At 37.8% G+C, this 288,358-nt stretch overlaps 3 protein-coding genes across 10 annotated transcripts in view; 2 read left to right on the top strand and 1 right to left on the bottom strand.

The window, feature by feature from the left end:
• Nucleotides 1-86,637, bottom strand: part of SLC38A9 (solute carrier family 38 member 9) — a 110,999-nt gene extending 24,362 nt beyond the window's left edge. For 2 of the 5 annotated variants that reach the window (XR_006890102.1, XM_046671487.1), the window contains exons 1-11: nucleotides 86,512-86,637; nucleotides 67,351-67,497; nucleotides 35,349-35,481; nucleotides 31,794-31,915; nucleotides 31,593-31,656; nucleotides 31,264-31,357; nucleotides 29,493-29,663; nucleotides 24,618-24,677; nucleotides 21,621-21,815; nucleotides 19,525-19,632; nucleotides 4,535-4,641 (exon numbers count right to left, since the gene is read on the bottom strand). Coding sequence is in view for 4 of the 5 variants with exons in the window: in XM_046671487.1 (XP_046527443.1) it covers nucleotides 4,535-4,641; nucleotides 19,525-19,632; nucleotides 21,621-21,815; nucleotides 24,618-24,677; nucleotides 29,493-29,663; nucleotides 31,264-31,357; nucleotides 31,593-31,656; nucleotides 31,794-31,915; nucleotides 35,349-35,481; nucleotides 67,351-67,454 (1,158 nt within the window). In the remaining variant the exon portion in view is untranslated. Of the gene's footprint in view, nucleotides 1-4,534; nucleotides 4,642-19,524; nucleotides 19,633-21,620; nucleotides 21,816-24,617; nucleotides 24,678-29,492; nucleotides 29,664-31,263; nucleotides 31,358-31,592; nucleotides 31,657-31,793; nucleotides 31,916-35,348; nucleotides 35,610-37,317; nucleotides 37,420-67,350; nucleotides 67,498-86,511 lie in introns of those variants that run through there. The other 3 variants (XM_046671489.1, XM_046671490.1, XM_046671488.1) reach the window with 3 other exon arrangements.
• A 24,526-nt stretch (nucleotides 86,638-111,163) lies between these two features.
• On the top strand, nucleotides 111,164-185,251 carry DDX4 (DEAD-box helicase 4). The gene is made up of 21 exons (XM_046672138.1): nucleotides 111,164-111,235; nucleotides 116,109-116,169; nucleotides 132,400-132,477; nucleotides 135,286-135,363; nucleotides 137,043-137,090; nucleotides 140,528-140,587; nucleotides 157,107-157,208; nucleotides 158,162-158,242; nucleotides 159,576-159,623; nucleotides 161,338-161,385; nucleotides 161,490-161,537; nucleotides 161,773-161,915; nucleotides 162,540-162,692; nucleotides 164,161-164,315; nucleotides 167,310-167,439; nucleotides 168,821-168,987; nucleotides 178,879-179,024; nucleotides 183,059-183,158; nucleotides 183,965-184,235; nucleotides 184,392-184,502; nucleotides 185,165-185,251. Exons 1-21 carry the CDS (start codon nucleotides 111,164-111,166, stop codon nucleotides 185,249-185,251), a joined length of 2,187 nt encoding a protein of 728 aa, XP_046528094.1.
• Nucleotides 185,252-189,762: 4,511 nt separating this feature from the next.
• IL31RA (interleukin 31 receptor A) lies at nucleotides 189,763-271,021 on the top strand. 4 transcript variants are annotated; one of them, XM_046672324.1, is made up of 15 exons: nucleotides 189,763-189,849; nucleotides 207,422-207,512; nucleotides 214,434-214,551; nucleotides 217,666-217,847; nucleotides 235,662-235,813; nucleotides 240,935-241,112; nucleotides 247,759-247,838; nucleotides 250,123-250,339; nucleotides 255,701-255,883; nucleotides 256,823-256,924; nucleotides 258,010-258,156; nucleotides 259,982-260,122; nucleotides 262,248-262,341; nucleotides 263,501-263,582; nucleotides 264,993-271,021. In XM_046672324.1, exons 2-15 carry the CDS (start codon nucleotides 207,458-207,460, stop codon nucleotides 265,464-265,466), a joined length of 2,205 nt encoding a protein of 734 aa, XP_046528280.1. In that variant the 5' UTR covers nucleotides 189,763-189,849; nucleotides 207,422-207,457; the 3' UTR covers nucleotides 265,467-271,021. The 4 variants fall into 4 exon arrangements, with proteins under 4 accessions (XP_046528280.1, XP_046528282.1, XP_046528279.1 ...); XM_046672326.1 differs by having other exon boundaries at nucleotides 189,764-189,849; nucleotides 207,345-207,512; nucleotides 240,935-241,097; XM_046672323.1 differs by having other exon boundaries at nucleotides 189,764-189,849; nucleotides 207,345-207,512.
• The last annotated feature ends 17,337 nt before the right edge of the window (nucleotides 271,022-288,358 follow it).

The following is a 288,358-nucleotide window of genomic DNA, read 5'->3' as shown; positions in this document are numbered from 1 at the left end:
AACATATAAGGACATGAAAAAAATAGTAAAACTAATATTTATTTACTAATTTAAAACATCAGAAACACTGAGAATTAGTGTTTAATTTCTTTGTAAAAACTTACCACGAGTTTTGAACTGTGCTTCCTCCTTTTCATGGTATAATTACGATATAGAGCAAGCATTTTTTCCATGCCTTGGTTAGTTGTCATACTCCTTTCCTCTTAGCTTGCACTAGCTTCCAACATTTCCTCCTGTGTGTTTTCAATGTTGTGAGGAATCTCTGAGAATTCTTTCAATGTGAAGTTCTTTGACAGTGTCACTTTCTTTGGGACATCTTCATTCTTTTCATCGCAATCATTTTTCTCATTTATATTGATAAGTTCACCTTCCCTAAAATCCTCTGGTTGCATATCTAGAGTCTCTTGAACAGCAGCAGTGCCAACGTTTCCACCATAGATATTTCTTGTACGACATTTCTTGTACGACTTTGTTTGATTCAAATTTCATTTCTAGCATTATCACTTTTTGTTTCCTTGTTGCACTTTCACCTTTATTTGCCAATTCCCTCTTTTGATGTCTATTTTTGCAAAATATTGTGTGGATTTACCACTGGGCAACAAGGAGGCAACTCAACTATCTGCTTTGCAGTCTGTGTGTAAAGTGAACAACAGATGTGTAGTGACCAATCACTGACAAATTTTGAAAGAAGTGATGTGATTTGTAACTAATTATGACATGCATCTGTTATTTATGTAGTGATCTGTGAACTCAAGGGCTAGTAGCTATTATTTTATTGCAAGTACTTGTAGTTCAGATCCTATGGTAACTGAAATTTGAACCATGTTGTTAGAGAGGACTAATGTAATTTAACTAAACCATAGTAACTGAAATTCATGGATATAGGAGCTGTGAAAAGTGAGATCTGCTTGTAATTTAACTCATTATTTTATTATTATTATTACTATTTTACTGATTTTTCTCCCCAAATCCCCCCAGTACATAGTTGTATATTTTAGTTGTGGGTCTTTCTAGTTGTGACATGTGGGATGCCGCTTCGACAAGGCCTGATGAGCAGTGCCATGTCTGCGCCCAGGATGCGAACTGGCAAAATCCTGGGCCGCTGAAGCAGAGCACATGAACTTAACCACTCGGCCACAGGGCTGGCCCCAACTCATTATTTTAAGACTGCTTTCTAGTAAGACAAACTAATGATGAACACAATAAAATACGCATGAGTGTTTAAGATAAAACATGAGACTTCATTGAAATTGTGTTTTTCATCCCCAGATTCCCAGGTACACAAGGTGTTCTCCTCTGTCATTAAGGAAACTTTGGTGGCAAAATTTGAGAAGCACAGCCTTATGAATAGAATGGTTCAATACATGAGAATCCCAATTCACAAAATGGGTTTCTAGGGTACTTGGTCTAAGTTGGCATAAGAGAGCAGTTGATTAGGATATATAGGTGACTTAGTTCGCATCAAGGTATCTTCTATTAGTGACATATGCACTATTTCTTGTGAAGATGAAATGGATATTTTCGATATATTTCTCTAAACTTCCTAAAATTTGGAGTACGCAGCTTAGTTCAAGTGGCAATGAGTCAGGGAATTTGTGAAGGAGTAGGAAACGATTTAGAGGTAAAGGGTATGAAGTATGTCCTCAATTTTCAAAGTTCCAAATGTTTACTTAGGATAAGTAAGATTTTCTTCCTAGTCCCTCAAAAGATTTAAAACTGTTTATGATAAAAGTATAAGTACAATAAGATAAACATTCCCAAGATAAAAACCAAATCTAAAGTGCGGGGGTGGGGGACGACAAAAACTCTAAAAATATATTTTGCCTAAGAAAAGGTATAGCAAATGCTAAGAGAACTTAATCCTTCTGTCTTCCAAAAGTCATGGCAAAAACAGAAACAAGAATAGTTATATGACCCTTATTGTCAAATAATAAGAATGGGTTCGTTAAGAGAAACTTTTTCCTAGACTTGAAAACAGAGAAAAATTTCTCTCCACAGTCTTTGTATAAAGGATGGTGAGCAGTTTAACAAGCATATTCCAATTATGGTTCTTATAAAACAATAAAGCAACATTGTACACATGGCTTTCTTGTATACCATAAACCCATGGTGATGAGCCACTTTTAACATTAAAATCTAGTACAGTGATGAGAGAAGAGAGAAAGAAAGAAGGGAAGTGATTCAGTTATGTATTTTTCTGGCAATCTAACTTGTTACCATCATAGGAAGAAATCTTAGAGAAGAGTTAATATGTTCTCATTGTAAAGCAAGTTTAAAGGCACTAGAAAGAATGTGAAGGAGAAGACAGTCTCTCCTGTTAACAGAAAGATCCAGTCTGTAAACGTCGGGAGAGAAAGGGTAAGAGGGGTATAGAAACTAAAAATCTCTAGCCCCCTCTATACACCAGAGCATGTTAAACATTTTTCCTATTTTATAATATTTAATTATGATTAAAACCCTGAGAGGTAGTTATCAAATAATGCTGTTTTTACACATGAAGAAAATAAAATATGCTTGGAAAATCCAGATTTACTCAATTCCAGCTCCATTCACAGGTAACATGTCAGATGTGTTACCAGGTAATAGTAAAGACAAAAACAGAAGAGCTTGACTTACATTCTTGGTCTAATTTGAGAGCTAACTTCCTTCTACTTAGAAAGATTTTTCCCTGCATAACGCTGCTGCAAAACATCATTTGAAGCCGTCTCAGAAGCCCCAGGCACAGTGAATTCTTCCTTCTCTTGTATTCAGTAACAATTGTATAAACCACCATTAGATTTTTGTTTACATGGTTAGGAGTTATCAAATTGGGTTCAAAATCTGCAGACATGGCCACAAGTAACTGGTTAACTCTTCTACTTGCTTTGGGTTAGGTGTGCTCTTCTTTTGCCAGTGTCTTAATGTAGAAGGTTAGGTTATTGATTTGAGATATTTCTTCTTTAATGTTGGCATTTTACAGCTATAAATGTCCCTCTAAGCACTGCTTTAGCTGCATCCCACAAGTTGTGGTATGTTGTGTCTTCATTTTCAGTAATCTCAAAGTATTTTCTCATTTTTCTTGTAATTTCTTCTTTGATCTATCGGTTATTTAGGAGTAAGTTGTTTAATTTCCACATTTTGTCAATTTCCCAAAGTAATTTCTGTTATTGATTTCTACCTTCAAAGTCGTTAAAAAACATACTTGGTGTGATTTCAATCTTTTTAAATTTATTGAGACTTGTTCAATGACTCAGCATATGGTCTATGTTGGTAAATGTTCTATGTGCATTTGAAAAGAATGCATGTTTTGCTGCTGTCTGAAGGAAGACTCTTATAAATGCCAATTAGATCAAGTAGATTGATTGTATTTTTTCTGTTTTCTATATCCTTACTTATTTTCTATTTATTTTATCAATTATTAAGGGAGGAGTGATGAAATCTCCAATTATAATTGTGGATTTATCAACTTCTCTTTTCAGTTTTGACTGTGGCTGCTTCATTTATTTGGAAGCTCTGTCATTGGGTGCATACATATATAGGATGATGATGATGATCTTCTTGATGAAGTGATCCCTAAAAATCATTAGGTAATGTTCCTCTTTATCTTTGGCAATACTCCTTGCTCTGATGTCTACTTTGTCTGATATTAAAACAGCTTCTCTACCCTTCTTTTTTTTTGTTTTTTTTTAAAGATTGGCACCTGAGCTAATAACTGTTGCCAATCTTTTTTTCTTTTCCTCCCAAATCCCCCCAGTACCTAGTTGTATATTTTAGTTGTGGGTCCTTCTAGTTGTGGCATGTGGGATGCCGCCTCAACATGGCCCGATGAGCGATGCCATGTCCACACCTAGGATCTGAACTGGGGAAACCCTGGGTCACCAAAGCAGAGCACGGGAACTTAACCACTTGGCCCCAGGGCTGGCCCCTACTCTATCCTTCTTATGTTTATTGTCTGTGTGATATATCTTTACATTTAAAGTAAGTTTCTTATAGAAAGTATACAGTTAGGTTTTGTTACTTTAATCAGTCTGACAATCTCTGTCTTTTACTTGCAGTGTTTAGACTATATTTAACATAATTATCATATGAGTGGGTTTAAATCTATTATCTTGCTATTTGTTTTCTATTTGTCCCATCTATTCTTTGTTTCCTTTTTCCTGTCTTCTTTTAGGTCACTTGGGTTTTTTAAAACACTTTTGTCATCACTATTGGCTACTGGCTATACCTCTTTGTTTTTTCAGGGATAGCTTTATAGCAGCAGTTGGGAAACCATGGCTCATGGGTGAAATCTGGCCCACTTTCTGTTTTTGTAAATAAAGTTTTCTTGAAACACAGCCACCACTCATTTGTTTACATATTGTCTATGACTACTTTCATGCCACAACAGCAGGGTTGGGTAGCTGTAACAAAGACCACGTGACCCGTGTGGTCTTTGTTAAATAAAATATTGACCATCTGAACTTTTACAGAAAAAGTTTGCTGACCACTGCTCTATGGTTTAAATTTAAAAATTAAGATCCAGTAACAAAAGTCAATTCCTCAATTAATTACTCACATTGTTTTCTTGGTTCTTGTTGTTCTTCAAGAGTGTGATAATACAATTATGAATAAAGAAAGCAAGGGTAAGTACTCCAGTCAGCTGTGGAAACTGAAATCTTATCTCTAGGAGAAAAAGAGAGGGAAAAAAACACATTAAAACTGACAACTAGAAAATTAATATGAGTAGTGAAAAATTGATTACTAAAAATCAGTTGTCTCTATTCTGTCCAGGGAATAAGAATATTAAAATGTCTTTACAAAGTTCCTGAAGGTCAGTATTATATTTGAGCAAAGCACTTGAAAGGGAAAGAAAAAGAATCAAGAAACAACTACTCTGTGAGGGTACTTTATATCAGTTGTTCCTATTTGAGGTTACAGAACAAGTACGTGACAGAGAAGGATTCAAACTCAGAGTCTGTCTGGCTCTGAAGTTCTTCCTCTTCTAATAGCAGGATTTGCCACAAAAATATCTTTAGAAGAGAAATCAGGGATGGGAGAATCGGTTACTTAACTTTCTTCAATGGCTAATCTAAAAAGCATTGCTTAACAATACTGGAAATAAATGTCTACATAGAGGGGAATGGTTAAACTATGATACAGTTGCTCAGTGGTATACAGTATGTAAGAATTATGTTCTAGAGAAAGATTTTATGCCACAGCCAATGTTCATGATTCATATAGCATGTAAAATATGATTTTACTCTTATTTTAAAAAGTGTCTGTGTGTATATATATGCGTAAGCAAAGAAAAAAGACTGGAGGGGTATCCACAAAAGTATGAATAGTGGTTATCTCCGGCTAATGGGATTTATTTTAAATTAACCACTTAACCATATTCACTAAATTTTCTACAATAAACACAAAGTTATTTTGAAATAAGAATAATAACACATTTCAAAAGCACTGCCAATTTCTGTCTTTGAGGTCTGCTAATACAAAATTGAAAAAATTGTTTTTATGTAGAATAAGACCATGATTTACCTGAAAACAGTGCTGGATCTAGCCAAAGTAGGTGGCAAAGTGGAGAACAACGCATCTCAGGGCTTTCTTAGTGTAAAGAGTAGAAATGAGAAAAGAGAAGCCACTGATTTTTTGCCATAATATTTTAGGAAGGGAAGTGAGAACAACTAAGAATCAAGTGCTAGCTGTAAAAGAATTCAGGAGGTAAGGTCAAAAAAATTACATACTTTTGTTTCCCATCAAGTTTTTTGTTTGTCTGTTAGCTTTCATCTGAACTTTTTATCTGTGGGAGCAATTCAAAGTGTATTTTTCTTAGGAAAATTTTCCCCCATTCTGTCTACAATCTTTTAAATTTTTTGCATTTCAGCAATAAAATAAAATGTGGGAGCAACTCTCATTTCTGTTTTTTTTTTTAAAAAAACCTCTTAATAAATTGGGAATAGGAGGATGCTTTCTTAATAAGAAAAAGACTGATCATTTCACATCATCAGTCAGCATTATACATATACAATTATAATACAGGCACCATTTTTGGGAGGATGCTAAAATTATTATTTACACATGACTTTATTATTTGCAGATATTCTTTGCAGAGAAACAACTAAAAAACTTTTTAGTAAGAATTCAAAGTCATCAAATCACAAAGGAAGAGAGGAAGAAAAGAACTACAAGACAGCCATAAATCAATTAACATAATGGCAATACTAAGTCCATACCCATCAATAATTACTTTAAATGTAGATTGACTAAATCCTCCAACCAAAAGACACAGACTGGCTGAATGGATAATAAGACAAGACCCAACTAGATGCTGCCTACAAGAGACTCACTTCAGCTTTAAGGATAAACATAGACTGAAAGTGACGGGATGAGAAAAGATTATCCATGCAAATGAAAACCAAAAGAAAGCAGGGCTATACTTACATCAGACAAAATAGACTTTAAGCCAAAGGCTGTAACAAGAGACAAGGAAGATCATTCTATAATGATAAAGGGATTAATTCATCAAAAGGATATAACATTTGTAAATTTTTATGCTCCTAACACAGGAGCATCTTAATATGTGAAGCAAATATCAACAGATATGAAAGGAGAAATAGCAATACAATAATAGAAAAGAACTTCAATAACCCACTTTCAACAATGGACAGACCATCCAGACAGAAAATCAATAAGGAAACATTGGACTTATATGACATGTTAGATCAGATAAACGTAAGACATTTACAGAACACTCCATTCAACAGCAGCAGAATACACATTCTTCTCAAGTGTACACGGACCATTCTCCAGGATAGATCATATGTTAGGTGGCAAAACAAGTCTTAACAAATTTAAGATTGCAACTAAATGAAGCATCTTTTCCAACCACAATGGTATGAAACTAGAAATCAATTACAAGAAGAAAACTGGAAAAATGACAAATACGTGGAGATTAAACAACATGCTACTGAACAGCCAATGAGTCAAAGAAGAAATCCAAAGAGAATTCAGTAAATATCTTGAGACAAATGAAAATGGAAACATAACATATCAAAAGATAAAGGATGCAGCAAAAACAGAAGAGGGAAGTTTATAGTAATAAACGCCTACATTAAGAAATAAGAAAGATCTCAAATAGACAACCCAATTTTACACCTCAAAGAACTAGAAAAAGAACAAACTAAGCCTAAAGTAGTAGATGGAAGGAAATAACAAAGATCCGAGTGGAAATAAATGAAATAGAGACTAAAAAGACAATAGAAAAGATCAATGAAACTAAGAGCTGGTTTTCGAAAAGATAAACAAAAACAAAAAGACAAACATTTAGCTAGGTTAACCAAGAAAAAAAGAGAAAGGACTCAAATAAATAAAATTATAAATGAAAGAGGAGACATCACAACTGATACCACAGAAATACAAAGGATCATGAGACTACTGTGAACAATTATAAACCAACAAATTGGACAACCTAGAAGAAAAGGATAAATTCCTAGAAACAGCCAACCTACCAAGACTGAATCATGAAGAAATAGAAAATCTAAACAGACCAATAATTAGCAAGGAGATTGAAACAGTAATAAAAAAATCCCCCAATAAAGAAAAGTCCAGGTAGGACCAGATAGTTTCACTGGTCAATTCTACCAGAGATTTGAAAAAGAATTAATACCAATCTTTCTCAAACTCTCTGAAAAATAAAAGAGGAGGGAACACTTCCAAACTCATTTCCACAAGGCCAGCATTACCCTGATACCAAATCCAGACAAGAACACTATAAGAAAAGAAAATTATAGGCCAATATCCCTGACGAACAAAACGTAAAAATCCTCAACAGAATATTAGCAAACTGAATTCAACAATACATTAAAAGAATCATACACCATGATCAAGTGGAATTTATTCCAGGGATGTGAGGATGGTTCAACATGCACAAACCAATCAATGTAACATACCACATTAACAAAATGAAGGATAAAAATTGATCATCTCAATAGAGGCAGAAAAAGTATTTTACAAATTTCAACATCCATTTGTAATAAGAACTCTCAAGAAACTAGGTAGATGGAATGTACATCAACATAATAAAGGCCATATATGACAAGTTCACAGCTCAATTCATACTTGACCATGAAAAGCTGAAAGCTTTCCCTCTAAGATCAGGAAAACACAAGGATGCCTACTCTCACCACTTTTATACAACATACTATTGGAAGTCCTACTCAGAGCAATTAAGCAAGAAAAAGTAATAAAAGTCATCCAAATTAGAAAGGAAGAAGTAAAACTGCCTCTATTTGCACATGACATGATATTATATATAGAAAATCCTAAAGACTCCACAAAAAAACTGTTGAATTAATAAATTCAGTAAAGTTGCAGGATACGAAATCAATATACAAAAATCTGTTGCATTTCTATACACTAACAATGAACTATTAGAAAGGGAAATTAAGAAAACAATCCCATTTACAATGGCAACAAAAAGAATAAAATACTTAGGAATAAATTTGACTAAGGAAGTGAAAGATCCATAAATGGAAAACTACAAGATAATAATGAAAGAAATTGAAGAAGACACAGATAAATGGAAAGATATTCTATGCTCATGGGTTGGAAGAATTAATGTTGTTAAAATGTCCATACTACAAAGAAATCTACAGATTCAATGGAATCCCCATCAGAATTCCAATTTTCATATGAAAATGTGGTATTTTTAACAGAAATAGAACAAACATCCTAAAATGTGTATTGAACCACAAAAGACCCCAAATAGCCAAAGCAATCTTGAGAAAGAACAAAGCTGGTGGCATCATGCTTGCTGATTTCAAACCATATTACAAATCTATAGTAATCAAAACAGTATGGGACTGGCAAAAAACAGACACTTTGGTCAATGGAATAGAATGGAGAGCCCAGAAATAAACCCACACCTATATCGTCAATTAATTTATTACCAAGGGACTACGAACATACAATGGGAAAAGGACAGTCTCTTCAATAAATGGTGCTGGGCAAACTGGACAGCCTTATGCAAGAAAAATAAGACCAGACCCCTATCTTATATCATATACAAAAATCAATTCAAAACGGATTGCACCCTTGAATGTAAGACCTGAAACCATAAAACTCCCAGAAGAAAACATAAGGGATAAACTCCTTGAGATTGTTCTTGGCAGTGATTTTTTTGATTTGACACCAAAAGCAAAGGCAACAAAAGCAAAAATAAACAGGTGGGACTACATCAAACTAAAAAACTTCTGCACAGCAAAGGAAACCATTGATGAAATGAAAAGGAAACATACAGAATGGGTGAAAATGTTTGAAATCATATATCTGATAAGGGGTTAATATCCACAATATATAAATAACTCATACAACTCAATAGCACAAAAATAAACAATTTGATTAAAAAATGGGCAGAGGAACTAAATAACCCTTTTCTAAAGAAGACATACAAATAGGGGAACAGCCCCATGGCTGACTGGTTAAGTTTGTGTGCTCCACTTCAGTGGCCTGGGGTTGGCCAGTTCAGATCCTGAGCACGGACCTACACACTGCTCAACAAGCCATGCTGTGGTGGCAACCCCAACAGAAGAACTAGAAAGACCTACAACTAGGATATACAACTATGTACTGGGGCTTTGGGGAGGGAAAAAAAAGGAAGATTGGCAAAAGATGTTAGCTCAGGGCCAATCTTCCTCACCAAAAAAAAAAAAAAAAAAAAAGAAAAGAAAGAAGACATACAAATGGCCAACAGGTACATGTAATATTGCTCAACATCATTAATCATCGGGGGAATGCAAATCAAAACCACAATGAGATATCACCTAATACCTCTTAAAATAGCTATCATCAAAAAGACAACAGATAAGTGCTGGTGAGCATGTGGAAAAAAGGGAACCCTTGTGCATTGGTGGTGAGAATGTAAACTGGTACAGCCACTAGGGAAATCAGAATGGAGGGTCTGCAAAAAATTTAAAATAGAACTACTATATGATCCAGCAATCCCACTTCTGGGCATATGTCCAAAGGAAATGAAAACACGATCTCAAAGAGATATCTGCACTCCCATGTTCATTGCAGCATTATTCACAATAGCTAAGACACGTGTCAATTATATCTCAATAAAGCAGAGAAAAAAAATTCAAAGTAAGGTAGCTAGAAAGAAAAAAAATACAAAAAATCAACATCTTTCTTATATACCTGTAATAACTGGTTAGAAGATATAAAGACAAATTAAAAGGTACCATTCACAATAACAAAACAGACATTGCTAACAAAACAGACATTGTTAAAGTTATTCCTAGGCCATAACATGCCAAATTTATATTAAAATATTATAAAACTTGACTGTGGCAGCCATGTAAGTGTACTACTCAGATCTCATTTCAAGTGAGAACCTGATGCAAGGGTGCAGTTAGCTGATAGCCTCCAGCTGCAGCCCCTTTGGGATCTGCCGACCTATTCAAGCAGCAGTCACACGCTCCCTGGGCAGCTCCTGGCATAATGACTGAGCAAGCAGAGTACTATGGCTTGACCACTTTTCCCCAACCCTGGACTCCTCTGCAGACAATCTTTGCCAGAGCTTCACATTGGGTTGGCTAAAACTTTCTGAGTCTATTCCTACCCAGTCCTCCTCCTCTCCTTCTCTCCTTTCACAGATCTGAGCTACACTGTGGTCTGATGCAGCCACCTACTCCTGCTTGCTCTCCCTTCTATGTTTCATAAGTGCTCCCTCAATAAATTACTTGTACTTGTTACTCCATTTTGATGTCTGCTTACTGGAGAACTTGAACTGACACAACTGGTACTGGAAGTGGTCTAAGAAAGTGGCAGTGAAATAGAAATTGGGCACTGGATCACTTATCACCCAGCTTTGAATTATCTTCTCAGCAGTGCTTCAGCCATATCCCAAGGTTCTGACAGTGTTGTCATTATCATTGTTTTTCTACATATTCTTGTTGATTCAGAGAGAGTGAATAAATGAGGCTATGGCACCTATGATCTCAACTTATCTTTTTAAATTTTCTTTGTATTTGACTATAGCAGCTCCATTAGGAATCCTATTTTTAGGCAGGGAATACAGGACTATTCTTCCTCTACCATATTGACCTCCTGAAGACCTAGAAGCCTGTCTCCTAGTTCAGCTAACCCCAAATAAGGGGGAAGGAGAGTCTGATAGCCAGCCAGAGAGTTACTTTTAGCTTAAAATAGACTGCTCTTCATGATCTGGGCTTTGCTTCTTTATCCTTATCTCCCATCACTTTCCCAGCAAGTATTCTTTCATTCCAGACATACAAATTCCTGTAATTTCCTAAATGGGTCATATCAGCTCAGGCCTTATCTGTTGTGTAAACTTGTTATTCCCTTGCCTGGCATACACCCCTTCCTCCAATTCTTCATTTAAAGAATTCCTTTCGGCCCTTAAAACATTCTCTATTTAGAACCCTTCTCTCATTCCCAATTTTTACTTACATGAATTCCTCTATATTACTATGTCTCATGTATATATCTTTGTACTATGATCGTTAATTCACAACTTGGTCTTACTGCTCAACTGTAAGTTCCTGGATGACAGTGGGCCATGTCTTTTTTTTGACAACGTATGGTACATAATCAGAGGCATTCATTTATTTTCAGAATGAAGGACTTTCAATCATGGAAATGGTCAAAAATTCTACTTTAAACGGTTCTTCAAAATGATTTTGCTTTTTGCTAAGATCTATTGGTTTTCAATAAGTTCTCTTCAATTTAGTTGATCTTTCCTGTCTCTCAGAGCAATCAACCTCCATTATCCCTAAGATGCCTCCTGAGGAACTTGTTAGTTGATCCTTTTCTAAGGCAGGTGATACCACCGTTGTTTCTAACTTGTCAAATTAAGTAGCTATCCAGCTTTTTCCAATTAGCCAACAAAACTATCTTTTTGAGTGAATTTCTTGAGAACTTGAGATCCCTTTTAACAGCTTTACTGAAACATAATTCACATATATGTCACCAATTTAATATGTACAATAAATAGTTTTTAGTAGATTAACCAACTTGTGCAACCATCACCACAGTACTTTATTCCCTTCTATTGACAAATAATATTCCATTGTATGGATATATCACTTCATTTAACCACTCATCGGTGATGGACATTTGGGTTCTTTCCACTTTTTGGCTATTATGAATAATGCTGCTATGAACATTCTTGTACAAGTTTTCGTATGGAAAATATGCCTTTTTAAAGACCTGAGACATTTACACTATGATCAGTGCACAGTAAATTAAAGAGAGATTCCTTCACAAAGTAGTTTTAAAGAAGACTCAAACTTCTGATCATTTTCAAACTGCCTACTTTTTTCCTTTGAGAAGGCATATTAAGAAAAGAAGTAGGCAGAGAAGGAAAAGATAATTGCAATACATTAATATGACAAAGGACACATATCTAGAATGTATGAAGAACTCCTATATATCAATAAGAAAAAAATAGTTAGAAAAATGGGCAAAAGACTTGAAGAGACACTTGACAAAAGAGGAAATCCAAATTGCCAATGAACATAAAAAAGGTGCTAACTTCATCAGCCATTGGAAAATGCAAATGAAAACCACAATACTACTACATACCCACCAGAAAGGCTAGATGAAAAAGACAGAAAATACAAGTGTTAGTGAAGATGCGGAGCAACTAGAACACTCAAACACTACTGGTGGGGAATGTAAACTGGTACAACCATTTTGGAGAGCTGTTTGGCAATATCTACCAAAGCAGAATCCATGCACGCCCTTTGACCCAGCAATTCCACTCCTAGGTTTATACTCAAGAGAAAGCAGCCATGTGTTCACCAAAAGATAGGTATGAGAATGAAGACTGATGCCATAAACATAATAGTGAAAAACTGGAGACTACTCAACTGTCCCTTAACAGTAAAAGATAAAATGTGGCATAGTTAGACAATGAAATACCAATGAGAATGAATGAACTACAAATACACACAATAATATGGATAAATATGACAATATAATGTTGATTAGAAGAAGCCAGACACCAAAGAATACATACTGTATATGCCATTTCTATTAAGTTAAAAAAACAGGCAAGACTAACCTTTGTGTTAGAAGTTAGAACGTGGTTATCTTTGCAGGGAGATAGTGACTGGTAGGGAGAATGAGAGGGACTTCCAGGATGCTAGTAATTTCTGTTTTTGATCTGGGAGCTGGGTATCTTGTGTGTTCAGTTTGTGAAAATTAATCGAGCTGTACACTTAGAGTTGTGCACTTGTGTCTATGTAAGTTATACTTCAATAAAAAGTTCAAAAGCAAAAACAAAGAAACAGTGGGGCATACGTGTAAAAAATAAGAAGACAGAAATTCCATTATATTTGGAAGCATTATTAGGTATCAACAAGTGAATGGTAAAATGTAGTCTGCTCCTAATGGAAAGTGAATAACAAAACTATTTAAAGCATATGTGGTTAGAAAATTATTTTTTCTGGTTACAAATGAACACAATGCTGCTATCAAATGGCAAATCACCTGATAATCCTTGATAATCAGTGTCTGAAGTCTCTTTGAAGTCAGTCTCAAAGCATTTAACAGTTTTCACTTAAAAAATGTAATCAACTGTAGTCTTAAATGCGTACTAATTGTTAAAAGTTAATAGTATTACAAGGTTTCTAATGAAAACCAGCATTCTCTTGCTTCATACCTCCCATCCTGCATCCTGTTTCCCAGAGTCAACTAATTTTAACTCTGCTAACTCTTCAGCATATTTTAAATTTATAATCTAGCTTATTTTTAAGTAATATGCTTATATTCCTTTTCCTTTATTTTTAAATTTTAGACATAATTCATTGGTTTTCCACTAGAAGGCTTTAATTTATACCACTACTACCACTCATACTTTCCCATCTCCTATTCCCCCAATATAATCATACTTTTGATTTTTCAAAATCAATATTCAATGTTTTAATTTTTGTGATTATATATTATTCATTGTTAAGCCATGGACTGTATTATTACATTTTCTTCCTCACATAAAAATACTTTTGTTGACCTGTTTTTCTAAAGGTAATAATTGACTTTTTCCTTTTTGGCTGCCTAATTTTCTAGTTAACAGTAATTCTTTTCCAACTCTCCAAAAAAATGATACAACTCCACTCTAGCTATACAACACATTAAATAATATTTTCCATTTTATTTTTTCTTGGAAAAAAATGCCTCCTGGGGCCATCTGTCTACCTGCTGTAATCTGGGCTGGTTGCTCTCTAGGCCTGTTGCACAGCTGTTTCCTAGGATTTCCCTTCACCACCACTCTGGGTATTTCTTGATTTACTACTTCTTTTTGGTGGAGCACATTTTGCAGTTTTTTCCTGAGAAAGAGTGCATGGAAGGTAAAATTTCGTGAGACTTTACTTTCGGAAAATATATTATTCTCTAACACTTGACTGAGAGTTTGGTGGGATTAGAATTTTAGGTTAAAATAACTTATTCTGAGACATCTGATGACACTTCTGTTGTCTTCTAGCTTTCAGAGTTGTTAAAAAGTCTGATACTATCCTGATTTCAGACCTTTTGCATAGACCCTACTCTTCATCCCCAGAAGCTTTAAGGGTCTTCTCTTTATTCCTGGTACTTTGAAATTTTATGATGATATGCTTTGGTGTGAGTCTTAGTCACAGTGCTGGGCACTTCAGGCCCTTTACATCTAGAAACCCATGTTCTTCAGTTCTGGGGAAATTTCTTAAATTATCTCTGATAATTTCCTCCTCTTCATTTTCTCTCTTTATGGAACTATTTTTAGTTGGACATTGGGCCACCTAGATTAATGCTCTAATTTTCTTATATTTTCTCTATTTTTCCTTCTGCCCTCCCTCCCTCCCTTCCTTCTTTCTGTCCATCCATCCAACTGTCCATCCATTCATCCAAGATTTCTAGTCTATTTTTTGGGAAGTTAGCTTTATCTTCCAAATTTTCTTTGAATTCTAATTTCTATTATATTTTTGATCTAAGACCAAACTCCCTACTTTCCTTTCTTTCTTGGCATCCAAGTATTGTTTCATGGATCTATCACTTTCTTCTGTCACTATGAGGGTGTAATTTTTTGGGAAGTTTTCTTTTGTTCCCTCTTACTCTCTTTTCCCTTCAAGTTCCTTTTTTCTTTTCTGTTTTGTTTTCATGTAAGAGGCTTTCCACAAATATCTAGTGATCTGTGTCTATTTGTTTATATTTAAAAGTGAAGCACTAAAAACATATATACTTAGTAGATATCTCAATAGCCTGACACAAGCAAGGTACCTGCTTTGGTAGAACCCAAATATTTGAGACTCTAGGTCTTTTCTCTTGGGCTTGTCAGTTTCTCCAGATGAGAATCCTCTATTATCCTATGCTATCAGCATTCTTGGAGCAAATGAGTGAAGACAAGAGAGTTGGAGGGGTATAGGAGAGTGTATGGTCTCACCATTCAGCATATACGCTTTTGCTTAATCCCTGTTTTCAGACTAGCCTTATTCCCCCTCTTTGTTGTGTTTGTCAAACCTGAGTTCAGAGACTGATTCAGTTTCTTCCATCCCTTGCTAGGTTGAAGAGGGAAAGGAAGGGTTACATCTAACATTCCTGATAAAAAATTTCAAGGAATTCTCTCATTTTAAGTTCTCTTTACCCTTGCTTTCAGAGTTACACAAATGCCTCCAAATGCTGAAGCTTTCAAGGATTGTATGGCTCAAATTGGCCTCCTTTGTGTTGGAATCCCTCTCTATAGGTCCTTACACTTCAGCTTTCTCTTCTTTGCTGGCAGTACCAACCATCTATCAGTTTTCCAGCTTCTAAAACTATGTTGCTCTCTCTTGTCTGCTATTGTTTCTTCTATAGAGGCTCTTTGTGTTTGTTTTTTACATCTATTTCTTTACTGTTGTTTTAATGGGATTTAGGAAGGAGTAGAGATAAACACATTTATTCATTCAACAATTATTTACTGGGTACTCACTATATGCCAGGAAGTAGTATAAGCCTTGGAGATACAATAGTAATAGAGGAGTATAAAAAACAAAAAAAAAGAACATCCCTTTTCTCAGAAAGCTAACTTTTTAAAGGAGACAGATACACAAGGAAAAAATAAATAAGGTATTCCTTACTGTCTGATCTTTCATTATCCAAATTCAAGAACCAAGTAGATTTGGAAACATTTATGGCTAAGTCCCTTGTTACCTTAACTTCTGCTACTTTCTATCTGAAACTCAGGAACTAAGTAGATTAGAATAATAGATATCACTCAATAATATTCCAACTCATTATCAAAATCAGAAACTTAATAAATTTAGATAGCCAGGGATACTTGCACATAAGATTTGGTAGTAATGAGAGCTCTAAAGAAAAATAAGGAAAAAGAAGGAGGGGTGGGAGTGGGCAGGACGTCAGGGAAGACCTCTCTAACGATACTAACGATGCAGATACCCGAGAGAGGACATGGGAATTTCATGCACAGGGAACAGTAAGTGCAAAGATTCTGAGTTAGGAGTGTGCTTGGTATTTTGAGGAACAGCAAGAAGACAGTGTGGCTGGAGTGGACTGAATGAGTGGGAAAGCAGTAGGGGATGAAATCAGAGAGGAAGTCAGGAGTCGAATCATATAGGGCCTGTGGACTATGATAAAGACTTGCCTTTATTCTGAATGAGATGGGAAACCATTAGAGGCTTTTGAAGTTTGTTTTAAAAACGTCACTTCAGCTGCTAGGTGTTGAACAGACTATGGAAGGGGGAGATGGAGTAGAAACTGTGAGACTAGTTAAGAGGTTACTACAATAATCAGATGAGAGATTAGTAGTTTGCCACAGTTCTTTTGGTGGAAACGCTAAGAAGTAGTCAGAGTCTTAGTTTATTTTGACAGTAGAGCTTATATGCTTTGCAGATATAGAGGGTGGAAAAAAGGTCAAGTATGACTCCAAAGTTTTTGGCCTGAGCACATGGAAAATTGGAGCTACCATTTTCTGACATAGAGAAGAGCAGCTTAAGCAGGTTGGTGAGATGGGAGTGGATAAGGAAGGAAACAAGTATTTGATTTTTGTAAATTTAATTTTGAGATACCTGCTGGCCATCCACGTAGAGATGTAGAAGGGCAGGCAGATATATGACTATGGATTTCAGTGGAGAGATCTGGGTTAGAAACATAAAATTGGGACTAGTTGTCATATAGACAATATAAACCCAGGTGGCTAGATGACATTACTTAGGGAATAAAGGTAGAGAGAAGGAGGTGAGGATAGTAAACCCTGGATGATTCCATCATTTAGAGGTCAGAAATATGAGGAGCAATTATGTGGAAGAATCAAGAGAGAATGGGATTTTAGAAGTTAAGTAAAGAAAGTGTTGTAAGATGGAGTAACCAAATGTGCCCTATGCTGCTGATAGGTTGAGTAAGAAGAGAAGTGAGGATTGGTCATTAGATTTGGCAAGATGAAGTCATGGGTCATCAAGACTGGACCATGAGTGGAATGACTGTGGCAAAAGCCTGACAGAAGTGAATTCAAGGCAAAATGAAAGATAAGTGGAGACAGTAAGCATAGGCAACTCTTTCAGTTTTTCTTTAAAAGGAAGCAATAGCTAGAGGGGAATGTGGGGTTATATGAGTTTTTCTTTTTAGATTGGGAGACAGGTTTATATACTGGTAGGAATAGTTCAGTAAAGGCAAAATTTGATGATATGATTAAGGAGAAAGAATGGATAACTGCAAAAGTAAAGTCCTTGAGTAGGCAGGAAAGGATAGGATGAAATACATGAGTACGTTTTTTCTCCTTATTTTTCCAGTTACCCGGGAGGGAGGGCAATGGGATCTACTGCGTTGAAAAACAAATTTTTAGAAACAAGAGTATATAAAAAAGGATTCAATCAGAACTACACGTTTATGTGAATTCTTCATCAGGACAGTAAAGATTCACACCCTCCAAAGTTCTCTGATTCTTAATAAGCTTTTACTAAAAAGATTTTCTGACATATTTTTATTCTTGAGAAGTTCTTCAATCGCAATAGAGTAATTAATTTCAGGACCATAAATATTAACACAAGCCTCTTTTAGTCCTCATGATTCTCCCTTCATATCATTTAGAAATGAAGTAAAGTGAAATAAATGGCTTAATATCTATTTAAATATGTTCTCTTTTCCATCTTCTAAATAACTATTTATATTCTCCGCTTCCCTCATATTTATCTCTAATGTTCTATCATTAGCAGAAAATTTTATCACTAAGACTCAACATAAATCAATGTGGATCTAATTTTAGAAAATAATATCCTAGACTATTTTTATCAATCAATGGAAGAACTAGCTTAAAGTTGCCATTTTCATCAGTGTCCAATTTTAAATACAAACAGAGAGAAGGATGCCTTTCAAGCCCCAGTACTTCCTTTATCCTGAATTTACACTGACCTTTTAGTCTTTGTGGGTTTCTAATAGAAATAAAAAATCAAAGCTAATACAGCCAAGATAATCTGAAAACAAGTAACCATGGTAACGTAAACAACAACTTCCAGTGACTACCAACTCAGTATACCTGGAAAACATAGGAATGTTGTAACAAAAGAAATAAAGATGTAGTGGACAAAAACTATAAAACTTTAGAGAGTAACACCAGATACAGAATAGAGACTTGAAATTCTAGACTACCTGAATGGAAAGAAAGCAGTTTTTCCAAACCAACAACGGAATTTTGTACTACTTTCTCCTTATCAGTTTTCAAGATACTAGTCTAAGAGTCACTTCTATTTTCTAATCTGACTCTTCATGTAGCATTATCCATTCATTGTTTCACGGTGCTTTTATCATGTCCCAAATCCTCTAAATTTGGTGAAATTTTAGAAATTGCCAAGTTATAACATGAAAAAAAAAAAAGAGGGAGAGAGGGGCTAGCCCTGTTGCTGAGTGGTTAAGTTCTCGTGCTCTGCTTCAGTGGCCCAAGGGTTTCGCTGTTCAGATCCTGGGCACAGACATGGCACTGCTCATCAAGCCACATAGCAGAACCAGAAGGACGTACCACTAGAATATACAACTAGGTACTGGGGGGTTGCTTTGGGGAGAAGAAGAAGAAGAAAAAAGATTGGCACAGATATTAGCTCCGGTGCCAATCTTTAAAAAAAAAAAGAAAGGAGGGAGGGAACACTTAATAATTACCATCTTAATTAGCCTGAAAAAGGCAATAGTAAAAAAAAAAAACAACCCATAAGGAGAACAATGATGTTAATGAGCAGTGTTATCCACATATATTAATCACTGACCATGTTCTCAGTCTCTGAAATTCTAGGGGTATGTTTTCTCAGAAAAGTCGAGAGAATGAGTTCTTGATTTTTCAATTGCACTGTAACTCCAATGAACTTCAACTCCCAAATATAAATGACAAAGGGCCCTGGTTACCCCTAACTGCAAGAAAACCAGAGTAATTTCAACTGTACTTTTCTTTTTAGCTTAACAACATTAATAAAAAAACTCATAATAAAAAATTACCACTACTTGTTCTAGAATATCAATAGTTAACAATAGCTAACTTAAAGATCACATTATTGTAATTTATTAATTCTTTATTTGGCTATAATAGCTCACCTGGTACAAAAAATTCTGTTGGCATAAACCAGTGAAATTCCAAATGAAATCCCAAGTGAATAGCCTTAAAGGTGACGAGGAAAATCAAATAGAGAACGGACACTGTGCCTGTGAGAAAAAAATTCAGATTTTTTTTATCATTTATCACCTTTGTGTACTTTACAGACTATTTCAAAATCAAGCTTTGTTTCTACATTCTGAGCAAAGTTTGGAAAATTATTACCTTCATTGATTAAACCCACTAAAACCCAGGTGGGATCTAAAGAACAGAAACAAGCTATGTGAGTCATCAGAAAACAAAGCAAAAAACTATGTAGCAGGCCTAAGAAGAACCAGATATTCATATTGCTGAATCCAAAACTGCCTGATTTACTCATGAGCTGAGTTTAGTGGAGGAAACATGCAGAGAGCCCATTACAAAATAGCAAGGTTACATAGGAGAAAAAAAGACAACATAAAACTGAGTCTTATTCTTTGTATTGGAAGTATTAGAGAAGATCAACAAGTTGTTAAAGTCTGTCAGAATATCTAGTTTAAGAAGATAAAGAAAGAAAAGTAGTGAATGTGGATCATAAAACTATGTGAGAAAGGCAATAAGCCAAATAATCCGTGAACAATCTGATCTAGTATCTAGACGAGGTTTTGATTGGGTAGTACTATTTGCTAGATGGAAAGATTCTAGATTCCATTCACAGGTTTATACACAGGGTAAAGTGGGCACTTGGAATTTTTTAGTAGTCTAGAAGTTAGAGGATTATTCCTTTTAAGGAATTAAGTCCAGTCTTAATGGAATAGAGTTAGGTAATCCAAAAAGGTTTCCATAGGAATTAAATGTTAATTCCTCTAAAGAAGCTATCATTTTAAAAGAAAGGGAAAGCACCATAAAAAAGGGCCAAAACAGAATATCCTCAGGGACGTGGAGAATAATCAACCTGATTAGAAGTCTGATGATTGTTTTGCCCAAGTGACCAAATTTTTCTCTAAGTCCATATGCTAACTCTACAAGATCTGTGTCATAGGAAAGTCAGCAAGCAAATCAGGAAACCACAAATGAGCTATATAAGCTCTACTGTGGGTTTGGAGCTTAGCTGCTTCAGAAGGGATGAAAATGAGAAGCCAAAGCTTATAAAATCACAACTCTTTATTTCCTGTGTGTGTCTGTGGCAGTCTTACAATGAATCCTATTGTGAGGCAGAGAGGTATAAAGAAATATCCTATACTCCTCCTTTGGTCTTCTGGAAACCCAAAAGCCACCTCCCTTGATGTGATGAGTAATCTAAGTATTTTATACTTCAGAAGATCAGGTCTACAGGGAGGAAGTGAAATCCTATAGTCTATTTGGGGTTATCAATTCTTTATGAATGATATCCTTCTCTTTAGTTAACCAGATCTGAGCTTTTGTTGGGGGTTCCTTTTGCCATCTTAAGGCTCAGTGTTGTAAAAAAAGATAGGGTCAAAATATTACTTCAGTGATTCGAAAACTTCTGAAATTTCTTCATTGATTTTAGAAATTCCTAAAAAACAGGGCTCACAGAAAGGAGTCTGTTTCTTTAAGGAGGCAAGAGTATTCCAAGAATGAAAAAGCACTGAAGAAGAGAGTAAAAGCAGAATAAACCTAAGGAGCTTGAACTAGAGGATATCCCAGGTTGAAAGCCAGGTGATAATTCTGTTCTACACTCTTAAATAGAAATTGTAGGAAGAAATATTCCATAACCTCCTTTAGTAGGTTCTAATATTTCCAACTCTCAGAACTGAGAATTCCTATAATAATCACTTTGAATCTCTCCTCCTGAAATCTTAGTTATTTCCTCTAGCTGTACCTGCAGAAGAAATGAGGAAGAGTTGTTCAGTAAGGATAGAATAGGAAACCCAATAACTAGTCCTAAAAAAAAAAAACGAGAACCTGACTTGAAATGGTCATCCACATTTTTCTCTGTGCCAAACTCCATAAAGAAAATAAAAAAGCAGGGTAACATATGAGTGGACAAATTAAACACAGATGAACAAGCCTGGAAGATAATGTTCTCCCCAGCCACAGAATTCAGCACGTATTTATCTGCTGCACAGAGGTTCCACAACACAGTGCCTCAACTTACCTAGGATATTAAATTTTGAAAAAAATGAAGGAGATTTGAAATTGAGCAGTGGCAGGAGGAGCCCTATGAGGTAAAAAGGCACTGTCTTGGACTTATTCCACCACTTTTCAAACTGCTGGAGTCCTGTGTCACTGGCGTAGAAAATCATGGAGCCATTGTCAGGATGGTCACTACTCCCGGCACTTGGACAAATCACTGCAATAGGAAATCATCAGATTAGAGAAGACCAGGAAGAACAGAAAATGACTACTCCCAGAGACTGACACTTGCTCTACCAACCTCAGCTTTTACCATGAATACTAAGCTTCTCCTTTTTGGAAAAAACAGACAGTTATATTTAGATATATTAGGAATCTTTTAGCTGTAAATAATTAAAGGTGGGGGAATCTTAGAAAACTTTGAAGTATATCATTAATTCCTACTGGAAACTATAAAAATATCCCACTAAATATCCCTTGATTCTATTGCCAGAGAGAAAATACTAGGCTGGATGGTATTTGGTTTTATTTATACAATAATATAAGAAATATCACTCAGGGTAATTGTTCATTGTGCTAATAACCCATACAAAGGTAAAAGAACAGGTTTCTTCTAATGATAAACAAAATCTATGGGTTTGGAATAAAAGCTGGACATCACTGATATGGCTGCCATGGTATTGCCGAAACCTAATTACTGCTTATAGCTTAGGAATCTTGAATTCCAGCACTCCAGAGTAATTCTTCTGGAAGTTTATCACATATGATAGCAGCCTAAGAGGCTAGATGTTATCCAGAGAACCAGGAAATGAGGAAACTGTATTTTTCCTAATACTGATCTACAAGTGGCAATTTCTTCTGTTAATCAGATGGAACAGAAATTATTCTCACTGTGTTTCTAATTTCCTAATAGTGCTTTTGCTAATAATCAGCTCTTTGTAAAGAATTCTTAATGCTGTGAAAAATACACATACTGAGCAACAATTATACTCATCACTAGTCAAAGAGAAAGCAACATATTCATTGTAAATTCTGTTTTGAGTTTTACTCTCTATCCATTATTTGGCATGCCACAAAGCCAAACATTTAATTTTCTTTCTCCTTCCTTCTTAGTCAGCATTTTAATATGCACTTTTTTTCCTGTGCTCTAGACAGAAGTAAATTGACTTGAATTTTTCTTGTGCTAATAATTACAGTGGTAAAGAGCACAGGCTATGGAAATAAATTGACTGAATCCCGTCTCTGTCACTTAATAGTTATGTGACTTGGGGCAAGTCAACTTCTCTGTGCCTTGGTTTCTGCATCTAGAAAGTGGAGATAACAGTAGCTATCTTATAGAGTTGTTGTAAAACATTTAGAACAATGGCTGTACACAGTAAGTATTCAATAAATGTCAGTCGTAATTTTTTACACTAACTGAGATGGATTGTTTCATATTCTTACTATTTAACACACTGTTCAAAATAAACAGAAGAAGAATCAAGAAGCACTAGTATCAACATAAGATATCACTATGCAAAGTAACTGACTTTACTGATGGTGCTCTCCAAATCATCAGTGTAACTGTGATATTTATGAACTCAACAATGAACTGACTCCCTACTGAAGAAATCCTATTAGATATTACTAAACAAGTTTTATCAACTGGTATCAGAATAGGTATAGTAAAATAAATTTCTATTTTAAGACAAGGATGTTACTCAGTTCTTTGAAAATTCTGAGGTAAGGGATAGGTTACAAGAGATATATTTTAAAATTATACTAAAATCTTTTAGTATAATTATTCAAAGGTAGGGGTGTGTGTGTGTGTGTGTTTGTGTGGATCCACAGGAATAAAATCTGGTATTTCACTGGCTCATTTTCTAGTGTTAACTAAAGACAGGTTAATCAGTTTAATTAAAGGGAAAAGTAATACACTGAACAGCAAACACTGGAATACATGCTTCATGAGAGGAGCGACTTGTCTCTTCATTATATTTCCAGAGCCTAGAACAGTTCCTGACACATAACAGTGTTAGTAAATATGTATTGAATAAATTGTCCTCTTAGTGATCAATGTATACCTCCATCAAAATAATATCAATTTAGGGGCCGGCCTGGTGGCGCAGTGGTTAAGTGTGCACATTCCGCTTTGGCAGCCTGGGATTTGCCAGTTCGGATCCCGGGTGCAGACATGGCACCGCTTGGCAAGCCACGCTGTGGTAGGTGGCCCACATATAAAGTAGAGGAAGATGGGCACGGATGTTAGCTTAGGGCCAGTCTTCCTCAGCAAAAAGAGGAGGATTGGTGGTAGATGTTAGCTCAGGGCTAATCTTTCTCAAAAAAAAAAAAAAAAAAAATCAATTTAGTATCTTTGGAATCTAAATACACAAAAGGTTTAGGTGTTATCCTGTTAACAAGGTTACATTAGCTTTTATATTTACTTTCCCTATGATTGCCATACTGGATAAATCCATAGGCCACAAAGATTTATTTTTAATAAATAAATTGATTAAAGAAAAACTTTTCTAAGGAATTAAAATTTTTTGGCCAAACCTTCAATTTATTTTTCCATACCTACTAACCTCTGTTCATTATTAGAAAATTAATTATTTGATAAGATACAGATTTGGGTATCTTAAATATTAGTAACTAAAACAATAAATGTCAAAAACTAAGTTAACAAACTGAGAATTATGTTTCTAGACTTCCAAAACAATTAGCAGCAATAAAGGTTCTTGAAAATATGTATTGATTATTCATAGGCAAATACGGATACTATAAATGTGGGCTGAAACTGTGAGTTGTATAATGCGAACTAAATATTGTTAAGCTCACAGCGACACAAGCTTTAGTGGAGTTTTTCTTTTTTTTAACACATTGATCGCCAACAATGTAACAGTGACTCAGTTAACATAATGATAGTGATTTTGCATTAATCGTTAGCCTAAAATAAAGTGATAGGTTCTACCTTAAATCCTTTTTGGAGCAAAGTGGGGAATAAAGATACAAGATAAACTTTAAATTCCAAACTACTTACCAGGGTTGCTATCATTGGTACTCAGTATAGTGTCTGTGTCATTAATGTGATGAATAAAATCTAAAAGTTAAGGGAAAAATATAATTTAATACTGAATGAAAGATGCTAAATCAATTACTCTCTAAAGTCTTTTATCTATAAAAATCTTTTAAGATCTACTGTTATTATCTGGTACACTGAACCAAGACTACTTCATTGTTAACACAGCTTCACCTTCTTCAGCACTCTCCTCTTACAGCAATGCGAAAGTCATTGGCTTCACAGTCCCAATGTGGAAAATTTTTACATAATTGAGAATTTGAAAAAAATCTACCCACAAGGCTGAATTTAGTTAAAAGCCCTGGAATAAAGATAATGTGTACAATTCTTTTCTTACACTCACAATATTATATAAGTATAGTCACATCTTATATAAAGTTCTAAAGTCTGCAAAAGGGGAAAACCAACACTCGTAACAGCCAAACTTATCTGGAAAATCACTTAAAGTTTTTACAAAGTATATTACATGCTTTTTATAAACCAAAGGCTATATAGTAACTATTGATCACAAGCACCACTAAGTTATACTAGAAGAAGTAGCAAAGTAAAAAGCATGTGCAGATACCTGAGCATTCTATAGTGAATGACGGAATAACTAAAAAATGTGTTTTCTGGCTAGCCTGAGGGAATTTACTTTGTTCTATTTGAGATTAACCTTTTATAACCTTAGTAAGCATTAATAATAAAGTGTGTGACGTTTGAAACTTAAACGAGACGGTAAAAAATGCTGGATTAGATTTTAAGGTCATAAAGTAAGTTAAGTATATTAATTATTAATAACCTCCACTCTATGCTTCTCAAGATAGAATAACAGAAGTAGTTCAGTGCTGTACGTTTTTACATATCTCCAAGGGTTATTAGTGATTTAAGATTGGAAGGTATGTAGCTTTATGTAATTTCTGATGCCAAAAACTTACATAAGGCTAGCAAAATCTTAATACCAAGTGTAGTGGGTTGAATAGTGTCTCCCAAAATCCACGTCTATCAGGAACCCTAGAATGTAACCTTATTTGGAAATAGGGTCTTGGCAAATATAATCAAATTAAGATGAAGTCATACTGCATTAGGGTAGGCCCTAAGTTCAATGGCCAGTGTCCTTAATAAGAGGGAAATCTGGATACAGACACACTGAGGGGAGACAGCCACGTGAAAACAGAGGGAGAAAGTGGAGTGATACGGCTACAAGGAATGCCAAGGATCGCCAGCAATCACCAGAAGCTAGGAAGAAGCAAGGAAGGATTCTTCCCTAGAGGCTTTGAAGGGAGCAAAGCCCTACAGATGCTTTCTTTTCAGACTGTTAGTCTCCAGGACTGTGAGAGAACAAACTTCTCTTGTTTCAGCCAAACAGTTTATAGTGATTTGTTACAGCAGCCCTAAGACACCAACGTTCAGCAAGGACAGTATGAGGAACAAAAACGATAGGCCAATATCTCTTATGAAAAGACACAAAAGTTCTAAATAAAATATTAGCCCCACCTCTCCCAAAAGTAAACTGAATCCAGTAAGAAATTTAAAAACGTACATCATGATTAATAAACTAATTTGTTTATCCCAGAATATAAGAATGACTTAAATATTATAAACTGTATTGATTTAATTCACCTTATTAACAATTTAAAGGAGAAAAACTTTACAATCATTTCAAAAGATATAGATAAAGTATTTGATAAAATTCAACACACATTAATAAAAATGCTTAAGAAAACAACAGGCAGGAACATCTTTAAATGACTAAAGGGTACAATCAATATTTCACGACAAACATAAGATTTAATGGTGGAACATTAGAAAGATTTCCTCAGGAACAGTATAAGGAGATCTACTAGCACTGCAGCTATGCAATTTTACACTTTAAAAAAGATAAACATGTCTGTATATGTGTGTATGTAAACATACGTGTGTGTATATATAAACATAAGTGTGTATGTATATTAATATAGATATATGTGTACATACAAATCATTTAAAAGATAATGACTAGATAGGAAAAAGTTTTCATTATTCATGGATGATATAACTATCTAAATAAAAAATCCAAAGTGAATCTACAAAATCAGAATTAACAAGAGTTCAACATTTTGCTAGATTCAAGATAAACAGTCAAAAATTAATTAGGTTTTTTAATGATAGTAATAAATAATTTGAATTTTTTATTATTACAAAGCATATCACTACTTTCTGGGGAGGTGAACTGTTCTATTTCATGAAGGGGGTGTAGATTACATTGGATGTATCCATTTGTCAAAGCTGTATGGTTAAGATTTGTGTATTTCAATGAATGCAAATTCTATCTAAAAAAAGAGAACTGTAGATACAATAATAGTTAATTGGGGTGAGGAGTGGGTATAGGCATAGATAATATTTTCTCAGTGGGTACAATATTGCTCTGAAGAGGGAAAAAATTCATCCCTAGGGAGTGAAAAATATTTACTCTTTTTACATACAAAGCACAGATATGTACACAGTTCATAAAGAGATATACAGTATATCTGTGATATTAAAACTTCATTGGAGGAGTGATTAGGAAAAAAATGTCTAAAAAGTCTCCTTAAGGGGGTAATAATGAAAAAAAGGTTGAGAAACACTGGCATAGATGATTCAAGAATGGCAGAATGGTGATAATTGTTGAAACTAGGTGAGGGGAAACCTGAAGGTTCCTTATACTGTTTTGTTTACTTTGTATATGCTTGAAATTTTCTATAATAAAAAGTGTGTGTGTTTGTATATTAATTAAAACCATATTTACAAAAAACATTTTAGGGTACTGAGAATGAGTCTAAAAAGAAGATACGAAAGATCTTAATCATGAAAAATTTAAAAGACATTAAAAAATACCTAAATAAATGGAGAAGTATGTCATGAAATGATCGTGGATAGGAAGACTCAGTATATAATGATATTCTTTCCACATCAATGAATCCAAAGCAATTCCAATCAAATCCTAAACTCAGTACCCTAATGACATCAATTATTGTACTGGTACATACATAATGGTACACTGACTGATAAATTCAATGCAATTTCAATCAAATTCTGATTGGATTTGTTTGTGGAATTTGACAAGTTAATTCTAAAATGTCTGTGAAGAGTTATAGGCCATAATGGAAAAGACTGAGCAATTTGAAAGTAAAATAAAAAACTTCTAAACAATAGAGCCACCATAGACAAAGTGAAGATAAGCCACTAATTAGAAGATATTTACAATGCAATAATAGAAAAAAGATTAATATCCAAACTTTACAAAGAGCTCCTATAAATAAGAAAAAGACCAACAATCCAATAGAAAAATGGACAAAGAGTATGAACAACCTATCTACTGACCAGTATAATCAAGGAAAGATGCCTAATGTCACTCGTTATGAAGAGAAACCCACATTCTGAGTGGTAAAATTTGAGTCTGATAATACCAAGTGTGGGTGAGGATGTGGAACAAGAGGAACTTTCATAAACTGTTGGCAGGAGTCTAACTGGTACAAGAATGACAAAGAACAATTTGGTAATTTCTAGTAAAGTTGAAAATGTGAATATCCTAAATTCTAGAAATTTTTAATAAAGACTTGATTGTAATAGCAAAATAACTGAAAACAAATTAAACATCTATCAACAAGAGAATGGATAAAAAAGTCATAGTACATTCATATTACAGAACATTATAAAGCTATTAAAATGAACTATAACTGTGTATTAATGAAGATGATGACAGACAAAAAGTTGCAAAAGCATTTATACAGATTAAAAACATGCAAAATAATACTATATGTTGCTTATATATTTATGTATTAAAAGAACAAAAACATGCATGCACCAAATTTAGGGAAGAAGGAAAATGAGATTGAGAAGGAATATATATGGGGCCTCAATTATATGTCTGTAAGAAGAGAGAACTAACGTAAATATGGAAAAATGTTAAGACACGAAAACTTATTAGTGGTTGCACTGGTATTTACGTTAGACTGCATTTTTTTGGTAGTTTGAAATATTTCATAATTTTTCATAAAATAAAAATGCTTGGTAATAAAAAAAGTTAAAATGCTAATTTTATTGTTTAAAATAAAAACAGAATTTATCCCACCCACTCACCTCTCCTCAAAAGCTCTTAGGGAAATTAGCTATTGTGATTATGTTACAACTTATTTTGAAATTTGGTTTTCATGTAAAGCTAGATTTTAATATATAGAGTTTCTTAAAAGTCAGCTTAAAATATACTAAATTTTAAGTAATCAGTCATTGGGGAAATAAATTTGGAATCTCATTCAACAAATAATAAACTTTCTCCATCCAATTTAAAAATATTATAAAGAGTATTTGGTCTGAATGAATAAGGCTCTCTTCAGAATTCAAGTAGCCGATTTGGGAAAACTACAGTTCTGTGGTATGTAAATAATATATTTACCACATAAGTTCCTTTATTCTGTTTCCTAATTTTAGATTCTAATATTTTGAAAATAAGTGATTGAAATGTTTCCTTGAGACTCTACAGATTAAATTCTTTAGCAACAAACACCAATGAACTTCATAAACTTTTCTGTTACACTAAAATTTTGTGGTAAAGATTAAAACAATGCTTAAAACATCTGCTGGGACTTACAGATATTTTATATTAATTAGAGAATTTGAAAAAATATTATTTATTCAAAAATTAGTTTTGGAAATGAACATATATATTATATTTGAGACCATAACTACAGAAAACAAATTGAATCAAGTATATTTTCCAGAATTACAAGTATTACTATTTACTTTAGCCCAAGTCCAGAGTTTAAGGCTGAAACTAAAACATTACAGTAGTTATTGTATCTGAAAGTAACCATTAAAGCATATGATATGGATACTTACTAAAAATAAACTTTCCAGTATTAAAAAGAAAATTAGACATAAGCACCCAATAAACTATCATAGCTCCAATGAGAGACACCAAGGAGAAAAGGAGACTTGACCACTGCCCAAAGGAGCCAAAATAATGTCTGCAGACATCTGGATATTCCCAGGTAGTGGTATCCACTGATGCTAGAAAAAAATAAAAGAGGAAGAGTAAAATTAGATGTTAGTTATATCTTCTATATTCATAATTTGTGTTCCCCAAATTGACTCAAAATATTTAGCGAAAGAATAAGGGTATTCCACCACCAGATATTAGACCATATCATGAAGTAACAGAAATTAATTATAGAACAAACACATAAAAAGCAATGTAAGTCAATGAAATAGTACAGATAATCTGAGAAATAGATTATAATATAAAACTTTATAATTAATACGGACAAGTAATAAACCATGGCTAGACAAAATCATCAGTAAAGGACAGAAGATATTATCCAATAAATATTTGAAACACTTAAATAACAATATGAAGGAAAGTTTTCTTGAGTCATACTTTACGCCATATGCCAACTTAAATTTCAGACAACTGAGTTAAGAATTTAAAAATTAAATAACAGAAAAGTTAGAAGACAATGTAAAAATAGAACCTGAAAAGTTATCCTTTTTAATCAACTGAAGAAACAGAAATTATAATAGAAAAGATAGGCAGATATAAACAAAAGCCATTCAAATACTGAATGAGAAAGAAATTGACAATAAGTAACAGCAAAAGGGCTAATGCCTACATCGTATAAAGAACTTGACAGATCTATAAGAGCACCAAGGGACTTGTGGACAAATAGGAAAGGGATATGAATAAATAATACAATTAAGAGAAGATATACCACTGCTTAATAGAGACAGAAAAAACTGGAGGCAAAGCCTGGTCTGTTGATTCATACTTGCTAAGATTCAGTGAAATACTGTATGCCTATTTAGGTCCTCAACAACTTTGAAACAATCTAAAAAGGTATTTTTGGGGCTGGCCCGGTGGCACAGCAGTTAAGTTCACATGTTCTGCTTCTCGGCAGCCCGGGATTTGCCAGTTCGGATCCCGGGTGCAGACATGGCACCACTTGGCAAAAGCCATGCTGCGGTAGGTGTGCCATATATAAAGCAGAGGAAGATGGGCAAGAATGTTAGCTCAGGGCCAGTCTTCCTCGGCAAAAAGAGGATTGGCAGCAGTTAGCTCAGGGCTAATCTTCCTCAAAATAAATAAATAAATAAATAAAATAAATAAAAAGGTATTTCCCTGATCCAGAATCCACAGAGATGAGTGGAGGTAACACGTTGGTACAACTAAGGATTCACTACAAAGGACACATTGCTCATTTCATATTTTTCTGTTTATAATTTCTACTTTTAGGAGATTCTAACATTTAAGTCTTCTGGTAGGGATAGGTCAAAACAAGTCACTATTAGCTGTTAAGAATCATAGAATTTTCAATTTAGTTCTGGCAAAGACCTTATTTTAACATTATGACTTTTATAATTATTCTTATGAGGAACTTGGCACCAAAGTAAATGCATTCCGCAAAGAACTCCCACCCTTTCTGAATTTCAAAGGCAGCCACTAATTCATTAACATATCAGTTCAGCTAACGCTATGAGTTAGAGAACTAAATCTTTAGGCACAAAACAGATAGTTAACACATACATGGAATGTTCACATTAGTGATCTACCTCAACAGGAAATACTTCTTAATACCCACATCACTAATCTATTTTTACTGTGGCAAATTCTTACATATCATAGCCCGTGATTTCACTACTCGGTAGCAGCAATAAAGTGTTAAAAGGCCCATCAGCATGATGATACACATTCCAGTTGTAAATCCAGCCTGTTAGAAATAAAAATATAGAACAACATATATCATCATGTTAGAATGAGTTCATATGCAACCATATTGTTACCCTAAATAATTATGATAGAAACATGACAACTAATTGAAAATTAAATATAATCATCTATTTTATTTAATAAATTTGTGTAGATTTATTAAAACCTCTATCATAAAACTTACAATATAAAAAGAAAAAAATTCAGGCAAAGAGTGTGCTGAAAAATTATATTACCTGTTTTATGCCCCAAGGAATACTTAGTATAGATGTTCCCATCATGGTATTCCAAATCATAAAACTGAAAACAGAGAGTAATAGCAGTAAAAATATGGAGTTTGACTCTTCAAACATTTTAATTAAGACAAAAATTAAAATAATCAGTAATTTTCATTCACACATAGTTTAAGTTATGCTCCAAAAAGTAGTTTTACTCACATGGTTACTAAACTGGTGTTTTTACCGTATCCTTCAGTGTAACTTTGAAGTTTATAAGCAGAACCCAAAGGACTATACACATAGCACTCTTCCGGCGCTGGAACTACATGATCTGGGGCAATCTGGTAAAAAAAGAAACAGAAATGTTAGGACTCGTAAATGTGCAAAATAGGGTATTTTCTATACATCATAGTACCTAAATCTAGACATATTTTTAAATACCCTGGACAAATAAATACCATACATCCCTGATTAATGAATATAAAAATTCTTTCTCAAACGTAGTAGAAGATCTAAAGGAGTAAGAGTTTAAAGACTATAAACAATAAACTGTTTATCTGAAATGAGAATGAATTCCTAGAATACGCGACTGTCAAAACATTTTTCTCTTCATTGTCATCAGAAAGGAGGATGAAGAGCCAGCAAAGAAAGGAATTTTGGATGGAGGAGACTTGGGCCTTAAGAGAGGGGAATTTCAAGAATCAAGTAGTCACTGAACTCCTATGTGAGGGTGGTTTTAGCAAAGAAGCAGGTAGGAAACTCAAACTATAAAGAATTGAGGAGTCAATAGAAAAGAAAGAAAGAAAGAATAAATAGAATATTCTTGTAAATGCTTGGTAGCAGAAAAAAAAGGTGAGCTGAGCTGGCTTAAGGAAAAGGCACAGCAAGGATTCTTAAAGATGAACGATGTAAGCAAAATGGAAGGAGCCAGAGAAAACAACTGAAGAGACACATGTTTTTTTACACACAGAGAGATCCTAATCTACCCCCATAGATTTCTTCCTAATTCTACAGGGAAAAAAATATAGCCTCCTGATGGAATTCTGCCTATCTCCCTGAGAACAGTCCTTTGAGGGGTATGTAATCTTTACATATAGTAGTTAAAGACACAGGAGCTGACTGGTATAAATCAATAGTTTTTTACATTTAGCACCTATTATGTACATCTACAACTTTGCGCTAGGTCTAGCTGTTCAAGAAAAAATGATATACAGCTCCTAACTTCAAGAAGTTTAAATTCCAGTTGAAAGACATATAAAGCAATTAGACAGGGCTATAAGATAGAATGAAAATTAAGTGTTCAATTCTATGGTATACTGTATGATGAAAACAATAATGGAGACTAGGTCAGGGAAGACTTCAAGGAAGTAACGGAACATTAGGCCTCAATAGGAAGACAGGTTATAGACTGATACAAAAAGAAAAAGTGTCAAGTCCTTTTCTCTTTATGCCTATGATTGGTGGTGTCTTGTGGGCAAAGAATGTCTTGAATGCTATGTCTGGTGTGGCTTTGGAAACAACTATTTCCTAAAGATAAAAAAGCATATACGGAAATGGGTCCGCGGCTTTCTCTTTACCCTCAATCCTCTTGGGTCTGAATTCTGTTGTCTTCTGCCATAAAGTTAGAAGAAAAAAGGGGCAGAATCATGTCTGCATCAGGCAGGAGGTAAACCATAACAGCTAGGAAAGCAAGTTCAGAAAAAGAGAAAATCAAAAGTTATAGAGGGCAGGATTAGAAGCTGGAGGATAAGAAGTGGCAAATTCTTAGAAGATACAGAAAAATTGGAGGATTGGGTCTCACACTCTGACAGTGGTCTCTAGAGCAGTGCTTTCCAAGCTTGAATGTTCCTGTGATTCACAAAGGAATCTTGCTAAAATACAGATTTTGATTCAGTAGGTCTGGCGTAAGGACTGAAATTCTGCATTATTAACAAGATCTCAGGGATGCTGATACTGCTGGCCTGTGCAGGCCACACTTTTATTACCAAGGATCTAGGAGATGTTGGCAGCCAAATCATTTTCTTCCCTTCCCCATTTTAGAATAAAAATAGTAAGGTAAATGGGGAAATTTTCAGAAATAAAAAGCTATAACTCTGTATAGACCTGAGACCTGTGGATTCATATTGTTCTTCCCTTAATAATCTTTCAGGAAAAATAATTTTGGGATTCTCAGAAAATAAGCGAGAATGTACACACACGTTCATTAAAAAAGGTCATTGTTAATTTTAGATCACTGTTTCTATACTTGATTTACTAGAGTCATCTCACTTTCAGTTAACAAAAGGAATTCAACTTGCTGTACGATGCTGATAACTTCCAGGCACATAACACAGTCAGGCCTAGAATGACCCAGCTGGCATCTTTGAAGCTTGATTCTACAAGTAGAGGCTCTAGGAGGTCGGAACCAGATCTGGAGATACCAGATTACTTCTACTACCCAGAGGGCTTAGATAATTCTCTTATGGAACTCAGACTTTACCACAATCACTAATGTAAAGGCCTAGGGAAAGAAAAAGTTAAAAAATTATGCCACTAGAATATTTTGGAAGTCTCTACTTTGGCTATACAAGAGGAGATCTACTACTTCACAGGCTTAAAATAAGGTATCTATGTTCGAGTGACTAGTTCAATTCTTGTCCCTTAGTAAGCATCTAAAGAATGTTGGTTCTCTTCTCCCTTTTTATTATTACCTATAAAAAAATCATTTATTTTTTTCTTCCAGAATGTTTCCATTTCTCTTTAAGCTTTCAAGTTTCTGATTATCTTATATGTGGTAATTCTTATAAGCAACCAAATTACTTATATATTTTTAATCCTAAAATAATGACACAGATTTTAGAAGATCAAGAGTCAACAAACTATGGGGGCTGGCCTGGTGGCACAGCAGTTAAGTTTACACGTTCTGCTTCAGCGGCTCAGGGTTCACTGGTTCAGATCCCAGATGCGGACCTACACACCAAGCCACGCTGTGGCAGGTGCCTCACCTAAAATAGAGGAAGACGGGCATGGATGTTTGCTCAGGGCCAGTATTCCTCAGCAAAAAGAGGAGGATTGCTGGCAGATGTTAGGTCAGAGCTAATCTTCTTGGAAAAAAAAAAAAAAAGGAGTCAAGAAACTATGGCCCACAGGCCAAATCTGGCCTTAAACCTGATTTTTTACAGTCCCTTTGCTAAGAATAGCTTTTGTATTTTTGGTTATTATAAAACAAAAATGAAGAAGACCATGTGACAATATGTGGCCCACAAGGCCTAAAATGTTTAGTGGCTGTCCTTTGACCTTTGTTTTTGATCTATAAAAGGACACTGCTAAATAGGAAAATATCATATATATATATATATATGTATATATTTCAGTGTCCCACTCCTGTAGCAAATTTCTAAAAACATTTTTCCCATGTAGCTTCAAACTTAAAAATTGAACAGACTAACCAGAACCTGTTATCATTTATGTTGTTAGTCAACGACCTAAACTACTTCAAGAGTAGTTTATCCTCCTCAGAGCTTTTACGATTGGGGATTAGCAAAACTTAATCCAACAAATCTCTGGCTGTTGTTAACATAGAGAAATTGTTTCAGATCTCTCTATGTCAGGCTAGATAAGAATGAACTAGCCTGAGACGTAGAACATGTCTTAATTACTATCTTTGACTTTCCATGATGCCACCCTGGGAATACGGCCAGCCAGAAGTTCAACCACTGGGAGTTGCCCTGGTTTATGTTGTTCACTGTTCATTTCAACTTAACCTTAGACAATGAGCAATGCTTTGCCCCTTACCAGTGCCTTGTCTGCAGGAGCGGTGAGCCGGCTGTAGTAATGAATCCTCTTGTTCATGGCAGAGGCATGGTCGCTAACCCTCTGAATGACATCATTCACATTGACGATGTTTGTGGGCTCTATATAGAAAGGCCTAGAGAAGGGAATATACACTTGACAAAGAATGTTCAGCCAGAAATTCTGGAAGTCAGCCATTGAAGAAAATAACTTCTTGTCCTCCATTAGACATGGGATGTACCAAGGCAAGGCATTCACTTCTCACTTTTGGTGGGAAAAGAAAATGTCACAAAAGAAGTATTATCCAATCCACAGAATAAAGCTTTTGTTTCATAATACTATTACTTTAAATATATTTTTTTTAAATTTAAGGAATTTAGCAATAGAAGAGATATAACAGAAAGAGCTTCAATCAGTTATTACAAAGAAATACAGCAGCTGTCAGTTTTCAACAATCAAACAGACACAGCTTTGAATATTCTCTCAAAAAGCTTTTGGCACTAAATCACAGAAATTATAGACAGAAATATTCCTCTAATAAAGAGTTTCTACTCCTTCTTTATGGGCAAAATTACTTCCTATGATAAACAGAATTCCTATTTCTTGGTTCATATACTAAGGATTAGTGATCTCAACCATTTTCCTTGTGAACCATATCCAAAGGACTATCAAATGAAATATTAAGACACTAGAGATATTTTGCCTCATTCTACTTTTCTTGGATTTCAGTAACATACCCTATTGTGCTACTATTTGCATATGCTTCCTTCCCATAACCATGTCCCAACCAACTGCAGATTCTGGTTTTCAATCATCATTTTCAGTCATTAACCCCTTCAGTTCCTTCCTGAAACTCACTCCATTTGCTTTCTAAGCTTCCAGTAATGTACTATCTCAAATGGAAAGACCAGGCAGAGTTGTATGAAAGGCTTACATTCCTCTGCTGATTCTTAGATCCCTTGAAGTTAGAAATGATACTGTGTCCCCAAATTTTATATAATTTGCTATTTTAGATTATACACAGATCCAAACAATAAAGGGAAAAAAAGCAAGGAGATTTATTATTGATTCCACATAACTCCTTGACACTTATGGTTCTGAAAGAAGCTTAAAATTTACTAAAGGATGTTCATCATTTCTAGAGACACCATTAATCTAATCTTGTGGGAAGCACTTGAAAAACCAAATGACTGAAATTTTGGTTTCTGCTGATTTTCCAACTAACCCTGTGATGTTAGAGAAATGGTAGTATAGATGTTAAATTTATTCTTGTCTCACTAGTTAGCAAACAGAATTTTTGAGTCTTTATTATTTATTTTCCACTACAGTACCTAAATATGATAGGTACTTTCTAGTTCAATCCAACAAATATCTAATTAGAGCACTTATTTGATCAAATATGTGGATACAGAGATCAACATGACATACTATCTATACTAAGCATATAATTGCTAAGTGAATTAAGTGGTGTCAATAAATCTCAAGGGGATGAAATGAAAATGAAAGGGTCAGAAAATGAAAGGCTGAATAAACTGTCTCTACTTATAAATTCGGTAGCCTGAGATAACTACCAAGCCTCTCAAAGCACTATGGTGTTCTACATAATTTACATCTCTACTGTGACACTCAGTAGTACTAAAAAGCAACGTAAAAATATTTAAGTCTAGGAGACAGTTTAATCATACCTGAAGTTGTACTCTACAGGGCATTCCCTTCTTGTTTTGTAAGAATGATACCCCACAAAATTTAACAAGGAATTATAGCTTTAATGTCAACATAGAGATTGAAGCTAATCAGGGATTACTAAAAGAGACTAATAAGTATGATATTGATAGAAAGAGATGTAGATTTTCTACTTGTAGCTTATTACTCTGAAAATTCAATGATATTAATATCAACCACTAAGTTGGCTTGAAGGCCTGCTGAAAAGCAGTCCAGGAAGTGCTACATTTCTTGGCTCCTGGCCTCTTACAGAAGCGTTAACTGTACCAGTTGAGTTGGCTTGGGTACTCTGAGAGCAGAATGACTCTGAAAGTTTTTCTTTTCCAACACTTTTCATCGAGATGCTGAGTGCCTGTTCAAACAAATATTTTGGAATCTTTTCAAAACAGATTCTCTTTAAAAGTATACAACTCAGCATATTTTAACTGAATTATTAGAAACATGTGCTTAAGCCTTCATCTAAGAGAGCAAAAAATATAAATTCTATTTCTAAATTGAACTTTAGTTGAATCTGAAAACACATTTTAAATTAATGCTATACAGAGAACAGTATTCAGAATAAAAGACTTTTGAAACTTGCGCTTTTTCTTCTGAATAGTTTCACATGACTACTCCCTATTGACGTTACTTCCCATTTGAAATGTAGCTAAGCTGTGCCACACTGAAAATAATTTATGATATTTCATGTAGAAGTTATATTTGTCTCACCTTATAAATATTTATGGTCATGCTATAGAAAAAATGCTTTTAACATTCAGCAAAATTTTAAAAATACTTTAAAATGTGACTCAAAACCTCATATTTTCATTTAATACACTTAAACAAAGAAACCTTATTTCCATCTAACACCTTTGCTAGGTTCCACTCCTTAAATTTCTTAAAAATTTCTGGCTTTTAGATCTGTCTCCACCCTTCTACCAACCAGTTATGCTTCTCTGAAGCTTAAAAACAATTCCATGACCCTTAAGAAGGTGCACACTCAATATGAAGACCCTTGACTTAAAACTCTTCCTTTATTCACATCCCTATGAAACTTGAAGCACTTAAACACCTGCCAGATTGGGGTAGTTTGTTAAAAAATGAAAAGTGAATCAAGTATTAAAAATACAAGTCTTATGCAAGTAAACATTCAAAATAATGAACCCACTGTGCTTGTTTCTATCTGCTTGGTAAAACACTGTATGTCTGCCAGGCAGCTTTTCAATAGAAAAGACAGAAAAGATGTTAATCAAGCCATTGCACCTAGAAATTCCTTGCTGCTATAAGAAAAATACTGGTAACCTCTGGCTTACTGACATGTTTCTCGCTTCCCGATGCTTATACAACATCCTCTTTCACAAAAACTCTGCTCTACACTCCAACTTTACTCACTGTTTCCAAAGACTGAGCCTATATAAGGCTCTTCTCTTTCTATTATGGCAAGTTAATTTATTTTGGTTCTCAAATTTAATAAATATTATTTAAGCACCAACCAAGTATTAAACACAGTGCCTAACATTAAGTGATGAATAGGACATAGAACCTCAAGGATCATAATCTATTGGAGGAGATAGCTAAATAAGCAATTCCAATCCAGAGAGAAAAATAGAAAAAGAAAGAGCTTATGAGCAACAATGGGAGCAAGGAAGAGCAGAGAGGTTATGTGATGCTAGGCATGTGTAGGGCATATAGAAGGGGAAGCTAAACGACGTCTGGCAGACCACTAGGGAAGTTACGGTTGAGGTGAATCCTAAAAGATACAAAGGAGTTAGTCAGGGATGAGGAAAAGGAGGAAAGAAATAGTGTTTTGAGAAATGGAAAAGGATGTAGAAAGAACCAGGAGAGACAGCATGATATATTTCTTAAAACTCTAAGCAGTACAAAGAGAAGTGGTAAGAGATGAGTTAAACCTGGGCCACTACGTGGAGGACTTCATATGCCAATAAAGGATATAGTCCTAAATGGAAGAACCCTCAGTCTCAGCTCCTTTGCTGATTCCTTCTGAAACCCCCAACACTTAAATATCAGAGTAACTCAGAGTTTAACCCATAGACATTTTCTCTTCTCTGTCTATACTCAATCTCTTGGTGGAGTCATCTAATCACATAACTCTAATGTATATGCTGATAGCACTCGAACGATTATCTCCAGCTTGAACTCCTGATTCATATGTCAAACTGCTCCCTGCCACCCCTCCCGCATCCCATCTCTTGGACTTCATTGCCTACCACACTAGCCTCCTCACACTAGCCTCCTCAACTGTTCCTCACCATTCCTGAAACATGACAAGCAAGCACCTACTTCAAGACCTTTGTTATTAATTTGAGGTAAACACAAAGGCTCTGAAGGACTTCCCCCTAAATATATGCATGACTTGCTTCTTTACTTCTTTCAAGTCTTTCTTCAATTGTCCCTTTCTCAATGAGGCATTTGGCTATCCTTGTCACCATATCTAAAATTTCAACTCCTCCTGTCTACACTTGTTGTTTCTTATACACCTTCTCTGCTTTTCATTCTCTCCCTAGCATTTATACCATTTAACATAATATATACTTCTTATTTATTTATTATCGAGTGCCTCCAGTAAATATAAGCTCCATGAGGGCAGGGACTTTTCTCAATTTGGTAACTACTATATTCTCAGGGCCTAGAATAGTACCTGGCATATTGTAGGAGTTCAACAAAATACAGTGAATAAATAAAGTATGGTGAATAATATGGTGCATTGCTTTAAGAAAAACAGTTTATTATGAAATAATTTTAGACTCACACAGAAGGTGGAAAAATAGTACAGAGAGTTCCCATATACTGACTCAGGTTCACCCAATGATGACATCATATATAACCATAGTATGACCATCAAAACTTCTATTACTTTTATAATCAGGAAAAAAGCTAATAAATTATGGGAATAAAGCTTTCAACTTTCATGTAGGCTTAAAATTTAAAAAATAAATACTTGAGAGAGAAATGACGGGAGGAGTTATCAAGGTCTTAAACGCTATACAAAATGAGAAGAAGCAACCTGTAAGAAAATTCATTTAGTGTGGTATCTTCAAGCCAATTAAAGACTGTTTACAGGAGTAGAAAATGATTAATTGTGTCAAGTGATACTGCTAAGTCAAATGAGATGAGGACTGATCAATGAAACGACTGTTGGTGACTTGGATAGGAGTAGTTCCAGTGAGTGAAAAGGGAAAAACTCTGTCTGAATCAGGTTCAAGAAAAAATTGGGTATGGTGAGTATAAATAATCTTTGCAAGGAATTTTCTGTAAAGAGCAATGAGAGAAATGGAGTGGTAGTTGAAGGGCTAAGTGTAAATTCTCTAGAAAATACTTTAAAAAGCATAAAAAATACAAAAATCACCTATAACCCTACCACTAGTGATCATTAATAACATGTTGCCAACCTCGTCCTCTTGCAAAAAAACAAAATGAGATACGATAATATGTTCATCAGAATGGCTAAAATTTTAAAATCTGACAATAACAAGTGCTAAGGAGGTAGAGCAATGGAAACCTTTTACATTCTAGTGGGAATATAAATTGGTATAACCCCGGTGGAAAAGTCTGGTATTATCTAGTTAAGTTGAATATGCACAAACACTACTACCAAGCAAGTCCATTCTCAGGCATAATCCTAGAAAAGTTCTTGTACATGTATGCCAGGAGATACATGCAAGAATTTTCATGGAAACATTATTTGTAAGAGCCTCACACTAGAAACATCCCAAATGTCCAACAACAGTAGAACAGATAAACAAACTTCAGATACTCACAGAATAAAATGCTAGAAACCACTGGAATGAAAGTAGAGTTACACACAGCTTGGATGAGAATTACAGTGCTGAACAAAATCCACAAAGCCCTGCATACAGTATGATTCCTTTTACACGAGACACAAAACAGGTAAAACTGAATTCAGTATTTAGGGATACAAGGACAATAAATTATGAAGAAAAGTAAGGAAATGATCACAAGAATGTCAGGAGAGTTGTTATCTGTAGGGAAGATGGGGGATGTGTTTGGTGAAAGACACGTGGGGAGCTTCTGGGGTGCTGCTAACTTCTGGACCTTGGTGTTGGTTAGATGAGTGTCAGCTTCATAATTATTTTTTAAATTGTACATACGTATTATGCACTCTTCTATATATACATATATCATGTGATAAAAAAACAAAAAAAAATCAAATTAACATATTCCTTCAAAATTTAGTAATGAGATCAAGAGGGAGCAAAACATCTTTTGTACCATTCAGAAATTTGCTGGTTATCTTGTGGCAAAATACCTTAAAGATTTGTCAAACTTAAATATGAGTTACCTACTTTTCCTATATAAAAAGACAACTGTTCCAAATTTGTTGACCTCTTTTATGATGACGTGGCTGTCAACAGTATACTACATAGGTACACAGCACGTATTAAAAGCCAAAAAGCCCCCAGATACTTAATCTATCTCCTTTCAAGGTAAAGAAGATATTTTAACAATGACTAAGAAAGTAGTTACTTTAAAAAAAACTCATGTTGTACAGAGAATATGCTAATAACAGATGTCTATCAATGTTTCCATTGTTACACGTATTGCTGAAAATGATGTCTGTCACCAATAAAAACTCATACCTGCAATCTTATACACATAGATTAAAAATTTTCTAACATTTAAGAACTTACAAAGAATGTGAATGGTCTTTGAACCTGTATTAAACATAAAAAAAAAATAACAATTGTAATAATGAAGCAAATGACAACACTAGTATCTTGGTATTCATTCCATGTAACACAAGTATTAATACAAGTATTTTCACTAAAAAGTGTTCAGAATATAAAATGTTTAAAAATCAGGGAAATTAAACACTCATATTTCAAATACGGAAATTTACAAACATTATAAATCATCAAATAAAACAACTTATAAAAATAAACATTCAAAAGTTATAATTCTAAGGGCTGGCCCTGTGGCCGAGTGGTTAAGTTTGCGCACTCCGCTTCGCTGGCCCAGGGTTTCCCCCATTTGGATCCTGGGCCCAGATCCATGGCACCACTCCTTGGGCCATGCTGAGGTGGTGTCCCACATGCCACAGCTAGAAGGACCCACAACTAGAATACACAACTATGTACTGGGGGACTTTGGGGAGAAGAAGGAAAAATAAAAAATAAAAAAATTTTTCTTAAAAAGTTATAACTCTAATGTAAATTATTAGACATGATTATATCTAATGATTCTTTCCCCTTTGTATCCTTCTGCCCAGGATACCTTCCAAACTGACCCTTTTGAAGTAATTGGTCCAGAAAGACTTCAGGACCTTCCTGAAGCGCTTGGTGCGCCTCAAGTGGGCTTTCAGATCGCTAGGGAGCTCCTCCACTCTGGCCAGAACCTACTGGGTCATAGCAGTTTTGATTTCTCTCCCAGTTAACCTGGGAAGGATGGTTCTGTCTATTAACTCCTCCCCTTCCCTGAGCAAAGAGATAAGCCACTTTCTGAAGGCTCTCTCTAAATCAATGCTTTTGTTCCCCTTCTGGGGGGGGGGGTGTGTTTTGGGGATGACTGCTGGAATTGAATGGCAAAGTAAAGCCAGGAGGGTGTCAGAAATGAAGGAGAGATTGGAGGATAGACTGGAGAGAGAATCAAGAAAGGTGAACAAAGCGAAAGGTTGTTTCTAAATTAACAGTATTAAACCAACACACTAGTATTTTGGACTTTAAAAATAGCAGGGGATACCAAAATCACTACATGTAAGAACTGAGTGACACCAGGGAGGATGAAAATTTACCAGGCAAATTTCAACAAAAACTTCCACATAATTGTTGGATGAGATTGAAATGAACTTCAAATCAGTTTCACTTACTATGTGGCAAAGTTTTATAAGGTTTTCAAAAATAATAAAGCATATTTAATTGTTATTGATAATATTATAAAGTGAAAACAAAAGTTCTGATGTACTGTTAATAAAATTAAAAGTTAATTTTATCAAGATCACATCTTATAATTTTGAAATTTCTATTATGTTTTATAATGTACATAAGCATACAAGTATGTGTATGTAATTTGCAAATGAATACACACACAAATACACATATATATATGCAGTCTCAATTTTTTTAGACTTTTTTTTTTAACTGATAAGGGTGGTATGACGAAAAAGTAAATATTAATAAACACCTGGTTGAAGGTTATGGATCCTTTATTATAGAATTCTGAGCTGTTACTTAGCTGCAAGTAAACATCTTCATCAATGACATGTGGACAAAGAACATGACCTGAATATTAATTCTCAGGCCCATGTATCTTAATTAAATACAGATTTTGCTAAGAATGAATTCCAAAATTCTTTAAATGAAACTCAAGCTTTCAAATTTTGGTTTTAAAAAATCCATAAATTACTTTAATTTTACTGTCCTGAAAACAAATAATCTCTTCTTTTATGGCTACAAAATAATCAGTAACAGAAATGCAAGGTTTTGCTTTGTTTTGTTTTGAGTATCAGTAGTGAAATGAGGCTAATGGAACTATATAAACACCAAGAACATTTCAAACAAGTTAAGATACTAGAAGCATCTGTAAGTAAATACCAACATAACAGTTGTTCAGTTTTTCTCTAGGTTGATATAAAACAGTAACACCACCACCCCATCCTATCTTCTATCTAAAAAAAAAAAACCCAGTTCCAAATGAGACATAGTGAGTGACATTCCACAAAGGAAGATTAGGAATGTGGGAAAAATTCCCAAGAGGGCACAGTTTTCCAAGCAGCTCTCCTTTTATTCACTTTATGAGAATGCCAAAATAAATCACAAATTGTCTCAATTTACTTAAGTGCAATAAAGAAAGAGTATTAACTTAATATTTTGAAATAAAGAGCTTGTCTTAATTATAAATAAAGGGTAGGCTTTGGTCTGCAATGCCATGCCAATTATTACTCTCCTTCTCACACAAATCTACCAAAAGAATTTCTGGAAAAGAAATAAAATTTCCAGTTTCTAAAATTTCCAGTTTCATAACCTAACTATTCCCCACTAAAAAAAAAAAAAATAGGAGAGAAGAAGAAAAATGCTAGGCCAGCATTTTAACTAAAATTCCTTTTTCTTAAAAACTGGAAAGGTAATGAAAGAAGGTAAAGAATTCATTAAGTATACATATTGAGATAAATCTTATTTTAAATATATATGATTCTTCAAATGATTAAAATTGCTTTCCTTGTTTTCTTAATTCAGTTATCTAGAAATTGAAAACACAAAACCAAAACTCATTTACTTTTTAAACAGATCACCAAAGACAAAGAGCCTCTTTCTTATTTTTCCCATAACTTAAGAAAGGGATACTACACATCAAGCCTTAGAATTTTTCATCATGGCTCTCAAGAAAGGCAGGTGGGCTAAGAGAACTTCTGCTCTGCCACTGCAAAGACACTAGCAACAAATGGTCTACACAGGGCCAGCCCGGTGGCCGAGTGGTTAAGTTCGCGTGCTCCGCTTTGGTGGCCCAGGATTTCACTGGTTCAGATCCTGGGTGCGGACATGGCACCACTCATCAGGCCATGCTGAGGCAGCATTCCACATGCCACAACTAGAAGGACCCACAACTGAAATATACAACTATGTACTGGGGAGATTGGGGAGAAAAAGAAAAAAGAAAAAAAAAGATTGGCAACAGTTGTTAGCTCAGGTGCCAATCTTTAAAAAAAGAAAAGGTCTACACAAACCGGTCTTTCAGGTGACAATGGCTATATTTTCAACCCAGATGGCAAATACTGTAGTAGCTTGACAGAAATCCATTGTTAGTTGTACGGTATGTTACTCAGCAGACCAATCCCAGAATAACAGACTAGACTGATAAAGGCAAGAGTCCAACATGAAACTTGCCCTGCCAACTGCCTCCTTATCAACTAACTTTTACATATATGAAAGTTTTATAAACAAAATATAAGAGATATTTTGGTAAAAAGAAGAAAATAGTGCTAGAAAGGGGATTTTGAAATAGGAACTGTCATGCATTGCTGGTAGGAGTATAAGGCGGCATAGTCTTTCTAGAAAACAATTTGGCTATATGCATCAAGAGGCTTAACTGTGCTTACAACCTTTATTTTAATAATTATACTTTTGAGACTCTATTAGAAGGAAATCTAAATATGGTATATAGAAAGCTGCTAATCACAGCATCATTTAAAATAATTAAAAATTGTAAACAGCTTAATATTTAAACATTATTAAATTATGATATATTTAAATAATACATATTTTTTAAAGTGATGTTTAGAAAGAATTCCTAATATGGAAAACCGCTTATAATATAGCTTTTGGGGGGCATTTCAGTGATTCTTACGGACAATTTTTTATCATGAAACTTTTTACTACTCCTTGAAACCTGGTACTTTCCCCTTATATATCATTCTCAGCCTCAGTTGTGATTCCTAGAGTTTATGGCAGTTCAAATCCTTGGATGACCCTGCCAAAGGACTCTCGGTTTGCTGCAGGGGCATGAGGTTCAGGGAAAGATTCAGGAGAAATAATCAGCTAATGTTTCAGTGCATTTCCAAATGAGTGTAGACCCACATACATGCAGGCAGGCACACATACACACAATTAATTTTACTTGCTTTTGAACTTTACATAAAGTGGAATCACACGATATGCATTTTCCATCTAGCTTCTTTTGCCAACATTATCTTTATGAGATTCATGTATATTCTTGTGTGTAGCTGTAGTTTGTTCATTTTCATAGCTGTGTAAGATTTTATTATGTGAAAATACAATTTATTTAACCATTCTTATTGATGGGTTTCTGGTTTATTTCCAGTTTGGAGCTCCTATGCATACATTGCAATCTATATTCTTGTACATGTCTCTTGGTGCAATGTGCACACATTTCTATTGATTACAAACTTGTTATATACTCAACGTTAGTAGATAATTACAAATTCTTTTCCAAAATGATTGTACTAATTTACACTCACTCTAGTACTGTATGAGCATTCCCACTGTTCCACATCCTTGCTAACATTTGTTATTGTCGTTGATTGATTTCTTATCCTAGGTTACTGTGATTTATTTCCCAAATTTCCATTTATTCTTTTTTTATTCAACAAACATTTTCCATGAATTTGGTTCTTTTTCATATTTCTAGCCAATGCCAAAATTCTCAACCTTATTTCAATTTCCTTGAACATATTAAACAAAGTTCTTTAAAAGTCTGCTCCTGATAACTCTATTATCTGGATCACTTCTATCTATTTTGTATTGAATCTCTTAATTTCTAATCATGTTGTCTTGTCTCCTCTTATGCCTAGCTATTTTTGATTAAGTACTTGATATTGTACTTATGGAATTCCACACTACAGAACTTTCTGGACCTTTGGTTTTATTTTGTTTTTTTGAGGAAGATTAGTCCTGAGCTAACATCTGCTGCCAATCCTCCTGTTTTTGCTGAGGAAGACTGGCCCTGAGCTAACATCCATGCCCATCTTCCTCTCCTTTATATGTGGGACGCCTGCCACAGCGTGGCTTGCCAAGTGGTGCTATGTCCGCACCCGGGATCCGAACGGGCTAACCCTGGGCCACTGACGCGAAACATGTGAACTTAACCACTTCGCCACCGGGCTGGCCCCCCTTTCTTGACCTTTGATGGGGTCACATCCTGATAAACCCTTTGTAAGTTGAAAATGCATTTAGTACATCTAACTACTGAACATCATAGATTAGCACAGCCTACCTTAAAACATACCCAGAACACTTACAATAGCCTACAGTTTGGCAAAATCATCCAACGTAAAGCCTATTTTATAATAAAGTATTGAATATCTCATGTAATTTATTGAATACTGTACTAAAAGTGAAAAACAGAATGGTTGTGTGGGTACAGACGGTCATAAGTGTATTGGTTGTTTACCCTCACGATCACGTGGCTGACTGGGAGCTGCAGCCCACTGCAGAGTATCCTACCACATATCACTAGCCCAGGGAAAAGATCAAAATTCAAAATTTGAAATACGCTTTCTACTGTATGTGTATCACTTTTACACCATCGCAAAGTCAAAAATATCCTAAGTCAAATGATCATAAGTCAGGGACCATCTGTATACGGAAAATAGTATAAATAATTTGAAGCCTAGAAAATACTATTTTCTTTAGAAAAGGTTTACACTTGCTTTTGGGAGCCAATTTGAGATAGCCAGCAATCCTACATTATCTTAATCCAGTTTTGGGGATTGAGATGAGTTAAAGTTGAGCTCCAGTCCCTGCAAGGAGGTCATTTTATTTCAAGTTCACTCATATTTCTAAGCTTATAGACTTTAGGGCTTCCAACCCAAAGTTTGCATGGGGTCTACTTTTAGTGAGACCTGGATTCTAATTTTTCTCCCTCTAGCCTTGTAAAGCTGTCAAAAGCTGTGTTCGATTTATTGTTCTCTCAGCTAATAAACTAGAATTGCCAAAAACCCTTGAGGAGATGCTGTGACACCCCTTTCTGGGTTTCCTTCTTCTTCTTGATCTAGATGTCATTCTTCTTCATTGTCTTATTAGTTCTCCCATGTCTTCAAGTCGACTTTAAAAAAATTTTGTCAGTTTTCTAGTTATTCTTAGCCAGTTGATTGGTCCAAATTCCTTAATCTGCCCTTATCATAAGCAGAAGTCCACCATGCCTTCCTTTATTTTTAAAACTTTTTTTAAAGATTGTATTTTTCCTTTTACTCCCCAAAGCCCCACAGTACATAGTTGTATATTTTCAATTGTGGGTCCTTCTAGTTGTGGCATGTGGGATGCCGTCTCAGCATGGCTTGATGAGCAGTGCTATGTCCGTGCCCAGGATCTGAACCTGTAAAACCCTAGGCCGCTGAAGCAGAGCATGTGAACTTAACCACTCGGCCACAGGGCCAACCCCACCTCTTTTATTTTTTAATAACAGATTTATTAAGATATTAATTCACATACCATAAAAGTTACCCATTTATAATTTACAATTCAGTAGTTTTTAGTACATTCAGAGTTGTGCAACCATCACCGTAATCAACTTTAGAACATTTTCATCACCCCCAAAGGAAACTCTCGACTCTAGTCTCCCTTCTCTCCAGCCCCTGGTAACCATTAGTCTACTTCCTTTCTGTCTCTATGATTTTACCTAAATTAGACAGTTTATACAAATTGAATAGTACAATATGAGACCTTTTTTGTGTGGCTTCTTTCACACAGCACAATGTTTTCAAGGTTCATACATATTGTACCATATACTGCTACTTTGCTTCTTTTTTATGGTCAAATAATATTCCACTGTATGGATATATCACATTTTAATTGTAAACATCAACTGACTGACATTTGGATTATTTCCACTTTTGTCTAGTATGAACATTACAAACTGTTTATACCTATTTGTGTGGACATATGTTTTCAATTCTCTTGGGTGTATACACCTTGGCGTGGAATTGTTGGGTCAAATGACAATTCTATATTTAACATTTTGAAGAATTGTCAAATTGTTTTTCAAAAGTGGCTATACTATGTTTCAATCCCACTAGCAATGTTTGAGAACCATGCCCTTTTTTAAGGCAATTATTTTTAACACCCAAACTTACTAACTTTAATAAAATTAAAAGATTGATTATATCTCAATAAAGCTGGAATAAAATGGAAAATATATATCTATCTATAGACATAAAGATAAAAATTATTCTCTAACTATAATAAAGGAGAAACAAAATGAAAGTAACATAATAAAATATGAATTTTAATACGTTAATTCTTGGGCATAGCTACACTCAAAGATAGAATAAAGAAGACAAAAGATTCATCAATTTATAACGAATAAGCAAGGATTTAAAAGAAGATTAGAAGCTATTCTATATATGAAGTATAGGAAAATAAAAAAGCAGAGATATAAAAACGAGTGTTATAAAAACCAGTGTTAGAATAAATAATAACAGGTCAGATATGAATATGATAAAAGAGAGAAAGAACCTTAATTGCAGTAATGATAACATGCCAAGATAAATTATAAACTATTGCAGTAAAAAAATGAAGTATGATGTTCTTGCAAATATGATGTTCTTTTTTAAATAAATATAGCACCGAAGTATTTTCCTATGTTACTTTACAGAAAATGTACTTCCTAACTTGAAATGTTGAAGCATTCATTTATCTTCTAACATTTAAAAGACCTTAGAAATCCTATCTTCTGACAAATGAATAGAGAATAGATTGCAAGAAGAAATCTTAAAATAAGAAGCCATAGACAAGTTATGTAATACAGTTTTGGGGACAATTTCAGACTAAGACTAAAAAATAACAGGCAAGCCAAAGATACATAATCTCAATGTTACTTTTACAACATCAATTCCTTATCATTAGGCTACAGCCATCCATTGGGTTTTAATAAGATCCCTGCATTTCATATGCCTCCATTAATCTTAAAACATTTGGTTTTAAGTCTGTTAAAAAGAGTCTCAATTCTTTTGTTGTATACTTGGAATTGATTTCATTGCTTTTGCAATAATTATACCATTGCACTAAAACCCTTTTTGAAATACATTTTGTTATTTAGGTCATAATAGTTTATAACATTCTGCAATTTCAGTTGTACATTATTATTTGTCAGTCATCATATATATATGCCCCTTTACCTCTTATGCCCACCCCGCAACCCTCTTCTCCTCTGCTAACCACTCATCTGTTCTCTTTGTCTATGTGTTTATCTTCTACACATGAGTGAAATCATGCAGTGTTTCTTTCTCTGTCTGGCTTATTTCACTTACCATAATATCCTCAAGGTCCATCCATGTTGCAAATAGGACTTGGTATATTTTATGGCTGAGTAGTATTCCGCTGTATATATATACCACATCTTCTTTATCCATTCGTCAACTGATGGGCACTTGGTTTGCTTCCATGCCTTGGCTATTGTGAATAATGCTGAAATGAACACAGGGGTGCATAAGTCTCTTTGAATCGCTGATTTCAAGTTCTTTGGATAAACATCCAGTAATGGGATAGCTGGGTCGAACCATATTTCTATTTTTAATTTTTTGAGAACTCTCCATACTGTTTTCCAGAGTGGCTGCACCAGTTTGCATTTCCACTAGCAGGGCATGAGGGTTCCCTTTTCTCCACATCCTCTCCAACATTTGTTAGTTTTTGTGTTGGTAATTATACCTATTCCAACAGGTGTAAGGTGACATCTCATTGTAGTTTTAATTTGCATTTCCCTAATAACTAGTGATGTTGAACATCTTTTAATGTGCCTGTTGGCTATCTGTATATCTTGTTTAGAAAAATGTCTGTTCATTTCCACTGCCCATTTTTTGATCAGATTATTTTTTGTTGTTGTTCAGTTGTATGAGTACTTTATATTTTTTGGAGATTAACCCCTTGTTGAATAGATGATTTGCAAATATTTTCTCCCAGTTGGTGGGTTGTGTTTTCATTTTGTTTCTGGTTTCCTTTGCCTTGCAGAAGCTCTTTAGCCTGATGAAGTCCCACTTGTTTATTTTTTGTTTCCCTTGTCCAAGTAGAAATGGTATTCGAAAAGATCCTTGTAAGACCGATGTCAAAGAGTGTACCGCCTATATTTTCTTCCAGGAGTGTTATGCTTTCACATCGTACCTTCAAGTCTTTAATCCATTTTGAGTTAATTTTTGGGTATGGCAAAACATAAAATAATTCATTCTTTTGCATGTGGCTGTCCAGTTTCCCAACACCATTTATTAAAGAGACTTTTCCTTCTCCATCCTATGTTCTCAGTCCCTTTGTCAAAGATTAGCTGCCTGTAGATCTGCGGGTTTATTTCTGGGCTTTCAATTCTGTTCCATGGATCTGTGCACCTGTTTTTGTACCAGTACCATGCTGTTTTGATTACTATAGCTTTGTAGTATATTTTGAAGTCAGGGAGTGTGACGCCTCCAGCTTTGTTCTTTTTTCTCAGGATTGCTTTAGCTATTTGGGGTCTTTTGTTGCCCCATAAGAATTTTAGGATACTTTGTTCTATTTCTGTGAAGAATGTCATTGGGATTCTGATAGAGATTGCATTGAATCTGTAGATTGCTTTAGGTAGAATGGACATTTTAACTATGTTTATTATTTCAATCCATGTACATGGAATATCATTCCATTTCTTTATGTCATCATCGATTTCTTTCAATAACATCTTATACTTTTCAGTGTATAGGTCTTTCACCTCCTTGGTTAAATTTATTCCTAGATATTTTATTTTTTTGCTGTGATAGTAAATGGGATTGTATTCTTGAGTTCTGTTTGTTTGTTGTCAGAGTGAGAAACGCAATTGATTTTCGTGAGTTGATTCTGTACCCTGCAACTTTGCTGTAGTTGCTGATTATTTCTAATAGTTTCCCAATGGATTCTTCAGGGTTTTCTATATAAAATCATGTCTCTGCAAACACCAAGGGTTTCACTTCTTCCTTCCTATCCAATTTGAATACCTTTTATTTCTTTTTCTTGCCTAATTGCTCTGGCCAAAACCTCTAGTACTGTGTTGAATAAGACTGGAGAGAGTGGGCACACTTGTCTTGTCCCTGTTCTCAGAGGGATGGATTTCAGTTTTTCCTCATTGAGTATGATGTCAGCTGTGGGTGTGGCATATATGGCCTTTATTATGTTGAGGTACTTTCCTTCTATACCCATTTTTCTAAGAGTTTTTTTTTAATCATAAATGGATGTTGGATCTTGTCAAATGCCTTTTTTGTGTCTAATGAGATGACCACATGGTTTTTATTTTTCATTTTGTTAATGTGGTATATCACATTGATTAATTTGCAGATGTTGAACCATCCCTGCATCCCTCATGTAAATCCCACTTGATCATGGCGTACGATCCTTTTAATGTATTGCCGTATTTGGTTTGCCAATATCTTGTTGAAGATTTTTGCATCTATGATCATAAGCGATAGCGGCCTGTAATTCTCCTTCTTTGTGTTGTCCCTGTCTAGCTTTGGGAACAGGGTGATGTTCGCCTGGTAAAATGTGTTAGGAAGTGTTCTGTCTTCTTCAATTTTTTGGAATAGTTTGAGAAGGATAGGTACTAAATCTTCTTTGAATATTTGGTAAAATTCTCCAGAGAAGCCATCTGGTCCTGGACTTTTATTTTTGGGGATGCTTTTGATTACTGTTTCAATCTCTTATGATTGGTCTATTCAGATTCTCTATTTCTTCTTGATTCAGTTTTGGGAGGTTTTATGAGTAAGAATTTATCCATTTCTTCTAGACTGTCCAACTTGTTGGCATATAGTTTTTCATAGTATTCTCTTATAATCATTGTATTACTGTGGTAGCCACTGTAATTTCTGCTCTTTCATTTCTAATTTTATTTATTTGAGCCTTCTCTCTTTTTTTCTTAGCGAGTCAAGCTAAGGGTTTGTCAATTTTGTTTATCTTCTCAAAGAACAAGCTCTTAGTTTCATTGATCCTTTCTACTATTTTTTTGGTTTCAATTTCATTTATTTCTGCTCTAATTTTTATTACTTCTCTCCTGTTGAGTTGGGGCTTTGTCTGTTCTTTTTCTAGTTCTGTTAGGTGTAGTTTAAGATTGTTATTTGAGATTTTTCTTGTTTGTTAAGATGGGCCTATATTGCTATGAATTTCCCTCTTAGTACCGCTTTTGCTGCATCCTGTATGAGTTGGTATGGTGCATTTTCATTTTCATTTGTCTCCAGATATTTTTTGATTTCCCCTTTAATTTATTTAATGATCCACTGGTTGTTCAGCAGACATTGTTTAGTCTCCACATGTTTGTCACTTTCCCAGCTTTTTTCTTGTAGTTGATTTCTAGTTTCATCGCATTAGGATTTGTAAAAGATGCCTGGTATGATTTCAATATTCTTGACTTTATTGAGGCTTGCCTTGTTTCCCAATATACAGTCTACCTTTGAGAATGTTTCATGTGCACTTGAGAAGAATATATATTCTGTTGATTGTGGATGGAGTGTTCTACGTGTATCTATTAAGTCCATCTGGTCTGGTTCTCCATTTAGTTCCACTATTTCCTTGTTGACTTTCTGTCTTGATGATCTATCCATTAATATAAGTGGGATGTCAAGGCCCCCTACTATTATCGTGTGGCTGTTAATATCTCCCTTTATGCCAATTAATAGTTGCTTTATGTACTTTGGTGCTCCTGTGTAGGGTGCATATATAAGTGTAATGTCTTCTTGGTGGAGTGTCCATTTTATCATTATGTACTACCCCCCTTTGTCTCTCATTGCCTTTTTTATCTCAAAGTCTACTTTGTCTGATATAAGCATGACAACACCTGCTTTCTTTTGTTTGTCTTGGCTTGGAGTGTTGTCTTCCATCCCTTCACTCTAAGCCTGTATTTGTCTGTAGAGCTGAGATGTGTTTCCTGGAGGCAGCATATTGTGGGGGCTTGTTTTTTAACCCATCCAGCAACTTGGTGTCTTTTGATTGCAGAATTCAATCCGTTTACATTTAGAGTAATTATTGATATATGAGGCTTAACGCTGCCATTTTATCACTTGTTTTCCAGTTGTTCTCTATTTCTCTTGTTTCTCATCCCCTGTATTTCAGACTGCCAATTCAGTTTGGTAGCTCTCTTTGATGGTTTTCTCAATTTTCTATTTTCATTTGTGTCTCTGTTCTGATTTTTTGTTTAGTGGTTACCACGAAGTTTATATAAAAGATCTCATAGATGAGATAGTCCATTTTCTGATAGCCTCTTATTTCCTTAGTCTAAGCAGGTTCCATCCCTTTCCTCTTCCACATCTAAGTTATTGTTGTCACAACTTATTCTGTTTTCTGTTGTGAATTTGTGGTTAAAATGACAAGATTACAGTTATTTTTGATGTTTTCCTTCCCTTTATCTTTAAGGTTATAATTGTTTGCTAATCTGCTCTGATAGAGAGCTGCAATTTTCTGATTTTTGCCTGCCTATTTATCTCATTGCTCAAGGCTTTGTAAATCCATTCTTTTTTTTTCAGGTAAGAGGTCCTTCTTGATCATTTCTCGTGTGTGGGGGAGGGTCTTGTGGCAATGAACTCCCTCAGATTTTGTTTATCGGAAAGTTTTTACTTCATCATATCTGAAGGATATTTTCGCTGGATAGAGTATTCTTGGCTGAAGGTTTTTGTCTTTCAGAATTTTGAATATATCATTCCACTGTCTCCTAGCCTGTAAGGTTTCTGCTGAGAAATCTGTTGAAAGCCTCATAGGGGGTCCTTTGTAGGTTATTTTCTTCTGCCTTGCTGCCCTTAATATTTTTTCTTTGTCATTGACTCTTGCCAATTTCACTAATATATGCCTTGGAGATCTTTTTACATTGATGCAATTAGGAGTTATAGTAGCTTCTTTCACTTGTAATTCCAGCTCCTTCCCCAGGTTTGGGAAGTTCTCAGCTATTATTCTTTGAACAAACTCTCTCCTTATGTTGCATTCCCTAATTGAGTTGGATATTTCTTGGAGAATTTCTTCATTTATTTTTAGTCTTAGTTCTCTCTCCTCTTCCATCTAAAGCATTTCTTTATTTCTATCCACTAAATTTCTAATTCTGTCCTCCATAATATCAGCTCTGTTATTTAAGGGATCCAGATTTTTCTTTATCTCACTCATTGTGTTTTTCATGTCCAACATTTCTGATTGGTTTTTCTTTATAGTTTAAATCTCTTTTGTGAAGAATTCCCTCTGTTCACTAATTTTATTCCTGATTTCTTTGAACTGCCCCTCTCAGTTCTCTTGTAACTCATTGACTTTTTAAATGATAGCTATATTGAATTCTCTGTCATTTAGACTGTAAATTTATGTGCCTTCAGGATTGATTTCTGGATGTTTCTCTTGTTCTTTCTGGTCTGGAGCATTAACATGTCTCTTCACATTATTTGAAGGGGGTGGATTTGTGCCTTTGCATAGTGATAGTATCTGATCACAGATTCCACCTGGTGCCACAGGGGGGAACAGGTGCTGTGCATTTTGAGCCCACCATGATCCCTGTCAGCTGTGCCTGTCCAACCCTGGGTCACTCCTTGGGACTGCAGTGGTCCTGTGGCCTCTCTCACTGAATGGGAAAGTGGTCACACGGGGGATCAGAGCTGCTGCTGCCTGCTACCACAATCCCCTTGAGATGCCCTCCCCTTTTCAAGGCCGCAGTGGTATTATGGGCATTCACAGCAGCCGGGAACTCGTTCACCTGGGCACACAGATTCACACTGTCTCCTCCTAGGTCATACCAGCTGTTGTGCCTGGTGGGTGGGGCCTCTCCATTACATCCAAACCTGGGTCACTCCCTGGGAGCTGCAGTGGCATTGTGGGCTCTCCCACCAGATGGGAAAGCGATCATGGAGGGACTCAGGGCTGCCACCTTGTCCCACAGTCTTGCTGAGACATGCTCCCCACTTTGAGGTCACAGCAGTACTATGGGCATTCACAGCAGCTGGGAACTTGTTCATCTGGGCATGTAGATGTGCCAGCATCTCCTCTTAGGTCATACTGGTTGCTGTGCTTGGTGAGTGGGGCCTTCCCACCAGGTCTGAGCCTGGGCCACTCTCTGGGGACTGTGATGGCACTGTGGGCTCTACCACCAGATGGGAAAGCAATCACACGGGGGCTAGAGCTGCTGTCACCTGTTCCTGCAGTCACACCAAGGCATGCTCCCACCCATGGGACCACAGCAGTGCTATGGTTGCTCCAGCCAGGAGAGCAGTCACATATGTGCACAGGGCTGTCAGGGGGCTGGAGAGTGCTACCTATCTTTACTACCTCCCCGGGGGTAGTCCATCCACCTTCAGATGTATAGCTGCATGGGTCACTCAGGTGTCCTGTTGTGTTGCATGGGTATCCTCCATTGATCAATGAAAGTCCATTTAGTTGTAGTTTGAAGGGGGAGAGATAAAGGCAACAGCTCACTCTGCCATGTTGCTGGTGTCACTTCCAATAAAACCCTTTTTGACTATATACTTGAGGATGTTAAAATACTGAGCAGACAGAGAAAGATGCTAGCCCAACTCTTCATACCCTTTCCTCCCAACAAAACACACTTTTGACTTGGCCCTAATGAGCACCAGTCAAAGCCTACTAGGCTCCCTCTTTCTTCAGGCTTCTCCAACTAATGTTAATGAGGGAGGAAGGGAAGGAAGAAAATAAAGCACAACTAGCTTACAGGCAATGAAAGAAATGGCAAAACCAGACAGAATAGATAGATCTAGGGAAAGAAATGGAAGCAGCTCAGGCAATGGGTATGGGTACAAGAGAGCAGTTAAACAAACAAAGATATCTGGAAAGAGAGCAAGAAGGAAAAATACTTAAGAACTTATGAATGTGAGAGAATAAAAGGATTCTGATGGGACTAGAAATAAGATCCCATCCTAACAAAGTCCATACCTAGATTTAAAGCAGCTCTAACTTCATGGCCTGGGTTGTCCTCTTTAAGCATTTAGCAAAAGAGTTCTACTGGGAAAAAGTAACGGTGTAAAGTGGGGAGAAGACAGGTGAGAGAAGTGGACTGAACAGGAAGAGAAAAGAGGAAAAAAGCGAAGAGAGTAGGAGGAAAAGGAAGGAGGAGAAGGATGGGTATAGAAGTAGTAATACAATCAGCAAGTTGGCCATGTGGAAATTAATAAAAGAAACTTTAACTAAATTGGAGCTGGGAAGGCCTGTAGGGAGAGCTCTCATGCCCTATCATACATCATCAGTTACACCAAACAGGAAGAGACGTATGCTTGCATATTGGACAGGAAGTAAAACTACTTTACCACTGAAGGAAGATTTCTCTTCCCACTTGGCAAGAGCTCAGCCAATGAGAAGCGCCTCAGCTCACACATTGCTGCTCTGTACTTTCCCCCAAAGGACTTTCATTTAGAACAGCCCCTCCCTACTCCCCTTTTTCTCTATAAAAGTAGCTCCTCTCCTTTGTTTTCCCGGATTTCCCTATGGTTTGCCACAGCATGCACATCCTGAATTGTAATTCTTTTGGCTATTCCCAAATAAACTCACTTTGAGGATAAAAATAACAGGTGAATTTGCTTTTACATTGATATATATGATGTTGGAAGTGGGATCTCAGTCATCTAAATGTCCTGAGGGAAACTTTCCTTCAGAGACCCCAGCTGGGTTTACGTTTAAGAACCTTGTGCCCCCTACAAGTTCATTTTTAACTAAGTGGGTCAAACAGACCAAAAGCAGTCTGGAATTGCAATGGCCAACATGAGGAATTTTCAGTCTCTCCCAACCACCTTTTCTTAAAACCAAAGTGGAAGACCATGGCTCTAAAATCAAGCAAAATAAATGGTATGTCTATTTTCACTAGTATCTGGAGGCTTCTGGAAAGGCACAAAGCTCTAAAACCGCTGCACTATAAAATACCTTGTCTAAATTAGCCAAAACAACTGAAAAACTGAGGGAGAACGAAATGGCTTCTGAAGCCTCATGTTCCCCTCTGCCACTTTTTCTTTGTCTCAGGTGCCAACCATGTTTGTCTTCCCAGACTTCTTTGTCTCAGACCCCATCCCAGCAGCCATTTTGCACCCAGGCTCTGCCCTGACACTATTTTCTTCTCTTCCCCTCTGTGAAAACCTGACCCTTTAAAATCAGACCCTCTGGGGCCCAGTGGTGCAGCAGTTAAGTGCACATGTTCTGCTTTGGTGGCCCAGGGTTTGCCGGTTCAGATCCTGGGTGTGGACATGGCACTGCTTGGCAAGCTGTGCTGTGGTAGGCGTCCCACATATAAAATAGAGGAAGATGGGCATGGATGTTAGCTCAGGGCCCGTCTTCCTCAGCAAAAAGAGGAGGATTGGCAGCACATGTTAGCTCAGGGCTAATCTTCCTCAAAAACAACAAAAAAATCAGACCCTCTGAGGGTTCAAATGCTAAACCCCTAATTACTAAGTTAATGGCAACAAATAAAAAACTAGAAGGAAAAATTTAAATAGCAATTACCCTAGACCTTTGATAATATACAAAATGACTCCAAAAACAGCTCTTTAAAGGATCCTTACATTTTGCAAATAAAAATCTTTGGGAAAAGACTTTGGCCACCTTAACAAGTAACCTTAACTTAGTCCATCTGACAGAAATTCAATTTGGATCCAACTATTCTTTTGAGTTTTGTAACTGAGACATGGTTAAATGTTTTAAAATGAAAGCTATGAGATCTCTGTTTATGTCTGTCTATGCGCCTATGTATGTATGTTATAGAGATGTGATATTTTTCTACATCTGGATGGTATTGCTAGAATTGATGCATAAAAAGCTTTATTTAATTGACTTGAAATTAAATGCTTATAAATTAAGTATTCTTAAATCTCAGAAATATAATAAAAACTAACTTAAATGCTTTTCAGTTTCACATGATCTAGGATTAATCTTTAGTAAATAAAAGCTAGGTTAAGGTTTTGGTGAAAATAAAAACAGGCATATCTTCACAGTTGTTAGTAATGAGTGCAATGCAAATTTACAACTTTTTTCTCTGTCTAGGTTTACTAGTCAAGTAGGCTTATGCTGTCTGTTACAAAATTTGTCAGCAAGAAAGTAACCTAAGATGATAGTTTGGGGGCCAGCCCCGTCACCAAGTGGTTAAGTTCATGTGCTCCACTTCGGCGGCCTAGGGTTTTGCTGGTTCGGATCCTGGGCGTGGACATGGCACCGCTCATCAAGCCACACTGATGCAGCATCCCACACAGCACAACTAGAAGGACCCATAACTAAAAATATATAACTATGTACCGGGGGCGCTTTGGGGAGAAAAAGGAAAAATAAAAAATCTTAAAAAACAAAAGATGATGGTTTGATATTTAATGTCTAATCCAAGCATGATTTTTAAAAGCAAATAATTAAAAGTAAATGTAAATAAGGTCAAAGTTTATACTAAGTTAAACTAAATAATGGATAGTCACTGAATACCTAAATCATTTTCCAAACAAGGTAAAATATTAAAACATTAACTCCTTTGCTTTTGGCTTCCTATCACAGAGAAACTAAAAATATTTGGGTCTGTTAGTGAACAGACCATGCTGAGAAATCTTTTATGTAAAAATAGGCACGTTTCTAGAAATTTATAAAAGGTATTTTAAGTTCACCAAGCTGCAAAATGCTAATATAGCTCACAATTGCTTACGTCTTAAGCTTTTACCAGGAATTGGGATTTTAAGGGTTAAAAATTCTAATATATGTAATTAAAACTACTAGAAACAAAAAGGGAAACATCTCTCTAAGCAAGGAAAGTAGGATGATGTTTTGGTATTAGAAGGCATGAGGAATGGAAATGCATTCTAGTGAGGGAAAAGAATTTTATGAGCAGTAAGGACTGGCTAAGATTGGAATAAATGAATTTCAATATCAAAATAAACTGATACAAAATTAAAATTTGGCTTTCTTTTCTGTTGAAAAGACAAGGTTTCTTGGGCTGTTGGTCTGCTGGTGTACTCTGAAAACTTCTTTACCATTAAGCAATATGCCTAGATTTTGTGTTTTGTCAAAATAATTTCCTGTGTTCTTTCTACAGGTCTTTATTTACATAAGAGAACTGAGTCTTAATACTGAAGGAGTTAAGTTTTGCTTACAACTATGTAACCTTTTGTATTTGCCTTTGAAACCTATTATTGTTACTTTGGTCAAATAGATACTTAAGTATTATTACATAATGATCTGTGATTCTATTTGGTCAAGCATCCAGACCTTCTGATATTTTTGACAAGCTTGCCAAAATATTCAAATTCTAAATGACATCTTTCGACCTGGATGTAATTTTGGGATTTTCCAGAGGGCACCTGGGGCATCTCAAAAGATGTATTCCCTCTCCTTATAAAAAGAGAGATATTACACTAATTAGGCTTATTCGTATGTCAAATTACATGAGAAGCATGGTCAAATAAACAATAGTAAACCTCTTAAGGTTATATAGCATGGGTGAATATTACTAAGAAGTGTTCTAGAAACTGTATAAAATTCCTAAATATCTGGTATGTTCTAATATAGTATGACCTGTAGTTCTAGTTACTATCTAAAATGTATGTCACAAAAGTACCCAAATTTTCTTGACAATTATATTTACCCATTGCCTTCTTAAAAAGTCTTTTGTCAGTTACAGACAGTTATTGTTTAATTCTGATGCTTTTACAGATATGTTTCATTTTCAAAGAGATTCATGATAAAGACTCTGACAAGTATTCTGGAATACAGGTTTTGATAACTTTAAGATCATAACACTGAACTGGATGAGAATTTCTGGAACTCAAGTGGACTGCCTGCTTTAACATTTTGTTTTCCAGTTGTAAAGGACTCCTTTTTCTCTCCTTTCTGTTAAGCTACATATAACTTACAGCAATTTGGTAAAGTGTATCTTTGCAACAAGTATTGAAATGATATTTATCTTTTTCTCTCTAGCTGATCACTCCAGAATTTGGAAACTCTTAAGTATTCTTTTCATGACAATGTATGCATTTGCATGGGTTCAGTGAAGGTCTATTCTCCTTGTAACAGGACAACTGAAAGTGTTGGCTACATTACCAAGGCTTTGACTAAAATGTTATATTCAAGAAAGATGTATACAGACTCAGATAAGACCAGACAGCTTTAAGTTACTGCTTGAAAAATCAGGCCAGTACCTTGCTTATAAGGTTTCAGCAAAACAATCTTAAAAAAGAGCTTATATAGTCAATCACTATTTTTGCTGCATTTGTATAAATAATCAGGCCAAGTTTAATACAAACAAATTAGTTTTACTATGATTATCTTTAATAAAAATGAAGGTTATTGTGGAGAGAGAATTCATGTTTGCACCTTTGTAGATGTTAAATTCTAGTCCTGTTAATAGTCTTTAAGGTTTTGTTATACCTGTAAACTGGACTGGATCTTAAAGTCTTCTAGTTTCCTTAAATGTCTGGATATCATACTCCAAACTGATGTTTCCAATTTTACTTCCAAGAAAAGTTCTTGGAAGGCCCTCCTCACTACCCAGATGACAGCCAAACTTCAGGTACTTGAGTCTTGGGTGCACATCACACAGCTAAAGAAGACTCCACCTGATATCTGGTCCTGAACAAATGCTGGAGACCTCCAAGTAAACTGACTAGGAAGAGATGCAGCTGACATCTGAGGCAGACAGTTTCCCCAGGATGACCAGACCAGGCCTGTATACCCTCTTCCAACTGCTGTTTCTTAGTTAATTTTATTCCTCCCTTTTCTGGAAGGACAATGCCCTTGTTTGCATTTCCCAATCCCTTGTGAAATGGGGAAACATCTCTGATGGATTTGCCATCAGAAACCTGTCTGTCAAGGCAGTAATGACCCCGTAGTTCACCCTATAAGTAATTTCACTGGGATTCCAGATGCTATTATTTGTCTAAATTGCTCTGCTGGCCCATTGTACCAAGTCAGGGTGCTAAGCCCACCTAAATTCGTTCCTTGCTTTAATTTAACCCAGCCTTGGAAGGTGAAAACAAGATCTTTTGAATATTTGTATGAAAAATTCTGTGAGGCCACCAAAGTAACCCAGACCATCTGTAAATTTCTTGATAAACCCATATATTTAGGCAACCTCTCAGTATGTAATAGCATAGTATCTGAGTTACCTAACGGTAATGCCTCTATGCTGATGATGAGTCTATAGATGATATCACTTATGCAGGGGCCTTATGCAGGCCCTCCGGTCATGTCTTCATCTGTGGAGGTTTCAGTAATGGGCTTTATGCTTGGGCAACTCATTGCCTTAACAGCTGGAGAATACAAGGGCAGTGTGCCCTTGCCATATTCACTGTCCTGTTCCCTCAGCACAGTCAGAGACCTCTCATTGGTCTCTCCTGTTAAACCTCCAAACTTGCTTTAGATGAGAAGTCCCAGGAGGTGTACGTGACTCTGGGTTTGCCTCCATGGGGAAAGCTTTCTTCCCATGGATCAGAGTGAGTACCAACGAACAAGTGACCAGGAATCTTTCCCTGAAACTAGAGGAATTAGCTGTTGCCACAGCCAAAGCAATCTCAGCTCAGCAACAGTCACTTAACTCATTGGCCAAAGTTGTTTTGGATAATCATACAGCCCTTGCTTATCTACTTGCTGAGCAAGGCAGTATCTGCATAGTGGTGAACACCCCTGTTGCACACGGATAAATACCTCTGGGGAAGTAAAAACCCAATTAATAAGATTAGAGGGCAAGCACCTTGGCTACAACAAATTTTACCTAACAATCCGCTGTCTTTTGATTTGTTTATTTGGTTACCTTCAGGTCTGGGCTCCTGGTTTAAAATCATCCTGCAAACTGCGCTTATGGAATTGATCTTAATCTTATTCTGAATATTTATTGTAAAGAGCTGTACCTATTGCCTGTTGAAACTTTGTAAAGATGACATATCTAATACAGTGATGTTAGCTCAACAATTTGAAATGATTTTCAACACTTACAATCTCGGACAACTATAAACTTTGAATAAGAAATGCCTGAGAGTTCTCCCTTCTAAGCTTCCTTGTTCCTCAAATGGGGCCTAAATAGTTTCCAACCACTATGAGCTTTCCCTCCAACATGGGACATGACAACCAGGAAAGGTGCTTCCTGACACTGAGGGACAAGACCACTATGTGCAAAGAATTTAATTGTTGATCAATGCTTTTGGGAAAAGATCTCATTAAAAAGGGGAAATGTGGAAATTGATAAAAGAAACCTTAACTAAATTGGAGTTGGGAAGGCCTATAGGGGGAGCTCTCATGCCTTATCATACATCATCAATTACACCAAACAGGCAGAGACTCACCCTTGCATTTTGGACAGGAAATAACACTATTTTACTACTGAAGGAAAATCTCTCTCCCCAGCCTTGACAATGAGAAACACCTCAGCTCAGCCAATGAGAAGGTGTTGCTGCTCTGAACTGTTAGTTTCTCCAATGGATTTTCATTTAAACAGCCCCTCCCTACTCCTCCTTTTTCTCTATAAAATTAGCTTCCCTCTTTTGTTTTCTAGATTTCCCTATGGTTTGCCATACCATGCATATCCCAAATTGTAATTCTTTTGGCTATTCCTAAATAAACTCATTTTGAGGATAAAATAACAGGTGAATTTGCTTTTAAGTTAACAGCCATCAGCTCCATGGCAGTGATAAATGGTCAAGACCCTAATCCCATCTCCTTAACATGAATGGCAAGTTCTTCAAAATGCAATTTATGCATTTTAGAAACCAACCCTCCTGGGAAAACTACTTTTCTACCTTTTGTTGTAGATCTGTATAATCCCCAACTATGAAACTACCAAGCCTCAGTAATCACTTCCAATCACTATTACTGGGCCAGGATCTACCCTTACACATGAAGAGACAAACTCATTTTGCTTTGTTATTGCCTCTTTCTCCTGGGATCAAAAGTACCAAAAAGAGTCAATTCAGGCTGCTACTCAGTGATAGCATTACTGGCAGATGAAAGTGAGAGAGGCTAGTTTATAGATGCACAGACTAGCAGACATTCTAAAAAACCAGGGGCCACAGCACACATAGTATGTTTGAAGGGCACCAGGAATGCTACCTATTTTAAATATCTACCTCCGCCCCACTGGCTTACCAGAGCACTTGAAATGTATTAATCAGAAAAATCTAAGCTTTCGGTTAGGCTTTTATATTTCTAGAATTCTCCACATTAAAATGTAAATAGCCACGGAAAAGTAATAGACTAGGTCTCTGACACATCACATTTTGCCATTATAACACTAAGTAGACAACAAAGACCTGCAAGAATAAGTGGTAAGTACTACTGGTGTATAAGGGGTGGAAGAAAAATATGGTTTACAAAGCATTGGCTAGAGGGAATCCCTGCCCTGGGGAAAACTGGGCATACAGAGAGGAGCATGAAAGCCCCAGGCCCTGGGGAAAATGAAGAGGAAACAGAGTTAGAGAAAACTGAAAAAAGGAAGCTCAAAAACAAATTAACCACTTCACACTTTGTTTCAGGCTGGCTGGGATGGTCAACTCTCAAAGGGTATAATCCCAGAGCAGCAGGAGAGTATAAAGCAATCCTAAATACCAGTTCTATCTTTGGTTACAACAAGGCCTGGGAAAAGCAGGAGAACAATTTCTGAGATCACCGAGTGACAATGGAATATATCAAACACAGCATAGGAGATCTCTACTCTTTCCGTCCCTCCACACACGTTCTTCACTCCACCCTAAACCAGGTGAAAAACTGATGAGGAAGATGAGGGGAGGTATGCAGAGGGGAAAATGGACTTGTGTAGTTTGCAAAAGTTCCCCAAATGATTACGACATATATCTTTCCTCTACAGTGACAAGCTCCTCCCTCCACTTAAGTTTAATTAGACCCCAGTTCCACCAAAATGATAAGCAGATCCAGCACACTATCTTTCAGTCCAAAGGAGTTCTTAAAATTCTTACATTTGAACTGATACATAATTTTGATTGCCACCTAGTGGAAGAAATAGAATTAACCACAAGCTAAACAGGAGAAGCAATCTGTAAGTATCAAATACTGTTTTCAATACTCTGACAGCTGAAGACAGTTTCCCAAAGTGTGGTTATATGTAAGTTGATTTTAGGTAGCAGAAGGATGAACGCTATTTTAATTACTTGATATTTATTCCCATGCATAGTAGAAAAAAGTATAAACAATACTTCAATCATTTCACAAATACGTGAAGATGAGGTTAAATTAACCCTAATTTTTAAAAGTTAATAAATGTAAAAATACATATTAAATTATAATTATACACAGGTGGTAATGGGATATCACCAAAGTCATACAGTGACTCTAAAATGACTGAAGTTTTGGAAATAGTTGTCTAAGCTGGTTCTTCTAATGGAAAATACTTTTCCCTCAGTGTTTCTGAGTTTTATTTCTGTATATAAAGTGAAAAAATCCATATTTTAATAGAAATAACAATGTTTTAAGGTACTCCTACTTTTTTCTCATCAGATAATAGTTTCTGTTTTCTTAAATTAGCATTAGCATTCAGTACTGCTAAGTCTCTATAAATATTTGCCTTCCGTAAAACATGCTTACCTAGGTAGTTATCCCGTGATTGTAAATAGTTGATTCTCTTTCATTTTGACAAGTTCCATTATAGAAAATATATTTCCATTTAATTTACACAGTTAAACAAATTCTCAGAGAACTGTTTGAACTCCTGCCAACTTATTGCAATGGAATGTACTTTAATGACCAAGTTCTATTGTCACAGTGGTCAATTATTTATCATAGAATTTAGAAGTTTCAAGAAAATCCTGAGCATTCAATCAGCATTCATTAGTTTTTGTATTCACTAATGTTGGAATATATAAGTGAAAATTACAAGATTCATTTCATTATCTTCTCTGATGGCCACTTTAAATGACAATGATAAATTTCTCATGTGATAAATTACACATTACCACCTCTAGCTTCAAGAAAGACTGAAAAATTAAGTATCTGGAAAACAGAAACAGGATTATCAAGACTAGCTTAAGACAATCCTCCTTCATCTCCGGGATTGGAAGCTATTGTGACCCTTAACAAAATTACGATTCTGTTGGCAAGGAAGAGGTGGGGTTGTTGAATAATTCTTGGGTATTTACCTAACAGTATCTGCCACGCCTCCCACCTCAAGCACTCCGTCTCCCTCTGAGGATCCAACAACTCTTACAATTCCTGTTTATTCCCCCAGAGTCATTTATACATATTTTATTGTACATAATTTATAGATTTATTTTTACCCAAATGGTTGGATACTATATACACTGCTCTGCACTTCACTTTTTTCACTCAACAAAATAAGTTGAAGACTTGTTGCATTTTGATGTGTAATAAAGCCACTTCCTTATTTTTAATGGGTGAAAAATATTCCATTGTATCAATGTGCCATAATTTATTTATTAGTCCTGTAAGAAGAGACATTTTGGTTGTTTTCAATCTTTTGCTATTATAAAAAATACTGCATTAAACCACCTTGTACATATATTATTTGACACTGCAAATTAAATCTTAGAGAAGAAATTTCTGGGCAATGTGCATTTTGCAATTGGCTACTGGCATTTTCTTTTCGGGGGAGATGACATTAAAGTTATGGATTAAAATTTAAAGAGCATGACATTTTATTTTAGAGTCTTCCCACTGAGAGCAGAATATGCCTTTTTGCTACACGTCATGTTTTAGAAATTCTAATATACACATTTAAACATTTCTAAAATATGGATGCATCTCATAATCCAGGACATCTTTTAATCACTGTCAGCCATGTGGTAGTCATGACAGCAATTATTCTTGGTGGCGTGACAGGTAACTGTCATCTCTGGTCATTTCAGTAAATATGAGCCATGGTGTTGTTAGAAAACCTTCTGTGACACCTTCTGGTAAGACCAGGAAAGTACGAGCATCAAAACTAAAAGAAAGTGTCAGTGATTTGGAAGAAAATTCTTTCAAGAAATGCTACACTATCAATGCCCTTAATAGTACAAAGGACAATTTTGTGTGAGAGGAAAAAACACCAATTTTGATGACTCCAAGTCAAAAAGTGATTCTGAAGAATCAGATTCTAAATATGAAGAATCAGCTTAGTAATATCTTAACTATTTTGTTTATATTTTCATTTTTATAATTGTACAAGAGACACATGATAAAATATCAAATAAATCCAAGAGTTCTTTCAATAAATACAAAAAAAAAGTTCTAAATACTAAGAGATTATTTCATCAGACCTATTGGCAGCAGGTTATCTTAGTGTTACATTAAAAAAAAAAAAGTGCAATTTACAATCCGCATCTCAGATTTGAAGGAATATTCTAAATCTTATTTTAGGTCCCTCAGTAGTATTTTAAAGTTTCTCTCATATAGATTTTGTACATTCTTAAGGCTATTCTTACGTATTTTATCTTTTCTTCCACTACATTTTCTCATCAGAATAGTATTTATTTTTGCCTATTTTGTAAACAGCCACTTTACTGAATTCTCTTACTATTTATAATGATTTTTCAGTGGATTCTTTTGAGTTTTCCAGGTATGCAGTGAAATAAATTTTAAACTCAAATTATCTTAAACTATCTGCTGGAATTTAAGCTCAGTGAAGGTAAGGGCTGGGTATTATTTTTACTGTTCTATCCCCAGCACCTAGCATATTACCTGCACAAATCAACATATATTTGTTAAATGAATTAGATGAATGTGTCTTACTTCACAAAACTTACCCCAACCCCTTCTCTGACAGAGATGTTTAGTCAAAAAAGTCAAATATAAATGAGGAAACAGTATTAATATTTATTCCCTCCTACATGCAAACATACAGATCCTGTAAGAAACTGAATATTTTATAATCAAAACTATATACGTTTGGTTATAATTAGTTCTATTTTAATAATTAAAAACCCTAATTACGAAATTAGTATTTTATTTTAAACACTTACCTTTTGGATCTTAGGTCTGATGACTCAAACTGGATATTCATGGGTCCAGGATTTACTTCATGATCTACCTCAGGGATGAGACGATGTCTAGAATCACTATCCATATTTGCTATTTTTCTCAGACTCTAAGCACTGAAGAAGTCAGTCCTATATAAATCAGAAAAGACAAATAATTTAAAGTTTAATTAAAATATTATTTTACTATAAATAAGTAATATATCTGCATGCATAAGAAATTGGAAAAAATATGGGAGCTTGCTGAAAATATCTTTTTTTTCTTTGAGGAAGATTAGCCCTGAGCTAACTACTGCCAATCTTCCTCTTTTTGCTGAGGAAGACTGACCCTGAGCTACCATCCATGCCCATCTTCCTCTATTTTATACGTGGGACACCTACCACAGCATGGCTTCTGCCAAGCAGTGCCGTGTCTGCACCTGGGATCTGAACTGGAGAACCCCTAGCCACCAAGAAGCGGAACATGCAAACTTAACCGCTGCGCCACCGGGCTGGCCCCTGCTGAAAATATCTTAATGAGGTATATACTTATAATATTTATTTTATCAGAAACTTGCTAAGTTGAAATGGAGTTACTGTTTATTTTTCAGCTAAAAAAAAAATAAGTGTGGTAATCCATTTCTAGTAATAAAACAGATTAGGCCATTTGGACCCATTTTCCTGCAGAAAAGAACTAAATTTGAAATGCACCAAAAATAGGAAAATCAGGCCATTTGCAGGTGAAGTTAAGGAACCCGGAGAGGTAAATAGCTCAAGGAAGTTCCTTTTGCTTTGAGAGTATTTGCTGTCCCAGGAGAAACTGGGCTGAGGTTTTCAAGGCCTTGTGAAGATATAGAAGACAAAACCTGGGACTCACCCAAAGTAAGGAATGACTGTAGTAGGAAATCATCCCCTCTCCCTACCTCCCATAATATAGCTGGAACTACAAAGAGCTTTACTATCAGATTAGGGGTTAACAAGAAGTAAAAGTGCCTCACTCCCTGAGAAGGGAACTACAAACAAGTTTTTTTGACACTGACCACAACCAGTGTCTATGTGTGTGCACGAGCACAGGGGAAAAGATACATACCACAAACTTCACCTCATGTGGACTTCTAAGGCGGTCAAAGAACACTTAAAGCTGTGAATACAACTTAAAGTTAACTTGATTGGCAGGGCTTCTAGGCAACTGGCAGAGGGAATGTAAATCTGTTCTGTGAGGACTCACCTTCATCCTAGGCCTCAAAGAAGACATGTTAACAATGTTCAAGGACAATGAACAGTGCACAGTCAAAAACAACATAGCGTGTAAAGAAATAAAGTACTATTAGTTAGAACCAGAAGAAACAACAGCAGAAAGAGATCCACAAGGACTTCAACTATAGGATTTATCAGAATAAAATTCTAAAATAATTATGCTTCCGATGTTTAAATAAATAAAGGAAAAAGCGGACGTTTTCAAAAAGTAAGTTAGCATGTTTGAAAACGTGGGAGTAAATTTTTAAACCAAAAAAAATATGTATATGTTTAAATTTAAAACTTTAAATTTAAAGTTTAAAAGTTGGGTTTAAAACTTGAAGAGAAAATTAATGAACTAGAAGATCAATCAGAAGAAATTATCCAGAATGTGGCAAAGAGAAGAAAAAAAAGAGAAAATGTAAAAGAGAGGTTAAAAGACATGAGAGATAGAATGAGAAGGTCTAATGTGCATGTACTTGGGGAACCAGAAAGAGAAGAGATGGCAGAGGTAATATTTGAAAGGATAATAGCTGAGAATTTTCAAGAACTTATAAAACATCACAATCTGCAGATTCTGGGCCAGCCCAGTGGCACAGTGGTTAAGTGCGCAAGTTCTGCTTTGGCGGCCCGGAGTTCGCGGGTTTGGATCCCGGGTGCGGACATGGCACCATTTGGCAAGCCATGCTGTGGTAGGCGTCCCACATATAAAGTAGAGGAAGATGGGCACGGATGTGAGCTCAGGGCCATGCTTCCTCAGCAAAAAGAGGAGGATTGGCAGCAGTTAGCTCAGGGCTAACCTTCCTCAAAAAAAAAAAAATCTGCAGGTTCAAGAAGTTTATGGAATCCCAGCAGAATTAATAAACAATGTATTATAGGGTTGGAAAAAAAGAATTAAAATTCCAGACCAAAGGGGAAAAAAGGCAAGGGAAGATCTTGGAATTAAAGTGTTCTAAGGTCCTTCTATTGTCCAGATCAATATGACACTTTCATGTGATGCATGTTGTATTTTAAAAGTAACTGCTAACATAATAGAAAAGAGTGTACAACTTAAAATCTAGGAGAGGAGGAAAAGAGAATGATAAAAAATAATTGACCTAAAAAAAGAAAGAAAGGAAAAAAAGAAAACACAAAAGAGAGAGGACAAATAGAAAGCATAAAATAGATAAGATCCTCTCATTTTTTCTTAAACCCATGCTAATCAAGCTATCCTCCCCATCACTACACAAAACTGCTCGTTACATCACCAGTGACCTCTACACTGGTGAACCCAATGGTCATTTCTCATTCTTTAACTTACTTGTCCTATCAGAAATATTTGCCACAAGGGATGACTCTCCTCCTTAATAAACTAGATTCACTATCTCTCTGATCCTTCTTCCTTCTGTGTCTCTTTTACCATTTGTTCCTTGTCTCCCAAACTTCTTAAAATTGTAGAGTCCTAAGGTTTAGTCTTGTTCCTCTTCTCTATTTACCCTCAATTTCTAGGTAACGTTATCCAACCTTATGATTTTAATACCATCACTTGCGTTATACAATACAGTAACCACTAGTCATATGTAGCTACTTAAATTATATTAATTAAAATTAAATTTTAAAAAAATCTAGTACCTGAGTCACAGTAGCCACATTTGAAGTGCTCAATAGCCACGCATGGCTAGTTGCTACTATACTGCACAGTGTAGATATAAAACATTTCCATAATTGTAGAAAGTCCTATGGATCTAGACAATGACAACTTCCACATTAATATTTCTAGCTGAAACTTCTCTCCTGAATTTCAGATTTGCATATCCAACTGCCTACTTAACATTTTTTTCTTATTGAGATATAATTGACTTATAGCATCATATTAGTTTTAGATGATTTGATTTGATATATGTATGTATATATGTGTGTGTATATATATATATATATCCTACTTAACATCTTTACTTGCATATAATAGACAAATCAAACCTAACATATCCAAAACTGAACGATTGATTTTTTTCCCAGTACTGTCCCACCCATTTTTTTCCTGATTTCAGTTGATGACATCACCATCCTTCTACTTGCCTAGGCCAAAATCCTTGGAATCAGGGGCCTGCCCCGTGGCCGAGTGGTTAAGTTCTCCAGCTCCGCTTAGGCGGCCCAGGATTTCACCGGATCGAATCCTAGGCACGGACACGGCACCGCTCATCAAGCCATGCTGAGGTGGTATCCCACGTGCCACAACTAGAAGGACCCACAACTAAAAATACACAACTATGTACCATGGGGCTTTCGGGAGGAAAAAGAAAAATAAAACCTCAAAATCCTTGGAATCACCCATGACTTTTTTTTTTTTGAGGAAGATTATCCCTGAGCTAACATCTGCTGCCAATCCTCCTCCTCATTTTGCTGAGGAAGGCTGGCCCTGAGCTAACATCCCCTCCCCTCTTCCTCCACTCTATACGTCGGATGCCTACCACAGCATGGCTTGTCAAGTGGTGCCAAGTCCACAACCAGGATTCGAACCAGTGAACCCTGGGCCGCCAAAGCAGAACATGCACACTTAAACGCTGCGCCACCGGGCCAGCCTTACCCATGACTTCTTTTTCTCAGTCTACATTCACTCTATCAGGAAATCTTGGCTTTTCTTTCAGATACAAAAAGAATCTGACCACCATCATTTGTTACCAAGATTTCTACAACAGATTTCTACAAGCTCCCTGCTTGTACCCTTATCCCCTTAGACACACAGCAGGCAGAGAGTTGCAGAGAGGTATAGTAAGAGATTTGGTCTTACCCAATTGGTTGTTACAACTGGGGGACGTGTTATTAGTACCCAGGGGTAGAGACTAGGGATGCTACTAAACATTCTATGATGCACAGGACAGCCTCCTACAACAAACAATTGTCCAGCCCAAAATGTCAATAGTTCTGAGGTTGAGAAACCTTCTCTAGGGGAGAAAATAGGAGGTTGTGATAGGGAAGGACAAGAGGGGACCGTATATGGTGATGGCAATATTCTATTTCTTCAACTAGATTCTGGTTATATGCCATTTGCTCTATAATTCTTCAATATACATATATTTTATGCACTTTTCCATATGGATGTTATATTTCACAATAAAAAAAAGTAGCAATGGGGAATTCCATAAAATGAAATAAATATATTTTAACACTTAAAACATGTGCTTTACCCTTATTCCTCACCCTATAAGTTACTATTATCCTCATTTTATAGATAAGGATAGAAAGCAGAGAGAAGTTAAGTAATTGATTACAAAGTTCGCAAGCATCAGAGGTGGAAGTCAAACCTAGGCAGTTTAAGTCCAGAACCTGTACTCCATACTGTGCTGTCTTTCCTGTTATTTGCCCTTTCGTTCTCGCTCTCTTTTATCTTTCACCTTCTTCTATTTCTTGCTACAGCCCAGATTACTTAACAAGTATAGTTTTATTGTTGCTGTATTTGTTTAATGAAATCCTATGAACACTGTCCTTATTTTTCTAAATATAGCATTTATGGCACAGTAGAAAGAGAATGAGGTTTTTTTTTTTTTAAAAGATTGGCAGCTGTGCTAACATCTGTTGCCAATCTTTTTTTTTTTTCCTTCTTCTCCCCAAAGGCCCCTGATACATAGTTGTATATTCCAGTTGTGAGTACCTCTGGTTGCGCTATATGGGACACCGCCTCAGCATGGCCTGATGAGTGGTGCCATGTCCGTGCCCAGGATCCGAAATGGCGAGACCCTGGGCCGCTGAACTGGAGCACACAAACTTAACCACTTGGCCATGGGGCAGCCCCTGAAAATGAGGTTTTTGAGTGAACGATCCTGTATCTGCCACTCACTACCTGTGTAATTTAACACTAACCATTTAACTCCATGAGACTATTCTCCCATCTGCAAAACTGAAATAGTTAACATTCACCTCACTGGGGTGTTTGAGAATTCAGTGAGATGATGCATATTATACTTAGCACTTTGTAATGAGAAAATAAATGTTCAAGTGTATTATTATTCCTCTCAAAAACCAAATGAAAATCCTTTTTTTTCACATATGCAGCCTCTTGAGGTTTTCCCTTTTTTTTTTTTAACAGTGAAAACTTCTTCAGTAATGAAGAGCTAGGTAAATATTGTCAACGTGCCACTATTATGTGACACAGATGCTGGTAACATGTTCTATTCCCCAAATATGTGCATTTTCTTTTCTCTGTTTCTTTCCTTTCCATTTTCCCCTTCTGTTCTACTGCTTTCCTGCCCAACATTTAAGCCAAAACTCTCATTAACTTAGTCCTACTGAAAATAAACAATGTTAAAGAAAAATGTTAAAGTAGTATCTTATAATAGTAACTTTTCAAAAAAAAGCAAAACCAAAATACTACCGTTTCCAATCCAGGACTGTATTTCTGTACCTTACAAAGAGAGTATGAAGATAAAAATGATTATCCATTTTAAGATGAGACAACTAAAATACTGAGTAATGGTTGATAAATAATGAAGAGCAATAGGATATACTGGAGTATATGAGGAAGCCATTTGGTGTAAAACTAATTTGGTCTGACCTTGTTTTTCTAAAAGGGCCTGACATGTCCTGTTGAGCATGTATTGCACATCTGCTTTAAACACTTACTATGTCCCAAAGACAAAAATGATGCCCTTAAAGATAGGGAAGTAACTCCCCCTACATTGGCATTTCTTTAAGGATAAGCATCTCTTCCTGGAAACTAAGGATTAACTACCCACCTGCTGTGCTCACTCTGTGACCATTGACCTGCTGACCATTGACCTGCTGTGCCAGCTAAGCATCTTATGAGAGTAGTAAAAGACAGATTCTTGTCAAATGTGCTGTACGCTCTTTGTTCCAAGAAGGTATATAACTACGCAGTACACGCCACTTCTTTGGTGCCCTTCCTTCCTTGGGAAGGAAGGCCCTGAGTTATAGTCCTCAAACCTGGCTCATAATAAACTCACTCCAATTTTGATTTATAGATTTATTATTATTTGTGTCAATAAGGTAAACTCTGAACGATATAACCATTCAACAAGTTCTCAGTGAGCCTCTACAATGTACTGAGGTACTGAGAAAAATAAATTAAAAAGTCATGATCATTATCCTCAATAAACTTAAAAAATATTATAATTTATGAAGCCCAGAAGTCAGGTAACTTTGTTCTAAATCACTTAAATAATAAAACCTAGTAGGATGTTAATAACCAACTCTGCTTTTCAGTTCATCATTTCACTTTTAGCTCAACTCTACACAAATTGTTGGTCCCAGTTCCCAAATTAGCTTTGTAATAGATCAGTGCAAGATTTATTCTTTTAAGGTAAAAAGTTTAGTTGACTGTTTGAAACATAGATTCATATAATGTATTGTACATATTCAAATGCGGAGCATCAGAAATGTTCTTGAATGTAAAGTATACATCATTTAATGGCAACTGTTATTACAACCTCATTAAGATGGAAGTAACTGAGATAAAGTTATTTCACCAAAACAAAGTTAAGTGAGAAGTAAAAACAGAAGCATGATCTTTCAGTTCCTTCTTTTATGTAATAAAACATTAGTAATTCAGTTAGACTTGTTTAGACAAGTTTTAAGACTAAAAGGCTGCATTTTTCAAGATTACTTTGACTCACTAATTTATAAAACTAAGATTGATAGTCCTATTAATGTCTTTAATTTAAAAATGACAATTTGACTAATTAACTTGAAAAAAGTGTTCGCTGGATGTAACGAGTGAAAACATTCTGTATAAAATATCAATGAAAAATTCACTTTAAATTAAGGTGGACATAGCATAGGAATTTGAAAGCTTGGGAAAGAAATAAATATATTGTAGAGGAGGTGATGTCAGTGTTATGGCAGAGTGAGCTTGCCCGGGACTGTCTCCCCTCCAACATACAACAAAATAGAGCAACCATATTCCAACAAAACAATATCATAATACCACGGAACTCTTCGGAGACCCATAGCCGCCAAACGACGGAGCACGGAGAGGTTGGAGCTGCCCTCAGAGGAGCTGGAATGGGGTAAGAGAGATCTTCCCTCCCTCCCCTAAAGACTGAGATCACTGCAGCGGGAGGGTCTGAGAGAGAAGGAGCGGGGGAGGGGCAGCACATCCACAGGCTTACCCAGGAATCCCACAGCCATGCAGCCCAGATGGAAGCCCTCTAACGGGGGAAAGCTTTTGCATGGGGTGAGCTCAGCAAGCCAAGACCCCAGGAGAGCAGATAGCGAGAGCTGATCAGAAAACCGGGTCTGCAGGGAGAGAAGGTGCCCCTCCCTCCACCAACCCACACTGTGCCTGCCATCTCCCTGAAGGCGGAGGGCTCAGAATATGTGCCTCTTGACCCCCATCTAGTGGCGACAGGCTGTAACTGCAACCAAATAATATTATGCACAGAAACCGTTCTAGCATCAAACAATTCATAAAAACTCCAGACCAGAGGGACAATAAGCACCCAGAATTATGCCCTGAGGACTCACAAATAAGTAAACTAAACGAAAATGAATTCAGAATAGCTATAGTCAAAAAACTCAATGAGGTAAAGGAAAATATAAACAAGCCAATGAGTTCTGGAATTACTTCACAAAACAGATTGAAACTATAAAGAAGAATCAATCAGAAATACTAGAGATGAAAAATACAATGGATCAGATAAAACAGAATACGGATTCCCTGAATGCCCATGTGGATGCCATAGAGGAGCAAATCAGCATAATCGAAGACAGACAGGGTGAATGACTCCAGACAGACAAAAAGACAGAATTAAGAATAAAAAGGAATGAAGAAAATCTCCAAGAAATAGCCGACTCAGTGAGGAAATCCAATATAAGAATAATTGGAATCCCCAAGGGCAATGAAAAGGAGAATGGAGCAGAAAGTGTCCTCAAAGGAATGACAGAAGAGAACTTCCAAAATCTAGAGAATGAGAGAGAAATATGTGTGGAGGAAGCTTTCCGGTCTCCTAGATATGTCAATGTAAAAAGATCTACTGCAAGGCATATAGTAGTAAAACTGGCAAAAGTGAATGACAAAGAGAGAATATTCAGGGCAGTAAAGCAGAAGAAAATAACCTACAAAGGAACCCCTATCAGACTTTCAGCAGATTTCTCTGCAGAAACCTTACAAGCTAGGAGAGACCGGAATGACATATTCAAAACTTTAAAAGATAACAATCTTCAGCCAAGAATACTCTACTCAGCAAAATATCCTTCAGATATGAGGGAGAAATTAAATCTTTCCCAGACAAACAAAAGCTAAGGGACTTTGTAGCCACAAGACCTCCCCCTACAAGAAATCCTCAAGAAGGCCCTCATAGCAGAAAAAAGAAAAGAAGGGAGAAAGGGGCCACAAAACACAGAGTAAGGAGACAAATGGATAGAAAATACACAACTATAGCATTAGGATAAAGGGAAGGAAAACACCAAAAACACAGACAATCTTATCACTTTAACCACAAACTCACAACACAAGTTGGAATAAAAGATGACAATAATAACTAAGGAGGAAAAGAGGAAAGGAACTGAATCAGTTTAGGCTAAGGAAATAAGAGGCCACCAGAAAAGGGACTATGTTATACACGAGACTCTGAATACAAACTTCAGGGTAGCCACTAACCTTAAAAACAGAACAGAGACACAAAAAATAAGTAAGGAAATAAGACACTGCAGATGTCAATGGGAAGGCCAAAGCACACAGGACAAGAAACAAAGGTAATGCAGGAAAACCAGAAAATGAGTGACAGAATGACAGCATTAAGCCCTCATGCATCAATAATCACCCTCAATGTGAACGGATTGAACTCTCCAATAAAAAGACACAGAGTGGCAAGATGGATTAAAGAACAAGATCCTGTTGCCTCCAGGAAACACACCTCAGCTCCAATGACAAACACAGGCTCAGAGTGAAGGGGTGGAAGACGATAATCCAAGCTAATGGCAAACAAAATAAAGTAGGTGTCGCAATACTTACATCTGACAAAGTACATTTCAACATAAGGCAAGTAAAGAGCAACATAGAGGGTCAGTATATAATGATCAAAGGGACACTTCATCAAGAAGAAATAACACTTATAAATATCTATGCACCCAACACAAGAGCACCAAAGTTCATAAAGCAACTATTAACAAACCTAAAAGAAGATATTAAAAATAACACAATAATAGTAGGGGACCACAACACCCCACTCACATCATTGGACAGATCATCCAGACAGAAAATCAACAAGGAAACAGTGGAATTAAATGAAAAGCTAAAACAGTTGGACTTAATAGACATATATAGAACACTCCATCCAAAAACAGCAGAATACACATTCTTCTCAAGTGCACATGGAACATTCTCAAGGATAGACCATATGTTTGGAAACAAGGCAAGCCTCTATAAACTTTTAAAAAATTGAAATAATAACAAGCATCTTCTCCGATCACAATGCTATAAAGCTAGAAATTAATTACAAGAAAAAAGCTGAGAAAGGCACAAAGATGTGGAGACTAAACAATATGCTATTGAACAAGTAATGGATCTTGAAGAAATTAAAGAAGAAATCAAAAAATATCTGGAGACCAATGAAAATGATAACATGCCAGGCCAACTCATATGGGATACAGCAAAAGCTGTATTAAGAGGGAAATTCATTGCAATACAAGTACACATTAACAAACAAGAAAAATCCCAAATAAGCAATCTCAAATTACACCTAACTGAATTAGAGAAAGAAGAAAAAACAAATCCCAAAGTCAGCAGAAGGTGAGAAATAATAAAAATCAGAGCAGAAATAAATGCTATTGAAACAAAAAAGGCAGTAGAAAGGATCAATCAAACAAAGAACTGGTTCTTTGAGAAGATAAATACAATTGACAAACCCCTAGCCAGAATTACAAAGAAAAAAGAGAGAAAGCTCAAATAAACAAAATCAGAAATGAAAGAGAAGAAATAACAATAGACTCTGCAGAAATACAACAGACTGTAAGATAATACTATGAAAAACTATATGCCAACAAAATGGATAACCTGGAGGAAATGGATAAATTCTTAGACTTTTACAATATCCCAAAGCTAAGTCAAGAAGAAGCAGACATTCTGAACAGACCAATCACAAGGAAGGAGATTGAAACAGCAATCAAAAGCATCCCAAAGAATAAAACCCCAGGACCAGACAGCTTTCCTGGGGAATTCTACCAAACTTTCAGAGAGCATTTAATACCTATACTTTTCAAGCTATTCCAAAAAATTAGGGAAGATGGAACACTTCCTAACACATTCTACAAGGCCAACATCATGCTGATGCCAAAGCCTGACGAGGACAGCACAAAAAAGAACTACAGGCCAATATCACTGATGAGCATAGATGCAAAAATTCTCAACAAAATTTTGGCAACTCAAATTCAGCAATACATCAAAAGGATCATACATCATGATTAAGTGGGATTCATACCAGGGACTCAGGGATGGTTCAACATCCGCAAATCAATCAACGTGATACACCACATCAACAAATTGAGGAATAAAAACCACATGATCATCTCAATAGATGCAGAGAAAGCATTTGACAAGATCCAACAGCCATTTATGACAAAAACTCTGAACAAAATGGGGATAGAAGGAAATTACCTCAACATAATAAAGACCATATATGACAAACCCACAGCTAACATCATACTCAATGGGCAAAAACTGAATGCCATACCCCTGAAAAGAGGAACGAGACAAGGATGCCCTCTATCACCACTCTTATTCAACATAGTACTGGAGATTTTGGCCAGAGCAATTAGCCAAGAGAAAGGAATAAAAGGAATCCAAATGAGGAAGGAAGAAGTGAAACTCTGACTGTTTGCAGACGACATGATCTTATATATAGAAAACCCCAAAGAATCCAATGGAAAACTTTTAGAAATAATCAATAACTACAGCAAAGTTGCAGGATATAAAATAATCTTACATAAATCAGTAGCATTTCTATACACTAATAATGAACTAAGAGAAAAAGAACTCAAGAACACAATACCATTCACAATTGCAACAAAAAGAATAAAATACCTTGGGATGAATTTAACTAAGGAACTGAAGGACCTATACAATGAAAACTACAAGGATTTCCTAAAAGAAATGGATGAGGACATAAAGAGATGGCAAGTCATTCCATGTACAAGGATCGGAAGAATAAACATAGTTAAAATGTCCATTCTACCTAAAGCAATCTACAGATTCAACGCAATCCCAATCAGAATCCCAATGACATTCTTTACAGAAATAGAACAAAGAATCCTAAAATTTATACGGGGCAACAAAAGAACCCGAATTGCTAAAGCAATCCTGAGAAAAAAGAATAAAGCTGCAGGCATCACAATCCCTGACTTCAAAACATACTACAAAGCTACAGTAATCAAAACAGCATGGTATTGGTACAAAAACAGGTGCACATCAATGGAACAGAATTGAAAGCCCAGAAATAAAACCACACATCTATGGACAACTAATCTTCGACAAAGGAGCTGAGGGCATACAATGGAGAAAAGAAAGTCTTTTCAACAAATGGTGCTGGGAAAACTGGAAAGCCACATGTAAAAGAATGAAAATTGACCATTCTTTTTCACCATTCACAAAAAATAAACTCTAAATGGATCAAAGACCTAAAGGTAAGACCTGAAAGCATAAGGCTTCTAGAGGAAAATGTAAGCAGTACACTCTTTGACATCAGTATTAAAAGGATCTTTTCAGACATCATGTCTTCTCAAACAAGGGAAACAATAGAAAGAATACACAAATGGGACCTCCTCAAACTAAAGAGCTTCTTCAAGGCAAGGGAAGACAGGATTGAAACAAAAAAACAACCCACTAATTGGGAAAAAATATTTGCAAGTCATACATCCGACAAAGGGTTAATCTCCATAATATATAAAGAACTCACACAACTCAACAACAAAAAATCAAACAACCTGATCAACAAATGGGCAGGAGACATGAACAGACATTTCTCCAAAGAAGGTATAAGGATGGCCAATAGGCACATGAAGAGATGTTCATCATCACTGATCATCAGGGAAATGCAAATCAAAACCACACTAAGATATCACCTTATACCCATTAGAATGGCAAAAATAACCAAACAAAAAGTAACAAGTGTTGGACAGCTTGTAAAGAAAAAGGATCCCTCATACACTGCTGGTGGGAGTGCAAACTGGTGCAGCCACTATGGAAAACAGTATGGAGATTTCTCAAAAAATTAAAAATAGAAATACCACATGACCCAGCCATCCCACTGCTGGGTATCTATCCAAAGAACTTGAAATCAGCAATTCCAAAAGTCCCACACACCCCTATGTTCATTGCAGCATTATTTACAAAAGCTAAGATGTGGAAGCAACCTAAGTGCCCATCAACTGATGATTGGATAAAGAAGATATGGTATATATATACAATGGAATATTACTCAGCCATAAGAAAGAATAAAATCATCCCATTCACAACAATATGGATGGACCTTGAGGGAACTATGTTAAGTGAAATAAGCCAGACAGAGAAGGACAATCTCTGTATGACTCCACTCATGTGAGGAATTTAAACATGTGGACAAAGAGATCAGATTAGTGGCTACCAGGGGAAAGGAGGATTGGAGTGTGGGAACAAAGGGTGAAGGGGTGCACCTACAACACGAGAGACAAACAATAATGTACAACTGAAATTTCACAAGATTGCAAACTATCATAAACTCAATTAAAAAAATATATTGTAGAGAAGTTATTAGCTTTACAGAATTTTAAAAACATTCTCTCAATTTGGAAATTAAATAATTTAGAAATTGAAAAACTGATTGTCAGGAAGCTAGTATCCTTTCATCAAAAAGAATAAGAAAAAATTTGGGAGAGGGGCTGGCCCAGTGGCACAGCAGTTATGTTCACACATTCTGCTTCAACGGCCTGGTTTGCTGGTTCGGACCCTGGGTGCAAACCTAGGCGCTGCTCATCAAGCCACGCCGTGGCAGGCATCCCACATATAAAGTAGGAGAAGATGGGCATGGATGTTAGCTCAGGGCCAGGCTTCCTCAGCAAAAAGAGGAGGATTGGTGGCAATGATAGCTCAGGGCTAATCTTCCTCAAAACAAAACAAAACAAACAAAACATGGGAGAAATTTATTCAAGAAAATGTAAAGCACATAAAAAATTTTTCTTAAATCTATAAATTCATATGTGTAATTATTTAGAACCATGTTAAGCACTACTAAACTCTATATAGGAGTTTTCTATTATTATTTGTGAACTTAATAAAACTAAGCTTAATGAAATGAGCTTAACGAAACCTTTACACTGTAGAAGGAAAAAGTCATGAATAAAACTACTAAGAAATGCTATAGAAAAATTTTAATATTGGTAAGTAGGCAGAAGTTTATTGCTCCTAAATCTCCAAAAACTGATAAAACCATCTGCAGACAGTAGTACTGCCTCGGTATTCATTTGTTTGAAATATACACAATGGTTAATTTGGAGTATGGCCTATTCTGGTTCTGCTAAATAGAGTGTTTTGGTTGATAGCTCATGTGTAAGACTGCCTGGATTTGAATCTTTGTTCTATTTACCGTATGACTTCAGGCAACTCATTCAAATTCCCTAAGACACACTCGTTGAGGTGGGGGGTGGGAGGGGGAATGATAAAAGTACTAGTCTTACAGGGTTTGAGATTTAAATGAGATAATGCACATAACATCCCTGGCCCATGGTGAGTGCTCCATAAACACAGCTATCATTTTTATTAGGAATTCGGCTCTTTAAAAGTAACTAGCAAAATTATATCTTGGCTTAACTCAATGACCTGAATAAAACCAGCTGACATATCTACATGTCTCTAGTATTAAGTGAGTAAACTCACTGAGGTAAGAACGATAAAGAAGTTGAGCTTCACTGAATTACTTAACTGTCACAAACAGAACAGATCTAAAGGGAAAGAAGTCATTTCTGAAGAAAACTGGGTGTCACTTTAGAGAAAAATTCAGAGAAAAAGACAAGTCAACAGAAAGGCAGTGGGAGATGGAACTGACATTTACTTATTGAATGTCTACTACTGGCCTAACGTTTTACAGGTTGTTTAATTGCAACTAATCCTTAGAATTTGGGAAATAAGTATTACCTTCAAAAACAAATAAGGAAATTGAAGCTCAGAAGTAATTTGTCCCAAATCACAGCTAATAAAGCCACAGCTGGGACTGAAACCAGGTCACTTTGATCCCAAATGCTATTTCCACTACACAGTCATCCCTCAGGATCTGTGAGGGATTGGTTCCAGGACCCCTCCTATACCAAAATCCATGCATGCTCAAGTCCCTTATATAAAATGGTATAGTAATTGCATATAACCTATGCAATCCTCTCCTATACTTTAAATGATCTTTACCTATAATATTGAATACAATGTAAATGATATGTAAATAGTTGTTATACGGTACTGTTTAGGGAATAACGAGAAAAAAAAATTCTGTACACCTTCAGTACACAACCATCATAGGCCTTTCGGTCTGCATTTTGTTGAATCCACATATGCAGAACCCGCAGGTAAGAAAGGCCAGCTGGACTGTGATGTCTGCTTAAAAAGGAGATAGGCTATTTGGAAGACAAAAGAAGCATCTGAAAATCAGGTCTTGTCTAGATTTGTAAATAAAAGGGCAATAAGACCTAGAATGCCAATGGCCTTAAACTCTTTAAAATACAGCTAGGACTAGAAAGAGTGAAAATATGTGCCCAGGTATCTGGATTACAAATTTAACACAACACATGTTTTTCTTAAAGCAAACTAGCTTAGATGAATTTGTTTCTCCTGATGCAAACTTTTTTGGTATCAAGGCTAGATATTTCCTTAGCCAGCCACAATTCTTCCAATGGCAGCGAAACAGAGGAAACATCAATAGCCAAGTGAGAATAGGAAAAAAGATACGTGCTTAAACAATGGCAGAAATATACAGTTATACTTTCTTTTTAAGAATTTTTTTTCTCTAAGTATACTTTTTGGTGAGGAAGATGGGCCCTGAGCTAACATCTGCTGCCAATCTCCCTTCTTTTGTTCCCCAAAGTCCCAGTACACAGTTGTATGTGCTAGTTGTAGGTCATACTAGTTCTATCTATGTGGGATGCCGCCACAGCATGGCTTGATGAGCAGTGCATAGGTCTGCGTCCAGATTCGAACGGGCAAACCCTGGGCCAATGAAGCAGAGCACGTAAACTCAACCACTCGGCCACGGGGCCAGCCCCCAACTATACTTTCTGACTGACTTTGTTAACGAATACCCTCTGCAGTATTGGTTCTTAAACTAAACTGAGAATGTGGTTGAGTTTAGAAACAGAGGATTCTTTTAGCTCTTGGAGATTAATACTTTCACTAAAGATTGAATGTTGGGAAACCAGGAAAGAGGAAAATCTACAAAGCTCCTTAGATTTCAGTCAGTATCACCAAAAAGCGATAATCAAGGTTGGGGAAAATGTGAGGGATATTCAGGAATTGACATAAAGGTTCCAGTTTAATCACATACTGAGCAAATTTGTTCTGAGCAAATCTGAAATTTTGTGGCATTGTCAAACCAGCTATTTATTCCAAACAAGCAGAAAACTGATATTTCAATGATTTAAAATAAGTTGTGAATGAGATGGAAGTCCCTAGTGCATTTCAACTAAAGGTTTAATAATATTCAAGTAAATATGAATAATTATAAGGAAATTGGTAATTTTCAGTTGCCTCAGTCAATTAGCCTCAACTTCAAATTCCCCAAGAATGCTGTTTCAAAAGAAGTTTAATGCCTTTTGAAAGTCTTGATGAGCAGAACTATGAGATATTACAAAGTTCGACTAATTAGGTTGAGAGGTGAAAAGAGTTTCATAGCTAATATATCATAGATGATAACACAAAATAGTGCTATCAGTGATTAACTAAAATGTTAAATACTCCTATAGCATTAATTTTCAAAGACATAACACTGATATAGGAAGCTAAATATGCAAGATGACATAAACAGATATATTCACTTCTCAAATCTCACTCAATCATCCAAGCTTTAAAACAAAGTCTCTGGTGGAAGACTATTAATGTCAAAGCTAAGTCATTTAATAATGAGTCCCTAATCATTTACTTTAAGATTGATTTCAGTATGGGTCTAAACAGGAAAACAGCAGCTTACTGACTTGCTTGCTAGTGCCTGGCTGAAGGACTTATTTCCATAAAAAGGACATAGAGAGCAACCAAAGAAAGCTTATATTATTTTTAAAAGGTATTGACTGTACCAGTATATCTCAAAGAATGTCAGCCCTTTCCACACTAGGCTCAGAAACTTCCTTTCGAGATTTTTTGCAAAAGCAAATCTACAGTATCTATGCCAAGATGCTAGCATCAATCTGCAATAGGACACACGAGCTTTTGCCCAAAGAAATGAATTATGGACTCCCCTGCATAAATGTATTTATATGTTCTTTTTCAGAGACTGAAAATTAGTAAAATCGAATACTTCTACATAGGGTAAAGTTTCAGATAGTCTATTTACATCCAGTTTACTAGGTCAGGGGTTGACAAATTTTGTTCTGTTAATGGCCAAATAATAAATATTTTAGGCTTTACCAACCACATGGTCTCTGCAACTACTCAACTCTGCCTTTGGCAGAAAAGACAATATATAAATGAGTGAGCATGGCTGTGTTCCAATGAAACTTTATAAAAAGTAAATAAACCTGGCAACAGGTCAAATTTGGTAAAAGTTACACATCTCTGTAGTATGCCAATATAAAAGCAAATGGATCCATACCATAAAAAAGGCAGCCTGATGAAAGCAGTTATGCTATGTCTGTTTTCTTCTCTATAAGTCGATAACTGCTATAAGTCCAGTAAGAAACTTATCTAAACCTTTCTTATGAATCATTTAATGGTTGGCCAGTAGGAGCTATAAGGCTCCAATTCTGATGTGACAGTTGGAACATGCTTCCAACCGTATCAACAAATGCTTCAAAAAGTGTTAAATTTGACACTGCTGGTGGACAATGTAGTCTAAACCAGTTAAAACAATGCAATGGCACAGAAGAACCTCTCCTTCTACACTGGGAAGACAATGTTCTAAGTTGTGTTGACCTTAAACAAATAGGCAGTTATTTCTCCAGTAAAAATGGGTTTATCCAGGATCAGCAAGTAATTGCAATTTGGGCTCCACAACCATTGCTGGCCACTTGCAAGTCCACAGCAGCAAAAGTAGGAGAAACTTTTTTACAGAAGGGAAGAGGAAGCTAGGAGGGCTATTTTAAACAACAGTTCAAGGTATAGTGGCATTTCATTGCTTGAGCTTCTTCCCTGGTCAAGAAGATGAAGTCTTTCTTCTTGCTGTTGGGATTGGATATGAAGCAGGCTGTCAGAGCGTCCCCTTTTGGCCTCCTGACTCCATTTTAACAAGGTTCCTGTTTATTAATTTCCAGTTGCTTGGCAGTAAGAAAAAAAGAACACTGGCAAAGGACTGAAATTGTTGGTTTTTTTTTTTAAGGAAGATTAGCCCTGAGCTAACATCTGCTGCCAATCCTCCTCTTTGGTGAGGAAGACTGGCCCTGAGCTAACATCGTGCCCATCTTCCTCTATTTTATATGTGGGACGCCTACGACAGCATGGAGTGCCAAGCCGTGACATGTCTGCACCCCAGATCCGAACCAGCGAACCCTGGGCCGCCGAAGCAGAACGTGTGCACTTAACCGCTGCGCCACCTGGCCAGCCGCAAGGACTGAAATTTAAGTGTATTACAAACTGAAGGCCTGGGAGAAAGTGTTAACCTCTTAATGATTTTTTTTTTTTTTTTTTACTTTTATGCCCATATCTCCTTTTTAAAAAATACTATAAATTATTATTTTAATTTGTAATTCAGGTTGATACATACTCTCATCCTCTTATGCTGTTAACTCTTTATTGCAAATATTTAGGGTATTATAAAATCACAACAGCATACTATTTTTATTGAGAGAAAAAATCTAAGGCTAACTGTTCTCAGAGCTCTGGTGAGCATACATTGGGAAAGGAAAGGTGAACTTTATTTTCCTAGAGACAAAGAAAATATAGGTGACATCATAGTTTGCAACCGGTCTTCTATCTTAATATGAAGTTTGTAGTTGTTTGTGAGGCAAGGAGATTTTTCTTCAAGTTAAGACAGGGATTTCTTTGACTATGGAAAAGTTTAAAAGTTTTCCCCTCAGCAGTTGCCTGTTATCCTGCATGTCAGCATTAAAAAGAAAAAAGGAAGGGAAATAGGTTCGAGTTTGCAGATCTCAGCAATAGATGAAGGCATTGCTTGGGAGTCATGAAAATTAAGTGGCCATTTACTGGTTGCCTGGTGTGAGCGAGCCAGCTTCTCCAACTCGGTGGACTTCAGTCCGCTCTCAAAGACGCCTTCTAGCTCCATCATTCTATTCAGCTAAGATGTCAAGCCACCTACTATCAAGATACTCGCTCTCACAACTGAGCCAGGGAAAAGCGCGGCAAGCACCTACCTGTCTGGGCCTCACCCCAACTGTGGTCCTAGCTCAAGGCACAAGGGGGTTTCCTCCCCCATCTCCCCTCCCTAGCTCTTCCCCACTCGGGATAGAGAAGGGCGCTCTCATTCCCGCAAGTCCCCCAATTCTCCTCTCAGCCGGGTGTTCATCTACCTTGACTCTACCTCTTCCCTAAGGCTCCACCGGACGCCGGCTCCCACTGCCTCTCGAATGGGAGTCCCTGACTTTCTCGCACCCGAAGCTTGTGAGGAGCGCGCGCCGCCCCTGCGGAGCGGTCTCCGCGGCCCCCGGCTTTGGCCTCACCGCTCCCGCAAGAAGACACTGTTGCGACGCGTTTCACCAAAGAACTTTCCGGGGTGACAGCTGGCTCGGCCACAAGCTCAGCTGTTCCCGCCGCTTCCCCTGGGTTCCCTCCGTCCCCTCCGGAAAGGTGAGTTTGCAAGACCGGAAAACGTGTTCTACCTGAGCAGGCCAAGCCCTCGAGCTCGGACAACCCGACAGGAACGCGGCGACCCCTTCCCAAATCCTCTCAACTTGCTGCAGCGGGGCTTCTCCCCCAGACAGGAAGAGGCAACAGCCCAGGCCGCGGGGGCCGGCGGGGGATGGAGTTCTGAGAGAGGTAAACCGGCCGGAGCCGTCAAAACTCCCGCCGCCACGGACTACAACTCCCAGAGGCCTCTGCGACAGCCAACACGCCCCTTGCCGCAGAGCCCAGCCCAGTGGCTTCGGGAGGAGGGCCGCCAAGGTGTCTTCTGGTCCGCCGTCTGACGTTCACGCCAGTGTCTGATCCGCGATCTCTTGCAGTCCTTACAGCCCCCGAGGCCCCATAAGAAAGGGCTGATGTGGCATTTTCATCTAAGGGTCACCTCCATTATCTCTCTTCTCAGGCTTTCCAGGCTGGTGTTCTGTACGCTCGTCGCGTGCTTGAACCCTATGGACACCAAGAGAAGCTGGTTTGAAAAAATATTATTTAATTGGCATTCTCCCTCTCTTGTCTAGACACTTAGGTTTTTTTTTTTTTTTTAATGTGTTGACAAATTAGTCTCTAGGCTAAAAGAGCGGCTTTGAGAGGATTTTAGCACCCCCTTCCCATCCCTAGCAGTTTCTCCCAAAGCCAGCCCAAATAAATATACAAAGTAAAATTAGTGTGCTTGTTATAAAAAGTCAGCTCAGTGTAAGTGTCCTGAGAAGCATGTGGCAACACCTAAGTCCTTCTTACATAGGAAGCCGGTGGCTGTGTTTTTTTTTTAACAAAACAACCAGAAAACAACAACAACATCTTGTAATGTGATGAAGAACCCATATTAAAGAATCCGAATTTAACAAAAAGCTAATATTGAATGACAAGCATTTTACATATAATGTCTCTTTAAATCTTTACCATATTGTAGAAGTGTATATTATCCCTATTTTACAGATAAGGAAACAGTCCTAGAGAATTTAAGTGACTTACTCAGGGCTAAACAACTGTTAAGTGGCAGAAGAGCTGGAATTCAAACTGAGGTCTTATGCCAAAGCCTGTGCTCTCAAACACCACCAAACATTGCCTCTGTTTTTGAGGGTTTTACAAATACAAGACAGGTGATGTAATTAATCTTGCCTTTAAGGCAGATAAGAGTTATTTTGCTGATGGTGTCCTTATTCAAAAACTTCAACTGCTCTTTGGCCTGCCTTCGAATCAGCAGCACATTCTTTTGATTGCTTCAGTGATGGTGATTTTTTTTTCTTTCTTTGCATTCTAGGCTGAGAAAATAAGTTTAGGCAAGGCTGAGAAGCACAAAAGTAAATGGTATGGTGTGATATCAGCGAAAATGGCAGAGTAGGGAACTTGAAAACTGTCCCTCCATAAAAGCAGCAAATAAGCTGGCAAAACTGTCAGAATCAACTTTCTTTTTGGAACTCGGAATCTAATAAAAACCTTAAAACAGCCAGGGGAACGCTTAAGAAAAGATAGTTGAATTTTGGTAAAGAGATCTGTGATCATTTTCCGCTCTTCGGCTTGACAGTGGCCTTGAAGATGGCAGCCTACATTCCTGGTATAAGTTGCTAGTAACCAAGGGAGCAATATGGACCTTATTCTCAAGGAATTGTAATTGCGTGTTTTAACCTATCTAGTGGTTCCCTGAAGGGTTGGCTCAAGGTCTTGCCTTTGTCTCTCCTGTCTTGCAGCCTCCCTAGGGCTGAGGCAGCTTCCCAAGCAGTGTTTGTCAAAAGCATTTAAAGCAAATGTATTAGCTACTGCCACCAGGGCAAGGTATAACTGTCAGGGCCAGCAATAAACAGACAAAAAGTCCTAGAAAGGAAGAGGCTGGAGAAGCAGATACTTAGAGGAATAAGGGTTTTGAAAAGCTCCCTCTTATTCTGGGGAATCTAGAAGGCCACACGCATGTCCTGGTCTGGAGGTATGCTCAGAAAAGACCTGAGAAGATCCTAAGCTCTTACCTCTGGCTGACCTTCAGGCTCTGTGCATGTGGGAAGTGAAGGCTAAGGCAGAGTTGTAAACTGTCTGGCTAAGCACTGAAGGAGTGCCCCAACACATAGCTAACTGGCAAGGACTGAGAGAGTTTCTTTGCATATTGGCTGTTTTTAAAATTTTTGCTCCCAGGCATTTAGTAAGGACATCTCTGTTAAATCACTATCTCAGGGGCTGGCCCGGTGGCGCAGTGGTTAAGTTTGCACTTTCTGCTTCTCGGCGGCCCGGGGTTCACCGGTTTGGATCCCAGGTGCAGACATGGCACCACTTGGCAAAAGCCATGCTGTGGTAGGCGTCCCACGTATAACGTAGAGGAAGATGGGCACGGATGTTAGCTCAGGGCCAGTCTTCCTCAGCAAAGAGAGGAGGATTGGCAGTAGTTAGCTCAGGGCTAATCTTCCTCAACAAAAAAAACAAATCACTATCTGACCTCTGAACTAATGGAACAGAGACTTCAGTGGCCACACAACAAAGAATACAAACTTTATAGAATTAGTAGACTGGTAGATTAGTCTAGAAGCTTGATCATATTCAAACTTGAGTTTTTAAATCACGCCTTTATAGGTGGTGTTCTGTACTTCCCATAACATCAGGAAACACATGCTTTCTGGAGATCTTTCATTTGTGATTTTTTTTTTTTTTAGGAAGGTCAGCCCTGAGCTAGCTACTGCCAATCCTCCTCTCTTTGCTGAGGAAGCCTGGCCCTGAGCTAACATCCATGCCCATCTTCCTCTACTTTATATGTGGGACGCCTACCACAACATGGCGTGCCAAGCAGTGCCATGTCTGCACCCAGGATCTGAACTGGTGAACCCCGGGCCCCCGAGAAGCGGAACATGCGAACTTAACCGCTGCACCACCGGGCCAGCCCCATCATTTGTGATTTTAAGGCTGGTTAGTGGACTCAAATATTGTCTCTCACAAAGTTTCCCTTCAGCTTTCCAACAGCCATTGATGATCAGTAGCCATTGACGATCAACTGTTAGATAAAGAGGTTCATGTCACCCTTAGTGTAAGTAATTTTTTTCTCAGTGCCCTTACTTTCTGTGTAGTAAGTAGTTAGGTCCAAACAAATTAATATGTGTTTATATCCTAATAACTTAGTAGCCATTTAAAAATATATACATAAATTGACAGAAAAATATTTTATTTCATTCTTAAGTAACCACAGTTGCTTACTAATGGGATGTGTATACCTGTTGGGCACTGCATACCTTCTCAAACCTTGAAATTAGATAGGATAACACTATCCTCACTTCTTGTTCCACATTGGATTTGCACAGTTCTTGCCTGAGATCATAGCAACTGCTGAAAACTTGACTTTGTAAAAATATGATTTTATCCAAAAGGATTAACTTGATCTTATATTGAAACTGTGAAATACCTCAAGCTGGTAGTTTGCATGGTGTCTGACAGGTGTCACTGGATTTCCTTAAAAATTTAAAATACTCTGCTGTGTTCCTTTGATATCCCTGTGGTACCCTCACAGTTGGGGAGCTGCAGGTCACTAGCCCTTATTTTCCTGGCCTACAGCAAGAATTGGGAAACTTTTTCTGTAAAGGGCCCAACAGTTAATATTTTAGACTTTGTGGTCATATGGTCTCTATCAACAACTACTCAATTCTGCCTGTATGATGTGAATGCAACCAACATATGAAAACAAATGTGGTGGCTGTATTCCAATTTGTTTGTGGAAATAGATGTTGGGCTAGATTTGTCCCCAGGACCATAGTTTCCTGACTTCTGGCCTACAGTGTACAAAGTAGAGATTTTCATTTATTAGCTGGAATTCTTCTAAGGAGAAGAATTTTCCCTTAACAATTTTGTTACCCCAAGGTAAGGTGTATTTGGAAATGCAGTATGTATAAACACTGCATCTTTCTTTTTACCAGTTTTCAAAATGCATTAGTTGCCTAGCATCTTGCAAAGGTGACCAATGAGATTTTTTATTTTGAGGGTTTTTTTTTTTGGTATCATTATGAACTCATGGAGTTAAAAAATATATTTGATGTGTTTCAATCCTTTGAAGATATATACATATATTTTTTAATTTGAAATAATTTCACGCTTACAAAAAAGTTGCAAAGATAGTGCAAAGAACTCTCATATACTCTTCACTCAGAGTTATCAGTTGTTAACATTTTACCATATTTGTTTTACCCTTCTCTCCTTTCCTCTCTCTTTCTCTCTGTCTTCTCGTTTTTTCTTTATCTCCACACACACATTTTTCCTAAATCATTCGAGATTAAGTTGCAATCAATATGCCTTTATATGTTCCTAAATATGCTCCTAAATTCTTCAGTGTATACTCCTAAGAAGAAGGATTTTAACAGTACGATGATAAAAATTAGAACTTTTTCTTTGTGTGTGTGAACGATTAGCCTTGAGCTAACATCCATGCCTATCTTCCTCTACTTTATATGTAGGACGCCTGCCACAGCATGGCTTGATAAGCAGTGTATAGGTATACACCCGGGATCCAAACCGACAAATCCCGGGCCGCGAAGCATGCGAACTTAACCACTGTGCCACCAGGCTAGCGCCTTAGAACATTTTTTTGTGATATAATGCTCTTATTTAATCTACAGACCTTACTCAGATTTCACCAATTGTCCCAATAATGTCCTTTATAGAATTTTTTTTTTCATCCAGAACCAGGATTGGCCATGCATTACATTTAGTCTTCATGTCTCTTTAGGTTCCTTTAATTTGGAATGGTTCCTTAAGCCTTTCTCTTTCATAACATTGACATTTCTGAAGAGTATAGGCCATTTAGTAGAATATCCCTCAATTTGAATTTACCCACTGTTTCCTCATGATAAGAGTTAAGTTATGGGGTTGGCCCCGTGGCGCAGTGGTTAAGTTCGCACGTTCCACTTCTTGGCGGCCTGGGGTTCACTGGTTCGGATCCCAGGTGCAGACATGGCACCACATGGCACGCCATGCTGTGGTAGGCGTCCCACATATAAGGTGGAGGAAGATGGGCATGGATGTTAGCTCAGGGCCAGCCTTCCTCAGAAAAAAGAGGAGGATTGGCAGTAGTTAGCTCAGGGCTAATCTTCCTCAAAAAAAAAAAAAAGAAAAAGAAAAAGAATTGAGTTATGCATTTTTGGCAGGAATAATACATAAGTATTGTAGTGTCTTTCTCACTACATCACATCGGGAGGCACATGATGTTGACTGATGCTTAAGGTTCTAGTACCAATTTCCAATGTGTGTGTGTTGTAGGGGGAGGGTGTTCTACACCACCAAGCAATTCTCAAACACCAGCTGGGTGTTCCACAATTTGACTCAATTCTGAGGCTATCCACCCAGAGATAGTGTCAGATCCACAGGTTAAGGGCACAGTCCTATAAGACTGCCCACATCTACCCCACTTCACATACGAGTTGCAACTCCAGGTTGTCAGCTGTGTCTCTGATCAACCAGCTGTAGATCAGAGGCTCCTATGCTCCCTCCTTGGGTTCGATTAACTTGCTAGAATGGCTCAGAGAACTCAAGAAATATTTTCCTTACAGGATCACTGGTTTATTATAAAAGGATATAACTCAGGAACATCTAGATGGAAGAGATGCATAGGGCAAGGTATGCAGAAAGGTGCACGAAGCTTCTGTCTGCTCTTTGTGTGCACCACTCTCTCCACAGCTCCACATGTTCACCAACCTAGAAGCTCTCGGTACTCTGTCCTGTTGGAGTTTTAAGGGGGCTTCATTACATAGGAACGATTCATTAAATCATTGGCTGCTGGCTTTTTAACTCAACCTCCAGTCCCTCACCTCTCCCCAGAGGTTGGGGGAAGGAGGAACTGAAAGTTCCAACCTTCTAATCACATGGTTGTTCCACGGGCAACCAACCTCCATCCTTAGGTGTGGTCCAAAAGTCACCTCGTTAACACAAGACACCTTTATTATTCTCTTCGCTTAAGACATTCCAGTGGTTTTAGGAGCTCTGTGCCAGGCTTGAAGACCAAATATATATTTCTTGCTATAAATCACTATCACTGGTACATATTGGTCATCGTTAATAGCTAGTTTCCAGGTTCTTCAGTGAACCATGTTTCCAGTTTTCGTGGCTTTATATAGTCCCATCTCTTCAATCCTCCACTGGCTCTATGATTTTTCATAATCAATAGAATGTGGCAGATATGATACTGTGTTTCTTCTTATGCTAGGTCTGAAGAAGCATTGAAGCTTCTGACTTGGACTCTTGGAATGTTGTCTTTGGAATGTTTGTTCACTTGGAATGCTCACTCTGGAGGTAGGCAGTGGCCATAAGAAATCTGCTGAGACCTCCAACCTGTGAGGAAGCTCAAGTTATCCACTTGGAGAAAGAGAGATGCCTTGCCAGCACCCAACTGTTTCGGCTATCCCAGCCACCAGATATCTGCGTAAATAAGCCATCTTGAATATTTAACTGAATTGATATTGAGCCTTCAGATGAAATAAGTCCCAGAAAACATCTGACTGTAACTGCATGAATGATCCCAGCTGAGCCCACTCAATCCACAGGACTGTGAAAAATAATAATAAATTGTTATTTATTTTGAAGGTGTTTGTATACAACAATAGATAACCAGAATAGTGATTTTAACTTTGATCCCTTGGTCAAGACAGTATCTGCCAGGTTTCTCCATTCTGCATTTGCTATTTTTCTTTATAATTGGTAAATAATTTGTGGGGAGATACTTTAAGACCTTATTAATGTCTTTTTCATCAAACTTTCAGTTACTAGTTTTAGTAAGCCAGAATCAAATATTACCGTGACGGTTGCAAAATGATGACTTTATAAAAAAACTTTATTTAGTTCTTTTACATGTTTTAGCGAGCATTCTGCTATAAGAAAAAGCTTTGCCTTCTTTCTTATTTATGTTAAAAAAAAGAAAGAAACAATAGACCCAAAATGGAGTCACTTGTGCTAAGCCCCATGTCAACAAACTAAGACTTAATACCTAACCTAACTGCAGTTTCAGCCTCTCTCAGGAATATGACTTTTAATAGTTCAATCTGGAATTACCTGGTCAGCACTAGTGAGGTAATCTGCCTAATAGACTCCCTGCTTTCCCCAAAAGGAAGATGATCTTGCCTGATCCACTCTTTTCTAGAAACTTCCTTTTTCCATCCCCTTCTGCCTATAAAAGACTTCCATTTTGTACAGCTCCTCGGAACTCCTTTCCACTTTCTAGATGGGATGCTGCCCAATTCGTGAATTGTTGAATAAAGCCAATTAGATCTTCAAATTTACTCAGTTGAATTTTGTTTTTTAATGTTTACTTATTTATTATCAGTATATGTGCATGGGTTCTTATTTTATTTAATGGGTTACCATCTGTTACTATCATTGTTTACTTTGATGCTCGAATTGTCTCAGATTTGGCCAGTGGGAGCCCATATCAGTTGGCTCCTTAGTGCTTTGGTAGTATTTGCAAGTTTCCTTGCTTTTTGCTAGGAGCTGATATTTCAGGCTGATCTTCTATATTTGCTGCCCCAGGTCTGGTATCAGTGTTTTTCCAAGGATGTTGGTTTCTTGTGTGAAATGTGAAACAAAACGAGGTCACTTATGTCTAAGGGCTTTATAATGGAGCTGGGAAGCCATTAAGGAAATGAGTCTTATGCACGTCCTCATTGGGCAAAACATGAACTTTTGAACTAATACTGCAAGAAACCTGCAACTCATCACAGTGATGAACTTTTTCCTCTCTCTAGTTAGTCTTAGCAATCAATTATGTTTAGCCAAGATTTGTTTTCTGCCACCAACCCCAATCAACATTCTTTGTAATGCAAACCTCCTTCTTTTGCTTTTACAAATCCCTGCCTCTTACTCCCTAGCAGGACACTATTTGGGTTGCTACCCAAACATATGTACCCCAAATTGCATTCTTTGGTCCCCAAGTAGATGCCTCTCTGCCCCTCACTTAGGCTATTTATGTTTTGGTTAAAATACATGGTGCCAGAAACAGGACCTGAAGTGATCTTCCTTTGTGGACTGGAGTTCCACAGAACTGGATACAGCACCTACATGAGCCCCTTGGGCTCACTGTTTCCATGGATCACTGACTCCTCTGATCATGAGTCCTCCAAGGTTCTGACCTCGCTCCATTTGGTCAAGGTCAGTACCGTTTTTGGGGGGACGGGGGCGACTGTGCAGGAGATGGTTGTCTCAGTGTAGCGTGACTCATTGCCATCGGAAGGGCTTCCCTCAGGAGGGTTTTTTCCCCCAACTGGTGTGTACTCTGACGTAATAGAAGGATTTCCGTATTGTCATTCTTTTTTGCGCACTTTTTCTTAACATAGGACTTTCACTTTCTAAAGTTTCTGGAGAAGTTTCTCACTTGGGAACTCTAGCTGGTTTTATGTTTAAGAACTATGATCCCTTCTCTTTATAATTTCTATCTCAGGGGACCAAAATTACTAAGGATGGTTTAAAATTACAGTGGCCAGGAGAAGGAATGTCCTAATAAGGTAAGATCATTTAAAAGGTACACTTAAAAGCAAAGGCTTCAAAATTGTAAAGTAGCTTTGTCAAAAGTTTTGTTGCAAAGAAACTAATGAAAAATTAAGGCTCTAAGGTACCTAAAAGAAAAGACTACACAATTGCAAACAAAAGTCCACCAAGTTATGGGGGCTGGCCCCGTGGCCGAGTGGTTAAGTCTGTGCGCTCCGCTGCAGGTGGCCCAGTGTTTCGTTGGTTCGAATCCTGGGCACGGACATGGCACTGCTCATCAAACCACGCTGAGGCAGCGTCCCACATGCTACAACTAGAAGGACCCACAACGAAGAATATACAACTATGTACTGGGGGGCTTTGGGGAGAAAAAGGAAAAAATAAAATCTTTAAAAAAAAAAAAAAAAGTCCACCAAGTTAGTGGCCTTACAGTTGCCCTTATGTTTCCTCTAGTAGGAGGGCTCCCATATGGGCCCCTCCCAGAATTGATGAGACTCTGAGGGTGTTCCTGGTAAACTGCTATGTTATTCCCTTAAATAGCATAGGGGAAACCAAAATTAGAATTAATGGGGTTGTTTAATAATGCCAGAAATATTTACTGTTTGTCCCAAACAAAACTTGATAAGATATCTGAAAGGATTTAATAACTTTATAATCAGAAACTTTGCCAAATTGGAAGCTGATATTCAGAGCCTGATAGGATAAAATGAAACTATGTACCCTGAGGGAAAGAAGCAAATTAGAGATAATGTAATTGGATGGGTAAATCAACCTATGATGCCATTTAAATTGGTAATGGTAAACAATGTTTAAACAATGTTTTTTTTTTTTAAAGATTGGTACCTGAGCTAACATCTATTGCCAATCTTTTTTATTTTCTTTCTTCTGCTTCTCCCCAAAGCCCCCCAGTACATAGTTGTATATTCTAATTGTAGGTCCCTCTGGTTATGCTATGTGGGACACTGCCTCAGCATGGTCTGATGAGCAGTGCCAGATCCACGCCCAGGATCCGAACCAGTGAAACCCTGGGCCACCAAAGGGGAGCATGCGAACTTAATCACTTGGCCACAGGGCTGGCTGGTAAACAATGTTTCAAATGGTAAACAACCTATGATGTCCTGAGGAATTGAGAGCAACTCTCCTTATCTTGCAAATCTTTGCAAAACTGGAAATGCAATTCTAGAGGGGTTCAGATTCTACCCATTTTCTTTCACCAATCCCAAAACCTCCCCTACTTATTTCAAAAGACTTATAATCTCTCTGAGAACTCTTATCTAGAGGATCCTCAATTCCTAAGACTGAAGGAAAATTTTAACTATCAATTGCCCCAAAACTCCTAGGGGGGAGAAAACCTCTCCGTCCTTTGAAGTTGTAAGTTTTACCATGTCTTTGGAAGGTAAACACCCCAGAAGATAATAGCCCACAATCACCTGAGACTAAGATTGGTTATCTTAATCAGTAAAACTAGAAGTTAAAAAAAAAAAGGGAAAAGTGCGTGGGGGACCGGAATTGGCCACCCCAAGATATGTCTCTTTCACATGAGGATTATTTTGGGCTGGTTACTTTTAAGAACTGCAGACAGGAAAGAAACTCTGAAAAGTAGAATTTACTTACCCTTTGATAAGAGACATTTACATTTGTAAGGGAAATCTCCATCTGTAAAGGTGTCTCCCTCTCTGGTACCAGGAAGAAGAGGGGATGAGCTTATCTCTAGAAACTCTTATCAATGCAGAAGGCAAGGACTTAAATCTGCACAATAACCTTACCCTCGTTTACTGTACATGTGTGATGACCTCCCATAACTGACTCCCCCCACCCCCAACATCCTCCTTTGTCTTTAGCTGAAGATGGTATTTACGGTGGTGGCTTCAGCCATTTTGGTGAGTTCCTCAGTTTGCCTGAGCTTCTCCCATGTATACATGTTATAAAGCTTTGTTTAATTTTCTCCTGTTATTCTGTCTCATGTGAATCTAATTCATTCTCTGGCCAGAAGGACCCAGAGTGGTAGAGGAAATGTCTTCCTCCCCTACAAGTGTTTCATTTAGAATGCAGGCTGCTGGAAGAGCTCTCATGTCCAAAATCTAATTTACAGCCTCTTTGTCTAAGGCAGATAAATCTTAAAAGTCTTCCGTACAAATATTAACAACAACAACAAAAAACACTTTTAAGCAGGTAACCTTAACTTGTTCCATCTGCTAGAGACAATTATTTATAAACTAGTGATTTTGCATTGTACCAAATTCACAGCTAAAATTTTAAAATAAAAGCTATAAGATCTCTGTCTGTATCTGTCTATATATATGTATGTACATTATATATGTGCGATATTTCTACCCCTGGATGATATTAACAAAATTAATTTCTAAAAAGAGTTCTATTTAATTGACTTAAAGTAAGCTGTTATATAAATTATTTCTAAATATAATAGAAACTAACTCAAATGTTTTTCAAGTTAACATGACATAAAAGTCTTTCATAAATAAAAGCTTGTTTAAGTTTGTTGGTTTAATTAAAATAAGCATGTCTTATTAACATTAAATATAATGCAGACAGGCAACTTTTATTCTACCTGGGTTATTAGTCAAATAAGCTCATGTTATCTCTGTTATAAAATTTGTCAATGACAACAAAATAATAACTTAAGATGATGACTAACTGCTTTAATCTCATGAAATTTTCATGAATAATTTAAGTACAATTGTTAACAAATGAATTATATAGATGTTAATGAAATAAGAATTTTTAGATGCAATAATTATATTTTATTATATGTTTACTTAAAAATATCTTCCCAAGGGGCTGGCCTCATGGCCTAGTGGTTACGTTTGTTGTGCTCCACTTTGGTGGCCTGGGTTCAGTTCCTGGGCATGGACCTACAGCACTCATCAGCAGCCATACTGTGGCAGCAACCCACATACAAAATGGAAGAAGATTGGCAGTGGATGTTAGCTCAGGGTGAATCTTTCTCAAGCAAAAAGAGGAAGTTTGGCAACAGATGTTAGCTCAGGGATAATCTTCCTCAAGAGAAAAAAAACAAAAAATAGCTTCCCTGAATTTTTTTGGTAACTTAAAACTTTAGAGGTTTGCTAAGTTAAGTTAAATAATGGGAAATTCATTGAATATCTAGATCATTCCCAGATAAGATAAAATAATAAAACATTAATTACTGAACAGAGGTTTATCTACTTTTGGCTTCTTATTACAGAGAAACTAAAAGATAAATTTGGGTCTGTTAATAAACATCTTTGTGCTTTACTGAAAGATTGCACTATGAAGAAACATATGTTTCTAGAAATTATAAAATGTATTCATAGATTTACTCGTTTAAAGAATATGAGCATAACATACTGTGACAGGAACTAGCCTAATGAGATAGGGCCATCTGCAAGGCCCCTGGCCTAACAAGATTAAGGCCCCCACAAATCAGCAAGCTAGGAGAATGAGATAGAGACCACCAAGATGCACATTCTTTAGCCTTGGGACTTTCCAGGCTTAGGTTGTGCCCTAGCACCCAGGAGTTGACTGAAGGTGACCGCATCACCATAGTAAAAATCACACCCAGGGGTAGAGAACTAGCACGCTAGTCATACACACAATGCATGTGGTGGCATGTCAAACAACAGCGTAAGCCCAAGAAAAACCTCATCTCTACATGCACTCTATGAGGCACTCTACCCCAGCCTTTGCTAATAAAAAGCCCCACAATCCTGCTCCCTCACAAGCAGGCCACCTCCCCCTTTCCTTTCTGCACTGGCTCCCTTGTGCATAAGCTAATAAACTTTTACTTTTCTACTCCCGTTTGTTATCTCTCTTGATTTCTATCCTGGGGGAGAACAAGAACCCAATGTACCAGTAACAATACAGTTCACAATTGCTTACTTTTTAGTTTTCACTTAGTTTCTAAGGATTAAGAATTCTAGGGGCTGGCCCGGTGGTGCAGTGGTTAAGTTCACACATTCCACTTCTCGGTGGCCCGGGGTTCGCCGGTTGGGATTCTGGGTGTGGACATGGCACCACTTGGCAAAAGCCATGCTGTGGTAGGTGTCCCACGTATAAAGTAGAGGAAGATGGGCATGGATATTAGCTCGGGGCCAGTCTTCTTCAGCAAAAAGAGGATTGGCAGTAGTTAGCTCAGGGCTAATCTTCCTCAAAAAAAGAAAAAAGTAGAATTCTAATTAATATATGTAATTAAAGCTACTAAAAATAATAAGGGAAAAAAATCTCTGTGTGCAAGAAGAAGAAGATGTATGTTTTTGGTAAGAAAAAGTATTAGGAATGAAGATACATTTTTGTTGAGGAAAAAAAATAATTGTGTCCCAAAATAAAGCTGTTTATTTCTGAATGAAAAAGAGAACAAGGGACAAATGAAAATGGACCTAGAAAGTTATAGAAGGTTTATGGAAAAGGAACTGTGAGAAAAGAAGCTAGCTTTATGTATAGTCAAGCTGGCTAAGATCGGAATGAATTTAATTAAATAAATGAGTTTTTTAAAGATTTTATTTTTTTCCTTTTTCTCCCCAAAGCCCCCCAGTACATATTTGTATATTCTTCGTTGTGGGTCCTTCTAGTTGTGGCATGTGGGACGCTGCCTCAGCGTGGTCTGACGAGCAGTGCCATGTCCGCGCCCAGGATTCGAACCAAGGAAACACTGGGCCGCCTGCAGTGGAGCGCGCGAACTTAACCACTCCGCCACGGGGCCAGCCCCCAATAGACGAGTTTTAATATCAAAGGTAATCTGGTGCCAAATTAGAATTTGGTTTCTTTTTGTTATAAGGGCAAAGCTTTTTGGGCTTTTAGTCCACTCTTCATAAAGATATTATGAAAGGTTTTTCTTTACTTTCAAGTAATCTGCCCAAATGGCAGGAATTTTATGTTTTATCAAAATAACTTTCTGTGCTTTATGTTAAAAACTGAGTCTTTTCTATTAAAAAGAACTAAGGTTTTGCAGCTATGTAACCTTCTATATTTGTCTTTGAAATCTTTTTGTCACTTTGGTTAAATAGATAATTAAATACTAAGTTTCATAATGATCTGTGATCCTATTTAGGCAAGTATTTTAAAAACTTTTTTTTTCTTGAGGAACATTAACCCTGAGCTAACATGTGCTGCCAATCCTCCTCATTTTGCTGAGGAAAATTGGCCCTGAGCTAACATCCGTCCTCATCTTCCTCTATTTTATATGTGGGGTGCCTGCCACAGCATGGCTTGATAAGTGGTACATAGGTCTGCACCTGGGATATGAACCAGCGAACCCCAGGCTGCCAAAGGGGAACATGCAAACTTACCTGCTGAGCCACTGGGCTGGCCCCTAAAAACTATTTTTTGATATTTTTGGACAAACTTTCCCAAATCAGATACTAAACAAAGGCTTTTTTGACCTCTAGCTAACTTTGGGATTTTTCAGAGGATTCCTGAAACATCTCAAAATATTTGTTCCCTCTCCTTATAAAAAGAGAGATATTAAACTAATTAGGCTTATTTGATGTGTTATGTGGGAAGCATTGTCAAATAACAAATATCATTAAACCTTTTTTTATAAATGTATAAGAGTTCCAGAAATTATATGAAATTCCTGGAAGTCTAATATTTAATAGTATAAAATGTCTTTCATCAAAATTGAGTCTAACACTAAAAGAATTGAACCTGAATATCTGAGAAATGCCTTAGCTGATTTTCACATAAAGGCAGTAATGACAGAATCTATAAAAATTGGCATGTGTGAATGAAGTCCATTCTGCCTCTGGAAAGAATAACGCCTCATTGCCTGACTTTCGCCAGCCTGATGTCCTTGTAACATGGTAACAGACTGCTCCTAAATCAGAGAAATTAAGAAGGGTAGACAATGGTCGTAAATTAAATGAACAGTCAGGGCTACGGAAAATCCAAGACAGCTGCTTGGCGCTTCCAGGAAAACCCTATTTTTCATTTTTTGCATTCCTTCATCCACCATGGTGCATTAAGAAAAACTATTTTTGTCCCTAGAGGCCTCAGACCTTCACCCTCTGGGACCATTGAACAGCTGCAGCTATATTTCATTCAACTGACACTTAATATGGGTTATCAACATGTTCCTGTTATTGTATGCATGTTCTCCAGATGGGGTAAAGTTTTTCCTTGCCACAAAGCTGATGCTTTCACAATGGCAAAGAAATTGTTAGAAAATGTATTTCCCCCCTTGGTTATCCCTTCCATAGCTTCCAGTGATTGAAGCACCCACTTCACTGGGCAAATCATATGAGCCTTAATGACAACCTTGCAAACTTCTTGGAATTATCACTGTCCCTATCACCATCAATCATCGGGCAAAGTCAAGAAAACTAATGAAAAAACTGGATTCAGGTAGGATAAAGTATTAATTACATGCGACTGCATAAACTGAGGAGGTTGTTCTGTTTCATTTTTTCAGATTTAGAGAAATCTTTTCTCTTTTGCAAGATACCTTTGTGAACAAAGAAGAAACATTTGCTTTTTCTCTCTACTTAATCCCTCCAAAATTCAGAAACTCTCACTTATACAAATAATCAGGCCAAGTTTTTAATACAAACAGATGAGTTTTACTGTGACCATATTTGGTTAAAAAAAAAAAAGGGAGGGACAATCATAGAGAGAAGAATTACATTTGCACCTTTGTAGATATTATATTCTAGTCCTGTTAATGTTCTTTGAGGTTTTGTTATATCTGTATACTGGACTCAACTGGCTTAAGGTATTGCCTTTGGTCTCGCTGACTGTTTGAAGTACTCCCTTTGGAAAACATAAACTCACTCCACACAAGAGAATCACTGGTAGACCAACGTCTATTGGTATACAACCTTCTGCTGATCCCTTATTGTCTTATGCTAGTATGACCAGCTACTGTAAGTCTCTAATGTCTAATGCTCAAGCCTATCATCAACAGGTTAAAGAAGCTTTCCTGGATTCCAATTTAAAGGATCCTGTTGGTCACAATCTAGATCCTGATGACTGGGTATTTTGGAAGTATCATCAGAGGAGGATAGCCCTTGATCCCCATTGGAAAGGACCATAGCAAGTCCTCCTGACCACTGACGCTGCTACAGAACTAGAAGACATTGTACATCTCATGTCCCTTTTGGGTATACCTTTGCGTTTCATTACAGTAGGGAACCATGCGCTTATGACTGTCTAGACAGCTGGTATATAGCAGGACAATGCCTTTTAGGATTCCACAGTATCCACTTCAAGTTTTTATTAAAGAAGAAACCCAACTGCAATATCATAGGTCTAGGTGAGAATTGACGACCCCCTTTTTTGCATCCCATCTACTCTCTATTGATTATCATTGCCAAGTGTTTGTCCCTTGGATTGGTGAGGTCCATGACCTGTTTAAACAAAATTTATCCCTAACTGTAGCTAAACTGGCAAATTCTACTGCTCAAGCCCTGGCTCAACAACAACTATCTCTGGATTCTCCAGTGAGGGTTGTATTAGATAACTAAATGGCACTTGATTATCTCCTTGCAGAACAGAGCAGCATCTTTGCCATACCCAACACTTTGTGCTGTATCTGGATCAACTCTTCTGGTGAAGTTGAGTGAACTTGGGAAAATTGCACAGGACCTTCCTGATTTCAATGTTTTCAGCTGGCTTCCTTCGGGTATAGGACTTCAAATATTGTTTATGATTATTATTGAAATTTTGCTATGTGTGCTTATATTTAAACTTCTTATGTTACTACTCAGATCTGCTCCAGAACTTCTACAAACGCCAAGATTATGTTCCCTCAGTGTATTGAAATGATAGAGAAGGCTTATTTGCCTGAACCTTCAGGTAACCAGATGAAATTCTCCGGCAAATAAACTGCCTAAGAGTTATTTCCTGACTACCTCCTTGTTGCTCAAATATGGGCAAACCCTTATGATACTGACTCCTTGGAATGACCATTGAAAAAAAGGAAAAACCTTTTTCCCCCCGATGTGGGACATGACTTTCTGGGACAGGTCCATCCCAAAAATGTGGGACTAAACAAATCTATGGTTGATCAGCAACGCTTTCAAAGAAAGATCTTGATCAAAAGGGAAAAATATGAGATGTGAAACAAAATGGGGTCACTTCTGTGTAAGAGATTTAAAATGGATTTGAGAAGCCATCAAGGAAATGGGTCTTATGCATGTCCTCATCAGGTAGAACATGAACTTCTGAACTGAGTAACGCTGCAAGAAACCTGCAGGTAATTACAGTGATGGACTCTTTCCTCTCTCTAGCTAGCCTTAGCAATCAATTATGCTTCGCCAAGGTTAGCCTTCTGCCACCAACCCCAATAGCATTATTTGTAAGGCAAACCTCCCTCTTTTGCCTTTACAAATCCTTGCCTCTTACTCGCTAGCGGGACACTATTTGGGTTGCTACCTACACATATGTACCCCAGTTGCAATTCTTTGATCTCCAAATAAATGCTTCTCTGCCTCTCATTTAGGCTCTTTATTTTTAGGTTAACACATACTGGGAAGTGGTATTAGAGACCACAGTTTGTGTGCTAGCATATCCATTGCTAATGGGTTGGTCATTGTTTCTAGGCTTTGTCAGTGGACAGAGTTAGGAAATCCTTTTTTAAGTAGATAACATATCATGAGTTCATACTTATATTTCCTATTCAAATTCAGCAGTAAAGAGTTATTTCTTAACTTCTCTAATTTTCGATTTCAATTTCTTTTCTCTCACACTGAAAATCTTTGTTACTAAACAATATTAACTTAATTATATACCATTTTATTATTAACCATATGATTACAGAATTCGTCTGTCTTTTGCCATTATTTTTGCCTTACGATATACCACCCTAGGGACATATGGTCAAATTACTGTATTGTAAATAACTTCTCTCTGTGTGGTTAAGCCACTAACTCAATACATACTTATTTATATGTATTTGTTTCCTTTGCTTTAAATTTTAACATTGCTTTATAAATTTTGATTTTATAATTTCGCATGTCACATAGTTTCACAATCCATTCACTCAGAGAAGTCTAGCCCACATTCTTATCCTTCTCAACCTATTCCTTCTTTTCTTTCTCATGGGTAGTTATTTTATAAATTTTTTTTGGATGCTTTTTGGTGAGGAAGAGTGGCCCTGAGCTAAGATCTGTTGCCAATCTTCCTTGGTTTTTTTCTCCCCAAAGCCCCCATACACAGTTGTAAGTTCCTCTAGTTCTTCTATGTGGTATGCCCCCACAGCACATCTTGATGAGCAGTGTGTAGGTCTGCATCAAGGATCCGAACCAGTGAACTCCAGGCTGCCAAGGTGGAGCGTGCAAACTTAACCACTACAACACCAAGCCGGCCTCTATACATTTTTGGTTTATCTATCCATTTTTTAAATATGTAAGGAAATGTATTTTTTTTTTTTGAGGAAGATTAGCCCTGAGCTAACATCTGTCAATCCTTCTCTTTTTTTTTTTTTTTGCTGAGGAAGACGGGCCCTCAGCTAACATCTGTGCCCATCTTCCTCCGCTTTTTTTTTATATGTGGGATGCCTACCACAGCATGGCTTGCTGAGTGGTGCCATGTGTGCACCCGGTATCAGAACTGGCGAACCCCCGGGCCACCAAAGTGGAACATGTGAACTCATCTGCTGCACCACCAGGCTGGCCCCGAAAATGTATTTCTTTTTTGGATATAACCTAGCATACTGGACACACTAGTCTGCACCTGGCTTTTTTCCAATAATATATCCTAGTGGTCACTTCATAGCAATATATAGAGATAATCCTTTTTCCTTTTTTACAGCTGCAGAGTACTCTGAAGGGAAGCTGACTATGTCACTCCAAAATATGCCACTTTGGTATACTATTTTGAATTAAATGTACTTGAGAAATAGCCTGTGCAAGGCCACTCTGACCCTTCTTTGTCTCCCTGAAAGCAGCAGCTACCATGTGAAAGTCACCCTCCCTGTACCAGGAAGGTAGAGAGCATGCTTATTATCAGAGCTAGGGAATTTAGGGTGAAGAGGCTGCATAAACAAAACTTGTTACTTCTTAACAATTTACTACCCCAAGCCTAAACCCCTTTGTCTTGTCAATTACTTCACAAATTTATTGTTTCTTGGTATAAAATCTTCTTGCTTTGGTCAGTTTTTTGAGTCTCATATTTTTATGGGGCTCCTGCACTTACAAAATTAAATTTATTTTTCTCTTGTTAATCTGTCTTACGTCAGTTTAATTATTAGACCATGCAAAGAACCTAGAAGGGAAGAAGGGAAAATGTTCCCACCCCTACAACACCATGGGTGGGTGTTTCAGTTTGTTATTTAGGGACTCTTGAGTTGTTTCAGGTCTTGAGCTTTTAATTCTGCTGTTAATAACTTGGTGTATATATCCTTTTATATTTATTGCCAGTGTATCTTTGAGATAAATTCTAGAAGTAGGATTACTGGATCAGAGGGCAAATGCACATGTAACTTTGCTGGGTATTTTCAAATCCCCTTTTCTTAGAGTTAGGCCATGGTGCATGCCCAACAGCAACTATAAGGGTGCCTGTTACCCTGCTGCCTAACAGAGTACATTATCAAACATTTGCCATTTTACTAGGTGAAAGATAGTATCTTAGTGTAGTTTTAATTTGCATCGCTCATAAAATGAATTAAAATGAGCACCTCTTCATGTATTTAAGGGCTGTTTGCTTTTCTTTTTCTGTTAACTCTTTTTTTATACTCTTGCTATTTTTCTTTAGATTTGTTGATCTTTTCCTTTTTTACTTTTAGATGCTCTCTCTGTATTAAAGATATTAACCCTTTTTCTGGATTATGTTGGGAATATTTGTTTCCAGTTTGTCATTTATCTTTATTATTTTTTTGTCATGTAAAGTTTTATTTTTTAATGTATATGTAGTCACACTACATGAAATTATTACTTCTGGGTTTTGAATCCAGGGTAATAGGCAGGAATATTTTTCCAAGTATAGAGGAATTCACCAATGTGTTCTTCTAGTACTTGCATGGGTTTATTGTTTTTACATTTGAATTTCTTATCCTGTTATTTGGTGTGCAGAACAGGTCCAATTTTGTCTTTTTCCACATGGCTATCCAGTTACACATAAAGTATTTTCACAAAGAAGTAGTTAGCAGTGTCAAGGACTGCTAAGAGATCTGCTAGGTTAAGAATTGAAAACTGTCCGTTTGGTTTAGAAACAAAGAGGTCAATGTGACCTTGCCAGTAGCAGTTTCAATGAAGTAATGGTCAGAAGCAAGACTGCAATGGGTTCAGGAATGAAAGAAGGTGGAAAAGTGGAAAGAACAAGTGTATATAGCTCCCTGTGAGGTCCTAAATTAATAAAGTCTTTTTATTAGTCACCATAAAAAAGATTTAGAATTCTAAGAGACAGATTTCAGGCAAAAATATTTTCTAGTAAATCCTTGTCTCAGTTAGGGACCAACCAGGAAAGCAGAAAGCATTATAAATATTTAAAATGGAAGGAATTTAACCTTTGTGAAACTTAGAAAATGGTACCTTATATGGGTAGACGTGGCTCTGGAGGAGCAGGACTTGGTAAGTGGCGTGCAGGCTGAGTTCAGCTCCTTCTTGCCTCTTGGCTTCTGCCTTTGTGCAGGGTTCAACCTCGAGAACTGTATCTGGTGGCTCTGGCTATCCCCATTTTACACAGAGAGAGATTAAATAACTTGCTCAAGATCACGTGGTTAATAAATGGACAACCAGAGATTACCAATGGTCACTTCTCAGCCAATTGCTAGTGATTTCTTCCTCCCTGTTTGAAAGCTCCGACACTTTAGTCTTTGGAGAATCAGACAAAAAGTGATTCATCCCTGGTCAAAGTTCATGGACAGGATCTGGTCACTGTTTCTCTTGAGGTGAAATACTTCACTCTTATACCCAGGATGACTGACAGTGGTGATACTGACAAATCACTTTTCTTTTGCTATTTGGGACACAGAGAAGTCAGTTTTCTTTGTTAGGTATAACTAACACCTAGTGGAAATGGAAAGGGCTAGACTATGCTTTCCTAGTGGCTGTTTATTACTAAATTCCATAATTTACTGATGAACCATTGTTTCACAGCAAAGGGCCAAGAGGACCCCCTAGTCTTAGGAAGGATTGTCCAATGTATCCTGTCACAGTATTTGATTTTTTATCCTTCACTCACTTTGAGCTCTCTTTTAAGTACCCTTGTTAAGCGTGCTAAGGGGCACTGAATGTATTATGTCATCTGTGAGGTCTGGTTGATTACAAGCAGGATCAGGAACAGCAGTTAAACTCAAACAAGATGGACTCCTAAACCAGAATCTGAATATATTGATTCATAATGGGGACCAAGTAAGGCTTATATGTCTCATCCACTGCATCTCCTTTCTCAGTATCAAAATACTTGGGGGAGTTGCTAAGTGATCATGGAATCAGAACAGGTGCTGATGAAATACCTTTACCTCACAATAGAGAAAGCCCCTCTAGTGACCAGCCCCCAGATGCAGAGTCTTTTCCCTTTGCATCAATGTTTCCCACACTTTAGTCATTTGAACACCACCTTCATGATTTTTCTCATTCCTGTATATGGTTAATAGTTTTTCTGAATAAACTTTTTTTAAACTTAAATATTTACTATAGCCTCATTCTAAGCAAGTATATTTCTGAAATCACAGGTTTGATGTTCTACAGTTTTCTAATACACCTTAAAATAAATATTAAATATAGACACTAACTATCAAAATGAAAATTGTCCATGAATTGTCTAAAATCAGTGGTATACGTTCCAAGCTTTGGTAAATATTGCCTTAGCCATTATTGGAAAAATAGAGATTTTTGTCTCTTTGAACCCTGCTTGGTGTGTTGAAAACCCCTCTCTGGTGACTTTCTTCCTTAGATGTGTTACTAGAACCATGGTATCTTGGAGACATTATAAACCTGTCCTCCATTTTTTGTTGAGTTCTATGGCTCCAAGCTGCAATATTTAATCTTTTAAATCTTTTGTATGGTTACGTGCATAGGAGGAGATTCTCAAATATTTGTAGCACCTGAGAATGAACATCTACTGTCCCCCATTTGAGGCATTCCAGTTTTGGCTTACTCGTAGATTAAAAGAAATTTTTCACAGCCTTGGCATGGTGCTAGGTACATTCCACATCAATAAAAAAATCATTGTTTGAATATCTTTATCTGCATTATGTTGGAGAATTTAGCATGTCTTTCTGAAGTGTGAAGAGTTTTAACTACAAACTTTGATTCCAAACTGTGAGACATCTTTGAGGAAAACTCTTGTCCTACCTTATTATATGGGATTTAGAGAATTTGCAAAAACCATATATAAGCTTTCCAGTGAATCTTTTGAGAAAGAGATAAGGTTTTAAATTCCATTAGCCACTGCCATTCTTTTCATTAGACTGTTCCTTGAGAGATGGGCTAATTTTATTTGCAGCACTTAGCATAGTACCTGGCATATAGTAGGTGTTCATTTAAAGCTTATCTAGCAACTGAATGAATTCCTGCCTTTTCTCTATGTTGCAGTGTATTGCCACCACTAACTTAAGATCTGTCAGAGGGAAACAGAATATAGAATATACTGGGCTCACTTTCCTGGGACACACATCAAGGAGCAAGCGTTTACTGAACTGTGTTTGTCCTTTTCCACTGTTTATGTTCAATTTCTGAATTATATTATTTTCATCTATTGTTATCAACCCTTTCCTCAATATTGAACTTCAGTTCTCACCAGAATTCACTTTTTCTTAACCAGGGCTAGTTCTCAAAAATTATATATATTGAATTTTTCATAAAGAACTATTTCATTACAATACCTGAAGGCAACAAAAATCTGTTCTCTCCAAGAGTGAATAGGAGAGAATATTTCACCAAGTGTTTTAAAAAACACGTTCATTTGAGAAAATATTTCCAAGTTTTCCATACTTAAAAAAAAATCTAATTGGTTATCATTCTATCTACATGATTTCTTATATTGCTCTTTTCACTTATTTTCCCATGACATCAAAATTTTTTGAAAGAACAACATTCATTTGGTTGAAATACCTCAGGGTACTCTGTACACAATTTAGAGCATCAGGAGGGGTGTTGGTGGTCCCCCCCAACATCCTCAGTGATTTAAGGTACCAGCCACCTCAAGGGTATGATGTGAAGACTTGGTTTAAAAATGGAAATTATTAAAAATGACAGTTATGTCAAAATATATTACGGTTTGACTTTCGTTAAATAAAATTTTTAAAAAATAATTCACCTTGAAAATAGTCTGACAAAGTTTATTGCTAATAAATCCCGACACATTCTTGGTGGAAGAGACAGAACCAATAACGGTGGTCCTAGAGATAAGAAGCATAAAGTAAGCTGAGCCCATCAAGTGCCTTATCCTCTATACTGGAGCGTCAGATTATGTTGGGAATTACATCCTGAAGGAAATATTCAGGAATTTCTTCAAAGATTCAGAGAACAAAAAATGCCGAAAATGAAAACTACACTTTTAAAGCAGTCCATTGTTACGCTTTTTGGAGGGTTGGGAAAATACTAAGGGATTTCCTCCACTTTTTGTGGGGCAGAACTAGAATATCCGATTGATGCAAGCATTTAAGTACCGAAATGAGCCTCGGTCACACTCCAGTTTGCTCAGTACCCCTAGGGATATAAACAGGTTCACCACAAATCCAAGCCCTGATGAACAACCTACGCCAGCACAACTTCCTTCTTCCTTCTGGATCAGAGGGCATCTTCTTCTCCAAAAGTTAGATCCTTAACTCTCTACAAGAGGCTTTCTTTACACCTTCTGGAGGCGGTGCCAGCCGGACTGAGTCTTAACTCTGCCCTCACTGGGCTGAAGAGGAAAAGCAGCACCTCCATCGGCCTCAGTCACAAGTTGAGGTACCTGGGATTCCCGGATGTGAAGCAAGCGCCTCAGAAACAAAAGAACCAGAGAGGCCAACTGCCAGCGAGCGCGGTAGGTAAAGGGGGAGAGAAAGCTAAAGAGATAGGAGGGCGTTAGACCTCTTCCCTTTTAAGTTTTTCCTTTAGTAAAAAGGAGGTGGACTTTTTTGGCTTGCAGCGCCAGAATCTATAGCCTCTCCAGATTGAGGACCCCACCCAAGAATCTAGAGACAATGGTCCGCAGCTAGCCTTGTATCCACAGGCCCAACGGGCCACTCGGCGAGGAGCCCACTGACCTCCCAGGGCGGCCTCGAACGGAAGCAAGTAGGGAACGAGGGCTGGACATGAGGGAGGGGTGGGGGGGCGGGACGATACCGGCCGCCTGCGCGCTGATTGGCTGGTGGCGCTCGTGCGCGTGGTGCTATTTGTTGTTGGAACTGCGCACCTGACGCAGTCAGCGTCCTGCACGTGCAGCCGTTTAAGTGGCGTAGGCTGCCTGCGAAGGCCGGGAGAGCAAGCCGCTGAGGGGTGAGTGGGCTGGCCGCTTTCTTTGGGGCGCCGGCGTCTCCCCCAACCCGCTCAACACGCTGGGTTTCCCCAGAAGCTGGGCTTTGGACTTTGGGCTAAACGAAGAACGGATAGAGTGGGCGGGGGTTTGAAGTCGTTCTTTGGGGCCTTTTGGCTTTCTGCCTGAGATCCGAACGCCCTGTGGACCCCTAAAGTCTGGGCTCGAGGCCTGCAGAGGAGGTGAAGGAGCCTTTGGCCCAGCCCCGGCATGGCTTTTTCCTTGAACAAGGCTGGTTGTAGTACCTTTTGTGTACACGCGCTCCTTGGCGAAACTAGTTGTCCTTTGTTGGAGGGATTTGGGGCTCCTAACCCGTCTTCCCCTTCCCCGCCAGACTTCAAGACCTTGGGCCCGGTCCCCCTCCCCCAAGAAACTGTCAAAAACCCCAAACCGAGCATCTTATCCAACTTTGAGGGGAGAAACCTTGAGTAGTCTCAGAATTTCCCCTCTCTTTAATATCCTAATAAGCCGTTTGGGGACTCTTTGAAGAAGATAAATTCTGTGAACAGATTTTGGGGTAAAGCTTAAGCATCAGTGGGGACATAGCGATTGCTAGAGTGATTAGGTAAGTGGTGCAACTAATTTTTAAAGATAAAAAGGGTGGATATCAATGCTGCCTCTAGGTAAGAGACAAAAGTTAATTCCCCCTTTTGCAAAGATTTTTGGGGAAGATCAGCACCTGGTTGAGTAGGTTCAAGGGGTGTATGTGAAGTGATGGTTTGTGCTTATAAAGATACGGTTCTCATCTAATTAAGGCCAAATGTGCACGTTTGTATTTGTATTAAAATAGAACAGGGAGCCACCATGGGAGATGAAGACTGGGAAGCGGAAATAATCAAACCTCATATGTCTTCCTACGTTCCTGTATTTGAGAAGGTACTAAAATTAAAAGTTTGAAATTACTAAATGCTACAGATTTTATCAAAGTTGAACATTACTGTGGTGGGAAAGTTCTAAATTGTAGTCTGTTTCAGTATGCTCAGCTTATCTCCATGTGACTGTTATTAACTATTTTATGGGGCATGCTAAGCCTCAAATAGATTAAAATAGTCTGAGGTAATTTGATAATTAAAAACTAACATATAGTAGTAGTATTAACTTAATTGGAGTCTCAGTGGCTTAGGACTTATTGTGGGTGAAAGCAGGCTTGTACAGATGTGGTTGAATGTCCCTGAGAGACAGTTGTATAGAAAACTAATATAATTTGGTTCTGGGTGACATTTTGAATTCTTAAAATTAGTTTTATACAGGGAGGGCTCTCAAGATAAATACTTTATGCTGATTCATATGATATTATCAGTTTCATCTTCAAATGTATGAGTCATCAGATTTTTTTCTTTAATGGAATTTGGGGAGTTACACTGAGATTCAGAAAGAGTCATCCTTCAGTAGGTTTTTGGGTTTCAGTTTTGACTTGAAAATTGACTCAAAAAAGAGTTAACAGACTCTACTTAGAAGATACTGTATTTTAAGGGATTGTTTTTGCGTAAGTGTTACCTACTTGAAAATGTTTCCAAAAGTTGATTTTTTTTCTTTAGAATTTTCCGTTAGTGTTTGTTAGTCAATTCTGACACACACTTTCTGATTTCAAGTGGTGTCTTAGTGGAAGTTATTTCAAACAAAAGTATAAAATATGTAATCCTTTGTCTTAATTGGATTTGATCTGTATGTAAAGTTTACATTAAAATACCCAAGATATTAATCTGAATTTATCGTGTTTCTTGTTTTGGAACTTATTTTAGAATTAACGATTTTGTATGCTAGCTTTTTATAGTCCTCTTCCCATCATAAAAATATTGTAACAACATTGGGAAAAGAGGAGAAAAGTCACCTAACAATCTTGCTCACTAGCACAAACACTCCTGTTAAATTTTTGGCAAATTTTCTTCTGTTTTTCCCAAACATATTTTTATATAGAATGTAATGATAGTACTTAATAGTAATTTTTGTTTCCAGCTTTTGCACTCTTCACTAACTATTCCATATTACTATGTAAAAGTACTTTCTTATGGTTACGTAATATTTCATGGAATAGATCTATCATATATAATTGATTTTCTGTTGGTGGGAATTTAAGATGTTAGCTTTTCACTCTATTGTCATGAATATATACAGCTTATTCTTTATTTTAATTTGAGAATATTTTTTTCAAAAATGGAATTACTTGGTCAAACGATATTTTATGGTTCTTTTTTTCCTTGGTTCTCAGTAGATTTGTTGTAATGACTAGGGTGGGAAGGTTTTAGATCAGGTGGAGAGGAAAGCTTCCCTGAGACATGAAGGAGTCTCAACAAGACATCATGTGCAAAGGTCCTGAGGAGGGAGCAAATTTGGGGTATTAAGGGAACAGGAAGAAGTACAACGTATTAGTTTCCTATGGCTGCTGTAACAAATTACCACAAACTGGATGATTTAAAGCAACAGAAATTTATTCTCTCACAGTTCTGGAGGCCAGGAGTTAGGAATCAAGGTGTCAGCAAGGCTGTCCTCCTCTAGGCTTTACGAGAATCCATGCCTCTTCCATCTTCTGGTGGCTATAGGCATTCCTTGGCTCATGGTTGGATCTCTCTGCTCTGTCTTCACATGGCCTCCTCTGTGTGTTGGTGTTAACTCCCTTTGCCTCTCTCTTATAAGGACACTTGTGGTGACATTTAAGGCCCACCCAGATAATCCAGGGTGATCTCCTCCTCTCAAAATCCTTAATTATATCTGCAAGAATTCTTTTTCCAAATAAGATAAGATTTACATGGTTCAGGGATTAGGGCTTGATCTCTTTGGATGGCCATTATTTAGCCTACTATATCTAGTTTGGCTAAAGCACAGTGAGATAAGACAAGAGTGGTAGAAAATGAAATCCAAGAAGGAAAGGGAAAAGGAGAGGGAGAGAACCCTGGAGATAGTTGTGTACATAGAGTTGATAGGACTGGATGTGGGTAGTAAAAGAGGAATCAAGGGTGATGGCTAGGTTTTTAATTTAGGCGACTAGATGGATGATGGTGCCATTTACTGATGGGGAATATATAGATAATGAACAAGTTTGGAAGGAAAAAAAAAATCAGGAGTTCTCTGTTTGCTGTGTTCAATTTGAGATGCCTGTGAAAACAAGTAAGGATGCCAGTCAGTGGGTTATATGAATTTGTTGCTTAAGAAGAGGGATCAGGGCTATAGATAGAAATTTGGGTATTATATGTATATTAATGGGATTTAAAGCTATGAGATTGGATAAGGTCGGATAGAGTAAGACACACTTAAAGGGCTCTGCCATGAGCTCTGGACACTCTACCTTTAGAGGTCCAGTAGAGGAGGAGCCGGCAAAGGAGATTGAGGAGGGAGTGGCTAGTGGGGCAAGAGGAAACCAGGGGAGTGTGTGTTCCTTAAGACAAGATGAGAATGTTATAAAGAGGAAGGAATAGTCTGTCATTTCAAATGCTACTGAGAGCTCTGGTAGGATAAAACATAAAAGTAGTTATTTTATTATATATTTTCCTTATTTAAAAGCATTTTCAGTGCAGAGGTAAGGATGGAGGCTAGACTGGAGTGGCTTAAGGGAAGAATGGAATATGAGAAAGTAGAGACAGCAACTGTAGACAAGAGATTTTGTTTTAAAGAGGACAGAGAAGTGGTCCATTTGCTGGAAGGGAATATGAAGTTAATTTATTTTTAAAAGGTAATGGAAGAGGTTAAGAATTTTTTATGATGAAATTCGGTTGAAAGAATTTTTTGATGTCTTATTTCAAAATTTGCCTTGGAATTTGTAAGTTCCATATATATGGGATATTAAATTCCACAGCCTGAAGATTGTCTAATAATAATAGTTTTTCAGTTCTTTAGTGCCAGAGTGTTTCATTACCTTTTATCAGCTTTGTAACACTTACAAAACCAGCCTTTTTTGGGACTCTATTCGCCCAATAACACTTAGGCCACTGGAAAAGAGAAAAAAGTTTCAGGGTTTCACTTTAAGTAGGGAAAACTGGATCACTCTTCTTGTTTATGTTAATGTCTGTGGTAATCATAAGTTGGAACTTTTTACTGTTAGAAGCCCAAGGCATTTCAAGGATACCATTGTCTTTCTGTTCTTAATAACTCAGAAAAATAATCAGATGACTTTTGAGCTTTATAAAAGTAGTTTTTAAATTTAGTGTCTGTTGTGAAAGAAATTTTAGAAAATAAGTGTTACCTGAAATATCTACCTTGATGCACTCCCTCCAGCTTTGGATTTATTTAAAGGAACTTATTTGAAGGAATACTGTGACTGTTTGCAGTAAGTTAAGGTATTGTCTGTAACTTTTAGATCACCTTTCCTTTTTGAATTTTTGAATTCTGATTTTCATTTGAAAACATTTCAGAGCTCTGTTCTGAAAGGTTGCCCCAAGTATAGGAAGCTTATGTGAGAGGACATAAAAGTGGATTAATGATGATAAGGACACCTTAGGAGTTAGAAGTGAGAAAAAAGTTAACTCAAGTTGTTGTTAACCCAAGGATACCCTGAGGAATGTTGGAAAGTTCCAAAATTACTTTGAAAGTTATTGATTTTATAACATAGTTATTTTTCTGAGTCCAACAGTCATACCATTGCAAATGTAATGTATATGCATTGATGGTGAATACATTTTTTTTTGAGACTAAAGTAGGGAAAACGGGACAGTCAGTATTTGTGAGCATCAAAGACAGTCTTCACCTATTTCTGTGACAAGTTTGATTGAAATTAACCGTGAATATTTGGACTCTATAGCTGACATACACCACTTTATTGGATTTGTAGTGAACCTGCAAGATACATATACAGTCGTGTGCCGCATAATGATGTTTCCATCAACAACAGACCGCATATACAACCGTGGTCCCATAAGCGTAGTACCATATAACCTAGGTGTGTAGTAGGCTATCCCATTTAGGTTTGTGTCAGTACACTCCATGTTGTTCCTACAATGACGGAATTGCCTAATGCGTTATTTCTCAGAATTTAGCCCTGTCATTAAGCTACACGTGACTGAATAGATACATAGTTTATAGTAAATAAGTGAGGTTTTCTTTAGAGTGAGTTCCTTTTTAAAACATGTGAACATGTTAATTTGTTTCACTTTATATAAACACATTTGAAGTTTAAAAAATAAATTTCTGTAGTACTTTACTGTAGAAACGGTTATGCACTATTCTTCTGTGCTTTGTACGGTATTGATAAGTGTACTGTAAGATACTGAATTCTGTAAATTGTATATTGTCAGACGTTGATTTGTTCATGTATTACTTTGGTCAGATTTTATTTATATAGTGATAGTATTTGATTATACTTTTCAAGTGTGTGAGTAGGCTAAACTTTTATTTTAAGTAAGGTGTCAGCAAACTCTTTTCACAGAAGGCCAGAAAGTAAATATTTTAGACTTTGCAGGCCTTATGGTATCTGTTGCAACTTTGCTGTTTGTAGTGAAAGTAGCCATAGACATACCTAGATGACTTGAGGGTGGCTGTGTTCCAATAAAACTTTATTTACAAAAGCAGGTGGCCCACCAGGTTTGGGTCATGGCTGTAGTTTACTGACCACCGTTTTAAGTGATATATTAATATGCATACCATGTTAGAGCGAAGATGTTTTGGAATAATTAATAAAGGAATGTCTAGTGACCCAGAAAATCTTACATTCTACAATTGTTTTGAACAAGGCCCAGTTATTAACATTTTTAAATATTTGTGAAATAGATGACACATTCTTATTCAAAGTAGAAAACTAGTCTTTTTTTCCTTCTTACAGGATAGGTATTCTTCTGGAGCAAATGGAGACACTTTTAACAGGACTCCTGCTTCATCATCAGGTAGGTGTTAAGGCAAAAAGGTGAAACCCTTTTTAGGTTAAGGGCTTCATCTAGTGAATGAGGAGCAGACTAGCAGACATCTTGTAGAGAGTGATTTTTAAATTTCCTAGTGAGAATTCGTCCTGCTGTGGATATTTTGGGATGGGGGCCACTTCTAGCTAGAGGAAGGGAGAGAGGTGAGAGTGTAGTGCTATATAGACTGTATTATTTGATTTAGTGGGTTTGCTGTAAAATCTTTGCCCAATGTGGAAGTTGCATGTTTGGCTTTCAGGCTGCTATGGAATTGTCAGGGTTCCTGACATACGGGAGTAGGAGATTGGATTGTAAGGCTGTTGAGCAGCTTACAGTTGTGGTGACCTGTCAGGGTAACAGTTATTTAAAACAAACCATCAAGATGATATGAGTTTCTTTGAGATCTGAAAATTAATTTAGGAAGGGTCCTAGGAGGGCAAGAGAAGCAAATCAAGATAAGGGAGCTGCTGTTTTTCCCTGACCACTTGTTTCTGGCTGGGTTGCCTAAATGTTTTATAGAGTTGAAGTAGATGGGAAGATGGGTGGAAGCGGTAGGACCTGGCCTAGGAAGTTAAACTCAGGGTAGTACTCTTTCATTTTCTTGAAGTCCGAAGTAGGCTGAAATGCTATTTCTACTATATTTTTTTCAATTATTTTTATTGTGGTAAAATACATGTAACATAAAATTTACGCTTTTAATGATTTTTAAGTGGTATTCGCTACCATTCACCTCCAGAACTTTTTCATCTTCCCAAACTGAACGTTAATACCCATTAAACAGTAACTACCTGTTTCCTTCTCTCTCCAGCTCCTGGCAACCACCATTCTACTTTCTATGAATTTGAGTTACTATGAATTTATCATGAGTCTCTACGAATTTGAGTAACTACTACTTTTAAGTCTTTAGTGTGAGAGAAAGCTCCTGGTGGCACCAGGTAGTTTCATCATTTCTGTCAGCAAAAATTAGTGGATGAGGTAAAACATTTTATAGTCAAGGGAGCTGCTGGCTCACTGAGGCCTGTATTAAAGTGCAAAAACCTGTGGAAAGGTAATTGCTAGAATGGGAAGGAGAGTTTGAAAGAGTTCATCAGGTTAAAGCAAATTTAATTCCCGTGTTTACCTTAAGTTCGAAGTAATTATGTTGATAGAAGTTAAGTTTAGAAAACTTTTGCTTTTCCTGTTGTCAAGGTGGATTTGTCTTTCTTGAACATTTAAATGCAGTGGTTTAATATAGAATATTCAGATTCTCCAAAGTTCATGAAATTGCTACCTGCTGAAACCCCAGCAAAAGGCTGATTTTGCTTCTACCATGTGAACCTCATGCATGCCTGTGTACTTGAAATATTCGAAAAAGACAAATGGGTAAAGGTAATCTGTACTTCTTAATATGTCTGTTTGTGTAGATCATTGTGTACTCAGGGGAGACCTTGTTCTTTGAGGTGTCAAAAACCAATTTTTGTAAAGGAATGCAAGTTTAGGTTTATAGTATATTAAAGCATAACATTGTTTTGTGGTGAAATCTTCAAGAAGCTAGATTGAAATAACCACCAACTAAAAGCTAGGACTTTTCTTAGCACTAGATCTCTTAAGGCAAAGGCTAATGAGATGAAATCAGGTAATGAAAAATACAAGATTGCCTGCTTGTCTTCTTCTGGATAGTAAGCACTTTCGTAGCTCTTTTTTGATTAAAAATTTTTTTTCATGAAAATTTTCTTGTTACAGAAATATATACAAGGCTAATGAATGTATACTAAGCCAATACCTAAATTTGCTTATTGTGGAAAAAATCCTTAAATACAGAAGTAAAATGAAAGAAAGAAAATGATCTGAAATCTTGGCTCCAGATTTAGCCACCATTGACACTCTGTTGACTCTGATTTTTTCAGGTCGCTGTATATATTCCCACATATGTAATTATATTCCACTGGCATATTATATATATATATATATATATATATATATATATTCCTTTCTATCATAATTACCTGTCCTACTTTTCCTTTGCATACCTGCCCTTATCTTTCATACCCTTTTCATGATCTTAAAATTGTATTTAGATATGTTTATTTTCGTTGTTTATTTCACAAAGATGGAATCCTGTTATACTGCATCTTGCTTTTACTTAATGTTAGTCATGGAAACCCTTCTAAGTCAACTGATATAATCTAATGCTTTCCAAAAATCAGTGAAAAAAATTCACATTACCTGGGTTTACAATGTCAAATACTAGTAACTTCACAGCTTATAACTGAAAATATTTAGTCCCCTTTCTTACTCATCATTTGGCTTTCTAGTATGGAACATGAATATTTAGCTCCTCCTTTTCCCTCTGTACACCCTACTACACTTCTTCCCTTCCCACTCTCCTAATAGTTATCACATTTTTTGCTTAAAAATATATATTCAGTTTTTATATCATCATGGCTGTGTATATATCATTCACATTTGAGCCATGCAGTATATTATGGTTACATTTCCTTTATTATTCAACTCCTGTTTTGTTTCTACTAGAGTTAATCATTACCTTGTTTTATTTACTTTATCTTCTGTGTTTCTATTGCCAGTTCACTCCCAAACCCTCTATCAGAAGCACGGATATACATTCCTATCTATATTTTAGTTTATAATACATCTTTCTAACCACAAATATCCATCACACTATCTATATTCATAGTTTGTAACACATACAGTAATCTATCAGTTTCATTTTTTTTTTTTAAAGATTTTATTTTTTCCTTTTTCTCCCCAAAGCCCTTCTGGTACATAGTTGTATATTTTCCGTTGTGGGTCCTTCTATTTGTGGTATGTGGGATGCTGCCTCAGCATGGTTTGATGAGCAGTGCCATGTCCGCACCCAGGATTCGAACCAACGAAACACTGGGCCGCCTGCAGTGGAGTGTGCGAACTTAACTACTCAGCCACGTGGGCCAGCCCCTATTAGTTTCATTTTATAAAAGCCTCATCTTTGATGCCTCCATCTACTCCAATATAGACTCACTGCTCTCTAAGCTCTCATCGCAAGAATTACCCTTCATCTCTTTCCTGTATCACATTTCATTTTCCCTGGATCCCGTGTTTTTTCTCTCTTGACCCCCCACCCCCATGTTCAGTGGAGCCCGTTTTCCTGCAGCTTTTTAAGATTTGAGATACTGCAAGTGTCTTTACCTTCCTGCTTGATTAATAGTTTGAGTGAAATTTTAGGTTGGAAATAATTCCCCCCCCAAACTTCATGTTGCTTCATTGTATATGAAATTCTAGTGATGCTATTGAGAAGTTTGACAATGAGTCCGTGGCCTTTGTTTATGACAGTTTTTTAAAACTCTTCTAAAGCTTTTAGGATCTTATTTTGTTTTCTGTATTCTGAAAATTTTATGATTATGTACCTTGATGTGGGGCTTTTTATTTATGTACAAGACACTTAGTTGGCCTGTTAAATCTGAAATTCATATCCTTCATTTCTGAGACATTTTCTTGTGTTATTTTTTCTCTGAGGATTATTGTAATTTCATTTAAAGGTTATTTCTATTCCCTTTATTGTTTCTTAGAATGTTTTTTTTCCTGTATTTGTTTTAGTCTGTGTCTTTTATGTAGGTGGCTTTCTTAAAAAGTCTAGTGATCCTTGCCCGCCTTTTGGTGTTATAAGAGTGGAACATTAAAATACTAATTGGAAACTTAACTCTTATGCGTGGATACAACTTGTTGACTCATGAGCTCTACTGATTGGCCTAGGCCTGGGCTGTTTTAAGGGGAGAGCAGTTTCCCTAGAGAGGAATCATCTAGTCTTTGTCTAGAGTGTTTAAGTTTTTTAAACTGTTTTCTGTTTCATTTTCCTGTTTCGTCCTTCCTTCCCTCCCTTTCCTCACTGTAGTATTGTACACATCCTGTGCTGCCTTTGCTTATTTCTTGTTTATTTTTGAATGATTTGAATTCTTCTTAGAGCAAGTATTTGTGAGAGGGAAGTGTCAGGGACTTCTAATCTCTCTCATTCCCTGAATGAGCCATTCTTTTTTATGTGTTTTAAAACATGTTATTTCATGTGCATATTTTTTTGTGTGCGTGTATTTCCCCCCAACACCCACCACTATGTTCAAGATATATTCCTAAGTGATGATTGATTTCATCTTTTCTAACTACTGCATAGTATTTCATACACTTTATCACCAAGTTTTATCTAATTCTCTACCCCCGTGATGGACGCTGAGATTACCTATTTCCCTCTACCACCACAAGGATGAGCATTCTTGTACATATCCCTTTGTGGGCCAGAGTGAGAATTTCTTTGGGTAGTAGATTCAGAAGAGGAATTATAGGATCATGGGGTGTACGTGTATTTAATTTGACTAAATATTTAATAATTGCTTTCTAGAATAGCCATACCAGTCTATACTCCCATCAGTAGGACATGAGGGGTCTTATATCCCCATTGACATTATTCAGTCTTTTAATTTTAACCAGTCTCTTGAGTATATAAAGTAAAATCTCATTGTTTTAACATATATTTATCTGATTACTTGTGAGCTTAACTGTCTCTTCATATGCTTGTTATTCTTTTGGGTTTCCATTTCTGTAAGTTGCCTGTTCATATTTTTAGTCCATTTTTCTGTTGGGCTTACTCTCTTTCTCTTATTGATTGGCAGGCATTCTTCTTACATTCTAGATTTTATGCTGTTTTCTGATTTAGACATTGTTGAATATCTCCTTTTGTTCTGTTATCTGTCAACTTTGTCTATGATATGCCTTACTGATCAAAGCTTTTAATTCTGAAGTCAAATGAATTTTTGCTTTCCGGTTTGCTTTTGCAGTTTGTTAAGAAGCTCTTCCCTACCTCTGTGTCAAAAAGTAACCATCTAAGTTATCTTTAGAGTTTTACCTTTTACATTTAGCTTTTAATCATCTTAATCTGTCTTTTTTAAAAAAAATTCATTGTCACCATGTTTATTTGAATGCCATATAGCGTATGCAGTATCAATGTGCATACAGGACTCACAAAAGAGAATCTGACATTAGGACTTTTCTGGTCAATGTGGTCCTTGAGTCTTCAGCAGTTATAGTGGAGTTTTTTTTTTCTTTAATTTAAATCATGGTAAAATAAACATAAAATTTACCATCTTAATCATTTGTTAAAATTTTAAGATATTTTGTTAAGACTTTATTCTTTTGAGTAGTTTTAGGTTCACAGCAAAATTGAAGGGGAAGTATAGAGATTTCCCTAATATCCCGTGTTCCCACATATGCACAGCCTCCCACACTATCAACATCCCCCAGTGGAGTGGTACATTTGTTATAATTGATGAACCTACATTGCACATCATCACCCAAAGTCCGTAGTTTACATTATGGTTCACTCGTGGTGTTGTACATTCTATGGGTTTGCACAAATGTATAATGACATATATCCATTGTTGTAGTATCATACAGAGTATTTTCACTGCCCTAAACATCCTCTTTGCTCTGCTCACTCATCCCTCCCTACTCCTTCAGCTTCTAACAACCATTGATTTTCTTACTGTCTCCATAGTTCTGCCTTTTCCAGAACATCATATAGTTGGAATCATACAGTGTGTAGCCTTTTCAGGTTGGCTTCTTTCACGTAGTAATATGCATTTAAAGTTCCTCCATGTCTTTTTATGGCTTGATAGTGCATTTCTTTTTAGTGCTGAATAATATTCCATTGTCTGGATATACCACAGTTTTTGTTTTTATTTATTCACCTACTCATGGACATCTTGGTTGCATCCAAGTTTTGGCAATTCTGAATAAAACTGCTGTAAACATACATGTGCAGGTTTTTGTGTGGATATAAGTTTTCAACTCCTTTGGGTAAATACGAAAGAGCATGATTGCTGGATGGTAGGATAAGAGTATGTTTAGTTTTGTAAGAAACTACCAAACCATCTTCCAAAGTGTCTGTACCGTTTTGCATTCCCACCAGTAATAAATGACAGTTCTTGTTGCTTCACATCCTTGCCAGCATTTAGTGTTGTCAGTGTTACAGATTTTGGCCATTCTAATAGGTATGTAGTGGTATCTCATTGTTTTAATTTGCATTTCTCTGATGTCATAGTTGAAACATCTTTTCTTGTGCTTATTTGCTGTCTGTATATCTTCTTTGATGAGATGTCTATTAAGGTCTTTGACCTCTTTTTTAATGGGGTTTGTTTTCTTATTGTTGAATTTTAATAGATTTTTGTGTATTTTGTCCTTTATCAGATATCTTTTGCAGATTTTTCCCCCCCTCTCTGTATCTTTTCATTCTCTTTATGTTGTCTTTTGCAAAGCAGAAATGTTTAATTTTCACGAAGTCCAGCTTATCAGTTAAGTCTTTCATGGATGGTGCCTTTGATGTTTTATCTAAAAAGTCATCATACCCAAGGTCATCTAGTTTTTCTCCTATGTTACCTTCTAGGAGTTTTATAGTTTCGCATTTACATTTAGGTCTCTGATCCATTTTGAGTTAATTTTTGTGAAGGATGTAAGGTCTCCTCTAGATTCATTTTTTTTCACGTCCAGTTGTCCCAGCACCATTTGTTGAAAAGATTGTCTTCATTCTGTTGTATTGCCTTTGCTACTTTGTCAAAGATTAGTTGACCATAAGAGTCTATTTCTAGTCTCTCTATTCTGTTCCGTTGATCTATTCATCTGTTCTTTTGCCAGTACCACACTGTCTTGATTACTATAGCTTTAGAGTAAGTCTTGAAGTTGGGTAGGGTCAGTCCTCAAATTTTGTTCTCTTCCGTCAGTATTGTGTTGATTATTCTGGGTCTTTTGCCTCTCCATGTAAACTTTAGAATCAGTTTGTGGATATCCACAAAATAACTTGCTGGGATTTTGATTGGGATTGTATATTAAATCTATAGGTCAAGTTGGGAAGAACTGACATCTTAACAATATTGAGTCTTCCTAGCCATTAATGTGGAATATCTCTCCATTTATTTAGTTTTTTGATTTCCTTCATCAGAGTTTTATAGTTTTCCTCATTTGGATCATCTATATATGTTGTTAGATTTATACTCAGCTATTTCAACTATGCTAATATAAATGGTAACGTGTTTTTAATTTCAAATTCTACTTGTTCATTGCTGGTATATAGGCAAGCAGTTGACTTTTGTGTATTAACCTTGTATTCTGCAAACTTTCTGTAATTGCATATTAGTTCCAGGAGTTTTTTGGTCAGTTCTTTTGGATTTTCTATATAAATGATGATGTCATTTGTGAAGAAAGATAGTTTTATGTCTTCCTTCTCAGTTTGTCTACTTTTTATTTCCTTTTCTTGGCTTATTACATTAGCTGGAACTTCCAGTATGATTTTGAAAAGGAGTGATGAGAGGGCACATCCTTGCTTTATACCTGATCTTAGTGGGAAAATTTTGAGTTTCTTACTATTAAATATGTTAGCTCTAGGTTTTTTGTGGATATTCTTTATCAAGTTGAGTAAATTTCCCCATCTTAACTATTTTTAAGTGTATAGTTGAATCCATCCTTTTGAATATGGTGTGAAATAGAGATCCAGTTTTTTCTGCATATGGTAACTTCTTTTTGTTTTCTTTTTTTGTCTTAAAGTACTGGATAAAATCTGTTCATTGAATAGGAGTAGAAATAACAAGCATTTAGGTTTTTCCTCATTTCAAGGGGAATCCTTCAAAATTTTTATGATTAAAATATGTTTGCTTTAGGCTTCTGTTAGTTGTTTTTTTTTTAAATCATGCCAAGGAAGTTTCTTTCCATTTCTGCTTGAATGTTAGTTTTGTTCAGTAATGGCAGTTGAATGTTAGCAAATACCTTTTTGGAAATTACCGATTTCTCTTGTTTTTCTCCTTTAAATCTGTTAATGTGGTGAAATAAATGGATTTTTTTTAACTTGAACTAATTTTGTATTCCTAGGATAAGCCCTACATAGCTTTTTTATTGCACTATTGGATGAAATTAGATGTTTTATTTAGCACTTTTGAATCAATCTAAGGTTGGCCTGTAGTTTTCTTTTCTCATATCCCCTTTTGATTTTGGTTTCAAGCTTTTCATCTTTTTAAAAAATAAGCTCTGGAACGTGGAGATTACCTGTTTATTACAGGTTTAGTCGAATTGGTCCACAGAAATGTCTAGGCCAGGCCAGGTTTTTCTGCTGCTGCTTTTTTTTTTTTCCTTAAACATAGTGTACACCCACATTCAATATTTTTAATAGAGTAAGATACACATCACAAATGTACAGCTCACTGGATTTTGACAAGCTGAATATGCCCTTGTAACCAGCATCCAGATTAAGAAACAGCATTAGCAGAACTGTAGAAACCTTATGTCTTCCTTCAAGACACTATTCTGATTGCTAACAGCATGGATCAGCTTTCCCTATAAATAGCAATCATATGAAATAGAATTATACATTATGTTCTCTTGTGTTCAAGTTTTTCTCCCTATTGCTAGAAGTAGTTGTAGATTATTCATGGATATGTAGTATTCCACTATTTGGATATACAATAAATTATATAGATAGACATTTGTGTAGTTTCCAGTATTTTTCTATTATGAATGTTTTCCAGTACATATCTTTTGGTGGATATAAGAATCTTACTAGTCAGAATGTGGTTGGCAGACCAATAGCGTTGACATTGCCTGGAAACTTCTTAGAAATGCAGAGTCTCATGCTCCACCCAGAACTACTGTATCAGAAGCTACATTTTAACAAGATCCCCAGGCAATTTCTATGCACACTACTGTTGTAATTATATGTTCTCTAGTTGGAAGACTGGATGTTGATGATTTATAAATATTCAATCTTTCAGCCACTTGAAATAATGAAGGGGATTAAAGTCAGGACAGCTGGTAGTCCTAAGTACTGATAGGTTGTTTCAGAAGTCTTTGCTGCTAACTCTTTTCTCATCCTCCCTTATTCTTCCTTACCTTGGGTTAAGCAGATCACTCTGGAGGAAGGTTGGAAGATTATAGAGGATTAGAGCTCAAATTGAAGTCTTATAGCTTTTGGTTCTTTGGATTTCTTTTTTTTAAGTTCTTGTTCAAAATCTGGTACTTCTTCCTGGATCTGTTCCAAATGTGACTGTATGTAGGAGATATTCTTTGTGGTCAGTTCTTGGGGATTGCTTTCATTAACTTAAGTTCATTTTAAATGCAGTTTATTTTTATTTCCTTTGGTTTGTCTGACAGGTTTCAGAGCATTCAAGAAAAGTAGCTATACTCCTTCATTTATTAGTATTATTCAATTCTTTATTGATATTTTTGTTGCTGTGTATTTATTATGATGGAGATTGACCTGATAGAGTTCACTGACAGCATATCATTACATTCGTGAAAGTGAGAGCAGTAATCCCTGAAACTACTGTGAGGTTTAAAACTACTAAAAAATTTAAATGTAAAGAAACTAATTACATATTTCATGTTTATTGGATGCTAATAGCAAAGATGGCAAGATGGGTTAATTCTTACTTAATGCATATTTTAGACCATAATTTTTAGACTTCACCTCGAGAGTTTTAAAAATCTTGCATACTGGTTCCTGTAATTCTTAAAAATAATTGTATTTGTCCTATGTTTTACTTACTAAATTTGAATGACAAAGTGGGATCTTTTTCAAACTTATTTATAACTTTGTCATCTGATTTACCATCTGGAGATGGCAAGGTGCTTCTGCTATATCTGCTGTAGAGAATGTGTATAGGACTTCAATAAGTAGGCTTATTTATTTATTTTTAAAGATTTTATTTTTCCTCTCCCTCCCCAAAGCCCCTGGTACATAGTTGTATATTTTTAGTTGTGGGTCCTTCTAGTTGTGGCATGTGGGATGCCACCTCAGCATGGCTTGATGAGTGGTGCCATGTGCGTGCCCAGGATCCAAACCGGTGAAACCCTGGGCCACTGAAGCAGAGTGTGTGAACTTAACCACTGGGCCACGGGGCTGGCCCAATAAGTAGGCTTTTAAATCTGATAACTGGGTTCAAATTGAAGTCCAGTCTTCATACTGGCTGAATAACCTTGGCAAAGTTGCCTAGCTTCTCTAAACTGTTTATTTTCTTGTTTTTAAAATGAGAATAGGGGCCGGCCCCATGGCACAGCAGTTCAGTGTGTACATTCTGCTTCGGTGGCCCGGGGTTTGCCGGTTCAGATCCCCATTGTGGACATGGCACCGCTTGGCAAGTCATGCTGTGGTAGGCATCCCACATATAAAGTAGAGGAAGATGGACACGGATATTAGCTCAGGGCCAGTCTTCCTCAGCAAAAAGAGGAGGATCAGCAGCAGTTAGCTCTGGGCTAATCTTCCTCAAAAAAAAAATAAAATGAGAATAAACCTCATAAGTTTATGAGGGTTAAATAACCTAGTTAATATGCATAAGGACCTAATGTAGTGCCTGGTACCTCTTGGCACTCAATAAATGAGAATTTTCTCGTTTACATCTGATAACAATTAGCTGTCTTGAATTTGACCACTTGTTTTAGTTGTCAACTAATTTTACTTAATCTACGACTATCATTGACTAGTTGAATCTTAACTTTTCTTTTGTATGTTATTTTTTCCATGTTTCCTACTAGTTCCGATCTTTTAAATTGTTTTTGGAATGAATATAATTTAGCACAGTTTGGGGATGGAAACCCTGCATTCTGAGCTTACCCGTTAGAGGTTCTGTTATTTTGGGATTTTCACTTAGTTTAATCTCTTCTAAAAACTAACAAACTCAGCAACACCTACCCTGCCTCCTAATAGGGTTATTATAAGGATATGATCAAATGAGGTAATGTATATGAAAGTCCTTTTGTAAAGTATAAAGCTGTATACCAGTGTAAAATGCTTTTATTGGAGACAGTGCCTTGCATTGTTTAATTATATCCACTATAATTTTTCTATTTTATTTGACGAAACAGTCCCACAATTGTTGGGGAAAGAAACTTTAAATATAGTGAGAATTTGCTTTTCTCTCCAGACATAGTTGACAATTTATTAAAATGGATGAAGCTGTATAAGAATATAACCATATCAGGTTTTTTCCTAAATTCCAAGCATGATTAAGGTTTGTGTGATACGATATCATAGGCATTCTAGTTAAGGAGCTGCATTTCTCAGAAAGCCTTTACGTTCTGTAAGTGACCTTTCTTTACTGGTAGTAAAATATAGCTAGCACAAATTTAATTAAATTTGCTTGATATGAGTGAGGTTTCAGAATATAAAATTCCATGCTATTATTATAAAATCATCCCCCCCCTTATTTGTATGGTAATTTTAATTTTTGGCCTTCTGTCTTGGTAGTTGCATTTTTGTCATAGAAATGGGGACAAGTGTGGCTGTAGATACCATAGGAAAACCAAATGGACATAAATCTCGTGGATCTTAAGTGCAAAATGAGTCAGATGAAGAGTTACGTAAAATTATAGGAGATGAAGGAGGAAAAAAATCAGTAGTGGCTAAATGGTATAAATGCTGAAAGATAGAGGAAGTCTTGGGAAGCCTATACAGAAACTTAACTTAATGGAATGAAGGATGTTTTAGGCTGTTTCTTGAGCCTAAAACAATTCCTGTTGACTCTCAAGAGCCTACCTATTCTTATACATAAGTTACTTTCTTCTGTATTTGAATACCACTATGCTAAAGTCTGCTTTATATGTTGATTCAGGATGGAAATATGAATGAGCACGCTATTCTCGTTTCTGTTGATGTCTTTGTTTCACAGCTTGGGAGCTACCAATCTTAGACCAGTCCTGTTCATTAGAACTTTCTGCAACAATGGAAATAGTCTCTAGTTGCACTGTATTTGATTGTTGAGCACTTGAAATGTGACTACTGCAACTGAGGAACTGAATTTTTAATTCTATTTAATTTTGAATTTAAAAAGCTGCATGTGGCTAGGGACTATTGTATTACACAGAATAGCTTTAAAATTTGAGCCAGCTAAGGCATAGCTATTCTTATCCTGTGTATTTGGGTAAAGCCTGGCAAACATTAGAAACTAGTGTTTGGAGAATTGTTAATTTTTCTGGCTGAGTCTTTGCCTGGAATGTCCTTGTCCTTGTAATGTTACCTTCTCTTTCCTCTTAACTCATTGCCAAAAGCTAGGCTACTCAGTGATAATGAAACTGGTACTTCTTGTGGAATCCCTTGAATGTTGGAGCAATTAGATTTTGAATAGATTTTTTAAAAAATTATTTATTTATTTATTTTGGTGAGGAAGACTGGCCCTGAGCTAACATCTGTTGCCAGTCTTCTTTTTGCTTGAGGAAGATTGTCAGTGAGCTAACGTCTGTGCCAGTCTTCCTCTATTTTGTATGTGAGACGCTGCCACAGCAAGGGTTGATGAGTGGTGTGTAGGTTTGTGCCTGGCCTCCGACCCTGTAAACCCCAGGCTGCCGAAGCATATGAACTTAACTGCTACACCATGAGGCTGGCCCTGTGAATAGATTTTCTTAAGTTGGCTTTGAGTTTTCCATGATCTGAGAGCATTTGAATTTAACCTAGTTACTGCAGCCTGGAATTCAGCAGCTTTAGGTTACTTGATGAATTGTCTAGCCTTGTCAAGAGAGAAGGAAACTGGTATGAATTGTGGTGCCAGAATTTATCAAGAGGAGGAACATATAGAAGGAGGGATATGTGACTTAAATATTTTTCAGCATATTTTATTATTGGAAGTTTTATTTCTTTTGCCCTGTTAAATATGTAGCAACTAGTGAGAGTTAAGAATTTAAGGAATAATGTATTACCTGTGACTTTATTGTAGAACTTTTATTGAAGAGCTTTTCATAAAAGGAAATACCTACTGTATTAAAAACGTCACATATGTAAATTGTAAAGCTTAATATAAATGTTTTGAACCACCACCCATTTTAAGAACATTACTAGTACTGTTACATAGTTTATGTTCTCTTTTCCGATTCTGTCCTGTTCAGTCCTCATCCTGCATTGTTTCATTCCCTTCCTCTTTTCAAAAAACTCTATTGCATGTGTGTGTCTTCCCAAACACTATATTTAAGTTTGTTTCTTTGAGTTTTGCAAGAATGGTACCTTACTATATAGTCTTAGTTCTGCGATTTGAGTTTTTCAGTCAATATTGTTTCTAAGGTTTATCCATGTTGTCAGTTGTAGTTCATTTATAATCATACTCTGTTGTGTGAATATGCCACATATACATAAGATGTATAATACTATATAATATAGAACATAGTGTATGTAATACTCTGTTGTGTGACTGTACCACATAATTTTTTTCTCTTCTGGATGCACATTTGTTTCCTTTTTTGCTGTCATGGACAAAGCTGCCATGAACATCCCTTCTTTTTCTAGTTAAGTATGTTTTGAAGTCATGAATGATGTGGAATTATATCATATACTTTATCTATGGAGATAATTAGTTTTTTAAAATCTGTTAGTGTTGTTAATTATCTTTGTTAGATGTTCTGATGTTAAAATACCCTTGCGTGCTGGAATAAGCCCAACTTGGTCATAATGTTGTATGTATTCAGGTTACTGTTGAGTTTGGTTTGCTAATATTTGTTTTTGGGATTTTGAATCTACTTATGAGTAAGGGAGGTTTATAATTTTCTTCTATCCTTGTCATATCAAACTTATGTTGGCCTTGTAAGGGAGGAGAAATTTTCTATCTGCCCTTCTTGGTTCTTTGGCTGGTCAAATAATCAAATTGATGTAAGACAGATTAACAGGAGAAAAACTAATTACATATGTATGGGAATTCCAAAAGAATATGAGACCCACAGGTAGTCAGGCAGTTGAAGCTTATATGCTATCTAGAGGTAAAGAGAAAAGGGGGTAGGAGTCTGAGACTTCAAAGGTGAGGAAGACAGTTTACAGAAAGATGGGAAGAGCGAATGTTTGGTAAACAGATGTTGATTCTGCCATGCAGAGACAATGGGACAGAGAACTTTGAACAAGCAGGCCGTGCTAAGTTTCCCCCAGTTTACCACACCTAGCTCATATTCTTTGTAGTTATCTCTAGTTAGAGCTCTTTTCCTGGAGCAGGCCCTTTGTCTAAATTATTTAAGGTAGTTAAGAGGGAGGTAAAAAGAAAAACTTTCCAAGTTCTCTTTTTCTTAAAAATAATCAGCCTAAAATAATCCTCATGCCAAAGAGATGCACTGTGGGTTGGCAAATTTTGCTCCCCTGGAGCCTTGTGGAATAGGTTGGGGAATAATTCCTCTTCTTATTTTTGGAAGAATTGTACAACATTGGAATGTTCTTTAGAGTGTAGAACTCGCCTGTAAAACTATATCTAGGCATAATGCAGAGATTTAAGTACTGATTAAATTTCTATAGGATAATTTAGTTTTTATTGCTTTTTGAGTCAGTTTTGGTGAGTTAATTTTCTCAGAACTTTTCTTCTAAGTTTTAAATTTAGTAGTGTAAAGTTGTTCATGGTAATTTTTATTTTTTATTGTGATAAAAAGCACGTAACATGAGATCTATCCTCATACAACCTTTTATGTGTACAGTACAGTACTATTATCTACAAGCACACTATTGTACAGTAGAACTCTAGAACTTTTTCATCTTGCATAACTGAAACTTTATACCCATTGAACAGCAACTCCCATTGTTTCTGAGGTTATTTCCTTTTCCTTTTTTTAAAAAATTCCTATTACTATTCATTTGTGTCCTTTCTCTGTTTTTTCCCTCCAGTCTTTCCTATCAGTCTTCTGGTGATTTGTCACTCTGATGAGTCTTTATTGGTCTCCTAACCAATTTTTGACTTTGTTGATCTACTCTGTTATATGTTTGTTTCCTATTTTATTAATTTCTGCTCTTAGTTTTTTTTCTTCCTTTACTTTTGTGTAGCTTATTTATTTTTTTTTAGATTCTTACTAGTTGAGATGGCTGTTAAGCTTGTTAGTTTTGAGTCCTTATTTTCTAGTACAGTCATGTGTCACTTAACAAAGGGGATATGCTCTGAGAAATGTGTCTTTAGGCGATTTCATGGTAGTGCTAACATCAGAGTGAACTTACACAAACATAGATGGTACAGCCTACTTTACACCTAGGCTCTATGGTACTAATCCTATGGGACCACTATCCTATATCCAGTCTGTCATTGACTGAAACGTCATGTGGCATGCGACTATATAAAAATTTAAGTACCGATAAGTAACATTTTTATCATACAATCCTAAGTATTTTTTTTTTTTAAAGATTGGCACCTGAGCTAACAACTGTTGCCAGTCTTTTTTTGTTTCCTGCTTTTTCTCCCCAAATCCCCCCAGTACATAGTTGTATATTTTAGGTGTGGGTCCTTCTAGTTGTGGCATGTGGGATGCTGCCTCAGCTTGGCCTGATGAGCAGTGCCATGTCCTTGCCCAGGATCCGAACTGGTGAAACCCTAAGCCACTGAAGCAGAGCGGGCAAACTTAACCACTCGGCCACGGGGCTGGCCCCCTAATCCTAAGTATTTTTAAAGTTCCATTGTAATTTTTTTTCTTTGAGCTATGGGTTATATAGAAGTGTTTTAAAAACATATTTCCAAATAAAAGATGATTTTAAACAAATCTTTTTGGAATTTACTAACTTCTGATTTGACTGCATTGTGATTAGAGAATTTTGGTTATATGATACTGATTTTTGAAATTTGTTGTTGGATTTGTATTGTGGCCTTCCATGTGGTCAGTGTTTTTAAACATTCTGTTGAAGAATGTCAGTTCTTTAATGTCGGATGCTATAGTTCTGTGAAAGTGCACAGTATTCTGTGGATGGCTATAGTATACCTATTATCCTTTGATCACTTTTTTTTGTTATTACAGACAATGCTTATAAAAACATCTTTATGTGTATCTGTGTTACCATGTGAGAATATGCAGAGGAGAACTTCACAATAATGTACTTTCAAAAAGTATATTCTTTTAAAATTAGGATGAAGATTGATTCAGTTTATTGCTTCAGTGTAGTGTGTGATTTGTGTGTGTTTCCCTACGTCCTTAACTATTCTCAAATATTAGCAAACTTAGTTCTGTTTTCCAGTCAATCATGTGGTTGCAAAAAGCTATCTCCTTCTTTTGATTTCCACTTTCCTTAATTATGAGTGAGATTTAGTCATCATTTATTTTTCTTTTGAAGAACTACCTATTCTTATTCATAGCCTGTTTTTCTGCGAGGCTATTGGTCTTTTTTTTGTTGTATAAAATTCCGTCTTTGCCACATGGGTGGCAAATTGAAAAGGTTTAAAGTCTGCATACCACTAAGACATTTGTTGTTATTTTGACTGCTTCAAATGTTATTTGCTTTAGAAATGGATGGTGGACCTTCTCGAAGAGATCATTTCATGAGAAGTGGATTTGCCTCTGGGAGGAGTTTGGGAAACAGAGGTAAATATCTTTGTCTTTCTTTAATCTTCTCGACTATTGAATAGTGGAATGAATAGGGGCGTTTATGGCTGTTTGCTGCGAAGCTAAATCTGTTATAACTCAGTGTACAGTAGATTTTTTTTGGATAATGAGTTCATCATTTTTTCAAATGTCTTTGCTGTTTTATTTTTTTGGGATAGTAGGAAATAGTTAAATTGATTAGATAGATTGGTTAAAAAGATAGTTGCTTCACAGAGGTACTTCTTAATGTGTTTGTGGTGATTGATTTCTGACACTTGGCTTGAGAGAAATGTAAAAGCTTCAGAGAAGGACTTCTTTAAGTTTTGTACTTCTTAAGAAAAGACAGTATAGGAAGCATGTCTGTTAGCTCATTAGCATTAAGAGGTTATTTTCCTAGGCTTAGAATTTTTCATTGTTACTTTTAGAACAACCAACACTTGATTTGACAGATAAAGACATAGCAAAATAGCTGCCTACAGTCCGTTTTTAGATTTGATATTAAAAAGCTGAAAATATTCTGCACTGTTTTTTGATAGTGCAATAAAATATTATTAGAAATTCAAAGTAAAGTTATTTAACTATCCATGTGACCACTTTTTTCTATATGGGATGCCATAAGCTAGGGCTGATTGGTAGGTTTAAATATACATAACACTTATTCTTGAATTTATTAGGTGTTATTCTTTGAAAAACGTTATTGATATTTCTAGATCTTTTATTTATTCATTGGAAACCAGAGGTTGATGTGTGGTGTTTCATTTGCTATTTGGAAAACTTAATTTCTTGTTTAGATATAATAACACAAATGTGAACTTTATATTTTGACATGTTTCTGCTACTAATGGAAATAATTCTTTAAATATGCATATATGTTTTGTTTTTTAAGCTTTCGTATTAATTAAGAGATATTGATGATTTGGACCCTGTAGTTGTGCTAAGAGGTTCAAGTGTGGGTTTTATTTGTTACTACCAACATTAGAGATAATATCTTAATATTATACTTGGGAATTTTTAATATTTAGATATATTTTAAAATCCTAGTTTAGGTTATGTGATACTTTTTGATGCAGACTTCTAAACATTGTAGAATAAAGGCTTTTTAAAGATAGATTTTACTACAAATTTTTTTTTTTTTTTTTAAAGATTTTTTTTATTTTTTCCTTTTTTTTTTTTTTCTCCCCAAAAGCCCCCCGGTACATAGTTGTGTATTCTTCGTTGTGGGTTCTTCTAGTTGTGGCATGTGGGACGCTGCCTCAGCGTGGTCTGACGAGCAGTGCCATGTCCGCGCCCAGGATTCGAACCGACGAAACACTGGGCCGCCTGCAGCGGAGCGCGCGAACTTAACCACTCGGCCACGGGGCCAGCCCCTTACTACAAATTTTTAATTCCATATGTTTTAGGTTGAAATACACATTAAACTTCTCATCAAAACTCTTTATTGAATGTTAATACTTTAAAAAGTTGTCTTTATACTACATATAATCCTGAAAATTCATAGACCCATGAGTACAACTTTTTTCCCTTATAATTCATTTAACATTTTAATTAGTTTCAGTGTCTGATTTTTTTCTATCTTGCATAGCTAATAATGTTTTTGAAATTGACCCTTAATTGCTTAAAATATAATATTGATTAGCTTTTCATGATCTGTGAAGTATGGTCTAAATGGCCTTAACTTCTTGTATCACACACATCTTTAGAATCTGATAAAAATACTGATAGTTTCTCATAGACAATTTTGCATGTGGCTTTAGGAGTTTCACGGATTCCCTGTGTTAAGGTACTGCAGAGATAAGTAAAACAATTTATGAGGATAACAAGATAATGCTTTAATTTTTCCCAGTCATAGTGTAAAGTGGCAGTTTGTGATGTTGTGGATGTCTCTTGTTCCAATTTTTTGTCTTAAGTAACCGCTCTCATTGCTATAGCAACTCTGCCCTCAGAATTCTTAATCTAGTGGTAGAAAAACACATGGAAAGAAATATTACTAGAAAGAGACACACATAGTGTGTTGTGGGATTGTGCAGCAAGGATTATGACTAGATGACTAAAGGAAAACTTCACCGAAGAGGTGGCCTTTGAACTGGGCTTTTAAAGAGTGAAAAGAATTTTCATAGGCAAAATAGGAAAGCAGGGAATGCCGTGGTGAGGGAACATCATGTAGGAAGGTACGAAAGTTTAGAATTTCACAGTGTGAAGTATAGGAAGTTGCTTGATATGAATTAAAATGTTGGGTATTCAGAGTTGTGTAGTGATAAAGCTAAGAGGGCTAATACAGGGAAATACTATGGAGGGATCAGGAAGTGATGGGGAGTGGTATTCATACTTTTTTTTCCCTTTATTATGTAGTCCCTTCCTAATTTTAGTTTTAAAAGTGGAAAGATTGAGAGTGATATAAATACTAGAATAATGAATACATAATAAATAGAATAATGAAATAAAACAAGAGTATAAAATTTTCTGTAGCAATGATTTTCACACAAGGACATAATGTAAATAGCTGGCTCTGTCAGGGTGAGGTTTCAATATACAGGAAATCAGAGAGTTGAATTTCTTGATTAAAGGTCACTAGAAAGATAACTAGTGGAAAGCTGTATTTCACCAGTAGTATATTTATGTTTTTATCTTGGTATCATAATTTAAGAGTTTTTAAAAAACAAGAAACTTATATTGTATCTTTATAAGTTCCTGTACTACTCTCTCCCCATCCTTGGAAGTCCCCTTACCCCTAAGATTCATTTACTTCCTAGTTTTTGAGGACACAATTTTATGTGTTAAAGAATTTTAACTCTATCTGAACTTTTTCAGATGCTGGTGAGTCTAATAAAAGAGAGAATACTACCACAGTGGGTAGTTTTGGAGCTGGAAAGGGTTTTGGAAACAGAGGTAACCTGCTTATTATATCTTATGGTTAAAACTTGTGACCCCCCCAAGTTTTCCAGTCTTTGAGTTCATATTTCCCTTTAATATGCATAGAAAGTTTGTGCCTTTCCCGAGAATTTGTGAGGATCATAAGAGAAGGCTTTCATTTTCTTAGTCATAGTTTAGAGTAGCAGTCTATGCTGCTTTGGATGTGTCTGCTATTCCATTTAGCGTTTTTTTTTTTGATAGCCATGCTACTTGCTGCAGCATCTCTTCAAATTGTTTTACCCTATAGGTGAACCCCAGTTTTTTCTTCTGTACTCAAGACTCTCTTCCCCCAACCCCCACATAAGAGATCCATTTTATGCTCCTGAAGGTGAATTTGAGTCTCCATCTTTAGTTGAGCAAAGAACCAGTAGAAGCTTTGAAATTACTTTTTTTTCCTTAAAGATTATAGATCAGAACTTAGGCAGAATTTACGATCAAGACCAATAGTTTGTAGGTGGAAGACTTTCCCACGCATTTTGGAAACCCAGAATTTGACTCTCTTGGGGCGGGAAGTATGGCGGGGAAGAGGCAGTTGTAGAGGACCGTAGAATATAATTCTTTTCTGAACGAGCTTCAAAGATTGCAAATATTTAAATGAATAAAATAACTCAAAACTTAGGTTTTGTGATAAGATACCCTTTCTTAGGGATTATCTTTATTTTCAAATTATGTATCTGATTAAGGAAAAATTTTTTTGTCATACAATCATATATTGATGCTTTAGGGTACTTACTTTTTTATATGCTAATTCTGTATTAAATTTCCACGGAGTTTTATGCTGGAAGGGACATTAGATTTTGTTGAACCTGACATCTTAAGTGACTTGATATGTTTACATTCTGCATATAAATTTAACATCTGTCAAACAGTAATTGATTAGTCTCTGTATTACAGCAGCCATAGTTTAATATATTTAATATTTTATAATTTTGATTAAATAGTGATTGACAGGCATCGTAGATTGACATTTAATTTTGAGGTGTATTAGTCCCTGAATATCTCTGCAGTAAAGATCATTTTATTAAGGCTCAGCATTTTAAGATTTTATGAAATATTGCTGATGGATGCTTTTAAAATTAATTTTAGAGACATGTCTCTGTGCTCCAGAGATGTGTAAATCTAGCCACAGAGTTTTGTTAAGTGAGAAATTTGAAGTCAGGGCTGGATGAAAGATTGTTTTTAATTTTGTAAACAAAAAAATGTTGGCAAAATTTCCTTGTTACTGAGAAGGGAAAAATTATTAAATATTGGATTATAGTTTAGTTGTCCTCTGGCAGATGAAGAGATTGAGTTAATTTATAAAATTAAAAAAATGTTAATATTTTGAATAGAAATTTTATAATGGTTATACTGACATATGCCCCTGTTTTGCTCATGTACCTATAGAGGAATATATGACATTTGAAGTGATATAACATTTGGCTATCATTTTAACTTTACTAAATTGACACAGGCAGAAATTGTAATACAACCTGAATGAGTTCTCGTTCACTATTTATGTATATAATTATATGTGGTTTATCCTATTTTAAAGGGGCGTCATTGACGAGTAGTCCTGTAAAGTGTTTTTTTGTTTGTGTGGGTTTTTTCCCTCCAAAGAGGTACAGGTAACTTGTTTTAAGAAATTTGCAAGTTTAATTATATATTTTTTATAGATTTTTCAAACAAGTTTGAAGAAGGTGATACCTCTGGTTTCTGGAGAGGTAAGTTTAGTGTTTTTTGTAGTGACGTTTAAAATTTATTGTCCAGAGTACATGCTAAAGAGAAACTAAGGTTAAATATCTTAGTCTGTTCCAATTCTGATTTATTTAATAAATAAAGTTTTATTTTAGTTCTATAAAGTTTTATAAAGCGATTTTATAAAGCAGCTATAGCCAGATCCTTACCCAAGAATTCAGGCATCCTAATTTGGCCTGTTGCCACCTCCCTGAATCTATGAGGTGCAGCTTTTGAATGCTTTGCTACCTTAAGGAAAAGGGGACAGTTGAAAGAGCAAGTAAAGAATCAAAGCTCCACTTTCATATATAAATACAGCTTGGGACATATAGGTCCCTCTTCAGACTCAAATAAGTCTTGACAGTGGAAAAAGATTCATGAGAATGTGAATCACTGCTGAGATCAAAGACGTTTCTGTGAAAGTTACTGACACTCTGGTTTGGAGGAATACAGAGAATGATAAAAATAGAGTAATGTTATCAGAAGATAGATTACAATAATTAACAGTGCTTTGCCAGGAGAACCTGAGAGAGTGGATTTGGGTGAGGCCTTGGAACCTGTATTTGAAAAGCATCCCTGGTGATTCTGATGCCTCTTTTGTTTGGTAACCACTGATCTATGGAATCTTTGTAGCATCATATGTTTTGGAGTTCCAAACTTTGTTTCATGTCCTTGCTCTGCCACCTGCTAGTTGAATAACTTAGAGCAAATTACTTAATTTCTTGGAGCCACAGTTTCCTATTCTGTAGAATGGAGGTCACCCATTTTATAGGAGTTGTTAGGCAGACTAAGGGAGAATGCATGTAAAAGCATGGAGTTTAGTACCAGACACATTCATGGTAAACAATAAGTGGCATCTATCTTCATTAAGTATTTGAAAATTGATCTTTGTATTATCTTTGATTCTCAAAATCTGAACCAAACCCAGACCTGATCACCTTAAAACCCTTTGGGAATAAGGTAGGGTTTTAATATATCAAATCAGGCTGTTTCCTCAAACTACCGCCAGTCTCATTCTCTCTGCTTCTGTCTTCTTTTTCTCCTTTCCCATTCAAATGAAAACATGCATAACATAGAACTAATGTTTGAGAGAAGAAACACATCACCATATTTATTCTTTTCTATTTTCCAACTTTTAATTAATATTCAAAAACATTTCCACTTATCAAAGATCTTCCTCCCCACTTGGGGCCAGAGTGCTCTTGAGCACAAATTCCAGTTTCTTACTGCACTTGAGAGAACGTGTTTTCCAAAATGGTTTCCTTTCTTCCCTTTGGTCTACTTTCTTCTGTTCTCATTCTTAGTTCCCCTAAAATAAAAAATTATATATAAGGATTGAATTTTTTCATTCTCACAATTGTTTTTGGCAAGCCCAGGAGCAGGTTTAGATAGCATGATAGAAACTTTTTCTCTGCACACAAATGTATAGTGTTTTGTGGTTGTTATTTTCTTTGCTGTCTACTTTCCCCTGCCTGGTATAGTGTAATGATTAAGGAGCTCAGATTTTGAGTTGGACACCCTAGGTTTTAGATCTAGATCCTCCTCCTCTTCCTGTCAGTTGTGTTATCTTGAAAAATGTATTTAACTTCTCTATATTTCTTTTTCTCTATTTATAAAATGAGGATAATACCCACCTCACAAGGTTTTTGTGAGGATTTAAAAAGTTAATATATACAGTTCATTTAGGACAGTGCCAGACATAGACTAAATTCTGTAGGCATTGTAATTACTATTATCTTTATGTAATTAATAGGTTGTAACTAATCTTGAGATATTATCTCATTTTTGTTTGTGCTTGGCTTTATTTTCTAATCCTACGGAGATTCTCTCTCTCTCTCTTTTTTTTTTTTTTTTCTGAGGAAGATTAGCCCTGAGCTAACATCTGTGCCAGTCTTCCTCCACTTTATATATGGGTCACTGCCATAGCATGGCTGACGAATGGTATAGATCTGCACCTGGTATCCAGACCTGCAAACCCGGGCTACTGAAACAGAGCATGCTGAACTTAACCACTATACCACAAGGCTGGCCCAAGATTATCTCTTTTTTAATAACTTTTTTATTTTGAAATAGTTTGACCTAAAAGAAGTTGCAAAAATAGTACAGAGGATTTCCTTCCCTCTTCTTGTACTGTAATTGTACCCTTCACCCTAGTTCTAATGTCATTAGCTTACTTTAATTCCTGAGTTGGTCAAAGTAACTGTAGGTTTGTTTTAGGGGAATAATTGGCTACAGATAATTTGGGACCTGGCAAGGAGAAAGAGGTCTAACATTAGTTCATAGGTTTTTTCTATAAGGCAATAAATGTTAGCTATTATTATCATTATTCTAGGACCATCCTTCTTTCCAGAATTCATTCTTTCCTGTTCAGCTCTCTTGTAGTATTAAATCCTGCTTCTGAGAAAATTGTCTTGATGTTAGATGGCTCTTTAGGAATATTTGTCAGTTGTTGATGTCACTTCAAATAGGAGCCTGCAACAAGATGTCTGGGTCATTGTTTATAGTAAAACAATATTACGTAGATTAGTACTTTTGCACAGAAACTTAACTGATTTCTTGTAATCTGTTTAGCCACTTGCTGTCATCACTTTGGCTTAAAGTTCTCATATATTAAACGTTAATGACATATACAAAGATCCCTTGAAACCATCTCTGTATTTCCCAATCATGGCTTTGTTGGAGTCTTCTAGAAAGCTTAAAGTTATTGCTAAAAGTTGTATTAATAACATAATTTTTTAATTTTGAAAAATTACTCATTTCTTGTTGTCACTCTACACTATGAAAATAAACATCTCTGTGGTGGTTTCTGGGAATTTATTTTTAACAAACTTGCCAGATAATTCTTAGGCAGCTTTTGGAGTAGATCCTCATACCACTATTTAGAAACCTTAGTATGTGTCATTAAAAACAGAAAAACAAGGATGTCCCCAGATTCTTTAGGGTGAATGGAGAAAAGTTTGCATATATTAAAAAAAAAGCAATGTCTCAGATTTATTAAGAAAGACAAATTACAGAAATAATGACATTATAAAAAGAATAGAATAGAATTAATTTGGTCTGTGGACCACATCTGAGAGCCACTTGACTACTTAAAAGTTTAGATATTTCTGAAACCCTTTTAAGTCAAACTGACATTTATGAAATTCTTATTTTTTGGCTTGTGCCTAGCACCTGGAGAGTAGTGGGTTCTCAGTCATACGCTTAACATTCAATATTTGGATATGTTAGGTGATTTGTATAGGGAATTGACTAAATAATGTCTTTAAATTTTTGTTAAAATTATTTCAAGAATTGTTCATATTTTAACTTATGAAAATAGTTATTTTTTCTTACTAATTTATCTTGTGACAGTGCTATTTTTTAGATATTACATCTTTAAAGTTAATTATTTAGATGCTATTCACATGTTAAATTTTTATTCAAGAGTCTAATAATGACTGTGAAGATAATCAAACACGGAACAGAGGGTTTTCCAGGAGAGGCGGTAAGAACCATGTTTTGGAACAATTTGTACTTAAGACAGAGGTACTAAACTGACAAAACTGATTTTGGAAGAGCTTAAAGAAAGAAAAATTCTTGGCGGGGGGGAAACTTGGAAGAAAAATACTTTGCCATATGTTTTGTGCTATTAATACTTGACTGAATATTCAGTCGGTGTCCCTCCTTCTACTTTCTAATGTCACTGGATTTTTTTTCCCCTAAGATCCCCAGAATGTGCTGTGAAGTATAGAAGAGGGACTGAGTGAATCATGGTCAGTCACAATATAGATGAACTGGAATGTCTTCGTCTCTAAATAGGATCATTGGAGATGTTGAGGAGGGAAGAAATTGTAGATTACCTTTTTCTAGCAGTACTCCACCATACTCTGTTAGTTGTACCTCTAATGAAGTTGAGGTGAGATGGTATAAAAATTATCATGCTTAGTTCCTGATTATCTATAGACAGACATGTTAAAATAGCAACAACAAAACCCACAAAAAATAGTGAATTTATCACAAAATTTCTACAGATATGCCAGTCTACTTATGATAAAATAGTTTATTGTTTTGGAACTCCATAGAAATCAGTGTTTTTGCTGCAACTTGAGGACATCGTTTTTCCTTGCTCATTGGATGGTTAGCTTGTTGAATGGCAGGCCCTCCATAGTGAAGTTGGCACTTGCTGTGGCTTTCAGTGTAGCCTTGTTGGGGCCATGAAGTGGGGAGGAATTTGGTGGTGAGTGAGGGGTGGCCATTTGTCATATAAATTGAGTCTTTTTATAATAATTTCAAGGGGCTGTGTAATGATGGGGAAGAAATTTAGCTAAGAAAAAACCAGACTCCTAGGATTGCTTTTTTCCCCTTTTTAACAAGCAATTTTTGACACTTAATGTTCCCAAAATGTAGCTATTTAAATTTTTTTTTGTTTTCTGCAGAGCAGTGAATATCTTCCTTACTATTACATTTTCTTTAAGTCAATTTAATTCATATTTAAGTGAGACAATCAAAAATCAGTTGCAGCTAGCTCTGTGTGCTTGATCCTGGCTTATTGACTAGTATAGGGTAACTAGCAGGGACACAGTCATTTTTCAGTCATTATTCTCTGTAGATGAATACATTTTGAGAGAAGGAAATTTGCACATGGTGAATAATGAGTGTGTGTGTAAATGTAAGTGTATCTAAGTTTACATTGAGTATGACATGATATAGAACCAGACAGGTGCATGTATCATAAATGTATAGCTTGGTGATTTTTCAGTAACTGAACACACTTGTGTTCGATGTGTTCCCAAGCATCCAGATCAAGAAATAAAAATTACTAGCACCTCAAAAGCCCCTTTCATGCTCATTTTCGCTCACTAGCAACACCCTCCCCCAGCCAGGTTAAGCTCTCTTCTGACTTTTAGCAGCATGGATTAATTTGTCTGTTTTTGTACTTCATATAAGTGGAATCATACGTATACTCTTTTGTGTCTGGCTTTCACTTAATGTATATGTGAGATTCATTCATATTGTTGGTTGCAGTTGTAGATTATCATTGCCTTTGCTCTACTGTTCTGCTAATGTTGGGTATTTGTATTTCTTCCAGTTTTGGGCTATTTTGAAACTGTTGCTGTGAACATTCTACTACGTTTCTTTTGGTAACATTGGTATATATTCAGAAGTAGAATTGCTGGCTCATAGATTATGTATGTTTTTGGCTTTAATAGCTATTGTCAAATGTTTTCAAAGTAAATATGCTAAGATACACTCCCACATCCTCACCAATACTTAGCATTTTCGTTTGCTTTCATCTTAACCATTCTGCTGAGTGCATGGTGGTGTATCTCGTGTTTTTAATTTGCGTTTCCTTGATGGACTAATAAAACATGCAGTGTTTCATATGTTTGTTGGCCATTTCGGCTTCATTTTTTATGTAATGCCTATTCAGGTCTTTTGCCCACGTTTCTGTTGGCTATCTTCATTTTTACCTTTTTACTTGTAAATAAAACTTACATATAATTTGCAAGAATAGTACAAGTAACTCCTGTATAACATTTATATTAGGAGTCTTTTAGTGAATAGATGTTACTCATTTTAATCAAGTGCAGTTTACCAGCCTTGTCTTTTATGGTTAGTGCTTTTGTTTTTGGTCCTGTTTAAGAACTCTTTACTCCTAAAGTCATGGAGATATTCTCTTCTATTTTCCTTTTAAAACTTTATCTATTTAGCTTCCACTTTCAGATTATAATTCATCTGGAATTTATTTTTGTGGCGTAATATAGGGATCAGGGTACAGTTTTTTTCCCCATAAGGCTGTCCAGTTGATCCAATATTGCTTATTGAAAAGACTTTCCAGTCTACACTACAAGGCTGTCTTTATCCTAAATTAGGTGGCAGTATATATGTTGTACTGTTTCGGGACTCAGTTCCATTCCATTGGTCAGTTTCTCTATTTTTGCACCATTGTCATGTAGTCTAATTAGTGTAGTTTTAGAATAGGTCCTGATATTTGGTAAGTCAGTCTTCCAAGTTTGTCGTTCTTCAAGATTGGGTTATTCTTAGTCCTTTGCATTTCCATGTGATGTTTAGAATCAGTTTACTAATTTCCAGAAAACACGAATGGGATTTTTATTGGCATTGTGTTGAATCTGTAGATTAATTTGGGGAGAATGAACATCTCTACAGTATAGAGTCTTCCAAACCATAAATATGGCCATTTGTTTAGGTCTTTAATTTTTACTACTGTGTTTTCACTATTGAGTTTTTGTATGTATTTCTATACTTGAGTAGTTGATTATTTGTGATGCATATTTTTTTATTGAGCTCATACTTCATATAACATAAACTTTACCATTTAAAAAAATTTTATTGAAGTTGTAATAGTTTATACCATTGTGAAATTTCAGTTGCACGTTATTACTTGTCAGTCACTGTATAAATGTGCCCCTTTACCCCTTATGCCCACCTCCTGACCCCCTTCCCTCCTGGTAACTACTAATCTGTTCTCTTTGTCTTGTATTAGTTTATATTCCACAGATGAGTGAAATCATACAGTGTTTGTCTTTCTCTCTCTGGCTTTTTTTGCTTAACTTAATACCCTCAACGTCCATCTGTATTGTTGCGAAGGGAACCATTTTGTCTTTTTTATGGCTGAGTAGTATATATATACACCACTTCTTCTTTATCCAGTCATCAGTCGATGGCACTTGGGTTGCTTCCACGTCTTGGCTATTGTGAATAATGCTGCAGTGAACATGGGTGCATAAGTCTCTTCGAATTGTTGATTTCATGTTCCTTGGATAAATATCCAGTAATGGGATAGCTGGGTTGTATGGTATTTCTATTTTTAATTTTTTGAGAAATCTCCATACTATTTTACATGGTGGCTGCATGCGTTTGCATTCCCACTGATAGTGCATGAGGATTCCCTTTTCTCCACATCCTCTCCAACGTTTATTATTTATTGTCTTGGTGATTATAATAAGTATAAGGGGATATTTTAGTGTAGTTTTGATTTGCATTTCCCTGATGATGAATGATGTTGAACATCTTTTCATGTGTCTGTTGGCCATCTGTATATCTTCTTTGGAAAAATGTCTGTTCATATCCTCTACCCATTTTTTGATCAAGTTGTTTGCTTTTTTGTTGTTGAGTTGTGTGAGTTATTTATATATTTTGGAGATTAACCCCTTGTCAGATAGAAGATTTTCAAGTATTTTCTCCCAGTTGTTGGATTGTCTTTTTCTGGTTTCTTTTGCCTTGCAGAAACTCTTTAGTCTGGTGAAGTCCCACTTGTTTATTTTTCCTTTTGTTTCCCTTGCCCAAGTAGACGTGGTATTTGAAAAGATCCTTCTAAGACTGATGTCAGAGAGTCTACTGCCTGTATTTTCTTCTAGAACTTTTATGATTTCATCTCTTACCTTCAAGTCTTTCATCCGTTTTGAGTTAAGTTCTGTGTATGGTGAAAGATGACCTGCTTTCATTCTTTTGCATGTGGGTGTCTAGTTTTCCCACCACCATTTATTGAGGGAACTGTCCCTTCTTCATTGTATCTTCTTGGCTCCTTTGTCAAAGATTAGCTGTTTGTAGATGTGTGGTTTTATTTCTGGGCTTTTAATTCTGTTCCATGGATCTGTGTGTCTTTTTCTGTACTGGTACCATGCTGTTGTGATTCCTGTAACTTTGTAGTATATTTTGAAGTCAGGGGTTGTGAGGTCTCTAGCTTTGTTCTTTTTTCCACAGATTGCTTTAGCTATTTGGGATCTTTTGTTGCCTGATATGAATTTTAGGATTCTTTGTTCTATTTCCAGGAAGAATGTAATTGGGATTCTGATTGCATTGAATCTGTAGATTGCTTTAGATAGTATGAACATTTTAACTATGTTTATTCTTCCAATCTATGTGCATAGAATATCTTTCCATTTCTTTATGTCTTCATCTGTTTCTTTCAATAATGTCTTATAGTTTTCAACATATAGGTCTTTCACCTTCTTGGTTAAATTTATTCCTAGAGGGGCCAGCCCAGTGGTGCAGCAGTTAGGTTTGCGTGTTCTGCTTCTCAGTGGCCTGGGGTTTGCCGATTCGGATCCTGAGTGCAGACATGGCACCGCTTGGCAAAAGCCATGCTGTGGTAGGCGTCCCACGTATAAAATGGAGGAAGATGGGCATGGACGTTAGCTCAGGGCCAGTCTTCCTCAGCAAAGAGAGGAGGATTGGCAGTAGTTAGCTCAGGGCTAATCTTCCTCAAAAGAAGAAAAAATTTATTCCTAGATATTTTATTCTTTTTGGTGCCCTTGTAAATAGGATTTTATTCTTGAGTTCTCTTTCTGTTAGTTTATTATTCAGGTACAGAAATGCAACTGATTTTTGTAAGTTGATTTGTACCCTGCAACTTGCTGTAGTTGTTGGTTATTTCTAATAGTTTTCTGATGGCTTCTTTAGGGTTTTTTTTATAAAATCATGTCGTCTGCAAACAGTGAGAGTTTCACTTCTTCATTGCCTATTTGGATTCCTTTTGTTTCTTTTTTTTGCCTAATTTCTTTGGCCAAAACCTCTAGTACTATGTTGAATAAGAGTGGAAAGAGTGGGCACCCTTGTCTTGTTCCTATTCTCAGAGGGATGGCTTTCAGTTTTTCTCCACTGGGTGTGATGTTGGCTCTGGGTTTGTCATATATGGCCTTTATTATGTTGAGATACTTTTCTTCTATAGCCATTTTCTTGAGCGTTTTTTAAAATCATAAATGGCTGTTGGATCTTGTCAAATGCTTTCTCTGCATCTATTGAGATGATGGTGTGGTTTTTATTCCTCATTGTATTAATGTGGTATATCGCATTGATTTGTGGATGTTGAACCATCCCTGCATCCCTTGTATAAATCCCCCTTGATCATGGTGTATGATCCTTTTAATGTATTACTCTATTTGGTTTGCCATATTTTGTTGAGGATTTTTGCATCTATGTTCTTCAGTGATATTGGCCTGTAATTTTCCTTCTTTGTGTTGTCTTTGTCTGGCTTTGGGATCAGGGTGATGTTGGCCTTGTAAAATGTATTAGGAAGTGTTCCATCATCTTCAGCATTTTGGAATAGTTTGAGAAGGATAGGTGTTAAATCTTCTTTGAATGTTTGGTAGAATTCTCTACAGGAGCCATCTGGTTCTTAGTTTTGGGGAAAGTTTTTGATTACTGTTTGACTCTCTTGTGATTGGTCTATTCAGAGTCTCTATTTCTTCTTCATTCAGTTTTGGGAGATGGTATGAGTAAGAATTTATCCATTTCTTCTAGATTGTCCAATTTGCTGGCTTTACAGTTTTTCATAGTATTCTCTTACAATCCTTTGTATTTCTGTGGTATCCATTGTAATTTCTCCTCTTTCATTTCTAATTTTATTTATTTGTGCCTTCTCTCTTTTTTTCTTAGTGAGTCTGGCTAAGGGCTTGTCAATTTTGTCTGTCTTGTGGAAGAAACAGCTCTTAGTTTCATTGATCCTTTCTACTGTTTCATTGTTTTGATTTCATTTATTTCTGCTCTAATTTTTATTATTTCCCTCTTCTTGACTTTGGGCTTTTTTGTTCTTCTTTTTCTAGTTCTGTTAGGTGTGGTTTACAATAGCTTATTTGAGATTTTTCTTGTTTCTTAAGGTGGGCCTGTACTGCTATGAATTTCCCTCTTAGGACTGCTTTTGCTGCATCTTGTATGAGTTGATGTGGTGTATTTTCATTTTTCTCTATATATTTTTTGATTTCTCTTTTAATTTCTTCAAGGATCTATTCGTTGTTCAGTAGCATGTTGTTTAGTCTCCACATATTTGTTGCTTCCCCAAGTTTTTTCTTGTAGGTGATATCTAATTTCATAGCATTATGGTTGGAAAAGATGCTTGATTTGATTTCAGTCTTCTTAAATTTATTGAGGCTTGCCTAGTTTCCCAGCATATGGTCTATCCTTGAGAATGTTCCATATGCACTTGAGAAGAATGTATACTCTGCTGTTCTTGGATGGAGTGTTCTCTGTGTATCTTTTAAGTCCATCTGGTCTAGTTTTTCATTTAATTCCACTTTTTTTTTTGGAGGAAGATTAGCCCTGAGCTAACATCTGCTGCCACTCCTCCTCTTTTTGCTGAGGAAGACTGGCCCTGAGCTAACATCTGTGCCGATCTTCCTCTACTTTATACGTGAGATAACTGCCACAGCATGGCTTGCCAAGCAGTGCCATGTCTGCACCCGGGATATGAACCGGTGAACCCCGGGCCGCTTAAGTGGAATGTGCAAAGTTAACTGCTGTGCCCCTGGGCTGGCTCTAATTCCACTATTTTTTTGTTGACTTTCTGTCTGGATGAGCTATCCATTGATGTACGTGGACTGTTAAGGTCCCCTATTATTATTATGCTCTTAATAGGCTGTTTTAGGTTTTTTAATAGTTGCTTTATGTACTTTCATGCTCATGTGTTGGGTGCATATGTATTTATAGGTGTTATGTCTTCTTGGTGGAGTGTCCCTTTTATCATTATATATTGCCTCTCATTGTCTCTCATTGTCTGTTTTATCTTGAAGTCTGCCTTGTCTAAGTATGGCAACACCCGCTTTCTTTTGTTTGCCGTTAGCTTGGAGTATCGTCTTCATCCTTTCACTCTAAGCCTGTGTTTGTCTTTAGAGCTGAGATGTTTCCTGGAGGCAGCATATTGTTGGTTCTTGTTTTTTAATCCATCTCAGCACTCTGTGTCTTTTGATTGGAGAATTCAGTCCATTTACTTTGAGGGTCCTTATTGATATATGAAGGCTTAATGCTGCCATTTTATCACTCGTTTTCCGGTTGTTTTGTATTTCCGTTGTTTCTTGTCCCATGTATTTGCAACTGCCAGTTCAGTTTGGTAGTTCTTTATGATGATTTTCTCTTTATTTATCATTTGTGTCTCTGTTATGAATATTTTGTTTAGTGGTTACCATGAGATTTGTATAAGAAATGTCATAGATGAGACAGTCCATTTTCTGATAGCCTCTTGTTTCCTTAGTTTAAGCTGATGCCACTCCTTTCTGTTTCTCCTTCTAAGTTATTCTTGTCACAACTTATTTCATCTTGTGTTGTGAGTTTGTGGTTAAAATGACAAGATTATAGTTATCTTTGATGTTTTTCTTCCTTTTATATGTAATGTTAAAATGATTTGCTAACCTGTTCTGATAGGGACCTGCAGTTTTCTGATTTTGTCTGCCTTTTTATCTGCTTGCTCAAGGCTTTGTAAACCCTTTCTTTCTTTTTGTTAAGGAGTGAGGGCCTTCTTGATCATTTCTTGTAGAGGGGGGTCTTGTGGTGATGAACTCCTTTAGATTTTGTTTATCTGGGAAAGTTTTTATTTCTCCGTCATATCTGAAGGATATTTTCACTGCATAGAGGATTCTTGGCTAAGTTTTTCTCTTTCAGAATTTTGCGTATATCATTCCGCTCTCTCCTAGGCTGTGAGGTTTCTGCTGAGAAATCTGCTGAAAGCCTGGTATGAGTTACTTTGTAGGTTATTTTCTTCTGTCTTACTGAGCTTAATATTTTTTCTTTCTCATTGACTTTTGCCGGTTTTACTAATATATGCCTTGGAGAAGGTCTTTTTACATTGGTGTAATTAGCAATTCTCTTAGCTTCTTTTACTTGTCATTCCAGCTGTTTCTCCAGGTTTGGGAAGTTCTCAGCTATTATTTCTTTGAAGAAACTCGGCTCTTTTTTCCCTCTGTTCTCCCTCTGGAATACCTGTAATTCTTACATTGCATTTCTTAATTGAGTCATATATTTCTTAGAGCATTTCTTCATTTCTGTTTAGTTTTAGTTCTCTCTCGTCTTCCATCTGAAGCATTTTTGTATTTTTATCCTCTAAATTGCTAATTCTGTCCTCCATAACATCAGCTCTGTTATTTAAGGGCTCCAGATTTTTTTTTTTTTTTTTGTCTCACTCATTGTGTTTTTCATCTCCAACATTTCTGATTGGTTTTTCTTTATAGTTTCAATCTCTCTTGTGAACAATTCCCTCTGCTCATTAATTTTATTCCTGATTTCATTGAACTGTCCCTGTGAGTTCTCTTGTTACTCATTGAGTTTTTTATTGATAGCTATTTTGAATTCTCTATCATTTAGATTGTAAATTTCTGTGCCTTCACGATTGATGTCTACATGCTTGTCATTTTCCTTTTGGTCTGGAGTATTAATATATTTTTTCATACTGTTTGTTGCTGTGGATTTGTACCTTCACATTGTGATAGTATCTGGTCTCAGATTCCACCTGCTGCCACTGGGAGTGGGGATGTCAGGAGCTGTGTCTTCTGAGCCCACTGTAATCTCTGGCCTCTGTGCCTGTCCTTTGGCATCTGTGCTGATGCGGCCAGTCTGTGATTCCCGGCTCACTTGCTTACAGCTGCTGCTTTTCTAACATATGCACTGGCCCTCTGGCTCACAGACTTAGCTGGAGCACTGGTGGAAGGAAGGGTGCTTTCTTTTTCATTTGCAATCTTGGTTAATTTCTTTCTTTTTTGAGGAAGATTAGCCCTGAGCTACCTACTGCTAATCCTCCTCTTTTTGCTGAGGAAGACTGGCCCTGAGCTAATATCCATGCCTGTCTTCCTCTACTTTATATGCGGAATGCCTGCCACAGCATGGCCTTTGCCAAGCAGTGCCATGTCTGCACCCTGGATCCAAACTGGCGAAACCCTGGCCCCTGAGAAGCGGGATGTGCGAACTTAACCGCTGTGCCACTGGGCTAGACCCCTGGTGAATTTCTCAATCTATCCTTGCTATCTGTTCTTCTGGGCTACTGGCTTGATGAAGACACTCTTGCAGTAGCTTTGCCTCCTCTGTGTCAAACTTTCCCACAGGCTGTGAGAGAACTTGGAGAGCAAAGGAGTTTTTGTGGAGAGTTGCCCCTCCCACTTCTTTTCTCAGAGCCGCACGTGTTCCCATGCCCTGGGTCTCTGCTGAGGAGGGAGAGGAGCTCCCCTTACCTCCTTCCACTTCCTCCCAGGGGATATAGCACGTCCACCTTCTGATGTATGGCTTCATGGATCTCTCAGACATCTTTTGTGTTGTGTGTGTGTCCTCTCTTGGTTTATGAACATCATTTTCATTGTATCTTAGTGGGGAGAGTGTAACGGAAGAGCTTCCTCTGCTGTGATGCTGACATCACTCTTCCAACTTCACCATTTTTTAAGTGGAGTTTGAGTGGTTTTAAATATGTTCACCATGTTGTGTGACCGTCACCACTGTCTAATTCCAGAACATTTCCCTTTCCCTGAAAAGAAACTCTGTGCCTATTAGCAGTTAGTCCCCCTCTCCTCAATTCCCCCCTCCCCTTCCTCTGGCAACCAGCAGTTTGCTTTCTGTAGCTGTAAATTTGCCGATTCTGGACATTTCCTATAAAGGAAAGTACATGCTATGTGGTCTTCTTGTGTTTGACTTCTTTCACTTAACGTGAGGTTTTCAAGCTTTATCCATGTACCATGTGGTAATACCTCATTCCTTTTAATGGCCGAATTATATTCCATTGTGTCAATAAACAGTGTTTATTCATCAGCTGATGGACATTGGGTTGTTTCCACTTTGGGGCTATAATGAGTAAGATGTAAACATTTGTGATGCATCTTGTGAACATATGTTTTTATTTTTCTGGCATATGTACCTAGGAGTGGAATTGCTGGGTCATGTAGCAACTGTTATGTTCAACTTTTTGAATAGCTGCCAAATTGTTTTCCACAGCAGCTGCATCATTTTACATTCATACCTGCAATGTATGAGGGTTCCAGTTTCTCCACATCCTCACCAGTGCTTGTTATTGTCTGTCTTTTTGAGTATAACCATCCTAGTGGATATAAAGTAGTAATCTCATTGTGGTTTAGATTTGCATTTCCTGATGACTGTGATATTGAGCAGCTTTTCCTTTGTGTATTGGCCATTTGTATATCTTTGGAGAAATGTCTGTTCAGATCCTTTGCCCATTTAAAAAATTGGATTATTTGTCTTTTTATTTTAAGAATTCTTTATATATTCTTGATACAAGTGTCATCAGATTTGTGCTTTGCAAATATTTTCTCCCTTTCTCTGGGTTAATTTTTTAACTTTCTTAGTGGTTTCCTTTGAAACACAAAAGTTTTAAATTTTGATGCAGTCCAATTTCTTCCTTTTTTTTTTTGTTTGTGCTTTTGGTGTCATATCTAGAAACCGTTTGCCTATTCCAAGGTCATGCAGATTTTCACCTATGTTTCCTTCTAATAATTTTATAGTTTTCACTCTTACATTTAAGTCTTTGATCCATTTTGAGTTCATTTTTGCATATGGTGTGAGGTAGGGGTCCAACTTAATTCTTTTGCATGTTGATATCTGGTTGTCCCAGCACCATTTGTTCATGTTTTATGTTGATGTGTGTTGGTGTAGATCTGTTTATATTTATCGTACCTGGAATTTGTTTAGCTTGTTGGATGTGTAGATTCCTATTCTTCTTGAAATTTGGGAAGTTTTCTGCTGTTGTATTTTTTTATTGTGGTAAAATAACTATAGTATTTGCCGTTTTAACTATATTTGTGTATAATTCAGTGGCATTAAGTACATTAACACTGTTTTGCAGTTGTCACCACTGTCTGTTTTCAAAACATTTTTCATCACCCAAGCAGAAACCTGTATCCATTAAGCAATAACTACTCATACCTTCTTCCTCTCAGTCCCTGGTAACCTCTATTCTATGTTCTCTATGAGTTTGTCTGTACTAGGTATTTCATACAAGTGTAATCATACAACATTTGCTCTTTTGCGTCTGGCTTAATCTACTTAGCATAACATTTTTAATGTTCATCCATATTGTAGCATGTATCAGAACCATATTCCTTTTTATGGGTGAATAATATTCCATTGTATGTACATTTTGTTTATCCATAAGTCTGTTGATGTACACTTGGGTATTTAACTCCTTTTGGCTGTTGTGAATAATGCTACTGTGAACATTCATATACACTTACCTGTTTGAGTCATTGTTTTCTCATCTTTTTGGTATATGTCTAGAAATGGAATTACCAGGGGTTGGGGCTGGGGTAAGTTAAAATATGCAGCAGAGTTCACTGTTCTTACTGAGAATTAGGCCTTTTTTTAAAATAAATGTTCCCTGGGTTGCTGCAAGTCTTTGATTAATTTTCAGAGCTAAGAAAATGTTAATTCTGATAGTTTTTGTCCATTTTTTTCTTTTGTGGAGTCGTAGAATTTGGAGTTCCTTACTTTGCCTTTTTCGCTGATGTCAGTGATCCATATCATTTAAAAACTTTCACTTTCTTGGCTAGTATATAGAAATTCAGTTGACTTTTGTATATTGAAGTTTCAGTGACCTCACTAAATTTATGGTAAGTACTTTTTTTAAATGAAAAAAGATGTTTGTTTCTTTTACACAAAGTTTAAATGATTTCTAAACTCATTCTTTTTGAAGGATGTTATCAGACGTCTTTAAGAACCATGAAAGATTGTTGGTTCTCCCTTATGAAATGCAGAATATACGTCATGGAAGGACTCATGTCACCTTTAAAAATATATTAATGTTATTTTATGAAAAGTGGCATTTAAAGTGGTAACCTTTGAAATATTTCAATAACTCAGAAAAGCGCTGAATATTCTCTTACACAAAAACCTGTATATTAGTACCTGGATTTAATAGGAACAGTTTGTCATATTTACTTCAAATATAGAAAAAAAATTACAAAATTGTTGGAAGACCTGTCCTCCCTTTATATTTGACGTCTTCCCCTTCCGAGGGGTAACTTATTTTGACATTGGTGTGTGTACTTCCTGCTCATATTTTTTTAAAGTTTAATATTATACTTTTCTTTTTGTGACCTTTTTAGTCAACATTTTTAAAGATTATTTATTGAAAGTGTAGATCTATTTCATTCATTTTAAGTTCTATAGTGTTTTCCTAACTTTTTAACCTATTTATTTTAACAAAGATCATTATTTTCAAGACAGTGCAGGATATGTGGAATTTCTGCCCCTACCTTGGAAGAAGAAGGTCGTGTAGACTTTTAATTCTACATAACATCCATGTTCTTTTCACCTCTAGTTATTAGGCTCTTTATAGAACTTGGAATTGGCATCAATTAAAGGAAAAGAAGAGCGTTTCTTTTAAACGTTTGAGTTTCTGCTGTGTGTGGAATAATAGATACCAGCGATACTGAGGTATTACATAGTCATTGGCTCAGCGGAAGAGATAGATTTGAAAAGGAACCATGTTGAACTTACAGGAAAGAAAAGAGTGATTAAAAACATAATGGATGGATTAAACAGATTAAACACAGTTGAAGAGAATAGATGAATCCAAAGATCTGAGGAAATGGAAAATATGAAAGCAGCTAATGGATATGGAAGATAGAATAAGAAGCTCTGTTATTCCAACATATATCTAAATATCTTCTGAGGAGAGAGAGGAGAAAATGAGAGGAGGGGAAGCAGTGGAAAGGAGACTATTGAAAGAGAATAGATGAGACTTTTCTAGATGTCAAGAGGTATAAGAGTCCCGAGCAAACAAAGTAAAAACAAATTTACACCCTTATGATGTATTGAAATTATGAGATTACAGAGATAAAAAATCTTTAAAACTCCCAGAGAAAAACAGACAGATCCATCTGTAAAAGAACGAGAGATTAACAGCAGAGCTTTTTTTTCAGTAAAGGTAGAGATAAGAATATAGTAGAATTCAGAATGCTGAGCGAGAATAGCTCTGAATCCAAACTGCTGTAGTCACATAATTTAAATGTTGGGGAGAAATAGTGCCATTCAGATAAAGGTGGTGTTTAATACTCTCAGGCTGTTTGAGGAAAGAACTACTAAATCATATATATTAGTAAGAAGGAAACTGATTGCAGGAAGACAGGAGAGGGAAGCAGTGATGCACCAAAATAAATAAATGAAAAATTTAAAATTGGTAAGCATATTGGTTAACCTAAGTAAGTACTGACTGTATAAGCTAGTAATAATAACGATGATTAATTTCAGGGTTTTAGAAATAAGAAAGAACTAAAATACTAGCAAATGAAAAGACTAAAGTTTTTCACCAGCGCAGTAGGAAGGAGAATAGGTTAAAACTAACTTCAAGATTTCTTAAATATGGTAAAATTGAAGAGGAATCAGAAAAAGGATAAAATGTCTAACTTACTAGTGGAGGAAATACTTTGTAGGAAGAGAATATGTTGAAAATAATTTAAATGTTAAATATTCATGGTGGAATTTAAGAACATCAGTAAAAGCATAAAATAAAATATCGCATTTTTGGAAATCTAATGGACAGAAAGGAGAACAAGAAGCATTGGAAAAACTCAGTAAAGAGAAAATTGAAAATAAGATGATAGAAAATAAAAATCCATGTATCAATAGCTATAATATATGTAAACATTTCGTTGCCAGGTTGAAAATAAAGAGAAAAAATGTTGGTCCAATATTAACCAAAAAAAACCTGGTATAGAAATAGATAAAATAGGCTCTAAGGCAGACATGTTACAGATAAAGAAATAATTACCTAATGATACCATCCATGTTCACTGGTAAGACATTACAGTTCTTAACATGGGTTGAATCTAATAACATGTTTTTTGGTTTTTTTTTTTTTGAGGAAGATTAGCCCTGAGCTAACTGCTGTCAATCCTCCTCTTTTTGCTGAGGAAGACTGGCTCTGAGCTAACATCCGTGCCCATCTTCCTCTACTTTTTTTATATGTGGGACGCCTACCACAGCATGGTGTGCGAAGCGGTGCCATATCCACACCCCAGGATCCCACTGGGTGAACTCCGGGCCGCTGAAACGGAACGTGTGCACTTAACCACTGCACCACCGGTCTGGCCCCAAACAACATATTCTTAAAGTATATAAAGCAAAAATAGACATAATTATAAGGAAACATTTGCAAATCATAGTTAAACCATTGATCCTAGGTTTAAACACTTTTTCCCTCAGAAACTGATAGATTGAGCAGACTAGAAATGATTAAGACTATAGATGATTTGAATACCAGTTACTAATCTTGATTTAATAGTTCTATTTGGAATAATATGCCCCCACATTGTAAATTACACATCCTTTTCTAGCATATGGAAAATATGTACAATTTGACCATCTATTATGCCAAAAGGAAGTCCCAAAATATACCATAGAATTTATATCATAGATTATGTCCTCAAGTTAAAGTAGAAATCATAAACAAAACCTTTAATCCTTTTGGTTTGGAAACTGAATTTCTCAGTTTTGGAAATAGTGAAATATTTAGAACTGAATGACAGTAAGAACAGAACATATCAGAACTTATGGGATATAGCTAAAGCAGCTAGCTTTTTGAGGAAATTTTATAGTTTTAAATACGTCCACTAGAAAAAAATTAACTCAGTGTTCCACTTAAGTAATTAAAAAAGGGATAAAGAAAACTCAGTGGAAGGAAGTAAAAAATATAATAGACATAAATGCTAGAAATAAATACAGTGGATTTTTATTCAGCAGTAAAGTGGATAAGGCACGTTTTCGCCCATCAACAAAAACCAAGGTGAATAAAAGAAGCAAGACAAATATTTTCTGTATGATTCCATTATATAAAACTCAAAAACAAAACTAAACAATACATTGCATAAAGGTATATACATAGTTGGTAAAATAAAATAAGAACAAGAAAATGAAAAACAATTCAGGATATTGGTTAGGTGGGGGGCAAGTGTCTTGGGGAAGAAGGGAAACATGATAGGCAGAGACACAAATAGGTTGCACAGGTACTGGGAACATTTTAGTCTTAAGCTGGATGGTGGGTTCATAGGTTTTCATTTTATTATATTTTAAACTTACATATATATTATATATGTTTACTTATGTACACACATATAAGAAAGTAACTTATACCAAAAAAACAAAAAAGATCAAAAAGATAAACTGTTTTTTTCTGAAAAGAGATAAACCCTGACAAGGTTTCTTAAAAGATAAAGAGGCACAAATAAATAATTTAGAATAAAAAGTGGGTGTAAGTGTTGATAAATAGATTTGTTGTTAGGTCGAAGAGTATTCTGTAAGGTTTAGGTCATAGATGCATAACTATAAATCTACTGTGTGATAGTTCTGCCCCGTTTTATAAACTGACTTTAAAAATACATTATATATAATTCAGGGCCAGCCTGGTGGCCTAGGGGTTAAGTTCACGTGTTTGACTTCTGTGCCCTGGGGTTCACTGGCCCGGATCCCAGGCACAGACTGCTCATCAAGCCATGCTGTGGCAGGCATCCCACATATAAAGTAGAGGAAGGTGAGCACAGATGTTAGCTCAGGACCAATCTTCCTCAGCAAAAAGAGTAGTATTGGTGGCGGATGTTAGCTCAGGGCTAATCTTCCTCAACGCCCCCCACCCTGCAAAAAAACCATATAATTCAATATCAAGAAATATCATATGTAGAACTTTTACCTTTATTGATCAGTTTCTTTATAAATAGTTGCAAGTTCATAAACTGAATAATCTCAGTTTCTTTATTTCCTGCCCAGTTGGCGTTTTGGTTTTGAATTGATCCCATTCTGCCCCAGATGGGATCAAATTTTCTTTGAACTGTTTCGATTGCATTGTTTGGTATTCAATTGAATTAAAAATGTACTGTTTGTAACAGGAAATGAAACTCTGCGCCTATATGTCTGTGCTTTGAGTAAGATGTTTATTATTTTTTATAGGGAGCAAATATCAGTCTAGATTTATTTAATCCTGTGTGGACTGTAGAAATCCTGTTAATGGTGCAGTTGTGGCCACTTCCAGTGTTTTACAAGTTCACTTTTTCCTTTTAGTCATTTTCTGATCCCCAAAGCAAGTGGTAGGTTTTTTTAAATTGTAGCCTTATCTATTTATATCAATAAAGTTGAACTTTTATAGGTCAAATATGACATTTCTTTTTAGTAAGTATCCATTAATGCCCTAAAATACTTATGTAAAGTCGTTGAATTATGGAAGGCTTCAATTAATTTGGCCACCATGTCCACAAGATTTCTTTGTTGTTGTTTTGTGTTGTTCTTGTGTGTATGTTTTGATATTGTAGGCTATCAAGATGGAAATGATTCAGAAGCTCCAGGGGCATCCAGAAGAGGTGGAAGAGGTAGTTTCCGAGGTTGCCGTGGAGGATTTGGTCTAGGAAGTCCAAGTTAGTAGTGGATTCCAAATGGTGTGCTTCATCTGTTAAGAAGGAAATGATAAAAAAAAATTATACCTATCACATAAGGTTGTTATAAGGATTGTATGAGAATAGTTTAGCACAGTGGCTGATACATAATCACCTGCATCGTATATAATATTTTTTAGACATACATATAATTGCATACTGGTTAAGTTGAAATGTATGAATCCTTTTAGAAGTTTGTGTGACTCAGTTCTTTTATGTTAAATACTATCAAGTGTTTTAGAGCCTTGATAATAATGGCTGACCTTATAAATAGCTGGCCTTCTCTGTGGCTCAACTGCCCAACCCCACAATGTGGCTTTCTACCTTAAATTCTTCCAGCCATCATTCCTTGGAGTTAAGGTATTGTCTTTAGAAGTCACTGTTGGATTGCATGTGTCTTTTAACAGAGGAGGACAGATTAGTGGCTTTGGGAGCTAAAAGATAAAGTTGTAATAATGATTTAATAGATGTATAGAAGATTAGTGAATTGTCACTTTTATAGAAGTGTAGGGATCTGGAGGGTTGGTGTGCAGGACTGCTAAGGTTTGATTTGGCAACAGTGGGAGCAAGGCATGCTATTCTGGACAATAAGCAGTGAGATGATGCAATGTGAAATTTATGGGGCAGTAATGGTGCTACTTTTCAGAGGTGATTTAACTTTTGCTTATATCATATTTTGGCATAACATTGGCCCTAACTTCTTTTACAAAATAATTTTAATACAATAAAATTGTGAGGGAGTAACTTGTAATTGAAGGAAATAATTTGTGGAGAAAGCCTTTTTGTGATGCTTAGAAAAATACTGTGATTCCTGTTAAAGTATTTTACCCCACATCTTTTAACTTCTGGCACCATAACTTGATTTTTTTCTCTTAATTGCATGATTTAAAAACTTTTTAAAACTAACAGCCTCATTTTATTATCTACAAATCTAGATAGCAAATATGAACAAGATGAGGGGACACAGCGCACTGGTGGCCTCTTTGGTTCTAGAAGACCAGCATTAAGTGGTGCAGGTGAGAAGTAAAACTTTATTACTGAATATTAATCATTCATACATGCTTTTGTCTCTAGGATTAGTTAACCTAATATGTATGTTTAAGTGTACTAGGTTGGCTTATGATTTTCTTTGTTTTTTAGATCTATAGGCAAGAATAAATGGACATTTTTGCCTCTCTTATAAAATTTGTACACTGTGGATTATTTCTTCCCCTTTAGCTACCAGTTAATTTGAGATATAAATTATAATTTTGTGTGTGTGAGGAAAGATTGGCCCTGAGCTAACATCCGTTGCCAATCTTCCTCTTTTTGCTTGAGGAAGATGGTCCCTGAGCTAACTTCTGTGCCAGTCTTCCTCTATTTTGTATATGGGATGCCACCACAGCGTGGCTTGATGAATGGTGCGTAGGTCCATGCCCAGGATCTGAACCTTTGAACCCCAGGCCACCAAACTAGAGCATGCGAACTTAACCCCTACATCACTGGGCCATCCCCATAAATTATACTCTTAATTGGAGGAAGGAAAATGAAGTTTGCATTGATTTCAAAGAAAGCATTCTGACTTAGGGAACTTGGGAAAAAAAAACATAATTGTTGGTGAAAAATACTCAAATGTGGATATACCGTGGTATATCCAGACAATGAAGTATTATTCAATACTAAAAAGAAATAAGCTATCAAGCTATGAAAAAGTGTGGAGGAACTTTAAATGAGTATTACGAAGTGACAGAAGCCAATCTGAAAAGGCTACATACTGTATGATTCCAACTATATGACATTCTAGAAAAGGAAGAACTGTGGAGACAGTAAAAAGATCAGTGATTTCCAGGAGTTAGAGGGGAGGGATGAATAGGTGGAGCATGGAGGATTTTTAGGGTGGTGAAATTACTTTGTATAATACTACGATGATGGATACATGTCATTGTACTTTTGTCCAAACACATAGAATGTGAAGCACCATGAGTGAACTGTAATGTAAACTATGGACTTTGAGTGATAATGATGTGTCATTGTAGTCTCATCATCGGTAACAAATGTAGCTCTCTGGTGGGGGATGTTGATAACGGAGGAGGCTATGCAGGTGTGGAGACAGAAGGTTTATGGGAAAATCTCTGTGCCTTCCTCTTAATTTTGCTGTGAATCTAAAACTGCTCTAAAAAAAGAAGTCTTTAAACAAAATGTTCAAATGAGAAAAAGGTTTAAGTTAAATGTATAATTAAGAGATGGATGGATGAGGGGATTAGGAATCCTGAGTAATTACTCAGTGTTTGAAGAGAAATAGCTATATGGTTTATGTGCTTGAGGAGGAGCTGTGTTTTCTCTAAATATTCTGCAAACAATACCTTACAGGTAATGGTGACACTTATCAAAGCAGAAGTTGCAGTGGAAGTGGACGAGGTGAGTTCTTATTTGGTTTACCTATAAGCGGTTAAAATTATTGTAATCCAAGTTTAACTGTTATTGCTTTGAGGAGTATATGCTTTGAGGAGTATTCACTTTGAGGAGTATACATTTGCACAGCCTGTTTTGGAGAGTTATTTAATACTCTCTAATCCAGCAATTCCATTATAGAAATTATATATTGTAGAGATGTATTTGCTCAACACGTATACAGGGGTGTTCCCTGAAGCTTCATTTATAGTAAGTAACAACTAGAAATCACCTAAAATTCATCAGTAAATAATGGTTAAATAAATAATATAACCATAAAGTGGGATATTGTGCAAATATTAAAGATTGAGATACATCTGTATCTACAAATCCTTATTAAAACAATGTTTTTTAAATCGTGAGATAGTTATTTGGCTTGGTATGGGAATAAAGTTCAGTATATATAATTTTGTACTATGAAAATTTTTTTCAGACTTAGAAATACTTAAATGTCATATAAAAGTTGAAATGCTTTCCAGACTAGTAAAACAATAAAGCTTGTTTGATGTCACTGAAAAATTCTCAGTGATCATTAGTCTGATAACTTTCAAAGTGACAACTACCTTGAACTGCCTTCCACCTCATTTTTGGAATCTTCATTACAGAAAGAGATTATTAATTGCTACTCAAACCATATCTTCTACAAATGCTTGTATCTTGTTTGAAAGAGGATTTCAAGACCTGTGGGCATACAGGACAAGAAAATTAAAGAGCTCACCTATAAATATGTTATATCTAGTTAGCTTTTCAAATCTAATGCAGTCCTTATTCTGTTTTGTGATAGTAACTGAAAGTGGTACAATAGATGACTGGTTGTCTGTAAATCAGAAAGGTAGTGTATAGGAAAGAGTTAACATAACAGGCCTGACTGCTATTGTTTGAAAGCCCTGCTTACAAGGTTGGCCCTTGCCTGGCATCTAGGAACTTAGATTTCGGGAGGGCTCTCACCACCCTAACTGGTTAAGAGTGACTCACTATGCCCAAACTGTTTGTATAACAATGTGGTTTATGCTGAATACTTGCTTTTTTTCCGGGAGTCTGGAATTTTGGTATGTGTCAGGCATAAAGTGCCTCATTATCAGCTCCTCATAAAAACCCTGCGTACTGAGTCTCTAATGAGCTTCTCTGATAGGCAACATTTCCAGTGTGTTGTTAGAACTCATTGCTGGGGGAGTTAAGCATCAGTGGGACATCAGTGCAAGAGAAAATTATGCCTGGTTTTCTCTGGACTTTAACTAATGCACCTTTTCTCTTTTCTGATTTTGCTCCCTGTCCTTTCGCTGTAATAAGTCATAGCCATGAATATGACTACTATATTCTGTCTTAGCAAATCATTGAACCTGTGAGTGGTAGTAGGAATAGTCCAACACACATGGGTTTTTCGTTTCTTTTAGAAAATACATTGCTTTGCTGAGGAAAACAGGAATTAGGAAAGAGAGCTTAAACAAAAAAATACTATATACCAGGGTCATCTGCAAAACCTCAGCATTTTGAATACTAAGGAAACTTCAAACGTTCAGGATGCCATTTATCTTAATTGTCTCAAGTATTATTTGTACGAAGAGACTTTAAAGATGTCTGTCTATGTTTAGAACTTGTTCTCGTTGAAGACAAGCAATGAAAATAAAGATATGCACAGCCTTGTATCTTGACTGATTGTCCCTATGGATTTCTTTAATAGGTGGTTACAAAGGTTTAAATGAAGAAGTAATAACAGACTCTGGAAAGAGTAAGTTTTACTTTAGATAAGGTAGTTAATTTTTTATAGTGAGTTCTTTCGCCTTTTGATTTTTAAAAACATTTATCTTTTTTTGGGGTTTGATTCCCTTTAAGATACTTGGAAGTCAGAAGCTGAAGGAGGAGAAGGTGGTGACGTTCAAGGTATATTAATTTTTGTGTGATCCACGTGAATGTTTATTGCATTTTAGTAAAAATGCCAAATAATTTAAAAGTAAAGTTAACTTTTTTATTTGAAATGGAAACTTTAATCATAAACATTGTGAAGTTCCATGGTATTTAAAATTTGATTTTGTCAGTTTTTATGTTTTTCTTCTTATTTTTCTTTATTTCTTCTAATTCTTGTAGTGTAAATTCTGTTTTTTATTTAAACTTCAAGGCCCAAAAGTGACCTACATACCACCTCCCCCACCTGAGGATGAGGACTCCATCTTTGCACATTATCAGACAGGCATAAACTTTGACAAATATGATAATATTCTTGTAGAAGTATCTGGACATGATGCCCCACCAGCAATTCTGGTAAGTTTAATAATTATTTCTGTATTGACTATGTAGCAGACTTTAGTTTTAAAATATATGGTACATTTCTGTAAGTTGATAAGAATATAAAAATTCCATCTTTAGTATCAAATATCTTAGGTTGGAAATTTCGAACTGTGTCTACCATCAACAATAGAATTATAATGTCAAAAGGGAGGGTACTATCTTTCGTCCCCACCTCCACAAACCAAGAAGAGAGCTTTATTTAAATTTATTAAAAAGAATACTTTTCCTAGAGAGTCAAGATTTCTGCTTTCTAAGGATGTGAGAAAGTGTGTCTTAGGGGAGTCATTTTCTAAGGAATAGGAGAGCCCCCAGTCCCCTGTTGGTAATCAGCTGTTCTTACTGGTCAGTTATTTATCTCTCACAGGTTTTGAGGGGGCAGAAAAAACATTTGTAGAAACACTGTCCGTAGGAAATACTCCTTAATTCTATCAAGTAATGATATATAGGTTCTGGATATTACTTTTGAGTGGGGATATATTGGTAAAACAGCATTATATATAAAGTGTAATTAACAAAAACTTGAAGCTAATTCAAATGGAATATATTTATGGAATGATCTGCATATGATATGGAATTTAATTCCCTTTTTTTTGTTAGACTTTTGAAGAAGCTAATCTGTGTCAGACACTGAATAACAACATTGCTAAAGCTGGTTATACTAAGCTTACTCCTGTGCAAAAATACAGTATTCCTATTATACTAGCAGGACGAGATTTGATGGCTTGTGCTCAAACAGGATCTGGAAAGACTGTAAGTCATTTTCCCGTATGTATTCTGTCCCAAACGCAGACTGTTAAGTGTTTTGAACTTTGCTTCTTCCCAGGTTGGTTGAATCTCTTTTGTTAGATAGAAAAGTTTGTAAATGATTTCAGTGAATGTGATGAATATTCATGTTTTTGCTTCTGTTTTCTGATTTTACTGGGATTTGTATACTTCTGAAGAAAGAATTTTAAACTGTTTCTAGAGTAGTGTTGCAGTTCATAGATGTTTAATCTAAGTATGTGTGTTTAACTTCTTCTGGAACATGGTAGTATTTAAAACAAAATGATTGAGGATCAAAGCACCAGAGGTTATAAAACACAGAGAAAGAGAGAAAAAAATTCATGTAATATAGCTGATAATCACAGTTTTGGAGTCAGGCAGTGAGAAATAGCTATATGCACTGTATGTGGTCCTTACTATCAAATGACTTCAGGTTATTTTAATTCTAAAGAACTCTGATGAAACCAGGTTGGTCCTAGGACTACTCTCTGGAATTTGTCTGTTAAATAGAGTTCCATGAGATAAACCTTAAAGACGATCATTTCCAGGATCATAGAGTCTTGGTTCATACTATTTTAGTCTTAATCAGCCTCCATAGTAGAGTAGAAGGGGCAGTAGGTATAATACTGCAGCTGATGTGTGACTTAAACATGGTTTTGGAGGTAGATTTTAGTGTCTTATTCAATGAGAAGAGTATAGCAGAAAATTTCTCTTGACAGATGTAACTTCAATAAGGGTGATATGTTTAGTAATCCAAATTAATGATTTCCCAATTTTTACTCTGCTTGTGGGCCACTTCTGTCATGCATTTTATTACTACTCCAGAAGCACTCACTTAGAATAACTGCTGAGTGCAGTGATTTCTATCAAGTTATATCTACATTCTTCTCTATAAATAAGTAGTGTTGTTGATTTATTTAGAATCCATGGGTATGTTGTTTTTTTTTAAAAGAACTGAAAAAAAAGGGACTGCCCCCATGGTGTAGTGGTAAGTTTGGTGCACTGTGCTTGGGCATCCTAGGTTCACAGGTTTGAATCCCAGGCATGGAGCTACACACTGCTTATCAAGCCATGCTGTGGCAGCATCTCACATAGAAAATAGAGGAAGAGTGGCACAGATGTTAGCTCAGGGCTCATCTCCCTCAAGCAGAAAAAAAAGAGGAAGATTGGCAACAGATGTTAGCTCAGGGTGAATCTTCCTTACCATAAAAAGAAAAAAGAACTAAAAAATATTTTGAAAGAGTAGATTAACTTTATCAAACATTTTGTGTTAGCTATGAGTATAAAGACCTAGATATTAAAAACTCATTGAAATAAAAATTGTTTTCCTTTCTTATCTTAAATTTACCAGCAAGATGGAAGAAGAATCTAAAGACTATAAAGGACATGAGGAATAGGTTTCCATAGGGAAGGATGATGCAGTATAAATTTGTAAATTATGCAATTTAACTTCTAGGCAGCTTTTCTTCTGCCAATTTTGGCTCATATGATGCGTGATGGAATAACTGCCAGTCGTTTTAAAGAGCTGCAGGAGCCAGAGTGTATTATTGTAGCACCAACTCGAGAATTGATCAATCAGATCTATTTGGAAGCCAGAAAATTTTCTTTTGGGTGAGTACATCTGGAACGGCACTTGCGAACAAGTTTTTCTTTAGAGTTTTTTCTCACTTCGTTTGGGAAGAACTCAGTAATAAGGTACTCATGTAATTAATGTTACTTGATTGAAGTGTACTTTTTCATAATCTTGTTTATGGAATCCATGTTTTTTATTTTTGAAAAGAAACATGCTTATTAAAAATTAGATGATAGCAGAAGTAGAAAGAAAAGACAATAGTGAACATATTAGTCTATTTTCTGGCAGTTTTCAATGCGTATTTAAAATATTAACTTAGGGTGTTCCTGATAATTTTCTGTTCTTTTACACATAACTTCCATAGTATGGAAAACTGCTTATTTCATTATCATGCCTAATTTTTAATGACTTTAAAAGATTGTTCATGTGTATATATTTTATTTCCTATTTTGGGGCATTTAGGTTGTTTCTAATTTGGGGATACTATAAATAAAACTGTAATGAACAGCCTGCTGTATAAAACTTTTTTATTTTTATGTTTTAAGTATTTCCTCAGAGTAGATTTTTATAAATTTAATGTTGAAAGGTATAAACTTATTTTAAAGCAGCAGTATGTGAGAATGCCAGTTTCACTATACATTTTGGTATTTATATTTAGTATTAGTTATCTATTGCTGCTTAACAAATTACTCTAAAACCTAGTTGCTCAAAACTATAAATATTATCTCAGTTCCTGAGGGTTAGGAATTGGAGAACAATTTAGCTGGGTGCCTTCTGGCTTAGGGTGTCTTATGAGTTGGCACACAAGATGTCTGCCAGGATTGCAGTCATCTGAAAGCTTGACCGGACTTGTCCATGAGGATGCTTGGTTGTCCTTAGCAATGGCAGCTGTCTTCCCTTAGATTGAGTGGTCAATGAGAAAAGAGCAAGGAGGAGGCTGCAATGGCGCATGTATAAAATAGTCTCAGTCACTTTTGCCATATTCTGTTCATCGCTAAACAAGTCACTAAGTCTAGCCCATACTCAGGACTAGCTATGTAATTTGCTGGAACTAGTACAAAATGAAAATGCAGGGTCCTTTGTTTAAAAATTCTTGCAAATTTTAAGACAGCAAGTCGAGCATTAAATCAAGCTCGGGTCTCCTCTAAGCTTGGGGCTATGTGTGACTGTGCAGGTTGCACACCTGTGAAGCCAGCCTTGCACACACTTAAGAAGGAAGGGAGTTAGGATCCATATTTGAAGGAAAGAAGGAATATTGAAGAATTTGTGTACATATTTTAAAACCACCACAGTGATCTTCATTTTTTTGTTTCTTTGATGATTAAGAAGTTTAACTACTTTTTTCCTTTGTGAATTATCTGTTTGTTATTTACCAGTTTCTCTATTGGAATCTCAGTATTTTTCTTTACAACTTTTTTAGACCTTTCTATGTAGAAACTGTTAACCTTTATTTTGTATAAATCAGCTTATTTAAAATGAGAGGAAAAAACTAAAATTCTTAAAATCTCTTTAATGTCAAGCTGGATAGATCTTTTGGAAAAAGTAGATGTATATTGCTTATACTAGTGTTTATTTCTGGCTAATCTGCATGTATTATGTTGCTCTTCAGGCTTTTAAATCAAGTAAAAGATAATAGTTTTCTTTTTTAAAGATGAAAATGTGCATGGTAATTTCAGGTAATATGTGTGCACAAAATAAATATTTGTATGTGGATATTTGTTGCAACATTGTGGCAAAAGACTGAAAAATATCTAAATGTCATTTGAGGACTTGTTAAATTATGGTACATTTAGAATAATAATGGTAATAAGTAAGTTATTGAATACTTAGCATGTGCTAAGTTAGGTATTTTATGTATGTTAACTCTTTAGTCCTTACAATAGTGAAAAACAAACACTCCATTTAAAGCAATGAGTTTATTTAATAAAACATAAAATTTTCCCGTACTCTTGATCCCCAGTACTTTGATTCTCCTCTTCAGAGTTATCTGCTAATAGCAGTTTCATATGAATTATTATAGAAATAGCTGATGCACATGTATGCACTTTAATCCTCCTGTTGACAAATGATGAAGTACTAAGCTGTTGTCACCCTATTTTTTAAATGTTTTTTGGAGGTAATGCTTAATCTAGAACTGTACCCCTTTCTTTTTATGAATGCACAGTATTCTTTTGTATGAGTGGACTAAAATTTTAAGTCTTCTATTGTTAGACACTTGTTTTTCAGTCTTTTGATGCTAAAAATAATGTTGGCAATGAATATTATTGTACAGTCATCTTTGCCTATTTGTGGGGACATATTTGAATGCTAAATTCTTAGATGCAAATTTATTGGGGAAAAGATAAGTTTTTAAATTTTAATAGAGACTAAAATTGTGAAAGGGATTTCTCAGTTTACCCTCATGAGTGCCAATTTCCCTGCACCCTAACATGATATGATCACACTTGAGAAAAAACAGTGTCAGTCTTCACTTGTTTTTCTTTTTAAAGTAGCGTTGAACTTAAAAAAATGTTTAAAAGTCATTTGTATTTTTTATGAACCATTTGTTCATGTTTTGGGCCTATTTTTGTGTGGATGGTGTTTACATTGTTTCTGAAGATCCTTTTATCAGTTAGATTTGCAAAATATTTTTTTTCCCTACCGTTTTTCAACTTCTTCCTGGGATGAATTTAATTTTTTTTTTCCAGATAGTTGAATGTATCAGTTTCTTACGGATTTCGTTTTATATCTTTTTTTTTTTTTAAAGATTTTATTTTTCCTTTTTCTCCCCAAAACCCTCTGGTACATAGTTGTCTGTTCTTAGTTGTGGGTCCTTCTAGTTGTGGCATGTGGGATGCCACCTCAGCATGGCTTGATGAGCGGTGCCATGTCTGTGCCCAGGATTCAAACCGGCGAAACCCTGGGCCGCCCAGGCAGAGCATGCAAACTTAACCACTCGGCCACGGGGCTGGCCCCTCGTTTTATGTCTTGTTAGAAAGAAATGTCTAATTTTCAAATAACTAGAAAATGACATTTATTTTTCTTGTCAATAGGACTTGTGTAAGAGCTGTTGTTATATATGGGGGAACCCAGTTGGGGCATTCAATTCGACAAATAGTACAAGGCTGTAATATATTGTGTGCTACTCCTGGGAGACTGATGGATATCATAAGTAAAGAAAAGGTAGGCCCTAGAGGGATAACAAAGTTGTGGGATTGATTAATTTTTTTGTATGGAAATTGGAAAGAATGGTTCAGAGATAGATACATTTGTTAGAGCACCATTTATATATTAGGCCCTCATCAGATTCTTTTATGATTTTTCATATAATTCTTAAAATAATCCAAACAGGAAGTAAATAGTATTTTCCATTTTATAATGGGAAACAAACTAAGTGAGATTATGTACTTTACTTAAAAATCCCTCAGTTAACTCTAGTAAGTAGTGGAGCTAGGGTTAAAATGTGGTTCTGATTCCAGAATCCATATCCTATACCCCACTACACTAGGAGAAAAATGCTGTAAGTGCTTTTAGCTAGTTTAGTGTATGTCTTAATGAAATATTTTTTCCCTGAAAGAAAGCCTTTGTGGTATCAGTAATTTCGTATCCTGTTTTAGCATGGGAGTGATATTAGCCAGGGTTGTTAATTTTCTAAGTCTTTAAAAAGAGGTTTTAGGACTATGTACTTACTTTAGGTATTCGCATACCACATTATTATGTCTCTAAATCATTATTTAAACTCACTTTCGTGAACCTGATTTGCTTTTTTAGGCTCTTCTCTAAAGGGGTTCCTCAAAACATGTTCTTTCTGCATAAAGGCACTTTTCTTAGGATACTTGTTAATAGTATTCAGAGAAATCCACCTTGATTTCTCACTAACCATCTTCCATGGTGGTACTAAAGTCACTTGTTTCCTTTTTCAAATGTGTGCTTATATTTATAGAAATAAGTGTTCATGCATAGGTAAGAGAAGTTTCCTAGTTATTCCTGAGTGATTAGAGAATGGAGAATTTATTAAGGATTTAAAGAAGTTAGAAATAAATTTACCCGTTATAAGACTTTGAATATGTCATGCTGATAGGAAGTTTTATTTCTTACATTAAAGAATCTGACTTTACCAGTTAACAGTCTAGATCGGCCTTGTTCAATACAGTAGTCACTAGCCACATGTGGCTATTTAAATTTAAAAATGATAAATTAAAAATGCGTTTCTTCAGGCACAGTAGCCAAGTTTCAAGTGCATAATAGCTATATGTCACTAGTGGCTAAGGTATTAGACAGTGAAGAAATAGAATTTTTAAGTAATTGCAGATCTGTCGTGTAGTATTGATCTAGATGTCTTGGTTTCTTTTAGTCTTATAAAATGCTTTATAACAGAAAATTGAGAACTGAAATGAGCAGCAGTAGTATTATCTAAGCATAACAATTTTCATCATTTTATACATTGATTTCTAATCTTCATCGTTAAGAATATATTAACAGTTGGAATTGTAGACAATATTTTAGTTTAATATATTAACTAGAATGCATTTTCTGCTCTAACCCTTGAAAAATACCGTTTAAGATTGGTCTCAGACAAGTCAAGTATTTAGTTTTGGATGAAGCTGATCGCATGCTGGATATGGGTTTTGGACCAGAAATGAAGAAATTAATTTCCTGCCCAGGAATGCCATCAAAGGAACAGCGTCAAACCCTTATGTTTAGTGCAACTTTTCCAGAAGAAATTCAAAAGTAAATTTTTTTTCTTCTTTAAAGTAATTGTTATGTACATGAATGCTTTTGTGGAAGGAGAAGCAATGTGAATATCCTATTTTTGAGAGCTTTTTTTTTTTTAACTTAAGATTTTAACACAGGTAGTTCGAAAAGTAGATGTATTCCTAAAAAGTTTACCATATTTTTCATTTTCTTACCTTTATTCCTGCCTTTGCATTACTATCACATTTTATTAAAATGTGTATGTGTATGGGTCTTACAGCGCAGCACTTAGCTGTAAGCACTTAGCTAGGCTTTAATAAGTGCTTGCTATATGAAGTTATTTTTATAATTGTGCCTTCCCTTCAAACCAAAATTATAGAGCTTGGAAGAATTGGGCCTTTGGTAGAAAATTCACATACTCATTGTTGACAAGTATTTGAGTATCATACTGTATACTATGTCTTCTGGTGAATTCTGAGATTAGGGTGATATATCCCTCGTAGAATGATGACTCTTCTTCCTGCCTCCTGGTCCTTTGGCCACAGGGAGCCTGAAGCGCCCAGAATGGCAGCTTTAGCTTATAATTCAGTAAGACTCTTGTTGTTTTCTCTGGTGGAACTGTTCTCTCTTTGGGAACCAAGATCTCCAGACCTGCAGAACTTATACTTATGAGGGGATGGGAATCACAGATTTCCCATGTGGGTCATTGAGAGTGATGGTAAGTGGACCACTGTTGCTTGGATCCCTTGGTTCCCAGAACCATGCACCATATAAAGATCTTTGATTCAAGGAGTTACTCTGTTTTGTTGAATGATGTACCATCCTCATAAAGAATACTTTCAAGCTGGCCCTTCAGCTATTCTTTCAGTGGATGGTTTGAATTTCTGTCAGGCTGGCAGCTTCTGGGTATTGTGGTATGATATGACTTGTGGACCCTGTGGTTATGGGCTCACTCCAATACCTCCTTGGCTGTAAAGTGGGTCCCCAATCTGATAGGATGTTATGTGGGGTCAAACACTTCGCAAGCCCTCAGATAGTGGTGCTGGCTAGCAATTTGTTTTACTTAGTAGGTGCTTTAAAAAGTCTGTTGTAAAGTTAAAAAGAGCTCTTTATTGGAGTGACATTAGCATCATGGTGGAGTGAGCTCTCCTGGTAATCTCTCCCCTCTACCATACAATGAAAAAGACATTCAGAGGACATCCACACAACGCAGAAGATTGAGAGACCCACGAAGCCACCTGTCAGAGGGTGGAGAGGCTGGACCCCCCACCCTATCTGGAGGAAGTGGAATGGGGTAAGAGGAAACTTCCCTCTCTCCCAAAAAGACTGTCATCTGGGAATGTGTGCAGCCTCTCAGAGGGAAGAAGAGAGGAGGGGATGTTCATTCGCGTGAACATCAAAGATTCCCGAGGGCGCTAACAGCCTAGAGGGAAGCCCTCTACCAGAGTGAAAGCTATCGCAGGGGGTGACCTCATCAAACCAACGCCCCAGGAGAGCAGAGCGAGTAAGCCCGTGAAAGCAAACAGAAGAAAGTGCCACTCCCCCCACACTCCAAGCACTGGCTCCAGTGCCTGGGATCCTGGCGGAATGCAAAAGGCTCAGAGTACATGGCTCTTGACCCCCACCCAGTGGTGATAGGTGGTAACTACAACCAAATAATATCACAGTGTGCAAAAACAGAGCCATGCCCTCTAGCAGTATCAAAAATTATATTAAATCTTCAGAAGGAAAATGACAAGTACCCAGAAATCAGTCCTGAGGACACAAATATGTAATCTAAATAACAGAGAATTCAAAATAGCTGTCATTAAAAAAACTGAGTGAGTCAAAAGAGAAACAATTCAAGTTCAGGAGCTACTTCACAAAAGAGATTGAAACTATAAAGAAGAATCAATTAGAAATATTGGAGATGAAAGACACAATGGATGAGATAAAACAAAATATGGATTCCCTGAATGCTCTAGCGGACATCATAGATAAGCGAATCAGCATAATTGAGGATAGACATGTTGAAATGCTCCAGATGGAGGAGGAGAGAGACCTAAGGCTGAAAATAAATGAAGAAAGTCTCCGAGAAATAGCCTACTCAATTAGGAAATGCAACATAAGAATTATAGATATTCCAGAAGGAGAGGAGAAAGAGAATGGAACTGAAAGCTTATTCAAAGAAATAATAGCAGAGAACTTCCCAAACCTGGAGAAGGAAATAGAAATCCATGTGGAAGAGGCTCTGAGATCTTCTAAATATGTCAATGTAAAAAGACCTACTGCAAGGCATATAGTAGTGAAACTGGCAAACATGAATGGCAAAGGAAAACTACTAAGGGCAGCAAGGCAGAAGAAAATAACCTACAAAGGAACCCCGGTCAGACTTTCAGGAGATTTCTCTGCAGAAATCTTACAGGCTGGGAGAGACTGGAATGACATATTCAAATCTTTGACAGACACAAACTTTCAGCCACGGATACTCTATCCAGTGAAAATATCCTTCAGATATGATGGAGAAATAAAAATTTTTAAAAATTTTAATTAAAATTTAAATAAAAGCTAAAAGAGTTCATAGCTGTGAGCCCCCCCCCCCCCCGCCAAGAAAGGATCAAGAAGGCCCTCATACCTGAAAAAAAATGGAGAAAGGGGTTAAAAAGCATAGAATGAGATAAATAGGTAGACAAAATCAGAAAATTGTAGCTGTACATCAGAACAAGTTAGCAAGTACTCAAGTATAGCATTAAGGATAAAGGGAAGGAAAACAACAAAAACAGAGATAATCTTGTCATTTTAACCATAACCTCACAACACAAGGTGGAATAAGATGTGAGAAAAACAACATAGGAGGGGAAGAGGAAAGGGACTGAATGGGTTTAATCTAAGGAAATAAGAGGCCATCAGAAAATGGACTATCTTATCTATGAGACTCTGAATACGAACCTCATGGTAACCACTAAAGAAAAAAGCAGAACAGAGACACAAATAATAAAGAAGGAGAAAACAAAGAAACACAACATAAAAAACTACGTAACTCAATTGGTAGACCAAAATACACAGGACAAGAAACAAAGGAAATGCAGGAGAACTGGCAAACTAGTGATAATATGGCAGCATTAAGCCCTCATATATTGATAATCACCCTAAATGTAAATGGATTGAATTCTCCAATAAAAAGACACAGAGTGGTGAGATGGATTAAAGAACAAGACCCAACAATATGCAGCCTCCAGGAGACACAGCTCCAACGACAAACACAGGCTCAGAGTCAAGGGATGGAAGACAATACTCCAAGCTAATTGCAAACGAAAGAAAGCAGGTGTTGCAATAGTTATATTGGACAAAGTAAACTTCAAGATAACACAGATTGAGACAAGAAGGGACAGTATGTAATGATCAAAGGGACATTCCACCAAGAGGATATGACACTGTGCACCCAACACAGGAGCACCAACGTACATAAAGCAACTATTAACAAACCTAAAAGGAGATACTAATAATAGCACAATAATAGTAGGGGACCTCAGCACTCCACTCACATCAATGGATAGATCATCTAGGCAGAAAATCAACGAGGAAACAGTGGAATTAAACGAAAAGCTAGACCAGTTGGACTTCATAAGCATATATAGAACACTCCATCCAAAAACAGCAGAATACACATTCTGCTTAAGTGCACATGGAACATTCTCAAGGATAGATCAAATGCTGGGAAACAAGGCAAGCGTCAATATAAGAAGATTGAAATAATAACAAGCGTCTTTCCCGATCACAATACTATGAAGCCAGAAATTAATTACAAGAAAAAAGCTGCGAAAGGGACAAAGATGTGGAGACTAAACAACATCCTGTGGAACAACCAATGGATCATTGAAGAAATTAAAGGAGAAATAAAAAAATATCTGGAGACAAATGAAAATGAATACATACCATCCCAACTCATATGGGATGCAGCAAAAGTGGTACTGAGAGGGAAATGCATCACAATACAGGCTCACCTTGACAAACAGGAAAAATCCCAAATAAGCAGTCTCAAACTACACCTAACTGAATTAAAAAGAACAAAGCCCAAAGTCAGCAGAAGGAGAGAAGTAAAAAATCAGAGCAGAAATAAATACAGTTGAAACAAAAAAGGCAGTAGAAAGGATCAATGAAACAAGGAGCTGGTTCTTTGATAAGGTAAACAAAACAGACAAACCCCTTGCTGGACTTAACAAAGAAAAAAAGAGGGAAAGCTCAGATAAATAAAATTAGAAGTGAAAGAGAAGAAATAACAACAGATACCACAGAAACACAAAGCATTATAAGACAATACTATGAAAAACTACATGCCAACAAAATGAGCAATCTAGAGGAAATGGATAAATTCTTAGACTCTTACAATCTCCCAAAGCTGAATCAAGAAGAAATAGGTAATTTGAATAGACCAATCATAAGTAAAGAGATTGAAACAGTAATCAAAAGCATCCCAATAAATAAAAGCCCAGGACCAGATGGGTTCCCTGGAGAATTCTATCAAACTTTCAGAGAGGATTTAATAAGTGTCCTTCTCAAGCTATTCCAAAAAATTAGGGAAGATGGAACACTTCCTAACACATTCTGTGAGGCCAACATCACTCTGATCCCAAAGACTGACAAGGACAACACAAAAAAGGAAAACTGCAGGCCAGTAATACTGATGAACATAGATGCAGAAATCCTCAACAAAATATTGGCAACCGGAATACAGCAGTACGTCACAAAGATCATACATTATGATCAGGTTGGATCTATAGCAGGGACACAGGGATGGTTAAACGTCCACAAATCAATCAGTGTGATATACCACATTAACAAAATGAGGAATAAAAACCATGTGATCATCTCAGTAGACACAGAGAAAGCATTTGACAAGATCCAACAGCCATTTATGATAAAAACTTTTAACAAAATGGGGGTAGAAGGAAATTACCTCAACATAATAAGGGTCGTGTATCACAAACCCTCAGCGAACATCATGCTCAATGGGGAAAAACTGAACGCCATCCATTTGAGAACAGGAACAAGACAAGGGTGCCCACTCTCACCACTCTTATTTGACATTGTACTGGAGGTTTTGGCCAGAGCAATTGGGCAAGAGAAAGAAATAAAAGAGGTCCAAACAGGGAGTGCAGAAGTGAAACTCGTGCTGTTTGCAGATGGCATGATCCATTGGAATCCATTGGAAAACTTAGAAATAATTAGCAGCTACAGTAAAGTTGCAGGGTACAGAATCAGCTTACAAAAATCAGTTGCATTTCTATACTCTAATAACAGACTTACAGAAAGAGAACTCGAGAATACAATTCCCTTTATAGTCATAATAAAAAGAATAAAATATTTAGGAATAAATTTAACCAAGGAGGTGAAGGAATTATACAATGAAAACTACAACACATTATTGAAAGAAATAGATGGTGATATAAAGAGATGGAAAAAGATTCCATGTACATGGATTGGAAGAATAAACGTAGTTAAAGTGTCCATCCTACCCAAAGCATTCTACAGATTCAATGCAATCCCTATCAGAATCCCAATGACATTCTTCATGGAAATAGAACAAAGAATCCTAAAATTCACTTGGGGCAACAAAAGACCCTAAATTGCTAAAGCAATGCTGAGAAGTAAGAACAAAGCTAGAGCCATCACAATCCCTGACTTCAAAATGTACTACAAAGGCATAGTAATCAAAACAGCATGGTACTGGTACAAAAATAGGCACACAGATCAATGGAACAAAATTGAAAGCCCAGAAATAAAACCATATATCTACAGACAGCTGATCTTTGACAAAGGTGCCAAGAACAATGGAGAAAAGATAGTCTCTTCAGTAAATGGTGTTGGGAAATCTGGGCAACCACTTGCAAAAGAATGAAAATAGACCATTATCTCACACCATCCACAAAAATAAGCTCAAAATGGATCAAAGACTTGAAGTCCTGAAACCATAAAACTCCTGGCAGATAATATAGGTAGTACATGCTTTGACATCAAACTTAAAAGGATCTTTTCGAATACCATGTCTTCTCAGACAAGGGAAACAAAGGAAAAACAAGTAGGACTTGATCAGACTAAAGAGCTTCTGCAAGGCAAAAGAAACTAGGATCAAAACAAAGAGACAACCCACAATTTGGGAGAAGATATTTGCAAATCACATATCTGACAGGGGATTAATCTCCGTAATATGTAAGGAACTCACACAACTCAACAACAAAAAAGCAAACAGCTCGATCAGAAAATGGGCAGAGGATATGAACAGACATTTCTCCAAAGAAGATATACAGATGGCCACTAAAAACATAAAAAGATGTTCAACATCACTAATCATCAGGGAAATGTAAATCAAAACTAAGCTGGATACCACCTAACACCTGTTAAAATGGCTATAACCACTAAGACAAAAAATAACGAATGTTGGAGAGGGTGTGGAGAAAAGGGAACTCTCATACATTGTGGTGGGAATGCAAACTGGGGCAGCCACTATGGAAAACAGTATGGAGATTCCTCAAAAAACTAAAAATAGAAATACCGTATGACCCAGCTATCCCACTGCTGGGTATCTACCCAAACAATTTGAAATCAACAAACCAAAGTAACATATGTACCCCTATGTTCACTGCAGCACTGTTCACAATAGCTAGGACATGGAAACAATCCAAGTGCCCATTGACTGATGATTGCATAAAGAAGATATGGTATATATATTCAATGGAATGCTACTCAGCCATTAGAAAAGACGAAATCATCCCATTTGCAGTGACATGGATGGAGCTGGACGGTATTAGGCTAAGTGAAATAAGGCAGACTGGGAAAGACAGACACCATATGATTTCACTCACATGTGGAATACAAACAAATACATGGACAAAGTAAACAGTTCAGTGGTTACCAGGGGAAGGGGAGTGGGGTGTGGGCACAGAGAGTGAAGGGGAGCACTTACATGGTGTTGGAAAAGAAATAATGTACAACTGAAATTTCACAATGATGTAAACTATTATAAACTCAATTAAGGAAGAAACCACATTAGAAAAAAAAATAAAGAGCTCTTTATGGAGGAAAAAGTCTAAATCTTAAGAAGGCATTTGACCACTTGGCAAGATCTTTTTCTTTGTTAGTGGTACATAAAATAATAGTTTTTTATATTTAAAAGATGTCTTATATTTGCAATGGTGTATCTACATTCCCATCATCATGTTTGGTAATTTATATTAGGTAGGGAATTACCTACCTAATTAGCAGGTAATTTTCCTGCTGCCTATCTCTACTTTTCGATTTACCCTGAAATAGAAAAGTATTTGGATATTGACCAGCCAAAATGACTAAATGTGTACTATCATCAGTCAGTAATATTTGTTGAGGACTTTTTATGAGTCATATTTGATTAAATGCCTTGGGGGGATATATGGTAAACAAGATAAGAGTCCCTGACCTTGAGCTGTTTTATGTTCTTGAATTCCTCATGACTTGTTAATTCCTCCAGTGTTTGCTTTTTATTCTGTCTAAAGTCCAGTTTTCTTTTCTTTCTTTCTTTTTTTTTGTGAGGAAGATTAGCCCTGAGCTAACATCTGCTGCCAATCCTCCTCTTTTTGCTGAGGAAGACCGGCCCTGAGCTAACATCTCTGCCCATCTTCCTCCACTTTATATGTGGGACGCCTGCCACAGCATGGCTTGCCAAGCGGTGCCGTGTCCACACCCGGGATCCAAACTGGTGAACCCTGGGCCACTGAAGCGGAACATGCGAACTTCACTGCTGTGCCACCAGGCCGGCCCCTAAAGTCCACTTTTCTCATTCTGCCTGTTTGCTGAACCATAGCAGCATCCATTTCCTTGGCTTGCTCTTCTACCTGTAACTCTCCCAAACTTATTACTTGTATCCTTGATCTCTCTCCTGAGTTCCAGACTTTCAGATTTAACTCTTTAGGAATGTTTTTCCTTTTAGATTGATTACCAGTAACTCACGTTCATCACATCCAAAATTGAACCTGTTCTTCAGCTCTCTCCTTTCTAATTTTCCGTATTGGCATCATGGTCTTTCTAAGCCAAAATCCTCTGAATCATGTTGATTCCTCCCTCATGCTCCTTTAACTTTCTACCCTTTAAAAATATTCAGCATAGCAGTTATCTCTAAAATATTTCAAATATGTTAGTTTCTTCTCTATTTCCCATCTTAATTTGAGTCCTTTTGGGTTTCCCTCTGCTCCTTGGCAGTAGCTTTCTAACCTGTCTCCCTGGCTCTCGTCTCCCTTTTGGGTGTGTAATGATTCCAAAATAAAGTCTGATCCTTATGGATATTTATTCAAAATAAACCCTCCCATGTCTTCCCATCTCCACAAACTAACCAACTTTCAAATTCTTTTACACATGGCATAGTCTGTCGTCTGTTAAGACTCTTTCTGTTGGGTGAGCAAGCCAAATTCTATCCTTCTTCATTATTCTTGTCTCTTCTTTCCTTCAGTGTAGAAGCCCATTACCCAGTCATCACTGTTCCACATTCTTCCCTGCTGCTTTCTTAGATCAATCTTCAAACTTGAAGGCTTTTCCAAATAGACATCATTTTATCCATTTCTTGTCAATGTATCTCATGAAAGAAACTATTTAAAACACTTTGCATTCTTGGAATATAGTAAATGTTCAGTAGATGTTAACTATTCTAAAACTAGATTATTAAAGCATAAGATATTAAAATATTTAATATATAATTAAAATAAGTAAATATTAAAATATAATTAAATATTTTTAAATTATAGTAATTACTTTTTATATAACTACGTTTATCCTACTAGATGTGAGCACTTCAGAGGCAGAGACCATCATATTCATCTTTGTACTCCCAGTACCTTGTACCATGTATGCCTGACACAAGGCACTTCTTGTATGTTTTAGTGAATGAAAAGGATGATGGACAATATAGAACTGCAGATAATTTCAATGTTTGTGCCTGGATGTGAGGGTTGTTGACTCTAGAAGGAGGTATATCAAAAAGAAGCTTTTATTTTTCTTTTATGGTAAGAGAGCAGGTGAAGGGAAAGAAGAATCAGTGATTTATTAAGATTCTGGATATGCTGAGTTTGAACTATTTTCGTGATATTCTAGAAGGCAGCTAGAAAATAAGAGACTCCTACATAGGAGCGAGGAGGACTGAAGATAGATTTGGACCTCCCTTTTTATCCCAGAAAACTAGCTCTCTCAATGGCAGTTCCCCTTCTCCCCTCCCCCGTGTTTCTGGGTGATCTGAAGCTGGGCTTCTTAATTGTATGCTGTCAGTGAGTTGTGTGTGTCAGTGAGTTGTGTGTGTGTCGAGATGCTGATGCCCTCCACTTTTGGGGTGAGCATATGCAGCCTTGTGTGGCCTACCCCCTAGACCCTTCACCTTGTGTCTCATTTTTTTTTGCCAAATTGTGCTTTACAAATATCATCATTCTCTTTGTGTGTCATGACGTGAAAAGCACTGCTTATAAACGTTCATTTGAAGTATAGTAATTTAACAAGTAATATTTTTAGAAAACAACTCCTAGCAATAACATATATAAAAGCAGTGAGTGAAAAAGAGAATTTTTGGCATAGGCTTGCATTTCAATTTTTAATAAAAATTGCTGCTTATTGTAGTCTGATACTTAGTTTAGCATACTTGTTTATTATTATTATATACACATCTTATATAGTTTTGCATGGTCAGCACATACACTTGAAATTACTGTATCCATAATTTGACACACACTTTTTCACTAGCAGTTGTTTTGTATTTTGCAAAATCTTAACATTTTTTTACTGATCTTTGAAAATAGTACTTGGATGATGTAAGTATTCACCTTATTACAGCTGTTATAATGTGTCTAATTAATATTGAAGTAACACTTGTAGGAATTCAGTGAATATTTATTAATGGAAGAGGATAAGTTAAGGAATAATCTTTTGTTTTTCAAGGTTGGCTGGGGAGTTTTTAAAGTCGAAATACTTATTTGTTGCTGTTGGACAAGTGGGTGGAGCATGTAGAGATGTTCAGCAGACCATTCTCCAAGTTGGCCAGTACTCAAAAAGAGAAAAACTTGTCGAAATTCTACGAAACATAGGTATCTTACATTAATTTAATTCTTTTTTTATCATAATTTTGACTTTTAAAAAATGACTAGTTAAAAAAATTACTCTAAGAATTGTTTGGCATGAGTTTTAGTAAGTTTTTATTTCCTTTCTCTAAACTTCTTTTTAAAAATGGTTTTATGATTCAATTTTCTGTGTAAATTATATAGCATTATAGTCCTTTCTCCTCCATAAATGTTAAAAATAGGAAGGATTTGAGACTTGGTTTAATAATGTTTGACTGAAAGCTATTCAGCAGGAATATATATTTTTCTGTTTTAGAAAATAAAAATGTAATATATCTTGACATCAAGCTCTATTTGTTCCACCAAAACTGAGTTCTCTTATATTTATACTTCCCAGTGTTTGCTTCCTAAGACTTCCCTTATTTATAGATTGAAAGAATTTTAGAGAGGGAAGGGACTTTAAAAATCTAGTTCTCGTCCTTCACAATACTAGTGAGGAATCTCTCCCTCACCCCTCCCAAAACAATTTTTATAGAAAGTCATATTTCTTTGTGTGATTGAAATAGCCTTAGTTTTTGCCTGGAAATAAAAATTTCTAATATGACCATTTTAATATCTTTTAGTTATCTCATAGGCTAAGTGTACTTACATATGGTCCATTCCCCCTGTCCTCCATTTTACCAATTCTGTTTCAGTTTGAATGTCAGTGTTGGGATAGGGGAATGAGAAGACAAGAAACCATCTAATTTCCAAGTGCAAAAAAAAAGGAAAGGAAGTTGATTTAGAAAACGCTTTTTAAAGGCTCTTAGTCTTCAGTTTTCTACTGAGTTTTATTAAAAAAAAGTTTTAAAACCAAATACTCATCTTGAGTTTGAGAAATGTTATTGGTTTGCTTCATCATATGTTTCGTAACATGTACTATAGCATGTAAAATAAAAATAATAACTGTTATGAGCCACATACTGTTCTGATTGTCTTACATGTGTTAGCTCATTTAACTTTCAGAACAACTTTCTGAGTCAGGTTTTGTTATCCCCATTTTAAGAATGAGGACACTGAAACCACAGAGAGGTCAAGTAACTTGCCCATATTAATTGAAGCTTCAGATGCAGAAGAGAGAAGCAATATATGGTTTTGCTCAAATTAGAGCACATTTCTATTCTAAACACCTTAAGATTTTTTATATATGAATTTGTGGAATAAAGTTTATTTTGAGAATAATCCTAATGAAGGCAGTTTCTCAAAAGTACTAGTTTGCCTTTGAGAAACCTTTCAGATCAGTGTATGAGCATTATTGGTATACTTCTGTATTATTTGAACTGTTAAATTTCTTGTGAAAGTTTACAGTTCATTGCTCTCTTATTGCTATTTTTTTTTCTTTTTTACTTTGTGTGGAATATCCATCCAGAAGGAGTTTATCCTTCTGTAGCTTATAGCACAGCCTTTGGGCAAGCATTGAAAGAAAACAACTGTGTGTAGCTGTCAGAGACTTAATGATTGTGGTTAGTTTATTACTGATAATTGTTAAATATGGAAGATCTGATGTGGGATCATCATAATAATGCTAGTAACAAGGAAATTTGCTTGTTTCTGTGGCATGTAAAATAAAGGTAATAAAACCATTCCAAAGAAATTATAGATGGAGCCAGCCCCATACCCTAGTGGTTACGTTTGGCATGCTCTGCTTTGGCAGCCTGGGTTCAGTTCTCAGCCATGGACCGATACCAACTCAGTGGCATCCATGCTGTGGTGGCAACCCACATACAAAAATTATAGACAAAATTTCTCTCATGATGATGATTAAGCCTATTTTCAAAGAAGTATGTGAATGTTACTTGATGTGAATATCCTGTGTATGAAAATGTGTAGATAGAATTTTTCATACCAAAAATATCAAGTAAATAGATTCAGTAAGTGTAGAATAGGATCTAGTCATCTGTATTTTACAAAATACTGTAAGTCTGATGTACATCCTCGTTGAGAACCACTGGCCTCGAAGATGCTAGATTCAAGTTAAGAGAGAAGTAAGGTTGTAGCCAAATATTTTAAATAATAAGTGAAATTATGATTGGCAACACTATACTTCTGTATCAGGCAGTGTACCTTCAGGCCTCTGAAAATATAGAAAAACTCTATAGAGTTAAGATTTCTTAAGTTTTGGTTGGTGTTTCTCCTGAAGGTAAAAACCTATTATGAACAGCAAAAGAATTTACACATCTCCAGGGACTTTCCACAAATGATACATTTTTGAAATGTATTAACAAGATTTTACCTATGCATTTTAACCTGGGGCAAGCTTTGTGTCTCCTATGATTGGACAACTCTTGCCATGCAACTCTTAAAAATAGTAACACATCAAACAAGCCTAGTTATTTTTAGCCTTTCTTTTATTTTATAACAACCCTTTTTACTTTTCCTGGGGTTCTCTGGAAAATCTCAAAGGTAGGTTAGGTGGATTTCTTTTTCTAAATTTATGGTCTGATCTTAAAAAGGGAAAAACGAAGAGTTGAGTATTTGATAAATGTAGGACCATTGGTGTCTGAGAAACAATACTTGGTTACCAATTTAATTGAAGTGACAATAAAATATTTAAAAATCAGTGTAGAAGGTAATGTGATTGTAAAGAATAAAGATCTTTGGCTTTTGGGTTTTTTCCTTCTTTAAATAATCAAAGACGTAATAATGTCCACAGAATCTCTACTAGATAGACTCATTACAAGGAAGAGAAAGAATAACCTTTACTATTATAAGTAAAGGCATTAAACAGTAAATCAAGAAGTAGTTCTGTCCAAAGTGAATTTTGTAAAATTTTAACACATTTCATAGTTTCCATTAAAACTCACGTTATAAATCAATGCAAATAAAATTCAGTTTTCCAAGTTTTGTCCTCTTCATTGTACTCTTTAATATTCTAGAGCACATGGACACTTGCACTTGCTGTTCTCTCTGCCCAGAATGTAGAGGCTCATGGGGGACTCTCTTCTGTTTTTTTTGAGCACATCAAGAACACCCATGCTTCAGAACCTTTATATTTGTTCTTCCCTCTGCCTGGTAATGCTCTTTCCCCAGATAGCTGAATAATTCACTATCTTATTTTATTCTGTCTCTACTGAGATGTCATCTAACTGGAGAGGGTACATTTAAAGTAACCTTCTTGGGACTGTTTATCCTGCTGAGTTTTTCCTTTTTAGGACTTAATATATAATATTTGTTTACTGTTTGCCTCCCAACAATGAGAACAGGGCCTTTGTTTTATTGCTGTATTTCCAACACCTAGAGTAGTTACTGGCATCTACTAGGCACTAAATATTTGTTGAATAAATGAAGCCAGCTGATAGAGAGATGGGGGAAAGGAATTATGAACAATAGTGCATTCTTCCTTCCATTAAGGCTATAAATTAGAATCTTTCCTGTCTAACACAGTATAGGAAAATTCCTTGTGTGGAAAAATCTCTGGCTTATGCTTGAATTTCTACTAGTTAAATACTTTAAGCTAACAGATATTCTTTAATGTGTTAAGACCTTGAAATAATGTTATTTAATTTTCTGTATGTGTCAGATACTTTGGGGATTAAAGGATTTTAATTAAGAGATAAAGTTGGCACCTGGAATATTGTAGAGTTTGTCAGCTCTGGTTTGGGTGCTGTTATTATAAATACCTTGGGCAGTCAAGGCAGAATGAAGGATTATCTTGGGAGATAAAAAGCAAAGGTATTTATTTATATAGAGGGAAATGAAGGGCCTGAGGCAAATTTGAAATCACTAAGAATTGGCAGATAGATATAATTTATCTTTCCCTAAGGCTCTACTTTCTGGTGTTGGTCTGGGAGGGCAAAGGGCAAGCTAATTGTTTTAGTCCCTAAAGTAGGAAAACTGTCCTTGTCTCTTTATCTTTGACATTCATCTATTTAGGAAATATTTCTTTTCCTATTCCCTACCAGACCTGGGTCTGGGTGCTGGGAATACAGTAGTGGATGAGGCAATTTCCTACTCACCCTGCCCTTTTTTCCTTTTCCTAATCTTGTAGTTTGAATGTTAATCATTGTTTCATTGTCTTGTAGGTGATGAAAGAACTATGGTCTTTGTTGAAACTAAGAAGAAAGCAGATTTTATTGCCACTTTTCTTTGTCAAGAAAAAATATCAACAACAAGTATTCATGGGTGAGTAGATTAATGTGATTTCTTAGTAGGGAGGTGACTTCTATTTGTCATGTGTTAAGAAACATTAGTATATATAACTAATATAAAATTCTGAGATTAGGATTCATCATTCTCAAGATCTAAACTGTTATTCTTCATCTTCATTTTAAGTGTTTATAAGAACTGGGTGGTGGGGATGGACAACTTAAAGGTCTGTCTTAGACTCCTCATCATGAGGAGTGGTAAATTCTCAGGAGATCTATCTCACTTAAGGCTCTTTAGTCTTTGGATCTAAGTGTTTCCTCTGCTGAATCTAATCTTTCTGATGCCTGCCATTTTTTTAATTGGAGTACTTAAAAATGTCATATTAACAGAACTTTATTGGCACTTTACTAGTGGATCTAAAATATTAATCAATGAATATGTAGAATTCTGAGATTATACTTTTAAAAAATCTGTATATTTTGAGAAAGCATTCTAATCAAACAGTTGTATATATTTGTCAAGACTAGAAAGAGATTAATAGAGATTATTAATAAGTGTGATTGGATATTTGTCATTCTTGAGTTTGTATTTTGGCTCTACATGTTAGCTATTACCTTATCTGCAATTGGGGATCATTGTTCTAACCTCAAAGTATTATTGTGAGAATTAAATAAAATTATGGCTTGAAAGGAATTAGTATAATACCTAGTATGTAAGTAGACATTAATGTTAAATGCTGCTGTTTTTACTGTTTTTAAAAAGAAATTTATATGTTGGACTGTAATGGTTCTCTATAATAATTTTCTTAAGCTGTCCTTATACATGCTTTCTTTTCTTTCAAGTGATCGGGAGCAGAGAGAGAGAGAGCAAGCTCTTGGAGATTTTCGCTGTGGAAAATGCCCAGTTCTTGTTGCTACATCAGTAGCTGCCAGAGGGCTGGATATTGAAAATGTTCAACATGTTATCAATTTTGATCTTCCTTCTGCCATTGATGAATATGTTCATCGAATTGGGCGTACTGGTCGTTGTGGAAATACTGGCAGAGCTGTTTCCTTTTTTGATCCTGAATCAGATAGCCATTTAGCACAGCCTCTAGTGAAAGTACTGTCGGATGTAAGTTGTCAAGTTTTAAAACTGGGTGGGTAGTGTTCTTACCTTATCATTGAAAATAGACATTTTATAGATAGTATATTCAGGAAAGGTAGACTGTTCCAATCTTTGAGACTTTATTTATGAGTGTTGTATATGAAGTTATTATTTTTTTTAAAGGCTCAACAGGATGTTCCTGCATGGTTGGAAGAAATTGCCTTTAGTACATATGTTCCTGGCTTCAGTGGTAGTACCAGAGGAAGTGTGTTTGCATCAGTTGATACTAGAAAGGTTAGTTGAGGGGAAAAATTCAGTTGGCTTCTAGTTACTCTTATAAATGTTGTGCTTAATGTTGTGAATTAACTATATAACATTCGATAATTTATCTAAATCATTGTTTTCATACCTACAATATCTTTAATATTTCTCAAATTTTATGTACATGTATAGTTTTGGTCTTAAAGTTGACAAATTTGAGATTTATGCTCCAACATCCTCCTTTTCCAAATGTGTTGGCATTTAAATTCTAATTTGGGATCTTCTGAACTCTCTGTAGGAATTCTTGATTTTTGGAATTCTGACCACATTATTCAGTAAGATAAAATACAAGAGATATGAGTTGCATGTGTCAGTTTATGGGCAACACTGCCTTTATACAGAAACAGTGAGCCTACTAATCATTAAATATTTATGTTTATTCATTGAAAGCTTTTTCTGCTTTCCAAAACCGTTGGCTTAAAGTTTTTTTCTTGAAATATTTTATTCAATGTAGACTTCCCAGATTGCTATGGGCCTTTTTTCCAATGGATTGGATTTAGTAAGAATAGTTCTTCATATATTTGGGGAGGACATGGTAGAAAGCTTGAATCCCTGCTCTCAGTCTGGGCAATGTAACTTTAAAGCTGTCATAAAATTAACTGTTTCTTTCTCTTTTTTTTTTTTTTTTTTTGAAGAATTACCAGGGCAAGAGCACTTTGAATGCAGCAGGGTTTTCTTCTTCACAAGCTCCCAATCCAGTAGATGATGAGTCATGGGATTAAAGCTAAAACAACCTTCAAGTTTGTGGTACAGTTTTGGTGCAGAGAAGAAAATAGTTTTGATTTTTGAGTTTTTAACAGAAGTGTGAAACCTGACACTCTGGTATCTTCTGTCATTCTGTTCTTACTCCCACCCTTAAAAAAAAGTCCTTACTGACTAGTTATGTGAAATGCTAAAAGTTAGAACGTTGCAGTTACTGATACAAATAGTGTTAACTGGAAAGATTAAAGCATTGTAAATGTCTTGCTTATTTCTAGAGTATTCTTCAGGGATTTAGACATTTTTCATGTCTAAATGCTATGTCTTAGTATAGTCTTTATTGATCCTATAACAGGCAGTAGGATATATAATACACTTTTGGTTAAAAATTATTGGGTCTCATTTTTACATAAAAGGAGTCTTTAAAACAGTAGTGTCACTGAAATGTGATAACATGATTCTCACGAAGCAAACAGTGGAAGACATAAGCCTTTCAAGGTGATTCTGATTTTAGATCATCAGGTACATAATGAAAATGGTTAAATGTTTGCAGTGTGAGTTCTGTACTCAATGTCATAACAAATATTTGTTTTTATAATATACAGACTTTCCTTGAAAATAAAGGATGAAACACTTTTCCCCCTAAGTTTTCCAACAGCGCTTTTAATTTTTCTTTGTTTATGTGTCGTAGTTCTCAACTCCTATATTTTGAAATTTTGAGTGTTATGAAACCAATGAAGTGAACAAAAAGTCTTACATAAATTAAATAAGTATAATATACATTACTACACAGATGTAATAAGGAAAATCATTCTTTGAACTCAAACTATATCAACATAAAACAATGCTGTTGACTCTTGCCATAGTTAATTTTTTGATGTTTTAAGATTAATGAGGGAAAGAACCCTGTCTTTTTCATTTACTATTATATATCTTAAACTTACTATGTCTAGAATGTAAGAAGTTCTTAATCATTAAATGAATGAACTAAAAGATAAGACATTAAGACAAGTGAGGTGTAATATTAGGAAGACAAAAATGATCAGTTTTGAGTGTATATTATTGTTCACTTAAAAAAAAAATCCAGGGGCCGGCCCTGTGGCATAATCATTAAGTTTGGCACATTCTACTTCGGTGGCCTGGGTTCACAGGTTCAGATTCTGGGTGTGAACCTATACCACTCCTCAGCCATGCTGTGGCAGCAACCCACATATAAAGTGGGGGAAGCCTGGTGTAGATGTTAGTTCAGGGCTAATCTTCCTCAAGCAAAAAAAAAGAGGAAGATTGACAATAGACGTTAGCTTAGGGCTCATCTTCCTCAGCGAAAAAAACCATAAATCCAAAGCAACATGACCCTGACATGTATCTTGTTATAGGAATTTGGTTAATAAATGAGGCATCACATATGAAAAGAGGAGTATTCAACAGATATTGTTAGGATAACTAGTTAGATGCCTACTCCATGCCATATTCAAAATCACTTCTATGTGAGTTCTAAAAAATTAAACTACAAAAAATATAGTTAAATATTAAACCTTTGAATTGGAGAATGAGAGTTGACTTTAAGCTCAAAGGACAGAAATCATGACATAAACAGTAGACAAGGAAAAATATTACTGTGACTACAGTGGATTTCAATGTGTAGACCTTTATATGTGGATATGTAGGAATACCAGTAGACAAATGCACAAAGAATAGACAACTCAAAAAGGGAAGTTCAACTGATAAAAATATGGGAAATATTTAACTTATATTCTATAACCTTGCTTCTGGGAAAGGCTAAATGAATGAAGGTGTTCACATTGTTATTTGTAGTGTCTGTCTTAATTTTCTCTTCCAGTTTGTTTTGTTTACAAAGGGCATTTATAGGCCATTTCTATCTTTTTTTCCTTTTTTTCATTTCCTCTAAGAGCTTCTTGGTCATAGCCTGATTGTTTAAAAATTTTTTTGCATTTACTTGATTTGTCAGATTACCGTAACAGCGTTACTGAATCAAATGTAAAAGGAAAAGAAAATCATACATGATCCTACCATCATTACACACCAACTGTAAATGTCTCAGTGTTCATTTATTTTCTTCATTTCTGGGTATAGATTTGAATGATTTCTTTAAAAATGTCAAGGTATCAGATATCTATATGATTAGAAAATAAAATGCATCAGAAGGGTTTATAAGAAGCAGCAATATTCTGCTTTTCTCTTTCTAAATTGCTATCCTACCTCCCACAACTGCCTTTAACCATTTCTGGTGGTTGCCATTGTATATTTTATTTTTGTCTCACCAAGTTTAAACTCCCATTGACTTTCTGTGTGACAGGGAAGGATTTAACTCACCTCATTCTCACTTCCTTGGTAACTTTATTATTTTTTTCTAGTTTTATTGAGATATAATTGACATACATCACTGCATAAGTTTAAGGTGTACAGCATAATGGTTTGACTTACATATATTGTGAAATAATTACCACAGTAAGTTTAGTTAGTATCCATCATCTCATATAGACACAATAAAAAGAGAAAGTGAAAAAAGGAAAAAAATTGGTAACTAATATAGTTAGAAGAACTACAGGAACAAGAAGAACCTTGTGAGATGATGATAAATGCACCTTTTTCCTTCCCTCTATTTCTGTTTTTACATTGTACCATCTGTAAACTATATTTACATTTCCAAAGTTAATATTTGCGTTCTATTCTATAACCATCAAGTCTCCCTTGTTATTTCTGCAGATTGATTCTAAAATTGGAAATCAATAGGCAGGGTTTACATTTTATAGGTACTGTTCTCTGAATGAGCCAATTAACACAGTCTTACTACCTTTTCTTTACTATTTTTCCAGTTTTATGACCGCTGTATTTCCGGAGAGAATTATTATTATAAATGCCAGGGTCAGATGAAAATTGATCAAAACCATTCCACGTACCACTTTGCTTTAAATTTGGACTATTTTTGAGCAATTTGTTTACTCTGCAGTTTGATCGTCCTTTTTTCTTGCTGGGAGAAAAGACATGGCTTTTTCATTATATTATTACTGTTCTAGGTTCCAAAGTTAGTGTTTTCTGGAAGCTTGCTCCCAAAAGATATTGGTGTTCTTACATTTTGTAATGAGTAGGCCTGTGAATTTTTGATAGTACTTGATGTGATGCACTTTGCAAATCATCCTTTTCTGGCCCTGGGATTGTTTTGTATTACTTTTTTGACAATTTTTTCTAAGTTTTCTCTTTATGGAACTTCTATTAGTCAGATGCTAGAACTGCAGAAGTAATTTATTATCTCTTTCATGTTTTTTCATCTTTTTGCTTGTTATGTTCTGGTAGAATAGTTACTGTCTTTCAACCCTTTTATTATTTTTTTTTTTTTAGCAGTTATGTTTTATTCCCAAGAGCTATCTAATTTTCGTTTTTTCCAAATGTTGCTTAATAGTTTTCTGCTTCACTGAAACTTTTTTAATCCCTGGAATTTAACCCAAGAAATCTTTTTTGTTTTTTACACTAAACATTTGTTTTTCTGCTGCTTGGCATCAGAAATCTTAAGCTTTTATCAGTTTATAAGTTGTGTGTATATTGAATTCTAGCTTTAGTCAAGTTCAGCAGTCTATCCCATTTTTGTACCTTTCAGAGTCTAGCCCTTTCGTCTCTCTTTTCATCAAGACCTAGCTCTCAAGAGAAGGCATAGACTGAGATGTGAATAATAAAGCTTAGCTTTTGTTCCCTTTACATTTTAACGAGTCTAAGGCTCTGGCCAAAGCTGAGGTAGGAAGCTCAAAATGTGGAATATCAAGGTCAGCTATACGTGTGGGGCAATGGTGGTAGTGAATGAAGTGAATGATGCTGATTTCATACAGGTAGACGACCTAGGTACTCCATCTGTCCCAAGGGTCTTGGCGTAGAGTAATAACTGTTTTTCTGATTTAATTGTTCAGCGCAGATAACATTTTTATAGAGGGCAGCAGCATTGATCAGAAGTTGACCCCCACACCTTCCCCATAGCTTTACACTTGTGCTGTTTGCATAGTTCTCTCTTAATTGGTCCCCTAATGTGAGAGAAGACAGCTTTTCATTTGTTTGGTTTGTGTGCTCTTCATAGCTTTTTGAGTGTGTTGAAAATGGCTCTGAAAATTTCAGCCACTCGCCACCGCGCATGATGCCATGGTCGGCAGAAGCTGCTATGGTCACTGTGGGCTTTAGATTACCCCACCGCGCCCCGCGCACCTCGTTTGTAAATTAGTCGGGAATGGACTCGCATTACATCCCGAGGCCCTGGCGGTGAGGAAGGGCACTCTGCCCTTTACAATCCGGCCAGGAGAGAGCCAAGCTTCGGGAGTCGGCGGCTGTGTGCGGCTGTGGTACTGTGAAGCTGCCAGTGCTGGAAAGCAACTTCCACCTGCGTCCGGCTCCTCGTGCAGGCGGCTCCCAGGGGCGGCCGTGACCGGGTGGTCCTTCCGCTCTTCGTGATCTGGCAGCGCTCGCTCCGCATCTGGGAATGACAGCTACTGAGGGCGTGGGGCGTCGGGAGCCTTCCCCCGGGGCGGAGCTTGAGTTTGGCCCGATGGGACCCAGGGAACTGGGCTGAGCCCCCGCGAAGGGGTTCCTGTCGCCAGGAGCTTGGGCCTGCCGCATCCAGGTGAGTGACCAGGCTTTCCTCGGGTTCTCCGTTTAGAATTACACTTCCTAATCTTTTTGGTCACATAATTTGTAGACCGAAGTTTTACGTAACATCTCAGGGGATTTATCAACTTATGTAAACTTCATTCATAGACTCACCCCCAGGGCCCAGGAACCGGAAATTAAGACTCCTGTTTTAGAGACAGATGGTGAGGAATTCCAAGTTGAGAGGACGGGACAACAGGGTTGGTTAGTGCCAGGGACACTGCGGACACTGGAGATTGAAGTGAGCAAGTGAGATTTGTCCTAGAGTTGGGGTATGGCGATTCAGGTAAATTCTTTAGACCTTTACCTAAGTGATTCATTAATTGTTTGAAGCTATAATTTAGGGAGTGATTGTCAAACCGTCAAAGTAGGGCATTGGAATTTTATTTTATATATCTATTTTTAAATGATTTTATTGAATTCATATTGGTTTGTAATATTGTGCAGATTTCATGTGTACATTATTATATATCAGTTTCTGTATAGACTGCATCGTGTTCCTCACGAATTTACTTTTCTGTGGGGAGTTTTGTGTGTGAGAATTCCTTTTGTCTCCATCAGTTAGTGTTTTCTAGATTTGGAGTCTCATGTGTTTGTAGGATTCTTTTTCACCATTCAGGACAAAAACCAACTTTTCCTCACCTTCTAATGTATGAACTTACTAATTATCCCAAAGTCTTGGATATATCTATTTTAACTTGATTTTCGTTTTCAGTTTTTTTGGGAGGGGGAGAGTTACCCTGTGGAGGATAAAAATTCTCAACAGAAATCAAAACGCTTAAAAATACTTAAAAATTTTATGTATAGGAGAAGCTCCTGTATAACAAGGTGGGCATGATGCTTCATAATAAAGATCTAATTGAAGTAGCCTTAACATTGGTTTTATTTGTTGACTTGTGTGATGCCTAGCAGTATCATTGCTCTATTTTAGGCCTCAGTTTGCTTATAAAAAAGAAGGGGATTTTTCTCCATGTTCATCTGCATCCAGTGGAGAAGTCACACACTGCGTGCTGTTACAATAAAATGTATAAATATATGTATTTATTTATTTATTTGAGGAAGATTAGCCCTGAGCTAACATCTGCTGCCAATCCTCCTCTTTTTGCTGAGGAAGACTGGCCTTGAGCTGACATCTGTGCCCATCTTCCTCTACTTTCTATGTGGGACGCCTACCACAGCATGGCTTGCCAAGCAGTGCCATGCCCGCAGCCGGGATCGGAACTGGTGAACCCTGGGCTGCTGAAGTGAAACGTGCACACTTAACCACTGCGCCACCGGGCTGGCCCCACAATAAAATATTTTTTGAGAGGCATCCTGTGTAAGAATGCAGGGTATCATAGCTGAATGCTGGTGCACTGGTATTTTAATGTTCAAGTCTTATTATAATATTGCATTAGCTGCCTTCTCAATGTTAAATAGTTGATTCTTGAGAAACAAGCTAGAGATCATATTTGCAACTGTAGTGGTTGAATATTATAAATATCACACAGGCATAAGTGATGCTTGTTAATTGACATTTTGGCATCTTACTGTCTATCTGTAAATTGTTTCATCAATCTTAGGATGTTCAACCACTGGAGATTTATTAATGATAATTCACAAATGCCAATCAGCTAATGTGTTCTTGCCAGTTAAAGGCAATGCATATTCTGACAATTTCATCTTAACATGTTTGTTCTTCAGCTGAATTATCTTACTGGGTTACCAGTCATCTGGGATGGTGGGAAGTTTGGTTCCAACAATTTATTTCAATTCCATAAAAAGTTACTGTTGGTATAGTGCCACAAAGTTAATATCAGCATTTGAACTAGAATATAGGATGTTTTGGTGCCAAAATAAGTACAGTTTATCATATTGTGGATGTTACGAATAAAATATACGACATGAATGATGCTTATTGTGTATTTAAGTAATAATAGAGACTTCTCATCGTTTTCTCATCTTTGTATAGAAAAATTCAGTAGGAAAATGAACCCTACTCTAGTGAAAAGACTCAAATTGGCCTAAGTTTGAATCCCAGCTCAACTGTTTACTAATTTTGTATTCTGGGACAAGTTAACTTTTTAATTTTCTCATTTGAAATAAAATTTACACATAATAAAATGCACAAATCTTAAGTGTATGGCTTAAATTTTTACCTATGCGTACTCCTTATAACCATCACCCAAATCAGATATGTAACATTTCATCACCCTCTTGCCCCTTTCCAGTCAACTCCCTTGCCCAGAGGCAACCACTATTCTGATTTTTATCACCATAAATTAGATTTGCATGTTCTTCAACTTCATCTAAATGGAGTCATAGAGTATGTGTCCTCTTTTGTGTCTGACTTTTGTTCAACATAACATCTGTGAGATTGATCCATGTTGTGTGTATTAGTTAGTTCCTTTTTATTGTGCAGTATTCTGTCATGTGAATATACTACAAATTGTTTTTCCAATTTCTTGTTGATGGGCATTTAAGTTTTCAGTTTTTTACTATTATGAATAAAGCTCCTATGACTATTTCTCTATAAGTGTTTTGGTGAAATAAGCACTCAGTTCTCTTAGGTGTGTACCTGGGAGTGGAATTGTTGGATCATAGGGTAAGTATATATTTAACTTCATTAGAAATAGCCAAAGAGTTTTCTAAGATGCTTGTACCATTTAACGTAGCTACTAGCATTGTAAGAGTGTTTCATTTGCTCCACATCCTCACCATTGTTTGGTATTGCTGGTATTTTTAATTCTAGCCATTTACTGTGATTTTAATTTATATTTACCTGATTTCTTACGTCTGTTGGCCATTTCTTTCTTTTTTCACCTGTTTACATGTCTACTCAGTCATGATCTTGCAAAAAATACACCTGAGTCATAAAAGGGGGTGGAGAAAAGATGGAATCAAGGGATGGGGTGCTATTTTTCTGGTCAGTGGATTGGTGACACCAAGAGTTGTGAAAATGGTTTATCTTTTGGCTAAATTACAGTCCTTTGGGTCACTGATTATATCTCTTAGAGTGATAGTAGCTGAGGTTACGACCCCCAAAACTTCAGTGACTTAACAAGGTAGAAGTATGTTTTTGTTCACCCAACTATCTAAGGAGGGTGTTCCTGGTAGGTAGATGGCCTCTCAAATAGTTACTTAGGACTCCAGGCTTCTTCTGTCATGTGGCTCTGCAGTCTTTGATACATGGCTTCCAAGATCTTTATGCTGCTCTTCATGAAGCCAGGGAAAGAGTGGGGATGGAGGAAGAAGGAGGTAAATATATGGAAGGTTTTTATGGATCAAACAAGGAAATGGCATATAGATCTCTTCTCACATTCCACTGTTGAGAACTTAGTCACATCTAACTGTGAAGGAGACTGGGAAATGTAACCTTATCTGCGTGCCCAGGAAGCTGGGAATCAGCTAGCAGTCTCTGCCACTACTGATGAAATGAGATGTTCTCAGGAACAGTTAATGGATTCTGTACTAAAGTCAGAACAAAGACTAACTTCCTGATCTGCTTCAGATAGCAAGGAATCTGTGTAAACTGCTAAAGGATCTTAAATAAGACACCTTCGCAGTCTGTGTTGTCTGTAGCCTGACTGTGCTGTAGGAGTTAGAGAGTGACTGTGGAAGTACAGATAATGATAACTTAATAAATCCATTCTGTGAAGGCTTAAAATGCTTTGGTGAAAGCTCTTCTCCATTATAATTTTATCTGTCTAATATCTGATATTTATAAGATAAATGTAATTTAGAATAAAGTAATAAAATTAATATTTCAGGACTTTGTGATTTTAAAACTTTAAAAAAGTGTTTAAGTAGTTTTTAGTGACTTATTAGAAAACTACTTCTAAGACTGTCTATGGGGAAGTGCAAAGCTGTTTGACACCTTTCTCTTGAGCTACTAAGATACTCCTAATACATTGGAGTTGCTAAAGTCATTCCATTTTTCTTTTGTAGTTAAAATCCTCAACCAATAAGAGAGAGGTTGCCTTAAATCATTTAAACCCTGGGTCAGCAATCTTTCTAGCTCTTAAGAGTCCAGTGTACATCATTGTTAGAGGAAGAAGAAAGCAAGGGAAGAAAGAAGAGAGGAAACAGAAAGAAAAGGAGCATGAGTTGAGCTGCAGTAGATCATCCTAAGAAGCTCTGTGTTTAAGCTTTCCTTGGGGAAATTGTTGCTCTAGGGCACTGCTGACCAATAGAAATATAATGTGAGCCACATATGTGATCAATATATCCCAAATATCATTTCAACATGTAATCAATATAAAAATTATTGAGGTATTTTACCTTTTTTGTACTAAATCTTTGAAATCCGTTGCATATTTTACAATTACCTCACATTTCAATTTGAATGCTGTTTTCATTGGAAATACTTGATCAATATTTAGATTTTATAAAATACACATTACGATTCACATACCCAGTAGAGACTCACATACCCAAGTTGTTCCAAACAGACTTAAAAGTTTCCCAATAGCTGAATCAAGTCTCAGTTTTTAAATTTAAATTTTGATTACGTGTAATTAAAAATTCAGTTTCTCAGTTGCACCCGCTGGCTGTTGGCTACTATATTGACAGTGTAACTCTGGAGTCTAGACTAACTTTAGACTACACGGTTTAGGAAGGCAGGGACTTCTGCCTGGCACTGAGAAAGTGCTCAAGAAATATTTATGGTTTGAAAATGTTATCAAACCTATTTGAAAGTAGGTAGAATTGAACGTGAGGCTGAGTAAATAAACAAATGTAATTGAACAGGTGGAGGGAAGCCAGGCTTCCAAAGCTACTTTGTTTCTAAAACTTAATTATTTCTAATAAGCGTTCAGTGTCCAGTTTTTTAGAGCAGAATGGCTGTACCTTTTTGGAAGATGTCTCTTTCCAAGTCCAAAGGCTGGTAACTCTGGTCAAGTTGCTTGTCAGTTGCCACATAGTGGTTTAGCTAAACAATTATTGGGGGAAATATTCAAGCTGCTCTTTCTATAATCCATTGGTTTGAATTCAGGGAATATAAACTAAAGGAAAATGAATGTAGTCAAAGAAATTAAGATTGAAGTTCTGCAAATCATACATCCCATTCCATGTGACTCTTCAAAGAAAGCTGTTTTGTTCTTATAGGGGCATACACATCTAACTTTCAAAAAAATCTAACCAGCAACGGGGTCCTGAGTGTGAAAAAAGGACTCTCTATTCTTTGAGAATAGGGATCTTATACTCTAGCATTCTTATGTCTTTTCCACTAATTACCCAAATTTTAGTAGTTCAATGCTGTACTCAAGTCTTACTTCTTTCACAAAAGTCTTCCTAGATTACTATAGTTCATGGTTCTGCTTCTCTTCCCTGAATTCCTGTTTCATAAGAACCAAATATTTTGTCTTTCAAATATATATCTATAGTGTTATGAATTTTTTCCATTTGTTTAATGAGTTTTGACATGTCTAGCACATCCAACTCAGTGTTTAATAAGTAGTAGTTGCTCAACATTTTCTTCTGTACACAGAAAACAAGAACAATATGGAAATCCTGGCTGATAAACCTCTTATGAACCTCTGACTTTTCCATGCTTTGTGTTCAGATTACTTTACTGCATTGTGCTTGGTTTGAGTAGTGACTTCTGGCACTCACTTGAGCTGGAGAGAGCGAGCTGAGCTGCCAGGTGTTGGAGTATGGGATTCAACAATGAGCTGTGTAATTACCCTGCGGTAGTTATTAAAGTGGGAAGAGGGATGGAGTCAGGAGTTTAGTTAAAGAAACAGTAACAGACTTATCTTCTTTCGAGCTGTGACAGGAAAATATTCATTGATTTGATGCCATAGGTCTTTTCTCTTGAAATAATATGAAAGGGCTTAAGTTTTGAGATGAATGCCATAGAAATAAATATATTTTTCAGCAATGAGCATCTGAGAATAAGAATGTTTCATTTTTCAGCCATGTGGGATCCTGGCTTCCACTCAGCTGTCTTTGTCCTCAGCAGGATCTGGTTCCTCGTACATTCCTCTCATTAGCTATTCCAAAATGTTACTGCTGTCTTTAAATCCTTTCTCTTAGCAGATGGCCATTTCTCCTATTTTAGAGGGAAGACAGAGGCCATCAGGTGGAAAGGGCTCCAATCTACAAACACATCTGCAGTCAAGTTCATTCTTCATTCTGAGAGGACAAATAAACACGTACCCTCTCCTCTATCAGGCATCCCACCAATGTATCCATTTTTCACAGCCTTAATTTCAGAATTAAGCTTCTTTCAAGAGACATGCTGCTCTTCACTTCCCATGCATTCCTCCTGCTGCATCCATGCTCCTGCTGCCAAAATCTCATTGCAGCTGGCTCCAAGAGGACTTATTTTAACAAAGTGGATTTAAAATGGATTTACTTTAACAAAGTGTGTAATGAAGAATTTGGATGATTTTAGTATTAGATGAAGGTATAGGCTCCTCATGTCAACAAGAAAATAGGAAACAAAACTTCAGGAAAAATAAAAAGCTCTACTAGAAAGTCATCATCTAAATAAGAAAAAGTGTGGCATTATTTTGAGGAAACCTTAGAGTTTAGGAAAAGATAATCCAGTTGACTTTGATTCTTGAAACAATCTGGCGTTGTAGTTTGAGGGAAATGGGATTATGTTACTTTTTCTATATGTGCAAAACACTACTTGATTCTGTTGTAATTATTGATTAGTATTATAAATGCTATTTGTTGTTTTAAAATCAACGTATAGATAAAGCATGTATGTCATAAGTAAAATAATGTAAAACTTACAAACCTTTGAGAAGATAAAAGTAATAGTATAGCTGAAGATTTTCAGAGGAGGAGTAGGGGAAAAGAAGGGTAGAGGCAAGGCTGCGTTAAAACTAAAGCAGCCATAATCCAACAGGAAAGGCCTCATTTTATAAAGAAAGTAAAATTAATTATATTTTATTTAACCCAATGTATTAAAAATGTTACTTCAACATGTAAGCAATATAAAAATTATTAATGAGAATTTTACATTCTTTTTTTTGTATTGTCTTCAAAATCTGGTGTGTATCCTACACTTCCAGCACATCTCAATTTGAAATTGCTGCATTTCAGTTGCTCAGTAGCCACTTGGTTACTGCATTGGACAGCACAGCTCGAGATGCCATAAGTGCTAAAAAGATTATGCAAGTAATAGTAAAATAAAATTTTATTTTCAAAGTGTCATAAAATATACAACTATAAAATAAAATTAAAATAACTCGTTTGTAGATACTCCTCCCTCTTCTCATCTCCTTCCGTCTAAGCCCTGGACACTTTAACATGTAGAGGGTAGAGGTCAGGGAGAAGAGGAGGCCTAAGTGAAGGTGACTGAAAAGAAGACTCATGAGGCAGGAGGAAAACCAGTAGAGCACGGTGCTCTGGAAGCAGTGGTGTCCTGGTGCCAGCTTAGAATTTAGTGAGCTGGTTGTCAAGTATGGCCATCATTAAAAATTATATAAACTTAATTTAAAAAATTGTTTTAATAAAAGTAATGGTCAATCACTTTCTAATTATTTTACTACATTTTACTACTGTCTATGCTCTTGAGATTATTTATGTCTTTTGTATCTGTGTGGTGGAAATACCATATAATGATGTGTGCTATTGCACATCTGTTTCCAACTCCGCATTCAGTGATGTCACATTGGTAGCTTAAAGTTGGCCATGGTAGAACTATTTATACTACAGACATCAGCAAATGCTACAAATCAGGGCTTTTAAGATTTTTCTTGGAGAGCTTGTTAAACATCCAGGACGCAACTGCATGGAAGCCAAGAGAAGACAGAGTATCAGGGAGAAAGTGATTAGTTGTGTCAAATGCTGCTAAGATGAGGTCTAGGAAATGACCATTGGATTAAGCTACATGGATTTACTGTGATAAAAAAAAAATCACTGCCTTTGTGAACTTCCATTCTGACTATTGAGTGTAGATTTTAACAATGGGGATTTACCAGTAAGCAGAACAGAAAATTCCTACCATCATAGTCTGGTCCCTGCCTGAAGGACTTGCTGCTCTTGCAAGTGTCATTCTCTCCACCTTCTCAACTTTGTGCAGTCTCTATTTGGAATGCCCCTTGATGCCTTATTCTGCTGGTGTACGTCTGTCTACTCATTCTTCATGATTTAGCTCAAATGTTTACTCCTTTATGTAGCTGCCTTTGAACTTCCTAGGCAAAGTTAAATGCTTTCCCTCAACATTCCATTTTCCTCAGTCCTATATTTTTCTCATTATGTAAGGATTGCCCATTTCTACGTCTGTCTTACACCTAGTCCACAGAATGTTAGTGACTGAGATCTTCATCTTTGTATCACAGGGCCTACCATAATCCTTGGCATGTGTTAGATGCTAATGGATATTTAGAGACTGAAGGAATCAGGTAATTAAGCTGGTATATAAGATATTGAGACCTGATCAGGGCAGAGCACCACAATATCGACCCCATGGAGGGATAAATGGTGGTCAGTAGAGCTGTACTTGTTCAGTCTCTTCGCCATTTGATAGTCTCTCCTTTTTCATCATTTCCCCTGATTTGAATATCCAATCTGGGACCTGAAACAACATGCTGTGTTATAAGAGAAAACTTCTTTGCTTTCTATTCAGAGAGCCTTTGTATTGGTAAAATTTCTCAATTGTTATTTTGTCTGTCCTGATCAGTTTACACTTTGAAATTATTCATCTGTTTAGTAATTACTATTTTATTTCCACTTCCTTATATTTTCTTACAACTATATTTCTCCCAAACATCATTGTTAAATTGGGGATAATCTGGTTGCAAGGAACTTTAATCTAACTTTAATCAGCAGATTATTGCAGTGATATAACAGATAATGTCATGGACATCGTAGGCAGGGAATACATCAGGGTCTCGTGTGTTCCACACAAACATATGGGAAGTCGGGTATTGAACTGTATGTCATCATGTGGACTATCACCCTTGCTTCTCTCTTTGCTTTCCATCAGTCTCCTCTTAACCTTCTTTCTTTTCCTGCACATCTAAAATATGGCTGCTAGCACCAATGACCTGTTAGCCCCATGGTCCACTACCATCTAGCTGACTCAGTTCCATGTACCTAGGTGAGAGAATCTGATGGGTCAGCCTGGCCTGTGAATCACTTGTAACCTGGGACAGGGGGTGTATTAGTTTCCTGGGCTATCGTAACAAATTTCCACAAAATTGGTGGCTAACAACATACATTTATTCTCTCTCAGTTCTGGAGGCTAAAAGTCCAAAATCAAGCTGTCTGCAGGGTTGGTTCCTTCTGGAGGCTCTGAGGGAGAATCTGTTCCATGCCTGTCTCTTAGCTTCTGGTGGCTCTGGCATTTGGTGTTCCTTAGCTTGTAGGTGCATCACTCCAGTCTCTGCTTCTGTAGTCACATAGCTTTTCTCTTGTGTCTCTCTCTCTTTCATTTTCTGTCTCTTATAAGGACACTGGTCATTGGCTATAGGGCCCACCTTAATCCAGGATAATCACATCTAGAGATCTTTATTCCAAATAAAGCAATATTCTAAGGTTCCAGGTAGACATATCTTTTGAGGGTCCACTATTCGACCCACTACAGGAAGTGTAGTCAAAGGCTACCAGCATGGCTTCTAGGCCCCATCCCAGGTGCCAGTAAGTGTCTGGCTTTTACACATCTCTGCCAGGAATATTTGTTATTTTATAATTTTCTGCATTTACTTCCAAGTGACATGTTCCACTAAAATGTCTCTTTCTCTTCATTACTTTCTGGGATCCACTTTTCTTAGGGTGGAATTAATGGCTTCCCTTTCCCATTTCCCGTAGCACTTTATACACACCTCTTTGACAGCACTTGCCACTGGCTTATAGCATCTTGTTTACATGTCTGTTTTCCCACTTAAGTTGTGAACTTTTCCTGGGTGGGGCGTTTGCCTTCCTGGGCTTTGTTTCCACAGTGTCAAGCACAGGACCTGACATTGAATTATGTTTATGGAATTGAGTTGAAAGACTGGAGTGTGTGGATTGAGTCTCTTCCCCTCTAACCTCAGTGTTACTTTATTCAAGTATATTAATTATCCATTTCACCCAGTTCTTTCTGATTTTGTGCTTTGTTATGCCCTCTGTTACACACTCAGACCTTCCCCATCTCTTCCTTCCCTGCTGCCACCACCTACTTTAGCCCTTATCAACAAAATCCTGCTGCCATAGCTTCATTGGGACCTGCAGCTTCAAGTTGCTCTCTTCCTTCAGTTCACGTTAATCTACCATATTGCACAGATGTTATTTGTGGTAATTATGTTCTATAAAGTCACTGCGAAGACTGAATTAATGAATACATACTGAGCCTCTCTCTCTAGGGGAAATACAGAGTTGAGTTCCTGTGAGCCTCTGGTCACAACATTTTTGTCAACCCATCAATACATTACCTTGTTTTATATGTGTTTCGGTTTAAAGACACCTTATTTACTATATTGTTAATGCGTTAACCCTGAACTCACAGCCAACAGCGGTATAACTCGTGCCTGAAGAAAGTTTATCTAACGCATGTATTTTCTCTATAAGGCACATCACAGCTTTCTTCTTCAGCACTATGCTTGGGGGCCATTTTAAAAAGCAAAATCACCAACAAAAAAACACAAAAACCTGAAAAACGTGGCACTAAATAAACAACAAAAAGACACGTGTACAGTATGAGAGCAGAGTGTTGCCTTGTTTAACCTCAGCTGGGAATGTGCGCTTCAGGCGACTCAAGGTTTTCGCCACTGCACATGTCTGCAAATGAGTGCAAAAGCACCTCAGGTGTTGATCTTGTGGATACAAGTTAAATTTTAGAAAGTAGATGAATTTGCAAATACGGAATCCATGAATAATGAGGATCAATTATAGCTATCTGGTGTCTCAAATTCCTGAGCCATTATGAGATTCCATGGCACAATTCTTGCTTCTTGTTGGCATCCTGTTTGGGTGTTCTTAGGTTTTAGCTTTCTTGTCTTTACCAATTCAGTTACCACACAATTCACTTCTCATATTGCAAAAATGTGTTGACATCTCTCATTGTCTCTTCTCCCATTTGTTTTGTGGCTCTATACCTTTCCTATACCTTTAATTTTCCTGGAGTTTCCTGAGAGAGTAGAGATAAATGCTTACGTTCAATCAGCCATGTCTTAACCAGAATTCTATTTCATACACAAGACCTTTAGTCAGTATTACACATATAACAGATGTTTATTAAGTATTGGTTGAATAAATTAAGGAAGTACCATTTTTATGCTAACGTAGCTATTCTAGATAGTACATTATAATGAGATTTTTAATATCTCATGATCTACTAGGTAGAAGACTACCTCTCTTTCTCCTCCTCATTTCTGCTAACCTCTTTTACTTTATGGAACATTGCCTAAGGAAGATGGGGAATGGGTTCAAAATAAAACATATGAGGCTGGAAAGCACATATTGTTTTAAAGTTTAGATTGGGTTTCCTTCCTTTTGCTTCATAATCTCTTCGCTAGTCTATTTTATGACTTAGTTACAAAAGGTTGTAAACTTTTAGTGCTCAAAAGGATCCCAGAAGTCATCAAATTTTACCCTTTGATTCATAGGAAACTGAGTCAGGCTGCCTTGCTTCAATTCCTGGTTCCACCACTTCCTCTGGACTAGTTTCTCAATTGTTTTGGCCTCAGTTTCCTCATCTGTAAAGTGGGGAAAAAATACTACTGATGTCATAGGATTGTTGTGAAGATTAAATGAGATAATTAATTCAAAGTTCTTAGTACTGTGCCTGATGCATAGTAAGAGCTCCTCATATTATTAATTATCATTAATTCTCATAATCTGCTAAATTAGTGGCTTAGCTGGGGCTCCAGACTCTCAGTTCAGTATGCTTTCCTTGAGACATAAATAAGAATTATAAACTCTTTTCTGAGTTAGCTACCATATTTCCTTCTTCATTTAAAAGTAATTACATGATTACATCTTTCTCTTTTCGAGCTAAAGATACTCTCAGCATTTTACCTATTACCACATTTGTAAGGACTTCCTGAATTTAAAATTTAAAATTTAATCATTCCTTTTAGTTGTTTATGGCACTTTCAGATGTCACTTTTCCTGTAAAGTTGAGTGGTCCCATGGAGGCAGATTCTTTTTTTTAGTTACAGTAATGCACTCCACTTCCCAGCACAAGTGGGTTAAGTGCCACCCTGGCTGGGGCTGGGCTTAAAAGCAAAGGAAGAGCCCTTGGACAACCAGAGAGGAAATATTCACACGACTTTTTGTAGATAAATTCCAAATCGCCCTCCCTGTCCTGACTTGTGCAGAAGGGACAGAGCACCTTTGATGCGGATCCTGTGAACCAGCAGGACATCTGTGAGACACCGCCTGATACAGGCAGGTGAGCGCCACACTCATTCAGAAGTCTGATAACTCAAACCCTTGCAAATTAGGCCTCTTTTTCTGTTATGCAAGAGTCTTTTTCTGCTTTCTTCAGTGAAATTATGGGTGAGAACCCACCACATGAATTGCTCCTTAGCTAGACTGATTGTTGATTGTCACAGGGAATCTATATTTTGGCTGTAAATATTTTAAAATGCTGGGGTGATAGTGGAGAATCAGGGGGTCAGAGGTCAGGGGCTGGGGAAAATAAATGAACATAATGGATTTATCTTTCTTGAAACTCTAGGCTACAGAAAATTAGACGTAGGAGATATGGAGGACAATCCTTGTGTGTATTGGTGTTTTGTGGCAGGAGGGCTGAGGACGAGTAAATCACTAATAGCTACTGCTTGATTTTGGTAGAAAGAGTCTAGGCTTTGGAATAAGACAGTCATGGGTTTGAATCTAGCTATGCCACTTACAAACTGCGTGATTTTTGGATTGGTTACTTAATATCGCAGAGCCTCAATTTCCATATCTGTAAAGTGGAGATAATAATGCCAACTCTACAGGGATTTTTAGAAGGACAAGATATAATTTATGTAACATAATTGGTATTTTGTAGTCTCAGTGTCACATCATCACTGTGTTTTGGCAATCTTCCTGCTTGCCATCTCAAAATGTTCTTTGTACAAAGGTAGCATGCGCCTCAAATGGGTTTATAGACTTTGAAACTGAATGTAGTTACCTGACAGCTCTTTTTTTAAATTGAGGTATAATTCACATAGAACATTATATTAGATTTAGGTGTACAACATAATGATTTGATACTTTATATATTGCAAGGTGATCACCACAATAAGTCTAGTTAACATCCATCACCATATATAGTTAGAAAATATTTTTTCTTGTGATGAGAACTTTTAAGATCTACTCTGTCAGCAACTTTCAAATATGCAATACAGTATTATTAACTATAGGCACTATATTGATAACTCTTGATCCCATCTTTGGCAGAGTATGTAATCAATTTCCTCATCCAAAAAGAAAGGATAACATTAGTTTATTAGACTAAAATTGCCAATATTTGACTATTAAACTTATGAAAATAGCAATTTCATATGATTCAATCTAAAAATATCTGCCTCATTTACCTCAAAGGTGACAAGGATCAAATGAGACCATATGTATAAAAGTGCTTTGTAAATAAAGAGCTGTTATTACTATTATTATCATCATCACTGCAGGCTCCAAATCTACATTTAAAAGAGAATGAGAACAGGGGGCCCCTCTACTTGATCAATAAAAGTAAAACTATAAACCAAATTCTACTGGTCTGTAAGGAATTTGCGGACACTGAATAAGGCCAGGTAGCTAGCTGCTTGCTACCTTCCTCCCAGTGATAGAGCTGACGGCATCTTGAATTTACTCCTCCTCGAATTTACTCATCATTTAAAAACCCAATATCATAGTGTGCACAGTTCTTGGGACAGAATGGGTATCAGCATACATTAGTTGAGTGAATGTATGAATGAATGAATGAAAGTAGGGCCAGACCCGGGAAAAATCACATAGTGGTACATTTTGTACAAGTGAAAGCAGATGAAACAGCATCCAGGCTGCAGCTTTGAGTAGGAACTGAATTGCCAGAGGGCGGCCTGTGGGGGGGGTGTGTGTGTGTGTGTATGTGTACGCACTTGTGTGTGTAGTGGGGGATTGCTAGAAAGTAGAACAGCCACACTCTATTTCTTTTGCTTTGGTTATGAGACAGGATGTGAGGAGGCAGGGATAATTTAACATGCTAAAATTTTTAGCATCAACTGGCAGAGGCAGTATCTCCTCCTTTGTTTTCTCCCTCTTGCTTTGTCCCCAACGACTATCTATAGCCAGCAATAATTGCGTGGATTTGTTTCCACTCATTCTACTCCAAACAGTAGCTAGTACTTTAAAGATAATACCCCACGAATTACTTAAGTGGCATCACTGTATGTTCTGAGTCCTTTAGTCCAGCATGGAATATTCATAGTGTTGTTTGAGAATTCTAGGCCTCCATTAAATGCTGTATTCAAATGAGGTCCTACCATTGAGAAACTGTGTCTTTCTAGGAAGTGACCTCATTGAAGTCCAGTTATTAAAAGCTGCTGCATTTTAAAAGTTGGGGCTGATGACCCAGGGAATGCAGGAAATGATTTGATGGTTCTCCTCAAGAGTATGGCATAATCTTTGTGAATTTCCTGTGACCCACAGTGTTGCTGCACCCAGAACTGCTCAGATTGGGGAGGCTGATTCACATCATTTAAGATTCAAGAAACTGATGTATTTAACCAAAGGGGGGATAGTCTTTCTAATAACTAGAAGGCTCATGTCTCTTTTTTTTTTTTAAGTATTTTATTGAGGTCATATTGGCTTATAACATTGTGTAAATTTCAGGTGTACATTACTAAATATTAATTTCTGTATAGACGCATCATGTTCACTGCCAGTAGTCTGGTTTTGTATCCATCACCATGCTTTTGTGCCCCTTTACCCCTTTTGCCCTCACCCTAGAAGGCTCACATCTCTTGTTCAGGGCCTCCCCTTCTGCTAAATTAGTAATCAGAGAAGGCTTCACAGAATCAGAGCAATCAGAGAGATTTGGGGTTTTGAGGTATCTTTCATCAAGGTTGTGGTGAGGTCTGATGGTTGCACTGTTATAGAATATATTGCTCCAGTAACAGGAAGTTTCATCATTTCTTCGAGCAGATAGTACTGAATAAACACTGCCAACTTACTGTTTTATTTTTAACTATCGATGTTTTACATTCAGAGGTGACCTCTCCTTTCTGTTCTGAAAATCTCCTTCTATTTACGATTCAATTAGTTAAATAGATTCCTGCAGCTGAATGACGATGATTTTCCAGATCCAACTCTGAGATTATACCAGTTTTCCTTGCCTGGCATTTGGAGTGAACTCAAGCTCTTCAACTGAACATTTACCCATATAGTCTTGATTTACTCCCACAGATAACTAGGGTCACCTTTGTGCGCAGATTTTGCTAGTTGAACTCTCAATTGAACTTATTTCTAAGTTCCTGGGAGGCACCTCACATTTGTTCGCATTTACCACCCATGAGCAATCACTTTGAGGTGGTCCTCCGGTGTGTCAGGGAAAGTGGAAAAGGCACTGGAGGGTAAGCAAGCATTAGAATGAGGGGCATTGTCATAATAGCAATGCTTATTGGCTTTCCACTGTCATTCCTCTCCTGAGATGCTCTATGCTCTCCTTGCACTATTATAATTACAGCACTGAGCATGTGATATTTGTGATTAGTGTCCATGCTTCTGTCTCTGCAAGTAGATCAGTGGTTCTCAGCCCTTTTTTGCCTCAAGCCCATTTGAGGGGTATGACACAGAGCCATCAATGACAGTAGCTCACCCTGGAATTTTACATCCTCTCTGTCCTCTGACCCCCTTCTCCTTCTTAAAAACCATTGAACTAGAATGAAGTCAGGGACAGGCTCTTCTTTTATTCCAGCATCTAATGTGTGGCTGGCACAGTGCTGAATGAATAAGAGAATACTTGAGGTCACCAGCTAATTTGTGAGAGTGCCAGGGCTCGAACTCAGGCAGTGTGAACTTCTAGAATGCCACACTCTTCAACTACTGCAACTTTTCCAGCTTTGTCTCTACATATAATTTAGTACTGTTGATTTTCTTTGAGGTTTTTTTTTTTTAATTTCCCAAATAGTAGGTGAGTATTCTCACTGTAAAGGAGTCAAGCAATAATTACTATTAATTTAAAAAGATTTTATATGTTAATATTTTATTCAACATTTAATATTGATAAGATTAATAAAATGCAAAACCCAGAATAGCAGTTTTAGCTTTAGCATCTGTAATTATTCATTTATTCAATTATTGAGACTGTCAACATCATAGCTTCTATAGAGTTTTCATGGTTTGGCTCCCTCCCTTTGCAGTATACTTTTGGGACTTGTAAGGGCACGCCTTCTGGCTAGGAGATGGAAAAAATTAAGAGAATATTTTTAATGATTAGACCTTAAAAAAAATGCTATTAGTGTTATGATTAATTTTTAAACAACACATTTATTTTTCATTGAAAATTAAAATTTTTCCCTTTAAACTTTGGACTCATTTAAATCAAAACAGTTATTTCTTGAAAGAATAGCTACTGCTATTGAGTAACAGTCATTAACTATTGCTGATATGTAACCAGCCTCTTATTGTTTCATGATAGTATTTTTATTATTATAGCTCCAAGTTCTCATTCTGCTTTATTGTCTTAGGCATTTTCAGTTAGTTAGGTATTTCAATTGGTTTGTACATGAGAAAATTTTATCCTTGTGGTTTTCTCCAGAAATGCTGCATGTGAATTTTTCTCAAATGATTAATTTTATTGAGAACTCTTCTCCCCCCCTCCCATAATGATCTGTCAGATGAAAATGTAGCATCATCTATTTCTTCCTGAAAGTGAGGTATTGCTTTTACATTTGCTTATCCTTAGACTATCTCACCATCTTACCTGGGATATGATGAGGAGTCTAATTAATTCCATGAACAATAGTGAATGTCTACCATGTACCAGGCACTGTCTTAAATACTAAGGCTTCAAAGAGGAGTAAGAGAAGCTCTACTCTTTGGAAGCTTCCTATATGTAGAGAAGCCAATAGGTAAACTGCTAAATGCCATGCTGTGTGTCACATGCTGCAGTAAAGATGGCAAGGACGGTGGATGGGACACAGGGAGGAACTGGCTGGCCAACTCCGTCTGGGAGTTCAGGGAGGGCATTTAGAGAAGGTTAGCCTTGAGATAAGTCTGGAAGGATGGATTGATTTGCGAAGAATAAGGGAGAAAGGACATTCTAGGCAGAAGGAACCACATGGGCAAAGCATGGGGATGTGAAATAACACCGTGCTTTTGGGAAATTATTGGTTGTTCCATTTGGCCAGAATGTTGGGAACTGAGACGGAGACCAGAGGGCAATACTATTTTTCGGATATATTCTTGGTGGCTAGTATACTTTTCATGTTACATAGTGGAATGAATTGTGGACAAAATAAAATGTTGACTAGGGTTGATAGAGTAATTATGAAGGGATCTATGAGATGATTGCCAAAAAAAAAAAAAAAATTAAAGAGTTAAAAAAATAAATAAAATACCTTTCCTCAAAATCCCCAGAATCTGTTTGTTACTGGAAATAGAGTTGTTGAGAAGAGACAGGAAGCACAGTAACTCTTGACTGATGACATATTCAGCTCTCTCACCAGCCTGCCTGAGATAGCTAGAAGACTATGTGGGCCTGGACACTGTGGATGCTCCCTCTACTCTGCAAATTCAGCCTGGCAGGTAGGTGGGCCTGTGGCCTTTTATGGATTATGTGATTCTTACTGCCTTCTTTGGACAAGAATTGTTACCTGATAACAAAGGGACACCTGGACATGGCACATGTTCATGGGCAACAGAGGATTTGTGAACTCCCTGAATTTGTGTGGGTAGGCGTGTGCATTTTGGTATATACTTATGCATATGCAAATTTGGCAAGATGGCCTATCATATTTTCAGAGGGAGATATGACCCCCCCCCCAAAAGGTCAAGATCTACTGTTTTAGAGTAATGATAAGTGCTTATCTCAATAGTTTTTGTGTTAAGTGCAGTGGTTTCATATAAAACGTAAATACATAAAAACAAAAATATATAATTTTTGCACTATTTGCAATAAATTCCAAGAATGTGGGAAATGATGAAACAATGTATTTCTACAACGGTCCAACTCAAGACTATGGGCCTAATATCCATACAGTACCTTCCAGATCTAAGGTCCATTAGTTTGATCACATCTTACATTAAAGGAAAAAAATTAAGACCAGAGGGGGGAAAAGTGAAGAATGGGCAATGGGAAGGTAGGGAAGGCATCCTGTAGTGTACTAGTTTGCTAGGCCTGCCATAACAAAATACCACAGACTGGGGGCTTAAATTAACAGAAATTAATTTTCTCATAATTCTGGAGACTGAACTCCAGGATCAAGGTGCCCACAGGGTTGATTTCCCCTGACACCTCTCTCCTTGGCTCACAGTTGGCTTTTCTCTTGCTTCCTCTTCATGTAGTCATCCCTCTGTGTATCTTAATGTCCTCTTCTTACAGTTAGATTGGATCAGGGCTCACCTTAATGGCCTCATTTTAACTAATGTCTCCTTAAAGGCCCTATCTCCAAATACAGTCACCTTCTGAGGTACTCGGGATTAGGACTTCAACATATGAATTTTGAATGAGGACACAATTCAGCCCATAACATGTAGTAAGTGGGGGTCACCAAGAGAGCAGTCATGACCTAGAGATAATGTTTTTCAGACCTCTGTCCTGGCATGGCCTGGCTTGCAGCCCCCTTGGGTTACACCTGTGGTACCCAGGAGCTTTATAGACAATATAGGCAGGGAGGCCTGTGTCTCCCCATTTCATTTAGCCTCTCCTGGCCAGCTCATAAATCAACAATTGCTCCCAGTTATCCAATTTAAAGTTCTTATTATGTGCATCATAGCACCTTTTCCCTCAGCTTGTCTTTTCCTATCTTTCGTCTTTGTCTTCTCTTCTTACCACCTTTTACTTACACCATCTCCTACATAACTGGCTTCAGTTACCAGCCTACTTCCCTTCTGCACTATCATTCCCTTGGTCTCTGCTCAGCCTTACTCTTCTATTTCAAGACACTTTTCAAAAGACTGACAGCAACAGCACCAAAGTGATATGAGCGTAGAGAAAAGAAGGGGGATTGAGAACATCTTTTTAATTTTGAAAAATGCTCCTCTTACATGTGGGAAATTCTCTGAAAAGCAAGAACATTCTCCTAATCTTTCTTAGAAGAAATTTATGACTATTACCCCTTATTTCTAAAAATAGGGGAAATAGTTATTTCTAGAAATGTAGGAATATAGTTATGTAGTTTTTTGAAGCTGTGGGAGGATAGATGTGTGCAAGTGACAAATTAGCCTTCAGTTACCCTATTTTTTAAAAATAAAAATTCTGTTTTTGAATAATTTTAGATTTACAGAAAAATTGTGAAGATAGTACAGAGAGTTCTTGTGTACTCCTCATCTACTTTCCCCCATTGTTAATATCTTATAATACCACAGTACATGTGCCGAAACTAAGAAACTGATATTTGGCAGATTACTGTTGACTAAATTACAGGCTTTATTTGGATCTCACTCGTTTTTCCATTAATGTTCTCTTTCTGTTCCAGGATCTAATTTGGGGTACTATATTGCATTGAATTGTCATGTCTCGCTAGTCTCTGCTGGTCTGTGATAGTTTCCTAGTTTTTTTCTTATTTCTCATGACCTTGACAGTCATGAAGAGTACTGTCCAGTACTACTGGGTTTTTGTAAAAAATATAACAGAGGTGAAGTGCCCTTCATTGCTTGGTCACAATTTCCTTCCACTTAAGAGTTGAATTCTAATTAGAGATAAGTTGAATAAGATTTAAAATAGACATGCTGGTTGCCAGCAAGTCAAAAGGCAGGACAATAGATGTGTAAGCTCTGCCAGCCATGGCTGTTCTGTTACATAACGTTAAGGCAGTTCAGATGTGTGTGTCACACCAGATAACTGAAACTGGAACGGGTAACCATAAGTAAAGCAAGAAAGTTAGAGTAAAGCCTAATATTGTTTATTGACTTAGTCCTTTTTATTCCATTTTCACCCAACCCCCTAATTTGTGATAAAACAAAGCTAAAATGACCTGAGATACATATGCACAATTAGAATGTCATGAGGACACACAAGAAGAAGCAGCAAAACTGTTAAAGTTAATTCCTCCTCCAAGTCTTAGAATCCTAGATTTTCAGACTAGGCTTTCTATTTTTACATTAATCAGGGAGCATTGTTTATGCTGCAGAAATAAGCAAGCCCCAAATATTAGTGTTTAAAACAACAAACTTTATATGTCCATCACAGGTAAGCAGGGACCTAGGCTGATGCAGGCTCTACCATCCTAATATATTACCAGCTCAGCATCGATTTTCAGGTTGTGCAGGGGCAGAGGGAGGAGAGAAAGATGAATCATGCACCAGCACTTAAGTTCTCCTCTCATGTCAGAGGCCAAAGCAAGTCACATGGCCATGCCTAATTTCAAGGGGGCAAGGAAGTAAATTCTTCTCATATGTCCAGGAAGGGGAGATATTGATAAGCACTGGAAGTATTACTGAGCATTCATTTTATTTATCACTGATCTCTTCTGTAATACCAGTGTAGGGGATTAGATTATGCCACCCCAAAATATGCTGCTTTGACATAAGGGTTATTTTGATCTGGAGGCAAATGAGACTCAATAGATGAAGAAGAAATGAAGCCTTCTTGGTTCTTCCTTTATCTGACTAAAAGCAGAAACTTCTGAAAAATGAGGACTGCTGAAAACCTCCTCTCCTGGGGAAGTTTTATGGCCATGAAGAAGACGGAAAGTTGGTGCCAAGATGGACCTGCACAGACGCAAACCTTGCTCCATTAATTTCCCGCATATATTTTACCTTTCCACAGTTTGCCACCCTTGAAAACCTAAATTTCTTTTCTTTTTCTTGTCTCTTCTCTATAAATTTGTTGTTTTTTTCCTTAAGATGCTATATAAGCCCAAGTTCTAACCATCCCTTTGAGTTATTCCTCATTGAGGTTTCTTTTGCATAATATGCATTGCATGCATTAATATACTCTTTTTCTCTTATTAATCTGTCTTTCGTCAGTCTAATTTTACAGGACCCCAGCTGGAGAACCCAGGAAGTTAAAGGAAAAAGAATTTTTTCCTTCCCTATACCAATATCAAGTGGCCTCTGTAAGAATGTTGCTCTCTCTTGCTATGTGCCACACAGTAAGGGCAAAACAAATGTAACTCCATAAAAAAGCTCAGGTGGAGTGGAAAATTGTTTTTAGAACCACCTTCTCTTCTCCTGATACCTGGTGATACTGATGGTTCTAGAACCCAGATGTTTAACTCCTTTACTGACTTACGGCTTTTATATAATTTAATCAAAGCTTCTGAAAGAGCTAAGGACAGGTATTCGAGGAAAAACAGGTAAGACCATGGTTCACCAAGGTTTTGTAGGGGTATATTTGGATCCATGAGGATCTATTCCTGCCTTAGTTTTTTGGTGGCTAGCTTTGGGTTCAGCCAATGTATGGTGGCGTGAGAATGAAGAAGGAAATAGAAAGAAAAAAAAAAGCATAGGGAGCCGTAATGAGAGTAGTACAAGACCAAAGAATATTCTGGGGAGATAGGGAAAAGGTTTTGTGTCCTTGATCTCCAGCAAAGGATCACCTTGGAAATCCTGCTAAGAGTTAGTGTGACAGGTATTAGTGAAATGGAGGTTGGGGGGCAGGCTAACATTGGATGACTATTTGTAAGAAACTTGACCGAAGGACTAAAGACAGACCCACATGTACACACACACACATACAGCCATTATCTCTGAGCCATGGAAAGAGGGAGTGAGTTGGTCAGTGTGAAAGTTGTTCCTCCAGGGGCGTTGTTGCTGACCCTTGGTTCGCTGTCTTGTAGGATTTTCCACGTTCCCACTGGCACTTATGAAGTGTCAAATCATTAATATTCTGCTTGCTGACCCAAGGAATCCTCAAGGAGAGTTTCAAGCTGTGTGGGCTCTTCGAGGAATGTGTTACTGGTCTAACTTCTAATCTCCACTTAATAATGCAGTATTATTTGGTTCAGGTTCGGTTAACTTTGGTCTTTTTAATCATTTGGAATTAGAGATCACCAGCTTTGTCATGGTTTTCAGCATGCAAGTAGCAAAGACAGAAAGTCTTTTGACTTAACTGCTGACTGAGGGGTCACCTGCAGGGATCAGGTTCATGTGCAGGACTCAGAGGAAGGCAGCTTCTCAGGAAAGAGCTGGAAATGTTGACACAACATGGAGGCACCTAGCTCTCCCTCACTCTTGTTTGTCGTTCCCAGGGGCTCCTTTACCCATGTGGTCAGTGTGCATTTCGTAGAGCAAATATGTGAATGTATGTACAAATCCAAAAAATCTCAAACCTAAACAAAACAATGAATGCCACCCATTCTGGAACCCTTTACTACTGCCTTCCTATTAGAAAGTAAAACCTCTGACAGAGTTGAAATGTATACAGTATTAGTCAGATGTGCAGAGAAAATTAATAGCATCTTTATTTGCGATAATCAAGTTAATCAATTTCAAAAGTCCCCTCTCCCTTGGAAAGCCAGGTAGGGCTGAGAAAGGGGAGGAGTGGGTAGCACTTACATTTGTTAACATTGTCTTAGTTTCTTCTGGTTTATGGTGTCTTTTAGCTAATTCAGTCTCTCTGGGGTACATGCTTACTGTTTCAGAGTTCCTGCCTTTCTCCCACTCCTGCTTAGATGGTGTCTGGGTATATGAGCAGGGTTTATGTGACTTCAGAGTCTTGGGCAGGGGCTCCTGAATCATGTGAGCAGTCCTTGTGTTGCCCTGTGGTCTTCTCTGGACTGTCTGCTGTGATCTTATCCCTCCTCTGCTATCTACTGCAGGACAACTGGCTTTATCTTGGCTTTGGGGCATCATTCTGGCACCTACTCCTGAAGTTCATACCCCAGTTGTTTGCCTGTGGTTCTGAAGTCCCCCTGTGCACAGAAGCTTCTTCATCTGAATCTCAGGCCTGGACCAGCCCCATACATCTATACCCACCCCTTACCACCTACTCTGAGACACAGTGAACTTCTGGATCTCTGCATGCTGCACTCACTTGTATGGAGTGCACCTGAAGAGCTGCCCCAGCCTACCCTCAGTGCAGTGTTAAGACTTCTCTGCCACTCTGGAGTTGGTGCTGAACAGAACATGAGGCTTCTAGGCTACAGGCCTGTAACCTCCTCCAGGCTGTGCCTGGTGAAATAGGCCACCAGCCCAGATGGCCTTGGTTCATGAGACCCATCTATGTGTTTGTACTGCTCCACCAAGAACACTCACAACTGAGCCCTTTACTTTACCTTATTTTCATTTCCCCCCAACCCCTACAATATTTTACTGGTTAGAAGTGATGTGCCTTTCCCTACTTCCTGTCTGGTAGGGACTACCTTCCTAGAAGCATTAAAGCTTTGCTTTAACATCTGAAGGTAACTTAAGAAGTTGCCTTCCTCTCTCAAAAATGCCTAATTCTTAAGGCTATACTCTTACCAAAGGCTCAAAAAAAAGTTAGTTTGAGCCTCAGAGCTGAACATTGCCCTTGGTTTAAAATTGCCCTTAGTTCTTAATTGTGTTTATGTGTGCCTGGGTATGGTGAACCCCTTGGTCATCTGGTGAAGCCTGTAGACCGCTTCTCAAAATAATACTTGTAAATGCATAAATAAGATGTATAGGATTACAAAGAAACCCAACTATATTAAAACAACATTATCAAAATATTAAACAAATTTGTAACATAGTAATATATGTGTTTTTTTATTAACACATTAAATAAGAAGACCTCATAATTACCTTAATTTAGTAACAGTGACAATAGTATTTGATATTTCAAGGTATCTGCAACAACTGAAATATAACAGAAAGTAACTGTGATTTTTAATGGTGACAAAGTTACAAGTAGTGATGTTACTGTAGGTTGCTGACCACATTCATGATGGAAGGAATTTGTAAATGTCAACGATAGATTCAGGAAAAATAAAGATGCATAATTTTTCCTATTTAATTTCATGCACCCCTGAATTCTATCTCTGGACCCCTTGAGGGTCTAGATCCCTGTTCTAGAGGTAGTATCTGCTCTCTGTATGAAGGGATGGATATTATTGGATGGGGAACTAGAAGGAGAAAGATTTATAAGATATGAAAATACAGCTGAAGATATTTCAGAAATTTTCTCTTTTATACACTCTCCTGGTAAAAAATTATTGATAGATAAGGTCGAAGTGTGGCATAGTTCAACGTTTTGTATTTTTCTCTTCTCCCTACATCATCCATTGCCCAGTTATCCAGAGTGGTTTTATCATTTGATGCTTTACTTTGTATTTCACTAACACTTTGTATTTTCCCAGTGTCTTAATGTAATTTTTGCTCCTCAAATATTGCTTTTTTGAGTAAGAATGTAAAAATTAGAAATCCAGCTCTTCATAGGGAATAATTGAAGAGATTGAGTTAGACTTTTTTCCATGGACCTGATGAGGAGAATGTATTATACCTAGCAACTAACCAACAAATCCAGCTTTTGATTAGCTTATTTTCATCAAAATATTCAATGCTGGCAGTATTTATCATGTACTGAAGTTGTGTGTTTTATTTTAGTTCTGCTGGCTAAGCCTGAGAACATTTCTTGCATCTTCTACTATGAGAGAAATTTTACTTGCACCTGGAGTCCAGAAAAAGAAGCCAGTGATACATGGTACACAGTTAAGAGAACTTAGTAAGTACAGGAGCTTGTGTGCTCTCAGTGGGAGTAAGAGGGGAGGCGGAGGCTCCTGGCTCACTCATGATTCAAGTCACTTATGAAGTAAAATGTTTTCTCAGTTACAGCTTCTGGGTGACCACGATATGCATCCAGTGGTTGGGGTGATATCTTGGCTACTTGCAGCCATGCTGACAGGATCTGCAGCTACAGAGGGAGGGCGGGTATAGCTGCATGATGGCTTCCTCCTAGAGCTGCTGGATTGGCGAGAGTAGTCACCAGTGATAAGCACAGTGGAAAAATCTGTTTATTTACTATATTCAACTATATTCCTCCTCTTTCCAGAATGTGTTATAAACTGTCCATTATTCATGGATTCAGATATAGTAAATAGGGTTATAGACCCAAAACTAAGAGGCAGATCTACCTCAGACTGCTACTAATTTGCTATGTGACCCCTCTCAAACAATATTCCACCAGGACAGTGAATCCCAATTCTTCACTACCTCAAATATCCCTTTTTATTCTAATTCTATTATAATGTAAATATAAAATTTTTATTATAATCCTAGCCAAAAGCTAGATATTTTAGAGAGGGATTTTTTGAAATTTTTAAAATAGCTCTTGAAATGTCCTTCATGTTCCCCGAGGAATAAGGAAGCCCATGTTGGGGACTATTGAAAGATGATCTTTAAGTCTTTTCCATTCCAAAAAGAAAGTCTATAGTTCCAAGTTTTTGTTTTGTTTTGTTTTTGAATGCAAGATCTCATATATATTCCTTTTTTTTTCACTCCTTGGAAATTGGTAAGTGGTGTTGTAAGGAAAGGTCCACTTCATGTTTTACAGGAGAAGAAAGGAAAAGAAGTAAACAGTGTTCTTTGCAGCACTGGCATATCAATGAATATATCAGAGAGATGATTTAAAACAGGGGTTGGCAAACTTTTTCTGTAAAGGGGTAGATAGTAAATATTTTAGGCCTGGAGAGAGATGGGTTTTTGTCAAACTACTCAACACTATTTCTGTAGCAGGAAAGCTGCTATAGACAGTATGTAAAACATACAATGGAGCTGACTGTCCTAAATAAAACCTTATTTATGGACACTGTAACTTGAATTTCATATAATTTTCACATGCCACAAAATACTCTTCTTATTATTGTTTTCCCCCATCCATTTAACAATGTAAAACCTGTTCTTAGCCTGTGGGCCACACAAGAACAGGAGGTAGATTATATCTGACTTGCAGGCTATAGTTTGCTAACCCCTCCTTTAGAAAATAAGGATGATAAAAGCCCAATAATCCATAGTCCAAATGACTTATCTTCTCCCCGACTTGTTGGTTCTAAGCCCAATGTTGAATAGGAAGAGCCTGTAGAATGAAAATCTGTAAGCCTCAGTAGGTTTACTCCTATATTTCTGTTTTAAAGGGTCATTTCTTCCCCTGCCCCTCCGCTGCTTCCTTTGGATTGTCATTATTATTGCCAGCTGGTCATGTAGAAGCAGGAAACCCCTGGGTGTCCTAAGACCTATACACAGCCCCAGTTGATGACCCCAGGCCTGCTAGGTTCTCCAAGAGTCCCAGACTAGCTTGTATTTTTGTGAGTTTATCACTGAGACCATCTCTTCCAAGCAGAATGGAAGGATTTCCTTGTGGTTAGTCAACTCTGAGGGTGGATTACAGTGGGTCAGTAGTATGAACAAAAACCTACTGATGCCCAGAAACAATAGGAATTGATTTTTCCTCAGAGAAGAAAAAGAGGGATTGGAATGCCTTCATGGAAGTAGTGGTTTTTGAACTGAAACTTGAACGATCTCTAGAGGTGTAGAAAAGGGATGAAGGAGTATTTCTCGAAGGTTCTAGCATGAATAAACACAAAAATATTCAACTATTATAATAGTACTAGTAGCAACAATATTACCTCACATTTAGACTACGTGCTTGACATTTTAAAAGTATTTTATATATATTAACTCCTTTCATCCTCAGAACAAACCTATGCTATAGGTATATTACTATTCTCATTATAGAGATGAGAAAACTATGGCACAGAGGTTGAGAAATTTGCCCAAGGCATAGGGTTAATAGGGGCAAAGCCAGGATTCAAACCTGGTCTGCTTCTAGAGCCTGTACTTGTAACCTGGACACAGCATTACCCTGGAGGCCGTTTCTGCACTGCACAATAACCGTAGAAAACCCTTGAGGTCCTTTCTACTTTCAAAATCCCATGATGCTGTGTGTCCAAGCTCTGCTCCCTCACCCCCTGCCCCAGCAAACAATGGCACCTTGTAAGAAGGGCCTCCTTTTCTGTTCTCAGCCTACTCCGTCTCCTACATAATCCCCAGAGCCACGTGGATGATAGCTATATCCACGCATGTGATTCCTACCAATATGAGTTCTTGTTGTCATTAAGTTACACCTTGGTAGGGTTTAAATTATCTATCTCTTTAGGAAAATAATTGTAATGAGTTTTCCAAAAACAATATATACCAGTGGCAAGAAATTCAATCTGAAAAATATAAAGAACATAAAATATCACCCCAGATCTTACCAACAAAGGTAACAATATTAACATTTTGATGATCTTTCCAGACATCTCTAAGAATAGTTATGTAAATATGTTTCTATAAATTTGAGCATTCTGTACATAATATGTATCCTGCTTTTTTTCATCAACAATTGAGCATGGGTATCTTTTCATATCAATAAATATAGATGTATTAAAAACTATCATTTTAAAATTTATCTATTTACCATAATTTATTTAACAAATCGACTTTGATTTTATTTTTTAAGAATAAGTTCTCAAGGCTAGAATCTTGGATTTTCAGGGGTCTAGTCATTATTTTTTATCAATAGGAAATGCGTTATGAGTGTAGCTTTTGATAGACTCATAGGGTTTCAAGGAGGTCACCACGGTTCATAGCAACTCAGGTAGGCAGGAAGCAGGTAATTTTTATCTCTCTTTGGAGGTGAGGAAGGAGTTTGGAGACAGGGACACTAAATTCTGGACTATACACTTCGCAAGAGAAACCCAGAGTGAAACTAACAAATATGTGTTTAATATATTAAGTATGGCTAATATATTCCAAACTGCTGTACTAAAGTTGTGTTGAATAACTTTTTCCTTCAAAGCTGTTTTGGACGTAAAAGTGATCATTGTACTACTGGTAATTCTACAAGTACAGCTCGTACCTCATGCTCTTTTTATCCTCCACCAATAACAATACCAGATAATTACACCATTCAAGTGGAAGCTCAAAATGCAGACGGTATAATTAAATCTGATATAACACAATGGAGATTAGATACCATAGGTAAGTGTCATTTGATATTCTTATATACTTTTATTAAGAGATACCCCCTTCTTTTTTCTTTTTAAAGAGATATCTGTGGACTCAAAAGTAGACTCAAAGCTCAAAGATATAGTAGGTGTGTGTTATGGATATACAGAAAATTTGTTTTCTTATTGAAGGAGGAAGAGAGAGATGGAGGAAAGGAGGGGAAAAGGAAGGAAGAAATAAAGGAAGGAAGAAAGGAAAGAAGGAAAAAAGGAAGGAGAGAAGGAATTGATCAATGAAAAACAAGGCATGAGAAGAAACATTTTTGCTGGTCCCTGATTTCCTCTTGCAGTTTGTACCATAAATTGTACTCAAAGAAACAGAGTTTTTCCCCTCAAAATATCATTGCTCATGTAGGAAAAGAGAGTAAAACTCTTATTTTAAAAAATAATCTTACTGGGGCTGGCCCTGTGGCCGAATGGTTAAGTTCGCGTGCTCCGCTGCAGGCGGCCCAGTGTTTCGTTGGTTTGAATCCTGGGTGCGGACATGGCACTGCTCATCAGACCACGCTGAAGCAGCGTCCCACATGCCACAACTAGAAGGACCCACAACGAAGAATATACAACTATGTACCAGGGGACTTTGGGGAGAAAAAGGAAAAAATAAAAATCTTAAAAAAAAAAGTAATAATCTTACTAATTCTTACCTTTTTAATTCTTTTTCAGACACTTGTTTTCACCATATTTATTCCACCATATTTCACCAATTATATCTTTATTAAGATATAATTCACATGCCATTTAAAAGTTCACCTTTTAAAAATGACAATTCACTGTTTTTTTTAAATCATATTCACAAAGTTGTGCAAACGTCATCAGTATCTAATTCCAGAACCTTTTCATCACCCCCAAAAGAAACTTCATACCCATAATAGCCAGTCCCCAGTACTTTATTTCTCCCTTCCCCCAACCTTTGGCAACCACTAGTCTATTTTCTGTCTTTATGGATTTGCCTGTTTTTGACATTTTATATAAATGCAATGATACAATATGTGGTCTTTGGATCTGATTTATTTCACTTAGCATAATGTTTTCAAGGTTCAGCCATGTTGTAGCATTTATCAGTATTTTAGTCCTTTTCATAGCTGAATAATATTCTACCGTAGGGATATACCACATTTTGTTCATCTATACATCAGTTGATCAACATTTGGGTTGTTTCCACTTTTTGGTTATTATGAATAATACTGTTATGAATATTTGTGTACAAGTTCTGTGTGGACATATGTTTCAATTCCCTTAGATACATACCTAGTGAAATTGCTGGGTAATAATGATAACTCTGTCTTTAGCTTTTTGAAGAACTGCCAAACTTTATGAAAGTGGCTGCACCATTTTACATTCCCACCAGAAATTTATAAAGGTTCCAACTTCTCCATATCCTCAACACTAGATATTGCCTGTCTTTTTGATTATAGCCATCCTAGTATGTTTGAAGTGGTATCTCAATATGGTTCTGATTTGCATTTACCTAATGACTAATGATGTTGAGCATCTTTTCATGTGCTAATTTGCCATTTGTATATCTTCTTTAGAGAAATATTTATCCAAATCCTTTACCGATTTTTAGGTTGTGCTGTCTTTTTATTGTTAAGTTTTAAGAGCTGTTTATCTATTCTAGGTACAAGTTCCTTATCAGATATACGATTTTCAAATATTTTCTCCCTTTCTGTGGGTTGTCTTTTCAATATCTTTATTTTCATTGAGGCCACATTGATTTATATCATTATATAAATTTCAGGTGTACATCATTAAATTTCAGCTTCTGTATAGACTGCATTGTGCTCACCACCAAAGGTCTAGTTGCTATCTGTCACCATACACATGTGCCTCTTTACCCCTTTCACCCTCCCCCTACCTCCTTCCCCTCTGGTAACCACCAATCTGTTCTTCGTATCTATGTGTTTGTTTATCTTCCGTATATAAGTGAAGTCGTATGGTAATTGTCTTTCTCCATCTAACTTATTTTGCTTAGCATGATACCCTCAAAGTTCCTCCATGTTGTTGCAAATGGCAAGATTTCATCTTTTTTATGGCTGAGTACTATTCCATTGTATATGTATACCATCTTATCTTTGTCCCTTCATCTGTTGAGGGGCACTTAAGTTGCTTCCATATCTTGGCTATTGTGAATAATGCTGCAGTCAACATAGGGATGCATATTTCTTTTTGAATTAGTGTTTTTGTATTCTTTTGATAAATACCCAGAAGTGGAATAGCTGGATCATACGGTATTTCTATTTTTAATTTTTGAGAACTCTCCATACTGTTTTCCATAGTGGCTGCACCACTTTGCGTTCCTACCAGCAGTGTACTAGAGTTCCTTTTTATCCACATCTTCTGCAACACTTATTTCTTATATTTTTAATAGTAGCCATTTGTAATCAGTGATGTTAAACATCTTTTCATGTGCCTGTTGGCCATCTGTATATCTTCTTTGGAAAAATGTCTGTTCATATCCTCTGCCCATTTTTTGATCGGGTTGTTTGGTTTTTTGTTGTTGAGTTGTAGGAGTTCTTTATATATTTTGGAAATTAACTCCTTATCAGATATATGATTTGCAAATATTTTCTCCAAGTTGTTGAGTTGTCTTTTCATTTTATCAACGGTTTCATTTGCCTTGCAGAAGCTTTTTAGGTTGAGGTATTACCATTTGTTTATTTTTTATTTTGTTTTCCTTGCCTGAGGAGACGTGATATTCAAAAAGATGCTGCTAAGACCCATGTCAGAGAGCAAATGGCCTGTGTTTTCTTCTAGTAGTTTTATGGTTTCACATCTTACCTTCAAGACTTTAATCCATTTTGAGTTAATGTTTGTGTATGGTGTAAGATAATGGTCTTCTTTCATTCTTTTGCATGGGGCTGACCAGTTTTCCCAGCATCATTTGTTGAAGAGATTTTCCTTTCTTCATTGTATGTTCTCAGCTTCTTTGTTGAAAATTAGCTTTCCATAGATGTATTGGTTTATTTTTGTGCTCTCTGTTCTGTTCCATTGATCTGGGTGTCTGTTTTTCTCACAGTGGTGGGCTGTTTTGATTACTATAACTTTGTAGTATACTTTAAAATCAGGAAGTATGATACCTCTAGCTTTCTTCTTTTTTCTCAGGGTTACTTTGGCAATTTGGGGTCTTTTGTTGTTCCATATAAATTTTAGGATTCCTTGTTCTATTTCTGTGAAAAATGCCATTGGAATTCTGAATGAGATTGCATTGAATCTGTAGATTGCTTTAGGTAATATGGACATTTTACCTTTGTTAATTCTTCTAATCTATGAGCATGGAATAGCTTTCCATTTCTTCATATCTTCTTCCATTTCTTTCACTTATATATTATAGTTTTCAGTGTACAGGTCTTTCACCTCCTTCGTTAAATTTATTCCTAGGTATTTTATTCTTTTGATGTGATTGTAAATAGGATTATATTCTTGATTTCTCTTTCTGCTAGTTTATTGTTACTGTATAGAAATGTGACCGATTTTTGTATGTTGATTTTATACCCTGAAACTTTATTTGTTAATTATTTCTAATCGTTTTTGGGTGGATGTTTTAGAATTTTCTGTGTATAGAATCATGTCATCTGCAAATAGTGACAGTTTTACTTCTTCCTTTCCAATTTGGATCCCTTTTATTTCTTTTTCTTGCCTAATTGCTCAGACTAGGACTTCCTATATTATGTTGAATAAGAGTGGTGAAAGTGGGCATCCTTTTCTTGTTCCTCTTCTTAGAGGAATAGCTTTCAGTTTTTCATCACTGAGTATGATGTTGGCTGTGGATTTATCATATATGGCCTTTATTATGAAGCACTTTCCTTCTACACCCATTTTATTGATAGTTTATATCATAAATGGTTGTAGAATCTTGTCCAGTTTTTTCTCTGCATCTATTGAGATGATTGTGTGATTTTTATTCTTCATTTTGTTAATTTGGTATATCACATTGATTGCTTTGTGGATGTTGCATCCCTGCGTCCCTGGAATAAATCCCACTTGTTTGTTGTGTATGATCCTTTTAATGTACTGTTGTATTTTATTTGCTAATATTTTGTTGAGGATTTTTGCATCCATGTTTATCAGTGATATTGGCCTATAATTTTCCTTTTTTATGTTATCCTTGTCTGGTTTTGGTATCAGGGTAATGCTGGCCTTATAAAATGAGTCCCATCCTATTCAAGTTTTTGGAAAAGTATGAGAAGGATAAGAATTAAATTTCTGAGTGTTTGGTAGAATTCACCAGAGAAGCTGTCTGATCCTTGACTTTCGTGGGAGAATTTTTTCTTTCTTTTTGTTCGGTGAGGAAGATTCTCCCTGAGCTAACATTCATTGCCAATTTTCCTTTTTTTTTTGCTCAAGGAAGATTAGCCCTGAGCTAACATCTGTGCCAGTCTTCCTCTATTTTGTATGTGGGATACCTCCACAGCATGGCTGATGAGTGGAGCAAGTCCGTGCCTGGGATCCAAACCCGCAAACCTGGGCCACCAAAACAGAGCCTGCAGAACTTTAACCACTCAGTCATGGGGCTGGCCCCAGGGAGATTTTTGATTTCTGTTTCAGTCTCTCTCTTTGTGATTAGTCTAGTCAGATTGTCTATTTCTTCTTGAGTCAGTTTTGGGAGGTTGTATGATTCTAATAATTTATTCATTTCTTCTAGGTTATCCAATTTGTTGGTGTATAGTTTTTCATAGTATTCTCTTATAATTCTTTGTATTTATATGGTATCCATTGTAATTTCTCCTCTTTCATTTATGATTTTATTGATTTGAGCCTGCTCTCTTTTTTTCCTACTGAGTCTAGTTGAGAGTTTGTCAATTTTGTTTGTCTTTTCAAAGAACCAGTTCTTAGTTTCATTGATCCTTTCTATTGTCTTTTTAGTCTCTATTTCATTTATTTCTTCTCTGATTTTTAGTATTTCCTTTCTTGTATGTGTTGGGGATTCATTTGTTCTTCTTTTTCTAGTTCTTTTATGTGTAGTGTTAGATTGTTTGAGATTTTTCTTGTTTGTTGAGATAGGCCTGTATTGCTGTAGATGTCCCTCTTTTTTTTTTTTATTGAGTTAATGATAGGTTACAATCTTGTGAAATTTCAGTTGTACATTAATGTTTGTCATTCATGTTGTAGGTGCACCACTTCACCCTTTGTGCCCACCCCCCACCCCACCTTTCCCCTGGTATCCACTAAACTGTTCTTAGTCCACATTTTTAAATTCCTCATATGAGTGGAGTCATACACAGATTATCCTTCTCTAGCTGGCTTATTTCACTTAACATAATTCCCTCAAGGTCCATCCATGTTATTGCAAATGGAATGATTTTGTTCTGTTTTGCAGCTGAGTAGTATTCTATTGTATATATGTACCACATCTTCTTTATCCATTCGTCTGTTGATGGGCACTTAGGTTGCTTCCATGTCTTGGCTATTGTAAATAATGCTGCAATGAACATTGGGGTACATAGGACTTTTGGGATTGCTGACTTCAAGCTCTTTGGATAAATACCCAGTAGTAGGATGGCTGGATCGTATGGTAGTTCTATTTTTAATTTTTTGAGGAATCTCCATACTGTTTTCCATAGTGGCTGCACCAGTTTGCATTCCCACCAGAAGTGTATGAGGGTTCCTTTTTCTCCACAACCTCTCCAACATTTGTTGCTATTAGTTTTAGATATTTTTGTCATTCTAATGGGTGTAAGGTGATATCTTAGTGTAGTTTTGATTTGCATTTCCCTGATGATCAGCGATGATGAGCATCTTTTCATGTGCCTATTGGCCATCCGTATATCTTCTTTGGAGAAATGTCTGTTCATTTCTCCAGCCCATTTTTTTATTGAGTTGTTTGATTTTTTGTTGTTGAGTTGTGAGAGTTCTTTATATATTATGGATATTAAGCCTTTGTCAGATATATGACTTGCAAATATTTTTTCCCAGTTAGTGGGTTGTTTTTTTGTTTCCATCCTGTTTTCATTTGCCTTGAAGAAGCTCTTTAGTCTGATGAAGTCCCATTTGTTTATTCTTTCTATTGTTTCCCTTCTCTGAGAAGGCATGGTGTCTGAAAAGATCCTTTTAATACTGACGTCAAAGAGAGTACTGCCTACATTTTCTTCTAGAAGCCTTATGGTTTCAGGTCTGACCTTTAGGTCTTTAATCCATTTTGAGTTTATTTTGGTGAATGGTGAAAAAGAATGGTCAATTTTCATTCTTTTACATGTGGCTTTCCAGTTTTCCCAGCACCATTTGTTGAAAAGACTTTCCTTTCTCCATTGTATGCCCTCAGCTCCTTTGTCAAAGATAAGCTGTCCATAGATGTGTGGTTTTATTTCTGGGCTTTCAATTCTGTTCCATTGATCCGTGCACCTGTTTTTATACCAGTACCATGCTGTTTTGATTACTGTAGCTTTGTAGTATGTTTTGAAGTCAGGGATTGTGATGCCTCCCGTTTTGTTCTTTTTTCTCAGGATTGCTTTAGCAATTCGGGGTCTTTTGTTGCCCCATGTGAATTTTAGGATTCTTTGTTCTAATTCTGTAAAGAATGTCATGGGGATTCTGATTGGGATGGCATTGAATCTGTAGATTGCTTTAGGTAGAATGGACATTTTAACTATGTTTATTCTTCCAATCCAGGTACATGGAATGTCTTTCCATCTCCTTATGTCGTCATCCAATTCTCTCAGAAAGGCCTTGTAATTTTCATTGTATAGGTCCTTCACTTCCTTAGTTAAATTTACCCCATGGTATTTTATTCTTTGTGTTGTGATTGTGAATGGTATTGTATTCTTGAGTTCTTTTTCTGTTAGTTCGTTATTGGAGTATAGAAATGCTACTGATTTATGCAAATTGATTTTGTACCCTGCAACTTTGCTGTAGTTGTTGATTACTTCTAAGAGTTTTCCAATGGATTCTTTGGGGTTTTCTATATATAAGATCATGTCGTCTGCAAACAGCGAGAGTTTCGCTTCTTCCCTCCCTATTTGGATTCCTTTTATTCCTTTTTCTTGCCTGATTGCTCTGGCCAGGACCTCCAGTACTCTGTTGAATAAGAGTGGTGATAGAGGGCATCCTTGTCTCGTTCCTCTTTTCAGGGGGATGGCGTTCAGTTTTTGCCCATTGAGTATGATGTTGGCTATGGGTTTGTCATATATGGCCTTTATTATGTTGAGGTAGTTTCCTTCTATGCCCATTTTGTTCAGAGTTTTTATCATAAATGGCTGTTGGATCTTGTCAAATGCCTTCTCTGCATCTATTGAGATGACCGTGTGGTTTTTATTCCTCAATTTGTTGATGTAGTGTATCACGTTGATTGATTTGCGGATGTTGAACCATCCCTGAGTCCCTGGTATGAATCCCACCTGATCATGATGTATGATCCTTTTGATGAATTGCTGAATTCTGGTTGCCAAAATTTTGTTTAGAATTTTTGCATCTATGTTCATCAGTGATATTGGCCTGTAGTTTTCTGTTTTCATGGTGTCCTTGTCTGGTTTTGGTATCAGCATGATGTTGGCCTCATAGAATGTGTTAGGAAGTGTTCCATCTTCCCTAATTTTTTGGAATAGCTTGAAAAGGATAGGTATTAAATCCTCTCTGAAAGTTTGGTAGAATTCCCCAGGAAAGCCATCTTGTCCTGAGGTTTTATTCTTTGGGATGTTTTTGATTGCTGTTTCAATCTCTTTCCTTGTGATTGGTCTGTTCAAATTGTCTGCCTCTTCTTGAGTGAGCTTTGGGAGATTGTAGGAGTCCAAGAATTTATCCATTTCCTCTAGGTTATCCATTCTGTTGGCATATAGTTTTTCATAGTATTCTCTTATAATCCGTTGTATTTCTGCAGAGTCTGTTGTTATTTCTCCTCTTTCATTTCTGATTTTGTTTATTGAGCTTTCTCCCTTCTTTTCTTTGTAAGTCTGGCTAGGGGTTTGTCAATTTTATTTATCTTCTCAAAAAAACAGCTTTTTGTTTCATTGATCCTTTCTACTGCCTTTTTCATTTCAATAGTATTTATTTCTGCTCTGATTTTTATTATTTCTCTCCTTCTGCTGACTTTGGGCTTTGTTTGTTCTTTTTTCTCTAGTTCACTTAGGTGTAGTTTAAGGTTACTTATTTGGGATTTTTCTTGTTTGTTAAGATGTGCCTGTATTGCAATGAATTTTCCTCTTAATACAACTTTTGCTGTATCCCGTATGAGTTGGTATGGCATGCTATCATTTTCATTTGTTTCCAGGTATTTTTTGATTTCTTCTTTAATTTCTTCAATGATCCATTGCTTGTTCAATAGTGTGTTGTTTAGTCTCCACATCTTTGTGCCTTTCTCAGCTTTTTTCTTGTAATTAGTTTCTAGCCTTATAACATTATGATCGGAGAAGATGCTTGTTATTATTTCAATTTTTTTAAATTTGTAGAGGCTTGCCTTGTTTCCCAACATATGGTGTATCCTTGAGAATGTTCCATGTGCACTTGAGAAGAATGTGTATTCAGCTCTTTTAGGGTGAAGTGATCTATATATGTCTATTAAGTCCAATTGTTTTAGTTTTTCATTTAATTCCACTATTTCCTTGTTGATTTTCTGTCTGGGTGATCTATCCATTGATGTGAGTGGGGTGTTGAGGTCCCCTATTATTATTGTGTTGTTTTTAACATCTTCCTTTAGGTCTGTTAATAGTTGCTTTATGAATCTTGGTGCTCCTGTGTTGGGTGCATAGATATTTATAAGCGTTATTTCTTCTTGAAGAAGTGTCCCTTTGATCGTTATATATTGTCCCTCTGTGTCTCTCTTTACCTGTCTTATTTTGAAATCTGCTTTGTCTGATATAAGAATTGCAACACCTGCCTTTTTTTTTCTTGCTATTAGCTTGAAGTATTGTCCTCCACCCCTTCACCCTGAGCCTGTGTTTTGTCCTTGGGCCTGAGGTATGTTTCTTGGAGGCAACAAATTGTTGGATCTTGTTCTTTAATCCATTTTGCCACTCTTTGTCTTTTTATTGGAGAGTTCAATCCGTTTACATTGAGAGTGATTATTGATGCATGTGGACTTAATGCTGTCAATCTGTCGCTCATTATCTTGTTTTCCTGCGTTTCTTTTCCTGTGTGCTTTAGCCTACCCATTTAATACTGCAATTTCTTATGCTGGGTTTCTTAGATTTTTCCTTATTTATGATTTGTGACTCTGTTCTGTATTTTATTTTAGTGTCTACCCTGAAGTTTGTATTTAGAATCTCATGTATAATATAGTCTATTCTCTGGTGGTCTCTTACTTACATGGCCAATACTGATTTAGACCCTTTGCTCTTCCCCTCTTAAATAATTATTTTCATTTCTTATTCCAACTCATGTTATGAATTTGTAGTTAGAGTGATAAGATCGTCCTTGGTTTGGTAGTCCCCTTACATTTACCCTAATGCTATAGTTGAATATTTGCTATCCTGTTCTGGTTCTACCCATCGGTCTCCCTAGTCTGTGGATTGTGACCCCTTTCTCCCTTTTTTCTTTTTTCAGGTATGAGAGCCTTCTTGAGGATTTCTTGTAGTGGAGGGCTTTTAGTTACAAATTCCCTTAACTTTTGTTTGTCTGAAAAAGATTTAATTTCTCCCTCATATCTGAAGGAAATTCTTGCTGGATAGAGTATTCTTGGCTGAAGATTTTTATCTTTTAAAGCTTTGAATATGTCACTCCATTCTCTCCTAGCTTGTAAGGTTTCTGTAGAGAAATCCGCTGAACGTCTGATAGGGGCTCCTTTATAGGTTATTCTCTTCTTTTTTCTTACTTCCCTGAGTATTCTTTCTTTATATTTCCTTCTTGCCAATTGTACTACTATGTGCCTTGCAGTAGGTCTTTTTACACTGACAAATATAGGAGATCTGAAAGCTTCCTCTACATACATTTCTCCATCAATCCCTAGATTTGGGAAGTTCTCTTCAATAATTTCATTAAGCACACTTTCTGCTTCATTTTCCTTTTCCACGTTCTTGGGAATTCCTATGATCCTTAAGTTCTCACTCCTCATTGAATCCACTATCTCTCGGAGATTTTCTCGTTTTTTTTTTAACTCTTAGTTCTCTTTCTTCCTCTGTCTGGAGCCATTCAGCCTGTCTGTCTTCAATTATGTTAATTTGCTCTTCTATGGTGTCTACACGGTCATTCAGGGAATCCGTATTGTGTTTTATATGGTCCATTGTGTTTTTCATCTCTAGTAATTTTGTTTGATTCTTCTTTATGATTTCAGTCTCTTTTGTGAAGTAACTCCAGAACTCATTGGCTTGTTTCTCTGTCTTTCTCTCTACCTCATTGAGTTTTTTGATTATAGCTGCTCTGAACTCATTATCACTTAGTTTACCTAATTCCAAGTCCTCAGGACTTAATTCTATGTTTTTATTGTTTTCCTTCTGGTCTGGGGCTTTTATAAAGTGCTGGATGGTAGAGGAGCGTTTTTTTCACATGGTGGTAGAATTCGGTTGCAGTTACAGTCTGTTGCCACTAGATGGGGGTTGAGAGCGGCGAGTTCTGAGCTCTCTGCCTTTGGGCAAGATGGCAGCGCCCAGTGCGCTTTGCCGGGAGGGAGAGGCTGCTATTCTTGCATGCTGATCTGGATTCAGATCAGTTCTGTTCTCTGATCTCCCAAGGCCCTGGGTTTATGGGGTCCCCGCACACGGAAGCTTTCCCCCGTCAGTGGGTTTCCACTGAACCAGCGTCAGGAGTCCTGGATGATCCCCCGGTCACGCGGCCCCTCCCCCACTCCTTCCCGGACCCATGCAGCAGGGATCGCAGACTCTGGGGGGGGAGCGACGTTTTCTCCTACCTGTTACAGCACCTCCAAGGCTGTTAGCAAGGTTTATGATCTCCGCCTTCTTGGTATTGTAGGTCTCTAATGTGTTGGCATTAGATTTATTCTCTGAAATTCAGTTTTTCCAATCCTTTCTTTTATTTTGGAGGGGAGAGAATCCCGGGTCAGCTCATCCCGCCATTTTGCTCCGCCCCTTCTCCTGTAGATGTCCCTCTTAATACTGCTTTTGCTGCATCGCATAGATTTTTGTATATTGTGTTTTCATTTTCATTTGTCTCCAGGTATTTTTTTATTTCTCCTTTGATTTCTTCATTGATCCAGTAGTTGTTCAGTAGCATGTTGTTTAATCTCCACATGTTTGATTTTTCTAGCTTTTTTCTTGTGATTGATTTCTAGCTTCATACCATTGTGGTTGGAAAAGATGCTTGATATGATTTTGATCTTCTTAAATTTATTGAGACTTGTTTTCCCACCCAACATATGGTCTATCTTTGAGAATGTTCCGTGTGTACTTGGGAAGAATGTGTATTCTGTTGCTTTTGGATGGAATGTCCTATATATCTGTATTAAGTTCATCTGGTCTAGTTTTTCACTTAAGGCCAATGTGCCCTTGTCGACTCTGGATGATCTATCCATTGATGTTAGTGGGGTATTAACGTCCCCTACTATTATTGTGTTGCTGTCAATTTCTCCCTTTAGGTCTTTTAATAGTTGCTTTATATACTTTGGTGCTCCTATGGTAGGTGCATTTATGTTAATAAATGTTATGTCTTCTTGGTGGGATGTCTGTCTTATCATTGTATGATGTCCGTCTTTGTCTCTTGTCTTTTTTGGCTTGAAGTCTATTTTGTCTGATATAAGTATCACAAACCCACTTTCTTCTGGTTGCCATTTACTTGGAGTATCATCTTCTGTCCTCTCCCTCTGAGTCTATATTTGTCTTTAGAGCTGACATGGGTCTCATAGAGGCAGCATATTGTTGTGTCTTGTTTTTTAAACCATCAAGCCACTCTGTGTCTTTTGATTGGTGAATTCAATCCATTTACATTTAGAGTGATTATTGATATATGAGGGCTTAATACTGGCATTTTATCTTTTGTTTTCTGGTAGTTCTGTACTTCCATTGTTTCTTTCCCCTTGTATTTCTGTCTGCTACTTCAGTTTGGTGGTTTTCTGTGATGTTTTTCTCAGTTTCCTCTTTACTTATGATTTGTGACTTTGCTCTGATTTTTTGTTTTGTGGTTACCATAAAGTGTGTATAAAAGATCTCATATATGAGATAGTCCTCTTTCTTTTCTTTTCTTTTTTAAAGATTGGCACCTGAGCTAACAACTGTTGCCAATCTTTTTTTTTCCTGGTTTTTTCTCCTCAAATCCCCCCAGTACATAGTTGTATATTTTTTTAGTTGTACGTCCTTCTAGTTGTAGCATGTTGGATGCTGCCTCAACATGGCCTAATGAGCAGTGCCACATCCTAGGATCCGAACCCTGGGCTGCTGAAGTGGAGCGTGCAAACTTAACCACTTGGCCACGTCGCTGGCCCCTTTTTTGTTTTTTTTTTTAGATAGTCCTTTTTCTGATAGCCTCTTATCTCCACTAGCCTATGCAGATTCCTTCCCTGTCCTCTTCCCTTTCTGTGGTTTTGTTGCTACAAATTATCCATTTTTGTATTGTGAGTTTGTTACCAACTTGAAGTGGTTCTATTTTGGATGCTTTCCTTTCCTTAGCTTTTATGTTATAATTAAGTGTTTGCTAACTAATTCTGATACAGAGTTGCAATTTTCTGATTCTGTCTATCTGTTTATCACCTTATGCAAAGCTTTGTATGCCTTTGCCTTTTTGTTTCAGATAGGAGAGCTCCTTACAACATTACTTGAAAGGCAGGTCTAGTGGTGCCCAATCCCCTCAGCTTTTGTTTGTCTTGGAAAGCCTTTATTTCTCCTTCATATCTGAAGGAAAACTTTGTTGGATAGAGTATTCTTGGCTGATAATTTTTATCTTTCAACATTTTGAAAATATCATTACACTCTCTCCTAGCCTGTAGAATTCTGCTGAGAATCTCTGATAGCCTAATGTATGTTCCTTTATAAGTTATTTCCCTCTCTCTGGCCACCCTTAATATTCATTTTTGTCCTTGACTTTTGACACTTTAAATATAATGTACCTTAGAGAGGTGTTTTTGCATTTAGATAATTAGGTGTTATCTTAGCTATATGTACTTGTAAATCCACTTCCTTCCCCAGGTTTGGAAAGTTCTCAGGCATTATTTCATTAAATATGCTTTCTGCTACTTTCTCCCTCTCTTCTTCTGGGATACCCGTTATGCTTATGTTGCTTTTCCTAATTGAGTCAGATGTTTCTTGTAGAATTTCACCATTTAAAAAAAATCTTAGGTCTCTCCCCTCTTCCACCTGAATTATTTCTAGGTTTCTATCTTCAAGCTTGCTAATTCTCTCTTTCATATAGTCTGCTGTATTTCCAATGCTTTCTACTTTATTTTTCATCTCATTAATTGTGTTCTTCGTCTCCAGATTTTTTTTTTTTTAAATTTATGGCTCTTTGGTGAAGTACTCCTCCTGTTCATTAATTTTATTCCTGAGTTCATTGAACTGTCTTTCTGAGCTTTCTTCTAGCTTGTTGAGTTTCTTCATGACAGTTATTTTGAATACTCTGTCAGATCACAATCTTCTGTCACTTTAAGTTTGGTTTCTAGAGAGTTGTCATTTTCTTTCTGTGCTGGCCTGTTACTTTACTTCTTCACGGTGCTTGATGAGTTGTTTTTCTGCCAGCACATTTGTGATAGTTAACAACTTCCTTATTTGGGTAGGTTTTGGTTGCTTTGATTCTGAGCTTCTTCTGGTTGTATTTGAGAACCTGTGCTTTCCACTCTCCACTGCTTCTGCCAGAGTTGTCAGTGTCCTCATGCTGCTTGTGCCTCTGAGTTTGCTGGTGCCTTGCTGCTTACAATGTCACTGCAGTCGTGGGTGTTGCCACTGGATTCACCAGACTGTGAGCACCTCTGCTGCTTCTGGGGTCACCTGGGTCTCGTATTCCCCTCTGGCTTTCTGCAGACTCTCCACGAGGTCAAGTGCTGCTATTACATGCACCACCTTCACTGCTGCTCCTGGGTTATCTGGGGGTGCTGGCAGCACTACTGCTAGAGGCGCTGGGTTTGCAGATGTCACTGCTGCTGCCAGGGGCCTGGGGTCTTGTATGCAGGCCCTGCTGCTGGTAGGGCTGGTATTTGGGGTACTGCCACTGAGGGCTGGGTCGCAGTTACTGCTGTGACTCCTGAAGCCTCAGGTCGCAGTTGACACCCACCACTGCTGGGGGTGGGGTAGGGGCTAAGCTACAAGTGCCACTGCATTTCCTGAAATCTCAGGTTGCAGGTGCCATCTGCCACTGCTAGGGGAGGGGTAGGAGCTGAGCTGTGAGTGCTGCTACTGCTCCTGTAGCCTCTGGTCTCTGGTGCTAGTATGCTTTTTGAAACTTTAGGTCATGGGCACTGCCACCACTGCTAGGGGTATTTGCATCTTGGGTGCAGCTCCGACTGCTGGAAGGGCTAGTGTCAGAATCACTGCTGTCATGGGAGGGAGTGGAGGCTGGGTTACAAGTGTCTCATAGTTCCTGGAGTTTCCAGTCACAGGCCCACAATGATTCCTGGCACCTCCGTGAGCATGGGCTGCCTGGATTCCTGGGGCCTCCATTCGTGGGTGTTACCTCAGTTTCTGGGGCCTCTGTTCATAGGCATGGCCATAGATCCTGGAACCTCCAGTTTGGGGAGCTGCTGCTGTTCCCCTAATTCCACTCCATCCAGGGGGTCCAGTCCACCCACCTTCAGATATATAGATGTATGGATCTCTCCGGTGTGCTGATGTGCTGTGCAGAGAGTCCTTTGTTCGCCAGTGGATGTCCTACTGGTTGTAACTTAGAGGGGAGAGACAAAGGGAACAACTCACTCTGCCATGATGCTGAAGTCCAATTGTCTTCCCAATTTCTTTCTTTTTTTTTTTTTTTTTGGTAAGATTGTCCCTGATCTAACTCTGTGCCAGTCTTTCTCTATTTTGTATGTGGGATGCTACCACAGTATGGCTTGATGAGTGGTGTGTTGGTCCGCACCCAGGATCTGATCCCACAAACCCCAGGCCGCTGAAGCAGGGGGCACAAACTTAACCACTATGTCACTGGGCTGGCCCTGTCTTTCTAATTTCTTGATGTTGTCTTTTGAAACAGAAAAATTTTAATTTTGATGAAGTCCAGTTTATCTATTATTCTTTTATTGCTTGTGCTTTGTGTCGGATCTGAAAAACCATTGCCTAACCTGAGGTCACAAAGATCTGCTATATTTTCCCATAAGAGTTTTATTATTTCAGCTCTTATATTTCATTTTTTGATCCACTTTGAGTTGTACTGGGGCAGTCCTTCACAGATTAGCTAGGCTTGCTCTGAGCCTAAGGATCAGTCTCAGGTGAAAGCTTAAATTCTTCTCGGGTCTTTTCTGTGTGTGCAACTTGCCTTGGCCTGCATGTTGCTTTCTTAATTCCTCTTTATACATACCTGCTTTTGAATGTCTTAAGTTCTCAAAAAGTCTCACCCGACTTCTCAGGACCTTAGATGTCCTGTTGTATGTCTCTACCTGTAATCTCTTGACCCAGTCTCCAAGCAGCTTTCATGAGCAGCACCTGATGCTTTTCCTACTTGAGATCTGAGTTAGACAAAACAGAGACCAATCTTTCAGTCTTCCTCCAGAGAGATTAGAATGTTGCAAATAAGGTCTGTTCTGCTCTGTGGTTTGAGGAAGGGAAGTGGGAGCTGGGTTTCTGCATCCTCCAGACCACTGACATGCTTGGGGGGTGGGGAATAAGACAAGGGCAAGTAAGACTGCCACAGAACTTTTCCTAACACTTTGAAAGGTGACTTTTTCTTGACTGGGTATTTGTTTGTTTGCTGTAAACCTTTGACTGGTTTTCAGAGCACCAACCATGTTAGTTCAGCCAGTTTCTATTTTATTTATTTTTATTTTTTTATGTTTCCATGGGGGAACAAAAACTTGAAGTTTTCTAGTCCATCATTTTGCTGACATCACTAAATATATATCAGTTTCTTAATGAACAATTCTGAGAGCCATTTTTTTTTTAAGATTTTATTTTTTCTTTTTCTCCCCAAAGCCCCCCGGTACATAGTTGTATATTTTAGTTGTGGGTCCTTCTAGTTGTGGCATGTGGGATGCCACCTCAACGTGGCCTGGCAAGCGGTGCCGTGTCTGCACCCAGGATCCGAACCAGCAAAACCCTGGGCTGCTGAAGCAGAGCACGTGAACTTAACCACTCAGCCACAGGGCCGACCCCCTGAGAGCCATTTTTAATCAGAGTAAAAATTAATACGTTATATCTCCTTGGTGATATAGTTGTAGAATTGGATGGAGCTAAAAAAGGGATTTGTGTTTACTCTTAACTAGAGGCAGTCTTTTTAATGGTTAAGGGAAGGAATTTTGGAGTTGGTACAAATGAATCCCAGCTTGGCTTTTTATGAGAAAGTTATTTAACCTTTCAAAATCCCAGTTTTACCTTCTGAAAAATGAGTATATGAAATGATAGGTGGTTGAGAGGAGTTAACAAAATGATTCTCCTCAAAAAACGCTTTATCAAGTGCTCAATAAATACCAATAATGTTATGAAAATTACTTTATATATCCATTGTTTACAGCTTCATCCACTGAATGGCCACATATATTGATGACTACCCTTTAGTCCAGGCATGCTAAGTACATATTATTTTTTGAGTAGCTACTAAGTGCTTTCTGAATATTTTTACCCAATGTTTTTAATTCCATGGGTCTAAGAAGGGATATTGCTCTCTAAAAGCCTTCAGGGATTACAAAGATGAGAAAGATAATACTATTCAATACTAGCTAGCAAGGATGTTGTGAAATGGGTATTCAGTTACTGTTGATGGAAACTGCAATTAGTAGAGTTTTTTTGGAAAGCAAAATGGCACTGTGTGGAAGCTGCCCTAAAAATGCTCATACTCTTTTACTTAGTCACTCTATACTAAGGAAACCATCATAGCTGCAGACGAAGATGCACTGTCGTCCACTTATTTATTCACTTAACACATATCTGATGCCTGCTCAGTGCCAGGTGTTAATTTTAGGTTTTGTGATCAAGACCCAGCTTCTGTTCTCAGGGAGCTTTAAAATGAAAAATTGAAAACACTATGAATGTGCAATAGTAGAGACAGGGTCAAATAAGTTTTGTACATCCATAAGATGGAATATTATGAAGCTTTGAAAAAACCATGTTCTGAAGAATTTTTAATGCAAGGGGGTATGTGCTGACTGCATAATGTTATTAAAAAAGACAAAAGCTTTATTTAGCATAACATTAAATTTGTTTTAAAAATATACAAATACTTACATAGAAAAAAAGCCTAGATATACACCAGAATGTTAATAATGGTTATCTCTGGTTGATGGCATTATAGATGATTTAAAGTTTTTCTTTGTATTTTTCTATATTTAAAAAATTTTTGCAATTAGCATGTGTTACTTTTATAACCAGAAAAAAAAAATACATATTTTCAAGGAGAGAGATTTTGGAAAAGAATGTTTTAGTGTTCACAGGAAATGAGAGGTGCTTTTGTACTGGGCACTTCTTCATCTTGGAGGTCCAGGAAAGAGAGGGCAAGGGGAAGGGAGAATAGATAAGGGGAATAGCCCATTTTCTTGTCATGTGGTCTTTGCTTTTTACCTCCCTTCTGCTCAGCGTAGGATCAGTAAAAGGCTGATTTTCAGAAAAATCATAGAAATGTATCCTCTCCTCATTGGATGCTCCTATTTTGGCAGGGGAGGGGGGGAAGGGGAGGGGCAGCGTTTCTTTTGCACTGCCTTCCTAATGCCATCCGCATGGAGTAGATCACAAAATATGCACTATCATTTCCTTTCTAGTTTTTTTTTTTTTTCTATTTTGGGTGGATACTATTAGTACCTTCTGATCTTTTGCAAATATTGGAACTGTATGATTTTTATTTTCAGTAAAAACCGAACCACCTGAGATTTACAGTGTGAAACCAGTTTTGGGCATCAAACGAATGGTTCAAATAAAATGGAAAAGGCCTGTGTTGGCGCCTAAATCAACTACTTTAAAATACAGACTTCGATTCAGAACAGTAAATGGTGCCGGCTGGGTAAGTTATACCATTGTAATATTTCTATTAGAGGGCCCAAAGAAGAGAATTATTGACAACTTTTTTGACCTGGAATCATTTTTTCCATTTTCTACATTGAAAATACAGGGTAGACAATAGTGAATACTTTTCTTCCCAGTTTCCCATTTGGGCCTTTTAGATGGGAAAAGTGTTTTATTATAGGCATCTTGCATTCTGAGCACAGGGACTTATTAAAGAGTGAGAAATTTACTTTTGCATTTCACCTTGGTTTGTGTCTAACTACGTTGACCACCAGAGATTCTATGGCTTGGCCATTTCTTTTTAAATTTTTCCAACCTTTTATGAAATTGTGATATGTAACGCACATTTAGAAAAGTTAAAAAACCATAAATATTGCATTTAACAAATTATTATCAGCACTCATGTAAAAACCAGTGAGGTCAAAAATAACATGCCAGAGCCCTCTGCCTACCCTTTCCTGATGACAGGCCCTTCCTCCCATAGAGCTAACTGTTAGCCTGATTTTCATGGTAATTACTTCTTTGCTTTTTACTGTGATTTTACCATTTAAGCCTGCATCCCTGATCAACATAGTTTGAGATATTATATTAATGAAATCCATACATTTTGTATTTTTTTTTATGTTTGGCTTTTTTCTCTCAATATTGTGCTTTTAAGATTCGTTCATGTTATATAATGCTGGAATTTATACGTTTTTATTGCTGTGTAGTATTCCATTGTATGAACACAATGGAATGATGGCTGTAATTTGCATTTACCTGACTTTTTAAATGAGATTGCATAACTTTTCATATGTTTATTGGCCATTTGGAGTTCTTCTTTGTGAAGTGTTCATTGAAATCTTTTGCACATTTTTTCTATTGGATCATCTGTCTGAATTTTTAATTGATTTGTTGGAATTCCTTATATATTATATTTATGAGTCTTTTATTTGTTATATGTGTTGCAAACATCTCTCATTGTGTGACTTGCCTTTTCACTCCCTTAATGGTGACTTTGGATGAATAGAACTTCTTAATTTTAATACTGTCAACTTTCATCAATCTTTTCCTTTATTTTTAATGCTTTTTGTATCTTAAGAAATATTTTCTTCAGAGTTCAGAAGGTATTTTCATATTTCCATTAATGCAGGCTGAAATTATTTCAACATTTTTTGTGGCAAACACCTTGCATATTGACTCTTAATTACCTCCAAGCCAGCTCAATCTAGCTAAATCTTTAAGAATTTTTTCCCCCACACAAGATTTGCTAGTAAAACACACCTCCACTGTCTTATAACTTGTTGGTTTTTAACCTAAATGCAGGTGTTTTATTTATTCCTATTGAATTTCTTCATATTTGTCTTATCCATCATTTCAGCCTATTTAGAATCTTTATTCTATCACTCCAAACTTATAGTTAACTTTCTAATTTTTTGCTATGTTCAGATTTGATAACACTCACTTCTATACCTTTATCTAATCATTAATCAAAGTAGTGACTACATCAGAGCCCTGTGGTAAATCAGTAGAGACCATTCAGAGACATCAATCTCTCCTTCTTTGAGTGTGATCATTTACTCAGGCTTCTTTGAATATACCTAATTACCACTAGACTCATTCAGCCTACTTTTTTTTATCTTGTTCATGAGACTATCACTAGACTTTTTTGTTTGCTGAAACCCATAGATACCATGTCTGTGGCATTCTCTCCTAGTCTAGAACTCTTTCAGAAGAGAAAATTGGTTAAGTTTCGCTTGTGTTCAAGAGAAGAGAAATAATGATGTCCACTCCTCCTCTCAGCTTTCCTTCTATGCCAGCTCTGGAACCATTTTCCTAGAACCTGACTACATGTAACTTAAGACTCACTGATTTGTAGTTCCTGAAACTCAGAAAGGAAGCCCTTAGCAGGGCAGTCCCTGGCACAACGTAAGCTCATCTTCCTTCACACCACATGTCATGGTCTCAGTGAACCCGAGGAGCTTCTAAAATAATCTACTGTCTAGCAACCCTTAATTTCTTCTGTTTGTCTGGGCTCAGAGTCCTGCAGCTGCTGGAATAGGATTCAAGAAGAAAACTAAACCAGGATCTATGTCCCTCTAAAAAATTACTAAACCCTATACAACACTAAATGAAGGTAGGATGTGTAAACTACCCCAACTCCCAGCATCCTATACCCACCTCTTTGACAAACTCACCTACATCTACACTCATCTTTGCCTCCTTGCTTCCAGTCCCTGAGGTCAGAGGTCTTTCCTCCTGCTCTCCTGGAGGAAGTAGGAAGGAAAGTGGAACGTGCAGCCAATATCTCTCTCCTTTCAGCTTTCCAAAACAATTAAGTCTACTCAGTTCTAAATCTAACTAAATCAACCCAAACTGCTATGGATGGTTCCCATTGTCTATGGAAAAAGGTCCAGATCCTTAACCCTCCAAGACTTGGCCCCTATTAACCCCTCCAGCCTCATCTTTTCATCTTGTTCTTGCTTCTCAAGTAATTCTGAATTGCAAGTTTCCCTTCTGTCATGTCGTTTTCCTATTCTGTGCCTCTGCCTAGAACACCCTCTGCTTTTGTACCTCTACTCCTGCCCCAAACCTTCCTAAATCTATTCATCTCTCAGAACTCAGGTCTGACATATTTCCTTTGGAGAGCCTAAGCTAGGGGCTCCTCTTCTGTCACTGCATGTCACACTCAACACAGTCATTTAAAGTCATCTCTCCCAGCATTAGACTGTAAGTTCCTCACACACAGAGACCTTGGTTTTCATCTTTGTTTTCTCATTGTCTGGCATGTGGGCTCAATAAATGTTTAACTAAACTAAACTATATAAAAACTAATGCTAAAATCCCAATATGTCCATATAGCAAGACTCATATATATGATGCTATATGAGTTACAAAGTTTTCTTATACTCCAAACTATTTAATCTTTGCAAATATCCTATAAATGAGGCATCACAGTACTTATTTCTACAGATTAGGAAATTGCAATGTAGAGAGTTTAAATCACCTGTCCAAGATTGCAAGGTTTGTAAGTTGCAGATCTGAGCCCAGGTTTTCTGACTCCAAGTTCAGTCATTCATTTGACGTACTTTAGCAACCTCCAGACCACCTTCCTGTGGCCATAGTCTAAATGGTTTCCACCTTTATAATTGGAGCCATGTGAACACTTTACAAAAGGATCTCAAGACTGTTTTTTATTTATTTATTTATTTATTTATTTATTTTATTTTTCAAGACTGTTTTAAGAGTTTGATTTAGGCCTTGAAACCAAAACTTCTGACTCATCTCAAGACATAAACCCTTTGGATGAGCTAGGATTTGGCACAAAGTGTAGATGGTGAGAAACAAACTTGATGAAGTTAATTAGTGTTTTGGTAGGAGTCTATTGCTTGTGTTGGGTTGGGAAGTTTTAGATTTAAGCCTTTATATGGAGGAACAACCGATCCTGGACCCTGTGAGGGCCAAAGGTGCTTCGCCTGGACAAAAAGCAAAAGTTAAAGAAGCCTTAGAGGCACACTATTTGAAAGACTGAACAGTTATTTTTTTTTCCCTTTGAGGCTAAGGCTGAGAAGAACAGGCTTGCATAGCTACATTAGGCAGAGCTTTCTGAGCATGAACGTGGAGGCCCAGGAAGCAGGCCAAGCACGTGCTGAGGGTACTAGCAAAAGCAGGAGGAAAAATTTGAGAGATTTTTAGAAAAAATATATTATATAATTTAAAAATCGTGAAAGGCAAAATAGAACCTTATTAGACTTCCTTGCACATATTTTATGGCTTCATATTGTTTTTATTTTAAATTACATATGGAGGGCACCATGTGGTTGACCTTCTAAGGGTCTTAATCTGGTTCCAACTGGGCCCCATAACCAAGGTAAATTGAGGAGGCTATTTTCCAAGAGACAATGGCTTGTCCTAAGTTGTGTTCCCAACAACCCTATTCTGCCACTGCAGCATCTCCAGGGGCTATTGGAGGAGAGTGCTCAGGGAACCTGGGATTCAGCAGTGAAACTGCCTCACCTTTGGTCCCCAGTTCCTTGCTCCAAAGCCATCTCACTGGGCTGAGAGTTCAGAAGTGTCCAGATGCAGCTGGTAGGCTCAGCTTTTTGCCACATACTCACATCCTCATTTTGCCCAATTTCCTTTAGGCCCAGGAGGTATAATTATGTACTTATTTCACATCTGTTATATATACATAAGAAATATCAGGACTTCCTTCTCTCTCACGGTTCTTTGGAACTAGTGTGCGTACTCACAAAATGGACATGCCTATTAGTGCAGTTTATTTTTATTAATTCAATGTAAGTTTATATAAACCAACAGTTAAAAGTTCATATTGTAGTAACAGTGACCATACTCAGAAAGAAATAGCTGAATTTTCAGGTTCTCTTGGAGGGCTAGGTCCAGAAAGGACTTTAGAGATAATATAAAGCAATACTAATGAGGAAACTGAAGTCTAAAAAGGAGAAGTGATTTATTTACCTCTCCTCCCTACCCACCTCAAGAGAGTATCAAAATGAGTTTATGCATCCAGCCTGCTAAGATCTTTAGCAGCTTGACTGGTCACCCAAAAACCAGTAATTGGAAGTGGAAGATTTGGGTAAAGGGAGTCTAGGAGTGAGGAAATCTGTATTCTGGTCCTAGTTCTGCAGATGACAAATGCTGAGGTAGTCCACAGTCACTTAATTTTTTCTGGGTCTTGTCCGTGACATAAGATTGTATTTAATACAGCTAAGGTCTGTGTTACCTACTGTTCTGTGAGACCTTATCTCTAGGTGTTGGAGTCACCTCCACAGTTTAAATTGAGGCCCAAGATGCCCTGGGTCCCAGGACTCCACCTTACATCTTCCAGAACAGCAAGACTCTGCTCACTCACATCCATCCTAAAGGCAGGAAACTCTGCTTCACAAGCTTAGAGACAGGAAATGGAGAGGGTGATGGTTCATGGGGTGACTCACATCTATTTAGGTGCAAATGGTCCCCAGGTATGCATGGAGCGTTATTTATGAAAGTTACAGTATTAAAATTTGAGATATAATGCTACTAGTTCTGAAAAGGTAGGAGAGGGTTGGGGAGTGAAGAAGAAACATGGAAAGATAGCATGTGGTCTCCCCTCCAGCTCAGAGTTGTCTTTGTCTTCTAGATGGAAGTCAACTTCAAAGAAGGGTCCAATGGAGACACAACATACAACCTCACTGGGCTGCAGGCTTTTACAGAATATGTCGTAGCTCTGCAATGTGTGGCTGAGGAGTCAGTGTTCTGGAGTGGCTGGAGCCAAGAGAAAATGGGAACAACTGAAGAAGAAGGCAAGCTGGTCCCTTGTAATTCCTTTTCTGTATGCTCTGGGTTGGGTGGCGTGGGCCTAGCATTTGTGGGTTTTGTCAAGGGCTATTCATGGGAATCATGGACTCCCTCAATCCCAGAGCCTAGGGAGTCTACATTCCCTCTCCAAGGGCACTCACTGCACCCATCTGAGCCCACAGGAGACACCGGCCCTCCTCTGATGGTTATAGTTACATTAGCAGCTTTTTGCCCTAAAGGCAAAAGATTACATCTTTAATACTCTTATAAAGTTCTTGTACTGTATATGAAGCAGTGTAATATTTAAAGCTATCCTATGATAAATTAAAGATATATATTGTAAACCTTGGAGCTGCTACTAAAAAAATAAATAAAAGTATAACTAAGGAGAAAAAAAGAGTCACATCTTTAATGATAGTTAGGGAAGGAAAGAGGAAGAAATGGGTTAAGTGCTTACCATGAGTCAGATGTGGTAATTAAGATTAATAATTCAAGTCTGTGGGCTTGGCTTAAATCCCAGCCTGGCTCTGGAGTGACTTTGGGCAAGATATCTAATCTTTAATCCTTAGTTTTCTCACTATTTATTCCCCTTTTCCATAATGAAATATAATTTGTAAAATTGAGTTAATAGTAGTACCTACTTTTTAGTGTTAATTAATTATTTTAAATTAAGGTCACATTGACTTATAACATTGTATAAATTTCAGGGGCACAACAATGTATTTCGCCTTCTGTGTAGGCTATGTCATGTTTACCACCAAAAATCTACTTGCCATCTGTCACTGTACACATGTGCTCCTTTACCCATTTTGCCCTTCTGCCAAACCCTTCCCCTCTGGTAACCACCAATCTGTTCTCTGTATCTGTGTGTGTGTTTGTCTTTCACATATGAGTGAAATCTTTTGGTATATTGTCTTTCTCCGTCTGACTGACTTCACTTAGCATAATACCCTCAAGGTCCATCCATGTTGTCGCAATGGCAAGATTTCATCTGAATATATATATATATATATATATATACACACACACACACCCCCCACATCTTCTTTATCCATTCATCCATCGATGGGCACTTAGGTTGCTTCCTTGGCTATTGTGAATAATGCTGCAGTGAACATAGGGGTGCACATATCTTTTTGAATTAGTATTTTTGTGTTCTTTGGATAAATACCCAAAAGTAGAATAGATGGATCATATGGTAGTTCTGTTTTTAATTTTGTGAGGAATCTCCATAGTGTTTTCCATAGTGGCTGTACCAATTTACATTCCCACCCACAGTGTATGAAGGCTCCCTTTTCTCCACATCTTTGCCAACAATTGTTATTTCTTGTCTTCTTAATAATAGCCATTCTCATGGGTGTGAGGTAATAGCTCATTGTGGTTTTGATTTGCATTTGCAGAACCTTTTTCTCCTGTTCTCTGTCAAATCTCTCTGCCTCTGTCTTATAATGACCTTTGTGGTAGCATTTAGGATCCACCTGGATAATCCAGGATAATCTCCCTGTCTCAAGATCCTAATTTAATCACATCTGCAAAGTCCCTTTAGCCATATAAGGTAACATTTATAGGTTCCAAGGATTAGGATTTCAATTTTGGGGGTCTGTTTTTCAGCCTAACACAATGAATAAATAAATGCATGACTAATTAGATGAATACTCAGTGATGTCCACACATCTTCTTCCAAAATATGGAAGAGAAAGGCAAAAATGCTGACCTTTCTAGACTTCTGAGGCTTTAACCTTATTTCTTTATAAAACATGTGGGTTTTAGACCATGAATTTCTCCCCACCCTACCCCAGCCATGATTTCAGGCCCTTCTTATTCAGTCTCATAGCTAAGTCCCACACTGGTCTCAGGTAACATTTAGGTCAACTTGTGTGCTCCCTGGTCCAAATGACAACAGTTTATTCCTCTGGATACTGGTTGAGTTTTCCCATGAGACTATGCTGGTGTTAACAGATGTTTGGCACGTCCTCCCGTATGGTTGGATGTCTGGAAACAATATGGTGTCTTGTGAGTTTTTTTATCCCCAGTGGAGATGTTCATGCTTAGTCTGGACTACCCCTAAGATTCTGTTCTTCTATTCAGTTCAGGCATCCAGTCTTCTATGCCAGCCTGTAGCAGTATAGTAAAAATCCCAAATCGTTATGTGTTTAAGTGCTTAGAATAGTGCCTTACAAATGTTAAGGGCTATATAAATTTTAAATAAATAGAAATGCAAGCATGGTTAAAACAAAACTAGTCAAGTTGTGGATCTAATGTAAACTTTTGATTAAAATTACATACAATATTTAGGAACGTATTTACATTCTACAGAGATCACCTCAAAGTGTCCAATGAATGCAAATATAATAATTTACAAATGTCAAAAAGCACATAAATTGCACAGTAAAAAATGGCCCAGTGGTTACAGTCTGTTGGAGTAGTCAGTTATTGTTGTCTACGTCTTAGCTGAGGCCTCCCTTTTAAAATATTAGAATGAGGGGCCGGCCCCGTGGCCGAGCGGTTAAATTCGCATGCTCTGCTTCGGTGGCTCAGGGTTTTGCTGGTTCGGATCCTGGGCGCGGACATGGCACCACACATCAGGCCGTGTTGAGGTGGCGTCCCTCATGCCACAACTAGAAGGATCCACAACTAAAATATACAACTATGTACTGGGGGATTTGGGGAGAAAAAGCAGTAAAAAAAAATATTAGAATGAAACACATGCGATATCATTGAGCAAACTGTCCTCTCCCTTTGCTATGCCTTTCAGCAGACAATCTGGGAGATGAAGTTCTACCTCAGGTGCAATCTTGTTTTGCACACCTCTTCTCTCTGTAGCTGCCACTCTTTTCCCAAGTGACTTCCTGGTGCCCGTATGGCTCAGTGTCTTAAGTTAGCTCATCACAGTCCAGCCAGTCTCTGATGTCAGTTTCATCCACATTTTTTGCTCACAGAAACAAGATCTGCCATTTCAACTGATTTATTATTTCAGCTATCTTGACTAAGATTAATTAGCAAAACAAGAGATGCTGGTGTTCTCTGTGTCCTTTACTAATTAAATGAAATCAAGACTTATCAAAGTTACCACTAGAGAACTTTTGCTTTTGTTTTTCTTCATTTTTTCAGGATCCCAGAGGAAACCGATGAATATTTCCCCACCTCCCAGCAAATCCTAATTTCTCCTTTTCCAAATCATAAACTATTTTCACAAAGAAAGGCATTTTTAATACACACCACCTCAAACCTTTTCTAAGTGTTTGGTTATTTCTATTCTAAGTTGAATGTGAAATACTGCCTATTTTCTTTTGGACTTAAACGTATTGATTATTAGGGTTACTTACCCACATTTAAGCATGTAAATGTCTACTATATGACACAGATATCATTATATTCAAATCCTGGCTTTATTACTTAAAAGCTTATTATATTTATCAGTTGCTTAACTTCTCTGTGCTTCAGAAATGGAGATAATAATATTCGTGTACCTAATTATAGGGCTGTGGAGATTAAATGAGATAATTCAGGTAAAAGGCTTACTGCAGTGGCATTTGCCAAAAGTTAGCTGTTATTTAGGTCTTCAGCAAGGGCACCAGTATATGTCTGAGGTGGTGATAGTTGTCAGTATTCCCAGATTGTAACAGAAACAATGTAGCATCAAATTGTTACTATATTGGTCCAAACAATTGATGCCTTTGAATATGTGGATATTTTGATGGATTTGGAAAATTTTAATTTTGTTTTTTCGCAAATACAGAATTATTACTTTTCCCCCTTTGATTAAACTGCAAATCCATTATTAACTCATGGTTAATGGAAAATTGGCTTCAATAATTATAGAACATTTGCATGCTAGTCAGGCAGTGGTGTTACTAAAAGCTGTATCTGTGGAAAGTCTAGAATGGGAAGACTGTTTCTCTTTGGACCATATCTGCAGGAAAAAGTGGCCTCAGTGAAAGAAAAAAATACCTGATTATATTCATTCATCATCACCATTTGCTAACACTAAATGACCACCTATGGGATAAATCTAAGGAGAATTTCACTCATATTTCTAATCAAGTGACTAGAAAGATTGATTATTTAATAATCAGTTTATTTTTACCTCTCTCTATCCTTCAGATGAATATGTGGGACTGGATTGTATGAACATTTTACCTTTAGGTTTTTTCTTTCTTACTCTCAATATTATTATCCCTGAGTCTGACTTCCACATAACCAGAATAGAGAAGCTCTGCAAGTAAGAAATGGAGTGAGAGTCCTTCTAGTTCTGTGGGTCACCTTTGAAGGTAGCCTCGGGATAAGTCTGTCTTCTTGGAAGAAGTCTGTCTCTGCTCACATCTCACTTGTTGTAGATAGGCTGAAACCAGGCCTGTTGCTCCCTGTCTGAGAAAGTTGAGTACCGATTGTCCCATCTTCTGATTCAATAAAGACCTTTGGGAATCAGAAAACTCCTGGCAGACCTTGTAAGACAGCATCTCAGTGGAATGCAGATGAAGTCATATGTGAAGTCTAAACAGTTCCAGTTTCCTTATATCCAGCTTACATGAAATTACAGTAGATCTCATTGGGTGACTTGGAGCCTAACAGTTAGACTGTGTTACCCACACTTTGGCTTCTGCAAGAGTAGTTGTAGAAATGTGACTCTCCATTGACGACAAGACAGATTATTGACTTAATTGCCCTTTGGTACATATTTCCACCTTATGAAGTGGTCTGTAGTTGGAGTTCAGCAATTTCACTTTAAGACATTCAATCACCTGAAGTTAAAAAGATCCCTGAAAATGATCTCTCAGTACTAAAATAGTTTAGATCTTGGCCTGCGTGGTGGACCCATTCTTTGCAGACCTAATTACATTATCTTCAGCCATGTGATTTCCTCGAGAAAAGAATCAGAGTGTGTCAACTGTGGCTTTAGTTAGAGACATTTCCTTGCTTCTCCAAATTACAGGCCATTAGCCGTCTGGATAGTTCTTTAGAACTCTGCCTTCCTCTCATGGCCAAAGTGTGTGGGTCATTCTTTAATCAGAAGCTCAGCATGTTGAAATTTCAAGCTCATGTCAGAGCATTCAACTATAAATTGCCAGTGATCCACTCCTTGCCAAAACTTGCTTGAGACATGATATGTGAGACATATAGTCCAGAGATAAAGTAAAATGTGCATCCCTCTTGTTTTGTTTATCCCTGTATGGTTAGATCATCAGAAGCTAACACACTTTTGAACTATCTTGTCTTAGATTATGTTGTTCGCTGAAGAAATGCATGAATCAGGTTTCACATTATGCCCCTACATTTTACAGAAGACAATCATGAGAAAGGTACACTTGCAATATTTCTGTACTTTTGCTCTAGTGCAGTTGCAGACATTGGTCTGTATGCTGCCCTGTGTCTTTTTTTGAGAGGATTCACATGATAAATTTTGTTTATGAGTTCAGTGCCCATAGCCAGAAAATACTGACCTCTTCTTATGAATTTTTTGTTTCCTTTTTATCAGGCCATGAGAAATATGCAACTCAGTATGAGTCTTTTTTTTCACTTTCCTTGTGAGGAAGATCAGCATTAAATTTAGAGCTCAGGGAGGGACCTAGTAAAGATTATTTCTCTGTTCCTTTATTCTTTATTTCTTTCTTATATTTTATAACATTGTAAGTATGCAGTTTCATCCTTTTTGGTTGTAGATATGGCCTAAATTATATATACAACCATGCATTGCTTAACAGTGGGGATACATTCTGAGAAATGTATCATTAGGCGATTTTGTTGCTGTACAAAGACCATAGAATGTACTTACGCAAACCTAGATGGAGTAGCCTACTACACATCTAGGCTATATGATACTAATCTTATGGGACCACTATCGTATATATGATTTGTCATTGACCAACACATTGTTGTGCGGCACATGACTATATATTATATCTATATAGAAAATATATATACACACACTATATACTATATATACTATATATTATGTATAATATATATAGTCATGTGTGTATATATAAATATATATATATATACACCTCCTTATCAGTTATCTGTGTCATTCCTAGCTGTAATGTATGTAAGTGTTCTATCTTAGAGGACATGAGATGTCACATTTCAATCCAGATTTGAGTTATAAATTATACTACAATGGAGTCTATTGTGCTTTTCTTTTACCTTACATTAAGTCATCAGATCCAAGAGCAGCTTTACTTTTTACCTTTTTGGTTGATTTCAATCCTTCAGCCACAAAATGAAGACATCATTGGTCATTGTAATGCTGTCATCCCTCCACTCTCCACTGACTGCTCCTGGCTCCTTCAAGCAAATCCTTCTCAACTAGATCTTCTAAACAGGCAACCCAGGGGTGGGCCTGGTGGCATAGTGGTTAAGTTTGCACACTCCGCTTCAGTGGCCCAGGGTTCGCAAGTTCAGATCCCATGCATGGGCCTACACACTGCTCGTCAAGCCATGCTGTGGCAACATCCCACATTCAAAATGGAAGAAGATTGCCACAGATGTTAACTCAGCAGCAATCTCCCTCAAGCAAAAAGAGGAAGATTGGCAACAGATGCTAGCTCAGGGCCAATGTTAGCTCAGGGAAAAAAAAACCCACATTAGGCAGCCCAGCTAATTTCATCATCTTCTGTTGCAACTTCCTTCTGTCTGAGTTGAGCACCTCACTCTTTTTCCTTACAGCTCCACATGGCCTGGATCTGTGGAGAGTCCTGAGACCAGCTATGGTGGATGGAAGAAGGCCAGTGCAGTTGTTGTGGAAGGTGACCTCCCTCTGGATATATATATTTCTTTCTGTTTAAAACTCTTGATCTCTTACATCTTCAAGAGCTGTGATTCTTGAACTTTTGCCTCCTGAATTTTCTTCTCTAAAGGCTTTATGATGCCCCAAATCTCACAGTGGTTTCCAAGCTCAAAAAAGCCCCATTGGTCATCTTGTAGATGGCATGAAGATGTATGACAGACCCTGTTCCCCCTCTTCTTTGGCATGAAAGATTAATATTTGAGACAAGTACAAAAAGTTCAAGTGCAGGAAGCAACTTAACCTCCTGGAGAAAACCATCGCTGTCTGGCCTCCACTAGAAGTCAATGTAAAATTCTGTAGCCCCCAGCCCCACATTGGAGAAGAGCACTGACTTGGAGTCAGCTCACTGATGTGTCCTTAGGGCATATATTGCACATGTGCCCCTTTGAGTGCTGGCATAGTGGGGTACAAGGACAGAACAGGGGCCAAATGGTCCATTCTAGGATGGAGGCCTGGGAGTGAGGAACAAAGGAGAAGCCAGGTGGGTGAAGCTGAGAAGAGGAGAAAGAAGGAGTAGATGAGAGAAGAAGGTAGGAAAAAGAACTGAAAAGAAGGGGGAAGAGAGAATAATACAGGAAAGTAAAATGGGAAATAGAGGGGAAAAAAACCCCAGCCAGGAAATAGGGGAGAAAAGATGAGAGAGTTGGGGGGAAGAAGAGAGGAAGGAGACCAGTAAGATGTCCAAACTCTTTAGGATGTCTCCAAAATTCTCAGGAAATACTCATCATGTTATCTCATACTTGCTAAAGTCTAGGCAAGTGTAAAATCCTTTTAAAAATGGAAAACTTGCCCTGCTTTGCCAAATGACATTCCAATACCAATTACTTCAGAGTGAGAGCATCCTTCTACCTTTCTCCTCTCCCTTCACACCCTCAGGGCTGTGGGACACCCTTAGGTTACAGAGGCAGCAGGCAGGGGAAAGCACAACCAGTGGTGTTGGGAAATCTTTGAGAATCAATTCCAGATGTTGTGGTTTCTTTCTCAGTGATCAAGTGTAGAAACAAATGACTCTGTCAACATATTTTTGGGGAAACAAAGCAAACAATGGCATATACCCACGTGTGGTCTTAGCCACATAGCAGTGGGTCAAGTAGGCCAAGCTGTGAAGTAGGTGAGATGGACTTCAATGCCCTCCTCCTCCCTCTCGCCTGGGGACTGGTCTTCCCTTTGTGTCAATAGGAGAGTTTTCTAAGAATCAGAGTTGGTTAAAAAAGAATGGACTAAAATTAGATAGTGAAGATGATTGCACAACTCTGTGAATATACTAAAAGCCACTGAATTGTACACTTTAAAGCAGTGAATTCTGTTATGTGAATTATTTCTCAATAAAGCTGTTATTTCAAAAAAAGAGAATGAGTTGCCTTGATAAAGAAAAGGCTCCCAGTCATTAAGAAGGTTCTAGCTGACATTTTATGTCATGGAAGCTACAAAAGAAATTCCTGAACTGGAAAGGCAACAGGACAAAATGACTTCTAAACTCCTGTCTGGCCTTACATTTAGTCATTCTGCTCCATTTATATGTGTTATCAGTAACAGAAAGTGAACAACTGGAAAGCCCTATAATTCCTGGGAAATACTAAGCATTCTGATCCCTTGACAGAACATCTGTTAGTGGGCTCAGGTTCAAGGCTGAAAAGAAGAGTTTAGCTGGAGCCCCTGGAGTCACCTTAGGCTTCGCATCAAGGATCTGGCTCTGGTAGGGCAGCCCGGAATGTTTAGGTCCTCTTGGCTAAAATGTCTGGTCCAGGGAAGCCAGCCCCCTCCTCAGAGGGCTGTTGGGGAGATAAAAGGCAAGAACAGAGGTCCTTTCCAACCCTTGGGGGCTTCCAGGTGAGAGATGACCCAGGGCCAGAACAGTCTTGGGACTGGCTCGGTAGAAATGCCTCAACTTTTTAGCTTATATTTCTCTGCCCACGTGGGATGAAGAGAAGGATACAGCCAAAAGGAAATGGAGGTGGCTTGCTGACATTGGCTTGGACATTCTCCTAGTTTAGCCTCATGGAGTTAAACTTATGTTAAAGGTTGACACCAAGGAGACATTTATCAAGTCCCCTCTTCTGGCACTTGAAGGGTTAATATCACAGCACAGAGTATATTATTCATTCTTGGAAAGCAATTACCTGATTGTGGTTTAGCACCTAATAGTTAACACTACCCCCCAACCCCATCCTCACTATTTATCGCTGCCTCAATGCCCTTCTCTTTTTGTTTTTGGTAATAAATTTTGTTTCCTTTGGGTTCAGAAGGCAAGAGGAGCCCCAGTCCTGGAGAAAACACTTGGCTACAACATACAGTACTTTCCAGAGAACAACACTAACCTCACAAAGACAGTGAATACCACTAACCAGCAGCTTGACCTGTATCTAGGAGGCGAGACCTATTGGGTGTCTGTGATTTCTTATAATTCTCTTGGGGAGTCTTCACTGGCCACCCTGAGGATTCCAGCTATTGATGAAAAGCGTAAGTACAGTGTAAACTTCTTACTTAGATGCCTGGTCCCATCCAGGTAGCCAAGGAGTAGTCCCTATCCTCTCAAGGGTTGCTATTTCTCTAGAGTCAAAATGAAAATGAAGTTGGAACTTTTTAGGTCATGGTGAGGAGAGCAAAATCTCTGGTAGTTAATGAGCTCCTTGAAATAAAGTTCCTTTGGAACAAAGCTTTTGCTGAAAATCAGAGACTTCATAAATCATGTGATACAAAGTCATAACCCTAGGAGTTCTATGTGCAGCTTGTATTTATTTTGTTCTAAGTGAATGTAAGCTGGAATGAGCCATATAAAACTATCAGATCTGCCATATCTGTCCTCAGTGGCTGAAACCTCTCTTTTGAAATCCTCCCCTCACAATATTGAGCATGTCCTACCTTGGTTTGCTCACTCTCCTGTTTTCTTCCTTTTCTCCCTTACATTTGAATACCAAGTTAGGAAAATTTCTAATATTTATACTTGCCAATAAATTGCTCATTACCCTTTTGATTAAGTAGTTCTTAACATTTTACTGCTCCCAGGCAAACTCATATGTTATATCCTGTTTTGGAATAAAATACCTTCTTTGATTCTTATTCAAGGAATTGCAGGTAATGGACTTACTCTTCTGCTTTATTTTTCTTTATAAATCTTACTATTCCTCATTCTATAGATTTTCTCATTTATTTTGTTTATTACCTCTCTCTCCCTCAATAGGATGCAAGTTCCATGAGGGCAGAGATTTTTGTTTGCTTTTCTCTTCCCCTCTTTTTCCTCTTCCTCCTCCTTCCTCCTCCTTTATTCCAACATACAGAACAGGCAAAGAGCAGTTGGCATAGAGAAGGTGGTTAGCAACTGTCTGTTGAAACACATCATAGTTAGAGAAAGCACTCTCCGATTTGTCACCTCTCTCTATTTGCTTAGATCCAGACTGCTTCAGGCATTTCCACTACCAGCTCTAGACTTGTCTGCCTATGCTCCATTTTAGCTCTTCTCCTTAAACATAACCTGTTTTCTTCCCTTGCCTCATTTTAGAACTCTTAGATATACGTATTTTATGTTTTGAGCTACATTTGATATTATTTTAGTTACTATTTAATGGTATTTTCCATAGTCTTTAGTTCCTGGCATCCTAGTTCCTGCCTATCAAATACCCTAGTGATGAAGTTTCTGACAAATATATGTCATTGGATATACATTCGTTGTTAAAAGAGGTGCTGCTGCATAGTAATCTCAGTGTCTTGGTGTGGCTCTGGAGTGGGAGGCAGTAAAGAGTAGAGGATAAAAACATGGGCTTTGGAGGCCAACAGCCCTGGATTCAAATCTTTGCTCTTTCACTAGATACCATAAACCTTGGGCAAGTTATCTAACCTCTCTGAAACTTAGCTACTGTAAAATGGGCCTATTATATAATAATACCTACCTCATAGAGCTATTGTGAGGATTAAATAAGATTATGTATGTAAAATTCTTTGTCTAGTGCTAATTATTATTATCATTCTTAATATGATTTTTGATTAATTAAATTTCTATTAGACCTGGATTATCAACTTTAAAAATTTTTCCCAATTCTGAAACTTCAAAGGTTTTCCCTAGTTCTAGGGCCGGCCCCGTGGCCGAGTGGTTAAGTTCACGCACTCCACTGCAGGCAGCCCAGTGTTTCGTCGGTTCGAATCCTGGGCGCAGACATGGCACTGCTCATCAAGCCACGCTGAGGCGGCATCCCACATGCCGCAACTAGAAGGACCCACAACTAAGAATGTGCAACTATGTACCGGCGGGACTTGGGGAGAAAAAGGAAAAAAAGGAAACTTTTCCCTAGTTCTGAAGGTACTTGCTTTGTGTCAGAAGTATCAGTGTGATCATCAATTATAATGTTCCCAGACTAGGTGTAGGCAAGCTACAGCTTGTGGGCCAAATCTGGCCTGATGCCTGTTTTTGTATAAAAGGTTTTATTGGAACACAACCACACCTATTTGTTTATGTATTGTCCATGGCTGCTTTTGTGCAACAATGGCAGAGTTGAAAGTTGTGACAGAGACTATCTGGCCTGCAAAACCTAAAATGTTTACTATTTGGCTCTTTACAGAAAAGGTTTACAGACTCCTGTCCTAGACATATAAGAAAATAATGTTCTACAGAATTTTGCTTAATAAAGTGGGGTCACCTGGAGAGTAGTTATAGTAATAAGAATTGTTGTAAGTGTAATAGTCATTAAGTATAATTATCATATATTGTCCGTTAGTATATGTCAGGCATTGTGCTAAGATGACATAGGTTAATCTAATGTTAGCCTTGAAATGACCCATGAGGCAGATGCTATTATACCCACTTTATAGATGGTGAAGCTGAGATTCAGGAAAGCTTGATAATTTGCCCAAGGTCTCTCAGGTGGAATTCAAGCCCAGATCTGCATGATTCCAAACTTGTATACTATCCTTTATCCAGAACCTTGGACTTGGTATTAATAAAGTGACTTAGAATTCTGGTCACAGTAAATAATCAGTGACGCTGAACTGGTTATTTACTTCTGTGAGCCTCTATTTTCCCATCTTTAAAATAAGGGATTGGAATAGATATACCTTCAGGTTCCTTCTGGCCTGAACATCCTCCAAGTTCTAGGAGGCCTTAGCCAGTAGGCAGCTATGGAATGGTCTGAGGCAGGGCCTGGATTGTGTGATGAATAGCCACTGAGGAGGAGTCTGGGACTGACTTGGGGTAGCGTTCAGGATGGGCTAGGACAGCTGGCAAGGTGAGGCACCACCAGCATCTGAGAGCTGTATTTGATAAGCCTAGAGTGACTGCCTTCATGCAAATCACAAGACATTAATGGTGTTCATAGCCAACCCCCTTCCCCCTTTTCCCAGGAAGGTTCTATATTTCCTACTTCCCCTAGGGATGTGTTGCGGTGGGAGAAATTGCTCAAAAAGTTCTTGTTGAATGATGGAAGGATACAGCCATTAGTTTATATTTAGTAGAGTGATGCTTTGGAAACTTCTCTTTCAACACTCCTTAATGATGCCTAGGCCCTTTCGTCTTTCAAGGCTGACTCATGGCTTAATTGAACCACACCCACTGTGGTCCAGAGCGTGGGCTTGTTCCCTTGGTCCCTACAGCACTTTTGGCTCTTTCAACCAGACTCCTGCTCCTCAGAGCACCAGTTTGGTAATGAGAAGGAGTGTGGTGTTAGGAACCAACACTCTGTCAGGTCTTCAGGTCAGGGCTTGTGTGCAAGTACTTTATTAAGAAAGTTCCTCCAGAGAGACCAGAAAAGGAAGCAGAGGAAGTAAGGCCAGGGAAGGGGAAGAGGCCAAGCCAAAGGTTCTGTTTGATTTTCCTACGGCTACTCACAACAGGACCACAGACTGAATAGCTTCAAGCAACAGAAACTTATTGTCGCCTCGTTCTGGAGGCTAAAAGTCTGAAATCAGTGTTGGCAAGGCCATGCTCCCTCAAAAGCCTCTAGGAGAGGATCCTTCGTACTTCTTTTATCTTCTGGAAGCCCCAGGTGTTCCCTGGCTTGTGGCAGCATAACTTCAGTCTCTGCCTCTGTCGTCTTCACCTGGCCAGCTTCCTCTGTGTCTCTGCCTCTGTGTCCAAATTCTACTTTTCTTGTAAGGACACCAGTTGTATTGGGTTAAGGGCCACCATCTTAGCTTAATTACTTACATCTAAAAACGGCCTGATTTCCAAATATGATTAGTTTCTGTGGTATATCTATAAAGAGGATATCTTTTTGCGGAGACACAATTCAACCCATAACAGATGCGATCTGCAATAAGAGTCTTGGGGAGAGTGGTTCTAGCCTGACACTGCAGGGGGACTCTGGGATGTAAGTTACATCTCAAAGTTATCCCAACCAAGCAAAACACACAAAAACAATAAGAAGGAATCTAAGAAGATTGGGAGTGCTAACATTATCTGCCACAAGAGGCTAGGTAAGGGTCCATATGCTCTAGTAATGACTTTCAGCCTGACCAAAATAGCAATTGAGGATGCTTAGAGGCTATGAGCAGGGGAGGGCCGGGAGGAGAAAGTTAGAGCCCTGGGGATTAGTGGGGGTTGATTTCTTGGCTTGTGTGCCTTGCCCCAGCCCCACCCCTTCCTCAGCTTCTCCCTTCCTTCATGCCTCAGTCGTCCTTCCTCAGAGCTACCCTTTCAGGTTGACAAATTATCTGGCCTTACTTGGAGGACTAGCAGCTGGAGTGTCTCATAAAGGCCCAGTTTTGGAAAGGAATTCATAAACTGTGGCCTTCGAGAACAGAGGCTCCTAAATATGCACACAGCCTGATGGGACTTGTTGCCCAGAAATAGCAGGATTTGGTAACCTCAGTCCCTGCCTCAAATCCATACACTTGCCTCGGCTTCCAGCTTCAAAAGGCTTTTTAGTTTTTTTGAGGAACACCGTCTCTTCTGCCCTCTCCAGGACTGTCTTTGATGTTTATTTCAACATAAACTGGATAAGTTAAAATCCACTTAAACTGCCTGTGGATTCCAATTTTGAAGGCTCAGTTGTGTTGTGGGTGGTGAGGAGTGGGTGCAAGGGGAGAGCCACAGCCTATGCACCTTCTGAGCCCCACCCCTTCGTGCCCTCTTTCTCTGCCTCACTGCACCTCCAGTGGTTCTCTCTTTTGCATAGTGTGAGCATTTTTAACAAGATAGCTCTCTAATTCTGATTACATCCCAGATAGTGGATTTGAAGCCACATGTTCAACTTTTCTGTTAAAAGAATCCATGTGCCTATTTCCAGACATGAGTTTTCTACTAGGCCTGCAGAAAATGTTGTCATTTATATATTGGTCCTTACCTAGGTGCTTTGGATGGGTGTGTTTGTATCTTTCTAGTACAGGCACAACAATTCTTACTCCCTTGGGAATAGGAATCCATAGCTAGGTTGTGTAGAGCCAGCCTAGACAGTTGAAATTTGAAGCCATCTCCCTGGTATGATTTTAGGGTTGCCATCTCCCAGCTTCCCAGACACAGAATTCCTGATGCCTGAAATTCTCCCTTTAGAGATTCTTTCTTTTTCTCAGGCTTGCTTTCGTTTTGACTTGCAGAGACACCTGTGGAAGGTTAAATCTTTTTAGTCAGCAACTCTCTAGTGAGATCCTTTTCTGGAAATATGTAAATTTTGGGGAGATAAGAAAAGATTAAGAAGGCACTTAATTATCAAAGGTGACGGGTGAGGAAAGGGATACAACAAAAGGGGTGAAAAGAGTACCATAGGGAGAGGCTGCCGAGGAGGTCCTGAACTTTGACCTTCTTTACAGTTTGGGCAGTGAATGGATGCCAATGTGGTTGGTGCATTTGGAGGATGAGTTAGGTAGCTGTGAAGCTGTCTTTTTCTGTCCTTTCAGCATTTCAGTGCATTGAGGCCATGCACTCCTGCCTCACTCAGGACCAGCTGGTCGTGGAGTGGCAAAGCTCTGCTTCAGAGGTGGACACATGGATGGTCGAGTGGTTTCCAGTTTTGGACTCAGAGCCCTCCATCTTCTCCTGGGAATCTGTGTCTGGGGCCAGGAACTGGACAATCCAGCAAGGTAACCAGTGCAGATCCCACAAGTTCCCGTAGGATTTAGTTTCATTTTCATCAGTTTTTAAATCTTTAACTTTGGCTTTGAAGCTGTAAATGTGGTTAATAGCATTTGACAAGCCAGTGCAAGCTTAGTAAAGTGACACACTTCTTGGCATTTCCCAGCAAGGCTGGGACAGAAAGCCATGGGTATCAGACCAGGTCTCTGGCCTGTTTCTAGGTGAAAAACACCATCTTAACACCTACCATTAGAGAGCCATTCTCAGATATCTTGATCGTGTGGATAACACCAGAGTTTATATCCCATCTGTCCTACCCAGGGCACCCTCTTCAGTTCTGGTTACCTGTTTAGGAGCTGGGTCCCTTCCCCAAGTGATTGATAGAGGCAATAGCCTTCTTTTCAAGAAAGTGCCTGCTCCATGTAAGACACATGAGAGGGGCTTCACCCTCCCAATCCTATCAGTCCAACCATTTCTTAATACTTAATAGCATCCATATGAAGAATTATACTCATGCAGGGATGCAGGCAGACAGAGGAGCTAGAATTCCTGGTATCAGAGTTCTCTAGGGTGATATGCGTTTGGCAGAAGGATTAAGTTGATTCTGCAGTGCCCCCAAATAATATAACAAAATATGTGGTGGGGAGGGACTGGATCTCTTACTTTTCCCTTTTCCCTACCTGGGTAGCTCTGTCATTTTGTCAGAGTGGTCCAGGGTTTAGTTCTAAGAATTAATTTTAAAAGGTTAGAACTAGAATAGACTTTAAAGACCATCCAGCTGGACCTCCTTATTTTCCAGATGTGGAAACCGTAGAGAAATAGAATATCTGCTGTAAGTCTTAGGCCGTTAACTCCTAGTCTAGCATTCCTTCCTCCTACTATGCCATACTCTGCACTTAATGCTTGTTTCCTCTCCCTCTTTCTCTCTCTCTGTTTTTTTATTACAGATGAATTAAAACCTTTCTGGTGCTATAACATCTCTGTGTATCCAATGTTACAGGACCAAGTGGGCGAGCCATATTCCATCCAGGCTTATGTCAAAGAAGGCAGTATGTATGGACAAGGTCCCATGGGGAAAAGGAAACACTGGGGCTTGCCCAACATTCAGACAAGGCTGTGAACACCTGTCGTTCATTCACAGTTGTCTTAGGGCTCGTCTGTGCTGCACCTTCAGCTTGTAGTAAGCTATGTATATTTGACACAATTGTAGTCAGGTTATAGATTCACTGAATTTCAAAGCTAGGGTAGACATTAGAGATCATCAAGTCCAAGCCCCTTATTTCACAAATGGAAAATTGAGGCTCAGAGAGGTAAAATAACTTGCCTAAACTCACAAAGAAACTTAGCGCAAATAGCGTTGTAAGCAGAAATAACAATTAGTTAAGATCAAGTTAGGGACCCTACAGAGTTTATCATAACTCGGAAATGCTAAAAAATTATTATTGTTATTTTTTAAAGATTGGCACCTGAGCTAACAACTGTTCCCAATCTTTTTTTTTTCTGCTATTTCTACCCAAATCCCCCCAGTACATAGTTGTATATTTTAGTTGTGGGACCTTCTAGTTGTGGCATGTGGGACGCTGCCTCAACGTGGCCTGATGAGCAGTGCCATGTGTTTGCACCCAGGATCTGAACCAGTGAAACCCTGGGCTGCAGGAGTGGAGCACGTGAACTTAACCACTCGGCCCCCCAAATTATTTTTAATTGTGTAGCAATACGCAAGGGTTTTACTGGGGAACTGCTCAGACTATCTTTTTCAAAGTTAATATCTTCCAGATTCAACATTAAGAACAAGATTCTATTGCTCAAAGGTAGCCCATGAAGGCATACTCTTCGACTCTTTGATAATAGCTATGAAACATATGAATGAAAGAGCTGGGTGCCGAATTACAGTGAGAAGGTCTGTAAGAGAGTACTTTTTCTCTGGTCTTTGACACTGCTTCTTTTCCTGTTCAAGATGAATGACTTCAGAAAGCAGTTTTTCCAAACAAGTTGATCCATCGATTCCTTACTCTGCTACCACCTCCCATCTCCAGCACTGATTTCGGTCTGAGTACTGGCCAGAGCCTTTGTAGAGCAGGGATCTGCTGGGGTGTGATTCAGTGTTTATTGTTTATCTCCCTGTCCTGTAAAGTTCCATCAGTAGGTCCTGTGAGCAAGGTGGAGAACATTGGCGTGAAGACAGTCACAATCACATGGAAAGAAATTCCCACGAGTCGGAGAAATGGTTTCATCAGCAACTACACCATATTTTACCAAGCCGAAGATGGAAAGGAATTCTGTAAGTGTGCTTATAGCTACACTGAAATATCCCCCAAACCCCAAGTAGATGCTATGGATAGACCTGCCACTGGAGTGGTTCCTGCAACCCCACATGGTTGGTGCCCTGCAACCCCACATAAGTCATTTAGCTTCTTTGAGCTACTCTGAAAATGGAGCCAAGAGCACTCACCTCTTGAGTTTTTTTGAGTCAAATGAGAGTGAAGTGACAGTACCTGAGAGTCCTGTAGAAACAGGTGGAGTTGCTATAATTTGCCCTGGTCAGGCTGTGAACAGATTGGCCTCCTGGGAGTTTCCCAACCGTTATTCCAGAGTGGAGCATGCCTGGATTAAAGAGTGGAGTGGGGACAGACCCGGTTTGGTGGCACTTACCTCAGTGCAGGACCCTACCATGGCTCCTACTGCCCACTGACAAGTCATATTTATTTCTTGAATCCACGCTGTCTCCTGACATCCTAAATTCCGGGATAGGCTTGGATTCCTATTCAGGCTAATTTTTTTTGTTATTGTAAAATACATATAACATAAAATTTACCACTTTAAACATCTGAAAGAGTACAAATTGGTGGCATTAAGTACATCGATAATGTTGTATAACCATCACCATTACCTATTTCTACCCCAAATAGAAACTCTGTACCCATTAATCAGTCACTTCCTGTGGCCCTCTTCCCATAGGCCCTGGCAAGCACAAAACCGCTTTTTGTCTCTATGGTTTTACCTATACTGGCTATTTCATTTAAATGGAATCATACAACATGTGGCCTTTTGTGTCTGGCTTCTTTCACTTAGCATAATGTTTTCAAAGTTTATCCATGATTAGCGTGTGTTAGTACCTCATTCCTTTTTATGGCTGAATAATATTCTAACGTGTGGATATTCCACATTTTGTTTATCCATTCATCAGTTGATGGACATTTGGGTTGTTTCACCTTTTGGCTACTATGATTAATGCTGCTATGAATATTAGTGCACAAATATCTCTTTGAGTTCCTGCTTTTAATTCTTTGGGGTATAATTGCTAGGAGTGGAATTGCTGAGTCATATGGTAATTCTAGTTTAACTTATTGAGGAACCACCAAACTGTTTTGCACAGTGGCTACACCATTTTACATTCCCACCAGCAATGTATGAGAGTTCTAATTTCTCCACATCCTTACCAACACATTATTTTTTGTTAAAAAATTTTTTTATTATGGCTATCCTAGTAGACATGAAGTGGTATCTCAGTATGGTTTTGCTTTGCATTTTATTAATAACTAATGATGTTGAGCATCTTTGCCTGTGCTTGTTAGTCATTTGTATCTCTTCTTTGGAGAAAGTCTTCAATCTCTTTGCTCATTTTTAAATTGGATTTTTTGTCTTTTGATTGTTGAGTTGTAAGAGTTTTTTAATATTCTGGATACAAGTTCCTTATCAAATATGTGATTTGTAAGTATTTTTTTCCCATTTTGTGGGCTGTCTTTTCACTCTCTTGGTAGTATCTTCTGATGTACAAAAGCTTTTTAATTTTGATGAAGTCCAGTTTAATCTATTTTCTTTTGTTGCTTGTGTATTTGGTGTCATATCTAAGGAAACATTGCCAAATTCAAGGTATGTAGGTTTACCTTATGTTGCCTTCTAAGAGTTTATAGTTTTAGCTCTTATATTTAGATTCTTGATCCATCTTGATAGGCTAATTTTAAGCAGAACATGGATAAAGGGATTGGGGTATGAGACAGCCAAGCTTGGCAGTACAGGTTCCAACACTCTTATTTCAGTGCCACTAAAGCACAGTTTTCAATCGGGCTTAGCTGTGGTGTTTGACTTCTATATTTTTCCTTTAGCCAAGACAGTCAACTCCAGCATCCTGCAGTATGGCTTGGAGTCCCTGACTAGAATGACCTCTTACACTGTTCAGGTCATGGCCAGCACCAGTGCTGGGGGAATCAATGGCACCAGGATAAACTTCAAGACATTGTCAATTAGTAAGTATTTTCTTTAAGCCCTGGATATGTCTCCTTGGCATTTCCCTTGGGCCAATAAGAGATGATGTTTGCCAAAGGAGGTGGGGGAAGCCAAATGAAAGAACAGTACCTAAGTGAGGAGAACCATCTATTCTCTGGCTTATTGACCTTCCTGGGAGGTGTACAGGTGAGGAGAGAGTAGGGAGAACAGGCAAATTGAGAGCTGCCTTTGGAAAGACTGGTCATGCTGCTCCTTCCTCTTGGGTAGCCCATGTGATCTTGAGGAGGAGGGATAAAGTTAATGCCAACTTTACTTTCAGCCTCCAACTAGCTCCCGCCTCAGGGCTGCCCCCAAGTTCACAGTCACCAGTTTCAGTGTGTACAGTGGGGCCTTGGAGGGAAAACCTTGTTTGAACAAGCACCATCAGCCTACATGAAGGGACTTAACTTCATCTTTTGTAGAGATTTTTAAGCAAAAAATGTATAATATGTTCTACTTATCAGCTTTTACATTAAAAAATGAGGAGTAAGAAAAATTTAATAAATACAACAAAAGTGTAAAATACAATGTCATTTCATATGATGTTATGGGAAATATTCAAGAGGAAAAGAAGATGGAATGAGGAAGGAGATGAAGAAGAAAGAAGGAACGAGAATGAGAGAAACAGAGAAATATGTTAATTTTTCCAAGTCCTTGAGTGGCAAAGATTTGATTTTAAGGATATACCAAAACTGTTTCAAGAAATGAACAACGTTTTGTAAGAACAGTAAAGAAACATTGCCAAATTTTACAGTAAAAGTAAAAATAGTCTTGTTTAAGGATTCTTGAGGGGTTGGCCCAGTGGTGCAGTGGTTAAGTTTGCACGTTCCACTTCGGAAGCCCGGGGTTCACCAGTTTGGATCCTGGGTGCGGGCATGGCACCGCTTGGCAAGCCATGCTGTGGTAGGCGTCCCACATATAAAGTAGAGGAAGATGGGCACGAATGTTAGCTCAGGGCCAGCCTTCTTCAAATAAATAAATAAATAAATAAATAAATAAATAAATAAATAAGGATTCTTGAAAGCCTCTTGTTCATCACATTTTCAAAAGAATAAAAATAGCTTTATGGTTCTGGAAAATATGAGTATAGCATGTGTTTTTTACATAGAAAACGTTCTATTTTTATGGGCGAACATTACCTTTTGGAGTTATTTTTTATAGTGTTCCTTAAAATATTTTAAAATCACGTTGTATTTTCACAACAGTGGACACAAATTGCATTATCTGATGGAATTTTCTCCAGGGGTCACATTTGAAGGCAAATCTTGTCTTGGAGCCTACAGGTTTCTTACCCTTAGTCTACAGATCATAGATCTCCTTGCTTCTATCTTTGATCCTCTACAATCTGTTTTCCACACAGCAGCCAGTTTAAAACCCTAGAATCCCTGCTTAAAACCCACCAGCGGCTTCTGTTGTATTTTAGATAAAATCCAAACTCCTTCCCATAGCTTTCAGGATCCTTCATCATCTGTCCTTTACTGATCTCTTACATCATCTCTTATCACTTTCTGCCTCCATTTATGTTCCTTAACTTGTTCCTGCTTCAAGACTTGCATCTGCTGTTGCTTCTACATAGAATGCTTTCCCCATATTTTTGCGGGGCTAGTTCCTTCTTATTATTAACATTAGCTGGAATTTCACTTGTCAAAGAAGTTTTCCTTTGCCACCATATCTAAAGTTGCTAACTTTCCTCTCTATCACCCTGTTTTATCTGAAATAATCTTATTTATTGGCTGAATCCTTCTACCAGAATGTAAGCTCCATGAGAATAAGGATCCTGTACTTCTTGCTTATTGCTGTTTGTTCTATTATCCAGAATAGTATTTGGCAAATTCTAAATGCTCAATAAATATTTACTAAATGAATGAAGTTGCAGGATAAACTTGGTGAACACAATGTCTGTCAGTATTATTCAGGGAGAAAAGAACTGGATGGGCAGCCACATAAAAAAATTTTTTTTTATATCGAATGAATTTGAATTGAATTGAAAGAAAACTAATAAGGAATGTGTTGCTGAACTACTAGAAGAAAAAGATAATCTTTGATTTTTGTCAAGAAAGTGAGGAGTTCAACCTGCTACTGACTCTCATTCTCCTTTTCCCAAAGGTGTCTTCGAGATTTTCCTTATAACTTCTCTGGTTGGAGGAAGCCTTCTTATTCTCATCATCCCAACGGTGGCGTATGGTCTCAAAAAACCCAAGTGAGTTTGTTGGCAACAGCGTGTGCCCTCAAAATCAGGGATGGAAAAGGGTAGAAGGCATCAGGGGTGGAAGAGGGGGTGTTCATTCATTTATTAATTCGGTATGTATTTAAGTTCATTGTATGCTGTACCTTGTGGCTCATCAGAATTCTGACCAAACGATAAGACTTTCACCCCACCCCCTCAGCCGCATGTATGAGGGTTAAGCCTTTTTGAGGTCAGGTGAGGGCCAGCTGCCCCACAGGCTTTATCAGCTATGTTTCGTATCCGAGTCTAGAGTTGGGGAGAAGATCCTTTTTCTCACTGTTTAGAGGGGGCCCATCCCAGCAGCAAAGGCCTCAAGGCCACTAGCTTCTCTCCCAGGGAGCAGGGAGCTGCATACCCATAGCATTAGAGCCTGACCAGTTGTATGCCTAGCATAGACTTGTTCTTGCTTGTGGTGCAGTTGGAGAACTGGCTGCAGGGTCATTTGTCCTGCCTGCCCTGGCCACTGTGGGGAAAGAAGCTTGTCTTTAGGGTCTTGTGCTTCTCTCCCCAGAGAGTCTCATACTACCTTGATGGTCAAGGACTTCCTCACAGGTAGACCTTTCTCTCCAGAATTGCACACTTGTGGGCCTTCTTTGCCAAGCAGCTGTGCTTAGTTATGGTTAAGCTAATGTCAACCTCAGTTCCCAGCTGGAAGTTGTAACTAAGTCACCAGCACAAATTCTTGTACATTTTGCTTGTCTAATAAGCTCCCAGGTGATGCTGATGCTGCTGGTTGAGACCACACTTTGGGAATCACTGCACTAAAGTGTGGGTATCTTATAAGGCTTAGAGTGTTACCCTTCCTGTGGAATAAATCTCAAAGAAATGGCTCTGTGATGCTGTGGTTCCTGGCATCGGGACCAGGGGTGTAGATGCAGGGGCGGGAGAGCAGGAAGGGTAAGAATAGCTCTGCATGTGGAGAGGTCTTTTCCCATCACTTCCCTAAATGACTTGCAGTTTCACCCTCTGAATTACTTTGCTTTCCCAGTTTTAGTCAGGAGGCTAGGCCCTTATTTAATAGGGAGCCACACAATTATCTTTAGCAAAGCCCTACCCTTTTGGCTTGGCCATATACTGCAAGTAAAATGCTTCTTGGACTCACTTTCTGATTTAAAATCTTATCTCTTGTTAGCAAATTGAAGCACCTGTGTTGGCCTGATGTCCCCAACCCCGCTAAAAGCAGTATAGCCATGTGGCGTGGGGATAATTTTGAGGTAAACACCCCTGTTTTTGTTAAAGAAATCTTTGAGCAGGCTGGTTGTGGGAGGTGGACAAGGGCGATGGAGGTGGGGAAGAGGCTTGGGCTGAGCTTTGTACAGGGTTCACACAGATAGAACTGGAGGTTAAAAAGTCCTGGGAGTGGCTGGCAGGGCAGATGGAATCAGCCTTCCTGGAATGACTCTGATTTCATTCTTTGAACAAGAGGGAAAGGCTTCACCAGCTCACAAGGACCCAGTGTGCACCAGGCTGGAACTGGTCGTTTAAAGGAAGCCACAGAAGAAAGACACTGGCTCTGCCTGTAAGGACCTGACTGTCTAAGTAGAGAGCGTGAGAGAGCCTGGCTCTAAGATTTGAGACCATTTAAAAAGCAGCCAAGAGCAAGTTAATCTAGAGACCACCTGGAGACCCTGAGCGGCTGCAGAGTGCATAGCTGTCCAAAGGCTGGGCAGGCTACCTTGAATTGTTTTTCTCAGATTGGGGAAGTTAAAGTCAAACTTTAACTGACAATGGGGTTTTCTAGTGAATTGTCCATAAGTAGAAACTCTCGTTTTTCTTAAGTTTTTAAATTGAAAACTATTCTGAAAATTTTAAGGTTTAATTTCTTACTGAAGTCGAAATAAGCCCCATCAGATATAACCTTTAAATCTTTGCTATTGAAAGCATATACCAGTATTTCTTGATGCAGAAATTTTTAATATTAGCCCTTGTTTCAACTCAGAAGTCTCCTTTTAACATGGACATTTTATTTTTGTTTATTTAATTGTTATGATTTTTGTTATTTCTGTTTGTATTTTCTTATCTCTTTTATCAGTTTTGTATTGCTCTATTTACTTTCCTACTTATTAAAAGTTATTAAGAGAGTAAATGAGTTCAAAGGCAGTATTGTCTGATATCTAAAATGCTTTTTGAATAATCTGTAGGTTTGGCCTCTATAGCAAGCACTTATTAATCACTCACTGTATGCCAGGCACTGGGCTAGGCTCTGGTGTTACAAAGATGACAAGGATGACACTGCCTCTGCCATGGGGCCACCTTTGATTTTCTGGAGATATTGGGCAAGTCAGTTGTCTTTATGATTACAGTTTTTCCATCTGTAAGAGTTCTAATTTTGATGCTCCCATCTCAACTGGGGTTTTGTGAGCGTATGATTTTATGGAAAATAGCTTTGAGCTCTCTGGAAGAAATTGATTGAATACAGTGTGTTCCTTTTCAGGAAATGGGCTACCCTTACCAAGCTCCTATGGAAGGGTAGGTGGAGGTGATTAGCCACACTGTGGTCTCCAGAGAGAATGCAGGGAGCTGGTTAAGAGGTGGGGTGTTGCGTGTCCAAAGCCTTTTGAGCTTTTGGCTAATCATATGTAGTCCCCAAATGACCATTTGGAGTGTCCCTTTCTCTTTTCCAGGACAAGCTAAATGTGAAGGAGTTTGATGACTCTGTGAACATGGAAGAAGAGAGGATTCTAAAACCATGTTCTGTCCCCAGTGACCTTATTGACAAGTTAGTGGTGGACTTTGAGAATTTTCTGGAAGAGTTTTCCACAGAGGAACCTGGGAAGGGTCAGGAAAATATTTTGGGAGGGGAAAAGAATGAGTATGTGACCTCTCCCTATAGGCCTTACTGCCCCACTGGGAAGCAATTCAAGGAGCTCCCCCTTTCAACTGAGATTCCATCCAGAAAATCCCAATGCCTGAGTTCTGGAGTGCCAGAGGGGACTTCCTCGGAAGACAAAGAGCAGCTTCTCTCTTCTGCTTCAAGTTTAGGGCTAGACCATCTCTGTGAGGAAGGAGCACCAAATCCATATTTGAAAAATTCAGTAACAACCAGAGAATTTCTTGTGCCTGAAAAACTTCCAGACCAAACCAAGAGAGAAGTCTAGATGCCACCATGGCTTGAATATTTCTGCATCTCAGCGTGGGTGACTCTGGCAGAGAAGATGTCAAGACTTGGCCAGAAGAGCTTCCTTGGCCACCTCCCCATCCTGCTTGTGTTAGAGAAAGTCTTGCATGCCCCTGGGTTGAAGTTGGTTGGCACAGATGGTTAACTTGCCTGAGAAGCAGCAGCGATGGTGATAAGACTGAGCGCTTTGCAGAGGCAAAGCAATTTGTTTTCTTTTCTTCAGATAATAAGCTCTCACCGAGGCCTCTGACAGCTTGACTTGGAGGGACAGTGGATCCCTGAGTTGGATATACCTGGCCTTCGCTAGGAATTGGGTTACCATCACCGCCTTTGCTGGGGCGACACCTCGGAATTCCCTGATGCCAGTTGTTTAGTTGGCACTTGGGCACTCTGGTGGGAGGGGAAAGTCTCTCTCCCTTCACTTTGGCCTCCCCTGGGTTCTGGGCTCTCTCTCTGGGATAGCCCTGAAACCTTACTTTTGAGATTATGTTTCTCCCTCAACATACAGGTGGAAAGTGGAGTGGGCTCCCTGATGGTGTGCCTGAGGCTCTCATTACCCTCATTAAATCTCAAGTGTCTGCAGCAGCACCCCCTCCCAGGACTCTTCACCCCTAGTCCACTCCATGCTGGCTGCTGGTGAATCAAGGAGTGAGGGGCATGCTTAGCAGGGCACTGGCGGATGGACTCCAGACTGAGTTGGCAGGTCCGCCTTACTCTCCAGTCTGCCATTGCCCAGCCCTGGAAGCAGTTCCTGGAGGCCTTGCTGCCCCTCTATCTTACATCCAAGCCTGGGAGTAGACAGACACCAAACACTGCAGTGGCTTTTGTACAGGGACTCCCGTCCCTCACTGGCTCAGAGCACAGGAATGCTTATTGAACGTACCCTTTGAAGGCCTCTTCCCTGAAGCAGCTGAGCAGGGCCTGGGAGCATGCAATGGTTAGCACCTTCGCTGCTCCTATACCAGGATGCTTCCTTCTTTGCCCCAGCTAAGCACAGAGCTTGTGACAATTCGTGGAGCCTTTAGCCCACATGCTGGTGGCAGGATTCAGCTGCTGAGACCTGAGAACTTATGGCTGGCACTGGGCTCGCGCCCTGACATCAGATGACTTCCTGACGTGTGGCTGTGACTCATCTGGCTGTTGGGGGAGGTCGCTGAGAGCCTGTTGAGATCCGGGGAGGCCAGGCAGTGAGTGAGCGGTGAGTGCAGTGAACCTGGCATTTGTCAGCATGAAGGCTGGCGGTATTTTTTCTAGGAGAGTTTGAGGAGTCAGTACCTGTGTAGCAGCCATGAACTTCACAAGCCGCCAGCTTTACTTTCCTATAACTAAAATTTTGAAGTAACTGCAGCCCAATCTGGTGATTTCTGAGAACTCAGTCACATTCGGGATTTTGACCCCCTGTCCTCCCTGGGACTGATGGTGAGCAACGGAGGATGTTCAGTGGAAAAGCAGGGTTTTGTCTCTCATTTGATTTCTGCCCAACACTAGTCTTGGGACTTTCCTGTAGCCCCACCTGTCGCTGTTGGGTCACCTGCCACTTTCCTCAGCCAATTGCTGCATCCTTACTGTGGGCGCAGGCAGGTGGGGCTTCTCTCCCCAAACTCTCTCCTCATTAAATTTCAAGTGTCTGCAGCAATCCCACCCCTCAATTCTTTGTTCCTAGTTTACAGAACAGTAGAAAGGGACCAAACAAAAGGGATGCACCAGATTCCCACGCCATGGTGGGACTCTCCCTGCCTCGTTACCTCCCCTCTGCCCACACATTGTTGTGACTTGGGCACTTCTATGAGCTCCTCGCCCCCAGCCTTCCAGATGGGGCCCTTTCGAACTCTGCCTTTGGATTTGTGAACTCATAGGGAGGTCCTAGCCTTGTCCTCCACAACTATTCTCTCTTTCTTGTGACGCTCTACCCACTTCAGCTGAGGGATCTTCTCAAATTCTGTATGAGGTGGGTGGGGGAGGAGAGTGCCTGGAATGAGTCCCCCCAAGCTTGTCTGTTTCACATGTGGATTAGGCTTTTGATCCTAAAATCCAAAAATTTGATGGCTGGGGAGAGAGAAGGGCTCCCTAATGGCTCCCATGGGTGGGTTTCAGAGATGAAGATGTTGCTCCCCCTCCCTTAATCATTCATTAACGACTGAAGCGTCTTCTGAGGGACAGTTTGCAAATGTCACAGTCAGGGTCCTTCCTCTGTTTCATTTCTTCTTCTCTTTTCTTACTTTCCTTCTTGCCTCTTATCTTTTGCTTCTTTTTCCACCACTCCCAGCAGCTTCTCATCTTCTTCACTCCACCCTTTTTTTTTCTTTTTTTCCTGTTTCTTTTCATTTTATTACCCCTTCCCATCAGTCTCCTTCTACCTATATTTACTGTTGCTACGTCTGAGGGCTAAGAAAATTGGCACTCTCTGTTTTGTTCTAGATGTAGTTTATGAGAGTCAGCATTTCCTGCCAGTAAGAGGAGCAGTTTTCCCACGAACCCCAGACACTTATTCAGTGGGCCACACACTGCTCTCCAGGGCAGATTCAGGGAACACAGGCCTGAAAGCTCAGAAGCCACTGGTGACCTTCCCCTCCTGGGATGGAGTCATGAACTATCCTGACCCCCAGCATCCTGGGCTGCCTCTGTGTCCAGAGAAAGCCATCTGCGTTTTCTCTGTTACTGTCAAAGAGATGTTGAGAGGACACAAACAGGAAAGCTTGCATTTTAGCAACGTCGTTAAAAACTGATAACATTCCTGTTAAGAGTTTTCCGGGGCTCTGGGAACCATGCCCTATTAATGGCCTTTCTTTTACAATAATAGCAGAAAATTTTGAAAGAACAGCAGAGAAGCCAATCTGTGGTTAAAAAAATAAAAATGATGATACCTTTGTTCTGGTTTCTCAGGAGGCAGCAGTGTAAAAACACGGTGCGGGGTTTTGAAAGAGGTGGGAGATGAGGAGAGCTGAGGCGGGAGAGGTGGCCAGCATGGATGCCAGTGGTCCCCACTGCTGCCCCTCCATCGTGTGGGGGAAGCCTGTGCTGGTCTGCCAGGCCACCCAAGGGGATTCTGTCCTCTTTCCAGCACGCCCCTCATTGCTGCTGCTGCTGTGGCCACATTCCATCCCAGGGGTCTGCAAACCGGCCCTCAGGCCATATCTAGGCCCTGTTTCTGTAGGGCCTGTAAACTAAAAACCGATGTTGACATTTTTAAAGGCTGGAAAATAAAATCAAAGGAAAAGAGTGTTTAATGACGTGAAAATTCTGTGGAATTCAAATTTCAGTGTCCATAAATGAAGCTTAATTGGAACACAAGCAGGCCCCTCATTTACACGTCATCTATGGCTGCTTTCTCCCAAGGCACAACTGGGTAGTTGTAACAGAGTTTCTCCCACAAGCTTACAGTGTTCTCCATCTGGCCCTGTACAGAACAAGGCTCAGACTGCACCGTGTTGGCCCACAAAGTGTATTCACTTTGAATTAGCTTCTAATTAAAAAAGAAATCAGGGTCTGTCATTCTGGATTTTTAAGCAAGTAGGGGCTGCCCCCTTTAGAAGGGTGCATACTCTCTGGCTCCCCCCAACCCTCAGAACTTCCTGTCCCCTGCCCACAGCTAAGGTGGAGAGTGGGTGGCTGTTTATCACTTACTCCAGTGCACCCAGGTCATTTTAGCCCCCATCCCCCAACCCTCAGACATTTGGCAAGGCCTGGAGACATTTTGGGAGGGTGCTGCTGTCACCTAGTGGGGAGAAGCCAGCAAAACTGTTAGTCATCTATAATGAACAGAAAAGCCCCACAGCAAAGAATTATCTGGCCCAAAATGTTGGTAGTGCCGAGGCTGAGAAATCCTGGCTGAGCCAAGGTCTGCTCTGGGCCCACAGCACTCACCATGGGTATGACTCAGCATCCGTGGATAGCTCTAGGTGTCCCTTTTTGTTTTGTAAATTTAAAGTTTGTTTTGGACTCAACTTTACAACAGCAACATCAACAACAGAAATCTCTAAATACCATTTATTTATACCATTCTTCATTCACTCCTGATGTGATCTGTGTACCCATATACATTTTCATCTATTGCAAGTTACATATTGATTCTATTGTGTTCTCCCCTTACTTTCATTTATTATTTCACATATAAAATTCCCTGCATGGACTCAGTTGACAGTGGTAGCATTATGATGGCCCCTCAGACATTCATGGTGTGCCTGCATACTGTGGTTTGCTAAGACACCCTTTGGTTGATAGGATTGTCTTACATGTCCTTCTCGTATGGAGAGCAACTTTAGTAAATGTCTTTGTACAGAATTTTCTTTTCCTACCTTTGTCCTAACTCCTTGGGGCTGTTTCCAAAGGTGGAATTGCTGGGCCAGAGTTTTTTGGTTATTATCACGTATTGCATGACTGTGCTCCCAAAGAGGTTACAATATCTGGTGATTTGCAGTGTCATCAGAGATGTTTGAGGTGTCCTTTGTCCTGTTCCACTTATAATCAGCTGTTTATTGCTGTAAGCTGGATTTTATCAATTTATTGGGAATAGTTAATAAAACTTCATAGTTATTTGTGTTGCTTAAATCATTGTGAAGCTAAACTTTTCCCATCTATATTTTACTGTCTGCATGTCCTCTTGTTGACATTATAGAATCTTCTACCTCTAAGCTCCAGGGGGCATTGAGAGACCAGCTAAGCTGCTATAAATTAGAGGTACTCAGCAAGACTATAGACAAATTTGTAGACTTTGTCATTTAGTTGACTGTTTAAAATATGTGGTTTTTGTAGTGCATTTTAAAAGAGAAATTTCACACTGAAATATTTTGTTAATTGTTTTATGTAAACATTAATTAGCAACAAGGCCTATTTGTAATCAAAGTGTGTGGTGTTATCTGTGTCTTGCACTGTCATTAGCAGTCCTTGTTCCCTCTGCCGCTTTTACTGGACACAGGGGTCAGTGGGCAGAGATTGCTCAGAAGCACAAACAGCCCCTGTATATATTTGCAAACCTGTGAGGCCACCCTTGCCCTCAGCACTGAGCTCCATGCAGGCCATCCTGTCTGAGATGCTTGCCCGGTGCTGGTGAGAAGCGTGAGGGCGAGGGAGAGGAGAGCAGCATAACTCCACAAAAGCACAGAGCCAGCAGTCAGCAAGCCTCAGATGGTTGTTTAAGGGAATCTAGACGCCTGTACTGCTGATTTCATTTTTAGGAAAGGAATTCTCTGTCCTGCTCTACTTCACTATATGTTTGGGCTAAAATGCAGGAAGGTATACTGAGGCCTAGACTCTGACGTAGAAGTCAGAGAGTGCAAACCAGAATGGACATGCAGAATATTCTGAATGATGATCACGGTGAGGAAGAGAACCGTCTCTTGGTAGGCTGTGCATGCTGTCTTTTCCATATATTGTTCATATATCGATGCATACGTAATGCATGTGCATGAAAGTTCTGGACTCTTAAGTAGAGCATGACAACATAGTTACTGTAATGGGAATAGTCTTTAAAATGCCTTATTATAAATGCATTTGTATTTTGATCTTTCAAATAATAAAGCTGTATTACCATTTTTATGTAATGCTATGCTTCTGTTTTAAAGTTTTCCCCGCTCAGAGGTTTAAAATAAGACTTCATAATGTAAATATCCAACTTCGTTAGGGATCAGAGGAGTCTTGTGGCCACGGAAAACACAGAAGAGCTGCAGGTGACCAGGAGTCAGACGTAGGGAATTACTCCTGCCCGCACACCTCCCGCCGAGGATTCAGCCGGGCCTCACATCCGAGCTCACCATCTTTCTACTTTGTTCCTCATGGCAGCATTTTTAAATTCCTTCCAGCTCCTCAAGTTCCCCCCCGGCCCTCCTCCCCTTTCTCAGCAGACGTGGTCCCCACTTCACGGAGGTTGCGCCACCAGCTGGTCTTTCTCTCCTCTTCAGGCCAGTCTTCTGGGAAGGTCTCAGCAGTGGAGATGGCCCTGCTCCTTTCCTTGGCCTCTCCTGTTCTTTCACCTTCTCCCTCTCGAGCAATTCCGTCCCCTTAGGTCACTTCCATCTTAAAAGAAAAGAGAAAATGGGCGCTCCTCCATCTCGTCTCCCTCTGGCCGCCTGCAGACTCTCTGCAGCCACCTGTGGTGTAGGGCCCCATCCCATGTAGCAGCTTCCCCAGGCCGCTGAACTTCTTTTCCTTTTCCTTTTTTTTTTCTGGTAGTGAGAGAATTGCACTGTTTGAACTTTCTAGAGATAAAGAAAGCAAGCACTTCAGAACAGACAATTTTGGGACAGGGGCAAGGATACCAGAACAGCCTCTAAGTACCCAAATACGAGGTACTTATCCACCCACTGTTCTTGGAGAAGCCCCGGAGCAGGGCAGTATTTCACGCATAGTTACCTCAGGCTGTGTTCTCTTCCTGACTAAGGTCACTGACAGCTAATGTTTACTGGCACTTACTCTGTGCCAACTGCTGTGCCAAGGGCTTTCCGTGCATTATCCAGTAATCCTCACAACAATGCTGTAAGGTAGTATTACTCAGTTTACAGAAACATGGGTACCATTACACAGAGTTAGTACCATTATCCAGTTTACGGATGAGGAAGCTGAGCTCAGAGAGGCTAAGTGACCTGGTCAAGGTTCTGCAACCAGGAGGTGGTGGGCTGGAACCCAGGTGCCTGACTCCCCTGTGTTATTCTGCTTCTGGTTAATGATAAAGATGGCTACTGAGGTCAGAGAGAGTTAAAGGGGAGTGAAGATTCCAGGGTGTGGAGGGCCATTGAGAATCTCTTCTTGGTTGGGCTTCTGGACCCCTCCTCTCTCTCACGAGTGCCTGTCAGGACCCCTGAGAAGAGTTTTAGAGCAGGAGTCGGGGTAGGGGTAGGGACGATGTTCTTGTTCTCAGCACAGGGAATGACAAGAAGAGAGAAGACCCAATGCAGCCTGAGCTTAAGGATGGGTTTTGGATGGCTGCAGAATCAAGGAGAGGTCCCAAGACAAGTGATAGAATCTTGAGCACCCTGGGGACTTGGGCAGGGCAAAGGGAGGTATCGTGGAAGAAGGGACTTCCCATGATGGTTGGAACAGGGCCCTGCCTATGACTTTCCTCTTCCCACTAATTCTCTTTTCCCATTATTCCCCTCTCCTTAGTCCTCCCTAATCACTCTTCTGCTGTTTGTTTCTCAAACTCCTCTTGGCTGACCTGCCCCTTAAACCTGGGAGTTCCCTGAGGTTCAGTCCCTGGTGGACAGCTCACTCCACAAGCTCTCCATTTTCCACATCCAGCCTTCACTTGCATCTGCGTCATGCCCAAATCTCCATCCCCAGTGAGCCCTGGATCTGCCTTTCCAACTGCTCACTGGAGGTCTCCACTGGGAATGAACATGTCCAAGATAAACTCTTACTGTGCTCTCCAACCCACTTTTCCTCTTTCGTGCTTTATCTCTCCATTCTACTAGTTACCTAAGTTGGACACTTGGAGTCACTGAAACTCCTTCCTCCCTCACCACCAGCATCCAATGGGTCACCAATTCCTTACACTCCTGAGTTGGAAAAACTCAGTTCAGCCTACGTCCTGTGTAGAGAAAAAAACAGTTCTTCCCTGCTCTTTCTTTCCTGTGGGTCTCCTTTACTTTTACATGGAAGACTCACACTTCTGACACTTCTGGTCACCAAATGTGTGGAGGTTTTTCCCCACACCAAGCAATTCTCTGTGACACCAGCTGGGTGTCTAATTCTGACACTATCTACCAGGAGATAGGATCGGATCTCACAGGTTAACGGCTCAGTCCCACAGGACGGTTTCCACCTCATACACTTCAGCTGTCAGTTGCAAGCCCAGGTTGTCACCTGTGCTTCTGACCAAACAACTATAGATTGAAGGTTCCAATGACCCCCTTCCTTGGGTTCCATTAATTGGCTAGAGTGGCTTACAGAATTCAGTGAAACACTTACTTACTTTACCAGTTTATTAAAGGAAATGATACAGGATAAAGATGAACGGCCAGGTGAAGCTCTCTGAACCCTCTGCTATTGGGGTTTTATGGAAGCTTCCTCGTGTGGGCATGATCAGTCATAAACTCCATTTCCAGCCCCTCTCCCCTCTCTGCAGGATGGGAGATTGGGCTGAAAATTCCAAGCTTCTAATCATGGCTTGGTCTTTCTGGTGACCAATTCCATCCATGAGCCCACCAACAGTCACCTCATTAGAACAAAGGATGCTTCTAGTGTCCTTATCAGTTAGGAATTTACAAGACTTTCAGGAGCTCTGTGCCAGGAACCAGCAGAGAGACCAATATATATTTTCTGTTATCTTAGAACTTCTCTGCAAAACTTCTCTCCCATCAGTCCTTTCCACTCCATTCCCCCTGATGCCGTGCCAGCCCTGGCCTTCATCATCTTTGACTTGGATCTTTGAGAGGCCTCCTCACTGGTCTCGCTGCCTGCAGTCCTATTTTCTACTCCCAAATCCGTCCTCTGTGTTACTTCCAGAGTGAGCTTTCCATGCACAGATCTAGTTCCATCTCTTGTCTGCTTCCTAACTCCCTGTGAGCTATAGGTGAAGTCCAAACTCTAGCATGGTAATGGGTGAGGTTTCTTGTAAATTATTGGCTCATGGGCTACGCTCTTAAGGAGTCCAAAGGGTTCATAGGTGTTATGGCTGCTGTAACAAATTATCACAAACTTAGCACCTTAAACACCACAAATTTATTATTTTATAGTTTTGTAGATTAGAAGTCCAGCACAGTCTCAGTGGGCTAAAATCAAGGTGTCAGCAAAGCTGTGTTCCTTCTGGAGGCTCTAGGTGGGAATTCATTTCCTTGCCTTTTCCAGCTTCTAGAGGCTGCCTTGGTTCCTTGGCGTGTGGCCCCCATCCTCCATCTACAAAGCTAGCCACGTTGCATCTCTCTGACAGTTCTTCTGCAGTCATCTCTCTCTCTGCTTGCTGGGGCTAGGCTCAGCCTGAATCCTGAAGCACATCATGAAGGCCCCAACCAAACCTCGCTCTGTGTCCGTTAACTTCGTCCTGAGATGCCAGTGTCTGCTTCTCAGTGTTTCTGGCCATGGACCAGCCTTGTCTGAGACCAGAGCCCAGTGGGAGCTAGATAGGAACCAAGCCTAGACAGAGGTCAAGATATCATCTAATTGCTGACAAAGCTGCCCAGACAACCTGGGCCTCTCTGTGGCCCAGTGGGCTTGCTAATGGTCAACCCAGAATTAGACATCTCAGAGCTTCTTTACTCCAAATCTTCCTTCATAGAAAACAACCCAAAGGGTGAGAAAAACTTCCAATTGTTTCCAAATAAATAGTATTTCCTTAGAAGCTAAGTTAATGTTTTCTCTATGAGAGAGTCAGCATGTAAGTCGAGCCCCTCCCAAGACATGTTTTATTAGGAAAATATGTGGTTGTCTTCCAGAAAAAAACATGAGTTCCAGGAAAACTGAGAGGCTTCCTGGATGTTGATTTCCTGATGGTAAGATGACAGGCTTCTACGCTGACAGTTCCGTGACATCTCCTGGTTTGGTTGCCGAGAACTCTTTATACTTTAACCAAAGGGAGAATGCTCCATCCAAAGGCAGTGTCTCTGGGACGTAAAGCAATATTTTCCATCATAGTCAGACTTCTCTCTCTCCTACTTCCCAGTCCTCTCGCTATCCCTCCCCCTGTCAAAAAACAAAACGCCAAAAGAAGCAAAAAACCAGAAACAAGCAAAAAACCCCCAAAAGAAAACTTCTAAAAAGAGCAACCCCAAAACAAAACAAGGAAATGAAACTCCAAACTACTGTCTGAACATCATCATTTGAGTCCCCCTGCCCTCCTTGGCTGAAAGAGCCGTGAATGGATGGGCTGGGCACGGTCCCTCCATGGTCTGTGTTCTCAGGTGAGGACAGGGTAGCTCTGGGGACCCGTCGCTATGCTGCCCATGGTTGAGTGGATGTGCAGGCCCACAGACAGGCACTTCCTTGTAGGAGTTTCCTGACTCCTCAGGCCGGGAAGGCAGTCAGGCTCTGGGGACAGGTCACAGTGGTGTCTGGGATCGGAGCCACAGTCCTCAAGGCGCCAGAGCCACCCTCAGGGTGCGCGAATACCAATGGTTACCCTGGATTCCTCCCTACTCCCCACCGGCCTTGGCAGCCCAGCCTCCTTGGCCAGTGAGGGGCAGCAGGGAGGAAGCAACTGATGGCCAAGCTTTGGGGGCATTTGCACACTGGTACCTAGCTCCCTCAGGCCACACCCTCTTGGGATTAGGACAGAGCTCAGTAACCAGGAATTCTCTGGCACATTGCTCACCAGCAAGACTACAGAACTCTAGCAACAAAGCCCTCTTTTCTAGGCTTACATGGCTTACTTCTCCCTCCTTCAGTCTGCTCTGCCCCCAGCTCCTGAGGGCTGTGTGGAGCACTGGTTTTGGTTAGAGTGCCTAGCTGTGTGGGACTGATGGGTTTCCCAGGACGTGGGCCCTGCAGTGCTAAAACTTGCAAGTCCCAGGCGAACTGGGATGGTGTGACCCTCTACTACAGTTCCTGGACCTGTCTCCTCTTTAAAAGTTATGTTCCTTGTGTTGGTGTTATCTTGAGTGTGATGCATCCAGCTGCCCCCAGACTCTCAGCTAGCTTTGTGCCCAGTGACTCTACCCTTAGGGAGCCCCTCCCTGACTGGAACACGAGCTGGCCTGAAAGGGTGGCTCTTGCTCCCTATTCCTTGGCAGGCTTGCTCCCCAGGTCCATCGGCCTCCTGTAAGGCTCCAGTGTCCCTCCCAGTTCCCGTGACATCCTTGTGACCCTAGCTGGCCCCCTCAGTACACCTGGTCATGTCACAGAGAACCACCCCATGAAACATTCATTCCTTTGCTCATAACAGCACCAAACTGGACTGTCTCCTGGCTTCACCCCTGTGACCGATGTCCATTTTAACCTGTTTTTACCATTAAGCCAGGTGGGTGTAGGACTGCAGACCTCAGGGTTCGCTCTGTCCCATCTCCGAGGATGACCTGGGCCCTAAACACAGGCCCCCCCATCCTCCCTGAAGGGCACTGGTGTCATAGAAGCGTTGGTTCCTCCCAATGGACCAGAGCCCTGTCAAGCCCTTGGCAAAGTCTGCTGTGTCCATCCTGTCCTCACTTTGAGGCTCTGACCAGCACCCTCAGATTAGATTGGTCGAATGTCCCATCTCCTGCACCAGGTTGGAGAATAGGGTGACTTCTGGCAGTCTGCCAGAATTGTGGTTGATTAGTTGGGCATGAAAGTAGGTGGGGATGGAATAGCATGTGCTAAAAGCTGGGGCCCCTGAGAGCTTTCACAGACCCCAGGGAGCCCACATACTGTCAAATATGTTGAAATTTCCACATTTCACACTAATTATAACTTTTTTGCCATAAAAATCTTAGAAGTGTTTTTATGGTTTGTTTTTGAAATTGACTATACGGAATTTTGTTTTATGACTTCTCAGCAGTCATCTTGCATCTATAGGGATTCTTATAAATTGTGAAAATCCCTCTATTCTAATCCAATTTGCAAAATGTTTATACACGTAATAACATTTTTATGAATTCTACATGAAGTTGATATGTTATGTTTTATATCCACTTAATTAAATATCCGGTTTCAATTTTGCAGTTTTCTTTTCTTGGTTGTTAGCCAATAATTGTTTTTCTCAGGTTGCTGTATATTTTCCTGGGTCCCTCATACACTCACCTGCCTTGGATACTGAGCCTACCTGTGCCACAGTACAGAACATCTCTGGCTGTGTTGTGATCGAAAACACACTGGCATCTTCTTGGAAACTGTGGCAGAGGCCAACATCTTTAAAACAGGACGTGGAGCAAAAAGGAAGCAATGCTGTTTACTGGGAGGCAGGGTGGTTCCAGGTGGAGGGCCTGGGGCTCTGGGGTCAGCATGTGTCATGGGTGGAGAAGCAGGGTAGAACCCACAGGGCTGATGGGATCCAGCTGTTGGTTCCCCTCCGTCCCTATTTCCAGATGGAGCCTGGCTGTTAAATGGGATGTATGAACAGCTAATCCCGATGGCCCTCTCTGAGTTTGGTAAACTGGGGCCAGGTGACTCTGATCCTTTGCGTGAGTTTGCTTCCACTCATGACCTGGGCCCCTCCTTGGACACCTGCCCACTCTCACACCATGTAAAGGCCAGGTCCATAGGGTCAGAGTACTGAAGGCTGCAGCGGAGCAGGGTGCGGGTAGGGATGGTGGCTTAGGCTAAGTCCCCAGAAGCAAACCCTGAGACACAAATTCAGGTGTAACCGATTTATCATGGGTGCGTTCCAGGAGAAACTGGTAAAGGAGTGAGGGAGCTTGACAGGGATGCGGAAGAAGCCAAGTAGAGTGGAATTTCAAAGTCCCGCAGAGGGCAGCCCCAGCCTGAAACTTCTGGGGCCACTGGAGGTAAGTGACTGGTCCCCAGAGTGTGTCCCCTGCCAAGGCAAGGGGCCTGGACTTTCACACTCCTGAACCCCTCATTGCTTAGAGCTTCCCCAGGGGGAGGGGAACTTCCAGGCACTTTTGACTCTGTGTGGAAGCCGACGAGGCCAGCTGCCCATGAGGCGACACAGCGGCAGGAAGCAGAGCTCGCCTGGGGAGGGCTGCCAGATGTCTCACCCAAAAATGCAGAGCTCGTGTTTATTTAACATGCACCAGATACTATGCTGTGTGTTTGTCAAAGATTGTCATTTAATACTCCCCTGGTGGCCCTGTGAGGGGCGCCCCCGGTTTTTAGGGTGGCACTTGGTGGTTTGGAGCAGGAGCATTGCAGTGGGGCCTGTTTGAGCCGCAGTTTTGCTGCCTGCTCGCCTGTGGCCTTGCATCAGCTCCTCGACCTCCCTAAGCCTCAGTTTCTTTATCTCTGAAATGGGGGGGAATAGTAGTACCACTGCCTACAATTTAGGGGAGCCTAAATGAAGTCATGATTGTTCTGAGCTGCACACAGCACAGAGTAAGCGCCCACTGAATAACAGATGTGCTTATTGTTGTGTTTTAAAACGTTTTTTATTGTATTTTGAATGTGAGGCAAGCTCATCTCACAGGAGAGTAAATGGCTATGGAAGTTTTGGGCAGTAAACAAAAGGTAAGGAATCGTTCTTGCTGTGATAAAAGAAGAATTTTACATTTGAGATTGGTCAGTCATGGTGCTGGTCTGCCCAAAACTATTTGGCATGGAGAAGAAGCAGGTAATTAGGGTTATCCAGGGTGTGGACTTCCAGCTGAGGGGACAGAGGGAGAGACAGGCCTGTGCAGAGTTTTGGGGAGGGCGAAGCAGAAAAGGCTGATAGAGAAGCAGGGCGTTGGTTCTGGAAGTGGAGGCTTCATGAAGGCCCGGAGCTTTCCTGCGGGTGTGTGGAGGGAGCTGGAAGGGGAGGTGGTTCGAGATATAGGACTAGGGATTTGGAGGTGCTGGGGGTGGAGTCAGATTCAGGGAGTGCTGGTGGGCTGAGGGCAAGGAGAGGAAGGGCTCCGGAGACTGAGGGCGGGGAACTCGGAGGCCAGATGGGTCGTTTGCTTCAGGCCTGTGGGCCTGGTCTCAGCACATCTTAGCGTTTTTCCTCCCGTTCCCTGTTCTTCAGAGCTTGGAAAACAATTACCATCTTCTTTGTAAGAAAATGGAAAAACCTGTACCACCTCTGCATATGATTCTCAAGCCTTTGCCTCCAGCGCAGATATCGCTTCAGTTCAGACTCCTCTTTTCAGGTGCTACTCACACTTCTAAAGCCAGCTTGGATTGAACGTCCCCAACTGGGTCTCTTCCCGTGTGACCACCTTTCCTCTTACATTTGGTGAAGCAGCTAGAGTGGCCGCTCTCCCTCACCTTCCCTGTCCAATCCCTGGAGCTCATCCTGGCGAGCCCCCCTCCTTAAGACCCCTCCCTGTCCGTTCCTTCCTCTTGGTCTTCCTGACCTGCCATATTCAAGCCTTTACTCTCCCCCTGCGTTCCAGCGACAACCTCCCACTGCTCTCCTTGACTCTGTTCACACGCTACCTTAGACCCAAGTATTTCTCCTGAAGACAAAGCAGTCTTTTAACCTTTTAGGTCATATTCCTTCTTAACAGACTTAAGTGGCACCAACTTTGCCACTAGCCCCTCCAACCCAAGCTCCTGCCAAGGCCCTCATGTGCCTCGAGCTGTTGCAGACCATCTTCGGTCCTGGAAGCATGCCAGGACGTTTGTCTCGGTGCAGGAGGCAGGTACTTCCTCTTCCTTCTCTGCCTGTTGAACTCCTTTCAAGATTATGTTGGAGCAACAGTGGTGGAACCTTTCCTGACCTCCTGATAAATTAAAACTCCCATCCACTGTGTTTTGGAACTGATGTTCAGTCTTCCTAAGGTATATCAGAAAGGAAAAGAAAACTTAGAAATCCAGGCTTACGTTCTTTCTTCCTACCTTCCGTATAATTTTACTAACACTGACTGCCATTTACTGAGTACTTGCTAGGGACCAGTCACTGTGCTAAACGTTGCATATGTCTTATTTCACTTAAGCCTCACAACATATCTGTGAGGTAGATTCAGTTATTCTTCTCATTATAAAAAAATAGGGCAAATGAGATGACATTGTCCAAGGTCATAACACTTGAAAGTGGTGGAACGAGGGTACAGAGAAATTCAGGTCTGTCTGAGAAAGCTGTGTTCTTAACAAACTTAATGCCTCCCTCTATCTTCACGATTAATTTCAGTGTTTTGCAAAGTGGTTTGGAAGCTTACGTGAATTTAGTTTAGGAGTTTGATGGTTTCATGTCTTAAAGTTCAAGTCTTTAGTCATTTTGAATTAATTTTTGTGTATGGTGTAAGATAATGGTCTATTTTCATTGTTTTACATGTTGCTGTCCAGTTTTCCTAACATCATTTGTTGAAGAGACTATCCTTTCCCCATTGTATATTCTTGGCTCCTTTGTCATAAATTAATTGAGCATATATGCATGGGTTTATTTCTGGGCTCTCTGTTCTGTTCCATTGATCTATGTGTCTGTGTTTATGCTAATACCTTACTGTTTTGATCACTATAGCTCTGTAACATAGTTTGAAGTCAGAGGGAGCATGATGCTTCCAGCTTTGTTGTACTTTCTCAAGATTGCTTTGTCTATTTGGGGTCTTTTGTGGATGCACACACATTTCAGGATTGTTTGTTCTATTTCTGTGAAAAATGCCATTGGGATTTTGATAGGGATTGCTTTGAATCTGTAGATTGCTTTGGGCAGTATGGATATTTTAACAATATTAATTCTGCTAATCCATAAGCATGGAATATCTTTCCATTTATTTATGTCTTCTTCAGTTTCTTTCATCAATGTCTTAAAGTTTTCAGTGTACAGGTCCTTCACCTCCTTAGTTAAATTTATTCCTAGGTATTTTATTCTTTTTGATACAATTGTAAATGGGATTGTTTTCTTAATTTCTCTTTCTGATAGTTTATTATTAGAACATAGAAACACAGTTGATTTTTGTATATTGATTTTATATCCTGCAACTTCACTAAATTCATTGATTGTAACTGTTTTGGTGGAGTCTTTAGGGTTTTCTGTATATAAAGTCATGTCATGTGCAAATAGTGACAGTTTTACTTCTTGCTTTCTGATTTGGATGCCTTTTATTACTTTTTATTGCCTAGTTGCTCTGGCTAGGACTTCCAATACTCTGTTGAATAAAAGTGGTAAGAGTGAGCATCCTTGTCTTATTCTTGATCTTGGAGAAAAGGCTTTCAGCTTTTCACTGTTGAGTATGATGTTAGCTATGGGCATGTCAGATATATTATGTTGCGGTAGAGTCCCTCTACACCCACTTTGTTCAGAATTTTTATCATAAATGGATGTTAAATTTTGTTAAATGTTTTTCCTGCATCTATTGAGTTGATCATATGATTTTTATCTTTCATTTTGTTAATGTCGTGTATCATGTTGATTGATTTGTGGATGTTGAACCATCCTTGTATCCCTGGAATAAACCCACTTGATCATGGTGTATGATCCTTTTAATGTATTGTTGAATTTGGTTTGCTAATATTTTGTTGAGGATTTTTGCATCTACGTTCATCAGGGATATTGGCCTATAATTTTCTTTTTTTGTAGTGTCCATGTTTTGTTTTAGTATCAGGGTAATGCTGACCTTGTAAAATGAGTTTGGAAGTGCTCCCTCCTCTTCTGTTTTTTGGAAGAGTTTGAGAAGGATTGGTATTAATTCTTTGAATATTTGGTAGACTTCTCCAGTGAAACCATCTGGTCCTGGACTTTTGTTTGTTTTTGATTACTGACTTCCTGTCCTTACTAGTAATCAGTCTGTTCACATTTTCTGTTTCTTCATTATTCGCTCTTGATAGTTTCTGTGTTTCTAGGAATTTATCCATTTCTTCTAGGCTGTCCAATTTCTTGGCGTATGCTTGTTGTTGTTATCGTTACAGATGAGATAAATGAGAGTCAGAGAAGTTGTGCCAGTTTTGTCTCCCTCCAAAGCCCATGCTTTTTCTAATGGGTAACCTTGCATTGTTTGTTCATTTCTGTCTGGGTCTATCTGTATAACTGGGGAAGGTTAAACTTGGACGGGGTCTGACCCAGCTGTTGCTGAGAACCTGGGGAATGTCTGCGGCTGGAGTCCCTCATGTTCCTACTCCCATCAATGCCATCTTCCTTGATACTGTCCACAAACAGAACCTCAGATGAGGCTTGCAGTCTCAGGGCAGCATGCTGGGAGGTTAGGCAATTGATGGGGGCGGAATATAGGAAGGGGGATGAAGGCAGATATTGATTGGGCAGGGGATTGACTACAGTTGCCTTAAAAGAGGAAATGTGGTATTTTTCAGCTGTTTGCCATTGGTGGTTGTCTGGAGACACCCTGCTGAGGTCCTCAGTCTAGTCATACCCTGGAAACTGTCCCTTGCTATTGGCCCCACCCTCCCCAATTTGTAGGCATGGCCAGAGACATGGCATGGATGTGGGCCCCTGAAACCAACCAATTGTCCTCCCCAGGACAGAAACCTGTCAGTCCTAAAGAGGGGGGATGATGTCTGGTGTCATAGGGCAGGGAGCTAGAACCTCAGGCTTCCCTCATCATCTGAGGGATGTCTCGCCTTGTCCACAGCATGGAAAGTAGGGTACCCTCTCCTTCACCTCCCTGGCTCAGTGACCCAGATACGCCTCCTTTCCCTCTTTCCTGACTGGCAATGTGGCTTCTGAAATGTCTTGTGAGCTGTCACTGTCTTCCTATTTTCCTGCTGCTCTAAGCCCCCTTCAGTCTTCACCAGCATCAGAGAAATCCTTCTTAACACTTCCCATCCCAGGCTCTACCCTCTCTTGTCCATTCCTCATTCAAATGCTGGAATAATCTTCTCAAAGTTATCCCACTTGCCCAACTGGAAAACCTGGAAAACGCCCAATCACATGTGATGACAGAAAGCCCGGCCCCGCAGCCCGCTACATCATCACCAGACAGGGTGGCAACTGGAGTGGCCAGCGAGGCGTCTGCTCACCCCCAGGGTTGTGTGTGCACTGAGTGCCTCCTTCAGTCATGTGCTCTGTGTGTGTCTCTGGCCTCACCCTAGCCCCAGCTCTGATACCAACTCCTGTTTGTCCTACTCACTTCATTTCTTACTGTTCCCTTTGTGCTATGGGAGGCCCTGGGGAGGCCCTCAACATCACCAAATCATGACACTTCGTTTATCATGGGATCAGGAGAGAATCTGACACCTGTAGAATTACTTGCATAAAGCCTCCTTGTTTAAAAATGGAGCTGGCTTGCTTTCCATGATTCTGTTGGAGAAGAAAGAGACCTCCATTTGTCTCAAATTCAGTAAAAAGATCGTGACTGGGGCCAGCCCCTGTGGCCTAGTGGTTAAGTTTAGCACACTGTTCTTCGGTGGCCTGGGTTCCGTTCCCGGGTGTGGACCTATACTGCTCTGTTAGCAGCCGTGCTATGCTGGCGGCCCACATACTAAAAAATAGAGGAAGATTGGCATGGATGTTAGCTCAGGGCAAATCTTTAAAAAAAAAAAAAAAAGTTGCAATTGGATGTCTCTGTTGAACCTTTGTTGATTGAGGTCGGAGATCTATACTTAGATGTCACATTGGCATTCCTGTTTCTGTCCTGGGAGTAGAAAAAGAGTAGGCTTACCTCCCCCAGCACTTGACTGGGTTGCAGATCAATCTGATTGTAGCCATGCTGAGAGGAATGGAGATAGGACGACTGGAGGGCCTCGATGGCTTGAGGAAATCATACTTCAGGCCAAGGTAATGTCTTGGATATTGCTCAGAGAGGTCAACAGAAATTCTTTTGTCCAATCCTGAAATTTAAATTGCATTGTGACAAAAAGAGTTGTGATTTACTCTGACCCAGAGAACCAAGGCAACATTGACTTGAGGACACTTTGCATACACTGGTCCTTCTCCTTTCACTTCTTCAAAATTCCACAGAAAATTCTTTTCTTCCAGGAAGGCATGCCTGATGAAACAAGTTTTTGCCTGAATATAAAATGAGTGTTTTCTTCAAAATCATTTCCCAGAAAAGGAGTCTCCTAATAGCTAATTCCTTAGAAAGTTTCTTATATTACAAATTCTCTCTTAATTACTTTGAAAATAAGATTTCTGTTTGGGAAGAATCTGTTCACCAAAATGACCTCATCCATGCCAGCTTGGGAGGCCTGTGGAGATCACCAGGAGAATTGCCATAAAAGGAGCCAAAGGCAAAAAACAAAGCTTTAGTAATTACTCCTGGGGTATGATCTCAATATTAAATATATTAGATTTCTTTGTAAATGAGTTTTTTAAAGATCCTTTTAGAAGGCAAAATGGTAAGAGGTTACACTGTGGAGATGATACATATGTGCTTCTAAGATAATTGGGGGAAACGGTTAATATCATACAAGCAGGTACTAAGGGCTTGCAACACTGTTTCCGATGACAGCTTCATCATGCTGTGTCCCAAACAACTAGGTGGAAATGACAGGGATGAGCTCTGGAAAACTTGTGTTGATGATTCAAAAAGGGGAGCTAGTGATGATGAGGAAAGACCCCATTGTCCCAGGGCATATTAAGATTTGGATAGAATTATCTCATAAGGTATGTGTAAAAAAACCCCGATAGTCTATATTCCTGTATTCTATCTACTCTGACTTGAAATATGATCTATAGGTAGACAACTGACTAATCAACTTCTCTAAAGTTTATACATTCAATTTGTCAAAAAATTTTTCTTTAGGATTTTCTCATTGAGAAATTGGAGGATCACTCTATGCTTCGGGCTGCCTTATCTTCAAGCCTGGAGGTCCCTCAGAGCCTCATTTACGCAGCCTACATGTACTTGCCTTTTCTGATGTGTTCTTTTCTAAGACTGAGCCTGATCCTAAGTGTTTATTTCATCTTCCTTTCCAGACAACTTCTGAGGGCAGGGAGGTCTTCTTTTTCTATTGTAACCCCCCAAATCAAGTTTTGTCCTCCTGCGGTACTGGAAAGCTCCCTGGTCTGTCCTCTCATTTTCCTTGTCTGCAGAATGAGGAGATGGAACAAGATAATCTGTAAGGATCCACCCTGGCTTTAATTTTTTTGAATTTTTTGTTTTTGATTTGTTGAATGCATCTGTTGCTTAAAAAAGCTTTTGCCTTTGGTGGGGTTAGGAGTGGGGTGGGGATGGGAATCTGGAGATAGGAATGTTGGAGGTGGAGAAGAGGGTAAATTCCTGACTGCTCATGGTACTATGCAACTCTGGGCATCATAAAACCCGAGACACATGCTAAAAATTAAAAAATGTTAACAAATTTAAAAATCTGTTCTATTCATCCATCCATCTCTTCCTATAAGCGAGATTTACCCACCACCTGTAGATACCAAGCACTGTGCTGGGTGCTGAGGACTCAGAGATGAATACGATGGGGAACCTGCCTCTGGGGGCTCAGCTCCTGGGTCAGAGAGAGGCACACACCAGCCAGTCTGTCTGGTCTCAGGACACAGAAGGCCCTTAACTCCAAGGGGAAGGAGAGAGGAGAATGGAAGGTCCCACCCAGGAAGACCTGTTTGAGTCTATTCTTGATGAATAGGTAGGAATTTTCTAGGTAAACAAGGGATTAGGGCCGCGAGAACATTAGGGGAGGAAACCACGTGCATAGGCTGAGAGGTGAGATGAAACACAGTATGTTCCGGAAACGAGAGAGTGGCTCTGGAGAGCAGGTTCTGTGAAGCTGGAAAGAGGCACAGCAGGATCAGTAAAGACCACGGAGCTGAAAAGCAAATGTGGGCGGAGTGGTCAGAACCACTGGACGCAGCAGGCCCTGCACTGCCAGGGCTGCCCCTTAGTGGATCGCAGGGGATGGGCAGGAGCCGCTGGAAGCCACACTGAAGAGGAGAGGCCCCAGAGAAGGACAGGCGGGGATGGGTGCGCTTGGCAGCAGACCTGGGAAGTCTGGCAGAACCGGCCAGCACAGGAGGAGTGTGATATGAGCACTCAGGAAAGATGCCTTGCTGCCAGATCCTTTCGTCAGATTCCACCCCAGGGGATCTTTTCTTTGGCCGAAGTAACGAGACTTAGAAGTTATGTGAAAATGGATTCTGCTTGAGAAAGAGAGACCTCCCCTTCAGGTGTTGCTGTATGTGGTTAGAGCAAATGCACGTGCTGCGGGGAGGGCAGGCTTCAGAGCTAACTCAGACGAGGGCAGAGAGAGCGAGAGATTCTAGGAAACACTGCTCTGAGCTCCAGGCTCAGGGTGTTTTGAAGTAGGCAGTTAGTGAGGGGGGAAGCTTGAGGGCACTAGATGGTGGTGGGGAGGCACGGAGGCAGACAAGGAGCGGGAGAGAAAACTCAGAAAGGAGAGGGAAGCCGCAGTGCAGGACTATACAAGCAGGCCGCAGGCCTCGGGCATCTGATCATCAAGGCTTTTGCTAAAAGCGCTTGGGTACAGTGACTACACACAGCCAAGAATGTGGGCTTTGGAGTCTGATTAGAGTTGGAACCCCATCCTGCTACTTGTCAACCATCTGACTCTGAGGCAAGTCGTTCAACCTCTCTGAGCCTGTGAGTCTGTAAATGGTTCTGATCTTTCTCTCATAAAAGTTTTTAAGGATTTAATGACCCAATGAAAACATTCCATAGATGCCATGTGTTTATTCACCTTTCTACACGCCGCACCAGTATGTGGCCCCCAGTAGGTAATCAGAAATGTCTTGGGCACGCAGGGAACAGCCCCTCACCCCAGCAACATGAGCAGCCAACAATTTCCAGTCACAATCCTAAAGAGCGGAACTTACATTTTTCTCCGAAGTCCTTTCCCAGGCTCTGATGCTGCTGGCCAGCCCAGGTGTTTTAAGGCTAGAGTGAAGGAAGGGCGAAATTCACACCGCCTCTGACCTATCGCGAGGAGTGGTTGCCTTTTCACTTTTTGAATGCTTGCACAGAATTGTTTTCTATTGTCAGAATTTCAGTGCTTTTACCTTTTTACTTAAACATTCTCTTTTAGGCCATTCATTTAAAAGGACGATCTCTTTACTGGAAGCTTATAGAACCAATTCCAGAGAAATTTATATTAATTTAAAAGCTATCACTATTGAAGGTATTATGCTAAGCGAAGTCAGTCAGAGGGAGAAAGTCAAATACCATATGATCTCACTTGTAAGTAGAAGATAAAAACAACAACAAACAATCAGAGACAGAGATTGGATTGGTGGTTACCAGAGGGGAAGAAGGGAGGGAGGTAGGCAAAAGGGGTGATTAGGCACATGTGTGTGGTGATAGATTGTCATTAGTCTTTGGTTGGTGAACATGATGTAACCTACACAGAAATTGACATATAATGATGTACACCTAAAATTTATATAATGTTATAAACCAATGTTACCACAATAAAAAATAAATAAAATAAAAGCTATCACTAGCCAACAGGCTTTTTTCTGGCAAAAGTCAAAACTGTGGGAAAAACAATTTCTCATAGGGACAGGATCCAGATTGTATCTTGGACCCATTAAGACTGTTCTAGCAAAGGGGGCCTCAACTGAGTCATACCGTGGGTCTTATTCAGTGTTTGAATTAAGTGCTTTCAGGGATAAACTACTTCTGATTTCTCAGTTACTCTGGCTACTTTCTGGAAACGACTGTCCACAGCCCTGGCTGAAGAGGCAGTTGGAGTGAAAAACACTTGATCTGAGTTGTTTTCCCCAATTTTATTTTGTATGTGAGGATTCCCACCATGTGTCTCACCATGTTATCCTGGTAAGATTCCAATTTCATACAAATGCATAAATGTATAAACCAAATAAAAGTAAAAATAAAAAAATTTAAGTGGGGGATAATCCTCACTAAAAATATTCAAGAATGGTAAGAATTCTAGTTACATTTTTCTAACGTATAAAATGATATAACCATAGTCACAAGGAATAAATGTAAAAGAATGAGGTTTTGAATGTCCACAGATTTCTAAAACCACGTTATGCCTTCCCATGTGTTTAAAACCTTTAGCAGCTGAAAGTAACTATAATCTAAATAAATGTTAAACTTTGAATTTAAAGTTAGATTTTCTCCCTCAATGGAGACAGAACTGTTTTAAGCTGTTGAGAAACCAAGTAGCCTTTCTAAGGTCTTTCTGGGTCATCCAAGAGCCAGCCTAAGCGAGCAGCAACAGGGACTCGAGGCGTTTGTCTTCCCTCTGCTTCCTGCCCTTTCTTCTTTTTCCACCCCAGTTCTCCTTTTCTCCTACTCGTCTGTTTATCAACTAGCCCAGGACTTGGACTTAAACACGTAAGAGCACAGTTTGTTGCACTGTTTTATGTTTATAATCTGAAAGCATGGAAGAAATGTTTTACATTACTTTAAAAAGTTAAAATTGTTTCTCTGCCTCTAGGCTAGGGAAACAGAATGCCGAGGGAGCCTGGTAATCTTGGAAGCAGGATGGACTAGATCCATAAAACAAATTAGGAGAAGACAAGAGGTACCACAAAGAAGTCAGACTGAG

This window comes from Equus quagga, chromosome 9 (genome assembly GCF_021613505.1).
Source record: "Equus quagga isolate Etosha38 chromosome 9, UCLA_HA_Equagga_1.0, whole genome shotgun sequence".
In the NCBI taxonomy this organism is placed as follows: domain Eukaryota; kingdom Metazoa; phylum Chordata; class Mammalia; order Perissodactyla; family Equidae; genus Equus; species Equus quagga.
This window is presented reverse-complemented; position numbering and strand designations above follow the sequence as displayed.

Coding starts and splice junctions, on each gene's coding strand:
- DDX4 (XM_046672138.1), top strand. CDS start 111,164: ATGGGAGATGAAGACTGGGAAGCGGAAATAATCAAACCTCATATGTCT. Junction 135,364..137,042: donor AAAGGGTTTTGGAAACAGAG/GTAACCTGCTTA, acceptor TATTTTTTATAG/ATTTTTCAAACAAGTTTGAA. Junction 161,916..162,539: donor ATGCCCCACCAGCAATTCTG/GTAAGTTTAATA, acceptor TTTTTTTGTTAG/ACTTTTGAAGAAGCTAATCT.
- IL31RA (XM_046672324.1), top strand. CDS start 207,458: ATGTGGGCCTGGACACTGTGGATGCTCCCTCTACTCTGCAAATTCAGC. Junction 247,839..250,122: donor CAGTGCAGTTGTTGTGGAAG/GTGACCTCCCTC, acceptor CTTTGGGTTCAG/AAGGCAAGAGGAGCCCCAGT. Junction 250,340..255,700: donor TCCAGCTATTGATGAAAAGC/GTAAGTACAGTG, acceptor CTGTCCTTTCAG/CATTTCAGTGCATTGAGGCC.